The sequence below is a fragment of the Xiphophorus maculatus genome, chromosome 2 (assembly GCF_002775205.1).
Source record: "Xiphophorus maculatus strain JP 163 A chromosome 2, X_maculatus-5.0-male, whole genome shotgun sequence".
Taxonomy (NCBI): Eukaryota; Metazoa; Chordata; class Actinopteri; order Cyprinodontiformes; family Poeciliidae; genus Xiphophorus; species Xiphophorus maculatus.
The window spans coordinates 8,924,591-9,138,357 of NC_036444.1; the positions used below are offsets into that span (position 1 = coordinate 8,924,591).

General features: G+C 37.8%; 6 protein-coding genes across 11 annotated transcripts; 4 read left to right on the forward strand and 2 right to left on the reverse strand.

The window, feature by feature from the left end:
- The first annotated feature begins 25,623 nt into the window (after positions 1-25,623).
- LOC102232700 (Krueppel-like factor 13) lies at positions 25,624-51,070 on the forward strand. The gene is made up of 2 exons (XM_005798240.3): positions 25,624-27,572; positions 43,752-51,070. The coding sequence occupies exons 1-2, from the start codon at positions 27,095-27,097 to the stop codon at positions 44,057-44,059; spliced, it is 786 nt and encodes a 261-aa protein (XP_005798297.1). The 5' UTR covers positions 25,624-27,094; the 3' UTR covers positions 44,060-51,070.
- Positions 51,071-61,604: 10,534 nt separating this feature from the next.
- otud7a (OTU deubiquitinase 7A) lies at positions 61,605-106,184 on the reverse strand. The gene is made up of 13 exons (XM_023352484.1): positions 106,075-106,184; positions 88,839-88,968; positions 84,902-85,055; positions 80,356-80,541; positions 80,024-80,242; positions 77,987-78,088; positions 76,512-76,639; positions 75,107-75,219; positions 73,610-73,737; positions 73,364-73,513; positions 66,752-66,866; positions 66,170-66,254; positions 61,605-64,822 (listed from the first exon to the last, which is right to left on the reverse strand). The coding sequence occupies exons 3-13, from the start codon at positions 84,984-84,986 to the stop codon at positions 63,263-63,265; spliced, it is 2,871 nt and encodes a 956-aa protein (XP_023208252.1). The 5' UTR covers positions 84,987-85,055; positions 88,839-88,968; positions 106,075-106,184; the 3' UTR covers positions 61,605-63,262.
- Positions 106,185-109,580: 3,396 nt separating this feature from the next.
- LOC102222677 (proprotein convertase subtilisin/kexin type 5-like) lies at positions 109,581-128,813 on the forward strand. The gene is made up of 16 exons (XM_023348118.1): positions 109,581-109,854; positions 112,299-112,502; positions 112,584-112,652; positions 112,805-112,844; positions 116,896-117,041; positions 118,274-118,468; positions 121,097-121,183; positions 121,289-121,487; positions 121,570-121,793; positions 121,876-122,118; positions 123,156-123,401; positions 126,157-126,352; positions 126,628-126,833; positions 126,999-127,099; positions 128,161-128,332; positions 128,421-128,813. Exons 1-16 carry the CDS (start codon positions 109,668-109,670, stop codon positions 128,789-128,791), a joined length of 2,886 nt encoding a protein of 961 aa, XP_023203886.1. The 5' UTR covers positions 109,581-109,667; the 3' UTR covers positions 128,792-128,813.
- Positions 128,814-129,931: 1,118 nt separating this feature from the next.
- On the forward strand, positions 129,932-134,116 carry gcnt3 (glucosaminyl (N-acetyl) transferase 3, mucin type). Its single transcript, XM_023348163.1, has one exon. It carries the CDS (start codon positions 129,943-129,945, stop codon positions 131,236-131,238), a length of 1,296 nt encoding a protein of 431 aa, XP_023203931.1. The 5' UTR covers positions 129,932-129,942; the 3' UTR covers positions 131,239-134,116.
- Positions 132,256-144,155, reverse strand: bnip2 (BCL2 interacting protein 2). 6 transcript variants are annotated; one of them, XM_023348141.1, is made up of 12 exons: positions 143,163-144,155; positions 139,936-140,034; positions 139,738-139,802; positions 139,302-139,478; positions 136,895-137,077; positions 136,671-136,773; positions 136,461-136,592; positions 136,241-136,327; positions 136,057-136,155; positions 134,656-134,691; positions 134,122-134,148; positions 132,775-132,860 (listed from the first exon to the last, which is right to left on the reverse strand). In XM_023348141.1, coding segments are annotated over exons 1-12 (1,353 nt in total). In that variant the 5' UTR covers positions 143,507-144,155; the 3' UTR covers positions 132,775-132,859. The 6 variants fall into 6 exon arrangements, with proteins under 6 accessions (XP_023203922.1, XP_023203894.1, XP_023203900.1 ...); XM_023348154.1 differs by lacking the exon at positions 134,122-134,148 and having other exon boundaries at positions 132,256-132,860; positions 136,895-137,023; XM_023348126.1 differs by lacking the exon at positions 134,122-134,148 and having other exon boundaries at positions 132,256-132,860.
- Positions 144,156-176,630: 32,475 nt separating this feature from the next.
- On the forward strand, positions 176,631-178,860 carry foxb1 (forkhead box B1). The gene has a single exon (XM_005798239.2). The coding sequence runs from the start codon at positions 177,031-177,033 to the stop codon at positions 177,970-177,972; it is 942 nt and encodes a 313-aa protein (XP_005798296.1). The 5' UTR covers positions 176,631-177,030; the 3' UTR covers positions 177,973-178,860.
- The last annotated feature ends 34,907 nt before the right edge of the window (positions 178,861-213,767 follow it).

Consider the following 213,767-nt stretch of genomic DNA (forward strand, 5'->3'; position numbering starts at 1 on the left):
TTTCGCCCACCGTCAGGCTAGAGGCTTAATAGATGTACTTCTTTCTTTCATACTGCAAGCTGAACCTTTTTCTCAGAATAGAATGAATAGGCATGAACACTTTCCTAATTTCATTAATGGCAACAGGGTAATATAGTCTGAGCACACTTAGCTGAATGTGCTTGGTGATGCAGAACTGTGGCTAATGCTCCCAACGAGCATGGCATTTGCCCTCATTGTTTTAATTTGTGACCTTTTTTATAAACCTAGAAATCCTTGTCATTTCTAAATGACAAGGATGAAAAATAATTTGTGGTCCATACCATGAAATACCTTAAATTATGGTTATTTTGGAATAGAAAATTAAATCTCCAATGAAAGCAACCAAAATATTATATTACCAGAAAAATATTGAACATGGTACTTTGTTGATTTTTGATACTATTAATATCACAGAACTGTTCACTTTAGAACATAGTTTAAGTTTGTGAAATGCAAAACCTCATATAAAAAGTTTGAGGAATGTATATTCTAATTTGGTTGCACCAGAACATTTAAAGGTTGCTAAAATATTCACAAAAAGAGCATGGTTTATCATAATCTGTTCTCCTTAATGCCTAGTAATTATGTCTACCGTTTGATGTTTAACTTTTCGACATCGACCGAATGATCCAAAAAGCATGAAATGAACCATAGTTCTAAACCAAATGAGGGGTCTTTGTGGCATTCTGGCACTACTATGTTCTTCTACAAAATCAATAAAAAATGGGCTTATTTGTTGATTTGCTCTCTCTTAGTCCATGTAAAATATACAAGCTAGATCCTTCAGGCTTTCAATGATGTGAACTGAAGCGTATTAATCACATGAAAGCAGAGTTTAGAAAGAGTCTGCAATCTGTCATGACTCCACAGAGAGACCATTTTAAAGGATTAAAGTTGTGTTCAGGGGAAACTAGGTGCTCAGTTTTAAACACCACTTAATGGTGACTTTAGAGGGTTTTGGATCAAAATACTGACCTTATAGCCATACTTCTGCCCAAGTAATCTGAACAAAACTGCATTTCTGTGAAAGAGTCAAGACTTTTTTTGTTTTCATGGTGTGATAAGTGTGATCATATGTGGATTCCAGTGTTTTGTGCTGCAGTCTGCCTTTTTTAAATTCAGCCCTATTTATTTAAAAAAAAAACTCATATGAAACAAAATCCCATTCAGCTGTCGCCTGGTTAGTAAATTGAGTAAATATGTGCGACATGACCTCAGTATAAATACATTTATTTTGTGAAGCCCTCTGAGGTTTTATTAGAGAACATTAGTGAACAAACAGAATTATGGAGAACTAGGAACACAGCAGGCAGGTCAGGGAGAAATCTCTGAGGATTTTTTTTAAGCAAGATTGGGTTGGAAATCAGTATCCCAAGCTTTCAGCATTTCATGGAACACTGTTCAACCTATTGTCTGAAAAATCAAAAGATTATGTTCTTTTCTACATGGAAAATTCTGTTTGTTGAGGAAAACTAACACTGCATATCAACCTGAACACACGATCCAAACATGGCGGTGGCAGCATTATGTTACAGGGAGACATTACATCTGATGTGCAAAATGTAATGTTGTTGACTGTGTGTTTGTATTTTTGTGTTTTTATGATGTAAAGCACTTTGAAATGCCTTGTTGCTGAAAGGTGCTATACAAATAAAATTTGATTGATTAATGTTTTTAGGAGAAACATGAAATGTGGTCAGAGTTGATTAGCACTTTACAATTTTTAGCTTCTGTGTTTTTATCTATTGCATGAAATCCTAATAAGGTAGAATTAAACTTTTGACTGTAACATGAGAATATGTGAAAAAGTTCAAGAGGTAAAAGTAATTTGCCAAATGACTGCATGTTACTAAAACCAGACAACGTCAATTCCAGATGACAACTTTAAAAACACTGAAAATAATCTGTTTTCTGCAGGCTTCCTCTTACCTTTTGCGAGCCAGATGTGCTGCGTTTGAGGGAGGATCTTTTAAAAGTGCCAGCCTGACCCTTAGTGTCCATCCTGAAAGCTTTAGGACAGAAAAGGGATCCTCAATGAGCTTCAGCCACAAAGCTGAGGCATGACTGCCACCTCTAAATTCAAACTTCAAAATAATTAGGCCTGTGATTCTCCATCAGTGCAGGTCTGAGTGCTTCTCTCCCCTCTCTGCAGCTTTCACTCAACTGACAAGACAGATATTCCAGCCAGGGATATAAATCACTTGATGACACACTTGACACATAGACCCTTTTCCTCTGCTGGGCATCCCATAATCAGGCTTAATGCAGCCAGCTCTTGAGGCCTCAGAGTCTAATGGATAGAGATTTAATAAATGGTTATTGAAGGTAAATCTGCTTTGGTACACCACAACGCTGAAAAAGGCTGAGAGGGGCCGTGAAAGCTGCGATGCCAGTGTTAACTGGCCAAGAGCAGACAGTTGTTTCACCAGATGAGGCTTCCAGCTCCATGTGTCTGGAAGGGGAGACAGTAAGGACTCAGCAGGGTGCAGGTGAACAGACAGGGAACAATAACTTGCATCTACTCAAAAGCAGTTCCACTGTAGTAGCTGTACTGAATTATTTGTTCAGGTTTTCATGCAAAAATGCTAAAATGTTCTGAACTGATATGTTATATTAAATTATGTTGCCATGTGTTTCAGCATGTTCAAATTCCATTGCTTTTGAGTAACATGGACAGAGAGAAGCTCATTACTGAGTATTTTTCAAAGTTCGTCTTGCTCCAAATGAACAAAATATGCATGCTATTCACCAGCGCTCATTTATAGCCTTTGTGAAAATGTGAAAACCAAGACTAAAAAGTAAAACTAATGTAATTTAAAATGTATTGTTTCAGAAGAAGCAATGTTCCAGTTGAAAAAGTAGATATTCAACAACTCCCTCTGCTGGACACACATTGTCATGATCGTATCAGTGAAAATAAAAGCATTCAGTGGTGGTTAATGTGACAGTGATCACACCACATCACTTTTGCACATTTTGTCATCTTACAGCAACAAATTTTGAAGTGGAAGGAAAAAGACATGTGTTTTTCAAACACGATTCATATACAACAATCAGAAAAGTGTTGCTTGTTTTAGTATTATGACGTTTGTTAGAGAACAGCAGTGAATAAACAACCTTATGACCAAAGAACAGAGTTGACGGGTCAGAGAGCAGACAGTTCTCATTTTTTGAGGGTTAGGTTGGAAAATTATGGCCCAGGATTTTAATATTTTAGCGAGCACTGCTCAGTCCGTTACTTAAAAAAAATGGGAGTAGTATGGCATAACTTAAACCCTTCCAAGACATAGACATAAGAATTCACCTCTACAGTTAGACGTAAAAGTGTTCTGATCAGATGAGACCAACATGAAACTTTTTACCCTAAATTCAAAATGGTAAATGTGGAGGAAAACCTGCAGCATGCTGGTGATAGGATAACATTGTGTTGACGCTTTTTTTCCTCAGCAGGAATCAGGAAGCTGGGCAGAAGAAGATGGATAAAAATCCAGAGCAATGCTGGAAGAAAACATGGTAGAGTGGAGGTTCACCTTCCAGAAAGACACTAATTAAAAATGTTTCAGATCTAAACTTGTGTGTTAGAATGACCCAGTCAAAGTTCTGTCCATAATCTAATTGAGTATTTTGGGCAAGGCTCTACATCCATTCGAGTGAGCTTTAATTTAAGAAAGAATGTCAGCCTCTTGATGTATGTAGTTGGTCGAGACATTCTTCACTTGCAGCTAGTGAAATATGGTTCTACAAAGTGAAAACTAAAGAGGGACTGAACACAAATGCATATGCCACTCTTTCAATTTGTTTTATTTGTAACAAATAACTTACAAGAATGTCTTATTTTCCTTCCACTATACAATTATGCAATATTTTGCACTGGCTTGCCATATAATCCCAATGAAGTAAAATAAAATGACAATCTGAGCTTTACAATGAGATGATAGCTATCAACAGCTATCCTGAAGAAAAGGTGTGCAGTATTTAAAAACTAACAGGAGACAGTTACTCTCCTGACTCTACTGTCAATCACTATGAGCCATGAGAAACAACTGTACCTGCTGTAGTCAGATCCCCTTCAGTAATTATCACAAGCATTGCATGCAAACCACTGGCAGATGACTTCCTTGTTTTGGTGTGTCTAACCCATCTGTGAGTCTGGCTGAATGCGTCTCATAATTTATAATGCGCAATTTCTCCTCGTAAGCAGGCACAAATGAGCTTTATTATCTGTCAGTGGCTTTGCATTGGTCAGTGGAGGAGATTAGTTAGCCCCAGTGAAGAGTGGGACACATGGGGGGAGGAATATTCAATGAAACATGTGGCAACATAAAAATCTATCTAACTGGGGATGATGGAGGCCACTACTGTAAACATATAAACAAAGTTTGTTAAACAGAAGTGAACTTTCACATTTAGCCTGGCATTTTGTGGTTATGTGAATTAAATAGTGTGAGTAATTGAATTAAAATTTTCAAGACAGTATTTCGTTGCTGTATAAACTTTCACCATTGACTTAAATATTGATGGAATCAGTTACAAAGTAATTCATGCAGACTTGAAGTTTTACTTTTCCATGAATCAAATTGTCTGTGGTTTGAGTTCTTATGTTGCGTAACAGTTGACTCAAAAATCATAGTCAGTAAACTGATAAGTCATATCTGGCAATAAGTTAGAGTCAAAAACTTCATATTAAAACTTTTTTAAGCAACACAAAATTGACCTCAAATTAGCACTGAAGAAACCTCCTATCAAATGTAAAAAATAGTAAGTTTATCCACAAGAATTCATTTTCCTTTAACCCTTAACCTCTTTCCTAGCTTTATGTTAATGAATGATATGCCTGCCTCATATTAATTATTAGCAGATGCACTCTGTATTACGTCCTGATTATTGCAACATTCAGACACAACTAATCCTTTGATTCTTTGTTCTTTTTCCAAATTATTTTGTCTTCTAACTATTTCTGATGTTTTTGTGCTACTTCGGTCTTTTAATTATTGATTGGTTCCACTCTATCAAGCAACAAATGGCTTGGATTTCTTCTAATTCATAACTTTGATACTTTTCCTGAATAATCTACCATAGCAATTAGGGTTGTAAGAACTTTTTTTTAAAATCTCTGAAACCTTTATTCTTGAAAACCAAAAAGAGGTTCACTTATGGGACTATTCATGGAAGAACTGCCACTGTGTGAACCAATTCAGTGAGATTCTTAGATTTATTCTAAGATTTATTCTTTTCTAATGTTTCTGCAAATTTTAATTTCTCACCAGTTGTTTCTGCATCTGTTCTGCTAATCCGTTTCACTTGAAGCATTAAGAGAACATTAATGCAATGACTGCTACCTGTTTCAAGCAGAAAAGAACACTAGAGACAAGGGCAGTTCTCAACTGCGGCCACTAGAGGGCACAGTGTTCAAAGGGAAGGAGTGAGTTTGTTCACAGTGCTGGCCCCTGCTTGTTATGATCAGCTGTCTCAAAAGTTGTACTGCTTCAAAGGTTAAATACATAAAAAAGAAATGTGCATGCTCAAGCAGAAAAATTGGGTCTGGATTTATACATTTGACGATTACTACAGTGTCCCTGCTTGCTCCCTATAATGCGAGGCTCAGTTTACCTTCTTGTGTTTTATTTGACGATTTGTAAATACATGCTTGACTCATCTCATCATTTAAACCAGATGGCATAAGGCCAGCAGCTGGAATTTTTTTTTTTTTTAGAAACTGCTTCCACGTGTGTTTCCAAGAGGGAATACTACTCCTTTCAGGAAGGGGAGATGATTCTTGTTGTAGAAGTTGTTCTTTGTTTTGGTGAAATGTCTATTGATTCAGCCTCGAGCAAGGAAACCCAAATATTGAAGTGTACAGAACAGTACCACAGAAATTTGTTTTTGGAGAGGTGGAGGGTTCACCACACCAAACAAAGGTATGTGGTGTTAGTTTTTTTGTGTGCACTCTGGCTTTTATCAAATTGATCAACACTGACCTGCAGGAACAAATCAGCAAAATTTGTTTGTTTCTGACCTGGTGATAATGTTTGTCCTAGTTGCTAAGGAAACAGACAACACCCTCACCGGAGACTTTGGTGTTTCAGGTGTGTTCAGTCCCCTTGTGCTGCCCAGGAAGAAAACACGCTCATCTGATAATACAGTGCACAATGTTGGAAATATAGATAAGGTATACAAAACATTCAGAAGAATATAATGCATCACATAGATGATGACCTTTAAGACTATAGACAATTTTTTCTGTCTTAACTGATGAAGGTGGGAACTTTGGTGAAGGAAGTGATGCTTAGAGATTTGGGTCATGTACTGACATGTTCCCTACATGTGCTCTTCATGAGTTCCCAGAAAGCATTCAGGTCTTCTCATGTAATTATAACCTCTATAGCGTAATAAGATAAAAGCCGTGTGCCCAGAACCCAAAATAAAACCAAATTAGAGGGTAACTTTACATATCCTTAGAATTTTGTTGAATTATCTTTTACATGTGCAATGCGTAATGAGTGAGTGCTTCTGCTCCTTTTCCCCCAAGATAACGGCAACTTATCATGTTTTAGATTTTCAGTGTACAATAAAAGTTTAAAAGGATAATAAAACACGCATCTCAAATCCATCCATGCTGATGGGAGGGTAATGACTTTACCTAGTTGAACTGCTTTTCAGTCTACATTTCAGACTCATTCCATTCTCTGGCAAAAAAGTTCCACATTGGCTTGTCCTTCTACTAGACGTGTGAAAATTCATCCATCCATTGTGTATACCTGCTTATCCTAAAAGAGTTGCAGGGATCGAAAGGTAGAGTACTCACTGGACAGATCGCTAGTTCATCACAGGGTAAAACCACAAAACACATGATAAACAACCATGCACACACATTCATGCCTAAGGGCAATTTCAAGTAACTAGTTTACCAAACACTTCTGTTTTTGGATTGTGGGGCGAACCCAGAGAGAACCCACACATGCATAGGGAGAAGATGCAAACTCCATGCAGAAACAACTCAGACTAGTATTTAAACCCAGGACCTTCTTGCTGCAAGACAACACTGCTGCCCACACTGTCAAAGTGCACCCATATATAAAAGCATTAGGTATAATTTGTGGCGGTTACTAAGAAATCAAGAAAACCTTTGAATAAATAAACTAGTTGTACTAAATGTAATTTTAAAAGCAGTAAAGTTCATTCACATGCCAAAAATCCTTTATAGTGGAAAACTTTGTGTGTTTCTCATTTCACACTTTTCATTAAATTAATGGCTGTTAATTAAAAGTAACAAAAAGTTATTTTAATCAGCTGTACAGAGGAGATTGGAATTCGATTGCTAAGTAGCATGTTCAGCGAGACTAAAATCTAATGCAATCATTAATTTGGTGGTGGCTGATCTGTACTCTCATGTCAGCACAAACAGAATTTTAAGGAAGTAGGGAGGAGGTGTGATAGACGCTAGGCCTCCATGTGGCTGACAGTTTCCTAGATGAACACACAGGCTTCTGTAGACTGCTCTGTCTGCTTGTGTTCACAGTCTGGCTCATTACACACCGCTATAGCAAGGATATTCCTGGAAAGCCTTTTTCCCTGGAGAAATGGGTTCTATGAATCTCATACTTTATCAGGTAGCCAACATACTTGACTCTATTCCATTTTTTTCCGCTGGCGTAAGGAATTTTCAGCATCGACAGAATGGAGGCCCACACAAAGGTTAAACAGGGAATCCATATATTGTACTGGGACCATAAAACAAGCTGGAGGAAGTTCCCCCAACTGCTGTCTTCATTTCACAATCTGCCCCTCACAGAAATGAAAAGTAGCTCCTTCCTTTGATCATAAGAGTTTCATAAGTCTACATGTTTATGAGAACTGAGTCTGTACTTTCCCAGAGAGCAGTGAAGCAGAACAGTTGCCTCAGTCCTGCGCTCAGCTGCGTAAACTTCCAGAATCAGGTCACAGGCCAACATCCAAACACCCCAAAGTGGGATTTGAACTTAAAAGCCTTATTTCCGAAACACTTTTCCTGACCTTCTAATGGAACCACACAGATTTACAGGAAAAAAAAGATGAATAATCTGATCTGGTCTGCAGTAACACTCTGGAGATTGAGGATGGGAGCAGACAGCTAGACCAACAAAAAGCTCAAAACTGCCGATCATCACTTCTGTACCAGGAACTGAAGCCACATGGGAAAATTGTCTTTGCGTCAGAGCGTGACCACAGTATAGCAGATGGAAATAAATGTCAGAACACCATGAAACAAGTAAAAATCAATAATTGGTGCTGTGCTTGTTTGATTTTCTCATCAGCTTAAGAGCTGGTGTGAAAAGGATTACTGAGCATTATGAGCCCAAAAACAGTCAATGTTTTCAGTGCTCCAGCTGCTATTAATGCTGTGGTGGCTCTTTGTAGTCCACCAAAATGTTTCTGTTACCGGGTCACACATAAACATCCGTGTGTGGCATGAGACAGCCATGAGCTCAGAGTATTTTGTTCTAACTTCAACTCATGCTGAATTCCAGGATTCAAAAAAGTACAGACATTTTGATTGGTTCATTTTTATGACAAAGCAGTGGATGTGGACTCTGGTGATGAACACATGTGAACATACAGAATGAAAAACATCTGGAGTTGCATCACATTATTGTCAGAATGTACTGGATAGACTAGCCAATTTTCAACTAATTTCAGCAAATTCAAACACTGATTTTCTTGCAAGGTTGAATGTCTAAAGATATTTTGAAGGGAATTCTAGATTTACAACTCTCAGATAGAAATACAGAATTGGTAGAATTCACTTGTATTAGATGACTTCCTTGTAGAAACTCAGTTTTAAGCATTTGGCTTTACTTAAACAATAGGTTTGAGGACAGAGTTATCTAATAAGCTGATCCATTCATCCTTTCCAAACCTAGTTTCCTGGGTTCTGGGATCCATATTCTGCTGGAACATCTAGCTTTGCCCAAAGCTAAACCCATCTAATTATTGATATGTGGTGGAGTTGATGAAGTTGGGACTAGTCGCTCTCCTTCATTTTGTCACTCATTTATGTAATGCACTGCTACCACCAGCAACCTTATTTTACACCTTATTGTAACATCATTTTAGTAACATCATCCTCACCACATTTACTGCCACCACTACGTTTTATGATGCAGATGCTTCTTTTTCAGCAAGGACAGGAAATCTAATCAGAGTTGCTAGAACGATGAGGGGAGGAACAAACCTGGAAGAAAATGTGATAAAGGTAAATAGTTGAGATCAACTCATCTTCCGGGAGGACAATGACCAAACATGCAGCCAGAGCTACAATGGAACGGTTTTGATTAAAATAAATACATGGCCTAGTCAATGTCAATACCTAATTCCAGCTAATAATCCATAACAAGATATGGACTGTTATGAATATGATTACTGATGAAATAATTTAGATTTTTTGACATACAATTTTTTAAATTAAAAATGTAATGAAAGTCAATAAAAAAAGAGTTTTGTCAAAACTGATATTGCCTTACATAGTATTACCATTGTTTCAGTCATTTCTATTTCTTTTTCTATCGGAAACAAACTTCTTCGTTGAATGCAAATAATATTAAATCTAAATTGGGCAGGAGAATAAAAAATTTAGAACTTATATGTATAGCAAGTCTATATAATTTGCATTTATGCTTTAAGTTGTAATGCTATTTCACTCTGGAAAGTAAATTGTTCAAATGCTTTAATCAAAAGCGTATGTAAACTTCAGACTGACACTGTAATAAAACGACTTCTTTATTCCATTTAAGCCACTGTTATGAAACTTGTCTCCACTGAGTAAATCGGCAAACAAACACCTGTTGAAGAAAGCTGCAGACAACAGAGGCTTTCCATTGATTGTCTCGGCTGTGCTGCAGACCACACAGACCCAAGTAAAAGCAAGTCGACGGGCACCTATCTAATCCTGCTGATCATAGCAGCATTGTCATTATCTGTGGGCTCCTGGCAGTGACTGTAATTAGAACTGCCTTGCATGATCTGAAACACAGATGGTACTGGTGAGCCTAAGCAAATACCACATGGGTAATCTGTTGAGGCAGTGGCAGCAGTCAAACCAGTGAAGAACTGAACTGAGCTAAGGCGAAATGCCCAGCACAATGAGCCAAACCAAACTGTCTGCAGTCATTTATTGTAGATTCAGTGTCTTGTGTTAAATATGGATTTGGACCAATGGATCTTCATGGAAATGTAGGTGTGTGAAATGAATAAAACAAATTCTGACTAAAAAATAAATCCTATGTAGGCAGGCTCTCTGGAATGTGTTCAGTCACAGCGAGACCCGCAAACTAGTTTTCACAGCCTTTAGTTTTATGCCCAATAACCACCACTCACAAAAGATTCTGTAAGCTGCAGGTGCAAACTATTTACTAGAATCTGTGACGGTCTGTATCCTTTAAAACCAGTGGCAGCTAATAGTGTTGTACAACTTCTATTTATGAGCATGTTTGAGCTCACAAAATGGAAGAAAATGAGTTTTTATTGGCTTGTATTGATGACAATAATAAGCATAGCAGCAAATTGTAATTCCCATAGATTTTTCACCATGCAACTTAAATCTAGTGTGACATAATCCCTGGGAATTTAACATTTGGGTACTGTAAATGTATTACATTATAGGTGTATCTCAAGCTATTACAATTCAGTTAAATTACACACAAAAAAAGTTAAGAAGTGCAGTTTTGGCAGATTTGTCCTCTGCCAAATCACATATATAGTTCAACACTTGCAGGATTGTTTTACAGAAATGTATGTAAGAGAAAGAGTAAAGCATAGTATACAAGAGATATATAAGCATAGTCATGATTTTGGTTGAAAACAGCCCAATCCAAAACAATTTGTATTTCACTTAGTTTATTCAACATTAACCCATAATATGGCTCAGCAAAATTCTTTTTATTCACAAGATGAGCCTCAAGATACTTGTTTTTATATCATTTATTTTGTTCATCTGTCCTATCTTGGCATTTAAGGCTAGGATAGCATGCCATATCCTTTTCATCTCCAGTTTCATGGCTGTTTTGGTCTATTAAAATGATATTCCAGGATAATCCCTACTCTTCATTAGGTAGGCTTTATTAGGTGAGACCATAGAGAAAGATTATTTACAATCATTAAAATTTGAGGGGAAAAATGTTCTAACAATGGGTATCTTGTGTTGAAGATAGCCTATGTAACATCTTACGTGACGAACTATTACCCCCAATTTTCACATTACTTAGCTTTAGTGTTTCTTTGGGACGTTTTACTTGGTACTAATCTGATGGGAAAAGAATACTACAAGAACAAAGACAACTGTTGCTGTAAAACCATGCAGCCACATTAGGTCTGGAAGATATGCACAGATGGATCATTGTGGCCGAGACACGATCTCAGTCTGTGAGCTTTTTGTTTACATGCCTGTAAACTAACTGAAGATTTCCCGCATTAAATCAAAAAGAAAGTCGCTGCAGTGGCTTCACACTGCTGTTGACCTATATTCAACTTGCCATGTCAGCCCAGAAAGTCAGGCTGGGCATGCATCCTGCAGACGGGAGACTCCCAGAGAACATAGCAACAGAAACTCTCCTCCCACCTTTCCCTCCCCTCCCTCCCTGGCTGGGGCTGGAGCGATGCGGGCCAGGCAGGCAGCGGGCTCGTTGCATTCAGCTCCTGCTTCAGCTTTTTTCTTGCGGGGGACTGGTTTAACATATGGCTTTATTGTGCATTGCAGGCTATAGCTTTTCAGATCTCCAACGCTGTGCAAAGGCCACAAACTAAAAGTGCAGGATGCATGATTTCAGGGAAGCCAAAATCATGGTGTTGCTGATGTGCGCAAATCCGAGCAGCTCTCTATTAAAACTTTAGTGCGCTTCCTGATTGTCTTGTTGTCATGGACAGACTCCTTAATAACACCGTGTGCAACAGTTTAAAAGCGGTAATCACGCTGGCTGCCCACACCCGCAGACAGCTGGTCGAGAATGACTACCTGTTTGTTTTGGAGCGGAGCATGTTGTTGGCACAGTTTACGGCCCCGTTGCGTGCCTAGCAGAGCGGACCGCCACAGTTTGGTGACGCAAGGGGAACTATTAATATCTAAGGAACGGGATGTTCTCGTTACAGCGCAGGGGTCACTTGAGGATAAACAGTCCCCTATAATCGGTGTCACTGTGGCGAGGCAGGAGCGATGGATTGACGAGTTTTCTTTCTTTCTTTTTTTTTTCTTCCAGGGAGCCACTCTGGCCTCCCCCCACTCACGCACCCGAAATATCTCCGCGGTCAAGCGGGTTCATGCGTCGAGCTGCGGGGGTTGTGTGCGTGGAGCCTCGCCCACTTATGAACCCAGTGACACCAGTGCACACACTGGTCGGAGCCATGAAAACAGCCATGTGATGTAAGAACACCTCTGTGGAAATCGTTTGTTTTGAAATTCAGCCTGCCTGTTTTTCGTTTGAACTTTCCTTGCACCGCGGAGTGTTTAAAGGGGGCGCCAAAATAAGGACAGCCTATTCTCCCCCATTTTTAAATTGCAAGTCTGTCATGCATCTTAAAAGTGCACGGCTAAAAATTGTAAAATGCAAACTTCATAATGGAGTTTCAACAAAGACAACAGTTCAGGAGTAGAACAGTGCAGTGTTTACTCTCTTCAGATATTTCTTCTGTTTTTGATATTTTAAAAAATAGAAACTTAAATGTTTTAGATTATAATGCAGATTTTAACACCAGATAAAAAACTAAAGTTACAAGAAAATCTAATTTTGGACTGGTGAGTTCAGATTCACAAGCCTTACCCAGGCCTGGTTTCTGCCAAACTTTAGAACCTGTAAATGATTTACCAGTAAATACATAATTTGCCTCAGCTAAGGTCTGTGTTCTTAATTCAATAATCATCAAGAGTTTCCTGGAGATATTCTTTGGACTTAAGAGACAAAACTGGAACTTTTTGAAAACTGTCTTGTATCTGATCTCAAAACTAAGACAACATTTTAGAAATGCTTTAATATAGAGAGCCTGAATTTATAAGTACATCCTGAAGGAGAATCTCAGACTATCAGTTGTTACCTTAAGCTCAAGTGTATTTAAGCTAATTAATTAGGGTAATTCAGATTGAGATGTTGGTGGATAAGCAGTTGATGCTCAGAAACACAAAATCCGATGGTGACTATGTTAACTAAAACAATTCTGCAAGGAAGAAAGGGTCAAATTCCTTGAAAGACTTACTTGATACAATAAAGGATATTGTTATTCTTTTCTGTATGTAGATGCACTGTCTACTGTTCCAATGCTGCGGAAGAAAGTATAAATGCTAAAAAGCACATTTTTAATTCACAAGAAAGTTTTATGTTGAGTTCCCTTTTTCCAGTCACATCTCCTCATAAGTTGCACGTAATGCGGTGGATATGTTTTTTGCATACAACTTCCTTAGAAACAACCACAATAACAAAACAAAACAAAACTCTTGTGAAATGTTTCATTTTATATATAGATGGTGGTCCACAGTTCAAAAGTAAATAAATTATTACATTTTATAAGAACAGATACATAGCTAATTGTTTAAATATCTAATACATCAAATGTATGTTTAAGTTACAAAAAGCTTACATGATTATGTCACGGTTTATTAAATTGTGGTTATTTGCTGAAACACATCATGGATCTGTCAGCCCAAAAATCGTAATCAGTGTTATTACCTCTGTTTTTATCATTGTAATTGGTCTGAAGCTAAACTGTTGTGCACATTGACCAATCAGCTCCTAGAATCCAATAAATAATTCTGAACTAATTATTTATGAATTTACTTTTGATTTTGATGTATTATTAACATAAAAAGTATTTTATGCCTTCTATTTTTTATTTTATCTTCCACATGTGTGAAAGTGAAAAGTAATCCTCAGTTCCTCATGTGTTGCTTGTTTCACCTTTATATAGATGTTCTGATGGAGTTCTTTTTCAGTGTGTAACGACTTTTGTTTTCATCAATGTTTATTCCCAGTGGGTTGCATGTCATTTACACTAAGTGCTCCCTCTGAATGGCTCTGAAAAAAAAAAGTTAGTCATCCCTACAGCACCAAACTGCAAGCTGATGCAGACTCTGCAGACTGAATTCTACGTTTCAGAATCAGGATCCCTCACCAGTTGCCGAGTGCCCCAGGCCCTCGACATCCACACACTGGAGTGATCCATGCAGAGCTGCTGCCACCGAGCAAATGAAAGCGAAAACAAAACTGTGTCGCCTTCACTTTGCTCTTTTGAGTTGCATTGTGTGGAAGAGACAAAGCCCCCACGCTGTGGTGAGGATCAACAATGATGGCAGTACCAAGTCATCGTGGCTAGGCATCAGCCTGGGGTCAGCTGACTGACGCAGTTATTGTGAACTCAGCTCAGTTACATACATAAGGGTCGTCACATTTGCGTCACATGAGAAAATAAGTGTCTTATTTTTTGAAGTTATGCAGAGAAGTACAACAGGGTTTCTCAGCAATGACGGGCAGCGCTCTGTTCTTTGTGGCGGCAGCAGCATGGCGGGGGATGCAAGCAGGATTAACATAGTGTTGAAAAAAGCAGCTTCTGTTATGTGCCTGTTATGTGGCTGAATGTTGAGAGCCTGAAGGCAGAGGGAAGACAACCGAATTCAACTTTTAGGCCAAACATATCCCAGCACTGATCAGGCTCATCTCCTTCTTCTGTACTGAAAAACAGAAAACAAGACAGATGGCAAAAAAAACGTTGCAGTTTATCACACAGACTACTGACGCTACTTAAGGAACTGTGACCTAGTCACTTTAAAGCATTGTGTGTAAATAAGAGGACTAGATAAATAACAGGGAAGTTAAGAGAAACTACTTGAAATAAAATACCACAGCTTTCCTATACAGAAAATCAGAAGAAGCCAAAGACATTCACCAAATGTGTGTAAGCAGTGTCAGTCTTCTTTGTCCCGTCTTCAGCTGGTCCAGAATGCGGCTGCTCGGCTCTTAACTGGATCGCGGAAGAGAGAACATGTTACCCCGATTTTATATTCTCTGCACTGGCTGCCGGTACATTTCAGAGTGCATTTTAAGATTCTTTTATTTGTATTTAAATCTTTAAATGGCCTTGCTCCCTCCTATCTCTCTGAGCTGCTACATATACACTGTCCTCCTCGAGCTCTTAGATCAGCGAGCCAAATGAACCTGGAGGTGCCGAGGACTTCCAGGAGGCAGAGAGGAGACAGGGCGTTTGCTGTTGCAGCTCCCAAACTTTGGAATTCTTTACCTATGTTGGTAAAACAGGCCCCCTCTTTAGCAATTTTTAAATCTGCTCTTAAGACTTACCTTTTTCGGTTGGCCTTTGATTCAGTTTGAGATGCTGCTTTTCTGTATTTATCTGGGTATGTTTATGTATTATATAGAGTGTTTTATGTCACTGCATTGTTGGTTTTTATGTGTTTTAATTTTGATTTTTATTTGTTTAATCTTGTGATTGTACAGCACTTTGGTCAGTGGTACTGTTTTAAAGTGCTATATAAATAAACTTGCCTTGCCTTGCCTTGCCTTGATATGTATCATGTTCTCGTCATCACATGCCCCTCTTTCAAGCATTGCCAAATCAGCAGTTTATAAGTTTACAGCTTCACTTGTTAAGGGTCTTGTACTGAATAATAATAAAAAAAGACTTTTTTTTCTTCAAAAGTTGATTAGGGGACTTTTTATACTTCAGTCAGCTACATTTAAGCCAAAAATCCTTTCCGTCCTTGACAGATTTAGATTTAAAATTGTTATCTCCATAACCCCGAGGCTCAACGGACTCCTTGCCAGCACCCTCATCTTTTGATCGCTTCATGGTTCTCTTCAGATTCAAGTCAGAACTTTGGCTGAACCACAACTAAAGGTTATTACTTCCAGTCAAAACACATAAGTAGATAAAATAAAAATATTACTTTAAATCTAAATCTCAGTACTATAAGTAATTCTGGGATTTACTTTATGAAAAGTATTCAGCACCATCTTTGCTGCTAATTTTTGAGTCAGTCTGTGTACTTCCGAAGAGTCTTTCATTGTGTGGGGCATCAAATTCAACAAACAAAAGAAAACATAACACAATATCCATCCATCCATCCATCCATCCATCCATCCATCCATCCATCCATCCATCCATCCATCCATCCATCCATCCATCCATCCATCCATCCATCCATCCATCCATTCATTCATTCATTCATTCATTCATTCATTCATTCATTTTCTGTACACTCTTGTCGCAGAAGGGGTCGGGAGGGGTGCTGGTGCCTATCTCCAGCGAACATTTCAGGCGAGAGGCAGGGTACACCCTGGACAGGTCGCCAGTCTGTCTCAGATAAGACAATATAAACCAAAAAATATTCAGATGGAGCATTATAAACTGTTTCAGTCACAGTTAACAACATTGTAACTTATTTTAAGCCATTCTAGGACACAGCAATTAAACCTTCGGAGTGTCAGAATGAATCAAACAAATTAAATATTATTTACTTTTCATTTATTACTGCATATAGGAGTTTGATGGTACACCCAGCTAACAAGGACAAGAACAAAGAACAAATTTTAATTCACATACTCCATTCAAAAGACACTATTTTCTCACTGGTAAATAAGACTAAACTTTTTCTGTTTAAGGTCATTTAGTAAAATCAGAATTATTATTAACGTCAGACTGTCAGTGAAGATGGTTATATTCAGTGTATTAAACACCTGGTTTGAACCACAAGGAACAAAGTCCACATTAGAAGAATGGATTGGTTAAAGGGAAAGAACAAATATTTACACAAAATCTAAATTTGTCCTGTGTCCACCATCTTTCATGAAATCCAATATGTTTTTTTTAAAAACTGATCTTTAATCTAAGTTAGACTAAATATCCAACTTACTATTTCCACTTATTTCATACATTCATTTTTACATTTATCTACAGAAAATATCTGGCTTGGTTCAAGTATTGATTGGAACTGAGTTTTAAAATTTCTTTTGGTCAAACTAAGGTTTCAACCACCTCAAACTCAGAATGGCAAATCTCAAAATGTCCAAAAACGCCAGAACAAACAAATCTTTCAGGTAAGAAAATGGGCTGGTGTTGAACATTTTTGAACTGTTAATAAATTGGATCATGTGGCAATGAATATGAGATTCCTGCATTTCTCAGCAAAATAAAAATTCAGCCAAGCTTTTTTGGATGACACAGTATGGAGGTTGAGAATAAGAGAGAAAAGTTTTTAAGATCATGCCTGAGACATGACAGTATTTGCATATGTTCACCCTTTGCCCACATGTGCATTTTTGCCATCTGTTGGGGATCTTATGACAGTTGAATGTTGATAACAACCCAGTAACACTGTAACCAGTAAATCCTGCTGAGCGGCAGGCAGGCAGGCAGGCCTTACTTTGTTACAACTACATGTAGTTTGAACTTGTTTTCTTGTTTCGGCTACACTTGACGGATTCATCAGAGATTACTGCATTCACAATCTGGTGTTTCTTTTGCTTCCTGGTCAAAGGAACAAGGAACAAGGCACTTGCACTCCAGTGAAACACAAACATGTGGTAAGGTGGGCGGGTGTAAGCTATGTGTTTACTCACGTGTATTAAACGTACATGTTTAGACTTTAGCACCTGCGTGTCTTTTGTATGACTAATCTTATTTTCTCTACAGGTGAAAATATGATCTTGTTTTGTCATCATTAGTCATGAGGCCCAACTGCTGATCTCTAGTGTGTTATTAACAATGAGTAAGATTGAAGAGGTGCAACACAAAATAGAAACTGTGTGTTTTCATACGCTCACTCTGGTATCTCACTACTCTGCTGTCGTCAAACAACTATTTTTGTGTGTGTGTCAGCGAGTTCCCGACTCACAGTGTCTAAATTACAAAGAAACTGATATCAGATAAGAAAATGTGACATTACCAGAAGTACTAACTTTATAACTGAACTGAACTAAAACACTTTTATGTGCTTTATTACTTCTTCTGCTATGATTAGTCAGTTTTACTTTCAGAGATTTTTGACAAGTGCCTTTTTAATGGTAACAGTGGCTTAAAGGAAGTGGTGACAAATTGTTTAAGTTAATAAATTATTGGGTTTATGAGCAGTTACATTTTAATTTAAAGCAACCAAGGTGGCAAGGAGATGCTTAACCGTAGAACACTGGGTCAAAGTTGTAATTTGCCTGAAACTTTGGTCCCTTAACAGTAAAACCATCCACATATCTTTATGGAGTTAGATATACACTCTGCATTAACAAGATTAAGATTTTAATCATGGCACTTGTTTTATTATTTTGAATGTGTTACCATTTATTTGAGAGAGCTGCTGCGCTCAACTGCGGTGCTGCAAAAAACAATTTATTTCTTCTGTTTTTGCTTTCGTGGCTCACACTAAATGTGTCAGATGAAACAAATTTTAAAATTGGACAAAGATGGCCTGAGTGAGTACAGAAAGCATTGGGCACACACACGGTGCCCAATCCCTCTTTGTGTATATATACCTGTTTTACCTGCTTGGAAGCATGAAATGGAGCACAGGATATTGTTATTTACTCTCAGTTAAACTATGAGGAAATTTCACTGGTTTGTGGTTTTCAATGCAAATACAGTTCAGTTGGTTGATGTCATTCCTCAATTAAAGGTCATAGAGGTCATAAAATTTGAATTTGGGAAAAAAGTAAAATCTATAGACTTTCCTGAAAAGTCTTTGTTTATCTTTACTCACATAGGTATGCTCTATTTTTTACATGATATTTTTTTATAATACAACCATTAGGTATGCAGCCTTCTTTTGTAACACAACCACATCTTTTCATTGACTTGAAAAACCCATTATGAGGTTGACAGGTCAGTGGATGTAATTGAGAGTTCGCTATGTTTTTTTTCTGATAAACCTACATTTTGTTTATGTGGTTTGTTTTTGGTTCTCACTTTGTTCAAAATTTAAACTAAGATTTCAGTCTTTTGTCAGCCTTAGATGACATTTTTTAAAAATATTTTGTAATTTCAGATGAAACATGCTGTAAAAAGCATATATAAATATACATAAACTTGCTTACAACAGTTGACAACTAAGCAGAAAAAGTTTTTAAGTGTACAAATAAATATGTCAGTAATGGTATATAAATCTACAAAAGTGTGTGGTTTCTTGTTGCATTTGACATAATGTGTTATTTTAACTATAATTTTTTTGGTTATAGCTCTCAGGAATGTGCAATGTAAAGACGTGAATTTAAGTCGAATCATGTTCCTTAGTTTTTCTAAAAGCTTTGCTTTTTTAAAACAAATTTTCTGTCTGAGTTTCACTTCCTTGCACACTGCAAGGATTTTTGCACTCAGAAACAACAACTGCATAGTACTGCTTTAAAGTTTGGCAACAGCGTCTTTCTTTACTCAAACTTTATCAGCCTCACAGAGTTCAGTATTTTCCACTGATCACCACAACCTTCTGCCAAGAGAAGAAAACCTCATTTAAACTCATTTGTGTTTGAGGCTTTTATAGCAATTTCCTCTGTTGGAGGAGGGGATCTTCTTATTGTTCTTCCACCAGAGCTTTGACACAACAGTCCAAGCAGCCTGATTGTTACAGTGGTCAGACCGCCCTGTGCTCACACAGAGGATCTTTTCCACTGCAAACAGAAGTGAAGAGGCCAATCAAATCGCTGTCCTTGCCTGAGAACATTATGTCAGTGCCAGACAGCGTGTTGTTTGGACACTGCGCACCGGGGGTTGGTGCTAGGATTTGGGAACATACAAAAGCTCTCTTGAATTATCACAATGCTCCAGCTCCACCGATAGATAAACTCCTCTTTGAATTTGAGTTTAAAGATCACTTTTACCGCTGCTTTTGACTTCACTCAGAATCAGTTGTATAATGTTCTCTTCTCTCTGTCTCGCTTGGCTTTCTTGCACTTGACGCCCATCGGTAGCTGATAAACACTCAGTTTCTGTACAGCTCTGGGAAGCAACTCTGTGAAAGAGGAACTATACCCTCTTGCTGTGCTCTCATTAGAAAAGATTGCTAGAGCACCAGATGAAACACAAGAACGCCACTTTTTTTTTGTGGTGAAAGAGTATGTAAAATAATACAGCCAGATGGCCCTCTGAATGCCACATTGCCTTGCTCACACTGAACACTGGGAACTTCACTGTGTGAGCTTTTGTGCACAATACAGAAAATGTGCATTCATCCTCACACAAGGATTTCAGCAGCTGCAGGAAAATAGGCTTTTTTGGTAAAGCATGAGTTGATTCCTCTTAAAACTTTTTTTGTACCGAGTTTGGCTTCACTGACTTTTAAACATGAAAAAGAGAAAATAAGATTATCAGATTTTGCCATGCAAGGAGAGAAACTAAGCAATAGTTTATTAAGGGCCAATTTGAGTAAGCAAGGAAAAACAAGCATGTGTGTCACTTTAATCAGTACTGTTGACTGAGTTATGACTTTTTTTTGTAATTGAATGACTTTACTGTGTTACTTCACTGTTTTAATATTAAAAAGCATAAAATGCATTAAAGGCTAAATTTGTTTTACCTAACAGTTTAATCAAACTTATCAAAATCAATAGTTTCATCACCTATGTAATAGCCCAGTAACTAGAAAGCCGTCATGTTGCAGTGCTTTGTAGCTTTCCTCTTTTTTTTCAATAATGGTGTCGCTTGTCTCTTGCTGGAGGATAAACTAAGGAAGACTGTGTTTGTAGCTCCTGGCTGGATTTCATTTGGCTCAGACCAATGAGCTGCTCAGAGCAGGGGTTTGAATCAAATTGCTGGTTTGCTGAATTGCAGCAATGCTTTTCCAAAAATGCACAACACATGCATTTAGAAGGACATTGCATACTACGATATGATAAAACACTGAGACTCCACAAAGTTATTTTGGATTCATTAACACATACACTTATCAGGCACTTTGTTAGGTTTGTCTGTTCGATTCTATATTTGAAACCTAAAACCATGGCTTGGATCAATCCTGACTTGTATCAACAGATAAGGTTGGTCCTGTTGGTTTAATGTTGTTTGGGATTCTTGGCACACTTTGGGCCCCCAAGCACTAAGTAAGGGTCTGACTATTGTGCTGGTAATGTCCATCCCTTTTTGACCACAGTGTTGCCAATATTCTGACGTTTACTTCCAGCAGGATAATGCACCATATCACAAAGCATCAAACAATCTCAAATAATCTGGCATATTAAACCTGACAATGGATTCACCGTATTCCATTGGAATATTGCTCCTCTCATATATCTGGCCTTTTTGGTCACTCTTTCTGGTAGAATTTGTAGAGTTCATTAAAAATGTTTGGCTGCAAAAAATTGCAGGAAGACAATTTTTTCACTCATCTGCTGTTGATAATGTGAGCGGATGTGCTAGTGAATTAATAATGACATTGTTTAATTGTGTGAATGAACTCAAGAATAGTTGATTGATTGATTGATTGATTGATTGATTGATTGATTGATTGATTGATTGATTGATTGATTGATTGATTGATTGATTGATTGATTGATTGATTGATTGATTGATTGATTGATTGATTGATTGATTGATTGATTGATTGATTTGGGAAGACAATTCCAGATGCCTAATGTTAATTTGCTTTTTCAATTAATGATCCATTTTCATTGTCTTGTTGAAACATCCACTCCCAGTTCTAATTATCTAGATGTGAATCTGGGTTAAAGTTAAAGATTTTGTAAAAACTGTTGGCTTTCTCTTTTTTTTTACTATTTACATTTTCCTGTGCACCCCACCAGTACTGCTAACAGTGACACAGCCCCCATCCTTCCAACATACTGGACATTTGGAATACTGTTTGGTAATTAAAACCCTACCTCCTAAAGTTTACTCCTATCAGCCAAATTACTTGATGGTTCCCCAGAAAAATGTGTTCTTGTTAATGTGGGCAGTAACATATTTTAGAATTGTCCGTTTTGGACAATGATTTCTTCTTGCATCATCTGAGCTCCTGAGCTTCAGTGAAGAATTAAATTGTATTTATGGTGCTTTCTACTTCAGGAACAGGGAGTGACCTTGGTTGTTACTGTACTGTGCCTGAACATCATAACCAACCTTAACATAATGATTTACTTGTACTTAGTTGAACTAGAGCTCTTGGAATCTGCAGTGATTTAGGTTCCAAAGGACTTTTCCAACTTGTGGAAATCTATAATTATCCTTCTTGAATTGTTACATAAATACTTTTTCTGAGTAGGGGTTAACCCAATGTATGCTATCTAATAAAATAAATTATAGTTTAACACCAGCAGAACTACCATCTGAATTCAATCATGATAGCTCATTAGAGGTCAATTTGCATTGACCTTTTCAAGTTAGAAGACTTTCTTGAGCCTTCAGAGTCACTTATTAAAGGATTTGTCTGAATGTATGTTTATATTTGAATTGTATAGTCTGGCCATTTACAAAGAAAATCACTAGTAAATTTAAACGTCTCCAAAAAACTCTTATTTTTTAAACCCCAGCATTTTTTTATTGCATCATCATCTGACCCTGGAAAAGGAGCACAACAGTTAAATCAAAAGAAAAGCTCCAAATTAATATGACCTTAATTCCCACGATGAGAGTCTTTAAACGTCTGACCACACCCAGACACTTACATGTCTATTCTGTTGAGAACGTAATTAAACTCATTTGAGATCCTGTGGTGGAGAATTATTCTCTCTCTGGGGAATCTCAGCAGAGTAAAACCAATAATTTGGCAGCGGTAAATGGTTCAGCTCTCTTCTGGTGTTCTACTTCAAGTCTCAGAACCCTTCCCGTGTGCAAAACTGTTCCAAAAAGATGACATGATGCACATAAAACTTTTGGAAGTAAAACTTCATTTATTCAGCACCTTTCAATATAAAAATCACAAAGTTTTTAACAAAAGATCTATCTTCATCAAACAATAATTACACAGGACAATATTAAATAATAATAATAAAAAACATAGATAATGTTTTCTCATGCCTTCAAAGGAAACCATCGAATCCACTGATCTTAGAGTCAGAGGAAGGAAATTTCAAAGTCTTGCAGACACAGAAAATAATGGCTCTTTCTCCTTTGGTTTTCAATCTTGTATGGAGGTCTATCAGAAGGCTTTGATGACAGGACCTGAGGGCCCTAATGGAGGTGTAATGATGCAGTACTACAGAGATGTAGACCGGTGTCTGATGATGTAAAGCTATCCAGGCCAAAACAATTAACCTTGAAGTGCACTCAATAATCAACCAGGAGCCAATGAAGTTGCATTAGTAATTGAGTCATGTGACAAAGTTTTTAAGATCTAGTCTGAAGCATAGCAACCGCATTTTGTACTGAGTACAGCCAGTCTTAGTTTAACAGCTGAAAAGCGCACTGCAATAATCCAGCCAAAACAAAACAAAAACAGGAATTAAAATTTCCATCTCAGATTGGAAAACTACTGGGCTAAATTTGGCAATGTTTTGCAAATAGTAAAATCGAGATTGATCCAACAATTCTACATGATTCTCAAGCGTAAAACCAGGTTCAAACGTTATTCCCAGGTATTTTTTTTTTTTTTTTACAGAAGAGTTAACTGAATAACCAAGAGGCTGAAGGATCTGCTTTACCTTCATATCTTTGGAACACCAAATTTAAAATGACAGGAAGGGTATGAGTAAGTAGATAATTTATCTTAATGATACAATGCACTTCTGTATTATGGGTGTTTTCATTCATTATTTTTCTCTTCATGTATCACTTAATGATAAGGACAAATTCATTGCCCATTCTGTAGCCTGCTACCTGTAAAGAATGTTTAAGATAAAGTAGATAAAACGATAAATTACAAATTTGTCATCAACTCAACACATCTCTACAATAAGTCCATAACTTTTGATATATTTACAACAGGTGATTATGTAATATTTTTTGTGGTAAAAGAAAGGCTCTCATCTAACTCCCAAATGATCAAATACAGATGTTTTCATTAACATTTGTTAATGTGGTTTTTGTCCTGGTGACTGGAAGGCCACATGTAGACTCTCTCTTTATTTTTATTGACACCAGCAAATGCAGAGAATGATGTGACATAAAAGCTTGTGTAATTCATCTGTCACTTATTAACTTGATAGAGCTGCGGTTGTAAGACTTTTCATAACAACCTCAGTAATTGCTGTTTTTCATGAATCACTATTATGGCAGCCATTTTAGAACATCAGTTCTTAAGAAATTTTGTCATGTGGTGGGTTGTCATTAATGCAAAAAAGAGGAGTAAAGAACATACTTTTTCATTGACTTATTACATGTAATTGAAATATGCCATTTAATCATGCTTTGTTTGTATTTGAAGTTCCAAGTTACTTCAAAGGTAAACAGAAGTTGCCATTTTTAGTGGCAAAGTTAGTGGCTTTTCATCATTCCAGCACCACTAAAGCCACGTACCAAGAACAGATCTCATGCCACAGCTGCAGAAACATGAAGGTCGCTGCATAATCTCCATTTTGTATGTTACTTAACTCTTGCAGAAAAATAGAAGTGGTCTGACAAAGTTCTGTTTGTCAATCTTTGGCAGGCATTAAGGGGCTTTCAGGCTGAATATTTCACTAACTCTGCTGTGCTCTCAAATCCATTCATTTATACTGCATGCTCTGTGCAACAAAGGTTTTGCTTTGCGTAAAACAAAGCTCAAGTGGCGCACAGCTCCCACTTTGCTGTGTAGATGTGAGCAGTTTAGTGGAGCTTGTATTGCACTCTTTCCAAAGCTGGAATTTGCTAAACTTTAACCGTGGTGTGTGGCCGGCTGTATGGTTGGCGGATACTTGTGCAGCCAATGGAGACGAGGTATCTAGCTATCTCATATCTCACAACAAAGTGTTCATTTTTATTGATGGTTTTAGCACAATAAAAATGCATTTGCAGATAAAATATGGCCATCATCTACTTCTAATTATGAAACGTCCACTTTTTTAAAACTGATGCGGTTTAATAGAGAGTGGCACTATCAGAGGTATTTTCAGTTTAGCAACACAGGTTTCCCTGCAAAACACCCAAGGGAAGTTCAGCAAATGCTGCATTCGGTCTGAAAGCCACTTTATCAGGAAATTACGGTAAGTGAATTCATAGGAATAGACCAGCCATCGTATGTCCTACTGCATCTCGTAAACAAACCCAATAAGTATTTCTGGCTTGCCTAGAAGCATCATTCAACTTTAGAAATGCAGAAATGAAGAATCTTCTTTCTCAAATTCCATTATTTTAAATTATATTATATCTTCAAGACAAGAGACTCATATTTAACCAAGTCTTTATAGAAGATTCTGTCCCCATAGAAACCATAGAAAGCTTCCTTCTTTGCAAATTAAACATTTTTGTTGCATGTTGAAAGCAACCATATTGAATGCCACCCAAGTTGGATGTACCAGTAGTGCCAAAAATCATGCCAAAAATGTCTATCTGTCCATCCGTCCTTACTTGAACTAGAATTTTGTTTGCCCTCTTTGGGCAGATTGCAGATTAGCATGGTGAAGAGGCACAGTGGGGGTCCCTGCCCTCTTTTAATATTTAATTACATGTTTTGCAACTATAAAGACACAACCACACCCACAGAGTTTATACACATTTTATTTGCACTTTCTAACCTAAACATTCACATAAAGTACAGCATTTACAGGCATTTTTGCCACATTGACATTCTGCTAACAAAATTTAACTCTCACGAAATTTGAGTGAAACAAGAACTCAAGTTACTGGGACTATTTATTACATTTTGAGATGTTCATCCATTAGAAATTGGAAACTTTTCCGCTTTCTTCTTTTTTTCTCAAATTCCATCTTTTCCAGACTTATTACTGCAAATAAACTATGAATCTGACTGGTCAAGCTCCAACCAAGTAAACAGAGCATTAACCACAGAGTTGTAGTCTTTGAGGTTTGGTGTCTTGCAATTTTTGAATGTGTCCCATGTCCAGCACACCATAATCAAATGACTGAATGATCGCCTCATATGCACAAGTTCTACAGACTCCTGTTAATTACTCAATATGTAATTGATGCAGAGGTGCATCTATTTGTACAAGGTCCTTGTGTATTTTGAAGGCTTGTGAAAAGTGTCATTGCTGTCATTGTTATTATTAATGAAAACCAGGTCTAATTTTTCCTCCACTTTGCAGACTTTGTGTTGCTGCAACATGTTCAATCCCATTAAAGTACTTTGAGATTGGAGGTAGTGACATGACAAAATGCTAAAAAGCTCCAAGGGTTAGGAATACTTTTGAAAACACAGCAAACCTGATTCACATGAGTGTATGGTGTGTGTTTATCAGTTAAGGTATGTGCTTTGATTCGTCTTTTTTAAGAGATAACCACTGTGACCTGGGTCGCACACGGAGGTCACGTGACACTGAATGATCTTAAAATTTCCCTGGTGACATTCCTCAGCCCATCTGATCAAAAATGCACCAAATAAGAGATATCTAGTCACGGGTTTCTACTGCATCAGCGTGACTGTCTCGACAATTCCTGGCGGCAGGTAGACGGCTGCATCCTCGCGGACGCATAGAAACAGCGCAGCTGAAACTTTCTAGTAACTCGTGTTGCTCGGAGCACTCGGGGACAAGCTGTACCCAATGAATGAGCCACTCCTCTGACGATGCTGCCGAGCGCTGCCCGGCTCGACACGCCCCCAGCATGGATACAGCGAGCTGGAGCAGGCGCTCGGGAGACGCGCTCACTGTGCTGGAGACAGTCTGAAGCCGCAATGGGAGTTAACGCATCCAAGTTTCAAGAGTTCCTGCTACCGGTGTCGCTGCACTAAACAAAGACTCCGGTTTCTGCTTTCTCCCTCCCTTTCTCTTTCTCTCTCTCTCTCCCCCTCTCTTTCTGTGAGAGAGAGAGAGATCTTCTCTGCGTTTTTTTTTTTTTTTTTGTTTGGTGCGAGGCGTTTCTCGCACAGGATGTTGATGATTTTGGAAAGCCGGGTAAGATCATAAAGTCAGTTCTCTCTGATGAGAACGACCTCCACCTCACCGCCACTACACAAAGGGAAGCACGGCGCAAGTACTTTTTTTTAAAACAGCCTCCTACACGCGGATTTATTTCAGAATTATTTTTTTCCCGAATGTCATTAAGAAGCAGAGGAGGCTGTTTCAAAGACAGAATGGATCACTTTGCAGCAGAGTGCCTTGTTTCAATGTCCAGCCGTGCAGTTGTTCACCCCCCTAAGGGCAACAGGGAGATTAAACCGGAGATCCCAACCTCTTCCAGGACAGGGGAAGAAATAAAGGAGCCCCTGGTGAAGGAGAACTCCTCGATTTTCGTGGTGGCGAGGATCCTGGCGGATTTTAACCAGCAGACACCCAACGGCGTTGCCGAGCAGGCAAAGATAAAGGAGGAGAGCACGCCGAACCTGAGAGAGGATGGAAACTCTGCCACACCTACCGCCACCTCCGATCCTGCGCTCAGACAAAGAGGCAAGAGATCGAGAGGTCGGACAGAGCAGGAGCCACCTCAGAAAAAGCACAAATGCAACTATTCTGGCTGTGAAAAAGTTTATGGCAAATCCTCCCACCTCAAAGCTCATCTAAGGACACACACAGGTCAGTTCGATCGGATGCAGGTGTTGAATGCTGCTTTATTGTGTTCCCGTTTCACACGAGAGTAAAAGAAAACTGAGAATACTGTCTGATCTAAATAAGATATACATTAAAACTGTTTTATTATTGGTGAAATTCAAGAATCCACCTAAATTAATAAAACTAACGCGCTCGTGTTGCATAGCTTCATAATGATACATAGCTCTGAGTTATATAAACTTTATAATGTCCTTTTAATTTCTGGGAAGGGAGGCTTGAAAACAGTGCCACTCCCACTCAAGTCTTTAAGCTTTGTCCTCCCCCCTTCACTCCTCCTCCTCCCCACTGAACGCACGCACGCACATCCACCACCGCATTGGACAGTATGTTCAAACTGAAACTGCGGTGTACACGTAGAGAACTACATTAAGCTACGTTTCCTGAAGAAGATTGCTCCTTTTGAAAAAATAAAAATAAATTGTTTTCTTCAAAGCAGCATGAGTTTCTAAAAAAAAAAAAAAAAAAAAAAAAGCAAAACAGGTAGCCATAGATGCATGGGCATGCAGGAAGTTTGCAGAATCAGTCCAAAAAGTCCAATAAATGCGCTGCGAATCAACAGCGTGTCGCATGTGACCTTCCCACACACACCTACACACACCCCAAAAAATGACCATACCTCCAGCTTTTAGCGATTTGCATTCCACAGGATAGGGCACTGAAGAAGGGAGGGGAGATACAGATCGACTGAAATTGGGGGGTTGATAAGAGCCGTGCAGTCAGTCGCCTGTCTGCCCACAGCCCTTTGTTATGATGTGCCACACCCCCGCTAGACAGACTTGCCAGCTGATCTGGCCAGCAACAGACTCAGCTAGCTGAGCCTCGACTGAGGAGTCTCACTGCCGTTTCCTCGTGATGGGAGCGCTGCAGCTCACACCTCATCTTTTCGCTCCTCTTCTGCTCACGCACACACATGCATCATCTTGACAGGGCTGAGAAGAAAACTGAGCTCTCTGGATCACAGGATAAAGCACCTTGCGTGAGCGTGACCCACATTTGAGTCACTTGCTGCAGAAACGTGCAAGCATGAAAAAAGCAGCTCGAAACAGATGCAGGGCACCCTCATCTTCAAGGCATTTTTATATCCATAGAAACAAAACAATAGTTTTGTGTCATACCTTAGTCTGAGTCCCAATTCTAACATTTTCCCCTTTTCCCACAGCGTTTAGCTCATGTAGTGATTATGGGAAATGGGACACTCCTTCAAGGAGTGGATTCATCATCAGTTCCTACTGATTTCTGCCAGACTGAATAAAGCAAGCAGTCTAAATAGCCACTCACATATCATACTTTTTAAATATTTATTCAGGAAGAACAAAAAGTAGGCTTTGGGTCAATTTGCCCTTTTATCAAAACTTATTGTATTCTTCCTCATAGTTTAGTGTATTCATAAATGATGGAGATAAGTTATAAAAATGTGTAAATCTCACATATAATTTAATTCAGTTGTTTGTTAGAAGAAATTTGTATTACACTCCACTTACATTGGATTGTGGTTCTGAATCCTTGTTTAGGCTATAAAATATAACAGATTGTAACAGAAAACAAATTGGCTAACCTCCTGCTGGTATTATTTGTGTTTATAAAACATATAATCACATTAGTGTACAGGTGACTATAGAAGATAGAAGAACATGGAAAATGACTTTAAATCGTTTTTAAAGTGGGCAGTAAATGTCCCGAGGTACATGGGCGAGACTTTGAACACTGACACCTGCAAAAAATTAAAAAAAAACAAGCCCTAATAAAAATCAGACTTTTGTTTTTTGCATAAGTTAGTGAAAAATATAAGTATTTACATATGCAAATATTTACAATTGTTAGACAAATTGAATCCTTCTGTTCTTTTTGTGTTTCTGAGTAACAATCTACATATACAGTCATACGATATTGCACCACAACGACTGAAATATTAGTATTGCTGCTGCAAATGAATAATAGGATTAATAAAAAAAGAGGACCAAGCATTTTTTTTAAATATACTTTATTAGTTTAAATTATATAAAAGTTCAGTAATCCAATATACTAACCATTTCATACATAGTTGTTACAAAACAGCTGATTTTAGTACAATAGTCTCCAAAGTTGAAAGGTATTCCTTACTATGCTGATACATTTTGGAGGGATATATGTACACACACACACATATATATATATATACACTTGAACACATGAACACTTTTTATTTTACCATATGCAGATTAGCAATAATTAACAATGAAACCACATGTAATGCAATGACATTACAATGATTTTTGTGCCGTCAAAAATATGTTAACCAGGAGTCCATTTTTAGAGGGTAGAAAGCCCTCCTCCTGCTCTACAGAAAGCTTTGAAACGCCACACCCCTAAAAACAACTCTATTGGGGAAAAATGGAATTCAGCCTTTGTCTGTCCTTCATCTCAGATTCATTTCCCTGTCTGATTTGTGTCACTTTATTGGTAGGTTTATCATCATTCATAACAACTGCACAAAGATATAATATTCAGTGAAAACAAAAAGAACAGACCAGCCTTAAACACATTGGGAGACCAAATGCATGAGGATTTTCTCTGTGGCTGGTACAGAGTCATTTAATATTGGTTGGAGTCAACTTTTACTGTTGCTCCAGTAGAGCCGACTGCCGGCTGTTAAATCACCACTTGTTAAGAAAACGCTAAAGGAGAGAAATGTGACTTATAATTACAACAAAGAAGATTGTGTCTATTGTAATTACTGTTTTGTTTTGTTTTAGTGCAGCTTTACCACAGCTCATTATTCGTTTTGCCTTTCAAGCCTTTTCTTTTGTCTTGTTGCTCAGCTTGTGTCCCTTAATTTGTGTTAATAAGGTTGGTTTGTTTTGATTTAATTGGTAAGTTCCAGAAACTCCTAATTTTGCTGCCTTGTCTCAGAGAATGCTCCAGCCTTGCTTCCAGCAGTCAGTTCCCCCCTCCATCAGCCCAGACCATGTGAGTTTAGTGCGGTTTTATTGCTCCGTGCTAGCCCTGCCCTCGTCTCCGTGCCTAATAAGCGTTTCCTTTCGCCTGCCTCTCTGTTTGGATATGCTCCGTCGTCTGGCTTGCTCCACTGGGCAGTGTCCTATAAATTTTGGTAATAATGACCCTCTCTTCCCGTTTTACTGGGCAGGTCCAAAATGTGGGTCATCTGAGTTTAGCAGGGCTGCTTCAGCCTATCTTAGCATGTTTTCATGGAGTCAGACTCAGGCAGCCTGCTTCCTTTCAGCCCATACTAGCAGAATCACGAGAGAACGGATCCCAGCCTAGTCAGGTTCAGCCAAGTGCTGCTTTCTAATTGAAGGAGAAACACTATAGACAACAAACAAAGAGCCAGGGACAAGATGTTCCCTCTGGCTTCTGACACTCAGGTTTGCCAGGTTTTTTTTTTGTAGAGGCCTTTAAAAGGATTTTTTTTTTCTTTCGTTTACAAAATGTTCATGACCAATAAAAAAACCCTGGCCTAGTACATTTAAATTGTATAATGTTATTTGAAAATTCCTGAAACAACATGTAATTATAGTTCAGTTATCACTTTTAGTTTGTTTAAATATGTTGCAAGCTGTTAAAGGGTTTGCAAAGGCCCAGTTCCTCAAAACATGAACAAAACTAAAGCATTTATTTTATGCTGCTAATTTGGTTTAGCCCCTTACTTTCTTTGCATTAAATATTCTAATTCTTCCCTTTCTTAAGATGTAAATACACATTTCTTCTTTGGTCTGTGATTTGAAATCTTGGATCTCCAAGTTTGAATGTATAAACAGCTACCGTTTGAGGGCTCCCCCTCATTGGAGATAAATAGGTTGCATTTTACGTTTCCTTTTGTTCACGCTGGGTTCAACGGGGACATCCTGGGTGTAGCACACACAGGAGTACACACTGAATTTAAATCACTCATTATACTGCATTGAGTTTGATGCTTAGGAATCCAGAGCAGTTAAGGGGTCTAAGGTTACCAGACGGCTTTTGTTTGGTATCCTTATGTTGGAGGTGGAGCCATTTTTTTCACTGCAAGCGTCCTGTAAAACGTGAAAAAAGCAGAAAAAATGTGGTGACTTCAGACTGATCTACAAATAGAATGAGTAGTGGTCTATATTTTTTCAAGATTAATTAAAATTTTCTCTTGTCTTAATGTATTAGACCCACCCAGTGGTGTGTTATGATTTTAAGTAAAGTCTCATTAACATCCCGTAATCATGTCATGCACACTGCCATCTCCAGAAAACTGATGGCCCCTCGCTCTTCTTCCAACCAAGCCCCCCCATAGCCAGATCTTACAAAAGCCCATCTTTTCAGGGTACAATACACATGTGAAACCTGCTGGTCACACAGAAGGGCCTGGGGCCAATATTTCTTTACAACAAAGAGCCTAATGACATATTCTATAGTTGGGTTAATGTTTTTTTCTGAACCTCTTTTGTGTTCTGCTTTGGTACCACTAATTTTGTTAGATGGTTGTAAAATCCTTTACTGTCCTAAACAATAAGTGGTACCACCTGGAAGCACAGTTACAGCCTGGTTCTTCAAATGTGCTACCTATTTTTAGTCAAATAACTCTGGTTAATGACATTTTTACATGGGAAATTATCCCAAATTCCACATGGAAAGAGCAGCAGGAGTCCCTCATTATTTATGCTTCATCCCTGCCAGTGGTTTTATATTTGGCTGAACTGTAACACAGAGTGCTCAGTGTTCCTGTGTGGTTGGTGGCAGTGATGAGGTATCAGGGTGGAGATTGGGTTTTCCTGAATCCATTCTTGGCACGCTAATGGGTAAAAAAAATAAATAAATAAAAAAAATACTGAAGGGCTGAAGAGTTCAGTCTGCCTAACTGACCAGCAGCAGGAGTTCCACCAAATAATGCTGTCATACAGCACATTATGAAACCTCTGAATCACATTCAGATATTTAGATAATGATGTCGGATTTTGCTGCTGCTACATTAATGACATAGCTAGCATTTTTATATAGGGCCTATTCAGGTAGAAAATGACTTGCTCTGGACAAGAAGCATAACCTATAAGGGCCAAGATACGTTGCATAATTTCAAATGTTTTTTTTTTTTTAATACCCATTAGGCCAACTATGATCCAAGTATGGTTTCCTACAGGTTTTGTCTATATGTACAGTATTGCATTTAGCCAAACCATGTGGATCAGATATACAAAGCCTATTGTGAGCCCAGGCCCACTTAGCACACATCATCATGTATGTGTATTGGAGCCAAGTATAGGACTCCACACAGTACAGAGAGGAACATCCTTTTATGCGGCAACATAATGTTAAAATGTTAATTTTTACAGTGCTTTGTGTTTCTCACTATTTTGCAATGGCAATTGAGTTGAAATTTATTCAATATTTTGCGGCAGCCATAAGAATATTTCAGCCAAATTTAAATCTGGAGTTCCAGTATGTGGAAAATCGGCCAAAGAACATCCCAAATGCTTTTGTTTGAGGGTTATGGATTTTAATTGCCTTTAGGTTTGATGCAAGAAAACTATGGAGAAAGGTTTGGGCTTGTACTGTATTTGGCAAAGACATATTAAAGACATATTGTGCAATTTGAACTGCCTTTCCTAGATATCTATTTGAAAACCAGCTAAGACCTATTTAGGGTGCCATAATGGTTTTTGACAATGTAGATTGTATTTTGTAAATTTAAGTGGTCTCATGCAAGAAACCCATGGTGAGTTCAGGTCTACTTTGTACCCAATCAGCATGAGCAAAATCCATTTTAAGGCCACATATGCAGTTATATCCAGTACTCTTTCCAACTCCTTTTGAAGGGTTTTGAGAGTAGGTTAGTATTTATGTCATATTTTGTAGTCAAGACTATGAGCCTCTGGACATTTATGTATGAGGCTCACACGAGTAGAGAATGGGCTGATAATGACCCCCAGATGGTATTTTTCATAGATTAGTTATTGCCCCAATTTTAACCACCAATTAAATGTTAATATAGTGCAGCCCTGAATAATAAATGGGGTAGAGTTGTGTCAGGCAACTGAATTTATTGATACACATTTGAGACCTGGCAATGACCTCAAACCCATACAAGACACCTGTTATTTCCTATTTTCACCCATTAAGAAAAGAAAAATCCACATGGGAGTCATGTACATATCTGGTCTAGCCCTTCTTCTATTAGCCTACTTGGCCCTGTTAACATTTTGAAATATTCTATGTATTGTCCTTTTCATTATTTTCTATTTGAAATTGAGCTTAAAATATGATCATGAGCAAACATCCTAAGCTTTTTGTAATTAAAGTCAAATTTCACTGAGTTATAGAAAAGTCAACATTACAAATAGGAAAGATGGAGACCCCTGAGCCAACCTGATCTCACTATTCAGTACATCTATCATACATTAAAAAAACATGTTCAAGGAGGAATAAGCTTTAATTTCACATCTGACTTTGTATAATATTGAATCAGAAACATATGTTTCAGTAAAATCTGTTTGTAAAAATGTGCTTAAATGTATTGATTTATGAAAAATGTTATTAGCCGGTATTGCTGAGAGAAGTTTGAGCCACAACAATTAGCATGCCTTGTCTGCATGTTAGCTTTCGTTACTTTAGTCTAAATTACAATTTCACGTTGGAAAACCTTTGCTATACATGTACAAATGTGCCTTTGTTGCAGTGTATATTTTGCTATTCTGCTGTGAAGCAGCAGTGTGCGTCATTATAACTGGTTGGCCCTGAAAAGCCAAGTGGAGCAGTACTTTGTGTCCACAGAAATAAGGTATTAGTTCAATCTACTTGATCCTCATGGTGATAATAAAGCCAGAGTGGAGCCACCATCTTGCCTAGTAATCGTCTGGTGCAGGGTTACTGTCCCACTGAAGATATCTTGAAGGCGTTTCTTGGTGCATATGCTAACCATATGTTGTCCTACATATGCTGATAGCAGATCAGATTCTTGATAAAGAAGCAATAAAGAAGCAATATATTCTCAATTTGACTGTGAATGAAGCAGTCGAGCATGCAGCGCTGACAATCATAGTGCTGAATGGCCTCTGTCAGCCCTAGCCCTGACTGTGGTGTTTTCAGTGGCCCCCAGGGTTCATGTATTCTTTAGTTAGCTGTGGAGTAACTCTATAAAAGCTGCTCTGTCCTCTCCCATTGCTTTCCTGCCTGAGAATCATAGTAGGCACTGAAGCGGTTTGTGTTGAGAGATCAAGATCTGGCCACGTCTTGTGGCGTGGGGTTGATTGGAATAGAGAGATACAGACCTGTGGAAGACTGTGAGTTTTTCTCCACAACCACAGTATGAAAACTGCTACATGTCGCATGTGATGAAGGGATCTGCAGCACAAAGACGGAATGTACAGTAGAGTGCGGCAGGATGGGGGTGGGGTTGTAAACCAGGGTATTCACTGTCAGTGTCATCTATTAATGTAGGTCATTTATTCAGCTGCAGCCAATTTGATTAAGGTTTGTGGGTGCACAACCTTAGGAGCAGAACCCCCTTTGGTCAGAAACTTACAGTAACTGTGTTCACTCTATGTTGTTAATAGCTGGTTGAATAAGAGATGAACTTCATGCACTTTCGGTGGGAGTAGTTTATCTCAAGTCTTTGTGTCTCAGTTTGCTCCTCTACAGTATCTTGTAAAACCATTAGTACCTCTGGATTTTTTAATTTTTGGCAGGTTACAACTGCAAACACAAACCATAATATTTCCATTCTTGGATGATGGGACAAAAAGTCCTCTAGAAAAGTTGAAAGCTTAGGATATTGTTTTATAACCTAACTGCTATAAAGTTCTCTTCAACTTTGTTTCTGACCTTTTTGTTGTGTTCCTTGGTCTTTGTGGTGTGGTTTGTTTTCTAATGTTCGCCAACAAACCTCTGAGGCCTTCTCTGAACATATGTTCTTATATAGAGTTTAAATTACACACAGGTGGGCTCTGTTTTTCTAATTATGTGACTTCTAAAGTCTGCTGATGAGACTTTGGGGTTAGCAAAGTACAGGGGGCTGAAAACAAGTGTATGGTACACATTTTAGATTTTTAATTGTTAAATAAATTAAATTCAGTTTGTTACATGGTGGCATAAAAGTAGGTCCTGAGTTTCCCAGCCAGGGATCTTTCTGCATGGAATTTGCATGTTCTTGACATTCATGTGTGATTTCTCTCTGGTCCGTTCTGGCTTACTCCCATAGTCTAAAATCATTATCTTTAAGTTGACTGAATACTCTAAATTCTCCTAAAGCTGAGTATCCACTGTGCAATTTTTGTGCCATTTCGAGTCAATTTTCTAATCGTGTGATAATTTTTGAGGTCGTACCGAGTTTTGGTTTAATCATGTGTGGAGCCATTGTGCATTGTGTAGTACATGGGGACAACAACAAACGATTAACATCTCAACACTCACTCTTAATCAACAATCTTAGGATGACACAAAAATCAAACCTGTTTGAAATTCTGTTGACCCCTCATGAACGTTAATTAAAGCAGTGCCTCAAGTCAAATTTATATTAACCTCTCACGTTGCGCATGCGTCAACACAGAAGGGGGAGTGAAAAAGGAGTAGTTTTTAAACACTTCTTACACTTTTCTTCACACGGAATGCCAAGCATTGCCAAAGATGTTTGTTTTTGTTGGACATTATCTCATTCTCAGGTGTGTTTTCCTTCGCTTCTGGTTTTTTTCCTCCTCCTTCTTTATTGCAGTTCTGTATTCTAGAGACTGACTTGTTGCACACACGTACAGTGTGAGCAGTCAGGTCATACAATGTGAGAACAATTTGTGAGCTATGAATTATTAAACCCTATGATGTAGTCATACAGTTTGAGAAGGAGCTGAATGCAATTACTCAAAATATAGTGTAGTGTATGCCCAGCTTTGGGAGATATACCGCTTATACCACAAGTACAAGCAGTTGTATACAATGTATGGACTGAAAAACTAAATTTTAATCATGTGTCTTTCTTCTTCTACATCACAATTGTAAAGTACTTTGTGTCTGTCCATCTCAACATATCTTTATTTATTATTCATAAATAATGAAATGTACTTAAATTTCTGGTCATTAAAAACTGAATTTGAAATAGTATTTTCACTGTATGTGCAATGTGTGGACGGCGTGAACAATAGAGTGTGTATGACTAAATGACCAGTTATTTGTTATGAGTTAAGGAAGAGAGTGGCTCATTGTTTTATCAGAAAAACTTCAAAACTTTTCTCTCTTCTCCGCCATTTACCTTTATCAAGGCAACTGGAAATTTCTCCAGCCTGCATCTCCTCCAATCACAGCGTTATGTGGCCTCACAGGATCTGGCCTTTTTTCAGTGCCCATGGAGGATGTTGACATTATGGAAGCAACCGTGTCAAAAATGTCATGTGAACTGGCATCATCCTGCTTGACAATTGTAGACAATGATTGAACATCAATGTGGAGTCACTGTAAACACCCTTTAATGACAACAGCTATTTGTCTGCTGTCGGTTAACTTGGCTTTGAAGCGTAACGCTGCCTGCAGCACATCTAACGCCATGTCCTCAGGTCTAACACAGTGACTGAGTGTTGGAAAATGTAATGAGATGGTCAATGCAGACTGCCCTTCCCTAAATAGTTGGATGGATGAAGTAATGTGTGTCAAAGTGTGAGCAGGAATCAGAGAGTCCCACTTAACTCACCTCCATGGCTGTATGTGAATGTCAATAGGCCTGCAAGCTGGCTGGTGGGAGAGAGTTACGGTTAGTGCGAGCAGCCCATTCGACTGAAATGCATTACGAGAGAGCCACTCCTGCTGGGAGAAAGGCTGCTGCTATTGTTCTCAATTTGACAGCTACCAGCTAATGAACGCCAAGCCAGCTAGGTCCATATCAATAAAGGCAAAAGATGATAATACAGGGAACATAAATGTTTCTGAAACACCTGACGTCACCTTAGGTGTTCCAGCAGAGTTTGTTTGCAACTTACTCTTAATTAAGGTGCCAAAAAAAACATGTTACTACTTAGTGATTTTTTTCCCTGCTAATTTGTCTTCTCTCCCACCGAGTTATTCTCTCATAGCCGAGCAGACGGATAAACAGTCGCTCTGATCACAGATGTGTTTCGACTGTGTCTTTCTGCAGACCACAAAACTTTTGCATGCCTGTGTTGTTATTTTTGCACATCCAGAGCCTGTGTATGCTGCTTTGTGAACAATGAAAGGAGGAGCTGCAGAAGCCTTAATGTATATTTTTTTGTCTTGCCCACACGTGTTAGCGTTTATATCGTCTTGGCATGTGATGGTGCGTGTAAAGGGAAAGAGGGCGGGTGCGGTGGGTTAACCCCGTCTGCTCCAGCAGTTTGTGGCAATGAGGGACTCGGTGATCATTTTGGTGTTCTTCAAAGCCAAGCGACTGGTCTGTCTGCTGGCTCCTAGCTGGTTGCAGGTTATAGTGTTGTAAACATGAGACGAAATTATTGGGTTGTGCTCAGCTCTACCACTGGAGTGAGTGTCCCTCTCATTTCATGTTGCCAAGCTGGCTGTTCCACTAAACTGACACAAATGTGGAATAAATCCAACTCCTATAAGGTACTGCCTGCATTCTGGCTAGAATAATGTGTTCCCTTCTTGAGACATTTGCTTCTAAAATTCTTTGCATGTTTAAAGAAATGCTTCAGGGTTTTTCATCTGAGCTTCGTCAAAAGGTTAGCAGCAGTGAATATGCTACCTATGCTACCTGTCATGGCTTCCTTCAAGTTATTTTTGTTCAAACTCAAGTTAAATCCTTAATGACCGAAATTTCCATTTTGACATTGCAGATGTGCCATTTAGTCTACTTACAGCACAGAAGGTGTTAATTCAAGTCATTAACCTTAAGCCAAACTTAGCACATAAAAACTACACATGTTAATTATTTTCTAAATATTGTGCACGCAAAAAGTTTTAAAATTTAATCATTTATTTTAGAAGCCTAGTAGGTTACAATATTTGTCTTACTAAAAATGTAATACTAATTAATATTGAATCTCTGAATTAACAGGATGTATTTTTATTATAAAGAATCAGAGGTGTCTTTGGTCTGCTGCCCTAATTTAACTGTATTAGAATAAAATGTCAGATTTAAGCTGTGCTTATTTTGCAATAACCTGGCCTGAAGTTATTTAATGCACATTTCAGTTTTTGAGGCGTTCTAGTGGTACTTATCATGATGCTAACAATTACAATTAGAACCAGTCATTTTCTTTTGCGAAAGGAACAATATTAGTCATTACCTCAAATTGTTAACAACTACTGGCTTACTTTGATTCCTGATAACTTGAGAGACAGTTGTTCATGGGAAAATCCCAGACCTACGGAACGAGTCAAGGTCAAGCATTAAGCCTTTGTTTTTGCAACTTAAGAGTGACTCATGAAGACCCACCTCTGGCATTGCCATTTAGTAGAAATCTAGGTTTATGTGCAGTTCATATGGAGGGGTTAATAAAGAGAAGACAATGACTATTTTAATAAAAATAATAATAAAAAAAAACACCAGTTAAATTTTCACAAAAATTTATTTTGTTAAAACGCTTAAAGCAAACACAATAATAGTTTAAAAGTGTGTAAAATACCAATCACGTTAACTATTCTGGCATCTTTGAGTTTTAAGACAGACGTCTGCTTTGGTCTTGCTCAGAGTAGTTGTTTGTGTCAGGGACCAACTAATCCGGGTTTATGCTAAATAAAGATCTCAGGACCATTTTCAACTGCGGGGAAGATATTAGCTGCTAAAATCCTTTAACCAAAACTCCACTATGCCAAAGTATCCAAAAAAATATGTATCCAGGTGAGCAGGAAACAGAAAGTTAGCTTCAAGGTGATCTTTGAATTATATTCAGAAACTGTAATTTTTCCTATCACCCCAACTAAGGAATTTTCTCTTGCTCACTTTTCTGGCAGGGAGTCATAGAGTTTTTCAGGTGTATGCTGTGTGCCTATGCCTGAGAATGCAACAGGAATTTTATCTACATTTAGCTGAAATGCTGGTAGCTGTTGTTGGAGCAGGTGATCAAGTTCAGTTCCTGCACCGGTGCCTGCGTCAAAGAGAGATTTGATCTCTCCTTTGCAGATAGAGTCCTTTACACCTCACGGATAGATTCCATTTCCCTCGAGCGTTTTCTGCAGAAACCACTGAGATATGAATGAGTTGAGGACAGAGGGATGAGCTGCTTATTTACTGACCCACTGGACTCAGTGAGAACAGTTATATAATTGCAGCACCTGTGACATAATCACACCACCTTTGAGTGGGGGTGTAAGGGGGGACACTAGTGCTTAGCAGAGGTGGTTTTTGCGTGCATGATGTAACTCACTTTATGGGTAACTGGGTCACTGTGTTCGTTTGAGAGAAGCTTCCCTCCTGTCTCCCTCCACCAGCCCCTCCTTTTGCCCTCGCCCTCTGCAACTGACACGTTCTGCGAAAGGCAAACCATGCATGTGGCAAGCTGCCAGGGATGGGATAACCAATCAGTGGGGCCTGACATCACAGTCACCACGCTGCCCCGCTGTGGGAGGACTCTAACTGGATGGGAAGAAAGGCAAGCTCTGGTCACATTCTTTTTTCAGCAGAGATGCTGAGTAATCGCTGCAGTCTACAAAAATAGCCTGGACAGTGACATCCCAAAGGCGCACGCAGTGTTATCATTTTCATTCAAAGCATCTAAACATGCACCAGTAGGGTTTTTTTTTTGTAGTGTAACAAGTGAGTCCATGATAAATCTTTTCAAAATTTCTTCCATTTTTTTTTCATTTTTATGTAAAAATTTAAGTAAAAAAAAAAAAAAACAGGTTGCAAAAAAGTGGCCACTCAGAATACTTTTTTGGAGGAACATCTTTTAATTAAATTTTAACAGTCTTTGATGCTGGGAGTGGATTAGCATCCCACTAATTTATCAATATTTGCTCTCTCTGCCCTGTAGTAACTTTCCAAAACTATCAGATTGTTAAAACAGCTCTAATCCATAGCTGAGTTGAATTTAGATCTGGACTTTGCCTAAGCAAATCCAAAACTCCAATCTTCATTTTACTAATTCAGTCTTATGTGATAGTATGCGTGGACCCACAGTCATGCAAAAAGATTAAATTCCTCTTCATCGATGCCTTCAGGTGTCTGCGTGATCACTTATGCAACCAGGTTACTGCACTTTTTAAAAAATTTTTAACACTTGTCCCCTCACCAGATTTGTTTCTTTTTATAATGATTTTATGTGGCCCCATTTCACATCACAAAACCTTGGAGCCTGCAGCATATTAGTATGTGAGACCCAACACATATCAAAGAGTTGTTTGGGACTATGCCTGTTTTTCTTGTTTAAAAACTGTAGTCTTTAAAGTCAAAAGCTTTTTGAAGTTTATTCAAAATGCTTTAGGGATTCTTCTAATTTACTGAAGTTAGATATCTGATGCTTCCACGATACGTTACTGTATCAGGCCAACCAGACTGGGTAGCTCAGCTTTTCAGCTGTTCAAATATTAATGTTGGTTGGATCTGTTTCTCTGGTTATTGACCCCTAAGCAGCTTGCAGAACTTGGCTCTACTTTTAGGGCAGTAACTCATTTTGCAGTGGCAGGAGGGCAGCCCAAACTCCCTTCTGCTGCTAATATGATACTAAATCAGTCCAACATGACACACCTCAGTCAGATGAGTGTCTAGTAATTTAAACTCCTTTTTAACCAGCCACTATATGTGTTCCTTCTGTAGTTTCAAGCTGGAAAATCAATGTGTTTTTACTAGTTCTCATAAAAAAACACACACATTATGTCCATATGCAAATTTATATGCATCGGTTAGTGAGTTTCATGAAGTGATGCATGAACCTGCAGGAACTGCAGTAGGCAGGGCCGGCTGTGTTTGTCTGGAGCTGAGGTAAGGCGTCAGAGGCAGGAACACAAGCCATACTGTCTAGACTTGCTCTGTCTGTCTGCATGTTTTGTAAGCATGCAAAAAAGGGGGGTGGAGGGCTAGGAGGAATCTAGATTCATAGTGAACCGAGTTCATGTTTTTGAGACTCTCTGGCATATGCTAGCATATGAATGTTTGACGGTGAACAGTGCTTGTTTCCATTGTGGCCCACAGGGGAAACCAAAGAACAAAGAAAGCCTTTTGCGGCCATTTTTTTTTCTTTTTGTGCCATCTATAAACATTTATGCATCTCATTTTCTCATTCATGCCTCAAACCATTGGCATAGGTTTGTATAATGATTGATAATTCTTATTCAAAAGAGAAACCCTAAATGTTTAAAGATTAAGTCTTGTGTTCGCTGGATGTGTTATTTTATTATTCAGAAACTCAATGAATATGTACTCAACAGCATGATCTATCAGGCAAACTTTGTGAGTTGGTTTCATGCGTAAAGTTTACAGAGTAGAATGACATAAAAACATGATGTGTGAGGTAGCATACAGGGGTTCTTAGTAGATTTGCTTAAATCCTCACTTTAATTGCATGATGTAAGGGAGAATGTGTAAATTTCCATGTTCCAAAGCACAAATAGCTACATGTTTGAAAATGGGTTGGGTAGTCATTGTGAGTGTGATTAGCATCTGGAGCTGTATAATTAAACTGTGTCTGCTAGTTCAGTGTCACGCCAGTTTGTTGGTAATTTATCACTACTAAAGCAGTTACAGCTTATTAGTTTTGTCATGTTTTCAGATAACTCTTTGATTTTTAATATCCTTCTTACAGAGTTATTAGACTGTAGGAATAACATTGTTTATTTATTCACAGCGAATGAGTCATCACTCATTCGCGTGATGAGGTGTTTATCAGATTAAGATAACCAGTGTTATTATCAGGTTCCATATGGCTCACTCACATACACTCAAACTATTAGTGCTGCCAAGCAAACCTGGTATACCAAGGTAATCAAACATCAAATAAAAGCAGAGGCCTGTTGTGGCCCATTTACTGCTAATCACATACCGTTTACATTCCTGCACGCTATTGTCCAAAAAATATTTTACCTTTTTAGAAGTCAAATCATGTTTTGATTGTGTTCTTTAAATCTCCAAACTAGTCATTTGTATCTCACCACAGTATTAAAAACACTCCCTTCTAGTTTTATAATAGGGAGCATATTTATATATTTAAACATTTAGCACACAAACAAGATGGCTACAGTCAATACTTTATATTAAATACTAAAGGGGATGATTTCATTTCCACACTAAAACCAGCATGAACATAAGTATATGTATAGTACAGAATAATCCATAAGTTGTATTACACATGTAGTGATGTTTGGGTTAACTTAACTGATTTTTAGGTTTACATTAGTTCCACAGTAAAACATATGACTTTTAAAAAAAACAAACAATCTGATATTGGCTACGCAGAATTAATCAATTACCAGCATGAATGTATACCAAAATTTTAGAATTTTAATATTTTAAACCAACCAAATATTTCCATGATTTTACCATTCCTTGTTTTCCTCCTGTGAAAGAGATCTGGAAGTCTGATTGAGTCATTAAGTAGTTCAAAATGGCAGCCTCTAAAGAATCACAAGAATCCTACTGCTTTGTCCTGTAATTGAACAAAATGGATCACAATTTTTTATTCAGCGATCCATTGACACTACCAAACTTATGCTGCAACAGCACGAAACCAGTATTTTGGCAAAAGAAATGACCCAGACGTGGCTTTGTGCGCATGTGTCTGTACGTGTATGTGTGTGTACACTTAGCATGGGAACTTGAAATTTCTCAGTTTGGAAGCAAAAGCCACAGAGAAAGTTTCTATTGTACTTTACACGTTACACGGGCTTCTTGAGTTTAAAAACAGTGTGGCCTCACACAAACCTTACGTAATGTATTTAATCTTCTTGTAACATTGGAATCAATGGAACCCATCCATCTTTGGAGGTTATCACCCCATTAAATGGACATTATCTTGTCTTATCTCTCCCTTGTGGCCATGAGGGGTCAACCTCTGTCTCTAAGGACCCTATATCAGACATTTTCACTAATCCTGATAGAATACATAAAAATCTGCAGAGATTACTGATGACCAACTTGTTCATCAGACACATCTCATTTGGCATGCAGCATTCTGCTGCCTTCTTCTCCTCATCTCTCTTGCCAAAAGAAATTTCAATCATAATGAGACAATTTAGCCAGACACTAGAGGGATCTAATTGTTACGCCACATTTCTCTTGTCTGTGTTCTGCAGGTGAACGGCCCTTTCCATGCACCTGGCCCGACTGCAGTAAGAAGTTTGCCCGTTCTGATGAGCTGGCCCGCCACTACCGCACCCACACGGGAGAGAAGAAGTTTGGCTGTCCACTTTGCGACAAGCGCTTCATGCGCAGCGACCACCTGATGAAGCATGCCAGGCGCCACTCAGATTTCCAGCCCGGCATGTTGAAGAAGCCCCACGGTGGCAACGCCACGCGCCCCAGTTCTCTCAGCGACTACAGCCGCTCGGATGCATCCAGTCCCACCATCAGCCCCACCCTCAGTCCAGCCAGCTCGCCTTAAACTGAAACCTGGTCGCACTTTTCAGGCCCACAGATGTGAGGCCTGCAATTTCATCATAACACTTCTGTTGCACAGTTGTCAGCAACCCGCTACCCCCTCCTTTGCTATTCCTGCGCTTGCTGTGGTGTACCATACTGTACATAAGTGCTTATTGTAGTGCAATTACTTGTGTGATCCTAAAAGAAGATAATGCCTTTCCCAGATGGCGATATCTCCATTCTGTACCACATGTCTGTATTTTGACTATGGCTAGTTGTTTATTGTATATTCACAGTTTAGAAGAAGGAAAACAAAACAGACACCATCATATGTCTTCTCAAAATGTTTTGATTTTAACAGATTTTTTTATTGAATGGGTTAGGAGAAGGGGTTCACACACACACACCTCAGGATTGAAGACAGTTGCTTTTTTCTGTAATACCACAGTACTCAAGAGTACTCACATTGACTGCACAATATACTCATCACTTTATTCGAAAATTCAACAGGGAGTTGAATTTTGCGCCCTGCTCAGGGATGGCCTTGTTAGCTTGAAAGAATGAACATGGTGAAGAGAAACATACAGTACATACTATACTTCAGCCTTACACTCAACACAATTTGCACTCTATGCTTTGTTTGTTGGCTTTCACATTTGAAGAAACCAGACATAAAGTCATGAGGTCATTTTGCTAAGCTACAGTTTGTGTTCTGTCCTACGTCTAAAGTGGAGGTCAAATGTAACTCTTCTTTTCTGAGAAAACAATCATTGAACCTGCCGTGGAAAACAAATACATCAGTGCTAATACTTTTTGATATTACACTGGGTATAAGATGTGCACTGCATTTAAAAGTTCTAGCAGAGCAAAGTGTTTGAATCTACATTTTCAGGCGGATTGGGATTATATTGGGTTAATATTTTTTATAAATGTACATAGATTTAAAAAAAAAAGAAAAAACAACTAAACCTTTACACACTGAGAATGAAGTTTAAAAGCAGCTGTTGATGCCTAAAAGTAACAGGGTTCATGCAAGTTACAGTAAGTTCAATGAAATGCTTTTGAAGACCATTTTGGTTTACATTAAAGACCTGCGTGATTTATGACGAATAACTTAAAAACACATATACTTAAAAGGTTGTAATTAGCTTAATTATTAGCTTAAGCAATGTAAACACAGCGTTGGCAACTTTAATCGGTATTTCCCAGCTCCTGGATGTGTGTTGAGTTCCTTTACATTAAGGCTGCTCAACCTTTCAATGCATTTTAGGAGTTAATGAGGTACATTAAACTCTTTTAAAGCCAACAAATAACTCAGTCTCATGATCTGTAGTGTAATCTGTCAAAACATCTTCTTAAGGGAGATTTTTTCAACCTCTTAATTAAATAAAAAGTTGAATCTAAAAGACTTCTGTATAGAAAATCAACATAATTAATACCCTACTTAACATTTAGGGCACAAAAGTTGAAAAATAAATAAACGTCCAAGAATTAAGTCTACTATGAATGAAACATAATCTTAGTCGGCAGGCCTCTTATTGAATGCAAGGGTTATATGATTAAATGGCATCTAAGAGAGTTATAAGCAAAACCTATAACTTCAGTTAGGGTCACTTTTGTATGAGCAAAATGTTACACAAGTTAGGAAAACAGTTAGAAGACAATGATTAATAAAAACCAGCTAATACTTTTGAAGAAAAAAAGAGGAACTTAACTACAGATTAAAATTGTCAAAACCATAAAATCTATACAAATGAGCAGGAGAACGAATAGTCACTGGAGGTGAAAGGTCAAAATCAGGAGGTCTGTGGACTTTCCTGCAGTATATTGTAAGCTTCAGAGAAATTACTGATGATGGGTTTTAGCCAAACTAAAATCCTTGTTTTCACACCAAACCTCTTTGAATAAATGCTTTCCTATGATGAAGGAGCTAGTTGTGGATAACAACAAGAATTCTTAGATTTTGATTATCTAAACATTCAATTTTAAGGCCAAATAATGCTTTATGGGGTTTGTAGTTTTATCACTGCATGAAAACAATAACATTCCTTAGCCACAGCTACAAATCACCAACGTAACATTGCCAGTGCGTTTTTAAAAAAAGAATATATATATACATATATTACAACACACAAAGGTTAATCAAAGAAGCAATGAATGAATGAATGAGGTAAGCCATAGCTAAATGTATTTTAGGATTGAATCTGAAAAAAAATCAGGGAAGATTTAAGACACATAAGGCCTAAACTTGAGATAGCTGAAAGTAGAACTTTTGAAAACCTTGCAAAAACCCTGATTACTCTCTGATCAGCACACATTTAACTTAAAATGGAGACAAAACAACTTCAGTAGCAGCAAGATATTTCCAACTCATCAAGCACATAGGAGAATGTACCAAAGAAGCACTTCTTATTCAGTGCTGTAGGGAATATTGAAGGTAGAGTCACACACTCAGTCACTTCCTCCTGGCTCAAGTTCCTTGGAGGAAACAGCTGCACCCAAAAGAAGACATTCCCACCCTGCTGGAGGTAGTGCTAGCAAGTCGTTCACCCAGCAAGGCTTTTCTCATCTGGCTCTACCTGTTCTTTCAGCGAGCCTGCTGAATTACATTAGTATTGCCTAATTAGGAGGTCAGACGTTGGCTAGCGCAATTGTCTGATCTGAGCTGAGGGAACAAAGCAGATATCAGCAACAAACAGGCAAGAGAGGGCAGGTCCTGATAAAAGAGGAGAGGTTTTATCACAAGCCGAACAGCACAAAGGAGGAGACACACAGAAGCAGACACCCCCCATTTCCTCCTCCCTCCAACTGTAGAAACAGCCAGCAGAAAAAATAGCTGTAATTGGTAGCTTGATCTGAACTGCAGGATAAGAGGAAATGTGTACGAACAAGAGCTGTTTGTAGACAGCACTAGCAGCGTGGGTGGGAAGTGCCTGACTCCATCCAAAGCACAAACAGAATTCCTTCTCATACAAGCCGGAGAATCAGATTTCACAATGCAGAGGAAACCGTCACTCTGGGCTTGCACTGATAAACCTGAGCTTCCAAACAGCTGCTTTCAAACTTCCTGTCTCTTTACAAGTTGGGGGATTTGGGGACTTTCAAAGAGTTGCAAAAACATCGAAACCAACATCAACATATCAGCAAATTGCAGCGCTCACCAGACTAATGTCAACCCAGCATTTGAAGCTCAAATGTCACTATGAGAAAGCTGACAGACATGCCTCAGTAAGTCAAGCGAAAGTGGAAACAAGCACCACTATCAAAACTGCTGCACCCCTGCCGGTCTATATGTTATTCCCGCACTTTTTAAGTGCTTCACTGCTGCAGTTGGATCCACATCCAAGCAGTTGAGACTCCTTCAGACTTACTGCCATCAGAGCTAACTCGAGCGTTATCTTGTGTTCGACGCTACATGCATGTTAACTTTGCTCTGAAAGCGAGGAGTATTTCCTTTTTTTCCTTTGAGTCGGTCTGGCAGGTGTAAGTTCATGAATGTCAGGCCTTGTCCTTTTTCCTCAACTGCAGCCATCTTCTTTTAAAGTCAAAATGAATCCCCCTCTCATTCTCCCTTATTTAGCTTGAAAAGCAATGAATTTATCTCAAAACATAATCCTTTGTATGATATTAAAATAGTTTGCAGGCTGCAAGATGACACTTTGAATGCCACTGATCTGCAGCTCTCAAAGACAGAGGGGAGAGTTCACCATTTTTTCTTGAAGCAACAACTGCTGTTGATCAGCTTACCTTCTGTATATTCCTGTTTTGGTTATAATTTTTCGACCTGGTTTAAAGCGTTCACTTGCAAAAGAAAAAGAAAAAAGGTGAAAAAAATTACGCATTAATCAGTTTTTAATCTATAATCTGCACATTTTCCTCAGGGTCAACATCTGCCAAGCAGATATGGGACAGTTTGTGGATTTTGTTGTAAAACCAGTCGCCGCACGCATCAGGCTGCCTGTGGCTGCCCATTGGTGGTCCTCAGTGCCCAGTGTTCACTGCTGGTCAGTGTGTGACCATGCTGGTAACACAGGACTACCTCAGTGCAGCCCTTTTCGCCTATTACATGTCTTGATAACATTGCACAGTCCTGCTATCGATCCACTGAAGCTGTTTTAACTTATACAACCATTTGAACAGAAAAAACCTGTACCTTCAGCCAGACTGCAAAAGTGACATGTAGGCATCCACAGACCGAGCGTCTCAAAAACCTTTACTCTCACTGTAACTAATGTACTTGAATAATTCCAACACGCAAGGCCATTGAACACAATTTTGTACATGTCCGATTTTACTGTTCTTTGCTTTTGCTGTCCGAGCCTTTGAGAGAAAAAGGCATGTAATCGCCTGAGTTGGGGTTTTTTTCTTATTAATTTCAGATTTTTTGTCAGTTCATTTCAGTAACTGTTTTAGAGTTCATCGCAGCTCGAGGTTTGAGCTTGTTTATGTATAAATTAAAATTTTGTGCGCTATTAACAGGGTTTTTTTCCCCCTGAGTACTCTGTTGATGTCAGGGATGCGGGTAAATCCTGTTATCTGCAATTCCAAAAAGTTCCTTTAATTCATGAAATGAAAAAAAAACAAAAAAAAAACTAAAGAAACTTTGGGGTGGACGGGGATTTTCGTTTTGTTTTTACCTCTGTGTAAGTCAGTTTCAGAATCAGTGATTGATTTCTTTTTATTGCTTTAGATTATTTGAAATGTTTTCCATATTATTAGAGACCACAGAATTGTGAGTTAGCAATGTAGTCATTATTTGTATTATTATTGTTATTATTATTATTATTATTATTATTATTATTGTTGTTGTTGTGTGAGGTTATGTTTTTATTTTTTGCAGAATTATACCTCTTGAGATAATTGAATTTTCATTTACCTTCATATCTTTTCAGAGCATCCATCATGTAGCTTATGTTTGCTTAATGAGTAGCAAAAAAAAAAAAATGTTGGTTTCATTTATTCCTACTTGAATGAAGAAGTAGACAAAGAGAGTTTGTTTTTATTCCTGTAAAAAACTAAAACAGAAACACTGGGCTGCATTTTACATAACCGTTCCATATTGCCAGATCCTGCATGTAACTCAAAGTACAAGGAAAAGAAACATCTTTCCTGGACAATATTTGTATATTTTTTATTGCTTTATGCTAAGAAGCTGTTTGAGTATCAAAGTGATCCTAAGCTTTTGACTTCAGATCTATATTTCTGCTGAAGATCACATAATTCTACATGCAAGGATTCTAAAATACTGACAATACATGTACAAATTCAAGCAGCAAGCTAACAATTTAAAGTTCACAGTATATATTTAATTAAAGACATCAGTGTGTTACTGATCAAACATCGTCAGCAGAAGAGCATGATCCACGCAATCGTGTGCCAAAACTACAGCTGCAACTTCTTAAAGAGGATACAAATGTCGAGCGTAAATAATCTAGCTTTTATCAAACGTTATAAAAAATAGTACTCTTGTATAGTTTTATATAGAGTTTGACCTGTCAAATGTTATGTACAGGATTTGATCAAGCAGTTCTGCTCTAAGTTAAATGTTTCTGTTCTTTATGCTTTATGTGAGCATTTTGCTTTGTGTAACTGTGTTGTTATTGTTATTAATTTTGCTCCTTTTTGTTGTTGTTTCTGTTCAATGCTGAAGCAGTGTATATTGCTTACTGCAGCTGTTTTTAACATCTTAACAACTTTGATGATAGTCGCTTGTCCATTCCAAAGGATTTAAGATTGCATTTGCTCTGAAAGTGCTGCTTCCCTTGACCTGATATTTTTTTTCTTTTTTTGTGGGTTTCTGAATACAAGTGTGTCCTGACAGTCTACAAGGTACTTTTTCTAATGCCCCACATGCATTAGACTATGTTTAACCCAATTTGAATGAATATCTACAAAATGTAAAAGTTACAGAGCATGTCTTCCCACACGACAAAGACCTAAAGCTTTTGCTTTTCACAGTCGGGGTTTTTATTTTATTTGTATTTTTTTAAGAGGCAGCCATATAGAGTTATAGAAGGGTTGTTGATCTTTGTTACCAAAGGCTCTGAAAGGAAAAGAATGAATGTTGGAGTAGTTTTGAATCCAGCTCTGTTTGTACCAATGGAGTTCAAATTCAATGTGTTGTACTAGTTGATAGATGGATGTCATGCTTGACATGGACCTTTTTCTACATCTCAAGTAGGCAACTTTTCTTTACAAAGTAATTTGGATGAACTAATGTCATTCAGTCACCCAAGCCAATGTACTCAGATTGAGTCTAAAATGAACAAGGCAAAAAAAACAACAACAAACAAACAAACAAAAAAAACAAACAAGCAGATCCAAACTGTTGGTACTTTTAGTTTGAACTTGTCTGCTTGAAGAGACGCTGTGCAGCATCTGTTCCTCACTGCAGAGAAAGTCTGTTGAATAATGTTTGTCCTTTAAGGATTAGCTCGTTTCAGGTTATGCAGCATACAGTGGTGTCAATGACCTCTTTGACAAACAGAGAGCCTCTCACCAGCCTTTTCGGTTCTGTTTCCTGTACCTGTTTGTCTTCAGTGTACCTCCTCCGTGTAATGTTGCTCTCTTGATACCTCTGTGTGTTTTTTCCTCTGCATCCTCACCATCAGTTGCCTGTTGTAGTGACTTCATGGTGCTGCTTCCCCCTCTTATAGCACCATTATAATCTGTTCTGTAAATAACTCTCAGCTCAGCTATGGCCAGTACATTCCTCTCAATGACCTCACTTAAAACCTTCAGGTGACTCTTATTCTATTTTTATTATGTTTTTTTTTCCTCAGCAAACCAAAATCACTACATTCAAGTATTACAGCTGTACAGTTCAATGAATTCAACACACATGTAATGTGCTGGTCTTAGCTGCTCTATTGTATCTTTTTATGGCATTATTTTTTACATGTTAGACAATATATTGTGACCATGTCCTATGCAAATATGAGAAATAACAGATTGTTGAATAATGTATGTTGTCATAACTTGTATGCATGAAATAGTGAGTTTACATTTGGAAATAAATTCATAAAAAAAGCCACAGTTATTATCTTTGTCATATTTCCAAAAGGTGAGAGTAACTAAGCATCATTTAAAGTTTAATTAAGCCTCATCAAACCTTGTAGCTTTTTTGTGAACTGCTACTCAGACAAATCTCTGTAACAAAGAAGTAGATCTACAATATGCAAACACAAACACAGTTAAGGTGAAAAAACATCCTTATCCTTTTGTACTGCCCAGCTAATGTAAAAAAGAATCTATTTTTACCCAAATATTGAAATTTCCAACTTTAATGGTTGGGGAAAAAAAGGTCTCTAAAAGTCACAATACTGAGCAGGAAACTCGATACTTCAAAATCCAACATGTCTGCCTTTAAAACTTTGCAACAGATGATTTGCATCTCAGAAAATCTTTTGTACATGGCATAACGCACCCTTCTTTAGTGACAGCTAAAACTAAGAACAGTTAGTTTTCTCAATGATCAATTCTTCTAGTTCTCAGACATGAAATCTGTATGATGTTACAGTGAGTCTGGTATCAGTACAAGCTATAATAAATTTTAAATTAAAGTTGTCAGTAAAAACTGGTAACTTTTTAACCCATCTGATGTAGACCATTAAAGAAATTAGGTCTTGTTTATCTTTCTCTATGCAATATACTTTACACGAGGTACCTAACGTAATGTAGCGCAGCTAAAACACAGCTAAAAAGGGAAGCAGGTCACCTGTTTCCAGAGGTAATATAAACAACAACCAGTTTGGCATTCTGTAAGCAACATCAGGAAGTCACTAAAACACTGCTCATATCCAGGTATAAAGACAACTCTTACTTAAAAGGTGATATCTTAAAATACATTTGAATTTATAAGGATTGAATGAGAGAAAAATTACACCAAAACTGAAGCAAGCATTGACTGGTAAATTCTCTACAATATTAAGTAAAATATCTTAAATACTTATTCTTACACCTTCTTTTAGCAGAATAAACACTGAAGCATGTGTCATAAGGAAGAAAAAAAATACTTAGACTTACAACTCACTGTGGTCAGATAAACGTGTTTAGAGTTTTGCTCTGCTTCATCTTATCTGATAATAAATAATTTGCTTGTGATCTATCATCAGGATCCTACTAAATTTGATGGGATGCTTAGGAAATCATTCAGCCATTTTAATAAAGTGTGTTGGAGCAGACATGCATGTAAACCATGTACAGTCCTAATGCAGAAGTCATTTTTATGAAATATGTCTGGCATATCACTGTGAGCAGCCTCTGAAAAAACTGCTATGCAGCCTTTTCTAAAGTTTTCTGAATCACTGACAACTATACTGCGAATGTCATTATCTTGTTGTGATGTACTATAATTATCCTAATTATCCTCGAGAACATTAGAGAACAAACAACATCATGAAGACCAAGAAACACAGCAGAGAGGTCTGGGAAAAAATGTTAATCTGTTATGCTATAAAACATTATTCCAAGCTATTGACGTCCTACAGTTCAATCCATCATCTAAACACAGAGAGTATGGCACAACTGCAACTTGAACTACCAAGTCAACAGGAAAACTATTAATCCTGCACTACATGAAACTAAGAAAGTCATTGTTGAAAGAAAGCCTCAAGAAATCCAGTGTAAAGTTTGCAACAATGTAGGTCTCATTTAGCCAGAAGAGTACTTTTCGAGGCTACATAAGAGAGGTCTGACGAGAAGGTGCAGCGCTGTGTATGAAAGTTCTTATTTTTTAATGCATTTAATGCAAATAAAGATAAAAATCCAGGTTTCACAGGTTAGACATTTGGATGTGAAAGTAAGTGGAATTAGTGGTTTGTCACGTACATACAAAGTGTCTGTAAGTGTTGCAAAGTGGAACCAAAATGAAGAATGACACAAGAGGTGTCAGCTTGCTGGTGGGAGACCACAAAGGAACTCTAGGTTACATATAGCTTAATCAGTGTTACAGCACACAAGTAAATGCTTTCTTCTGCATGGGTCATAACAATGCAAATGATTTTCGTGCATCACACATTTCATACATTTAATCCTCTAAAAATCTCAATAAGCAAACACTAGCAAAAGCTTTGTTAGACTGACCAAGTCAAGAGGGTGTCGTAAAGATTTTTTTTTGCACCTTTAGTAGTGTTTGAAGGACTATTTTTTGCCAGTCCCCCTCCTGCTACATGAAGTCTGGTCTTTCTTTATTACTGTAAATATGTTCTTGGGAACAGAAGCACAAGTCACTGAACAGTTGTAGAGCAGTACTCCCCAGTTACACTTCTCACAAGCTTGTATTATTCTTGCAACAGGAAGTTCACTTTGTTCCTGCATTTCCCACTATACGATGCATGCAAATATTTACAGTAACTGCTGGGGTATCATAAGAGGGTGGAGCAACAACTGCTGGGGACTCCTTCCTTCCTTGTTGCACTTCAGGTCAAACTGAAAGATAATCTGTGTATGGTTCGGTGGAAGTTGCTACAGTTTACAAACGTGCTTCAGCTTCCGTTTGTGCAGAACACACAGTAGAGTCAACCTGATAGAAGCCAACAGATTACCTCAATTCATCTAGAAATACTTCTAAAGCAAAATCACCAAATGCAACCCCTTCCCCTTTTTATGTGAGTTTGGCTTCTGACACCAGTAAAGGCAACAGATGTGGCTGAAAGTGAATCATATGTGGTTTTAGATTGAAAGAAATACAATGCCTGCAGGCAGTATATTTTTCCAATGAAGAGCCCAATATTCTCCTCCTCATTCTGCACTCCTTTTGATTCCAGGCAGGTTGGGGCTGCAGACACAGACAAGCTGTCACCCCTGGCACCACCACAGCACAACGGCTGGCCATGACAGGCGCCATTTTCCAAAAGCCTATTTTTTTGACGGCATTTTAGGGATTTTGATATATAATGCTTACAGGAACGCACATACAGATTCCTTACTCTTTTCACATTTTGGCTTATTCCAACCAGAAACTTAAATTTTTTTATGACAGATATGGACAACACAAAACATGGCTATAAAGTTCAAGTAAAATAAACAATTCTTAAATTTTCTTTTAAAAACAAAACAAATCAATCCTCTTTTACCCCTAAATACAATCCAGTACCACAATTTGTGTTCCCCCCTATATGCATGTTCATCTCAATATAAATGTAGATGCTCTGTGAAGGTCTCATAGTTTTATTATGGAACACAAGAGAACAAATGGCATCAGAATGACCAACGCACACAGAAGATAAGTCAGGTATAGTGTACTGGAGAACTTCCTAAGGCAAGTTTGGTTTTTAAGCTTTGAATGTCTCCCAGAAATATATCATTCAAGGTATGAGTTAAAAAAGGGTATGGCGGAACATAAAAACCTACTAAGAGTTACCGGGATTATAAATCAAAGAAACAACCAGTACAGTACCCAAATCTCAGGGCACATCAGAGATATACATTTTAGGTGAGAAATCTGTGTGTTTCACAAATATGTTTTTTATGGAAGAGTGGTAAGATATATATATACATATATATAAAAATTCCCTTCTCACCCACCGCGGGTGGTTCTTATCCTCTGGGCTCGAGTCCTCTACCAGAGGCCTGGGAGCTTGAGGGTTCTGCGCAGTATCTTGGCTGTGCCAAGGACTGCACATTTCTGGACTGAGATGTCTGATGTTGTTCCTGGGATCTGTTGTAGCCATTGGTCCAGTTTGGGGGTGACTGCCCCGAGGGCCCCGATGACCACAGGCACCACTGTGGTCTTCACCTTCCAGGCCCTCTCCAGTTCCTCCCTGAGGCCCTGGTATTTCTCTAGTTTCTCGTGCTCCTTTTTCCTGATGTTGCAGTCGCTTGGTATTGCTACATCTACCACAACGGCTTTCCTCTGTTGTTTATCCACTACGACAATGTCTGGTTGGTTCGCCATTACCATTTTGTCTGTCTGGATCTGGAAGTCCCACAGGATCTTAGCTCTGGTGTTCTCCGCCACCTTTGGGGGTGTTTCCCAATTTGATCTCGGGGTTTCCAGTCCATATTCTGCACAGATGTTTCTGTACACTATGCCTACAACTTGGTTATGTCGTTCCATGTACGCTTTCCCTGCCAGTATCTTGCACCCTGCTGTTATGTGCTGGACTGTCTCAGGGGCCTCCTTGCACAACCTACACCTTGGGTCTTGTCTGGTGTGGTAGATCTGGGCCTCTATTGCTCTGGTGTTTAGGGCCTGTTCCTGGGTGGCCAGGATGAGGGCCTCTGTGCTGTCCTTGAGTCCAGCTTTTTCCAGCCATTGGTAGGATTTACTGATATCAGCCACTTGGGTTATTTGCTGGTGGTACATCCCATGTAGGGGTAGGGGCTTGTCCTTCCATGATGGTACCTCTGGCACCGTTCCCTGTTGTCTGAGACATTCACTGAGCACATTCACTATATATATATATATATATAAATTTTAACATTTTAATTGTTTTCCACAAAAATATAATGCATGACACAAAACTTATACTGCACTGCTGAAAATTCCATCCACACCATGAAATATGGTAGCGGCAGCATCATCTTGTGGGACAAAGAAGACGTTGGAGTTGATGGGAAGGTGGATGGAGCTTAAATGAGATTGCAAACAGGGGAAAGTATCTCTCATTAGAACAGCAAAGCTGGCAGAGACATACACCAAAACACTTGCCGCTGGAATGGCTGTTCTATTGACACAGAGGGAGAAATTGATAATTCAGGCCACACTTTTCAGATTCTCCAGTTTCTTCCACATTGCACTTTTCATAACAGAAAAGTGTTATGACTTTTCTGTGGAAAGGTAGATTAAGTACAGTAGATTATCTTTGTTTTGATGTTGGCAGAGACTTAGCATCTAGCAAAATTAAACTGATCACATCAAAAATGTTTTGGTCCTACATCTTTCTTTAAGCTCTGGTCAGACAACAGTGGAGTGTATTGGAGTCCTTTCACAAAACACCCAGCTGATAATTAATACTTACATAACAGAACTACACAAAAGATGCAGGGCTTTGCAAATATTCTGTCTAAATCTGATGGATTTTAATGTCACGAGAAGCCAGGCTTCTTCTTTTAACTGAGGTATACTGCTGCAGACGCAGGGCAAAGTACAGACATTTATACGAGCAGTGGGAACTCATCTCTGCTAGTATCACCCTGCAGACAGGATGTGGGGGTGGAGGAGGCGGTTTCACTTTGATTGATTTATCTCTATAGACACAGTTTTTCTTTGGATTGTCAGCACAGTTCCCACGTGAGATTTTGCACCCAGCAGAAAGTTAGGCTCAGAAACTTAAAATATTCCCTAAAATATTCTTCTTTTCTGAATAGAGGACAGTGAGTACAAAAAAGCCCAACACAAATGAGAGAGCGTTTGGGTGGTACTAGTTGTCCTCAAATCATCTGTGGCGTGGGAGGCTCCGCTGGCTGGAAAGGGTCTATGCTCCACTGAGGTGTGTGGGCAACTCTGATTTGAGAATCGGTGGAATTACTCCACAAGAGGGGGTGGGGGGTAAGGAGCTGGTCAGAAGCCGCAGGAGTGGTGGTCTTAATCACACTGGGGCCTCTGTGTTTGCACGATCTTCCAAGCCAACTCCCAAAACGTAGGACGGCGGGCCATGTGATGCCACCCACTCTCCAGTGTAGAGTACGGCCGAGCTGGTGCTAAGATCTCACAGTGCGGATGGGATGAGTGCACATATTGGAGGCTGGCACTGGCTGAGAATAAGGCTTAGCTATGGGAGGTGGGTGGGAAGGGGCTTGGCATACCACTCAGAGCAGTGGAGGCATCAAATGCAGAAACCCTGTTGAAAACAGACCTGTAAATGCAGTCAGGTAGAGCAGGCTCCAGTTTACTGAAAGGGAATTGTTAGGAGAAGTGTGCAGATGAAACTCAAATATAAATTTATATAATTAAAGGAGGAGTTTATTGATTCCACACTTGAATTTAATTGGTATTAATGAGATGCCTGATTACCATAAGAATCCAAATTTATGAGCTATGTGCTCAGGTAAAGGCTTCAAAGGAATCCTAATCACAGGAGGGAGGAAAAAGATGCAACAAATACAGTATTTATGCAGTCTTTTGGCCCTAGTTAGAAATAGACTGAGTCCATTTTACAATATGTCTGCCTTAAATTAGGCTTCTGCCAAACAAGCAAACCAAGCAGTTGTTCTTTTGAAATTTAAAAGGAAGGCTCCTCATGCAAATTCAAAAGACAGAAAATCTGAGAAGGAGAACAATGCGCTCAGTCTAATTCAGGGCTTAATATAGAAGCTGCCTAACAGAGACGCTGAGGAAACACTACTGAGAATGTGGAGGCCCTGAGGTAGCTTTGTGGGACGAGCAACGGACATACAGATACAAATACAGCTCATGAAGTCATCAAGATTTAAAGGAATAGTTTTCAAGTTTGGTTACTTTCAAAGGTGGTAAATGTTTAGCCTGCCCACATTTGTTAGTTATTTACATGAAAAATACATGATTTTTTTTTCTGTTTGTTTTGTCTGTATAACCAGCAGTGGCACTGAGTTTTTTGCATTTTGTAATATGTGTGTTGTGACTTTGCATAATCTTAAAGTTCATTTGCCTGATCACATTCTAAACACAAGCACTATACTATGCATGCAAATATTTTACTTTATCCAGATCCATTTTATGATATTACCCTTGTAAATATATTTTCTAATGGTAGTATTTCGTTCTCCAGATTATATCCTTCTGAATTCAAAGGTCTTTCACAGATCTCTGTGCGGTGTACGTTATCGAGTCTCTATACTTTTAATCTGACTGTTTATATCATATCCTCACCGATATGAAGTTCAAAGGGTCTTCTTCGTTTTAATGCAGATATAATTTGATTTGCCAGAAAAGAGGATCTTTTTACTTTATGTACTTAATTTGCACACATTTATATATAGTGCTGGAAAAACAACTTAAGTTGTAAATAATATTAGCAAAGTAAGACTGGCCAAGGTAATTTTACAGAAACCAATTATTTCTTGACATGGATCTCCCCCACATCCCCACTGTCTAACTCAAATCTAATGTGCTTTTCTTACATTTTACTGTGAGATGTGTTAACTTCCCATTTTCCAGGGGTGGTAAAACAGTTTAGAGGTACTTCAGAAATCAGTTTTATACATATAGAAATTAAGACCTCACCTGCCTCAAATCAGTCAGACAAAGGTTTTGGTTATTTCAAAAATGCCCTGAACCTAAACCACCCAACTCTCGAAATCCTCAAATGACTCTACAGTTGATGGGTGTGTTTGTGGTGCACAGGAGAATGCACACTAAGAACAAATGTGTGGTTCTTTGGTATGTCGTGCAACTGATTGGTGTATTAGTCAACATTCATAAAGAATGCAGCCATTATTTATTGTAGAGGAAGATGATTCTGGAGTATTTGGCATAGGGTGAACAGTAGGTTTGAAACTTACTTTCAGTTTTTAATTAAGAAGGCACTGAACAAACATGAGAAGTTGGTTCTGCATTTGCAATTGCTCTTCAGCTTGCAGAAATAAGGAAAATCTTGCGGGTTTGAAACAACCTTAAAACATTTTCATAATGAGGATCCACACTGTAATCAAATTTATATTTCATTTGGGAGCCTTAATTTACTTTGCCTTCTCTGTTAACATAGTTTTTTTTTCCACCTGCATGTTGGCATTTAACTCTTCAATGGGAAGGAAAGCAAATGCAGTCCGACATAAAATGTTCACTTTTGATGTTCTTTTGGATATAACTGTGAATTTATACACCAAATTCCTCCACAAAATATGTAACCCTAAAGCAGAGCACACCTTCAGCTTGGAGATCAAGCTGTTATATTTATAAGTTATATTTAATTTTCAGGTTTTATCTTCATGGATGAACATCTTTGGATTGAAGAAAAGGCCTTTCAGTGATTTTTTAAGCCATATATGAGCGAATTCTCAAATTAATTACAACATTTTCATAGAAACGGTTATTGCAGAATTACCAACCCCCTCTTCTTTGGTTACGCTCAAATTATGTGTTTGGTGTTTTGCAAGTTACTCACAGATTTTAGGCGAATACACCCATCAGTCACAAGATTTGGACCATTTATGGTCATTTCGTGTGTTCACATCGCAGGATCAGTTCAAATTCTGATTGGTTAAAGCTGTTTTCAAAGCATTTCTTAGTCTCAACAATTTACGTTTTGTTTTCAACACTGCTGGATAAACATAGATGGCAAATGATTTACTGATTTACATCACGACTCATCTTTTTGAAAGAGCTACAGCATGAAACATGTCTCACAGAACTGTTCCTAAACGGCAACCCTTCTTGCATTAAAAGATTAAATGAAGCCGTAATTAACTTCAGCCCCACACTGCTGTGATGATAAATAAATCTCTCAGAATATCCCGTGAGTCAGTTTGTGGGGTGTTTAAAGCCATTTTGTCCCAACATGCTCACATGCAGAAAAACCTCACTTTTATTTAATGATCTGAGAAACTTACACACCTCTCACCAAAGTGTTTGCAGACCTTTTCTGCTTTTCTTTTCTTTAGCACCAGTTTATCAGCATGATGTCGATTCTTCTGGCAACAAAGTATCTCTGGAGTAAGAAGGCACAGTTACAGCTCTCAGCCTGGAAGGCTGTCCTACTTGGCAGCTCACTGAAGATTCTCATCTCAGTAACCTGAAAGCAATTTTGGTAGGAGTCATCCCCCCCCCAGACTCTGGCTCAGGTCATTTAAAAAGAAGGAAAAACAGATCTTTTTTCTTCCGAGCAAAACTCCTGTGCTAAAAAAAAAGAAGATTGAGTATGTTCTTTCCAAACTGGAGCTATAAACTCTTATTGTGAATAAAATTAAATATATCTATCCACAATTTTAAGATACAAGTGTCCTTTGTTTTATTCTTCTCTAAAGTTTTAAAACTTGAATCATTTTAACAGTTTTTTTTTAAATTATAGCTATCCGTAAATGCGTAAAACAAAGGTTGATGGGTAGCTGCACCTCCTCATGGTGGCAAAGAGATGCAGAAACTCAACAGATCAAAAGCAGAGATGTTAGCAAAGCCATAGTTAGCGGTAGCACTGTTTAAAAGTAAACAGCAATGAAAACAGCAAGGCTAAAAATGACTGACGTGTTCACTTCTTTACACAAGCTAGCATTACAGCTGTAGCGCAGCTAGATGCTGCAAGAAGTGAGAAAAGCATTTTGTGGTTTAAAACTTCAACTGTTCAGCATATTAAAAGTTATTTTTGCAGGAGTTTTGCAAGGATTTTGCCCCCTCCCCCTAATATTTAGCCAAAAAATAACACTTTGTTCAGTTGATTTCAGTGCTGGCTTTGCTGAAGATGTTGGTTTAATGCGGATGCTTAAACCAACATTCATTCTCTTGCCATTTTTGTTTTTTGTTCTAGTAAAAAGCTGTTGCAGAGTACAAGTTTACGAGGAATTTTTTTGAGTACCAATCATCTGTATTAAACAGCTTACATTAGGTGTTTGTGCCCTCCATGTTTTAATATATCTTTGTCCTGTGATGTAATTTAGCATGATTCTAGATATGATCTCTATATTTTTTCAAATTTAACAGCCCAGCGGTGGACTTTTTTGAAACCAGCTTGATTAATTGCCCAGTGTGCTCAAGGGTGTGCATTTTGAAAAAAAATCAACCTTTACCAAAACTGCCAGTTTCTCTAGTAAGATGACTTACAACACTATTGATAACCCAAGAAATCTTCCAGATTTTGCCATGTTGCAACCTCAAATGTCAATTTATGCTTTAAACTGACAGGCCAGGTATGAAGAGCATCAATCATAGCATATGATGAATCTTGTTGCGCTATAGAAATTCACATTACAGGTGGGAGAATGTATTACATAACTACTAAAAGTTAGACACAAGCTATGCAGGGCATGCAGCAGTGGTCAATGGAGAGCAGTACTTCAATTTTTATCCTAAATCTACCATATATGGTAGAAAGCAAACATTGCATATCAGTTTGAACACACCATCCCCATGGTGAAACCCAGTGATGGGGACATCATCCCAAAACCTGATGGATTGAGAGTGGCAAGGCTCACCTCAAAAGATAACAACCCAGAGCAGATTTGGGTTGTTATCCTTCATGGCCTACTATCTGAGAAGTGAAAACTGATGTTAACTGATCAATTTCAGTCTGCTTGAAATTGAGCCATGTTGTAAAGAAGAACATGCAAAATGTCTAGAGGTGTAAAGCTGACAAAGACATAGTCCAAAACATTTGTAGCTATTATTCCATGATATAAAGCATTACATCAGAGGGTTTAATTTGCACTATCCTGTGTGATAGTCACATAAAATCTTCATTAAACACATCAAAGTTTGTGGTGGTAATGTGACAAAATGTGAAAACATTTTAGAAATATCAGTGCTTTTGCAAGACACTATGTGAGATTATAGCGGTCTACCTGCTTGATGTTGGTTAACTTCAAGTACTGATAAAGCTGAGTTTGGATAAGAAACAACAGGAGAGCATCATCAACGTATAGGACACCCATCAAAGCAGTTCCAACCCATCTCAAAAATAAATACACAGACACGGCAGGTTTGTAACAATAGACTATTTTTTTTCATATTTACATTTGTACCTAATGTGCAAATTAATAATTTAAAGTAGTGTAAAACTCTCAAAGGAATACAAAATCATATCTTACAGTCCTAACATGGTGGGAGTCCATGAACTGGTCACAGAGAAACAGAGGGGAGCAACACTGCAGTGTGTACAGGAGAGAGACAGAAGCAAACCCAGGGAGCAGTGGACATCCTTGGCCAGGACACACTTTGTTAAGGACAGCATGGCACATTATCCAAGCGTCACCAGGACAAACAGCAACACAAACACTGCATCTTTACAGTAGTCATGTCAAATGAGCAGAAAGCACTTAAGAGGCCCCGGGTTTTCTTTTTTTCTTTAATCTCTTAAAAATCCCACTGATTGGTTAAAGCACTGAAGATCACAAAGGCTTGAGGTGCTCGTAGCAGCAGGTGCTTATTTTGAACCGGCCTCTGGATGAGGAAGAACAATAACCTCACACTGACCTGGCGACTTGGTTTCCTTTTGTTTTCTGTTTTCCTGCAGGTCACCACATACCATAGTGCTGTTAGCATGATTGCACGTCGTGCTGTGTGGGCGTGGGAAGGGGGGCTAGAGACACGTAATAACACTTCAGACAAAAAAAACAAGAAGAACAAAACAAAAAAAAAAAAACCCACATCAGCCTGCTGTCACGACTCAAGAGTTTGTCTCATCTACACACATTTACGGAGCTGATTGGTCGACAGGCAACTCAGAGAGACACACTACAATCACTGCATATTTGAGAAGCAGTTGTAAAGTGTTTGGCACAGAAAAATATTGAAAATTTTGATTGTAATTAGTTGTTTTTTGTTAAGAAGCCAGCGTGGCAGTGCTTGTGGATTTTAGGATACGTGCAAGAATGTGAAACATGATATCACACAATATTTCGAGTCCAATTCTGACACGGCAAACCCCTTCAACATGGCAAAAAACCTGAAACAAAAGGTACACAAAACAAATGAGAGTTCAACATTTCATTCTAATCCAACATTACAGTCTAAAACTCTTACACGTTTTTAATTTCTGTATCTCAAATTCGTTTACAAAAAGCACACTGTGACGTTCCTTTACGAGTCACAAGACACAGTTAACCTACAGTATCCATATTATTGGTGCATAGACAAAACCGGGAGAGAGTGTAGCAAAAAATCACCAATTTATTGCTTTAAAGTCTAATATTAACCCCCCATTAAACTTCTTTTGATTGCAAAACAACTACAAATATCCCATGGAGAACCAGGCAGAGGTATTGCATTCAACTGATTAAAAGAGCTAAAATGTCCCTTCCTGATGAGATGCAAATCTTTTTGCACTTTGAAAAATAAAGAGCTTTCTTGCACATAAATTTACATCACAGAGGTAAACTTTTACTCTAAAACAAGTAAAAGACTAAATTTGATGGGACAGAAGTAAAAAGAACTAAAAAAAAAAGAAACTAAAATCTGGCCAAAGCTGCTCACTGTTTCAAGTTCTGCTTTCCTCATCGTGAGGTAACAAGGGATTGGGGACAGGAACGCACGAGCATTACTCAATAAACCCAGGAAATGCTCGATATTGTGTTTTTTTTTCAAATGCGGAGAGCGGATGGTGTTGTTCCCTCAGGTGTCCTGCGGCCGCGTTGATGCTGAAAGTAGCGGTGATGGCTATACAGGCCTCTGGACCTTGCCCTCCCTCTCCCTGCGCTTCAGCTCCTCCCTGTAGCAGTAGGAGCAGTAGTTGTCCGTCTCCGGCCTCCCGTAGAAGGAGCAGTTCTCCCTTTTGCAGCGGCGCTGCTGAAAGCAGTACAAAGGGCCCCCGGAGCTCCGCCCTTTGGTCTTGTCTGGACCGAGCCAGGTGTGAGGCATGCTGTCCTCGTCGGCGAACTCGAGGCAGTCCTGAATGTCTCCCGCATTGAATCCGTTGGTGTATGTGTGGGACTTGTGTTCGCCAGGCATGTTGTAGGACAGCGTGTCCATGGTGTTGACTGTGCGGACCCCTGATAGGCGCGCGGGGCTGTAGCTCTGGGAGGAGAGCGTACGGTTCTGCTGGGGGTAGGTGGCACATGTCTTGAGGGTGCCCACCACTGGCTTGTAGGGGTCATCTTGGAAGATGGAGGATTGCATGTTGACATCTTGTAAGTGAATGACGCTGTGCCTCTGGATGGGCGGCGTATGGCTGTAGTGGGCAGACACAGGGATGGGTCCGGGTCTCTTAGCACCGATGCTGGGAGAAGAGTAAGGCGCAGGGGCTGAGACAGGGGTTGGGTGGGAGATGTGATGCGAGCTCGGTGGAGGGGTGAGAGGAGGGACTTGGACAGTAGAGAGATTGGCTGCAGGAATGGGACTGTTTCTGCCCTGCGTCTTGAGACTGAGCAACGGTTGTTGGTTGCTGTAGGTGTGGTGGGGCAAGACGGGAGAGCAGCTCTCCGGAGGAGAGCTGTCAGACCTCTCCCTCTGGAAGACGCTCTCGTGCTCCGGCTTCTTTGAGGACCCTTCAGTAGTGGCAGGAGGCTTCTTCTCTGCCTCCTTCCTCTTTTGCTCCTGCTCCTGGCTGAAGCGCTCCTGGGCGTTTGTCAGATAGTAGCTGATCATCTCCTCATGGAACTGGTGTCTATGGCTGGTCAGCAACAGTCCTGCAAATATGAACTTGCGCTCCCCCTGCATGGCAGCCCGCAGGATGTTGAGGCTAAGCTTGACATCTGTGCTGTATTTCCAGTTTTCCAAGGACTTGTCCCCTGAGCCTCGCCCCGTGCTGTCCTGTCTCTCAGTCGGGGAAGAACTTGATGGTCTGTCTCCATCTGTAGGGGAGGGACTTGTGGCTTTCTCGGAGGAAGTGGAGCTGGTTGAATGGCCTGAATCTTCCTTGCTCCCTTTGGTTGCCTTTGACTCCTTCTTCTTTGCCTTTTCCCCTCCATTTTCCCCATTACGACCTGAGCCAGAGTTCGACTTGTTCATTTTGCCGTGCACAAGTCCTCCCAAACCTCCCATGTTCTTCTTCAGTTTGATACCGAGCGTTTTGCTAAAGCTTCCTAATCTGTTAGCTACAGAGTCGGTTCGACTCTTATCCTTGCGCTGCTTGTCTTTGTCCTTTTCTTTGCTGGGCTTCCCGGTGTTAATGTTTGAGTTGCTGCCGACAGACTCGTGGTCAGAGTCCATGGACTCAGCAAGAGACTGGACATCCTCACCTGCAGAGGCTGTAGGAGACTCTGGCTGAGCCAGGGGAGCCTGCAAAAAAGCCAAACACACACAAAAATAAATACATTTTAAATTTGATCAGACCATCTTAAACATTTTCTGATTTATTTATCATTATGTATTTATTTGGAATTGTAAGTGATAGGCTCACAAAAGTAGTGTACTATTGTAAAATGAAAAAACAGAATAAAAACAAAACATTTTCACAGAAAATAAGAAAAAGGTTTGTAGTGCCTATGTATTTAGTCTTCCAGGTATTCTTCTAAGATTATACTGTGTTTAGCTCCAAGCAATCTTCTTCTCATCAATGCTTTTCCAGCTTTGTATCCCTTCTGAAGAAAAGCATGCCCTCATTGTAATGCTGCCACCATCATTGTTCACCAATGGTGGAATGGTGTGCTCATGTAGATGTGCAGTGTTTGTTTTCTGTTATACGTAGTGCTTTTGTAGCCGTAAAGTTAAGTTCTGGTTTCACCCCACCAGAACTGTTTGCTGGGTCTCCTGTGTGGAAAATTTTTAAGTGAGACTTTTTATGACTTTCTCTCAATACTGACATTCTTTGTGCTAAAATCCAGATTTGTAACTTGTACAACCAATAACTGTCCTCTTGATAGATTACTGCACCCAAGTCATGAATTTCTGTAGCTTCCTCGGAGTTACCACTGGCCTCTTAGGGCAGCTTTTCTGACATTTTAGGTGGATAAATATTGGTAGATTTGAAGTTGAGATGTACACTTTCTTTGAGATGCTCTAAGCTTTGCTTATTATTTTATAACCTTACCGTGCTTTAAATGTCTCCATAACCTTATCTCGGCACTGTCGGCTCTGTCCCTTGGTGTTCATGATGCTTTTTGTTTTCTAATCTCTTAACAGCATAGTGGGGCTTTCACTGATCATCTGGATTTATATTGAGATTACACAAAGGTGGACAAGGTAACTTTTGAACGAAAATGTTGGTACTGGGTTTTATTTAGTGGATCAGAGTAAAAGAGACTAATGCATGCCACACTATTCAAACCATGTTTCCTGTTTTCAGTTTAAAGATATGCATGAATTTATGAAGGATTTTCACTCAAAAACCTAACATAACACATGCAAAATAATCCAAGCGGTATTGATCTCTTCGCAAGGTAATCTAAGCAAGAACTGGAAAGATCTAAAGAATAAATTTTCTAAAAACTGTTGGGAAATAAACAATTCTCTGGTTTTTCGTGACTCATAACCACAAATGTGAGAGATTATCGCATTCTGACACTAAATAGAACCAACTGATGGGAATCAAAGGGTTTCAGAAACATCTGGAACAAGGGAGTCTCTATCGAGCTAAATTAGCCATGACAAATACAACACACATGTGACAGATGAAAAAAAAATTACCCTTGTTTCAGAGGGAATTCGGATCCATGTTACATTCATGTAGTTGTGCAGCAGGTTGAGTTTGGCCTCCAGGGACAAGATCAGACTGTAGAACAATGTGAATACACTTTTTTAAAAGAAGAAAACACAATTACATCTGACAAACATACCAGTAACATGTCTATTGGAAGCATGCAGAAGGATCACATAAGCTGAGCTGTATGAATGATATTTGCAGTCCTCTAAAGGAAATCCATGAAGGATACACTCAGAGATGGACAAAGCATTTTTTCTGTATGTTATAGTGTAGTTTTTTGGCACAATAATCTTAAAGAATATAAAACCAAACCCCTTAAATAAACCTTTCAAAACTCAGTGAAGGTGTTGCAGATTTCCAGAGGCCACTTCTGGAAAAATGCGACACCTGCCTGAAATCTTTCGATCTTTTTCTTTATGAAGTGACCCAAAGCCAGAGCCAGTAATCACAGTTAAATCCCAACACATAACACGTAAGGAGGTGGATAGATGGACTGGCAGAACTGTTTACAGTCAGTAATTCTGTGCTTTGCTGATACATATCAGCTGGTGATGTTTCAGGCTTACCTGGCTAGCTTGGTGTTGTCATTGTCGTCCCTTCCCCACTCCCAGTCCACACCAGGATCCACAGCAAAATGAAGTGCCAGCAGCTTGTGCTCAGAGTCGGTCAGAGGGATGACAGCTGAAAGAGGGGAAATTGCCGTTACATTACTTTGGTCCAGCTTAATCTACAGTAGCAAGTCTAAATGACGCCAGTTCTCACATGCGAATGTGGCACCAAAGCATTTGGACAGTTTCAACTCATTGGAGCTCAGGGCTAGTTTGCTAAGAGCAATGTCAGAGGAAACTTAACTCAGTTATCCAAATCCTCTTTTCCCCACATTTTCATGTCAAATTCTGTATTTTTCCAGGGTCATTTTGGGGTTTCTCTGTCATTTTCAAGAACATTTTAAAATATAAATGCAAAGGCTAATTAAAAATTTTAACTAAGTATTCAATATGGAAGATTGGATGGAAAGATAAGTAATTTTCCTTAGTCTGTTTTTCCTTTGGAAAAAGAAAGAACAAATAAATACACAATATAACTAAATAACACTGCATAGATAAAATTCTATTTTTTTCCTTTGACTTCTCAAGATTTCACAGAAACTCTGTAAATCTGCCTACATTATTACCATATTTGTTAACTTTCGTTATCTGTGGGATTTTGGTTTCATGTTCTCTAGTTATACACTTTCTTGTTCTTACCTTTTATTTTTTATATGGATTCATGAAAAAAAAATGTTTAAGATGAATGCAAAATATAAAAAAAGAGTTTTATTTTTTTGCAATTGAACTTAAAACACAGCATAATTTTGATGATGTTTAACATGTTATATTTGCAGTTTTCTGAAATTTTGGGCTCTGTTTGGTGCCTGTGTTTAAAAATTGGCTTTTTGTATTTCAGTTTATGTGGCATTATATTCATTTTAAAATTTAGGAGCATTCTATGTTTTAATGTGTTTCATGGCATTTGTTCAGTTTTGTGTTTTTTATTGTAATCCTGTTTTTAATCTGCTCCGTAGATTTGAAGCTTAGTGCTACAGTAGACTGGGACAGCATGCCTTCATTTTGTTTAGTGAACGACTAAGATCAGAAGCAGTGTTAAAGTTTAAACAGTGAAGAAATGTCGCTTTTATCATGGGCATAATAAACGACAAAAGAAAACAGCGTTAATCTTTATCCAATATGATAAACTACTTACAAGCAGTAAAAGAGACTTCAGCACCAATCAGTGGGTAAAGAACATAAAACAGGCACCAGGCCGGGCTTCCTCTTGTGGGAAATGCACATGCACAGGGCAGGAGTTTACAGTAGGCTACATGTTTCTTTCCTCTGAATGTGTGGGAGTCTTTTAAAACAACAGTGTAAGATGGAGTAGCTGGGCCTTGCTGGCCCACATAACGGCTCTCATCAGGCTACCTAGTGTGGGGGCTGTTGTCTGCATGACTGTAAAGAGAGGCAGGCTGTTCAGGCTGAGGACATTCCAGCCTTCCCTGTCAGACCCAGATGGAAGGCACAGTCTTCTCCTGGCCTCATCAATTCTTCCACTGCCAGCAGGCTGCTGTGCTCTGTAGGCTTCATGGAGACTGTGAGGAGCAGAAAGAACTACCTGTACAGAGTCCAAATGGATGATTCAGGGCCAGTCTCCGCTCTTAGTGCATTTCTTCTCCTCTGCATAAATACAGAGTCACTGTGCTATTGCATCATGCAATCTCTTAGGGCTTTGTAAACAAGTATTTATTCTATTTTTTAACTTTTTCACACTTTACGTTACAACAACAAGTTTCAATGTATTTTATTGGAGTTTCATGCGATAGATCAAGGCTCTACAACTCCAGGAAAAATTCAACACACTGGACCAACAGCTGAAATGAGAGATGTAGTCAGGTTGAACCCTGACTAGAGCAACAATAGGTGAATGGATGACTAATTGTGTTTGTCTATGCGTCAAATCAGCTGTTACCTTAGCACGCAATACACTTTATAGTAAATCCCCAAAACAAAAAACGAATGACTAGCAGTAATAGGATGCTGGCATGCCAGCATTGTTGACAAAGAGGAAAAAAGGATTCCATTAAGTAGGGTCTTTCCAAGAACAGTTTTGCCCAGACAGTTCTGTCTCAATACAAATAAAAAACACAAACACGGCTAAGCTAAGAAGAAGACAATAAACTTGCTCCCTCCTTAGTTCCCACTCGGGTCATGCAGCAGCCAAGTGCAGGTCTGTGAGGTGGTGTCCCCGCTCCCACGATGCAGCTGGCCTCCCTTGTGTGTGGGTGTGTGCACGCACGGCTCTTCCAGCTTGAGCCCGGTCCAATTTCAGCTCTGCCAACTGAACTCTGGGGGACTCAAGTGTGCTGTAATATATTTACTATCCCCTGTCGGCAGCCGTGTTTTGTTGTCCTCCAATAACCGATTCCCACAGTCAGTCAGTGCGAGGATGACATCATAGCCTTCTTTGGAATACAAGCTGTGCAGTCAACGTCATAGCTGCTGCTAGTTTTGCATGCTTGATTCAAGAATGATACAGAGAAGCGGAGGACGAGCAAACATGGGTGTGACCTGTAAGGAAATAACTGCTGGAGATTAACTTCTCCCAGCTTACATTCGGGACACTATGCTGGAGATAAGCTTATTCTTTTCTGATTTGTTAAAGAATCTTAAAGATATAATGCATTGGGTTGTGAGAGCAGACTAACATCCCCTCCCTTATTTAACTCAGCTTTAGAGGACAATAACACCTTTCTTTTACATGATTTGACTTGCAACATTTAGTCAGTCTTTCAGCTGCAGTGAGATTCAAGAACAATTTGTGCAAACTGGAAAAGTAACAAATTCAAATTCCTGAGTTAGTGCTCTGCACAGCTGCAGATTTCCAGGCTCTAAATCACTAGAGTAAAAAACAGTGGTGCACATAAACAACACTGATATGTTCACCACCATTCCAACTGCAGAGTCAAGGTCAGCACATCTAATCAGTGACTTGCAAAATTATTGATAATTGAACTTTTTATTATGTGACAGAGCAATAAAAAGAAGAACCCAAATGAAAAGTTTTGCAAATTAAAAGTCTAAATCGTGTTGATAAATATTATCTTTAAGTAAATTTTATTAATAAAACACATTTTTCACATTATCATTATATCAGGACAGTATAAGACAGATGAAAAAAAAATGTATCCCCTTTGCTGTTTCCCTATGGTGCTGTTGTTATCGGAACAAATAGACTGCCCTGTCAGAAACAACCAATCAAAGCCAAGAGGAGGGTCTTAGCACTGTCAATCACCCTTGTGTACGAGCTCCTCACACCATCCTGATTGCTCTCTGCTGTGCTACAGAGAGCCAGCAGGCAGATAAACGGTTTTCCTGGAATGGCAAGTTGTTTTTGTTTTTGCATTTATGCACTGCTTGTTGGTCTATCACATAAAATTCCCCAAAAATACAAGGACATTTGTATTTTTAACTTGACAAACGTGAAAAGTTCAAGGAGTGTGAATTATTCTGCGAAGCACTCTCTAATTTCAATAAAGAGCTGTGTGTTGGTGTAATGCAAAGATGGAAAAGTTGAGTAAAACAGTGAATCCATTGAAAGATCAAGATCTAACCCCCACTGACCAGAAGTTAATGGTTACACCACGCTCTCATGTAGGTGGTCCTCTGGCCAGTTTATGTAACCAGATGGGTGCAAGAAGTTTATCAATAGGATGCCAAAGAAAACTTGGGAGTGTTTTGATTTATGGAAAAGAGCTTGAAATAGGCTCAAGAGTTTTCCAGAGGGTCAGTTCCCCTCACATGCTGCTGGACCGCATAAGCACAAACAGGCAGATGAAAGACCTTTGCTAGCGTCTACTGAGGGTTTACTCATTATCACACAGCAGGTGAGCACTGGTGGGTTGGGCAGGAAACACACATCCAGGTACACTTGGAGTAGAAAACCACTTCACCAGTTCTCCTGGGATGTAGACATGAAAAACTGAAAACAAACAGAAATCTTAGAACAACAACACTCGACCTCAGTCACCCCTCCTGTGTTCTTTCATCATTTATGTAGCTTCACATTCCTTACACATAAAAAGAAGGAGGACCATAACTTGTCAACCTCCTGGACTAGGCCTTGCAAAAGTATTTACACCCCTGGAACTTTTTTTTTTACATTTATCGTATTGCACATAAAATGTTATATGCATTTCATTGAGATTTTATTTGACAAGACCAACACAAGTACTGGAAAATTATGAAGTATCATAATAGGTAGTTTTCAAAGTTTTGTTTTTCCAACTTTACTACTTTGTCCTTTACTGAAGTTATAAGGTGTACACCGATTGCAGTTTTCTGGCTGATCACCTGTCTTTAAAAAGCCTGACCTGTTGGTTCTAATTTTGTCCGATACAGATTCTCTTGTTTGAGGTTACTAAATAAAATAACAAAATTGCCACGTTAACAACAGTGGGGTGACTATTGCTATCCGTGCACGAGCGGATGTGACCTGGTGAGCGGGTTTGTCCGTCTGTCAGTCCTCTCTCACAGCAGAGCAAAAGGGGACAATTGCTGACTTTCAAATGTTTGTCGAGGTAGATAAAATTGGTGATTAAATCATTTCTCATGCAAGTGTCGGCAGATCGCTAGAATCTAGAATTGAGGAAATCCGGGCATATTTATCGACGTAACCCTAGTTACAGCCATAAGTGTTTTTGGGTATGCTCATTCCTTACTGCAAAACAGTTTAAGTTGAGTCAGAATAGATAAAGCACATCTGTGAACATCAGTTTTGTGACCCTCAAAGCCAGTATCATATCTTTTGCAGCCTACAAGTTTTTCTTTCCCACAGTATGATGGTCCTTCCACCATGCTTCACTGCAGGGACAGTGTGGTCATAGCTATGTTCAGTGTAAAGTTACAACTAAGCATATGTGACATAGTAGATGTTAAGAGAGTTTGAATCTTTCAAGAGGTGATGCAGAATTTAATGGCATAACATGTAATTACTCTAGAAATAGAGGGTAAAAATGGCTTTTTGGGTTATAATTGTTCCTGAGGTCTTTTTTTAGGCAAGCCCCTTTTGTCCTGGTAGCATTGTACAATATTCTTCCCATTCCATAGATGGCATAAACAGTGTTCAGAACTTACTTGAAATAACTTTCAGCAAATGTTCCTGTTTGAATTTGTGTAGTACATAAAATTACAAATTAACATGCATTGATGTTTGTGGCTATAGCATGACAAATGTGGAAGAGTTTAAGGGTATGAATACTTTTGTACAGCAGAATGGGTTTCCACGACTGTTTTCTTCCTGAAGAAACCTCCAGTCCTCTGACACCTGAACACACACCAGACCAGCAGCCCCTCTTAGATGCTCTTTGCTGAGTCAGGGGAAATTAACAGCAACCGTCCACCTGAAACGTCCACACAGTGGACTGACTGTTTAGGCCTGAGCCGGCCGGGATTTTACTGCTGAGAGGTGATTTGCTGAGGACAGACAGTGAAGTATCTTCTGGTCTGTCTGGCATTAGCTCAGACAAGAGAGCCATAACTTGCTTCTTTTGATTCAGATAAAACAGGGAAAAATGCAAAAGGCCACTTTTTATTTTATAGTTATACCGTACACCCTGCAGATTTGCATCGCTGCTACGTAACATGAGTTGCCACATGACTTACAACTGCACTGTCAAGAGTTCAAATGTTTTCATAACATCCTGGAGAAGTGCAGACTTTCTGATCTTATCAAATGAGGACACAGTGTACCAGGATGAAAAAAGTACAACCAGGCACGGTTTTGTGATTATGCTGTGCCATTTTATCTGGACACATGCACCATCTGGTGGATGAGCAGAGAACATCCACCTTTGGCTGTAAAACACCCACTAAAGTGCTGATTAGTCTAGAGTGGTGGGGTTAGCAGGAGGATCTTCTGGGGCTTTGTAGGAGTGACTAGTTAAGGAACAGTCAGAGGAGGAAGAAGGAATCCATTTGCATAAGTGTGTCTGTGTTCAAGGTGACGTCTCATTCTGCGTTAGAGTGAGACGTCAGCAGCCCACACGAAACAACGACCGGGTGACTCCCAACTGCCGTGACTGCCGAGGCCGGTTGTCAGGGAGATCCACTGTTGTTGTCACTTACAGGAAGTCTGTGACCTCGAGGCTAAACTGTGAGCGGGAACACGGGGATTTGAATTGGCAAAAACAAGAGTGCCTCCATAAAGTGAGAGGGAAATTTAAATGTGTACTATGATTGCCACAGCTTAACAAAATCAACATATTCTGAAAAGCTCTGCATCACAACCTCTTCCCCACCGTGACCGAGGAAAACGCATAAACAGACACACCTACTGTGAAGACCCACAGCTGGAATGTCAAGACAAGAAAAAAGTGCAGCAGATTTTGCAAGCTTGAATAATTTTGTCAGCATTTAGGAGTCGAAGCTGGCCGGTTTCCTCAGCGATGACCACTCCCTGCTTGATGCTGCCAACTGGGCTCTTTTAATAATGGATCTCAGGTAATTAGGCTGCCGTCTCATACATTATTCACCTCCGACAGGACAGACAGAACCTTCCTTTTACCCTCCAATTCTGCTAGAGTTAAGAGCAAATTCCACCATGCTGCAACGAGAAGCTTTTTATGGTGGAGGACGCGTGCTTACCTTGTTCTCGCTGCTGGTCTCTCTGCTCCATGGACACCAGCGCTGAGAAGTGAGCCTGATCGTAGGCCAGGACCAGGGGGGAGCAGTGACAGCGGCTCGGAGGCACTTCCAGAGGCAGGTAGAGCCCTCCAAACGGGATGGGAGCAAACGCTGCTCCCAAGGGAGGTTAGAACATGGCCGGGTCACTCCTTTGCTGTTTGCCCTGAGCCACATATGACTGACTGAATGAATACACAGTTTCCCCACCTTCTCCTCCGGAGTCTCTGAGCATCGTGTCGGCCACCACTACAATCGGCCTGCGTAACACATGGGCCAGCACAAACACATGGAACTCCTCCAAACTCTCGTAGACCGGATCCTCAGAGTTATCCACACTGGGGAAAGAAAAACACAAAACATGACAGCACACTGATCTACATGAGTCAGAAGAGATCCTCACCATGTTTGATTCAAATCTGTGTGTAAAAACCACAGATTTTTACAGTCTAAACTCCATACTTCAATTTCCAAAATTCACAATATTTTTTTTATCCCAGTGTTAAACTATAAGATATTTTATTTTGAATTTACTGCTGATATTTAAAAACTAGTGAGGCTTGTATCTGTAACATGCATAAAAAAGCTTCAAGGACGCATAGATTGAGCAGAGAATAAAGTTTGGAAATACAAATATTTTTCCAAGCTTTCCAGATTTTTGCAGAAGGAACATGGCCCCTCATTTTCTCAAAGCAGTGCTCAAACAGGTCAATAAAATCCATAATTTCGTAGTCATGCTAATTAAATAAAATAGGGGGAGATGGGAGGAAGAAAGGGATGCTGATGGAGAGATGGATAAAAAGCACAGGCAGCACTCTTGAGCGTGCAACCACCAGAGAAACGGGGGATAAGCAACAATTAAGCTGTCAGCCACACAGCCAAATTCGCTCTAATAAAGAGCCTCTTAATATGTGAATCCCATTCAGCCCATTCACAGGCTCATCTCACACTACGACCATCAAACATCCCTAACCTTATTACTCTGTTACAGTCAAGCTTAATGAGAGGTTCAAACATTCACAATAAATAAGTAAATTGCTCCCCTGAAAGGAACATTTTCAGCATTGGAGTTTTTTGTACTTAAGTCTGCTTCAGTAATCATGTAGTGAAAAAGTTACTTTTGTTGAAGCATTAAAGCCTTTAGTGAAAAATGTCACTTATCTAATCTAAACCAACTGCTGTTCCTGCTATAAAAGATTTTTTTTTCATTCCAATCAAATTTTCCCTAAACGTTAAATGTTTTTTTTTTTTTGGATGCACTTGAATGACATTTTAATCTCGGCTGAAACTTTCTGTTGTTCACACGTCTTCTCTTGTTCCACCGGATCGGCAGCCTACCTCAAAGAGCTGAAGTGTGTGACAACATATGTGTTTATTTCAGTGAATATGGAAACACGGTGAAAACCACAAGGTTTCTCTGCGTGGGAGGAGGAAACCAGAGCGAGTTTCCAATCCGCCTCTGTAGCTTGAGAAAAAGCCACTCTTACGTTTATTTGTGCAACCTGCTGCAGCTAAAAGTAACTCAAACCCAAGATGGGGAGGGTGGAGGGTTGAGCTCTCTGAGCAGAAAAGAAAACTTACGAAGAAGCCAGTAGGTGGCACCGTTTCACGTTGTGATTTTGCAGAGGAAGACGAGTTTGATTTGCATCTGCCTTTTTTAAAACTTTATTTTAAGATTTGTACATTCATGTGCGTTGGTTAACTTACCCTCCACTGGTGTTCCCGCTTTTGCTGAGATGAGTGCGAGGCTCACTGGAGGCCAACTTCAGCAGCTCGTTCCACTCTTTTTCCCATTCTTCTTCTGTGTAAACCAGCCCTGACTGCACAAAAAAACACGGTAATGAAATTTTAATTATAGTTTGCCATAAAGTCCCTGTTAATTCAAAGTCACTGTGTGCTTCTTTTCACTGAAATGCATTTTTTAAAATGAAAAGTCAAGAAATACAGCACTGTATTAAGCTGTCTCCCATTTGTTTACAATTTACCATCAAGAAGTAAAATGGTACTGATCAATAGTCCTCCAGGTTTTCTAAATTATTTTTAAAGCCATCAAAAAAAACGCATCAAGTATTGAATTGGTAATAAATATAAAAGCCTAAATATGATGGAATGGCAAATTTTCATCAATTCAAATAAAGAAAGAAAGAATACTACTTTAAAAGGTAAAAAACATTCCAGCAACCTTGAGTAAGATATAATATTATTTATGCAATTTCACATTTTAGAACAGAATATCAAAACAAATTGAAATGCTAACCATAACTCATTGTTGTGTAGTTATTAAACTTAGTTTGAGGAGAGTTTCATTGATTTCTACCGAAACGTTTAGTGAGAAGATTTAACTGACCACCTAACACCAACTTGTTATACTGGCTTACTTTATAAAAAGAACTCCAAAAACAAAATCTGCGTGTTGAGCAACTGAAAACCACAATTGTATTTTAGTAGGTGATTTTGCTGTATACTGCATGTCAAACACAAATTAAATGTTATAGTTAATAACATTTTAACTGTGATAGTATTTTTTAACAGCAGAGGAATGATTGGTTTCCAATTTTTCTGAACAGAAATAAGATCATGTTATGCACTTTACATGTGTTTGTCGTGTAATTATTGTGACTCTGAGGTTTTTTTAAACATGCTGTGAGAATCCAGCCGATGTCTGCTGCCATGCGACGGCGGTCCCTTCCAAAACTCAAACCAGAACACCTCCTTTTGTGGAATCCATCTTACATAACTGGGCCAACTGGAAGACTGGAAGACTGTAATTTTCAAACATAAACATCTGGACAACTTCTTTGCTTGGTCTATCTTTGGTGACACACTTTTTCTCATAGATTGAAAAAAACTTTAATCCGACATCAGGGCAACAGGAGGAGGCAGAGGAAGTGCAGAGGATTTGGCAGCTTTACTTGAACTGCTACAGCACTAATGTACATTTAGAATCACAGAAAATCTGTTTCCAGATTGAGTGAGGCTCAGTTAAGAAGCAAAAATCAGCATTACTTTAACCAGAGGTCTTCAGTAGTTGATCTATTGCTCCACTCTTATTAAAGTATCATTTGCAGAGAAGGCATTGTGTTTGATTTGCATGGATGGGCGCTCGGCAAACCTCCTTGTTCTGCTGAGTTTGCTGCCACCTCCACCTCCTCTTCAGAGCGTCTCTCTCTGCTCCACTTTTCATCATGGTGTACAAAGATTTCCTTAGCATCAGGTCTCTGTCGTGGAAGCCCCACATCCCTGGAAGACAAAAACACAATGTTAGGAACAACTCTGACTGAGAAAAGAATGCACTGATCCCTGGCTGTCCTTATGTTGTCGTTCTTAGATGACCGCAGCTCCTTAACTAAAAATGTCCTCCTCAGACCGAGCTTGTCAGGACAGATTACAATAACTCTGGTGCCTCTAGACCTCGGCTGCCCTTAGAGCCCTCGCACTGGGGAGGAAAAAATCTGAGGAGGGTGAACATGCCATGTCTCTAGAACACAAAGTACAGGTGAGCTATTCTTTCCTCTTGTTCCTGTCCTTTTAGCTTTGACTTGTCCTTATTCAGCAAGATTTTGGAATCATTAGCTGTGACACAGCACTAGATGTTTCCAATCCAGGAACTAGATTAGTCTTCTGGTGCCAGAGATTTAATTTGGTGTTGAATATTCACAACATTTTGCTTCAGTAATTTCCCAGTTAAACACTTCAACAATTTTTACTTTTGGTTAACTTTAAGTTACACATATGATACAGCAAGTACTGTAGTTTCAAAGCGCAAAATTCAGACCTTGTTACTCTTGTTGAATGTCCCACTGTGTATCTCACTGTGCTTACATTCAAATACAAAATGGGTTAGCATTAGTAAAAAATATTCATTTAAGTACACACCTATGGTTTTAGTGTGTCTGGAGATGGAGTAACACTCAACGTTTAAGGAGTCTGAACTGCAAAAATTAACATCTCAAGATTGTGGATTGTTAATTAATTAATTAATCCAACCTATGACATCTATTTTTGTTTAATTTCAGGGTGAATAATAAGTCTCACCGAAATCTCACATGAATTTTTAGTGATTTTATATACATAATAAAGTGAAATTATAGGTTTTAACAGTTTTAACACAGGAGCTTCTTTCCCCACTTTTCTTGCACACTCATCACAATTTATTTAAAATTCATTGCAATTACACATTTCCACCAAACTTTCAAGTGACTTTTCTGAACTAACCAACTGTAACCACTGTTAAATCATCTGAGATCAATGATGTGCTGAAATGATAGCTTTTTGCAGCATTCTGGTGTTCCTGTGGTAGTTAATCCATCTCCTCACTGAAGCTCCAGAAATGTGTTAAAAAGTTGCGCTTGCAAACAACAAATATTCCATGTGTAAAACTGGAATTTACCCAATTAACATGCTATAGAGGTTAATGCATTTTACATAAATGCCAAGGTTTGCACTTTATAATAGAAAGGAAACCTAACTGAAGATCAGTATAAACCAGAAGGATCAGGGCAATAGAGGTCTAAGTAAAAAACCTTCAAAAAACAATTTTTGCACCAAATTGCACAGCAGAATTTGGGGTTTTTAGGGGTTACTCACCCAAAGAGGCGGCATGGAGGAGGCAGTTACCATCCCCTGTGGTGGCCAGAGGAAGAAGCTTCTTACAACTGGTGCACATGGTGGACCACCAGTTCAGACGTCCTGAAAACACAAGAACACTCAGAAAGTCGCCTTTGAGGACAAGCACTGCAGCCAGCAGACAAGCTATGTAAAAATTCACACTGTAGGTCACAGTATCATGAGTGTTGGAATTCAACACAGAGTGCCACTGAGCTTTGCAGAACCATGACGGCTCTTCTTCACAATCATACAATGTATACATGTTCTTCCTACAGGTTAAAGACAAACACTACAAAACTGACATTCGAGGTGGTTTAGGAGACAGTGTAGTTTAGAATAAAGAATCTGAACTCTGGAAATCTTCAAATGATTACATTGAACTTAGCTGAGTACATGCATCTTAATACCAGTTGTCCAATTGTGAAATAAAGAAAAAAATAATAGAAAGTTGTTTCACACATTGCACTCTGCACATGCATCAGTTGGTTATGTTCCTTTTAGCCTGTATATGTTTCAACTTTTTTCAGGCAACCACAGCAGTCCCCCAGAAACCACTCCCTTTAACTTTTCTAAAAAAAAAAAAAAAAGCGAGAAGGAAGAAGAGCCCTGAGCGCGACACACAGGCTGACTGCAGGCGGACCGCACTGCTCTGAGCCTGGCTGATCTGGCTCCATCATTTATTTAACAACAGTAAACACAGTGGAGCCTCTGAATGATTTAGCCTTCACTGTAGTCACAATTAAACAGAATACTTTCTTTTTTCTGCAATTTGCAGTTCTTTATTTCTGAGCTACTGTGACCTCCTGTTGTTTTATGATGCTGGCCTCATGGCGTGCTCCACATGCAGCACATATGGACAATTCTACCTGCTAGGAAATACAGAAAGATGCATATCGGTGCATTTTACAGTAACTTCTGCATAATTTGCAATAAATAAATAAATAAATTTTACTGACTGAAAAATTATTATTTTGTATTATTTTTCAGCAAGCAAAAGGATTTGGCATGCAGTTTTAAGACGTTTTGTTTATGCCTTATTGGTAAAATATTCAAATTTTCTGCTCGTTTATTATAACGAGTTTATTATAACATCAGAGTGAGAGATTCTCTGCAAGATTCAAAACTTTTGAGCAGGTTTCTCTCCTTCAGTTGAAAGTGTCAGATGGATCCCTCTGGGATCCGGGAGGCTTTGAATTAGCTGTTGTCATCCTCCCTCCCGGATGCTGCTGCTCTGATCTGTTCTGTCTCACTGGGTCAGTCTCATCTTGTGCATCTGTCTGTATTTCAGACTTAATGGAATTTTTTATTCCAACTACTCTGTTTGGTTTCAGTTTACTTTAAACAGGCGAAGAATTAAAGAGCCTAAAATTAATCCCTTTTTTTTTTTTGCAAAATAGCTAAATATCAGTCAATGTCTTGTGGACATCTATTTTTTTAAATATTGGAACAGAGTCACAATTCTATCAAGACCTGGACTTTGACTGGACCACTCTAGCATAAGAGTATGTGTTAAACTAACCACTGCTAGAAAGTGAACCTCTGCCCTAGTTTCAAATCATCTCCAGCATCTAACAGACTTTCTTTGAGGTTGTTGTGTATTTATAGCCATTTACATGCAGCTGCGCAGAGATTCCTCCACCCATGCTGCAGGTCAACATGGGCCGCTTAGCAGCTTCTCTGATTAATCCTATGTAGATATGCAATTGTCATAGTCCTTCAATATTTAAATGATGGATTGAACATTTGTGGTAAAGTTTTGTGACCAGACCCTGATTTAAACTTCTTCACGCCTTTTTCCTTCACCTGTCTGCTGTGTTCTTTGTTCTTTGATGCTGTTTGCTCACTTCTGAAGGTAAGTAGTTGCACTGGATAGTAAACTTACAATTGAATTTCCTTCAACATCACAATGATGCACAACTTTGTGTTGGTCAATCACCTACAATTCTAACAAAATACACCAAGGTTTGTGGTTTTAACATGACAAAATGTTCTGCACTATATCCTCATCAGACTCACCCGCCTGTTCCAGAGCCATCATGGTGGACTGCTCTATTAGATCCCTCTCTATGAAACTCCTAAAGTCCTCGCTGTAGACGCTGAGATCGGGTAGCTGGAATGTGTAAATGGGCATCTCAAGAGGGAACTGCTCGCTGGTGCACTCATTTGCCACCTGCAGCCGTGCCAAGGAGACGATAGCAGAGCTGGCGTGGGAGATTCCACGGGACAGACGCTTCTCTAGAGGTGAAGACAAGCAAGGTTGTCCAGATAAAACATAAGACAAGGTTCATGAGAACAAAAACAACAACAACAAAAAAACACCACTGCTGATGCTGAACTGGTTTTACTACCTTGTGCATTGTCCTCCTGCTTCTGTGCACACGGCCTGTCGATTTTGCTGACATGGCTGGGTGTTTCACGTGTCTCTGGCTGTTTGTAGTAGCGGCCCTCGTTGAAGACCTGCGGCAGGTTGGCAGTGTGGACCTGCCTGAGCTCCTCATAATCATTCAGAGCAGCACTGAGGTCCCAGTTTTTACCTGAAGGAAAAAAATGGAAGTCAGAGTTTGATTACAAACAGGAAAAATAAACCTCCATTAAGTAATCTGGTTCGATTTCATTACAGTCCCATGCATGTAAACAGATGTTAGTGTGCAAGACTACACCGCGCACACACTAAAGTTTACAGTAAACAGTTACAGTTGCAGGTCCTGGAGATGAATTAAATAACACTATTTCACTGAAACATTTAAACAACTTGGTATGCTTTTTTCACTTTTGACTTTTAAATAATTGAAGAACATACTTTAAATCTCTAACATAAAAAAAACACATCTGTCCACATAACTTCACAAATTCATAGCTTCTCCACAAGAGAAGATGTTGCAGTGCTTTTATCAGAGGAAAACATGCTGAATCATAGGGAGGCTGGGTGTTGACACAAAAATAAAGTCAGAGAGGGAGACAGAACCTTCAATATGGTGACAGCAATATCCTGACATGCACAAAGAGACACCTCTGGCTGTCTCCTCCGAGTTCTGTCTCTTTAACAGAAATCCCCTCAAGGTTTAAGACAAGCAGGTCGGTTTTTCATACACCACTCTCTGACTTATACCATCGTCGAAGGAATCATGCAAAAAAATAATAAAAAAAGAAAAGCACACAAATGCCTACGTCTAAATTCACTGCAACCTGAGTGTATTTGTGAAACTCGATCTACTAATGACCTCGGCGTGGTGAAGACCCGAGGAGGAAGAACTCGGCCTTCCAGACAGGATGTCTGTCTGTGAGTCTGAATATGAATATGAAAGCATGTCCTGCTACACAGCAGCTTTTGCATTTGTCAATGCAAAACACATTTCATGGATTGAATTTCAGCAGCATGAGCTTCAGAAACACAGGCCTACAGCCTACAGTGCAGCCTCGAGCACCATTCAGCACCTTAATGCATCATCTTTAAATGCTTAAGTGGGAAGCTTTCTTTCAGGATCATGATTGATATTTAGCACAGAGACACTCTTCTGAAGCAAGAAAATACATAATCAATATCCATTAGAAACACTTCAGATGTATAAGTCCAGATTCTGATACAAGATGCAAAGCATGGACCAATTATGGGTGTCATGATTATACCAAGAGTTTAAAAACGTACAGCTTCAAAATTCTACGGTTCCTTCATTCAATTTAAAATCTGTCTTATAGAATGCCAGCATAAATGTAAAAAGCACAGATATGCTCCTTCCCTGTTTGTTGCTGCACACTGCCATCAGCTAGCTGAAAGAAAAACGTAACAATTTTCCCAAACTTAAACAAGTTCAGATATTTTGAAAGAATTTCCACAAAAGCACAAGCAGAAATGGTGGGGAGACTTAAATGCACCTCCTATTGTTCTAATTAAAGGAAACAACAGCATTAAATCTGCAGCTGACAAGCAGCAAGTCTGTTAGGAAGCAGATTGCAGACTGGCAACCGGAGCAAATAACAGCTTTATGTTTGACTCCTTGTTCTCTAGAAAAAGCAGGCTACTACTGAAAAAATAAAAAAACTTTATCGTTCTAGAAAATAAGCACTTAAAAACTACTTAATTAAAAGGGGCTCTATTGTTTTAAACCATAATCCTACAGTATATTCTATAGCTTACTACATGTATTTTATTTTTTCAGTATTTTTTTCCAAAATTTGTAGTAGTAAAAAGAAACAATTAAATTAAATGCATAGCATTATTCTAGCCATAAAAACAATATATGTTAGTATTACATTACATGATTCTCATGTTAGACATTTTTAAAAAATGTTTACACAACATTTAATGCTTTACTTGTAAATAGTTAGCAAATTGAGGTAAAACAAAAAGTATTCCTCGTACCACAGTCTCTAAAATGCGACAAAAGAAACTAGAAAATTTCGGAAGAAATTTAGCCGGGGCCTGCCAAGGCGTGCCCGTCGGTTTGGGCCCGGCGTTGTCACGCTACAAATTGGCATCGATGCTAAAGAACGCCGCAATGTAATGAATAGCATGCTGAAAATCACAAGAACGTTAAGTAAGGTGGACGTGCACCATTCAGTATGATTTAAAATGTTGTCAAGGCTTTTATTTTGGAAGTTTTGTTAAACTTCATTTCAAAGGGCCAAACTAATCCCATGCGTAATAGTCCTTGGGTTAAAATAGTTATATAATGCTCAAAACACAAGTAGTTGATGTAAAAATATTAAAGGCTTTTATTTTGAAATGTTTGTTAAGCTTCATTTCAAAGCGCCAAACTAATCCTATGTTTATCAGTGCTTTGGATGAAAAAGTCAAATAAAGCCAAAAAGAGCAATTACATCATGTAAAAATATTCAAGGCTTTTATTTTTAAATTTTCAGTATGCTTCATTTCAAAGGGCCAAACTAATACCATGTGCAACAGTGCTTTGGATGAAAAAGTCAAATAAAGCCAAAAAGAGCAATTACATGATGTAAAAAATATTCAAGGCTTTTATTTTGGAATTTTTGTTAAACTTCATTTCAAAGGGCCAAACTAATCCCATGAATAACAGTCATTGGATAAAATCAGTTATATAATGCTCAAAACACAAGTAGTTGATGTAAAAATATTAAAGGCTTTTATTTTGGAATTTTTGTTAAACTTCATTTCAAAGGGCCAAACTAATCCCATGTATAACAGTCATTGGGTTAAATCAGTTATATATTGCCCAACAGAGCAAATATCTTATTTAAAAATATTCAAGGCTTTTATTTTGAAATTATTATTATGCTTAATTTTAAAGTTCCAAACTAATCCCATGTGTAACAGTTACTGAGTTAAATCAGTTATATACAGCCCATAGCAGCAAGTAGTTCTAAAGGCCAGTTCAGTCCTGATCTGTTTCAACTGAGGGTTCCAGTTGAAACAGGAACAAATACAGTGATGCGTATTTGTAGTCCTAACCACCAGCCAATAGCCTCTTGAGTTCCGTTGCTATGGTAAATAAGTTTCTCACCAAAGTGTGAACTGTTAGTGAGAGAGCCTGAGACAGCCTAGAAAATCCTGTCGCATGACTTTGCTCTGAAGCACCGTGACAGAAAACCGTACGGTCTAGATAAATTTCGAAAACATTTTACCGGAGCAGACATGTGTATCAATGTGAGGACCGATTTTGATACCAATCGTGCGATATTTGTGGGCGTGATGGCGATTTCAAAATTATTTTGGGCTCAAAAAATCTCTTCATTTCTCACTCTAGCCGAGATCGGCTCTCACTCTAATTTTCGGAAAAATGAGAAACTTTGGGTCGCTTAGAGACAAATTGTGGACAAATCGTAACTGGTATCGACGAGCCGTCTTCACTTTCGAAGAGATCACAGACGTATCTACAAAATGAAATTTGAATGGCATTTCTACGTGAATTCGTGACGACACAGAAAATCCTCAAAAATAGGGTATTTCTAGGATTTTTCCCATTGACTTATAATGGGTTTTTTTTCGTAGTTTTTTGCGAATTATGTCGCCACGTTAAGCCCAAATCCCACCAAAAGTAATAGCTCCAATGGCGTGAATTTTCTGCACGTTTTGATACCTCATTTGTAGGTGTGCACCCAGCGGTATGAGCCGCATTAACGGTTACGGATGAAAAATAAAGAATTGGGAGAATAGCAATAGGTTCCTGCCATTGCTTTGCATGGCAGGCCCCAATAAAAGTCAGAGCAAATTAAAAGGCAGTTCAATACCCAATACAGCCTGTAGAGAGCACCACATGTAGCACAACTGCCTCGTTTTCCTCCTGGCTGGTACCGGAGTGCAACAGAGCAGCTGGTCTATCAACGCGGGTCTGTGTCAATGCATATCCTAAAGGCTAAGCTAACATCAGGGGGCAAAAAATAAACCGAGACGGGACAATCGGGGCTTGAGTCTGCGTCGTCTGAGTGCACTGTCTTGTTTGATGTCTGCTCGTGTCACACATATTCCACTGAGGCTTCGCACCAGAGCAGGTTTTGGGGCAAAGCAAGGAGAGAGAGATGCAAGAGGCTTGAGAACAGGGACACATCTTGTGAACACAGATGAAGATGTGTCCCGGATGTATGTACATTTTGCTCAATGTGAATTTAAATGTAATTTAATATTGAACCTGACTTGACTGACATTCATCCACCTCTGTGCTGTGTTGTTTCTTTTATCAGAACCACACATGTGCCAACAGGCCTCTGCTACTCAGTGAGCGCCAGTGAATGGACACAAAGCTTCTCTTGGGGTGTTGCACTCGTAAACCCGTCAGTCCTGCCTCTAAGATCAGCGAACATGCCTCCTGTTTCAAGTACCTCTCCTCCTGTCCTTTGATTTTGTTATCTTCCTTCCTTCTCATTCCCATCTCATTTGTTTCTCTCCCCCTCCCTCTGCTCTCTTCAAACAGAAAATCTTACCTTCCAGCAGGTCTCTTGCCAGACCCGGTTCTGCCCCCGTGGACCGAACAAAGTCTGACAGGACCGCGTCCATGTCCAGAGTCATGTGATCATGTGTGTGTGCTGCCCACGGTGCAGCGGTGGCCTTGGTGGACGCCAGCCTTCACGTTCTCATCTGGGAGCAAACAAAGCAGAGAAGGAAACATTAGAAAAAACGAGGACGCTGTTTTACAGTAAACTGTTTAGCCACACCTTAAAGATCTCATCCCTGGCAAGTCCCTGTGAGAAAATACGAGCGAGATTGCCTTGTCTCTTATTTCAGTCTTGGCTTGGGCCTGTTTGTACCGAGGCGTAATGCTTCATGGAGTGCTCCTGCCAGGAGTCATAACATAATACCCAGCATCAGAGATATCAGCAACAGCCAGTGCTTATTTTTCCAGGACACACCTGCCCACTTCCAAAGGCTTCCCTCCTCTGTCAGTAATCACAACACAGGGTTTGTACCATATATCAATTTCAAAATCCCAGTATTTTCAGACAATAGTTTCTAGAGTTTTTCTTTGTTTTTCTCCTGACATTATAAACATTAGTGGGCCCAACATTTAACTTGAGGGATTTTATGATGAAAGAAATCATTGAAATATGATATATCTGACAACACACACGCAGGTAAAAGATCAGCAAAGGTGGCACACCATTCCTGAATATAAAGAAATTCAAGAACAGATGAGAAACCAAGTTATTGTAATCAATATGTTGAATAATGTTAATAAGATAATAATGTTAATAATGTTAATAATAAGAGACTGGACAAAAATGGCAATAGATTTTGGACTGATCAGACAAAACTTTAACTTTATGAAATATTTTCTAAAACAGCATTTAAAAAAAAGAAAAAAGAACAGCCCAATCTTAATGAAACATGGTAATAATGTAAGGTTCTGGAGCTGCTTTCCAGTTCATGACCTCTTCTAGTAGTTGAAAATAAAATCTTTTCTCTGAAATCATTATGGAGAATGTCAGTCAATCAGTTTGTGACCTTAGGCTCAAGCACACACTTGTTGTGCAGCAGGACAATGATACTAAGCACACAAAACAGTGAACTACTGACTGGATAAAGAAAAAAATTGAAGGCTTTGAAGCGGCCAACTCAAAGTCCGGACTCAAATCTGGTTCAGTTGTTGTGGCATACCTGTAAAACTGGCAGTTCGTGCCAACCAGTCAATGTGGCTGAATTAATTCAACTCTGTAATAAAAGTGGGACAAAGCAGGACTTTGCCACAAAGAGGCGTATCGGTTATCAAGTTGAGGAGCACTTACTTTTTCATACATTTTTTATGCATCACTGTTAGACAAAAATTGAAATTATTATGTAGGAAACCAAGATCTACGGAAGTATTGATTTTATCCCATAGAAACAGATCAGAAGTTTTTTCCAAAATCATTTTATAATTTTGCATGGAACAAGGAAAATGATCCAATCAAATTCCATATTTTTCACATTTTTCAAGACTGTGTAGGAACTTTAAAGATATTTAGCCTAGAACAAAGTATTGACCAGAAAGCTTTAGGTGTTTGTCAGTAACAAAACTTTATTTTGTTTCTGACAAACAAAATAAAGTTTTGTTTATCGAGTAACTGAAACGCCTGGCGCCCGATTCAGTTACTGTATGATTAAGCGCGATGCTATTTAGTTGCTAGCTGGAGAGCATATTTGAAACTAAATAGCACTGTGAATCTAATGATCAACAAGCGAGACACTATTGGGTCATAAATAACAGTTAACATGCAGATGCATTCACTCCCGTTGTTTGGGGAATAATTGAGTTCATGCATAACTTTCATTCCAGCAGAGGCTGGGTGGGTGACAAAGGAACTGATCTCAGAGCACCAGCAGAAAAAAAAACAAACGCCCACAGGCTGGAGACTGTGACACCAGGCCTTTGTGTGCAGACCGGCAGCCTGAAGGCTGAGGGGTTATTAGTGCACAACCATGTCAGCAGGACGGTGAACAACAGAAAAAAAAACTGGACAATTGAGTTTAGTTCTGGAAAAAAATATATAATGTGAAGAAAATGTATGTTGATCCATTTGACCATAATTAAACAGATCATAATAAGATAGATCTGAGTAACACTAATACAATACTTCTCTTTTCTTTTTTTTTTTTTTGTAAATAAAAAACAAAATGCATGAGGTTCCTTTCACTTCCGCAGTATTTGTGTTGTCCCACCATAATAATCTTGTTGGAAGGCAATGTTTATTAACAAACTGTTATTCATATAACATGTCTGAGATTTGAATGTAATCAGTTTATTGTCAAAGGGTCTTTGCTGCAAAACAATTTAGTTATGGAAACGGATGTTTAAAATGTTGATTTTGTCAGTGTCATTAAAGAGAAAACCATGTTAACAGGAACCTCCATCAGACCTAAGCACAACTAAGGAGGAGTTTTCTTTCTTTGGGGAACTAAAAGACTTCACTACTGCATAAAGAACTTAATGGGTGAACTTTAAGCTAACCTTTAAGAGAGAATATTGCTTTGTAGCACTAAATACCTCGTTCCTTGTAGTGTGGAGCAGAGACTAAAATAGTGGATTATTATAAACCATGACCTCACTTTCCCCCAACCTGTAAGCAGCGTTGTTCAAATAGCTTTTCCACGTGGGAGTTAATTATGACTCAGAAACACCGAAAAGCGTGGTCTCACACCTGACGTAAAACAATGTGGGCCACAGAAATGTGCTGTCCAGCTTCCTCTTAATCAAAATGACATTTTAGCAAATTTGTCAGCTATGATGAATCAAGCTTACAAATATGGAGTAGCATTGCAGCAGCAACAAAAACAAAAATTAACAGAATTCAACTAAAAACTCCACTCTAAGAGAAAACACAAGACGATTAAACTATTTCTACATCACAGCTTTACAGACAGGAAGTACTGGATTTAACAGTTGCTGGTGTTAGTGAATGATTATGCATGATGATGTGAAAATGACATAATATCGAGTAACTAGTTAAAACATTCTGCTCAGTTTCAACAATAATATACTAGGATAAATTTAAAAATGAACAATTTGTTATTTAAGTTTTGGGGTAAACAGCAAAAAGTATTTTAAAACAACTTTTTTTATTTCATTTTATCTTATGGATTTCTTTTAACATTTTTCATGATAAATGATTATAAATTGTATTACATTTGTGTGTATGCATATATATGCTCAAATACAGTAGAATACCAAAAACACAACTGCTATACCTGGCAAAAGAAATCTAAACGTTAAATGTTCAACAATAAAATAAATTATTCAGATTTATTAAAATAAATGATTATTATTAACAATCCATAAAATGTTATATAGCAGAGATTTGTAAAATACTATAAAACATATTTTTTCCAAGGGTCAAATAGGTTTTGTGGCTCTGGACAAACTGTATTATTATTTCAGTAACATAAAACTCTTTGCATTGAAAAATGTTGCTAATTTCCAAAATGAAGAATTTCCCACAGGCATATTTTTTTATGGCCATCATTAATTGGGAATCTCTTATCTGTCACAAATACAAAAAAAAGTGAGTTCTTAGTTATCCCACTTACTCAAGAGACGCCAACACCCTCAGCACACAATCATGAACCCTGGTGGAAACAATCACTTTTCTTTGTTGATATATTAAAACCAGCCCATATAAAGTAAATGTGAAAGCCGAGGCAGTGGAAACTATGGAAATCAGTTTGAAGAAATGCCTGATGGGTTCCGCTGGAACAAACACAAACTCTCAGAAATAAAACTCAAAACTTAGCAATTAAAAGTAAAACATCCTTTTTGTTTTGCATAATTTCATAATAAAGAAATAACAATAACAGGATGTTGATTTAATGTGAGTCATAGAACAGTTAAATGTGATAGTGTATGGAGCGAATAAAAGCCCTCTAGTCTTAGTTCGTCTCTAAACTTACATCCAGAGTCTTTGCTGACAGTTGGTGAGAAGCCATCTGATGACCACAGGACCGCCAGGATCAAACGCTGATCTAGTCCATGGCTTCAGTGGCAGCAGAGCAGAGGAAGACCCTGGGGAAGCAGAGAATCCTGGAAGACACAGAAAAACAGAGATCTTCAAAATAAGTTACCAGTCTTACTCTGAATAAGAAAAAAAAAATACACACTAGACTAAATGCATATATATAAAAAAAAACATGTTGTGAAGAGATTATAGAAACCAAATCCTGAAAATGGCCGAGTTGAAGCATTAAGTTAATCATTTCTGAAATTAAAAGGTGGTACTGTAAAATACTTTTAGCATCTTAGTGTTGGTATTTCCGCTAGTCTGTTTCAGAAAATGTTGATCTCCTGGGTTTTTCACTCATTGCCATCTCTCAGGTTTGCTGAGAATTGTCCCAAAAAAAGAGAAAACATCTGGTGATTAGCAGCTTTGAGGATAACAATGTTGTTAGAAAGGCAACAGTAGCTCAAATAACCACTTGTTACATCTAAGGTATGTTGAGTACCATGTCTTAATGAACTACTCATTGGCATGCTGAGAGGCACTCCAGTCAGCTAAGAACAGGAAACGGGAGCCACAATTTGGACGCACTCAAGATTTGGACTGACAAAACATTGTCTAGTGTAAGAAGCCTCTATTTCAGCGCCAATATTCAGATGGTTGGGTCAGAATCGGGGAGAAATAGCATAAAAGAATGGATCCATTCTGACTTGTAATCAACAGTGAGGCGACTGGTGGTTAAGAATTGATGTGAATGTTTTTCATTGTACACTTTTGGTTCTCTCGCTTCACTTGAGGCCTTCACACTAAATATCATTCCAATAGAACAACCTTTGAGATGTGATAATAGTAGCGGTTTGCAATATGGATGTGCAGGCTAAATAAAATTTCAGCATGATGCCATCATGTCAGTTTGGACCAAAATCTTCTAAGACAAAGCACAAAGCAAAAGAGGGTTGGACCCAATACTATCAAGGCATGATGCATTGTCCCTGGTGAAAGATTATGGATAATGGATTATGGATATGATTCAAGTAAGGTTGATACTCTGAGTATACTGCATCTTTAACAAGTTAATTTGGACAAGATATGTTGAAAATACAAATCATTCTTTACTTATACTTTCAGAAGTGAATGTATTTTCTTTTAGTTTTAAAATAAAATGTCTTTGTTTTGTTCAGTGTTTCAGTGGAACTAACAAGATGGAATAATATAAACACCACATCAGGGCAACTGTGTCTGATTGACAGTCATCATCTTTATTTTAAGCGTAGAGATTTAGAGATGCATCAGTAACATCTTGAGTGATAATATTAACCTAAATTGTAAAAAGTACAGGCACTAAAACAGAGTTGTGAGGGACACCTTTTGTGATATTTAGGAAACAGAAGGAAACAGACCTTTATAGACCTTTAAAAGGTCTATAAATTAATTAATATGAGTAGTTACTGTTAAGATTCAACAGCAGGGATTTCTGCTCCTTGTATCTCCACACAAGTCATCATTTATCTAACTTAAGAACATAGTTGTCAAAAAACTCACAAGTGAAAGTTGACAATCTGATTCATTAGTTCCCACAAAAGTTGTTTCAACACACTATTGCAAATACCTGCTGTAGCACTTTATACCTGGTCAAAAGATATAGCTTTGTTTGTCACTTCTATTTATGTTTGCGCCAGAGGAGCAACCGCAGTTATACCTTTCACCTTGTGTAGACAGTGTCGCTTCAGACAGAAAGCCACCATGTCATTGTCACTTACCGTCTCTGGTCTGTTTAAACCTTGAGTTTCAATGCTGCACTTAGTAGTGCAACACATAAAGCACACTGTGTTGTTTACTTCCTGAGATCAATTGGCCCAAGGGCACTTCGATGTAGTTCCTTCAGGTATATGGGGCAACTTTAAGGTTTAGATTATCTGAATCATCCATCCATTCATCCATCCAAAGCACACAGTGCTTCACAGTCGTTAAAAAAAGACTAATCTGAGAAAACTAGAAAAATAAATCAAGTTTCAAATAAGGAGGAACTAAAAGGAGACAATAGTGCAGTTTACTGAAGAAGCTATAAATATTTTAAAAGGTATTAATAAAAACAAATTATATATTAATATGAAAAATAATAAATGCAAAAACATAGAAACCTCTGTCAAGGATGAACGGTCCCCCGTAAATGAATTTTAAAATTGATTGATTGCTCAGTACTCTGTTGCAGATAAAGATGGGATAAAATATTTTTCCTGAGAAATATTTTTTGGCACTTCTCATTAAATGAAATTAAATGAAAGTGACAGAGTCATTTATTCTTGAAAGCTAAAGCATATTTTTCTTTAAACTTTAGTCTTTCTCTAACATATCACAATAAAAAAATTAACTGTGACAAAATGAGGAATGTGCATAAAAATACAATCATTTTAACTTTAAGTGGAGGAGTGGAGCAAACATTTAAATCTAAAATAAAGACAAATAGCTGTGCAGTTAAACAGATGACATCTTCACCAATATTGTTAATAACTGGGAACTACTTCATTTAAAAGCCAAACTGAATAGATGCGTCTTTAGTCTGCTTTTAAAAGCACACAAAAAACCCAACACAAGCAACAGTTGGAAAATCTAAAATAAATTAAAAAGTGTCACATTTCTGTGGTAGTTGGCAACCTCTGACGTAGTTTTAATTTTCTATAAATAAAGCAGATTGTCATTATGCTGAAACTCACACAATTTCCCATAGTAGATATAGATTTAGGCAATGTTTGATCTATAAGCAATCATAAGGTTGTTGGGTCAACTGTACTGAGAAGTATATAATTCTGAAGGTTATTTACTATTTAATTTAATAATTCATGATGTCTTATATTAATACATTTAAACTTTACAGAACATAGCCATACCTGTGTCAGTCACTTCAAAAAAATAAAAAATAAAGCATATCTTCTGCAGTTCCAAATGACAGTAAAGAAAAAAGGTAAAGAAGCTGGCTAATTTAAAAAAAAAAACAAAAAAAAACTTACTGTACTGGGAAATGGCTCTGAAGGAACCTTATAAATAAAATGCCTCGCAGAACAACACTGGAAGCGACCAGAAACACGCTTCAACACGATCCCTACAGTCAGAAAATTATTTATCATTCAGAGCACTTTTATACATAAAAATGAAAAAATTTGAAATCTGCATATGAGCTGCTGGCAATTTTTCCATGATGCACATCTTAATGTGAATGTAGCCATCTTCCAGTAACAGGATGATTTATAGCTGAGATAATTGTCTCCATAGTGAGCAGTGATCGCCCACATGTGAGGCTGGTACACAGTAGGTGGGAGGTGAAAACACGCACTGAGACTCCAAGCTTTGCACTCCAGCTTTTCCATAATGGCAAAATATTAATTTTTAGGGTCAGCAAGGGTTTATGCCTTTTTTGTGTGAGTCTAAATAATATTTTAAAAAAGTTTTTTTTAAGTTTATATTTATATTATTACTATTGTAAATGTGAGTGAAGAAAACATTTAGGAAACACGTGGGCTTTGACAGAAGTCATATTTTGTTCATTTATGTACATATAATATTTAGTTTAAACCTCCACATAGGTGCCTTGTCAATTTTTACTTTATACTAGCTTCAGATTTGTTTCATTTTTAGGCTTTTAATATTTTTTCAAAAGCCAGCAAACAGGTGTACGGTTTGTAATACAAAGGAGAAAAAAATCAAACAGAAGCAGGCAATGCTCAAGGAGTCCAGACACAGGATATCCCTTTCTAATAAATATCCAGTAATGTCGCAGAAGTACACAAAAAATAATAAATGAAAAATCAAGCTGTAGCAACAAAAGCTGAATTTATGTTAAAGCTTTTTATACATCTGCTGCGATTCACTGCCACGACTTGCTAAGGGTGCTGGCCATAGCTGTCAGGTAGCCAGTGTGTAACTGAACATAAAACAAATACTATACCTAATGCATCTAACTTTGAAAAAAAGAAACAGTTCATATATAAGCAGCACTTATCTTTTGGCCACAGGAGTCCATGTATAGTAACATGAAATATTTACACAGATTTTTTTTATTTTAATGAAATACATATCGGTAGCATTTCGTAAATAATTTTCTGATCATTGAATGTAACATGACTGTTTAAAAAAAGGAAAAGTCATTGGTTGCTATTTTTAGCTTTTATTTTAGTCGTCTTCTTCAATGTTGGAATTAAACAGGCTCACACACATTTCCTAAATCTCTCTTTCGTTGTCGTTCTCAATGCCACTTTCATCTCAAGGCAAATTCACTGTACTTGTTATCAAGTAGCAGACTAGCCTTTCAAAACCCCTTGGTAAAAAGCCGTGTAATGTTCAAAGTGTGAGAAAAAAGTACTGGCTTCTAGTCTGGAAATTACGGTAATCCTCATGTCCAGTGGATCCCTGCAGCTCCACCAAAGTTACTATGGGCCTCTTCTCTTCACTACTTCACTAGTTAAAGCTCTGCCAGCCCAGGATGTTGTGTGTCTTGGTTTGCAGCTGTGCAATGGCTTTTCCTTTTCAGAAGATGGATTGAATGGTTCTCTTTGAAATAGGATATTGCTTAATAACCTACAACAATAGCTTATAAAACTAGGAGAACTTTCAGGAAGAAATTCTCTTCAGTTTTTTTTCCTGGCCTTTCTGATTTTGTTTGTTCAATAATTTTCTTAGACCAACTGCATTTCTCCTTTCTAGACATGTTGCAATGAATTTTATTAATGGACATTGCATTTATACATTACAATGTATCCTGGCGTACCACAAAAATGTTGAATAAAATGCACTAAAAGTGTATGGCCGTACTATGACAAAATAATACAGTTCAAGGCTTATGATTACTTTTGTAAAACTCAGTAAATTAATAAAAAATCTGTGAGACAGATCCTTCCCTTGCTAGTCAGATTTTTTTGGTTCTTCAGGCCAAACAGGGAGTAAGATCTACTTTGGCTTGGTTGAACCGCTTGGCCGGCGGGCCAAACTGTGGCTTCATCACAGAGAGAGTTAAGCTGCAGCTTCAAGGGCCAAGCAGCAACAAGCTGTAAACGCTGTGTTCACTTTTAGATAAACAGCCCATGATCCCCCCTCTCTGGAGAGCACAGGAACACATGCATGCGTGTGTATGTATGTGCGTGTGTGTGAATTTTACTGTGCTTTTAATATGTTAACCAATCTCAAAGCTAGCAGAGCAAGTGCTTCCACAAAGCATGGATAAAACACAGAAGATGAATAAAAGAAGGCATTCATTCCTACGCCGCACTTGTTCACATACTCGTGCGCAGCAAAAATGTCAAGCCACCCTCTCAGTTATGGTCAGGCCGAAAAAAAGAAACAAAAAAAAAAACAAAGCACAAGCCTTTTATTCCTACAACAATGGAAACAGCACAGATATTTCTGATATGCTACTAGACTGTGAAAGCAGAGAACAGTTTCAACACCGCGTTGCAGCAAAACTGCTAATGTGCAGAAGCTAGAGAGATATGTTGAGGAAATAAATGAACACGCTTGTGGAAAAACACAATTTCCACCCCACATCAATATTTAATAATCACCAGTCTATTAGAATGCTTGAAACAAGCAACAATTTGCAAGCATAGGAAATTTGTGTAATGGGGTGTTATGACGTACCACGAAAAAAACTAGCAAAGAAATGAAGAAATGATTTTTTGTTTTTTCTTTTTTACGTTTAGAGCAGGGTTAATCTAAGACTTTCAGTTTTGTCTTAAAATTAATCAGTATACCTGAAAAAGTGGGCCTTCTTCCTGTACTGCCAAAATAGAAAGATTTTACTTGTGGTGTTTGAACATATTTAACCACAAGTATATGATGTATTAAAAACTGATGTGCATGGTTTGCACTTCTAAAAAGAAGGGCACAATATTCAGAAAATATTTAATTGCAATTATACTGCTGAAAATTGCGATAATGACACTGATCATGTTTAACCCACGTTACCTGGACGCTTTTTTTTGTTGTTGTTGGTAGACAATGTCTTCATCACTTTCCATTAGCTTCATCATCTCAACCACTAATTTGAGATGGAAATGTATTACTAATATGAAGAGCATGAAACATAAAACCCAATTCCGATATTGTACACATCACCATTGTGAAGAAAATTACACTTCAATATATTGTACAATCCTACTTCTAAATAATTTTATTAGGATATGTTTCAAAACTGCAAAAGATATTCAATCCCACCAGGGACTCCATAGGTCCCAGCCTATCATGATAAACCATTCGAATTGAATTATGTGGACTTTAAATTAAATTCTACAAAGACATCTTCCATCTTTCTTCTTCCTGAAATTAAAAAGATGAGCTGCTTTGTGCATTCTGAGGGAAAGATGCTGCTGGAAGCAGTGATGTCTCTTTGCATCTAAATGCTGCTCTGCACACTGCCTGCACTGTACATTTATGAACTACAACTTGTGCTGTCAATTTGCTCTCAAGAATAATCACAATTTTCAATACACCACAAATAAAATGGAAGGCTTTTTTGATACAGAAAAACAAGATTTTGACAATTTCCAAATTTTCCTGACATACTATTACATATATCCTATACAAATAAAATGAAAAACATTCAATATAATAGCAAGAGAATATATCAAAAATGAAAAACTGAAGTAACTTGACTGAAAATATCTACACATCCTGAACTTTTTCATTCAATTTCAGGATTCAGTCTTCTCAGGTTTATTCGTATCTATACTGAAATGTAGAATCCAATTCCATTTTCCCAACACATTCTTTATGTGAAGTCGTAACTTGCAGAGTTTACAAAAGATGTAAAAGAAAATTATTCCACTGTCAAAGGTATCAGCTAGGAGAAGAGTGTAAAATAAAAACTGCCACCGTATTTACACATAATATGTGTAAATACGGTGTGGGACAACATAAGATGTGGGACAACTTGGTGAAAATTTGCTGACAACTTTCCAACCACTCTAAACCTGGCCAATATTTTCCAAAGCTTTGATGGAAAACTTTTTATGAATGAAACCAAGCTTTCATTTATAAAACCAAACCAAACTTGGACTTGGTATAAAAACAGTGACATGTCATGGAAAGACACTGTGGAAGGCAGAGACAATATCATTATCTGGACTTATATTTCTTCAGACGGAACTGAAGTGTTTGTCAAGTTATGCTAATTAAACTGACTCAACCAGAAAATTGAGAAGAAAAGAGATTCCATTCTTTGTAATTACAGTGAGTCACAGCATGCATTCAAATAAAAATATAGAATGACAAAATTAGGGGAAAATTAAAGATTTGAAATTTAATGAAACTTTAGAAAAAAATCTGACAGAAAACTTGTATGGTCACCAGAAGAGGACAATGGGATAAGAGAAGTATTCACAATCGGTTTGGTTAACTATTGCAAAGGAGAGGTGGCAAATATTACAAATAGATTGATATTATATAACTGTCAAAAATATATTTTTGTATTTATGCTTAAAAAATGATCGTTTTTCTCCCGTTGTGTTAACGACTGTGTTAGGCTCTTATCCTGATATTCACAATAAGTTTGAAGAACTGTAGCAAAGCACCAATCTGTTGTCCATGCCATTTATACCAACAATCTGAGCTTTTACCATTTATGGCACCTCTGAGTCAGAATCAGAATTAATTATCACAGCAATTATGCTGCGGTTACCCAAGTGACATTTACTTACAACAGGAAGACTCATTATTATCTAACATATCTGGGGGATTTCTGCCTGTAAAATCATTTCCTTTCATTAAATCTAATAAAATGGCCTTGGCTGGTCATGCTGGGAGTTTGCACAAATAACTATGTCTCTATGTAGACCCTATTTTAAGGTGTAGCCGACTCTCTAGCCCTATGGCAAAAAATCCCTGCTCTCGTGATCTCGAACACAACAAAATGGTCTTAGTTATGAAAAAAAGTCCCATTTTCTTGTATGCTCTTTTTATGTACAAATTAATTAAAAGAAAGCATACAGAAAGTGAGAAACTACTTTTTGAAAACAGCTAATAATTGCTCTCCTGTCCTCAAAGGTAAATCAGCTCTTCCTTTCTGACAGAGCAGCAGTTCATCCAAACAAAGAGCCTGGTGCCAAGGCAGAAAACTAGATCATAACCCTTTAAAATATCAGTCTTCTCAAACATTCAATACCTTGACCCTAAGTGAAACTTTTAGAGAGATATACATAAACAGACACCTACAACTTTTTTTTTCTTCTTACTTTTTTGTACATGATGCATATTACAAAAAATAAAAATTTTAATTTGGCATCAAGAAAAGACATGGAAAGACTAAAATACTTAGCCACTCTCTCCATCTCCATCCACATTAGATGCTCAGGGCATCAATCTAATCATCATAATAATGCACATGTTACTTTTGGTCAACATCTGCATTGGCTTTTAGAACCTGATGTAAGACCAATAACATAACTGTTGCCGTCAACACGTCATGTTCAGAAGAAGGATATAGCTTAGTTTGTCCTGATCTCTGCTTTGATTCTTTGTTTTTATTTCAGAAATAAGAAACACCCACAGTCATGCAGCTAAGCTGCCTGGAAATAAAGTTCTTTATAATCTCCTGTCAACTCAATAAGTCAGAGCGAAGCACTGAACTATGTCAGGTTGGTCTGATCAGGTCATTCTATGTCAGAGCACAAAAAAAACCTCTCAGTTCAGGTCAGTGAATGGTACCAAGTACCTAAAGCTCTGCTCCAAATTCTTCTAAGTCAAGTATGTATTTAATGAGACCTCACAAAATTGAGCTCATTCCAACAATCTCTTTGATGATTTTCAGCTTTGCCTTCATTAACATGTTTTGCAGGATTGGGTTGACTTTGTTTTTCATTTTAGCCAAAATAATAAAAATAAACTTACTGAACAGAATCATTTGGCTGCATTTGATCATTTTCACTACACATTAGAAATATATTTATAATCTATTTTATTTATTATTTTTTAAAGCAAAGAAAAGAAATGTGTGTTTATTGCCAATACTCTTAATGCAACAAAAATGTAATTGTAACTATTAGATATACAATAAATAAATAATATTTTATATTTATCATATCTAGCTACTTATCCAATATAAACCAGCTTCAGGACAGCTTATTGACATTGTAAAACTATGTATTTAGAATCCAAATCAGTTTTATTCACAACGTTTGTGCACATAACAAACAACTAATTTGAACTTTGGATCAGCTTCACTCTCAACATCTGCAACTTGTTGATTTTGAGGTTTCCGGGCTCTTTATGGGTTTACTAGATATATCTGAAGCTGTTTGATCTCAGAACTCTGACAGAACTCTTCTCATGCAAAAGCTTTAATGTGCTCATCTTTGAAGGATAGATTTATTTCATAAATATATGAAAAATATTTAGAAAGCAGAATTTTACTGACTTTCCTTTTCTTGCAACAAGTGCAGACCATGGTTGTCCTATTCTTGACAAAAGTACCTTCATTCTAAATGCCAGTCTAAAAACAAATGAAACTCTTTAGTTTTCTCATCAGAGTAGTTGGCCCTCTTACCTCTCAGCAGTCTGGGTTGGGACTCTCCCTGTCACTGAATGGGTGTCTCCTAATTATACTAAATTAATTAGAAAGTGTGTGTTGTTCGATTCAATTTACCGTAATTCAGTTGTTTATATAGTTCCAAATCACAACAAATGTCATCTCAAGGCCCTTAAAATAACTCATTTCAGTTTAGTCATACATCCAATTTATGCTACTCTCAAACAGTGCTTTACGTTCAGTTCATTATTCAAATGACCTTAAATTTAATATTTAGTGTATTTAGAAGAAAGCAGAGGAGGCAGGGTCACAGAACCTCTGTTTGATGTAGCATCTGAGATTTAAAAAAGGGAAAATAGTCAAGAAACTGGACTTGCAGATTGAGGAAAGCTCCAGAACGAGTGAAGAGAGACGCCACAGACTGTCAAGAAAGCAGTGAATCTGAAGCATGAAATCAAGATGGCTTTTCGGTAGTTATGTTCTTAGGGATAAATGATAAAAACACACCCAACCCACTGCAATGTGAGATATAAGAGAATTTGAGTAAATACAACTTAAGTAAATACAACCACTTCCTGTTTTGACTGATCTGCAAGCTACTGTAACTTTGACAACAGACATTTTAAGCTTTGTCTTTGGAAAAGCAACAAATGCAGGGCAGAGGTCATCTTTTAGGTTTTCTAAGGCACTGCTTGGTACGGACAATGCCTTGATGTCCTTCATGTGCTAAATCAACTCTGAAACACAGTCAAGCAGGAACAACTAGGAGATCTGTCAATCTCAATATTAGTGAACCATGAACTGACAACTCATGTCGTATCTGAAAGTATGGAGATTTCTGGAAGATTTTGTTTGCATTTGGCCCAACCTTTTTCAATCTGGTTGCGCAGTAGGGACAGTTCTGGGCAGGTTTCACTGGCAGAAGTGAACTCTGGAAGAGAAATGGCACACAGTGACGCTTTAAAAACAGCTGCAATCATGTCAGGTTCCTCTGTTGCCTCGTTTTCAGCAGTTTGTGGTAGTCTGGTCAGGCAGTCAGCAGTGACATTTTGGTGTCCTGGGCGGTAAGTGACATCATATATGAAGCAGAGCAGTCGAGCGGACCATCTGGCAATAACTGGTCCAGCACGGCCAGAACCTTTAGAGGTGAGTAAATTCGTAAGTGCTTGGTGATCTGTGCGAAGAACAAAGCGACAACCCCAGAGGTAGGTTCTCCAACTTTTCACAGCCCAAACGCAGGTGAGAGCTTCACGTTCGACCGTGGAGTACTTGCGCTCAGTAGAAGAAAGAGTTCTGGATGCAAAAGCAACAACTCTCTCACAGCAATAGCAGCAGCAAACGTGTCTCCGGTATTCAGCAGGGTGTGGAAAAGCCTTTGGCCCTCAGTACCCAAGGCATGAAGTAGAACCGAACGCTTTCTGGTATCAGGCCAGCCATCCCCCGATGCAGCTATCACCAACATGTAGTTATCGTACATTTTTTTGTCATGTTGGAAAGGGTATCGCTGGTTCCCCTGGGCATGGCATGAATGGAGCAGGTAAAGGCACAGAAATAGGCATCCTTGTCGCCAATGTCGTGGCATTGCTATATTGAAATAGTGGAAAATAAGCAGCATCAGACGTAATTCAGCTTCAGTTCTCTCTTGCATTCTCTTCTTCTCCACGTACAGCATATTTTGTCACATGCATATTCAGAGCTCCCCTTTCTGTCCTTTTCATGCAATAGCAGAACATAACAATATTCAATAACAGAAACTAAATTTGTACTTTTACAGATCATAATGTAATCCTAAGGTCACACTATTTTCTTCACTTAGTTGTGCCTATCAACTAAGATTTCTTAGACTAAACTTGATTTCTTCATTCCATTTTAAGGACACATTAGTCCTCATCTGATTATTGCAGTCTGAGTAATTGTTCCTCATTTTAACCTCCCCAGCTAATTTTGAGCATGTTTTATAGCAGACTTTCTGCTGCAGATGCGTTCTCACAGCTGCGTCCTGATCGAGCACAAAGCGAGGATGTGACGCAAAAAGCATGCTATGAAAATCGCAACGTTTTGTTTATAGTTCTTTGGGATCGGACAACAGGGCCCGTTATAATCGGAGCATCAGCAAAAAAAATACATTGAGGCAGCAACTTGCGCCAGCAAGCTCACGTTTGTCATAAATTCATATTTATATCTTTATTTACTAACTACTTTTACACTTTCACATAGTCTGTCACTTCATAAAGAACTTTTTGAGAGGCTTATTTTAAAGATTTAACATGCTTTATAAGGAAAAGATAAGGACAAAAAACAGATAACCATGCATTATTTTTTTTAACTTTCAGTACAAAATGACAGACGTAATGAGTGGCCTAAGATACGCAAACTAACTTGCCAAGCTACAACGTCTCAACAGCTATAAATGTGATAGAGTGACAACACCCTGAAAAACCAATCCAGTGGGAGGGGGGTTCACAGAGGAAGAAGCGTGACCTATTTTTCCTGAGTGAATGAAAATGACCAATCTTGTGAATCTGAATTAAGTCACCAGGGGTATCCGGTGCAACCGTGTTCTGTTTGATTTATAAACGGCTCCCTTGCTGATTGGAAGGCAGAGCAGGGGACGGCTGTGCCCTGTAGGCTTTGTGATGGGGATGTTACAGTGGCAGACGTTTCCAGGAGGCACTTTCCTACCAGACTTGGCACCAGACAGGGGAGGCAGCAACGCAAATGAAATGAAGTGCAAGATGAGCAAAGGCCTAAAACAAAACACACTGTCTGACTTAGATGACTACATGCATCACATTTTAACTCAAAAATAAAAAGGTAGGTCATATACAACACTGATGAACAAGTTGTTATCCCTTTCTTTAAAGCTTAATCTGAAAGAAATCCAAAACAAGCAAAATACTATTATAGACCCATCTTTTATCTTAACAGCCATTTCAGGTACCGACCATACTGTGTTGTACATGTAAAATTCATATTACATAAACAGTGGAGTAAAATAAAATGCAAATACTGTCTGTAGTATATTTTGACTCAACATGATACTACAAAACTAGGTGTTGTTATGTAAACCTGAGAATTTCATAATGGTCTATTTAAATTGTCAATGAAAAGTTAAATCTAAGTGATACAAGCGTTTTCTTTTAAAGTAATTAGCCAAATTGCACAATCTGTGATTGAAGTACTGTTGTGTATAATAACATATAGTTTTGGTTCAAGAATTTGAATTGAAGATATCTTGTTTAAAGCTAAAACACTAGCCTTTAAACTAATCTTTAGATTAGGAACTTCAGGGAAATTAGCAGATATAATGTTCGGTTGGAAAAGATACGGTAGTTAGCAAAGTCTGGCCAAATTATAATAATAATGCAACGTTATCTTTTCCCCTAATATTGTGTATTTACTAAACAAATGAATTAACAAACTATGCAAGTTTTCAGATTTGGAACAGGAACACCATTAGATAGGGAATGATGCCAGATCCAAGTCTGGATGTAGATCAACTCATTTAAATTAAAAACTGTTTAACATTATTCTGTAAAAGATTATCTGTGTGCTTGCAAATACATTACAGACATACTTATAAGTTCTGTTGTCTGCACCATTATGTCGTATCAAACTTTGACATTAAAATCTATGTATTTGGTTGGTTAAACGTAGCTCTTAATAGTACACAACACTGTTCTGCTATCAAGTGATATCTGAGCAAAGCAGCAACTCTAAGATGGCTACCACAGCCTCATCACCTTTCTCCATTATGATTATTTAGGACCCCTTCTGTGAGCTTCCATGAACTCTGGCTGACCTCTTTACCGAATGGTAAGTGTTGTGAATGGTAGACACAACACTTACCATTCGCTTCTTCACCTGCAGATATGTCTGAAGAACAGCTCCCACTTCAAAGCTGTGCACTGATTGAACCATGATTACAATAGGCCCTTGACTCGTTCATGTCCTCTAGAAACTAAACTTTCAAAGAATCAGGCATGAAGACTTGTGGTTCTTTTTAAAAGAAAACAGTGGATGGAGTGTTATTTGCAGGTTCTTTTAAAGTTATTTAGTTTCATTATATAAATTAATAAAAGGGAGCTGCTTATTTCCCAATTCCAACACTGCGTGTCAGACCCCATGTTTGTGGGGATGACACAGAGTTGTGTATGTTCTGATCAAGCATTAGTTTGTACCCACCAGGTAATGGTTTAGTAGCTGTTTCAACAATTTGGATTAATTTTCTATAACCTACCTCTGGTAGTAAAACAAATAAGTAGACACTAATAAACAATATCAGCTGGACTTATCTTGGTGAGGTTAGGGTGCCTAATTTGTCATATTTTCTAAGAATTGTTTTCAGATGAAATAGGGTACAATGCAAAGTTTTTAGATTATATCATAATCTAATTTCAGTGGAAATAAAATGTCTACATGTATGTTATGATGCCAGATTTCTGCAAATTAAAATAAAGTAGACCAATAGAAATCATTAAAGCTTAATAAATCATTTTATTTTACCATTAATGCAACCTAAAAAACTCATGGCCTATGTCCTTTAAAAAAAAATAACTGTTTATACTTTTTTCAATCAGATATTTTATATTTTAAAATATAAATTAGTTATATAAATCAGTTATTTTATGTCTTAAAATAACTGATTGAAAAAAGTGGATAGATAACTGAGTACACCCTTTTTTTTTAAAAAGAAGTGTCTGTGCTCAGTATAACCCAACTCATTCAAACTCATGTTAAATAGGAGTCAGTACACACTTGCCATAATTTAAGGCCATCTGGTTAACACCAAATAAAGCTCATCTGTTGCAACAGGTGCCCTGCAATGGACTGGAGACCTGTCCAGGATGTACCCTGCCTCTCTCCTGAAATGTCTCGCTGGAGATAGGCACCAGCAGCTCCTCCTGACCCAACTAGGGGCAAAGGTGTAAGAAAATGGAAGGATGGATGTTGCAACAGGAATCTCCTGTCTCTACTTAGTAGCACAGCCATGGTCCTGAGAGAGCTTCCAAATTATCAGAGGAATCTCATTGTCAAAAGATAAGAAGAAAGAGTAAAAAAAGATTTCCAAGTGAAGAAAATGTACTTGTTTGTTTGACAGTTTTTATCTTGACTATTTCTAAATATTCTTAATAGAATGTCGATTTATTTAATGCATTTGTTTTGCTTGGTCAGCCCTTTGATTGTCACTTGAAAAGTGCTATATAAATAAAGCTGAATTGGACGGTGCTATTAACATTTTCATCATGTTTCGGACGTTAACCGAAACATGATGAAAATGAGAATAAAACTTCTCAGGGAACCTGGTAAGAGGCTTACAGCAATACTAAAAGAGCTGGAGAAATTACTGATAGCTACTGGCTCTGTAGAACATGTGACAAAAATCTTTTACATTTTTACTAAAGTCTGGTCTACAGGGTCTTTGTAGGATCTTTGTAGGTCTCCTGAAAGCATGTTAAAAGGTCAAGTCTTATTACATCAAGGTTGTCCCAAACTTTTAGGAAACAATTCTAAAAGGTATCTTTGATGAAAAAACAACACTGCATAGCACCAAAGAACAATACACCCACAGTGAAGCAAGAGCGTGGCAGCATCATGCTTTGAGGCTGTTTTTTTTTCCTCTGGAATTGAGTCAAGCAGGAGGAAATTATGAATCGTTCCAAATGCGAGTAAATGCGTAGGCCTGTTTTAAAAAGCTGAAAGACAAAGAGGAGCTGTATCTTTCAGCACAATAACAACAACCACAAGCACACATCCAGATAATTTTTTCTTAACTCGAAGTTTCAAGTTATGGAACAGACCAGTCATTGTTCAGAGCTGAATCTCACTGAACGTTTTTGCAGTGATTTCAAAATGGCTTTGGCTAGGAGATCAGTTTGGGGATTTTTGTGGGAATTTTTTGCAATGAAATGTTCATGAACAATACTAAGATGCGCTATGCAGATAGACTTCAATTCAAAAGGACTGAGTTCTGTAAATAATACTTCAAGAAAGTATTAACTGAAGTGTAAGAAAACATTTATGAAAGCATTTAGATTTAGGTTGTTTTGTTTTTCTTCTGAAAGATTTCAGGTTGTCTTTAGTTAAGTTGTAGAGATTATAAGTCACAATAAAGAATAAAAATTCAAAGACAATGTATACTGGTCTCATATTTTACCCACACTAGAATAAATGACAAGTTGGACATGAATATCTATGAATATTTAGCTCCATTATTCTTAATGCATACTAATCCTCTGGGACAGACGGATGCACACTGTTTTAAATATCTGGAGTCCATTTTTTTGTTTGTTTTTGATACAAAATGAGTCGAGAGAAACAAGCTGACAACACTTTGGTTGGAATTAAGTAATTCAATTGATGCACAGGTGGACTGAACCAGAGCAAATAATGAATAACGAGACCAGGGGGAAAAAATAACTTATTCACAGCTCAAACTTCAATTTCAAAGTCAATTCTTTTGAAATTATCTCATGGAGGTATCTCTTTGCTCGGGTATTTGATGTGCATGGTGGACACAGATGTTACAAGGGCCTGTCATTCTGGATCAGTCCAGGAACGATTTGATAAAGCAGCACTGCCTCAGAGACATGAAAGCCCGACCAGGTTCAACAACAACAACAGCGACGATAGTCGTCTCTGGCTCTGCTGAATGCCAGAGACTGAAAACAGAATTCACTGTGGCAACTGATCAGGTGCCAGGCGCCCTGTCCCCAGTGCCCTGCTGCACCCAAAGCCTCCACAGAGCTGACGTTGGCCTGGTTCGGCCCGGCAGCCACGGGGCCTGCTTTAGTAGCTCTACCTATCAACTATTTGAGCTACCTGCTGTCAGCTGCCTGTCTTACGAATCAGACCAAAGCAATCAGACATGACGGGAAGAAGTTGTATAGTTGAGATGACCTGATGTTAAAAAAATAAAAAATCATCATCATCCTTTAATTGAGGTAGGAGAAATGTGAAGCAGCTCAGTGTTATTATGTAGGTCTTTGTCAGGGAACATGAGTAGGGTTTAAAAATACCACAGCAGTGAATCAGTGGCCTCACTATCTTCACAGGCAGACATCGGTAGATATTACCTACAGTAATGTAAAGACAGACAGAGGTGTTCTTCCTGTATTTCATAATGTGCATCTTAAAGTGGGACTTGATGCTTTTCTTCACCATCAACACGTAGAGCCATCTGGCCTAAATAAACACTGATTTTTAATAGCCAATATCTGCAAATATCAAATATGATAACAATAATATCTCTATGGGTGCACACCTTAAAATTAGACATTTTAATGATCTGCTACCATCACACAATCCACCCATTAGTCTCATAATTAGGATATAATACATCGCTACTATATGGTTCTACATGACAAAGGTCTGTGACTAAGCATGCAGATGCATGTTTGTACGGCGTTTTACTCCCATCAGCCCGGCTGAAGTCTCATCCCAAAGAGCCGATGAGGTTTTTAGGGCCCTCAATGTGTCTGCCTTCGAGCTAAAATAAAGCCAAGCGCACGGAACCTGAAGTTGATTTCATCGAAGCACGTACTCGCATAAAGACAGGTGCACCTGTCTGCAGTGTGCAGCCTTTTGTTTTCAACAGCAAATGAGCCACGGATCGTCCAGTCGTGCGCATAACGTGAGGATTTTGTTTTAGAACAAATGAAATCGGCTCAAGCCGTCTTACCGTTGCCTTTTCAGTCATTGCTCCCCATCATTACGTTTTCGGCCCAGACCTCTGACGAGCCGTTTATTCCAATCAGGCTGTCTCACTCACTCTCTCACTCCCTCCCTGCCTGTCTGCCTCCCTGCCTCTCTCTCTCTTTCTCTCTCTCTCTCTCGCTCATCCCCATGTCATGTTTCTCCGCTGCAGCAGAACCAAGCCGCGCCTCCTCCGCAAGCGCCGTGACGTCCGCTAGTGACCCCGGCGGCACCTCCAAGGGGGCTCCGCAAGGTGTCGCTGTCTTTGAACAAAAAAAATATATAAACAAGTCAGTGCATTGAAGTTATTTTTGTTTGTTTTGTTTTGTTTTAAATTGGGGTTTTTGGTCTTTTTAATGTAAAAAAATAATAATAATAATCAAGTACAAGAATTAATATTAATACTATAAAGAAAACCACAAAATAATTAAAGACGGCCACACATTTCATTCATGCATCTTATCTATAAAGTCCATTTTTAAAATCAAAAATACTGGTTAGTATAATAAAAAAATTTACCTTGTTCCTGATATAGTTTTACATGCTCATGTTTATCTTTGTCTCGGTTATTTAGGCCCAACATTTTTTATTATGAAAGCAAAACATTGCTCGTAGCAGGAAGCAAAAAGGCTTCAATGACTGAAGAGATTTAAGCTTATGAAAAAAATCTGTTTCTACAAGTAAGGGGCACAAATCCAGATTCACATGCTGCAGAAGTTTCTGTTTGATCCAGCTTTATTTTGTCCTCAATTTCTGTCTTAATGGTGAAGCTTCATCAACATTTCCAGCTCCTTTGTCTTTGTTACTAATTGTGTAAAAAATCTGTAACTTCAACTTTGACTGAAATTTGCAGCCACTCACATGGACTATCAGTAGGTCGGCATCATAGTGTTGTGTATTGAAGAAACAGTCCTTACTTCAGTTACTTCAATTCACATCAACAGAGAGTTGAAACTTTGTCACAAGAGGGCGTTTCAACAGGACAATAAACACAAAAACACACCAAAACTGGTTTGGAAGAGGACAAAATTGGTTATTAGTTTCCCTTGAAAACAATTTTTCCTGTTTTAATTTTTTTCTCATATACTCAAATGACTCATATCATCAAACAAAATAAAACAAACAAAAAATCTTTCTTATTGTTGAATCAGGAAATCTGATCTCAGCTGATGAGGTACATGAGTTTTGCAGTACCTTTAATGTTATTCTGGTTTATTTTGTGACTCCTGGTTGAGTTACTGGGTAATTTTGGTAGGGTGGCCACCCAGGTGAAGGTTTATTCCCAATATAATCACATTTGTGGACAGTGGGCATCACTGTGCTTTACTCCCAAAGCCTTAGAAATGGCTCTATAACTCTTTTCAGAATGACACACAATATATAGATTAATTACACACGGTTTGAGGTTTGCAAGCTTTTACTTTAGTTATTTTTTATGATTTTCATTTTATAGCTAATGAAAACACATTTCTTGAAATATTAGAATATGATATCAGACCAAATAAATAAAGGAATGTAGGCTGGATGAAAGTATTCTTACAAACTGATTAAAAGTTGTTATTTTCAAAAAGCACTTTTAGTCTGATTAAAATGCCTCATCATTCAATTTGTTGAATCTGTAAACTCTTCACTTAACTGACTAAAGCTATTCAAGAACACCTTCAGGTTATTTCAGAATAAACTAAATTATTTTTTGATTCTACCGCATCCACTTGAGATAGTCCAAATGAGTTTGAAGAAGGTCTGACAAACAGTTTGTAAAAGGTGAATTATTTTAATCTGCTGTGTGCCTAAAAATCTCAACAGAATGTAGCCTTGTCCTTTTCCCATAATAAGAATATTTCACATCCCTCTGAGTCCTTGACTTCTGCATACAAAAAGAAAGATATGCTTATCATTTATTTTGGAACACTCTTCCTCTGTGAGAAAGTAAACAAACACTCTTCAGAAAAATGGTGGAATAAATTTTTCCTAGTGGTTAGATGTAGAAAAAAGTTTAAACAGTGCGTACTTCGACAGATGAGTCAGTAAATCAGTGTGAGAGATACCAGCTAACAACTGCGTCTACAACAAGTCTGATCCATTTATTTAAAACTTGGCTCTGATGTTTTTTGTTCACTCGAATGTTTTGAATCTTTCAGCAAGATAGATTTTCTGAGATGCTGACATTTCAAAATTTCAAGAGTGGAACAGCATTCCAGCATTAAAGTAAATCACCCGGAACGGCAGCACCAGTGTGAGTCACTGTTGACAATATTTTTTTCTTCAAACAAGGACAAGCGACCTAGAGCAGAAGCCTGAGCTGGTTTTGAGAAAGTAAACAACATTTGACCCAAAATGGAGGTACTCCCATGACCTGTAATTTAATAAAGATTTCTGGTTGTCCTCCACACCTTCCTATGTTGAGACCCCTTTCATGCATTCTTCCAAACTTTCCCTAAGACCAATAAGATGAGAGTTAAACTTGTGCATGCAACTGACTTTATTTTCATTTTTGCATAAATTAAGTTTGTGCTTATTTTACTGTTCCAGAAAGAAATTGTGAGAAATAAGATTAAATCTTTATCAGCAAACCTGAACATTTACTCTTCAACTCCTTAAGATAGATTTCATCGTTGTATCTGATTACTTATTAATAATTACTTTAGCTTGATTGCTCATAGTTCAAATGTTGATTCTCTTAGTTACTAGATGCAAAATATACAGCTGAAAGACTGAATATCCAGTCTTTCAGCTGTATATTGAAAGATATTTTAATATATCTTTCAATATTCTAAATATTTGCAGAAGAAGATATTTAAAGTACAATCAACTAGTTTGTTTTGATACAATTTAGACTCCCATAGAAAGATAATTTCCTCTTCAGATCTATGATGAATTTGAGACTGCTAATATTTTCTTATGAAACAAGACTGATCTAAGCTTTAATACTGGGGCTTCCAGTAAATCATGTGCTAGCTTTAATATTCAGAAATATATCAAACCTACCTATCCACGTCACAACCCTTTATTAACGAGATCTTTTAGCCTACTTTGTGTCGGTAAGGGCTGGTGGTATATGGCAGGCGGAGCTGTAACTAATCACAGTCAATGCCTTATTTAACAAGTGGCTGTGTATGTGACAGGGTGGGGGAATGGTGTGTGTGTTATGTGTGTTTGATATTTGGATCTTTTTCACGCAGGGAAAGATAGTTTTGAATAGCTTTTCCTCCTCAACTGAAATAATTAAATGGACTATCTGCTTGCAAACTGATTTTTGTATTAACTCAGATGATCTGTTTCTGATGTAAAATATGACATTATTGATGTCACATTAAGTGCATGCTGCTGAAACAGGTGCTTTGCTCTAAAATTGACGTTCTCTCGTGATCGTTTATGAAATGCTCACCGCGGTCACTTCTCAATCTCCTGATGCGTCACTTATCAACTGGTCCAGCAAGTTATTTCTGTGTAGCCGCACACACATCCACACACATCCATCAGACAGCCAGCGCACCTGCAGCGCGGACATTGCGTCTCTCTCAGACCTCCCTCTTCGCCGCTTTCCCCCACTTTCACTCGTAGTACTAGAGCGCAGCCATGAGCTCCATCTCCGCGCTCATCTTCCTCTTCCTCTTCTTTTTGTGCGCTGGATTTATTGGATGTAAACCCTCGTCGTCTTGTCCGAGCGGGCAGTTTCTGCTTAAAAACCAGTGCGTCCTGTGTCATCCCACCTGCTCCGAGTGCGACGGACATGAGCTGTTTGACTGCACTACCTGTGGAGTTTGTGAGTGAGCGATTTTTCCTTAAATGACCTGAACTGGGAATCAGCGTTAAACTGATAGCTTTGTCAAATGAAAGATGAGGGTTAAACTTATTAATTTCCCCCAGAGCCACTTTTCTATGGTTCACCTTTACTATATAAAGGTCTCATTATTTAAAGTCGCAATATATCCAGAAATGTAGACTTTCCATTGCTTTCCCCCCCTAGTTTCTGTTCGTTGTTGTGTCTCTTGTCCTCTAAATGCCACCCAAGTTCAACAATCCTAGTTATCCTTTTTTTTCAAAGGGGCACTATTTAATGGTTAACAAAGCTGAGTGCTTTGTGTTGGAGAAGGGACATGGTCTATCCTTCCCTCTTGTTAAACATTCAAAGAAAAACCATAAAAGTTGCTGATGTTTCTACCTGAGGGGCAAAAAAATGTAGGTGCAAACATTTCACTGTCTACTTTTCAGAGTGTAATTTGATCATCTCATAATGGAGCCTTTGTTAATCAAACGGGAAATATACGAAGTTGTATTGACTAAAAGTAGGATTCTTGTGACAGGGTTGTGGCTGTCTATTAAAAATATGCATTTGATGAGGAAAACAGTGGGGATAAAAAAAAAAAATATGGCTGACACAGGTGCAGCTACAAGCCCAATGTAGTGTGAAAAATTAACATTAAACACATTAGGATTTCTCTTGATAAATATATTTCTGAAAAACTACTGATGTGAAATTCACTCCAGATGTCAGTCACAACCCAAGTGATTTTCACAAGATAACTACTGAACAAAAATTTTAATTGAAATTATTCAGTGCTTCACAAGGAAACCATTTTTTTGATACCTACTGCCTTTGCCATATAGTCTGTCGGATGCATTGTGCAGGTGTGATTTTCATCAGTTCCTGCTCAGAAACTGTCTTTAAACTACCTTAAAGAAAATCTTTAAGGATGGGCTTTTCCATGCACATTGACGTTCAGTTCTTTCCATAGAATTTATGTTCAGTGGCTGAAAGGGTCAATGTTTGAAGTTTTATTTTATTTTCAGTTTTATTGGGTCTGTGTTTGGAATCATTGGCTTGTTAAAGAAATCGATATCAAGATAATAAACTGCAGTCAATCCCTTTATTCAATTACTTAAGTTTACCAGTACTACGTAGATAAATAGCTCAAAGCTGTGATGTTCCTGCCTCCAAATTTCTCTGCTGGTTCGGGGGTTTAAGGCTGATGTGGGGTGCCATTGTTCCTGGTGTGCAGTGACATCTAATTACATACTGTGGTATACTTTGGCTCAGATACTATTGGATAAATAATAAATCAATTTCACTATTTATCCAAGTTGTCTGCAGCAAATTTCAAACAGGCTTTTAGATACTCTTTCTTTGGTTAATGGTCAGGGCAGTTGAATGTATTACTTATTGTTATCATGATCAAACAGTGCCAGCTAATTTCAGATCTTTCTGAAGCTCTTTGCATTGCCTTTGGGTGTTGGTTGATTCTGCAGTCTAACGTCTTATAAGAAACACTTGGTCATGACTGTTTTAAAAGGAAACCGTTTTTTTTCCCTTCACTGATTATGTTCTCAATAGAGCATCCAGAAATTTGGGAACACAACATGTCTATAACAATACATCTACTATATTTTGCAACAATGAGGAGGACTAAAAAGTGCTCTTTGGTTTTACCCATCATGACATGCACTTGTGACATAGCTTTGTAAAGAGGAGACTTTTCATAGTCCATCATGATTAAAACAGCTAATGTGAATTTGCACTGACAAGAAGTTGGATTTAATTCCAATTACTGACAGATCTTAACTATTTTTAGTGTTCCATATCTTTTTGCAACTTCTTTTCATCACATGTTCAATACCTATTCCCTTTACCTGTCCATTCTGCTACACAAAACTTGATTCATGGAATTTTTTGTTTTGGTTCCTATCTCTGTGTTTATTTTGAGTACTGCCATCTGTTGCGAATTTTATGTCAATAGGACCGTAAAAAATATATTGACTGAAATAAAATTATTAGTGTGCAGAATACTTATTTTCCACACTGTAACAATAATAAGCCTCTGAATGAGGCTCTGAGCCTGATTACTCTCATTTGAAGCATCACCAATCAGTCTCTCTGCAGCAATCTGTTAGCTGTGGTCAATATGTTTGAGATGCAGTCATTGCATGCTGCTGTTATCCCATTTTATTACTCATCTGATTGATTCCCGGAACGTCCTGGTCCTTAATCATTCACACTGATTCGCTCGGTGAGCTTTTCCATCTGTTTTAGTGACAAATACTGAACATCTCTGCAGCAACTGTGCTGCGTCATCTTTCTTTTATACCTTGAATTGCATTTATGCCCTCATTTATTGTCAGAAACATAATGATTTATGCATCTTTATTAGCAATAATAATACAATATCGGCTTCAAGGCTGTAGGTTGAGCGTCTTCCTCTTCCTCCACAGATGAAGACGGACAGGAGCGTTTCCTGCACCAAGGTCGCTGTCGGACGCACTGCCCCAGGGGATTTTACCCTGACAGGGGTCACTATGTCTGCCTGCCCTGCATAGCCAATTGTGAACTCTGCACAGATGGCAATTTGTGTGCCAAATGCCGGGAACACTACAAACTTCAGAATGGGGTCTGCCAACCAGCGCTGTGTGGCATAGGTAAAAAGGTGAAGCAGAGTCAGTGTTTAGGCTGTACCTTGATAGAAAGACCTTTATTGTTGCTGGTCTTGTGTGTTTCAGGACGGATGCTGGACCCCGATACAGGAGAGTGTATCAACTGTGAAATGGCCTGCAAAACGTGTTCTACAGGTAAACAGACTTTTTTTTTGTTTGGTCCCCATTCTCTTACCCCTCATGTAAAAAAGTATTCTTACATAAGGGGTGATGATTTTGGTGGAAAGTGCCGTTTGCTTCTTCGTCTGAATTCTAATTAATCCCCTTTTCTCCTTTGTACTGAGAAGACCCTGAGATTTGCAGCAGCTGCGTTCAAGGTTACTTTCTGTGAGTCTTTTATCTTCCTTCAGCGTTTTTATTCAATAAGTAAAATTTCCATTACTTACATGTTTGCTGTTAGAAAAGTCAGACATTGGGGTGTGATTATAACCTGTAACAGAAATGCTGCACCAGTTTATACCCAAAGCTTTTTTTTTAATCATGAAGAAAGAATTATTGCAGTTCTCAAACTCTTTTGTCTTGCGCACTATGTCTTGTAAAAGTAATCACGCTCCTTGATCTTTTTCAATTTTTTTATGTAACAACTGCAGATGTTGCAGACCAACACAAAAGCTGGGCATGAAAGGAAAATTGTGTGCATTTTTTTTTTTACAGCTTAATGTTTGAAAAAGTGTGAGCGGAACAATAGCTTTCTTCTTGTCACTCTCTCATAAAGGTCATATTTGTGAAGTCACCATTTTAAAAAATTGCCCCGCCTTTAGATGATGTTTGTTCAAAAATATTTTTTAAATATTTTTGAACAGAAAAGTTGTATATATATTAAAAAGTAAAATACACACTGGTTAAATTACACAATGCAGAAGGAAGTATTTTAAATTTGTTTTTGTAAAAAAAAAGAAACATGAAAAGCACGTGTCACATTAATGTGATATGCTACTTTGTGTTGGGTCCATATCTGTTTTTTCTTATTTCCATAAATATGGAAATGACTCTGGTGGCAAGTTCTTTTTTTCTCCTTTGTAGATGTTTTCTCTTTATTCTTAGATCTAAAAGTAGGAAAAACTAATAAAATAAATCATTCTTACCTTATAACTTAACATTTTAAACTCAATTTGTAAATGTTTCATGTTTGATAAACAAATTTTATTTTATTTCAAAGAATGCAAAAATGTTTAGACTACAAACGGCTGTCACATAATCCTAATAAAATACATTAAATTTGTTGAATTGAATGGGGCTTGAATACTTTTGCAATTCACTGTGTTTTGCTCTAAGATGTTTATCTTAGGGCTGCATGCTGTTTCAGTTGTTAATGGCGTTGCTTTGGAACAAAAATGTCCTGGATTTGAATCCTTGTCTGAGGTATTTGAATGTTCTCCACATACATATGTTCTCTGTCAGTACTCTTCCTCCAACTGTCAAAAATTATACATGGCAACTTAATTGTTCTCACTGAGTGAGTGAGTGTGTGCATCTGTGATTGTTTGTCATGTGTGTCTCTGTGTTGCTTTGTGTTGGACTACTGACATGTCTAGGGTTCACCTCAACAGTGACCACTGAAGACAGGCAGGATCACAAGGGGGCAGTCAGTGGGTGAGAGGCTGGGGACATTCTGGGCAGGTGGCCAGTCTTTCTCAGTGCAACCAGCGCTGGAAAACAATTATGCATGCACACAAATACATCGAGCGGTAATTTACAGTGGGCAGTGGTCCTAATATGTGTGTTTTTCCCCAATTGAAGGAAGCTGAAGTAACCAGAGAGAACCTATGCATGCATGAGGAGAATGTGCAAACCCGTAAACTCCTCTGAGCAGCTAACTGAACAGACTGGATTCAAACCCAGAAACTTCTTCTTACTCTTAAATCTTACTGTTTTGTTTAAAAAATATATCTTAGCCTCTGTAAATGGTAACATTCCATACCATTTTCTGAACACTTCAGTTGAATTGCCTTCTTTATATCACAGGAACACTTTGCCTGGATTTCTGTTTACAGCAACTTATCACTTATACCCAATGAGAGAAACTGGTTTAAGAGCTTGAACAGAACACCAATTGTGTACTTCCCCCCCGAGTTTAGGCCTCCTGGTATGATGTGAGTCAGGTTACCTTCCACTTTCAGTCACAAGCTGTTACCTGAAACTCAGTTTGAGCTTAGAAGAGACCTAACAGAGCATGTTATGAAGAAGAGGAGTAGAACACAGAGAAACAAATACATGAATACCAGACTTTACCAACTTCCTGTGTGAATGACAGGAGATTATGTCTTAAATGAAATTCTCCACTTACCTCTTTTCACAGGTTTGCAGAGATACTCAGTCTTTCTCAGTGCATGTAGCTGAGTCAGACTAATGACTTTAAAAATGTAAAATGACAGACCATCTCAGTAATTCCTGTAGCCACAGTTATTATTGCATCTACCATGGGTAGCACAAACCAATAAAAGAAATCCAATAAACTATGAGTCAATCGTAAAGTGAAAGAGCCACCTCTCTGGGATAGATTGTGACAGTTCCCGGTGCTTTAAGAGCTGCCGATATTTGAGTTTCTGCTTTCAGCCGCAAAGTAAAAATGTTAAAGGTTTTGAAGATGGACATTTTTGGTGTAACTATGAATCCCTGGGGCCTGTGTCACTGTTGAATAAAACACTTGCTATTGGACAAAATCTCAGCATGATGGATGCTTGGTATTTGTTGGCATTTATCTTTCTCCCTAAGGCGCCAACGAAGTGCAGCTAAACTGGAAAATTGCTGTGCTCAATTCGGAATATAGCTTAAACCACTCATTTTAGGAATTTTATTTAAAAAAATATGCACAAGCTAAAGTGTAGTTACACCAGTTAGCAACAAAATCATGTGGTAAAAGACCTAAATGAAAGTTGCAAGGGATTGCTAATGTGCTCTCCTGGAATGCATAGGCTAATATTTGCAGATAGGGTTTCTTAAACATCCCACAGATTCTCAAGCAGAGCATCATCTCCTAGCTTTGAGACAGACCCTTGGTCTCCATCTGCAGCTATTGTGAGTGAGCTGATGGATGTGGTGTGGCGTCTCCAGCTGTTCTTCCTCAAACAGATACCACATCTTATCACCAAACCCACAGCAACGCAGTTGGAAGTGCAGCTTGGACTGTCAGTGGCCATATTCTGTCATAGAGGAACTTGTCAAAACAGGCAGGAAGAGGGGGTTCTATTACAAAAGCTGGGGAATAATTAATAGGCACAGGCTGCATATGAGCTACAGTAATTAGTTTTACTTAACATAGAAAAGCAACAGTTATTCTGATCCTTCCACGTACACAAAAAAAAATCAAAAGGATTGTCTGAATTCAAAAAGTATGATACTTTCTTGCCTATTGCATTTTTATAGATAAACACACTGCAAAATTTGTATTTTTCTGACATTTTGAATTTTATTACCTAACCCTAACCCTAACCCTAACCCTATATCAATAAAACAGATGGGTGTTGCTCCTTTAGTTTCCAAAACAAGACTACCAATGATTTTTGTGTCTGGAAATTATTCCCAAGCCATCACATTTGTAATTTTTTGTAAGCATGGCCAAAGTGTAACAGCTTTTGTTCTGCCAGACTGTGACTGTGTAGTGACAGATGGGGGAGGGGTGTTCTGACTTACTCTCTAGTTCATAGCTGAAGAAAACATAAGGCACTCCCCTAAGTTCAATGACATCCCAGTAAAATGACTTCAAACTATTAGAATGATTTGATTTACATTTTTAAACCAGCCCATGCTTAGCAGTAGCCAATTTTAAATTATTTGCTAATCTTTTTAAGTTTAATTTAAATTTGCTTAAAAATGGCAAATTTACGTTTTAATTTTTAAGCTTAAAATTGCAACTTAAACAAGAGATTCAAGCTCTCAGAGAACAGAATGAGAAACCATTTTTTACTTTCTGTTAGAAAAAAATGCTCCTCTTTCTAAGCTGTCATACTATTGTCTGAATGAATAAAGCTTTTGAAGGAGCAGTGCATTGAAGTCAACAATGCAGCTGCAGGTGTGCCATGGACTGACACAGGGCATGTTAAGGTCCCTGGTTTCCAATTCATCTAGTCTCAAAGTTGAGTGTGCTGTAGCCGCTTGCAACAGCAGTCACCTTCATCACTGTGAAAACAGCAGCTGTTTTCCATGGCCTGTTTCTTCCTGCACTTTCACCAACGCAAAAAAAGAAAGGAGAAAAAAAAGAAGAAACTTCATCTTGTTTAAAAAGCATGACAGTTAAAAGTCAAACGGTCATTAACCAATTACAAATACTTGGAGCGAGACAATTAACTTTCTAATTATTATGGATTTTTAATCTATTGGATGCAGATGAATATTTGGAATGGCATTTGGTGGTATTTGAATGAACCATTCCTTACAGTTTCAGACAGAAATGCCGCAGACACTGCCCTCAGAGCACCTACGAGGACCACGTCGGTGGAGTCTGTCTGTCCTGTCCAGCGCCATGTGAGGACTGTAGTACCAACACCCGCTGTCTCGCCTGCCAGCCGGGTTACTTCCTGAACGGTACTACTGCAAAAACATATATATTTCCTTTACTCCTTAATTTAAAAAAATGAGAGTGAAGTGCAAGTGACAGATCCTGACAGTTCTTATTATTGAAAAGAGCTTGGTTTAGTTTGTGTCTCTGAGCATTTATCCTTATTATAAACAAATAATGGCACTCCTGAGTCTTCATTTGGTTTGCAAATAAGGTGAGTGTCAGCAAATCTGGGAGGAAAAGATATGCAAATGTATGGTTTATGCAAAGAATGAATTAGCAGTGCGCTGTTCTCTATCAGCAATAAGCTTAGAGACTTATTGTAGAAAAAAACGAGGAGAAAAAAGGTTTAATATTAATAAAGATGAGCAAGTGTTCTGTCACTTTGTTCAATTGGACAACTGGGTGTCCTTTGGAATATATAATTTGGAATATATAATTTTATTATGTGTAACCGCAAGGTTCAGCCTTAAGATGGCTGTTGTGGTTGTATGTCCAGTAGAATTTGGAGAAAAAGCAACTCTGAAGAAGCAAATGAGAAATTTAAATTGTTGCTTTTTTTTAAGAGGAACTACAATACTGTGAAAAACTAGTGACACTATTACAGATTTCTTTTGTTTTTCTTAGTATCACAGCTAAATGTTTTAGATCAGAGTTTTTCAAAGTAGGGTTCACAGCTCCCTCAGGGACCACCAGAGGGGCCTCAGAAAGCTGGAGCAAAGATGAGGGGGAAAAAAAGGAATCTTATATTATTTTAAATCATACATTTTAATCTGTTTTTAAACCATAAATAAATAATTTATTGAAATGTTTTTTGTCATGCTCATCTGTCTGATTGGGTGCCAGTCAAATTTATCGGCAAGATAGCACAGCAAACGCAAAATGGAAAAAGTTTCTTACAAGAAAAAAACTGAAGGAACAGCCCTGCTGGGAAGGACACTGCTGATTTTATTGTTTAGGTTGATTTGGAATTTTTTTTTTATTTCCTAATTATTAAAAACTACTTTAATTATTTACTGTGTTCATTTTTGTCTGCAAAAAAAAATAAATAAATAAAAAATTGCTTAGTGACATCTAAATAAGGGACACAAAAAGTCACAAACAGAACAACTCTAAAGGTAGTAAATACTTGCTCAAATTTCTACATGACTGATATTATTTATATTTAAGCAGTTGAGTTTCAAAGTATTCATATATTGTATCATTAGTACTATTTATGTTCAGTGGAATAAAGCCACTTTATTTTTTGCTGTTTCAGGAGAGGAGTGTATAAAACAGTGTCCATCGCAAACCTTCAGTGACTCCAGTGGGTGGCGCTGTCAGCTTTGCCACAGCTCGTGCCAGACCTGTCATGGGCCTCATTCTACAGACTGTAATCTCTGTCTGAGTGGGAATCTGCCTCTGCATGGACAGTGTCCCCAGGTTAACTGCCCACTTGGCCAGTATTTTGATGGTAAGTAGAAAAACCAATATAAAACTTAATTTAATTTGGCTAATGATGAAAGTAAGCTAGCTTGCTGAAGAAAAAAAAGGCCTGAGTCCAGATTTGATGATGAGAGTTGTTAAGTAGCATTAGAAGGATGCAGTAATCAAGGTGCTTCACCATCACATTCTGCTCATTGCTGCTAAACATAAATCAGGACCATAGATGCTGTAAATCAGAAGGGTTTGTGAAACAAAGAGAGAACACAAGGTCAATAGTTTATCAGTTTCAGCTCTGACCTTGTACCAACCAGTGTGTCCTATTAGTACGTTTCTTTGTGTTGACAATTCCAAAGAGTTTCATTAATTATCAATAAACTGCCTTTGACATAATTGATGACAAATATCTAACACAGCCAAATCTTGACTTTCAAAGGAAATCAATGTGTGTAGAATATGATTAACTAAATTACTGACTGGTGCAGATTTCTAATTGAAATGTCTTTTCATGTACAGTTCTTACACTCATTTTTATTTGTACTCCTTTCTATTTCCATTTAATGTGTTGGTCAACATTTCCTAATCTTTAACCATTTTAAATTAAGTGGTGCAAATGTCCAACTGAAGTTTTTAGTATTTTGACATGTTTTATCAGCATCCTATTTTATGAATAAAGTCAGAGAAGTGTCCCCAGCCCAGCCTAAGGCTGGAAAAGATGGCACAGCTGATGGAAGAGGGCACACATGGGCTGGGCAACACACAAGATATCTAAAGGTCTGCTCATGTTTCTCCAGTCAGATTGGATGAAGAATGTCTATGAATAACAATTTTCAAGTCTTGCCACAAACTTTGAAGTGGTTTCCTGGAAGGTGAACACTACTGTAGTTTCCAGTGTTATGCAGCCTTTCCAGATTTTCATCCAGGCTAGGAAACAAGGGAAAGTCAAAACAGAAGATAACCCTTCATGCCAACAATAAAAATACAAGTGTCTATTGCATTCACAAACATCAACATATTATATATGTTACAGCCAGAACATTGCATCAGTTTAAAAATGTACCGCAAACCTCTTTTATCTAACTGTCTAAATTCTTGCGCACTCATTGTAACCTGCATTTGTCATTTGTTGGATCGGAACCAACACCATAAATGACATTTTAATCTACAGCGGATCTTTATTTTTATTTATATTCAATAACAGCAAGTGTTTGACATTTTAGAATTGGGTAACTTTATATGCCAGTGAGCTGTACGGGATTCCCAGTTATAAAGTGAGGCAGAGCGAGCAAAGTAACAGAACAGCCAGTTAACGCATCAGCACAAAACTGAACGTAGATCACAAAGATAACATCTTACATTCTTGATTGATCTGTGAGTAAAAACAAATTTCTTTGTCCTTCGGTTGGTATTAAAGTTCATACTGACATTAAACTCTTACTCTTCCTAGTAAGAGAACTTCTGAAGCCACTTTATTATTGAAATGGTAGCCACTCTTTTCTGATTTTTATTTCTTACAATTTACTGCACGATTGCATACTACTTTTATGTTTGTTCATCATGTAAAATATCAGAAAACCTCATCGAAGCTTGTGGTTATACTGTAGCTTAATATGAAAACTTTGAGAAGAATTTGTAATTTAACAAGAAGCTCTAAATGTGATGCTGCTTAAATATTGTTAGATTCGACTGTTGGCACGGACAGTTTAGTCTTTGTTCTATCAGTTCAGATGACTTTGCCTCTCCTCTCATGGTTCTGCAGCCCTTTTACTGCCAGCAGGATGTCATGTGCCTTTTCATGAGGAATGGCTTCTGTGCGCATTATAAAAGCCTGATTAGTCCCGAGCTACAGTGATAATTGCTTTTCTGCAAAGGTTCTTGTGAAACTCCGCTGGCTACCTGTCAGGTCGAGGCCCTTCATCACCAATTAGACACCTCCGGGAAGTCTGCTCCAGACCTTTCCACTGTGCTTTTATTACTCTGAATACTGTGTAAAATTTTCTCCCGTCTTTCCCAAAATCTTTGCTTCAACACAAACGGAAGACCTTTCAAAAGGTCTCCAAATGGTGTGTGCCATCATAAATATGTCCATTGATTCTTTCTGGGTGAAACTGGACACCAATTAAGTTGTAAAACCATCTCCAGTCAGGGTCTGTTTTGCAAGCAAAATACAGAATTTGACTTAACTTTAACAAATTGTTCTTCATGAATTATTGCATTTTTTCTCCTTATTTTATATCCTAGAAAATCTGTACGTCATGAGATCATTTTTTCTTTTTTTTTTGATTGATATATCTACAGTGAAGAATACAGAGAACAAGGGGGGAAATGAACGCACAATAACACACAAGTATATCTATGCAAATGCCATACAAATGTTACAGGTAAAATAACAAATACAAACATACACAGAGAAACAAAAGCGTGTAAGAGCCAGAGGTACCACTGTTAGATGTCATGTGTTTCAGGAAAAGGTTTTCTGCAAATGTTCATAAATTTGATGCGTTTCTTATTTTTCAGTAGATCATTTGTTGCAGGTTTCATGTACTTTGTCATCAATTGTGCTCGGAAAGTACCCTCCGTTTTAGCAGGCTATGCTGCCCTCTACTGGTCGTAAAAACTGAAACGTTTGGCACTTATTTTTTACGTGTTCAATTTTCAGGGAAATTTGGTGGTTGCCACTCGTGCGACCCATCCTGTAAGACCTGCTTCGGCCCACAGGCGCTGGATTGTTCCTCCTGTTTCCAAGGTGCGAATATTAACTGTTCACTACCACTGCAGGTTGGAACATGATTGGAACACTGCAAACATGCATATTTTTACACTTCATGTTTACATTTGTGTAATTTCACAGGGTATTTCTTGGACCTGGAGAGTTCTTGTGTAGAACAATGTCCATCGGGCTCTTATGCGAACCCTGCCACCCGGCTGTGCGAAGACTGCTCACCAAACTGCGAGGACTGCGTAGACACCAGTGATAATTGCATCAGCTGCCCAAAAGGCAGCAACACATTTTTCCTGCACCAAGGCCGGTGTTGGTCAAATTGCCCAGAGTAAGCAGTATGGTGAATAATATAGATGAGCTGTTGTTTCCTCTACATGCGCTGTCAAATGTCTTCCTTGCTTTACATTCAGGGGTTTGTTTGAGACTCCAGACGGTTCATGTGAGGCCTGTGATAGTTCCTGCCTGACTTGCGATGAGAACAAGTCTCAGTGTCTCTCCTGTCCTGATGGCCACTACTTGGAGAGCGGCACATGTAGACTGAACTGTTCACTGCGGGCATACCCAGCGGAAGACGGTACCTGCAGACGCTGTCCTCCCCACTGTGATGTCTGCTCCGATGACAGAACCTGTTTCAGTGAGTTATTAGATCTGTTCTAGATTATTGCCAAAGCGCAATCTTGTGCAGTTCTGATTCTCACCTTGTCTCCATCTTACAGAATGTACGTTCCTCTACTTGATGCTAAATAGTGTGTGCAAAGCCAGCTGTCCCATGGGTTATTATGAGGACATGGAGGAGGGCCTGTGCACTCAGTGCCACCCTACCTGTGGCAGCTGTTCTGGACCGCTGACGGATGACTGTGAGACCTGCTCAACCTTCAGTCCCAAGCTCTATAAAGGTTCATGTCTCAAAGACTGCCCTGTGGGTACCTACTATGAGACATCAGCTGTGGAGTGCCAGGGTAAGCTTCCAAACTCAATTTCATGATCTTTGCTGTCTGTGTTTTAAAGGGATTAATACCTTTTCAACATTTCCACAGTTTTTTACATGACAACCTGAAATTTCAGGGCATTTTATTCAAACTTTACTTGATAGACCAACATTAAGCATTCCATCATTCTAAATGAAAAAGGTTGCATGTTTTTTAATACCTTTTTCACAAATAAAATTCTGAAAAGAACGCTGTGCATTTATAAACAATTTCCTTTGCTATCGCTAAATACAGTGAAGTGAAACCAGTTGCCTTGCAAGTTTATGAAACAAGTGTCCATTAATAAGTGTAGCATTTAATCTCAATACAAATCCAGCTGTGACTCTGTGGAGTCTCCAAAGCCGTCAGACATGAAAATTGATTTTCTCTTTCAGTCTCTGTCCCATCTGACCGACTAGAGCTCATTTGTAAAGAAGAACTGGCAACATTTGGTAGAGACAAACTTGAAAAACAGTCACTGCAGAGAAAGGTGGTTGATAAAATATTATCCAGGGGATAAAACAAATTCACTACTCATTTTTCAGAGTTAAATTTGTAAAAATTTAAACTATGTATAATTTTTCACTTTGCACATCATGTATGACTTTGGGTTGGTCTTTTAGAAAAACTACTATATTTGACAACATTCCTATATTATGTTGTATCATATATTACAAAATAAGAGGAGAAAGAAAAGACAGCATTACTCAGTTTTTCTATAACTTGTTTAAGCAGAAAAAAAAACTTTTTTATCCAGTCCACAATTCCTAGCATATTTTTTTTGATTAAACATTTTTTTCCTAATCAAAATCTAAATTGATTTGGAAGCTTGAAATACCAAAAGTAACTGTAATACCAATAAGAAATAGATTTGCTTGTAAAACTTTGTCTACTTGTCATTTAAGTGTTTGTAGCTTATAGAAGGTCATGTAACAATAAGCTCTTAGCGTTAAGTCACTTCCTCTTTCTTATATAACAGCAGTGACGATATTTCACCAGTACACACTAACTTGGTTGCGTATCTTCAGAATGCCACCAGACTTGTATGAGCTGCAGTGGTCCAGACCCAAACCAGTGCACCCAGTGCGAGAGGGGACTGGTGCTGGATCCCAGCACCTTGCTGTGTGGCGTCACAGGAGACGAGACGTGCCCGACGAGAACGTACCTCCACGACGACCAGTTCACTTGCATGGGCTGCCACAAGCACTGTTACTCCTGCCAGGGCCCCGGCAGTGATGAATGTTTGACCTGTGCTGTCCCCAAATACCTTCATAGTGAGTGTTTTCCACCAATGTTGAGATTCTCAAAGGAATGTGATATATATGCAACACATATGACCAATAAGTAACTGATTACTTCAAGTCAGTTGAGGTTACTACATTTGGATACACTGAGATAAACATTGTTGCAAAAGTCATGATGGTTATGTAATGGTTTTGTAGGGTTCTGATTAATTTTGAATTATGGTATTTGGGGTAATGGTTGTAACGGTGGTAGGAGTTCGTTCTGCAATCAGCAGGTTGCTGGTTTTAACCCTGCTCTGCTGTTATGTCCTACTTCACCCACCTTGAACTGCTGGTAGTAGTCAGAGGGCCTGGTGGCGCCTGCTGGCATGACAGCCTCACTTCTATCAGACTGCCCCAGGGCAGCTATTGGTGCTATTTTGTTTAAGATTCTTCTCAGAGTTTGCATACTAACAATGATGTCATCCACAATATGCAGCAGTATCACATTGTGAGTATCTCTCCATGTTTTAGACCAAGAGTGTAGTAAAACTTGAGCAAGACTTGTAAATTACTCATTATACTACCCATTACTCTGCAATAAAAGCAGTGAAAAGACACCATCTGGATGACAATATTACATTTATACAATATTATTATCAAGTTTATTCAAGATAATTGTCACATTTGCACAATATATTATAACGTTTGTGCAATATAATTATCGTGTTACAATGTGATGGTCTTCAAAAATATATTTTCTTCCGTGACAGCACTACGCTTACACAAAAACCAGACACTACGCTTACATAAAAAATGCTTACATAAAAACCAGCTCTAACATTGCTGCCGTCACAAGAGGATGTCCTTTATTTAATTTTCGGTTGACGTCCTGTGGTTTAGTTCAGGAACATCTTTGTAAGCTTAAGCTGAGCTACCACTTTGTTTGTAGAGAGTATTTTACTTCAGGTGGGTCATCCTCTGCTAAAGAGATTAAAAATATACACATTACGTTCCCTCCTTTCATCAGACACCAATAAATGACCCAAACTCAACTGTCCAAACTGAAACAGACCACTTAAACCAGGGGTGGGCAATCCTGGTCCTCGAGGGCCGGTGTCCTGCAACTCTTAGATGTCTCCCTGGTCCAACACACTTGAATCCAATAGCTGAATCACCTCCTAAGTGCAGTCAAGTTCTCCAGAGTCCTGCTAATGACCTCATTATTTGACTCAGGTGTGTTGAAGTAGAGATGCATCTAAAAGTTGCAGGAGACCGGCCCTCGAGGCCTGGAGTTGCCCACCCCTGACTTAAACTGTCAAAACTTTCAGCTATCCTCAAACCAACTCAGCCTATTTGTACAGCAGTTGTCAAATGAACAAGTTCTTTACACAGCAAATAAAACTTAGAAACGACATGCTTGCAATTTCCGATGAATTTAGCTTCTGTTTACATTTGATAGGTCTACAAAGCTGCAAGGCTATGTTTAATGTTTTCACACTCAAGTTCTGCATTTGGCTAAATAACAACGTGTTGTTATACTGAAAGTTTTGCTCTACTTAACTTTGAAAGATGACTTGGTCTTGAAATGCTTTTTAACCATACACAATTCACTATAAATTCAGAACCCTCAGAAAAAAAATCTAATTACATAAGACTGAAAATGAAGGATTTTTAATGCAGAAAGGTTGTTCTGGGTCTGGGACCATTATGGGGAAGACTGCTGACTTGGCAGTTGTCAAGTACAGTAATTACTAAAGAAGCCCTGTGGTCACAGTGTGCTGTATCCCACAATATAAATTCAAAATTGAGTGGAAGGACAAAGTGTGTAGATAGAAGATACACAAGCACCAGCCTTAAGAGGATTGTGCAGCAAAGTTGATTTAAGAGTTTGGAGAATATTCACGAGGTGTGGACTGGAGCTGGGGTTTCGTGCTTGTGATAACCACTCCAGAGACGATATAAGCATCTTACCTAGAGTGAGAAGAAAAAGGACGTGGGTTTTGCTCAGTGGAACAAAGAACTCTTTTCAGATGAAATTTAATTTGCATTTCATTTGGTCAGTGATGATTTGTGAAGTTGTCATCTGCTGGTGTTGTTTCTGTCAGCATCACAGCTATCTGTCTGGAAACTTTTGAACACTTCAGATCTCCCTTTACAGAAATATTAATTAACTTCAAACTTTTACTAGCTGGAAGCCAGAATTATCAAAATTACCAGAAATAAATATTTGAAATATACCACTCACTGTGTAATGTACCATGTTACTTATTGAATTACATTATAAAAACAAATTTCTTTTTTGCTGATATTCTATTTTGCTGAGATCTTAATGGATTCTTCCTGACTACTAACCAAAGGAAACATGCCCAAGAACATAATTTATAAAAAGAAAATAACTTCCAATGAGTTTATTGGAAACGAATTTGGCTAGACCATCATTAGACATTTCCTCTAATGATGAGATTGGAAGGAAATCAGGAGAGGGAGAGTTGATCCCAGATTAGTGGGAGAGCAGTGGTGTACAAATGTGATAACTTTGTCAACATAGTATCTACTGTACAATTTTATTTATTTTTATTGATGTTTTTTTTCCCTAAATTTCTGTTGCAGTCAAGGATAAGAACAATATATTTTTCAGTATTTTAAAGGGTTGGAAAGATGAGTAATGGATGCTGAATTCTGTTTTTAAATTACACAATGAAGATGAGAGCTGAGAACGGGTAAAGAGAACAGGAGCAGAGAACATATAGAAATGATTCAAATATGTGAACTGGCATCCAGTGTTCTTTATTTTCTCCTCCAGACAGCAGCTGTGTGGATGAATGTCCTGCTGCTACGTACTCCACAAGGCACGAAGCTGACGGACAGGAGCTGGGATTCTGTTCGCCCTGTGACCGTGTTTGCTCCAGCTGCACTGGGGCATCACCTCGAGACTGCCTGACCTGCTCTGTGGGATACCTGCGGCTCTTCCAGCTCTGCGTCCTCCATTGCCCCACCGGGTACAAAACTGAAGCTCAACCTGATTGTTTTTAATCTGCACTGAAAGGCTATGATCCAAATATCACACCGTGTGTCTGATTTGGAAGTCACATTCTTAGAATGTAATTTTGACTGAGTGGCTCCCTGTTCGGTGGACTCCTACATATTGAGCCAAATTGATCCTAATTCATCTGATTCTCTGTTGCACATATAATCTGACACATATCTAATTACTTTTTGATGAATAATGTTTTTTGAATCAAATTATCCATTTGTCATTTATGTGTTTCTTCAGGTATTACAAACAGGGCTCTCGCTGCCAAAAATGTGACCCGTCCTGCGAGCTGTGCACAGGGCCGGGGCCAGAGTCCTGCCGGGCCTGTCTCCCTCCTCTCCTGGAGCTGAAAGGCACCAAGCTGTGTGTCGAACGCTGCCCGCACCGCTTCCATCAGGTCAATGACCTCTGCAAACAGTGCCATACCAGCTGTCAGACCTGCACAGGTACAGACATCTCAAGCTGTAGCATTTTTTTGTTCCTGTTCGAGTGAACAGTAGGCTGTATTGTTGAATCGAGTTTGTCTTTCTAGTATGTCAATGTTTGTAAGTAAATTTTCCCCATTTGCATAAGATTTTCAGATTAGTTATACAGTGTACATGTGATTTCAGACTCCTCGCCTCAAGGCTGCTTGACGTGTGACTGGGGTAGCACTTTGAAGGACAGTGTCTGTTACCCACGCTGTGAGGAGGGGCAGTACTTTTCAAAAATGGTGAGCTCACACTTAAAATGGTCAGAAGTACTCTGTAAGACTGCCTAATATTACATTTCTTCCTGAACAGGAAAAGCTGTCTTGTTCAAATTTTGTTTGGTGGGAGAGGCAAAAATACAAGCATGAATCTGTAGGATTAAAAAAAAAACATTACTGTAAAGTAAATCTACAGTTTTTTGCAAAAGTATTATTTATCAGCTTACAACCACGGTCTTCATTTTATTTTATTAGCATTTAATGTGATAAACCAAGACAAAGTAGTGAATAATTATGAAAGGAAACAACACATTGTTTTACTTTTTTTTTGTATGTAGTTAAATGTTAATATAAATACAGATATTCTGTGAAGGTTTGAAGCATCAAAATGAAGACCAAGGAACTGCAGAGTTTGCTTATGAAAAAGAATCTTGAGTTCTGAAAATCACCAAAGGAGCAGTTGAGATCCGCAGCTCAAGCAGACTCTGCTGACAGCTCAACTTTTAGTTGTGCCTTCTATAAATCTGTTCTTTATGGAAAAGTATGAAGCACTAAGTTATCATTGAAGAAAAGAAGTTATAAGGTGTGTAAGCTTACATGTCATGTGGATGAAGGAGCTCTTATATGATAGACCAACAAGTATTTCTGGCCTACATGGGAGATGCTTTGTGTGTCCAAAACACATAAACACTGCGCTAAAATGTAGCGGTGGCAACATCATGCTGTGGGGATGCTTCTCTTTGTGGCTTTGTGGGGACAGGGAAGCTGGCCAGAGTTGACAAGAAGATGGATGGCGCTCTAATTTACACGGCATTCCTGGAGGAAATCATTGAAGAGACTGTAAATACTTACGACTGGGAAAGACTTTCATTTTCCAGCAGGATCAAAATCCAAAACATACAGAGTTAAACTGGAATGGGTTTGATCAAACCCCAAAAGGCTTTTGGCAGTTACATGACAAAAGATGGAAATGTTTAAGGGGCATAAAAGAAGTGACTAGTAGTTATTGAACCACTCTGCTCTCCTTTCAGTGTATTGCTCTGTGTATCATGTGCTGTGCAATGACGCGTGCTGCTGTTTGGTAGGAAACCTGTGAGCTTTGTGACAGCTCCTGCAGGCACTGCGTCGGCCCCAGACCTGACCAGTGTCTGACCTGTCACGCAGACTTCGCCCTCCATGCTGTAGAGAACCGTTGCTCCCGCTGCTGTCAGGCTGCAGGGAATCACACCAACTGCTGTGTTTGTGACACTCGCTCAGGTAAACATGCCAGCCACCCAAAGCATTTCAGGATTGTTTTGATAGGGAAAAAGAACTGTATTAGTGTTATCTTTTTTCTCTTCCCTAGCTCTTTGTGTGGAGGCTCCTCTGTCCAGGCCTGGAGATCACAAGGAGTTGGACACAAATATGTCCTCGCGGGCTTTAAAGCACACCTCAGCTGCTGTGCCCGTTGCCCTGCTGCTGGCAGCCGGTCTGGCGCTGGCGGTCTTTGCCTTGGTTAAGGCACATTCCAGGAGGAGGCTTTGCTGGAGCCAAAGCTACGAGAGACTGAGTGGGAGTGGCGGCATCAACATGCCACACGGCGTGCCCGAGCCTGACAGCGGCGATGAGGTAGATGTGGTTTACACCAGCCGAGGCGGATCAGTTTATAGACGCTACAGCTTCATCCTTGAGCAGGACACAGACGCAGACCAAGATGTCATCGGAAATCAGTCTTAGATGCATCCATGCCAAGGTGTACTATCACTGAATGATTATAACTGTAAAGTTTGGTTTAAAAAAGTAGTTTAGTTTATGTTTAGAAAGACATGGAGATGCATTTACAGATGTTTACATGTAATCATAGTGTTAATTTTGAGGCTTTTAATGATTATTTGAACAAGATTTTGTTTAAAGTTAAAATAATTTTTAAAACAAGAGCTGCATGCACAAGTTTGAATTTGTGGTGGAATTTCTCTTCTCCGAGTATCAAATGTAATCTCTTACACTCCCACAAATATTTACATATACTGTCATGATGCATGTTGTAGTCTGTGCCAGAAGCTTGGTAATGGTGTAAAAAGGGTTTGGTAAAAGTTCAAACTGCTGAGGGTCATTTAAAGAAATTTTAGTGTGTGTGCATGTACATGTTTCTGCACTGTGTACATGAGGCAAAAATCCCCAATAAATCCAAACTTGTACATCCAATTTTTTTTCAAAAATCACTGAAATTTTATGTTGTAGAATAATTCCACCCTGGAAAAGCAATTATTAAATGCAACAGTAAAATTAATAAAACATTTTGTCCTTGAAGATTGCATGTAAAAATCTGGCCAGAACTGTTGCAATGGTATTCTTTTTCTTTGTATTTTAGTTGTGAGATTTTACAAAGTGCCTGTATCTATACGATGCACACTGTTAGTAAAACATGTGAGCAGTGACTGAAAAACTACCTTCATATTTGTGCAAATGTATTTTCTTTTTATAATTATCATTAAAAAGGAGTATCTGGGAAACTGAACGTCCTTAGTTGTCTAAGGAGTGTTTTAGCACTCCTTAGACAACTACAAAAAATACACATAAACTTCCTTAAAAATTCTACATTCTCAGAAGCAATGCAGTACTGTTTAATCATTAACAAGGATGTTCATGATTAAATATGAACAAGGATGCTCATGTTGTCATGTTTATGTTGTCTAAGGTTTAATCATGAACAAGGATGTTCATAATTAAACATGAACATCCTTGTTCATGTTTAATCATGAACATGTACCTTTCACATCTTAACGGACACACCTCCACAAAGGGATGATTAAATACTGCAGCATCTCCTTCAAACTGGAAACTGCATTGATGAGAGCTTACCTGCCCTGTCGCCTCTGAGCAAAGAGATGACTAACACAAAACTCCGGACAAGGTGGACTTTTTTTTTTTCTCTCAGCCTGGCTTGTTTGTTCCTTTCCTTTGCTTTTTGGGAAACCGCCATTGATAGAAGTTCGCCCTCTCAATTTCATATCCCGGATCAGTTTTTCGCTGACCTGCCTGCCTGTTTAGCTATCATCGCTGGAGCTGCAGAGGGTACCAAGGCTGAAATAAAAGAGCTTCTAGCATCCAGGAGAAGGAAAACAACTCTTTCTGAGGATTTCTACATTAATGCAACAAAAGATTGTGCAGCTTACATTGAGAATAGAGGTTTCATTTCAGTGCCTTTAAGTGAGGAGGAACAAAATTTTCCCATTGCATACTCCATAGTGATACACCAGAAGATTGAGATGTTTGAACGACTCTTACGATCTATTTATGCTCCACAGAACATCTACTGTGTCCATATTGACCTGAAGTCTTCACTGTCTTTTCACGAGGCTGTGAAGAAAATAGTTTCCTGCTTTCCCAATGTTTTTGTAGCCAGTAAATTAGAAAGTGTTGTGTATGCTTCATGGTCCAGAGTACAGGCAGATCTGAACTGCATGAAAGATCTGCTGCACTCTGAAGTTCAGTGGAGATACCTTTTGAATACCTGTGGGACAGACTTTCCCATTAAAACCAACAGGGAGATGGTGAAGGTTCTGAAAGTCCTTAATGGGAGGAACAGCTTGGAAACTGAAGCCACCAGTGCCTCCAAGAAAGCTCGCTGGCAGTACCACCACAATGTCACCAACAGGATCATCAGAACAGACGAGAGAAAAAGCCCGCCACCCATCAGCAGCCCAATGTTCTCAGGAAACGCCTACTTTGTGGTCTCAAGGGCCTTTGTGAAATACCTGATGCAGAACGGGAACGGAGAGATTCAGAAATTCATGGAGTGGGAAAAAGACACATACAGTCCAGACGAGCACATGTGGGCCACCCTGCAGAGGATGTCCTCTGTTCCTGGATCAATGCCCTCAAACGGCAAATATGACACGTCGGACATGATGGCTCTCGCCCGAGTTGTCAAGTGGTCTTATTTAACAGGAGACGTGAACAAAGGAGCTCCGTACTATCCATGTACGGGGGCCTACAGGAGAGCGGTGTGTGTGTACGGCACTGGCGATCTCCTGTGGCTTCTGAGACAGCAGCACCTCTTTGCAAATAAGTTCGACCCAGAAGTTGATGACATTTCCATCAGGTGTTTGGAGTCAGTTCTGCATTTCAAAGCTTTGGGTTATGACCCCCTGGGCTCTCTGCAAAATCCAAATCTCTTGTAGAAACTAAAATGTAGTTTTTTTCTTTCCAAATGGAGCAGGTAATGTTTGAGAAGCTTCTTACCTTATTGCAATAGAACATCTGACAGGTATAAGCTGGTTTAAGATTCTCACAAGACAGGTATAAGCTGGTTTAAGATTCTCACAAGGCAATGACCCCCCGAGTAAACATACAAGGTCGGTATTATCAGTGAAATGTCAAAAATAAAAAGTATGTTACTTTTCTTTTTTACTGTTAAAATAACACATTTCATTACAGTTGTAATATTATCTGTAATGTGTTTGACATGCAAATTTGTCTTTCGTGTAGGCAAATAAAATGCAATTGCTTCCTGCTGCTAGCTTACTAGCAGTGAACAGGTGTACTTTTTTTTTTCTTTAATTATTGTGTCAGAATGGTATTTTGTTTCTTATACAATGTTCTAAATCTTTGATTTCAATAAAATCTGTACTTTCTGTGGATTTAATTTGTGGTAATAACTACAAGAATCTCCAAAGTGGTAAACATTTTTGGAATACCACAACTATGTATGAATAGTTTTTATGAACATTTTTTCTTCTAATAGTTACATTTAAGTCCTACATGAATTATAAAAAACACCTTTAATACAGTTTGCAAAGCTGATTTAATAAGCTAGCATGTGAGCTGGGCACAAGAAGGTAACCACACCATTGCCTTCTTACTTTATATATTAATCATAATTGGGGCTTGGACAGATTGTTAGCAAGTTAAAACCTGTTTTTAGGAAAAACCCTATTATAATCTTTATGAGCTAAACGTGGATAATGTATGATTAACACGGTCTCTGATTTCTTCTTGACCACTTCAAGAAACTGGTTGAATGTAATAAGTTGACAGAATAAGCATTAAACAAGTGTACATATGCAAGACATAACTGAATAAAATGTAACACCTTTTATGACAAATGTACTTCTTGATTTTCCACAAACCCTGTATACACGGATATTTAATCTAATTTGTTTCAGATTCTCTTTCCAACAACCAGAAGCACATCCCAGTGAGGGGCAACAAAATAAAACTTTATTTTCCCCAGGTGAAATTTTAACAGAACATCAGCAATGAACAGTGGAAAAGGTGCTGCCAACACTTTACATAAAATGCCACTCTGTGAGTTTGACACCTATAAATTGCAGTTTAAAAATCAGTTCATAAAAATATATTAAATTTCTCTCCTTTAACACCTTGTATATAAATATATATTTCAATGTAACAAAGCAGAACATGCAGCAACCACTTGTAACAAAGTGTTAAATAGTGAGGATTTAACTAAGAAACCAAAGACAGGCTTGACTTAACATAGGGGACTAAATAAAAGCAAAATACAATATTTCGAACAGCAAATGTGGGCAAAGTTATAAGGGTTAGATTGTTTGATAAACAGGAAAAAAATACAGCAAAGTGTCTGAAAATGTAACAAACAGCATAGATTAAAAAAAGCACTTTAGGTGCAAAAAAAAAAAATCTCCTGTAACTTTGAGCAGAACATAAACATGAGGACAGGAGTTAAGAGATTGAGACTCCTCCCCATGAGGCGCTGTGAAGTGGTCACTCAGGAACAGCAGCAGCAGCCATCTCCACCTTCCCGAATATTTCCTGGTCAACTCTGCAGAAACATTCAGAAGTCAGAAGACAGCTGTGAGACCGGGGAGGCATTGATGCAATCAATCAGGATCAGCTTACAACAATGACCTCTAAAAAATAGATCTTTTTTCAGAATCACACCCTGAAATGTGTTCAGACTGGGATGAAGGTAAGAAAGATAAATATCCTGTCTAATTTCTTAACAAAATCAGTAAAAAAAAAAAAAAAAGTTAATATTTTTTTCACAAAATAAGTCAGAGTCCACTGAGATCTTTGTTTTAAAATTCAATATTTTGTGCCGCTTGTTACAAAGTGGTGGATCAAACCAGTTTAGGCTTTCAAAAACACATTTTAGGCTGTTGCTAGTCAATTGATTTTCTTTTTTGCTTGACCCAAATATTCACATTTAGAAAATGTTCAAATCATACATACCTTTTACTAAAAAAATTGACATTTCAGTTCACCTAGAAAGTCAACACCAAGTGTACATGACAATGTTTTTAATTTCCTTTGAGAACACAAGTGTCCTTTAAGGACCAATATGTGCAATTACTGGATATCCATCTTCCAGCTTATTGGAAAGTGCGGTAAATCAAATCAATGCACTTTATGCGTTTCTAATGAAGTTTAGCTGTTATTTTATCGATCAGGCCAATTTCGGTTGAGGTCTGACCTGCTGATTCAGATTTGGACTTGTTCTCACAATTCCACTCCAAATAAAAACAGAACAAAGCTGCAAGTTTTTTGATAGAGGTGGTCATTTTCAAAGTAACTGAAAATTAAGGAATTGGAGAAATGTGCACAAGTCCTTAATATTTCTAGGTTAAAAAGAATGAACTGACTGGAGCCTCTGTTAATCTTAATGTCAAGAAGTTTGTAATGTGCAACTCCTCACAAGAACTTTTGTTTTAACGGGTTATAAACTGAAAACTCCTCTGTCCTTCACAGTTAAATAATGTTATACTTTTCAATCAATTATAGTAATCACAGCAGCTGCTGAACATTAATCACTTATCAGGAAAAAGCAGTACATTTCCGAGTGCAAGAGGAAAGCTGACAAACGATCTATTTACCAAAACATCAGTGGGGAGCAGGAGTGCAGGGAGTGAGTCATGCAGAAAGCTGTGAGCGTGAACAAGCTGGTCGTTCAGTGAGGGCCACTTACTGACAACCATGTGAGGACACGGTTAATGTGCGACAGTGCAACCACACGTACCACAATGACGGGGACAAACTAGTTCCTTGTGGCACTAACTTGGACAAAAAAAAAAAAAAAAACTTACCAAATATAAACTGCAGCAACTCTAAACCTGTTTGGTTTTTGGGCGTTTTTTTTTTTTTTTTTTAAACAAGAAATAAGTGCCAGTAAGTGTGACATCAAGACAATCTGTGCACAGTTATTTTCGTATAAACTGGTTAAAGTTGTTACATTGCTTTCTAAACTGGGTAAAAAAAAAAAAAATGCATAATCTGAAATACAAAAAGCCTTACGCAAAATGTAAAGATTGGCAATATTTGTAAATTAAAAAAATGAAAAAACTATGCAGAATAAAATTATGCTGCTAACTTTACATTGCTGGCTCAGACAAGAATTTAGCTGGTTAAACATTCACCAAGCCACCTATTTTAATGAGCAGACAGTCATTCTGTTTATTTGGTATTTAAATCACATCAGTTGAGAATTGCAGAGGAAATTGTCTTTCCTTTAAGAGAATAGGTGTCTTGGTGTGCTTCTGCAAGCTACCTGATCAATTTATTGTTAGTTTCACAAAATACAAAAGGATGCAGAAACTGACCCTTGGTCAAAGAGCAAATACCTTTTATTGCTTTTCCTATTTTTTTCGGCATCAAACCTTAAGAGGGGCAGGAAAACTGGTTTAAGGAGAGAAAATTTAGACAACCAACAACAGATCAAAACGCGCAGAATGTTTAAAGATTCTCTGAGGATTTGAGCAGTATCTTTTTAAAAGAGTGGAGACAAATGACAACATGAAGACGACGTGCTTGTCATCTATTCACAATATTTTACAAATATTTTTCCTATTGTATACACACACATAACATATTTCTATTATTATTAATTATTATTATTATTATTTCCCTACATCTAAAAAGCTTTAGGACAGATCTAACCTGTCAGAGCTTAGATTTAATCGAGGTGCTAAAAAATTCTGTGAAATAAATGCTTGCTCTAATTTGAAGCAAATATCTACATTTCTGCAGAACATGATTTTTCAATGATCTGCAGACAGACAACAATCCTTCGATGTGCCGGTTTTTAAACTGAAGTGGAACCAGCTAATTGTTGACATAAAAGAAAATATATTGATAACTGGCAACTGTGTACTGACAGTGCAGGCTAAAAGTGCTGTTAATCATAGCTTAGTTCCATCTTTTTTAATATCTTACAACATATTTAAAAAATGAACTAGACAGTCTTACTCAAAGTCTGAGGAGAGTGTAAAAGTGAGTGATGACTACAAACGAAGAATGTAACAGTGTAGCAAAAAGAAACAGAAATTCAACACTTTGGAAGCAGTAGATCGCCTTTGAGCGACTAGGACATGCTGATGTTGTGTCTGGTTGTGTAGTGAACAAACAAAATGCAATTCAACACTTTGTATTGGCGGTGGACATACAGCTGCCTTCTTCCACTTTTTTCATTCAATGATTACAAACTTTGTTGAGTTTGTTGCTCTATGTGACAGAGCAACACAAAGTTGTGATTTTTAAGTGAAAGGAAACAATTCATGATTTTCTTCTACAAATAAAAGTTGAAGGTTTGCTCTGCATGTCTATAATGCTAAATAAAATCCTTCCTGCCTTCACAAGAGGACTTACCAGAAACAAAATCTTATCTACTTTGATCTCAGTATGGATTATTTTATAGTGTTTATCAAACAGCATCATGAAGACCAATGAACACATCAGACAAGTCAGGGAGAAAGTTGTGGAGAAGGAGAGCAATATTGATAGAAGCGGCCAAGAGGCCCATGGTAACACTGGAGGAGCTGTAAAGACTCAGCTCAGGTGAGACAATCTGTTGTCAGGACAACCATTATTTGTGCAGAGGGTATCCCTATCCATCTTCAAGCAACTGTTGAAGATTTGGCAGCTCATACCCTCTCCTGTATTCAGTTATCCTGTATAACCTTCATATGGTTATAAATGTAACTGGGAAACCTAAACCAAACGGCGTTCATGTGTCGAAAACTCACTGTTTGATACATTCTGGAATGGCCACGTACTCCATAGGGACAAGTTCAGCAAGGGTTTTCAAGCTGTACACATACTTGACTTTCTGAGAAAACTTGGAGCTGCAGAAGGAAATAGAAATGGCACAATACAAATATTTTTGCCTTAATCATTTCAATTTTCCAAATATTTATACCCGCAACATACCTTATGAAGGGTTTTGTGAGTGCCAGCAGGGTACGAATGAACCAGGAGGGATGGACAATTATCAGCGATTTTAGGTTTTTCCGTAACCTATACGAAGAGACAAATCAGAGGTTAAGAAAGTTCAAATTAATCATGGTCTCCTAACTGGACTAAACGAAAATGGTGCCATATCTATTCTACTTATGACAACAGCATCTTTTTCAGAGTTGTGCTGAATTACCTGCGATCAATCTGCTGGTAGCACTTTCTGAGCCAGCTAACAGCTGGCATCTTTTTCCGAGACGTTGCCCCATTCAAATACACAATCATGTAATTCTCAGCAACCAGCAGCTCCAGTGTGCCAATGACATACCTGGAGAAGAAATTACACGTTAAGTAATTGTTTCAAATGCTGGCAGTAAAATCCTAATTGATTCGCACAGACTCTTACTTGAATAAATTATCCATGATGTATCTGTAGTTTGGTTGACCACTCTCAGGCATGAAGCAAACAGCAAACACAATGATGGCATTCAAACCATCTCCGTAATAACCTGCAGACAACATATCAAACATTTATAAATGTTTTTTTATTAAAGTGAGAAAATTTGGAATACTAAAACCATCAAACTCAAGTCATTGTGCTTTTGTGCATGGCAGTAAGATTACACTGACCCCCATGGCTGATGACTTTCTTGTACGGTTCAATGGCCTTCATGTCCACTCTGTGATCTTGATCTCCAAAACGGAAAATCCTCCATCGTCGTCCTTCTTCCCGCTCCTCTGAGGCCGAATATTCCTGGACTGAATCAACGGTTTTCTGTAATATTTCTGTGGTTTTTGGTTTAGGAAGGTCATCTGAATGTAAAAAAAAAAAAAATCTAAATATATATATTTTAGCAAATAAATAAATTAAGCCATCCGATGATTTGTGTGATTAAAATCAGAGCATTTTTCATCAAATATACATTCAAATCTTTAGATTATTTTCCTCATGCTCCAATTACAACCAGTTGATCATCTGTATCTTAACATGCTTTGCTCTCAGATTAAAATCCAACAATCACATCTGCAGTTCATTATCTCTTTCCAGGCCTTTCATTAGGAAGAAGAAGAAAAAAAAAAAGAGAGCATTTTTTTCATAATTCATACAAAACATCACATGACAACTAAAATTGACAAACACTAAATAAAGTAAGATATTTACATACTCTGTAGAAAAGCAAACTACAGATTTTCTTTCACAACCATCAAAATAGTTATAAAGTGATATTTGGAGGGCCCATAGCAAAGCCGTAATCTTAGTTTCATGGAAGATTTGTGGGAAGGACATAAAGAGTGTGTTTTAGTACAGCTGTCTGCAAACCTGACTCAGTTACAGCCGTTCTGTTGGGAGGAATGAGCCAAAATTACTACAAACTACTGAGAGGTCAGTTTCAGAAATATCAAACCTTTTTTTTTTTTTTTTCATTCACTTTGGTATCCCATTTTATGCGTTGTTTTTAGCAACCAAAACTTTTACTAAAGTTTTGCTTGCTAAAATCTAAAAAAAATTCCCTAACCAAGTTACAGGCTTAAATGTTCTTTAAAAATGAAAGTTTATCGATGTTTGAGAGGGTGTGCTTGCATTTTTATGCCATAAACATTATATTACTTGTAACTCAAAACATTATTGTTTATTGCAATAACTTGTGGGACAATTTATTGTCCAGCAAGTTATCGTGACAAACCTGTTCTGTCTGATTTAATTTCAGACAGTGCGAAAAAAATTATTCCAACATAAATGTATGTAAACACCTGAATTGTTCTCCCAAGAAATACCCTAGGAACTTCTGTGTGTATTTTGTACATCTATTGCTGCACAGTGTTTCAACATCAAAACAAGTATTTGGCTGATCAAAGTCAAACTACGCAAATAAATTCAACTGAAACACTTATATGGGAATGTTTATACAGTAAGCACAGCTGCAATATACACCAAATTTAAGATTTCAGTATTGGTTTGTATTCTCCTTATCTGGTCCATATTTTCCAGTAAGAGAGCTATTTCCATTGTACTATCTACATGATTTATTTACAATCAAATGCAAGCCCTTAAAAAGAGAAAAACCGTAAAATAGTGAATATATTGAAAATAAACCATTTCTGAAGTGATAAACTGTCATTAGTACCTTAGAAAATGAACATTTAAAATAAAAAACAAAAAAAAAGATCAAAATAAAAGCAAGAAATATAACATGTGGGAGAAAATATATTCAAACAAGTGAAGAGATGATTGGGATGAAGGATTTGATTGACTTGTGGTTTGTAAAAAATAAATGAAGTCTGTCTAAGAACTCTTACCACAAGAAGAGAAAAACCTGCTGTTGGACTGCAGCCTGTTTCCAGGCAGACATAGGAAACAACTCTTCCAAGTGAGAAAGAGGAATGCAGCAATGTGGGAACAAGAACAACAAACAGCATTTTAAACAAAGTTGAGGAGGTAAGCTACCAAAAAACCCCTAAAAAGGACAATGTTTATAGGCCACGTTTAGTAAAACAAGACCAGGCAGCTTCTCATTTCTAAACTGAAGTCTAGCTTCTTATAACAGGATCCCACATGCATGTAGGCGCTGGTTGATGAAGCTTGTACATAAAATCTGATTTTTTCAGAAGAAATTCAATTTTAGTTAATTATTTTCTTGCTTTTTCTTAAAGGAAAAATACGAAAGTATTTTAAAAACCTGGTTTTTATTTCTATTATTCCTTCTGTGAGATGACCTGAATTCAAAGTTCAAATAAATGAAAGCTGTGAAACACACTTGACAACCAAGCTGGTAGGCCCTGGCTGGGCTGACATCACTCTGAACTATGAAAATCAAAGAGGGGGAAAACTCAGTTTTCAAAAATGAAATCTTCAAAAAACTGAAAATTCAATCGATAAAATCGATTTACCGCCCAGCCCTACATGCATGTTCCCAAGAATTTATCACTTTTTCCATCACTATGTTTACTGGATTTACTTTGCTATTCTGTTAGTAAGGCAAAGTAAAACAATCAGTGTTACAAGAATCAATAATAAGACCATCACAGTGGTTTTTACCTTCCCATTCAAATTCATTGCTGTTGTCTGAGGGCGTCTCCATGTCGTCCAGGTCCAGATCTGTAATTTCCTCCAACTCATCAGAGAGAAGAGATCCTTCGCTGCGGTCCAGAGTCAAACTCATGTCTGGAGCAGAGAGTTTTTTCTTGGCCTTCTTGCTTTGGTTCTCTCCATAACCTGGGATAGATAATAACTGTTAGTAGTTCTATTACATGTGCAGCCTCTTTAAAATAGACTAAATTATTCATTTTTAACGCAATGATAAGGAATTATATTGCTGAGAAAAAAAATACCAAAAAAAAGTCAAAGTAAGACTCAAGAGTCCTCAAGGATTTAACTTTAAGATTCAGAAAAAAATCTGAAATAACATTCTAAAGAGTTCAGATTTTTTTTTATTTGTACAGTAATATGAAGTGCATTACTGTGTTATGATTACCAGGGTCTCTCTCTTCAGAGGTTCCAGAAAAAAACTCATCAAGATCCTCTTCCTCTGGGAGGGGCCTGATGAAAAATAAGTTAATAATCTTAACTTCAGTACTTTATGATTTTCACATTTTTGCCCATAATGTTGGCAAAAGCGTCTCTGCATAAGACATGTTATACTGAGTTATATTGCATCTGGGCATCTCAGTACCGTGGGAAGTCTTCATCTTGCCACTCTTCCTTCAGCTCAACTCCTTCCATTCTCAGACGAGCTTCTGTAGTGGCGACTGACTCTTGCCGCTCCAAGCTGCTTGTGGAGCAGGAGGGGGGGCACAAACAAGAATTCAACATTTCATAGTTAACTGAATCTAATTGCTAAAAACAGAACGTTTGTAGAATAAAATGGGCAAAGTTCAAGAGCAAGCCACCACAGATTATCTGTAAAATGTAAACACATAATTGGTTATTTCTTTTAAAGGTGATGCATACAGTCTTAATGGGATTAGCCAGGAAGCCTTAAAGTTGAACTCATTTGCCAAAACACCACAGCGCCGTTCATTTTGGGGTTACTGAGTCAGACACTCGGAGCCTGTTTTTAAAGACACTGGTGCACTGAAGATAAAATCAATTCATCAAGTACACTGGGACTAATTTAGCCTTTACTGGAGTCTGGTAGATTAAACTTCCTTCCTTCAAGTTCACCGACAGCTGTCTCTGCTGATAGTCTCAAAGAAAATTAGCGAGTTTGAAGATCTACATTGTATAGCTTCCTTTTAAACCGAATTGATGTGTTAAACTGATTCCCTACTATGCATAATAAGCATAACACAGTTGAAAATCTAAATTTAAGTAATTATTGCTGTGCATAGGTAGGTTAATCATAAGACCTGTTTAATTCAGGAGGGTCCTAAAGCTTTGCGTATGTATTTGACACAAAGTAAGTAATACATGTATCAAATACATATTCACAGCATTAAATATTCACGAGAAAGCACCGTAATACTCGTATGTGACGCATTGTGAGGCTAATTACCATACAATACACTTTTAGTCCCTTGTTTAAGCATTAAGTCAAAAGCTTCAGCTTGTAACTGGTCTCCTAATCAGGTATTTTGCCGTTTGAAAGCTTACCAGCTTCCACTAAGAGCTTAGTTTATAAGCCATACGCCTAACTAATGATAAATGTGGAATCTGTATTGCTGTTACACAGAGCCCCCTTTAGTAGGCTATAACAATGCATTTGTGCTTATACAGAAATTCCACAGATTTTGAATTTAATGTCAGAATAAACCCATTTAGGCGTCTGATTCGAAATGGCAATAATCTCTACATAACCTAACAGCTGAAATAGGCAAAAAAAAATTGCTTCCTTTAAAGGAAAACTGCAGACCAAGTGGAAAGACTAATAGTAAGCTACTTCAGCAAAATAAGGAAGCTAAACTGCAAAAAAGAAGAAAGTTAAAAAAACCAAACTTGAATCATAACACTGAGCTTACATAAAGCCACCACACAATGTCTATTTATATGGAAATGTAAAGGTGAAGTTAAACTGTGAAGATGTCTGTGTGAGATGTCAAACACACTAAAGTGCTGTTTTTGTGATTTTATTAGAAATCCAATACCTGTCTATTTCCCCACAAAGAACATCTGACATTTTATTTTTTTAAATGTGCGCTGATTTCTTCCAGGGGTGATGTGAGTACAAAGCTGTGGTGAATTTTAAATATTGTAAACAATGATAACTGTAGACTAGGAATGACCTCAACCATTCTTACAGTTTTTAGTGTTCCCACACATGTAAAATCTCATAATTTTCTGGTCAGCTCAATCCTTTAGGTTCATCTTAACATGTAAAATTCATACACGTAAAATGAATTGTTGACAGATGTATAATAGGAGTTTGCATATGGTACCAGCAGAAATCAGAAACTGGAAGGATAATGAAGGAAACAAAGAAGAAGTACTTAAAAGAAATTCTTTAAAACACACTTTAATATTTAGGAAACCTTTATTCTGTTGCAAGAATTTATAGAGAGCTTTTTCAGCATTAGAACGAAATGCATATAAAAACTAAACTATATGAACTGGTCAAAGTCTCACTGACTTATTTTATGCTATTTAGATTCTTCAAAACACCAACTGTGATTTGTTATGAATAGTTGCCAGGGGAGATTAAAGAATTCCTCAAACAAAACAAACAAAAACTAGTTTTCCCAAAAATAAAGTCATTGTCAAATTTATTTTTATTGCATCCTTAAATATAACTAATGTGCTATAAAAACGCTGCTAAAAGCAGTCTGGTCTCAGGACCCCAGCAGGTGTAGGTTACCACCCTAATAAACATCAGCATAAACCCATCTAAATCTGATTCTAGATCTGATTACATTCGCTGTTGATTCATCTGGAATCGACAAGCTTTTTGAGACAGAATTTCAACCCCAACATATCAAAAGATACAGTTGGGAATCTCATCCAAACTGTACCTCATCGTTTGGAATAATTTCTGCTAAAGTATGGCATTCTTATGATTTAACTGTAGTAGAAGTTCAGTGAAAATGCATGTGTATATGGACAGGACTTGAAATTATATTTAAAGCAATAATTTTTAAATGGGAGCAAAATACTTGGGGAAATGTTTGGGGTGATTTCATACACTTTCACAGTATTGGGAGGTCTTACAAAAGAAGAAGCATTTGAAATTACTAAGAAAAACTGTAAAAACACATCATTTGCAAGCCTATATCACCAGATGGAGCTTCAATGCTTCTCATCAATTTATTTCTATTGACTTTTAGCTGTGAACATTGTTTATATTGAGTAAGCAAGTTTTTAAGTTTGCATGGTTTTTAACTGCATAGAAATTACTACTTTCTGCTCCTTCTGAGAAATAAACTTGATGAACTGAGAAGTACAATGGATTCCACTATAAATATTTTGCTGTAAATTGTAATTTGAGAAAGTGATTTGTTTCGTTAATTCCATTCAACTTTTGAGTAGTAATTTGAATACAGCTTGTTATAAATTGCATGAGCTGAACTTGTCTTTGAGAATTTAAATCATGCTGAGAATTCTTTAGGCCTTTAGGAGTTTATGTTTTCTTACTTTCTAAATAATTTCTCTATTTTTGCTACATTTTCAATGGCGAGAATAAGGGGAAGTTCATGTAGGAACAAACATGCAGAATGATTAAAAATCGGTACGGTTAAAAGGGGATCTGAGCCCTGACGGAAATGTTTTCTTTCAAGACACCTGACACGATAAACTGGCACTTAAGAATTTTTAGCTTTTTTTTTTTTTTTTTAAAGTGAAAACAAACACAAACTTCCCAAAACGTTTAAAAAGATGCATACTAGTTATTTTGATTTAAATTCTGGTGCGATGTGAAATTACACACTTGTTAACAGTTTAATCACCTAAATAAATCCCCAAAATACACACCTTCCTGATGCTCCTGGCGGTGAATGCGCCTTGGGAAGGCTAACCGGGGCAGGGCTTCCTCCTCCAGACTGTTTTTGCACTTTTCCTGGCGTTGTTCTTCTTGTTTTGGTCACATTTTCTCGACGAGATTTTTCGCAATTTTCCAACGCTGAGGCTGAGCTACCCTGTAAATCCTGGCCACCCTCCTTTCTCGACACTCCGGAAGACGCGAGACTAGTTGTCTGCCTGTTTCCCAAATCCCCATCAGTCCTGCTGGGTGTGACACAATCCGGGTTGCTATTGTTCAAACTTGTATCACTTACACCCTTCAACATCGCTTCACTTTCTTTCACGTCCGATGCCATGAGTCCTGTTACTAGGTTCCCTTGGTGCTGACGCGACTCAGACGGGGTTTGTTCAGAAAAAATACTCCGATCTTCTTATATTTCCTATGATAGTCAAAAAGCCAAACTGAATTAGCAACTTTTTCAGAAGTTTGTTGCTAACGGACTAGCTCTAGGAAACCGCAAACTAGCCAAGCGACGCGTTGCTAACACGTTTGTAAATCAGCATACCTAATAAGCTAAGCAGTGTGAAATATCACACCGTGTACTTAGACTTGATCACCTTTTCTGAACGCGTCACAGTAAGACGCTAGTGGTCTGAAAGTGTGCTAGCTTTGCACAACCAGCAGTACGCAGTGATCCTGCTTATCAAGTTTCCTTCCTTCCTTCCTCCAAGTCACAATGCTCTCCCCTCTATTGCGGACGTTAACAAACGTTAGTCACGTTAGCTTTTTCGGCTACGTAGAGCTAACTTAGCCGGCAGCTGCGGCTAATAACAGTAGAGTTTTGGACCAAATGTCTATTCTAAGCGGAATATATGTTCAGCAGCTTACTGTACACAGATCTTCATTTGTTCAGGAAAATCAGTAAATAACGGTAGGTTGAACTTGCCAAAGTTCCGGGCTCCTCGACGTACGGTTGCAACCATGGACGGTTAAACGGATATTATGCGCGTGGGCATTTATTAAATAGGTGACGGGGTTACGGGGGGGGGGGGGGGGGGGGGGGGGCGGCGGCTCTGCTTCCACTTTCCACAAATACAATTTTTTACTTTTATTTTTACTCAGAGGTACATCTTTATTGACATGTTAGACTAACCTCTCCTGGATTTATTCTCCTTTATTCAATTACAATATTAGTATGAATTTTAAAATACTTGATCAAGCTGAAAGGGAAACTGAATGTAACTTATACACATTTTTTTCAAAGTAATGACAGATGACTCTGGGCAGGAGGGATCTCTTAATAGTAGCAGTTCATTGTACAGCAGATCAGAAGAAGCCCCTGCCTGAGAACACACTACTGTCATGTTATGAAGAGGATCCATGGTTGTCCTTAAGGTTCTTCATTTTGTGAATAACCCTTCTTCATAAAATAATGGATTATCGGTCTTTACAAAGATCAAATGTCATGTCAAATTACAGTACACAATGTAAAGATGAACAAAATAATAATAATAATAATAATAATAATAATAATAATAATAATAATAATAATAATAATAATAATAATAATAATACAAACAATACAATTATACCGTTTGGAAAACATATACAGTTATACTGAATAAATTAAAATGTCATGGGGTTTGTTTGTCAAATTAAAAATATCTTTTGAAAATAATAATCAAGCAGGTATTAAACATACCTGCATGTGGGCTTATTTCATTAAGCCCACATTTCTGTATTTTCTGTTTTTACTAGTTTAATGTAATAATCTAAATGTGTTTTCATTGGCTGTTGGTGGAAAACCATTAAACAAAGGCATGGAAACATCAGTTTGTGTGTAATAATGTGTATGTTGTGTTTCACTTGGTGAATTGAGTTACTGACATAAATAAAATTTTCAGTAATTGTATCTGTACTAAGTAAAGTACAGATACTTTTATCATACTTTTATTTATCTTTCTAAGGCCTTTACTCTTAGTGTCAAACTCTTAGCCCAGTTCTGCTGGAGGTTTCATCTTATTAGAGGGGAGTTTTTCCTCTCCAATGTCGTTACATGCATGATCGGTATAATGGATTGCTGTAAAGCCAATGACTTAGCACAAGCGATTTGCTGTCGCCCCCTGCTGGTCCAGGAGGAGTGAATGCTGTAAGTCAATGACTCCATGCAATCTGCTGTTTTTCCTTTGGTACAAACTTTTTAAACTACCTTCTTACTGTGAGAGGTCTTTATAAATATAGGAACTTCTCCAGATTATCAGACAGTGTCTAGAAGAAATTGACTTCTTTATAAGCTGAAATTAATTTATAATTTTTTTTCACATCTTTACCAGATCTGCTAATAAATATGGCCAGTTCTGTATGTGTGTATCCTGTAGTGGAGTAGTATTCTAAAAAGGTTAAGCACACTATGGGCTGTTAAATCACCCCAAAACATGCCAAAGGTCTTGGCCTAAAGATGAACCTGATCTTCCTAGAAAAGAAATAATTAATAATAAAAATGAAGAAAATAAAAATACTAAATATAACAGGCCTGTAAAAAGTATGTTGGGTGCAAAAGCAAACATTTTATTAAATTAAATTGGTGGCAACATTACAGTAATGAAACAACTTCATTACTTATTAAACTGTTAAACTGTTAAACTGTACACGCTGCATTTCAGCTGATTTTATATTTGTCTCATGAAGCCCATTGTGTTGCTGATAAATACAAGTATTAATGCATGGTAATCTGAAACCACAGTTATTCAGATATGTTAAGTACAATTTCTTTAAGATGATTCAGCATGATACTTGATTTTCTTTTTTAGAATAAATTACTTGTGTTTGCAAAATATTATTTGAATTCTAAACCCTTAAATATCATTCTCAGCTTACTTTCTTCATTCGTAGAACGAAGTTAGTAGAACGAATTTTCATGTCGCCACTAGGTGGAGTCAAAAGCTTGCTAAAATGATTTGGTCTTGAGGAAAATCCTTACTTTTAAAACTGCCTTTTCATCATTGATCGTCATAATTACACTAATATTTTCCTATTCTCCTCATGATTCCCAGATGCACATACTTGCAATCATCCAACAGACATTGTTTACACTATAAAGAAACAGCAACAAAATATCACCATAAAGAACAAATTCCAAAACAGTATGGCCTTAGAGGAACATTTTGTTTCATTTGATTTTTAGACATCAGTTAATAAAAAAAAAAATCTGAGCAAAGATTATATTATAGATCTATGCTGTCTGGTTATTTCCAGCAATGTTTGCTGTGGATCATTCAGCATAATTTCTAATTAACACATTGCTATTTACTCTGCTGGATCATTAAACCTCATCAAAAGTAGATAATCCAGGGGAAAAAAATTAAGTTTATGCTTATCTTCGACATGCATGCTGTATTCTAATGCCTCATCTTTTCAAATTCTGAAAAAAAAAAAAAAAAAAACAGTTTAGAAGTTATCTTTTTCCACCCTGGTTAAAGCTACTAACCTGGCCGGACATATGCAACTACATTGCCCCTCTCAAACAGAAGGCAGTGGAACTGTAGATAAAGAAACACATTAAAACATCATTTTATAGTGTTGCTCTGTTCATTATAATCCTCTGTGCTCAGTTATACAGCCAAGGGCCAACAAACAGCTATTGTTGCAAATCAGAATGACCTTTTTCACAATGAAAGCTAAAGTTTCATTGTCTAATTCAGAGTACGTAAAGAACGATCCTTGCTTTTAAAAGCAACACAGGAACTGCACATAACAAGCAGGCATCTCATTTTATCATGAAAGGAGGAATAGATGCTGGGTACAAAAACATAGGCTGCATCGTATTTGCAAAACAGAATCATTAAGAGAACTCTCCAACCAATTTCCATAAGTGGAATTACAGGAAGTATTTAGGCTACTCAAAGTATATCACTAATGAGAAAAGACAAAAAGGATTTTTCTGCATGTTCTATGCAATCATTTTTTAGGTGCAGAGGAATCATTATTTATGATTGCAAAGCCTAAAAGGGAGGCATGAAGATAGCAACTGCAGAGAGACTGGTAAAAAATTTAAAGAGGAAGTTAAATGAATATTTAAGGGAAGATGAAATATTTAATGGAAACAAATGAGCAAAACATTTAAAACAGCATGATAAATACTAGGGAGTGCCATTAAATTGGCTCTCATAATTTGTGCTGCTCGAGACATTAGCCGGGAGGTCTCGCTCATGCGGTGTGAACTGAGAACTCCAAAGATTGTTTTCAGATTGTTTTCACCGTGCCAGTCAAAGAAAAAATGAGGACACTGTGTCTGTAACCCAGAGCTAACCTTCTATCAGAGAAATATTCATGCTTTGATCCAGTGTAGTTTGAGTATATGCCACAAGGCAGAAATAAAATCATGTTTTATTGACCTTTTTCACATTGAGGTTAGGTTAGAGTTTTGAAGAGAAAACATAATGACACAAAAACTGAATCTGATTAATTTCTCAGGAGACATGCAGCAAAAACAGGAATTGTCATAACATTAGTGTTTTCCACTGCATTTATTTTTTCATTTTCTTTTATTCTGATTTCATCAACTTGAGTCAAAACAAGGAAACAGCATTGTGTACCAGCAAGCATTCATTTGTTTTCCAAATGTGAAAATAATTAAATAGGCAAACAAATAATTATTCAAGTCAATGAGAACAATTATCTCGAATATGCCTCTGAGACTACGATGAGCATTGTGAATTGATTAATTATCTTGGTAAAGATAATTGAGTGGAGCTAGATCTTTTTGACTGAGTCAACTAAACATCTCCCAGTAAATCCAGAAAAATAGAATTATGATATAGACAATACCATTGTGATCTTCTTTTGTGTGCTTCCTTTAAAATAAAATTAAATAAAATATTTAATTGTGTTTAGAGCTTGAGATAATGTGTTACAAGAAACTGATCAAGGTTCAGCTTTCCCGGAACAGTGCAAGATAATGTTCAAAAATTAATATTGTGTGTTTTCTAAGATAAAATAAAATAATTCTACAAATATAAAAGGAGATTAAATAATTTACTCTATTGCAAGTGAATCGCTGTTTTGACAAGTTCTCATCTGTCTCTCATCTGTCTTAGCTAAACCGTCTCTAACGAATGCAGAACACGGCACAAAATAAGATAATTTTTGCCCATGCTCTTTAAATTTTCAATTTATATCCTTTTATTTCAGTTGAAACAAAAATTATAAATTATAATTGACTCTTTAATCTGTTTATTAAAACTGCTGCAAGTGTAGGGGTGTTATGACTAGTGCTTATCACTGCAGTCTTAACTTCCCCTTAAATATGCAAAATATTGTACAAACTAACGTTATCTTAATGAGTGCCTTATTTAAAATAGAAACAAAATAAAAATAACATAAATAAATAGAATTGAAAAGAAAAATGTATTTTCTAATCCTCATGAATCTATTTGTTAAATCTATTGTAAGTGTAGCACTGCTCTGACCAGTGCTCATTTGTCCTGGTTCAACTTTGCCTGTGAACTCGGCATGTCACGTTGCCTGTGGGCAGACTATTACTTACTCCTGAGCCAGACAGAGATCATTACCTCTGAGAATGATGGTAAGGCAGCTGCAGCTAGGCAGCTTTATTTCCCCGCTCAACTTGGCGAACGCAAGCCATCACATCCTGTTAACAATTCCATGGCTTCCCCCCCCTTTTATAAAGATAAGCTCTCTCAATCAGCCCTGTCTGTCTCAATCGCCACCGAGGGACCATAAGTCATCACTGCCCGCGAACGAAGCCCTGGTTTTTCCACGTGTGATTGACACCGTTTAGATGATTCAGCCAGAGTCGCTGGGCTGTTTGTTTCCTCTGTGGACCACTGCTTTTCCTGATCATAAGATTTCATTAAATATTTATCTTTGATATCAGCATATTCATGTTTGGCGTAATCAGTCTTCTTTCTCTGAGCAAATATTGGTCCGTTTGGTGTGGAATCTGAGATGAATGAAGTCAGGGGCGCTGACATTTTAATCAGAGCGGTCAGAAGATGCCACTGTCACTGTCAAACTGCTTAAAGGTCACAAGTTTCAGCTTGCTGTAATGTTTTAATCCGCACACATCCTGATATTTCATTTACATGTGAGATCAGGTAGATATTTTATGTATAAGCACACATTCCGCTCAAGGCCTTTTATTCTATTAACCTGTTTTGTCTTTATTGGATCCTTTCTTAGATCATTTCCGTACGGCTTAGCCTTTGATAAATATGCTTTTAGGTCTACCTAATTAATGCATTCCACTGTGATTTTCTTCACTTGTCACCCACTCTTTAACCTCACAGTGAAGGAACAGGCTTTTCCAACTCAAATTAAAGGTCCTCTGGGAGAATGTTCATGTGAGCTAATGATATAGCCAGACCTGATTTCTTATCTTGAGGGGGCTTATTGAAATGTTTCCAGCAACAGTGAATTGCATGACCTTGCAACTGTGAAGTGTGGACATTTTCCAAGTAAATATGTTGTAGTTTATGAATTAGGTTATGATTCTGACTTATATTAGTTTTGTTTAATTATCCCAGAAGGGCTTCAGAAGATGTCTGTTATTGTTGTTACACAAGTATTTGATTTGCGAGTAGTCTCATTCTTGTTGACATATGGGATCTAGTGCTTGTTGGCAATCTGGAGTCCAAAAAACACACGATCTTCTCTTTGAACTGAGCATAATCATATGGGTACACACCAGCTAGTAATGGCGTGGTGTTGAAACAGCATTTTTAGGGAACACAGGAGAATTTATCTCCACTTACTGATTCTATTTCCTGATTAATTAAACCAATTCAGCATTTCTTAAAATGTGCTTTAAATCTCATTTTTCTGGCTACATTACCAGAGTTTCCATCCCTGTGACTAAGGGACCATTCATGGGTATAATGAATGAGATAAGATGATAATCAGCATATAGACACTTGGCCTTTTTGGTAAAACTGCTTAGCAAAGGGGCCAGCTGCACTTCTGAGCATACAACAAAACACTGCCCTTTATGTAAATGTTATAGGAAGGAGCATACTAGGCCAATATGATTTTTTCATTTTGAATTAGTCACTTGCTACTGAAAAATCTAATAATCTAACTAAACAAGTATACTGCTTTTTTACAATGTTGTGACAAAATTTGGTTTTTATAGTAACATAAAATATCAGTTTTTGTTGTTGTTTAACTAGTTTTAAATACATTAAAATCTATATTTTTTTATGTCCAATAATAATTTGTCAATGCACTTTTCACATAAAGAAACTAAAACTATCATGTAACCATGCATGCTTAAAAACACAGTTTAAATACGTCAAGAAATGAAGCACCTTTTTTGAAACATTAAGTCCTGTCACTTATTTAAAATGTATCATTTATGAATCACCACCAAATTAGGCTTGTTTATTTGCATAAAAGGTGTATAATTGACACTGTGCTACTGTACAAGAACAAAGTAAGGTACTTTATATGACAGTCTTAGATTATTTGGCCATCTTAGACAAAAGGTCAGGTGCTGTATACACAGCCTATCAGTGACCTCCAGTGTAATTATTGATTAAATTACTCAGAAATCACAAGTTAGCCAGTTTAAGGAAGCTGGAGTGAGTGGATCTTCATTGGTGCAAACAATGCATCTGCATGGCGTATCATGACATTACGCTACTTAAATATCATGTAAGAATCACATTTATATACTATTTGCTTACATGTCTTAGAAAAAGTGCAATTTGTAGTGCAGATTAGTAGGAATCCTGTGGATAGAGTTCCTATGGGCTATGGCAGGAATATAATAATATCATCTTTCATATGTGGTGTTTTTCAATTACAATACTCATGTCGCAGAATTTTTCATGAAAATATTGGTGTCAGTTTTTCTTGGCTGAAGATATTACTATTAATGCTACATTCTCAGATGTTCAACATGAGCAGGCTGGAAAACTATTTATATTTTCATATCATAGATATGCAAGGTAGATATGCAAGGGTCTGATCAGAGTATTCATACCACTAAATTGAGTTAGACTACGGTGTAGACATCAAGACAAATCTCTACTGATTTAATTGGAATTAATTTGTCATATAGTTAAATTCTCTGAAGAGACTCAAACAAGTACACTTCCTACACTAAAACAAAATGAGTTACTTTTTGTCAAGGCAAAACAGAAGTTTGACACTTGGCTATGGTATCAAACAATAATCAGTGTCAAAATGTCAAGAAACTTTTCAAATCAAAGATTGATCAACCCCTCAGCTAACACCAACCCTTTGAAGCAGATTTTCAAATGTGTCAGACAAGGCTACAGTCAGTGAGTTTGACATTCAGAGAGAGATGGAAAAAAGAAAACTTATAATGATTCTTTTTTTCCTCTGTTTTACAACAAATGTTTAAGCTACCTTATACACAAAACAATAAATATGATGCACAGAAGTCTCTGTTTCCCTTCCCTGGCTTCAAATCTTATAAAGAATTCATTTGCAATTATAGCCACACAGTGGAACCACAAAAATACTTTTCGTTGTCTATTTAAAAAACATGAAACATTTTCTCCACTGTGTAATTTTCCTCCCTGCATTTCGAGAGATACTGACCCAAAAAAGGTTGATCAAAGACTGTTGGAACTCCACAGCCTGAAGCAACCAATAAATTGGTCCATTCGATGTTTTGCACTGACAAATTATTCTCCAGAGTACTAACATTCTTGGTACCAACTCAATTAGCAAGAGACAGATGTAGCAAGTGCTCACATTTATGTTTCATAGACATTTCAATATTTCATTATTTCACTGCATGTTGGCACAGAGCCTTTTATGTCATAGAAATGATAACTGTTTGCTAATTCTGGCATAAGGCAGCAGTTGATTTGGTCACGATTTGCACATTTTCTGGGAGAATTACTGCACGGGACAGCTTTAGGGTTTTAAAGAGGGTTCTGACTTGATATTTATTTCTTATGGTGATTGAAGAGAAACTAAAGCAAATCACTGTCAATCTGAGAAAAGATTTGATCAGAAATAAGGAAAAAAAGCAATATTTCAATGCACGCTTTTTTAATGTTACAATAAAATAAGAGTGAAACCACGAGTTCAACATTTTTACTCTACCATGGGACGTGATGGTTTGTTTTAATGCCATAATTTCTGCCAGATAGTTGGATTTGACAAAGCTATTTCTTATTGTCTTTGAAGGAACCAAAAAAAAAAAAAAACTGAACATGCAGAGTTGTCCAAAGAAGAAAAATTATCTTGTCAGATCTTCTTTGCACAAGGGAATACATGCTGTCATTAATATGCATGGGTCTCTCTTGTCTATGTTTCGGCATTTAGTATTAACCCTCACAAACACTCTGACCTCTTGCACAAAACCATATGGTTAACAGTGAGCGATCTCCCTGATGTTCAAGCATCATTTACCTCTGTGCGGCATATAAAAAGAAAGCATTAAAGCATAGCTCAGTGAAGAAAGGTGAAAACATTAAGGCATTCTTTTTCCTTCATGGACTTTAAAAATTGAGATGAATTATTTTTGTGCAGATCTTTAGCATCCTCTGGGCTGACAAATGAGTCTTCAGTTTATCTGCTATGTTTGTTTGTGCATTGATAATACAACATCAATCATATAAACATATGATTAGGCTGATGTTTTAAAGTCAAGCATTAACCATTGCTACCTTATATCACAGGAACTAAATCCAATGCTTTTCTACAGAAATAAACAAAACATTCTTTGAATAACAGCCGTTGCATATGGTGAGCGCAGCAAAACAAATACATAATGGTACCAGAGCACAAAACAGCTTTACAGCCATAATGTACATTTGCTGAGATCGTTTGAGAATAGCAGACTGCATAATTAACTTCCTCTGAAATGTTCCCCTGAGTCAGTCCTCAGCTTTATTAACAAATAATGAAGCAATTCCTAATTAGCTCTTGCATTGTAAAACCAAACTCAGAGAAATGACATGGGGCTCTTTGTATTTCTAATAAGGTTGAATCGTGACAAATAGCATTGGACAAATTTTATCCTTACTGAGAGTCCAAATCATGACATAGCAAAGAAATTCATAAGAAATGTATGAAAATTTATATAAACAAAATAATGCATAAAATATACTCGCTGTATATGAGTTCGTTATAGATTTAATAGATTAGATTGCTTTTACTCATGCTCATTCTCATTAATGCAAATATTTTGCAGAATTTTTCTCAGATTTTGTGTGTCTTACACATCTGGATATGAAAATGAATTGAACCTTTACAGCAAATGAATAGATTATTTTGAAAAGCTGTGGTTTTCACAGTTTTAAATAGTTAATATTTGTAACAGATTTAAAGTATAAAAAATTAAAAGCACATTTTTGGTATAGCTGGAAGAGGGCAAACAAAGAGCAGATTAAGCTGATTAAGATTTCAAACAGTTAGGAAAAATTATTAGATAATAGTTTTAAAATGTGCACAAGAACACCCAAATTTAAATATGAGCATGTTGCCATTTCTAATTTTCCAGTAGCAATGTTTTAAAAATGTTTACGAAAAGAGTTGGAAACTTTTAATTGTATTGAGGACTGAGATGCACAATGAGAAGAAAAAGTGCTTGATCAACTAGCACTTCACATGAAAAGCCTGCCGTAGGTAATTTATTGGAGTTCTTTCAAGTTTGTTTTACAATATGTCATATGTGGCAGAATAATGGCATCAAATAACTTGGCGTCTCTGAAATTAAATTATTTCCAATAAATCAAAAATTGTACAGATTAAATTTTATTGTTTTCACAAGCTGTTCCACCTATTTGAGACAGAGCTGTTAATAAATAATAATTACCAGGTATTTGAACTCTTATACTAATTCTATGTTTTTGTCTTGAATGACAAAACTTGAATTGCTGTTAGTATTTGCTTTTTACAGAATTATAAACATACATTTCTAGATATATTAAAATGTAAACCATACTCTGGATCCAGTTATTAACATTATACAAAACAGCTTCTTGAGCACTGTGTTTTTTGTCCTTTACATGAGAGAGCTGTGACATCTGCATACATCTGACAAGTTACATTTGTAGGCAACATTGTGAAAAGTCATTAATAAATAAACTAAAAGGCAATTGTCCCAAATATGCCTCTTTTCATACTTCTATTTTATTGTCAGTCATCATTGACTTCATGTTTTTTGCCTTCACATGCAGGAAAAAAAGAAAATTTGATCCTGTGTCAAGTCAGTCACTCTATTTACTGGTGGTTATTTTAGTATTTGTGCTTTGCATGAAGCACCAGTGTTCACCTTTTCTAACTGAATCATTAGAACTATGCCAAAGATGGATGGCAACTTTCTGCACGGCTTAGCTGGCCACCAGCTAACAGTGGGGCCAGGTTTTGCTGTGTTCCCTTGGCCTGCCTGCTGACCTACTCCTGGGTCTTAGTTAACATTCAGGGAGCCCTGACCTGAAAAGCAGACTTGGCATCAGAACCAAGGTCCCACCCTCCCCAAAGAAATTAGAGGCAGTAATCTTTCAGGAACAACTTGCTAACCTTCCCAGGCCATGTAAATGTAATGGATGCAGCAGATTGTCCCTCTTCTGTTTTGCAGCCCCTCTGTGTCCCACTGTCAAGCGACTGTGCCAGGCTGCGTCCAATTTGTGTGTCTCTGACGGCTCAGAGGTGACAAATGATAGCAGGGGCTAAAGGAAGGTTACATTTAAACACAGCACAGGTCAATGGGGTAGATGGCTGAATGCTAAATCATTGTCAGGAAAACTAATGATGTAACATTATAAGACAACAGAGCTGGGTAAAAGATAAAGTGCAGTATGTCATATTGATATTATAATGGACCAGTGTCTCGTTTAAGCGCACATTCATCTTTATTTTGCATAGACATTCATATATTCTGCTCCCTGCTGAATAGAAACACAGAAGAATCCCATCAAACATTTTATATGTGGCTTGATGCTGGTTTGCCATCTTAAAATATTGAAACATTATTGCTCATTTGTTTAACATTAGTGTTTGGCAGAAACGTTGTACTTATTTTGACTGTTTAAATAGTGCTTTGCAAAATTATGCACAGCTTTTGAGCTTTTCCCAGATTTGTCATGTTTCAGCCACAAACTTTAACTCACTTTATTAATTTTGTATGTGCTATGCAAACACAAAAAGCACACAATATCAAATCAAAGTAAATGGGTGTAAATCTGGTTGTATGTCTCTACCAGCATTAAACATCTGTTCAGAAGTTTTACCTACTTTTATTTACAAAATAAAAATGGGCAAAATAAGCATCTGCGAAAATTGTCAATTGAAAATTGACAATTGTCACGTTTTTCCAATTGGACTTAAGTTTAGACATTGACTAGACTCTTCTAATACATAAATATTATGAATAAACACACTTTATTAAGCAGCAGAAACACATACTTGATTAACTGGGTCTAATATGTGTTGCACCTGCTGCAGCAATTTCAAAAACACACAGGAAGTCTGAATAACCAACACAGACAGAGCCTGGGAGCTGAAGCACGAGTTGTGGCATCTTGACAAGTCTTTAAGTAATTCCTTGATGAACAAACACCCTTAGGCTCACTTGCTTCGTTGCTTAAGTGAAAACTGAGATTACACACAGACACTGAGCAGTCACAGAAATAGAAAGTATTGTCCAGTATTTTAATCATTAATGCTAATATTTTTTTACAGATATAAGTTCGGTAGATATCTACGATTTTGAATATTTCAAGGTCTAAGAGAAATTAATCTACTCACATTTACAGCAAAAATAATATCAACATCAGGTTTTTTTTATTAAAGGAAAAATACATTATGGCAGCAAATAATAACCATTAATGCAACCTAACTCTATGTAGCTGGAGGTTATGTGAACACGGAGAGTCCAGGAAGCTCAAGGACAGCTTACACTCCCAGATCAAACAATATTCACTCTTTGTCAAATGACTGCCTCCCAAAACTGCCAAGCCAGAGGAAAATGAGCCTCCCTCCTCCAACACTCACACACACGACCCTGTGCTGTGGACGACAGGATAAAACAGAAGATAGCTGTGCCTGAAGGAGACACAGGATAATGAAATAATCTTTAATCTCTGTCCCTCCCGGGTATGTTCAGCACCTGTTATTCTTGATGGCATTGTGAGGGAGGGCGGCTCGCAGATTTGTTTTAAGCCTGGTAATTATTACACTAATTATTCACTTTGGTTTGGGGGTGATTATCAGTCCTCGTTCAGGTGAGCGCGCGTTCATGTTTTACACCAGCTGTGACCAAAGCAGCTTGTTGGAACAGTTGTTCCCTTGCAGATATTTGACCTCTTGTTCTGTTTGCAATCTGTACTTTGGAAGGAATGGGAGGAAAAAACAGCCAGAAACTTTTAATTGCTCTAAAGAAACAGACATGAGAGGAACAGGCTTGTTCCATCTGTTCACCATCTCTTTAACAACTAAACTTCCTGTTAAGATTGACTTGACATTTGTAACACAGCAGCAGAGTTGTTGCTGTGATGCTTGTTGTTCCAATGAGACTTTATTTCTCTTAAATGAATGGATAGTCACAGTATTTCCCCTTCTGCTTAACATTTAATGAATGGAGATATATTCTTTTCATTAAATGAGACGCATTTGTAATCAGGGCTTTGGGGCCATAAAGCCCCCAAGGCAAATATTTCTTCTCTTTGACTCAATTTAATTCAATTAGCAGAAGGGCGACATCAAATACTACACCTCCATTAACAAATCTTTCATGTTTAAAATGAGAATCATTAACAGTGTTGGAGTATACTGTAAAAATGCATAGATTCTATTTATTGTATAGTCAGTGTATTTTGTGTCAAAATATATAGTCTTCCCTTGTTGAAATGTCATTGATATGACCATTTGTTTCTTAATAACAGGGAGATTATCTTAATCAACTTCTCATCAAATCTCATAAATTTTTTTTTTTATTTATTAAAGTCAATCAAGAGACTTGCTCATTTTTATTTTTATTTCTTTTTAATGAGCCACCTTGATGTAACTTATTTTATCCGGGATATAATTATGGGGAAGAATGAAAGGGTAAGATTTAGATGAGGATATTTCAAATTTAACATCTGCATTTCATTTATAATCTGAAATGCAGATTATAATATTTCATGTAACATGAAGTATCATGCACACTGAAACTGTCTCTGAATTTTATGATAAACTCATTCATGTTTTGTAAACTGCATAGAGGGTAATAAACTGTCAATTTTGTGAAAAAAAGGAACATTGCTAAATATTTATTTTAGTTGAAGTCCATTCTGCTGGTATGCATCCCACTTCTGTTTAGATAAATTACTATGTAAATATGTTTGACAGACATTAAAAATAACTTGTGCCTTTAATTATGTGCCAATAAAGGTTTTGTTAAGAATTTTATAGCAGGACTGCCAGTTAGTCTTTTCATAGGATATGCAGATATAAAATAGATCATGTAAATTTCAATAGGGATGACAGTGTGACTAAATGTTTGACTGTGAGAAATTTTCAGATTTTTCTATTTATTTACTACTTTAAATTGGCCCATCAGAAAAATGTTTAATTGCATCATGACAAAATGCTAATATGAAAACTGTTGCAATGCAAAGTTTGCACAGATAGCTTGCAGTGAACAGATGTATATTGTTAAAAGCTAATGTTACTGGATTTTGTTTCTTATTTGTTTAAAAATACAAAATATCAAACACAACCTTGCATGCGCCAAAGTACATTTGCTACTAACCTTTAAGAAACTAAAAGGTCAGAAAACTGTATTGAAGAGTAGGAAAAACCAATCAAAAAAGAACCGATTTCTCTTTTCTCAAAGGTCAGGCTTTACTGTGTCTGAAAACTCTACTGTGACAATATCAATGCTCTGTAACTCCACAAACGCTGATTGCTATCCTCTCTAGGCAATGTCGATTTTGCAGAAGCACTTGCCGATTAAGTCGGCAGGATGTCAAGAGCCCTCGTAGAAGCTGCCGTCTTGTCCTAGCGAAGGGCCCAAAAGCCCTTGTCTATTACAGGAGACACCCCAAGGACAGATGTTTTAGGCTTAGGAGGGTGATAGAGAATAATAGCGCATTAGATTCATAATGTGTTCTGGAAGCAGAACTCAGGGGAGACAGAACTCCTGGGTAATCGAAATTCATCTGTCTTCCTCTCCCCCTCTTCCTTTCTTTCTTGTCTTTCTTCGCCCATCCAGGGTTGCATCCCGTCAGCCTCTTGAGGTGCCGAATCTTTGCCCGGAGCTAGAGGCGGCGCGGTCCATTCATCAAAAGCATGACCCGCTACAGTCAGGGACAGGATGCCATGGTGTAATGAACGTACCTGTGTCATATCTCTGCACATGCGGAAAGGGAAGCTTTACTTATTACTGGATATTATGACACATTAACACATTGTTAATGCTCATTCTAAAAAGAATGGATATCAGCTAAAATATCACCCGAAATACTTTAACGCCTTTAATGTTGCGGGAATGATTTTAAGGAAATAAGTTGTCATTCAACCCTTTTTTTTACATCTCCTAAAACATATCTTTCTAATAAATATATTGTCTAAAAATAAGTTTGCGTAGTATTCCCCTATGGAGCCTTTATATTATCATACATCATTTAAAAATGGGATACAATATGCATGATTCTGAGGTGAATTAAACACATATTAATACTACAGTATCTCCATCTCCTCCCCCTACCCACCTTACCTCCCAACTCATCTCCTACCCCAGGCCAAGGGTAGGAGATGATGAGTGAAGAGGGAGGTAATTCACTCCTCAGGCTTAATTAATCCTATGTCTTATTTGATGAATGGCTCCCAAATTGTGCTGCAATTGTATTTTTCCCCTTTTTGGTGCGGAGGGGGCTGCAGATCTGCGAAGGAGAAAGTCAAAGCCGGGACTCAGGGAGAAAGCTCGACTCGGGGCTTTGTTTACGAAGTTGTTGTCCTCTTTAGACACTTTGGGGGCCCCCTGTCCTCTGACGTCTGGCCAGCTGCAGAGAGTGATGGTGTGCTGTAGGGAATGTATGTTCATGGATTTGTTTTTTTCTATCACCATAGGAGTTCAATGCCTTTGTTGCATGCTGAGTTTGTCACTTTTGCCAAACATGATTCGTTGAGCATAAATACACAGAGTATCCTGTGATTTTTTTTGTACTACTTCACATGAATATATACCTCCAGGGGGCAACACATTACAATGATAAATCCTATGTTTGACTTTCAAATGGGAATGCTTGTATTACTCAAAACTAATATTTTTTTTCTTAAAAATGAAGCACAACATAAAAATTTTTTTTTTAAATATTTGGCTGAAATTGCCACAAAATTATAGTAGCTGAGATTATAGTGGATTATAATAAATCTATTCATTTACTGTATCACTTTAAATAAACAAACAAGACTCCATTGGTTTGATCATTTTGTTGTGCAATAATTACCACAAAATTTAGAATGCAAATAAAGATTACTAAGCCACATAAAAATAGTTACATTTCAGTCCAGGAATATAGATTTCACATATTTGTGTTTTAATGAGCAGATAGAATCCTGTAAGCAGTTTTATATTAATTTATGCTATTTAAAGTTCAAAGTGTACCTAAACAAGGTCTTTATTTTAAAGGTTTGCCATACCGGCCCTATGAATAGAGGCATAGATCACTGTGCTGCCGCTTTAGCTGATCTCCTTGTAATCTCACCCTTATTAAATAGCTACCAGTTCCTAGCCCTTCTAGTGTAAACATCAAGCTAAATTCACCAGTAGCTATTAGTAGAAAGTAGCAGTTGGAGAAGAAGACTTTGCTCTTGCCAAGTGAAGACAAAACATTTTCAAAAAGCCATCCTTGTGCATTTGTGAAGTCTAAAAGTAGAACTGCATTTAAAACCCAGGGATCTTTGATTAACTGAATATATTTGGAAAGGTGTACTGCCTTCTGATTCCATCTGCTGCAACAGATCTGAGCAGATATGATTGATGTACTTTTTCAAGAAGTGTGGACAGCACATAAAATGGTAATTATATTTTCAGGTAACCATACTAACACTGTATTACACCCTGGTAATATCTAAAAGCGGTAAGGATTTCAACTTAGCTACGTAATGTTCTTTGTTCCTTTATGGTTGTAAGTTGAAGATAAAGGTGGAAAACAATAGTTATGCATCAGAGCAAGGGGATAGGTGTACCTTGAATGAGCTACTCATCAAGATTTTCTAAACATCCACAACCTAAGTTCATCATATTGCTTACCACTAATTAAAGATAATAAAAGGTTTAACTTTTGCCAAAGGTTTTCAAATATTTTAGAAGTTTTAAAGATACACAAAGAGAAATACTTTTAAGTTCCAAAACTAAATATTAAATTAAGGTTGAAAAATGGGGAGCATGAAAAAAGGAGGATGGAGACAATTTTGGTCCCTAATTGAGGCTATCAAGTTTGAAAACACCCAACCCACATTGAGCTTCAACTCTGGCCCTCAACAATCCCTGTCCTGAATGTTTTAGATATGTTTCTGTTCCAGCACACCTAATTCAAATGATTGCATGACTTCCTCTAGTGCTGCTGAAGTCTGTTAATCACAGTGTCATTTAAGTCAGGTGTGAGACAGAGGGGAAACACCTAAAACCTGCAGGACAGGGGAGCTTGAGGACCAGGGTTGGTCTAAATGGCATCTATTTGTTATTTCTGCAATATTAACCAGTATTTGAAATACAGAAATGGATTGGACAGAAACCTATGATGCAGTTCACTTTCAAAGCTTTGTTTCAGCAATATATGCTTTATTATGCATCCTTTTGTCACAAAGCCGTTTGTATGCATTGTTGTAACAGGGGTAGCAATTAAAACTAACAACGTCATAAATTTTTCACACTAATGTGGCAGCCGTAAAGCTTCGGTGGATGGAGGTGAGAGGGTCTGGTGATTTGAGAGGTGAGGGGATGAGATTTGGTGGCCTGGCCCAAGCAATGAACTTGATTAAACTAATCTCATTCCTATCAAAGCAATGCTTGCACCCTTTATCCCATTATTCACAGCAATGGGATAATTACGTAGAAACAAATGGGGCCCACACAGATCAGTCCTGAGACACAGACCCTCGGCTATACCTCTACTCCTGTGGACGGTGTGCCTTTTAAACACAGATTAATTATGGTCAACTGGATGGATCACATCTGTCACTCTCAGAGAGAAAAATGGAAATGATTGCCCCCAAGATGATAACGGGTGTGTATTAAGTCATCTTCTGGTTTGGGGGTTCAGTAGTGATGAATACAATCAGCATTTTAGAACAGCATCATGACGACGTTGATAAAACAAATAAATAGCAGAATCTTTTCATTTGTAGACATTTACTCATATTACACTTACTCAAATACAAGTAAAATAATGATTCAAAAATCTCCAACATAAATTCATTGGCTGTATATCCAAAGCTATAAGACAAATGTATTGATAACATAACCAAAACCTCAATTACAATTCTAATGAAAACTGTAATAATGTTCTTCATAAACTATATTGAGTTTGTCAAACGTCTGGTTTTGATTGACTATTTAAAGCTTGAAAAAAAGAATAACATGGTGAGTCAAGCTTAAAAGGACAAACTGTGCATTTTCAGTCTGCGAACAATTTGGTTTCTGAGTTAAGTGACTTTTAAATCAAAATGTGACCAAATTAAATTACAAGATAATCCAAGGGCTTTACTTTTAAAGTAGAACATAACATTCAAGTAAAAGTTTTTTTAAATGAAAAAAAAAAATCAAATCATTAAAATGTATAATATTTTGTTTCAAATTTTCACACATTTACCAAAGTCAATGACTATTGTGCTCTTTATCTTGTTTTTATGTATTTCCACTTATTTGCGTTCCTTTTGATTCATCTAAATTTAGGTGAATTATGACCATTTAAATACTGTAGTTATATTTATTTAAACTGGCTGTGTAAAACAAATAAAAAAAATGGAGCTAAAGAGTAATCAAAATCTTCTGATGCACACTCCTTATGAACACCTCAAGGGACTTAAGAGGTCACAGCAGGGAGTGATGAACAGAGACAAGCAACAGACAACAAGTCAGTGTAATTATCTCCTGGAGTGGTGTGTATGTAGACAGTGAGCTCTGGCCCAACACGGTCAGCACAGCAAAGCCCTCAGTGCTTGAATGCAGGTTGTTTTTTTTTAACCACTACCATCTCATATGCCCCAGGGATGTTTTTCTGCAATTCAAGCTTTTTACTGCATCCCTGGGGACTGAGGTTTAGTCACTGACAGCTGACCATACCACTTGAAACTAACAAGATTATTAGGCTGCAGAGTCTATCAGGTTTTGCTTTCTTTTTACTTTTGAAGTCACCCACAGACAACTGAGAGAACATTTTTGTCATTGGAGCACAGCTCAAACTCAGATACACAAGTATACCTAACCCTAAAATGTAGGTCCATTAGAGTAAACAGGCCCTGTCAATGTTTCAGCAGACATGTTTATTTTTTTGTCTTCCAGGCTTTTATATATTGAAGTAAAAGCGCATATTAATTAGCACTTCTCTCAATGCGCAGTAAATCTTTCTGTTTGGACATGTTCCAATTCAGTAAATAGGCTTTTAGATGCAAATGTTTATTGCTGTGTTGTTTGTAATGGTCACCTCTCATTGAACCAGAATTTTATATGCTCTGACACAACAGTTACAGATTGCAAATAAAGAATATTTTATCTTGGAAACCAAGCGGTAAAAGATTCCCCAGTTTTCTAAAACATTTATTTAAGGATACTGAGTTGGATTTGCCATATAACATTTTGTTTAATGTTGTACAATGAGAACATTTGGTCTATTTACATTCGTACCCTGCTGTTACAACAAAATATGTAAAAGTGGAACAAATTGCTAACAGCCACAAAATTTGGGGTAAAATCAATATTTCTTTCTATTTACAGTGCTGTTTAAAACAATCATTTTTAGAGTCAACGTTCCACATTTTACAATTTATAACCACATAATCAATGTGTTTTATTGGGATTTCATGTGATTTACCAACTAAAGTCATGGAGCATTTTGAAGTGGAAGTAAACCAAGTTAGGTGGATTTTAATCTTGGAATATTTTACAAAATAAAAACAGAATAATTATTTTTGAAATAAATGAACTTTTCACCAAAATAGAAAGTTATTGAACATTGACTGGACATGCCTCAATAGAATATTTAGGTGCAAAACTTTTTTCTGCAGTGATTTACTTGATAAAATCATGTTATAACACTTAAAAAAAACTTGATTGTATTAATTTTCAGGATTGCATTAATTTTCAGTTAAGCAACTTTTATTTCCATATCATACATTGTGCGTGGGGTAATTGCACCCCACACACAATCTATGAAGGATTCAATCTATGAAGGAGGGTGAGACTAGAAATTTCTATACTAATTCTTAGATATATATTTTTTAATAGCAAGCAAGATAATCTTATTAGAGATGTAGGGCACTTAATCTGACTGCTGAAGTGATGAAAGTATTGCTGATAAAAAAGTTGGGAAGCTAAAACATAACTTTACTCCACCACTTTTAAAAATGGGGTAGTTGCTCCATTCGCTCTATTGTTCAGAAGCCTGTGTCTGTAAGTATATTAAAATTTAACATAGTTGTCTAGTCTGAGGGTACGCATACTTTTTCAGTTTATTTGAAGTATTCTTTAGGATTTGGATACTTAAAGACTGGTATTTTATGACAACTTCCTACCATATAATATAGTTTTTGATAATAATATGGAAATTCATTGTCAAGACTCTAAGTTGATGTTAAATGCTTTAATGTGGATGTATTTCTGATCAAAAATCATTTGGTATTTTAATGTAATTCTTTGCTAACGAGCATAAAACAAAATATGGTAAGAAGATGTAACCCCAGGAAAGGGGTTATGCCAACTGAATGAGTCAACTGTTAAGCATATGTTGTCTGTGCAGAAAAACCTACATTACTCTTTGAATAATAAATACCTTATGAAATGTTTCAAATAATCACTATGTGAAATTAAGTTCTCTCATTATATCTAATGTTTGGCTTTAGAACAAGGCAAAATAAAGATCATGTATTTTTTTATTTTGAGGGGTAAAGCATTTAGTTTGGGGCTTTGACAAAATAAAACTGTTGAATTTAACTTTTTTTTTTTTTTACCACTAGCCTTTATGTTGAGGAATTTGTGAGCATATAATTTAGCATGAAAACATAAAAATTGGCTAAGATAACTTTAATATTACCTTTAGGTTTAAAAACTCCTCAGTACTATCATTTATGTGACTAGCACCCAATGATGAGGGCCTAAAGAGCCACAAGTTGCAGAATTCTGATTTAGGTGATGAGATTCAACCTTGGTCTTAAATGTCATTGCAAAAAGACCCTGATAATTGTTCTTCTCCAGTATTCACTGCAAATATGCAAAATATGCATTTTCTCTTTATGCCTGTGCTGTTTATAAATGTATTGTACTCTACAATAACAATGTCTGCTTTTTACTGTAAGCATTTCCTCTGTTTCACCTTGATACAAAGTATGCAGAAACACCAGATGGGTTTTTGTGTGTCAGTCATTGCTTTTTTTCCTTCAACAGAACTGCAGTGAAATGTAATTTATCACTACACCGTGTGCATTAAGTGGTCTGGGTTACAAAATAAATATCAGACTCATATCGCTGGAACATAACCAGCGATTAATTGTAAAACATAGTTCATTTACATACTTTAGTAAAACACTATATCATAAATATTTGCACGTCTCCTAATGCAAAGGTTCAGGGGTGTTTTTATTTCAATTTACAAAAAGAACAAGCTCGTCTTTGCTTTTCTTTCACTGGCTGAGAGTGCTCTACCTGGATCATCCCTTAAATAAATCAATATGTATTTCAAGCATGGCCATTAACAGAGGCGTCCTCTCATTCCCTTTTTCTCCATCAAACCACACTAATCCTGATTTACACAGTTTAAAACCTTGGCCACATCCCCTACCTTCCAAGGAGATAGGGTAATTAAATTGGTACTTTTTACAAGTCGTTCTCAATAAATCTGAATAAATTAACAAGGCATTACGGAGACTGCTACATTAAATTTGCATAGTGTGTTTAATGAATATGCAACTGCAAGTGAAAAGGTCTGCTACTGTGAACTCTTGAAATTAGCATAACTACTTCCAGCATGTTTCTTAAATAATGCTCTCATTTGCACATCACTGAGTTGGCTAATTCTAACTTCAGTCACTGTAGCCTCATAATTAAGAGTCTCGCTTTAATTTTTAATGAAGTTTACGTTACATCAATCCTGACAGTAATGAAAGGGACATGGAAACAAAAAGGCTGCTAATAATTAAATTCACTAACCAGTCTGAGGCATAGTAATTCCTGAGGAGAAATTACAGGACTAATTATTAATATGGTATTCGTCCCACTCCATGGATAGACTCGCATAAATGCCTGTCCTGGTGCCAGTTATGCTGAAATGCAAAATGCCTTTTTCACTGCCCTCATTGACTGTGAGGTCTCACATAGATTTTTTACTGCACAATTAATCATGTTGACACTCACGAATAAATGTTTTTTATTGGTTGTCATTTATTAGGCCTTATTACCTGAGTTGGTTTAAGGCCTCTTCAAGTGAGTTAGTGGGATGCAGACATAAACAGATGAATACCTGAGAGCAGTCATTTTGGAGACAACTTCACAACTGGAGAAGACTTTCAACACTTTGATTACACACATATTCCTCTCAATCTTGGGCAAAATGCCCATCTTGCAACTTTGTCACCCATATGACAGTCTGAACCATTCAAATTATAGTTTTTGGAAAAAAAAAAATCAGACTCAGGTTGCTTTCACAGGAAACTTACTTGATGTTTTCTGAAGTTACCTCAGTCTAAACAGTCATGCCACATTTCATCAGATTTCTTCATTACTGCAAGTGACAGATGGAAACTGTTGCACTGGAAGAGGCGAATCAGCAATGTCATAAATAACAATCAAAATGAACACGTTAATAGTTGCGACTGCCCCTCTATTTCTTAATTGCTCACTTGGAGTGTTGTTCAGTGACAGGTTTTAACTACGGTCAATCTCTTCATTGAACGTCCATAACGAATGCTACCTACATCTGCATCAAGTCAATCCTGTTTATATGCTTTTTCCTGTTAGTACTGTCAGTTTCCAAAAATAATAAATGCAGCATACTCATAAAATAAGTTTAACTGTATTTGGGATGTTGTGTCTTCTCATAGATCACTTTCAGTGTGGTAGATTGGTCACATACTGTATGTGTCTGATGGTTATGTTTTGATACAGAAAATCTTTCTCCTCAAGATGGCAGGAATAATGGAAAGCAGACAAATGGTATTTCTAAAAAACAATCGTCTGGGACCAACAGATGAGAAAGTCTCTCAGTCAGTCCCTTTTTGTTGTAGTAAAGAAGTAGGAGGAAAATATGCACTATCTCTTCGTGGTCTCACTCTGAAAATGCAGATAAATAAAATTTGTTCCACTGTGTACTGAAGATGATGCAATACCTGAAAGGGTAGTAAAGCTTTTCTCTATGCTACATGTATCCAAGAAACTTGTTAATGTCTACAAAAAAACATGTGGTTACATGAGGTTGGTTAGGGTACAACCTCAATCTAACAAAATAGTGGAGGGGTATGTATATATATATGAACCTCTTTGTAAAACTCTATCCTGTGTGGATTAGAGGAAATACACAATAAATCAATATTTTTAGACATGGTGCCAGTTATCAGAAACCTAAGGTCTTCTGCAACCTACAAAACACATGAATAAAGTGAAGAAAACTTCCTGCATTCTTATTTTGCAACTTGTCATGAATCAGCATATTTTTATCATTTAAGCTACATTTATTCATTCATTTATTTTCAATTTGAAAATCACAGATTTTTGACATAAAACATGATAACACTGGGATAATGTGAACTTATTGTCTTCTAGTTCTTCAATAGTTAGTGGGCAAAATATATTGAAAACCAGAACCTAACAATTCGGTTTTCCTTGCACTCTGAAACAGGCCGTCTTTGATCAAAATTATTCTACATGTTGCTCTTCTGATCCTGGTTGTCAACACAAGTGGCTGCTCTGCTGAAAGTTAATTATTTGGGATTGTAATAGCTTTGGTTTAGGCAGGGGAATGGGACATTTCCCTAGCTGATAAGCCTGTTAACACTCTGTCTCTGCCTACAGTAGGTGTGACGGGTAAAGAGTATTTCCTGATGCGCAGCAGCACTTGACATTTCATTGGATTCTTTCTGTGCTATTCCATTAGTGCATTCTAATAGCACAAACCCTGGCTCTGGACTGAATTTGTTTGATAGAAATGTAATTGCATTCTTCTCTGTGCATGTAGTCTGCGCAGATTCCCTGTCTATAATTTCAATGCCTTGTCACAACTGAAGTGCTGGCTCCTGAACAGGTCAGAGTCAACAACATTATTTTCAAGTGCAGACCCGCAAGGGTTTACTAATCAACATCACAGTTCATCATCTCTATTACTGCTACCCGTCAAAAATAAATCTTCCCATATATTAGCTACAGTGCTGCTTGAAGAACACTTAATCAACCGTATTTCAGACACATAAATATATATTTTCCTCTACATATTAGACACGCTTTGCAAAGTCCTTGGCTGCCAGCGACGCACTGTGTGGCTGGCAGCCACACAGTGCCTTATTACCGTGGACTGATTCATCGAACCAGTCCACGGTAATAAGGCACAGTGTGTACTAAGCATCTTCCACAGTGACACAAGTTTTCAAATTCGATTTAAATTAATGTCTTTCTTTAGGTTACTATAGTGCCTATATTTGTTAGTTCTTGTTCAGGAGAAACTTTACGGTATTTTTTTTTCTTTGTTTTTATGTTTTCGATATAAAGTTGCTCCAATTTGACAAAGAAAATGAATTAGACTTAAAAATGTGTTGTTGTTATGCAGAACTCTCACAGATATTCCCATCACTTCAAAGGTTTTACAAAAAAAAAATATTAGATGAAATTTTCATTGCAGTTGCATTATCTCAGATATTTTTAAAACTAACTTTTAAATGAGTAAGTTTATTGAGGGGGGAGGGGGATACCACATCAAGAAAGAATGTGTCTTCCCTTGCTGAAATCCTTGTTTTAATAATTTTTACAACTCTCTTTTAGATAGAACATCCCTTAGTCTTCTTTTTAAACATTTCAAAGGAAAGAGCATGCAGAGTGGGGAACATATAGCCATCATTCTATATTTAATATCTAAGTTATCCAGAAAAAACACCCCTTAGAATTCCTCTTAGAACACCCCACAGGTCTTCTGTGGGACTCGTGTTTATGAATTAAAGTGGCTGTGGGAAAACATTAGTTGTGTGTTTGCTGAACTGTTTCTGTATTGATTTGCCAACATATCTGTGATTATTATTGTGCTATAATTGAACTAGTGAGGCTTTTTTGAAGCAATTCCTATAAGTTGCCAATTGGTTTATATTTACCATCTACTAGCTGTTTCTCACACTTCATAAGCTGTAATGAGTGACAAGTATTTTTTATCTATATAGCAATATCCACAAATAAATATCACAAACTGACAAAAGAGAATATAAAAATTAAGACATGGTTAAGGTGGCAAAAAACTGTTATTGATAGATAATTATAAACAAACACAAAGCAATATTTTTTTTAAAAAGCCATTAAGGAAAGTCTTGTTTGATTAAGAAAATCTACAGTGGATTTTTAAATTAGTTAAGACCCTTAAGATAACACAACATTGCAATTGACGCTCATTCCATGGTAACTTAACGACAGTATGATAACATCAATCCTGTGAAGTTTTACATCTGATCCAAGATTGTGCTCTTTCCTGCAGTTCTCCAAGAGTGACCTTTGGATATTATTTTACCTCCATCATTCTGCTTGCTGTGTGTGGCGGCAAAATAAAGTTGTTTCCTCCTTCAACCTAGTTTGTCACAGCTCCAGTTCATATTTGGCCTGAGAAAATACATGTGCAAGGTGAGGGTAACGTAACTATTTGTTTATTTATTTTTGTAACTATTTACTCACTCATAATGCTGGATACACTTTTGCCTTTATACAAAAAGGCATCTCCTGATTTTGAATAATCAAAATATAATTATCTCTAAGAGATAATTATATCTCTCAGATATAATTATTCTTTATATCTGAGAGAAGTAGTAAGTCAAGTATAACATACAATAAATATACTATTTATTTAATGTTCTACGATTTACTGCTGAGCTTGTTTCTGCTGGCCAGTCCAAATATTGAGCATTATCAGAGTGTTGGCACATGGTCAATAGTCTTTGTGTCCATACCTTATGAGGAGAGGAAAGATGGCTTTTAAAAAACCTTATGCAAATTAAAAAAAACACACACACACACACACACACACACACACACACACACACGCACACCCCCACACACAGCCAAAGTATGTCTTTATGTCTTAATGTGGTTAGCAAAACTTTCAAGAATTGCAGGTGGAAATTGATTGTTTCCTAACTTTTCTTACGAAAGTGTGCTGTGGTCTATTTTTCATCTCTTACCTTCCCTTTGGGGATCGTCCATGTGTTTACTGTTTACATGTGTTGTAAACTCACCTCTACTGTTGTTGTGCATTGTGCTGCTCTGGTCTTTAGTTCTGCCAGCCCTCCGTAGAGACCAGGCATTTCCCTGTTGTATGAGATAAAAGACAGAGCAAAATGCCCCTCATTTGGTCCCAGTTGGTTAAGTGTGTTCTGATCACTGCCAAGGTCTCAGTGAACATGAGCCACACAAAAGACCGTGCCTTGCATCCACCAGAGCCGGCAATATAAGGGGATTTGCATCATTTAGCTGTCTCGCTCACTAACCGAAATTCTGCGGTGGTGTTGCAGAGGACATGTGAATGTACAAGGAGCTGGTCCAAAGTTCAGAACTTTTATTTTATCTTTTGCTAAGCAGCTACAGAAATTAATTGGGGACACTCAACACATATGTTTTTATTTATATGCCATATTAATTTACATAAATAAAAATTATGTCTGAAGAATGAATTGTAACCCATTGAATGCAATCATTGCATTCCCACATTCAAAAGAGGTAAACATATTGAGAATATCTTAGATTTATTTGCCAGAAATCAAATGATTGACTCATAATCAGGAATTGTATTTATCAATAATCACATTTAAGGTCTATTTGAAAATTATTTAATTGAGTAAAATTAAATATGCAAAGAACAAAGGGAAATCAAATATATCTCTAAGTCTTATTTACTGTAGTGGTATGGGGTGGAATGCTTTCTGAACAATAAATTAAATGCAAGCTGATTAAAAGTCTACATAAGGACTAAGGCATGCTTGTCTATCTCAGAGGTTCAGAGAAATTGTTGGACGCTGTCTAATTTTGGAGTTTCAAGAAGAAAATGTAAAATGCACCAAATATAGTTATTGAACCAAATGCTGTCAATATGATCAGGCTTAGAACTGACTCTGCTTGGTGATTCTTCCTGTTAACTCTGTGGTTCTGTTTATCTTTGATTGGTTGTTTTTGACCGGGAGCGATGCATTTATTGCAGTTAGCTTCTTCATGATTTGTTAGTTTAAGTAATGAATAAAGATTATTTTAAAATCTATCATCTAAAACAGTTTGAGCCTGGGGATAGATTGTCTGCTTTCTTGTCTCCTTGTATATAAAATATGTACAAAAACATAGGTCACAAAAATATTTTTCTAGAAAGCTTAAGCTGAAACTTCAACATTTCTTAAACAGATTTTCAATGTAATTTTTTTTCTGATGTTATATTGTGGTAATAACAATAATATGCATGAAAACCCACTATTCATGTTTAGTTGAGTTAAAACTTGAAATAATGAGGGTGATTATGACAACGTATTCTCGTAATTGTGCTGTACTGGCAGATGGCAACAACACATTTCATTTCATGTCTTCATAAACATTTTAATGAGGTGTTTTCTTGACTTCATCAGAGTTTACCTTAAAGTTGCAGTATAAAAATATGTTCCATATTTATTAAAACTGTCACCATGTAGTGACAGTACGGTATGAGACAGATAATCTGCAAAAAAAATCAAGCTCCTCCACCTCCTCCTAACTGCAATTAGTGGTTAATATAGTCATGAATTATTTAAAATACGTTTCTGATGTTTTAAATTAGTAAAAATGAAAAAGAAGAAAAAAACAGTAGATCATTGTTAATTACTTTACTACTTCAAGGTCATACACACAATAATATTTTAGTCTATTTTAGTTATATAGGAGTCCAGCGATTACATTTTAAAAGGTCTTGGAAGAGAGCAGTTAAAGTAGGTGAGAGGTCAGATCTGGGATATTATGATCCCTGATATTCAAGGTCAAACCAGTTTCTCTGCAGTATAAGGAAAATTAAAAAAAATAATTATGAAAAGAAAGGTTAAAGGTTAAGCTTACAGCTTTGACCTCATAAGGATGTGATTTCATTTAAAGTGACCCCATATATTGATCCTCTTCCCACTGCTCTCATAATGTCTCACCTGTCAACTGGGAGGGTTAGGCAGCGCTTAATGACACGGTTCAAGGGAGTAAGTTCTCACCCACGACCCCTTTAAACTTGGTGTATCCTTATTAATATTACTTCATCCTGTGATCTCTGACTCATTATGCATTTGCACTGGTTTCTGTTCGTCAAAAAGCGTTCCACCTCATTTTTATCCTCTGTGAATTAAAAGTCTGTATGTGACTGACCTATGATAATTCGTGCTTCTTTTTCTTTTGCATTAAAGTCCTTTAATCTTTTTTCTTCATGATGAAAGTTCACTCCTCTGTTGAGTTTGCTGTTAATATATTATGATCAGTCTTTGCTTAATATTGCATTATTCTCTCATTTTCAACAATATATACAGGAAATGAGAATTAGCATAATTACTGCTCAAGTGAAACTAACTCATTATAAGATAATGACATTTTCTGTAATTCCCCTAAATATTGATATGTAATCCGTGTCACTCTGTCTTTTATCTATTCTCCTTTTGAATTTTATTTTTTTTCCCCGCCTTCATCTCTCCTGTTCTCGCTCCTTTATCCCTCCCTCTTTTTATATCTGTCAGCTGGCTAAGTATGGTGCGTAGTCTAATAGGATGGTGTGTTTCAACGGAGTCATCTGTCACCAAAAGCCAAGCGATGAAAGGAAGAGTGAGATTTGTATCTTGTCTGTGATGAATTATGCGAGGAGGGGTCAGAGGGGTCTCTGCTTTGGTTACAGTCGACAGCGCAAGCACGGACCTCAGGTAGTGCGCTCATCAGTCCTGCTGTTTCTCACCATATGGAGTCAATGAACTGACACACCCCTACACACGCCCCAGTATACCTACACACACTTCTATATAAGCAGCAGATAAATGGACAGATGTTTCATACTGTCTACTAATATCATGGACAGACAGACAGACAGACAGACAGACAGACAGACAGACAGACAGACAGACAGAGACAGACAGACAGACAGACAGACAGACAGACAGACAGACAGACAGACAGACAGACAGACAGACAGACAGACAGACAGACAGACAGACAGACAGACAGACAGATAGATAGATAGATAGATAGATAGATAGATAGATAGATAGATAGATAGATAGATAGATAGATAGATAGATAGATAGATAGATAGATAGATAGATAGATAGATAGATAGATAGATAGATAGATAGATAGATAGATAGATAGATAGATAGATAGATAGATAGATAGAAGGTTAAAGGGTGAGAAACTAATGCTGTCAATGCTGCTTTGAAACAAATAATTAAACATTTAAGCAGTACTTAGACAAATATAAATATAAAATTTAAAAAATAATAAAATAAGAAAGCCTTTTCTGGTTATTTTCTCTTTTTATTTCCTATGTCTTTCAGTGACTAATTGGGTGAAACTATTCCCAGACAAATTGAATTACTTGTCCGTCCAATTGAGATATCTGTTACAGATGATGTGCCGTATAATGAATGCCTAATTTATGTAATTAGACCATTAAGCATAATCCGAGCATATGTTGGGAATGCCCCGAGGTGTTCTTCCAGGTAGGAGACCCTCCTTCGGATTTGATCCAGAAACAGCTGATGGAAGCGACTGCCAAAATGAAACCTTCTCTTTGGTCAATAAAACAAAAACAAAAAAAATACAATTAAAATAATATATTAACGTTTATGCACGCAAAAATCAGCTCTAATTTTGGTGAAATTTTAGATGGCCTTTAACTTTCTTATCATACAGGCTAAATTTGCTTTTGGAGGAGCTCTTGAGAGAAGGCTCTGGTTGCTAATTAATTGTCATTCTGCTGAATATTCATACCTTATGATCGGTGCGTCCTTAATTGCGCCGTAAAACATCTCTGGGGGGCTGAAGCCACCCCGGACTTAATTAGAGACGGGCCTGTTGGTTGCGTTTGCAGCAGACAACAAGCTCCACCGCTGCACGCTTTCTCTTGTACAGTGAACTCGATTTCCACACAAAAGGCCATCAGATCTCAACCTCTGCTGCGACGAGAATAAGTGCGAGCAGTCCGACACACTTACAGAAGTTTTGCTGCAGATTTCCGTGGAGTCCAAGTGGTTGTATTTAAATGTGAGTCTCTTGCATTATCCGTCATTAATGTGTTTGCTTATCGCCTGGAGTCTGGCGCGGAGTTTGACATATGTAGAAACCAGGAGCACCTTCCCAAATGGAACACACACGCAGCCATATATATATATATATATATATATATATATATATATATATATATATATATATATATATATATATATATATTTTTTATATATATCTATCTATCTATATATATCTATCTATCTATCTATCTATCTATCTATCTATCTATCTATCTATCTATCTATCTATCTATCTATCTATCTATCTATCTATCTATATATATATATATATATATATATATATATATATATATATATATATATATATATATATATATATAGATAGATAGATATAGATATATAGATATAGATATAGATATTTCAATAACTATTATTCTATAAAATTGTATCTATTGCTATTATTATTATTATTATTATTATTATTATTATTATTATTATTATTATTATAAATGGTAGCAGTATTTAACCAGATATCTAATTTACAAATAAAGCATGCCCTACAACCTTCTGTATCATTCTGAACTGAAATTTGTCCTCCAATCATTTCCATGAATAGCAGTTCCTCTCCTCCTCGCTCTCCTTGGGTCTGGGTGGCAGCATATCTCAACTCGATTCAGTGTGACAATATTGTTTGGCTATCATTCGCTGCTTTAGGATGAATGGCATCGATCCTCTTTTAACAACATTTGTTTCCTATTGTGCTCTGCGGCGCAGCAGAGGAGGGCAGACGTGTGAAAGTGGCTGTTTGATTCTCTTTTTCATCCCCATGACCTCAGCTTTTGTGTCTCGTCACCCTGGGAATGTCACGCCTCACTACTCTACTTTAAGATGTTTCAGAAAGTGCCCTTTGTTTTCCTTCTTCTTCTTTTTTTTTAAAGCTCACACAAAATTGTTCTTGTGCACCCCCCGGCCACCCCCACCTTCTCCTGCTATAAAGGATACTTCAGACCGAGGCACGGTTCACAAGTGCAATGCAATTTGGCTTATCCCAACCTTTGTTCGGGTTTCTACAAATGACCAAACATAGTGCAGACTTGATCTACTGCTGCTTGAACTCGGGAGTTTGGAAGCTGCTAGGAAGAAAACCTATTCAGATTCAGAGTCATGGTGGTATTTTCAGTGTGTGCATTGGGCAGGGACAAAAGGCCCGACAATATCCCATAACCCTGGAGCTCAAAAAGCCACTGAGTTTGAGAGTGAGAGGAGTCAAAAAAAAAAAATGCTCTTAAAGCCTGCATGGCTCGGTTGGTTAAAACAAGCGCCGCAGGTTAACTCGCAACGCGCAGACACAATTTCTGAATATATGAAATTGTAAACAAATAAAATTAAAACAGCGTGGAGTGCAGCTCTTCAATTTCCTTACTAATATCACGATCTAAAATGAGGATTTTTCCACAGAACATGTGCACATGCTGATTCATTTGACTGGGCCTTCATCGTATCCAGCAAATTCTCTGCAATTAATGAGAGTGAATAAACTGCCCGCCCTGCGCACTGCATGTCAGAAGACGTTTGGCAGTCGGCAGAGTGTGGTCATTATCCGCAGTGTTTGAGTTGGGGGCGACAAGGCCACTTCCTTCTGGATAAAACCTTTTCAGCGGAACATTAACGTGGAATGACAGGTGTTAAAAGCCAGTCTGCTGAAGTAAAAGAAAAAAGAAAAGCATACATGGTTTTGGATCAAACTCAACAAACAAATATAATTGCCCTAACTTCATTTGGGAAACATACATTATTGCAGTATTGTCCGTATTTTTTTTTTTTCAAATTTTTTTTAAAAGATGAATTGCTTTACATATTTGTCCTGACTGATGATTTCAGATCGTTAATCAGTCCGGAGGACGCTCCTCTGCAGGTTTCGAAGTAAAAGTAGAGAGCTCGGTGCTCCCCCGCAATGCGATTCTTGTCGTAATCCATCAGACTGGTGATGGGGTGCGCTGTGGGTTTATAGAGGCGGAGAAATTAGCATAAATTATGAGTAAATCTGGATGTGCGTGTGTGTGGTCCCCCGGCATTGCGAACCCTTCAAGCGTAAAAAGGTGGCCCTGCACGGCCAAAAAAGCTTGAATAGAACTTGGTTGAAAATAGGCTGCCCCATTTCGGGGCTTCGCATTCATATAATTGACTTATGGATATTTTATACAGTTTTCGCCACACCATCCTCGAGGGTTTTATTTGCATTCCTGAAGTACTTTTTGAATCTTCTTTTACATAAGCACAATGGAGCTGATTGCCTCATGAAGTTTCAGTTTGAACAGCGCTGTTTTGCTTTGTGTCGATGTTTTCAAATTCTTCCTTCCCTCTGCTCTGGGTGAAATTAACTGAGAAAAACTAATAGTCAACAAACTTACTCGTGGCAAATTATTTATTTTACAGTGCCTGCAACACAGACATTTTTATGGCAACTGAATGCATTTTCTAAATTCTACATGCAATTTATTAAAAATACACACTTTATTACGCGTTTATTACAGCAAAATTGCAAAATGTAGTTTTCAATTCGAGTCTTAACATTCATCAACACACGAAAAAACATGGGTTAATAAGCAGAAATTATAACATACCAAATATGCCTAGTTTTAATTTAAATTAGGAGCGTTAAGTCCGCAGAAGAGCGCATACCTTCACACACTGAGTGCCATCCGGTAACCGAGCCTCTTTCGCCCTCTTTTTCTGTCTTCAAATGGAAATGATTTCCATTGGCCCAAGGTGTCCGTGTAAATAGGTGTAAATGAAACCAGATTATGCCTTCCTTCGCCGCCCCCCCCCCTCTCCCCTCCCATGGCAATTGTCATGTGATAGCAAAGAGGTGGCACATTAATGGAGCGCCTCTACAGGGGTTCTTTTCTGCTCATGTCACTACATAAAACTATCAGATGGTTAGAGGAAGGCCATGGAGGCGCACGACAGCTAGTCTCTTCGAAGGGAAACCCCCAAATAAAGTCCGTTTCGCAACCTTGACGGGACAGACTGATACGCTTTTTCCGGAAAAGATCCTCCGTAAATGCGCACCGTCCTTTTCCAGTGCGGAGGCGCTCAGAGACTGGCTTCTTTTCGCGCACCGCAACTCCAGCTTTGCCAAGACCGAAACTTTCCTCGGCCGTCGTTTGCGTGACAAGAATCGAGTTTTCATCGAGGAAGCGAGGGAAGCTAAACTTTCTATTTTAACATTTCCATTGTGCTAATTTATTTTGTTTTTACGAAACATCGAGGATGCCTCGTCCGGGGAGAAACACGTACAGCGACCAGAAGCCACCTTACTCCTACATCTCTCTTACCGCCATGGCAATCCAGAGCTGTCCGGAGAAGATGCTGCCCCTCAGTGAAATTTACAAGTTCATCATGGATAGGTTCCCTTATTACAGAGAAAACACGCAGCGGTGGCAGAACTCTCTCCGACACAATCTGTCATTTAACGACTGTTTCATCAAAATCCCCCGGCGCCCTGACCAGCCGGGTAAGGGAAGCTTTTGGGCTCTGCACCCCAACTGCGGGGACATGTTCGAGAATGGAAGTTTTCTGAGGCGCCGCAAGAGATTCAAGGTGCTGGGAGCGTCAGACCACCTGGGCCCCACCAAGCAGTCAGATGCTGCGCATTACCTCCAGCAGCAAGCCAAGTTGAGACTGAGCGCCCTGGCGGCCACAGGCACGCACCTTCCCCAGATGTCATCGTACAACCTCGGAGTATCCCAGTCATCCACCTTCAAGCACCCGTTCGCCATAGAGAACATCATCGCCCGGGAGTACAAGGTCCCCGGCAGCTTGGCGTTCTCCACCATGCAGTCCATGTCCGCCGGGTACCCGTTGCACAACCAACTCACGACGGCCTGGCCCCACATGTACAACAGCAGCGTGATCGACACGGCGGCCCCGATCTCCATGGCGAGTAGCGACTACAGCGCGTACGGGGTGCCCTTAAAGTCGCTGTGTCACGGGGGACAGTCCTTACCGGCCATCCCCGTGCCGATCAAGCCCACCCCGACCTCCATGACGGGCTTTTCCGCGCTTCCGCCCCACATCCCCGCGTTCCTATCAAACTCTCCACAGTCTCTGAGCCCGACCTCCCCACAGACAGCGACGAGCCAAAGCAGCCCGGCGACCCCGAGCGAGACTCTGACAAGCCCCTCCACGCTGCAGTCCGTGGCCGTGCACTGATCGCCCGAACTTTTTCAGGCCCCACTTCCCTTATTACCAAAACCCAAAGTTTATATTTTCTGCAGTCGGACACTATCAAGGCGAGTTGAGGTTGCATATCGACTTATTTGTGTATATGTGTTGAATGTGTCGCTTTAAATCGTGTCTAGTCTAGCACAGAACTGCACACGAACTATTGCTCTTGAACATATAAATTATTTGATAGTTCTATTTTTCAGTTTGTTGTGATATGTAAGTGTTGATGATGGGGGCCACAGCAGAGGTGAACAGGGGCCAGGGTGCTTTTGTTTTTGACAAGAACTCTGATTTGAACTTTTGCACCGTTTCCGTGGGACCACCATAATGTCAATAATATTGCAAAGAAAAAACTCCTTTTTGTTTGCTTTTAACGCTGCAATGATGGTTAAAGGTAATACCAAATAGGAGTAGTATTTAGATCTGTTCATACACCATCCCTTAAAAAAAGATAAGACAGAAAGGTAAAAATGAGTTACAAAATGTTTCCAAAAAACTGAAAGGTATAGATATTGTCGTCCTCAAAAATGCAAGATGTGAACATTTGTTGTAAAATGCACTTTTTTTTTAGTTTTACGTTTTAAATATCTATTTTACAGGAGGAAAAAAAATGTTCTGTGAAGCATTTAATTTAAAAGCCGTGGTGACCATGTTTATCAGATGCTGTAAAATTTGTAATTTTTTTAAGGTGAAGCATGCGTTCCTGAATTTGTACTGTTCCTGTTGGTGTTGTTATTGTTGTTGTTTTTTTGTTGTTTTTTTTTTTTGTCTTTTTGTTTCACTCAAATTCTAGTTATTTTCCCAGATTTAATTTTTTTTTAATTATTATTTTATTTTGCAAGCATGCGTGCTTTGGAAAAGTGTGCAAACAGTCTCCGATTAATTGGGGGGGGGGGGGGGGGGGGGGGGGAATGGCCATCAAATTATTTTCTCATTAAAAATGAAGTAAACAATCACAAATGTTTCTGAAGGTTTAATCCAAAAATGATAGAAATTATTATTATTATTGTTATTATTATACAATTCCAATTGTAATTTTATTAAATTATTATTATTATTATTAATAATAATAATAATAATAATAATAATAATAATAATAATAATAATAATAATAATAATAATAATAATGCTATTTATGGAAAGCAGGAAAGCCTTTAGTTCGGTGAAGCTTGTGCAGTCGATTAGGATGCAGGGAGCTGAAACGCTCTGCTCACGGCGCAGACAACCAGCCTCATTCATCAAGCCGAGCCAAACGCTGTTGGGTCTCACAATAAACATTTAAAAGACTTGCACGCAGCATGCAAATAAACATTTTTTTTCTTTTGTAACTAATATTACCGAAGACGGCTTAATATTTAAATGAATGAATCTCCCCTCTTTGAACTTTAAATTTTGCATCACTTTTTTTTTTTTTTCTTACTTCGGGTATTTAATTCAACAGGTTAACAGATATGAAGACAAAAATATCAGCAACACCTCAACTGATATTATTTCAGTTTTAAGAGATTTAAAATCGATTTCTATATTTACTGAAAAAAAGGGGAGGGGGTATAAATAAGCAACAGGCTCTTTCGGAGCATTAAACAAATACATTAGAATTCCGTCACTTTATGCAATCCAGATCAAATAAAGGGTCTCGGGCCACTTCATTCGCCCTCATTCACTTGTATTGAAAGTGCAAAGAATTGTAAACTTCGACTGGGCCACCAATGTAGATTTAGCCTTTTTTTCAGCAAGACAAAAAGACTGATTTTTTTTCTTCTTCCACAAAAACATTTCTGACTGGGGAACTAGGAAACGAGCTGCCGAGACCCTTTTGGAATTTAAATCCACCCCTCCCCCCGTGGACTGTTTGTACAACAGTGTTCTTGTGCATTTGTGTTTGTACCATTAATTCTGACTCTGGATAAATAAATGCCCTCATGATCCTATTTTTTTTTTCTTTTTTTTTTTTTTTTTTACAGCGTAGAAGTTAATCATTATGGAATTTTTTTCAGATCGTCGTTAGAATCGCAACACAAAATATATTTTAAAGTGCATTATTAATTGGCCAGACGAAAAAGAAGAATTACTAAAAAAAATTCTCAGAAAAACACAAAAAAACTCTAATTATTATTTTTAATTTAATTTAGTGTAATATATATTTTTTATTTTATGTTCTTCTTTAGTGACTTTATGTTTTTTTCTTCTAGGGAAAGAATGGTCTGTTGTGCAATAATAAACAAACATGTAAATAATAGCAGGTATCTATAAACTTTATTGTAAACTCATTCTTTAATATCAACTGTAAAAAAAATAACTCGCAGGTTTCATCTAATTAAAAAAAAATTACATTAATTCAAAATTTGCATATTTCATCTTAAAACAGGTTTTGGTTTATGCTTTAGGGAAATAAACAACCCAAGGAAATAAACAGAGTGCTTGTTTGTGCTGGTTTCAATGTTATTACCAATAAAAGAACAAACACAGATTAAACGGAATAAAATTATGCTAAAAGTGTAAAACCAATCAAATTACAATACACAAATAAGTAAATTAATGATGAATGTTATTGAAATAAATAATACAATAATAAAAAAAAATGCTTAAAAATGCAAATCCAAAATTTGTCCACAATCTGTAACTTATTTCTCTTTTTTTCCCTCTCTTCCCTTGCTTTTTTTCTTTTACCATTTCACTCACTTCAGTCATCGGTATGAACGTAGCTGTACAATCTAAGACTGCACTGCCCTTGTTCTTTCCACTGTGTTCCACTTAGACAAAGAAGAAGGTCATCTCAGGCAGAGGATGAAATATAGACCACATGCACAAAAAAAATGAAAGCCTATGTTGTAGTTTAATTAAAATAATTCATTAAATGTGGGCCCAAGGTAATTAGTATATATAATTTATGATTTGCCTAATGCATGCAGGCACTGGCCTCTGCAATAAACTCAACTTAACCCCGAGTGAGGAACTGATGCGGACATGGTTCTGTTATTTACAGTGTGTTTACCGTTTGTCACGAGTAAGCAAGTGTCTCAGCAAACCCTGCCGCTACCTGGCTCCACTCTGTACACAAACAACTTCCACTCTATGTGTTTATCTCCAGGATTTATGTTCAGTCGCAGGAGAGCCTGTCACATTTGTTGAGAGGTAAACAATATTGCCAATTGCCCCCTCTTTTCTTTTGGCATTTATGTCCACGTCCGCCGCATCCGGCTGGTCACTTTCACTAAAGATAGTTTCCTCGGCCTTCTTTGAGATGACAGAATGAGGACAAACACCACAAAGTGTAGCTCATCCTTTCGCTTTCTTTCCCACAGCAGCTTGTCAGCGCCAACTTCTAGAGGAAAAATAATCAGGAATAGACAAAACTTGCATTAATCATACTCTGCAAATGTGCCAATCCCAGACAAGCCCTTGACATTTTGAAGCATGGCTTGTGGCTTTATTTTATCACATCATGTGAGCGCTTTTCCTCGGCAAAAACAACACAGTAAAGCAAATATTTTCAGACGGAGCAGCGGACGATGGTAAACAGATTTATTTAAGTGGTAAACAGAGCAACCTGTGGGCTTCATTGATTAGTGGGAAGGAGACTATTTTCCCTTTAAGCCTCTAAGTCCATATTCAGCTAATCTCAAATAGATTATAAGGCTGGCTATGACTTTTTGCAGTGAGAATAATATTTCAGCTTTCTCTTCAGATGTCACAGCGCACATCATCATTATGGCACTAAAAGCTTAAATCATCAGTGATAATGTGTGGCTGCCCAGGGTAAATAAGCCGCCTGGCTGTGACTGAGGGCAAAGGGCAGGTATGTTGCGGCCAGCCAGAGGGAAAGAGACATGGAGGGAGGGAGGGTGCTGCTGCATCTACGACCGGCTCAGCCAAACACCCATGTGTGCATGAAATTAGAGTGTCAACATCTGATTCATGCTTCTGGGTGGTGACTGTGAAACAAATTATGTCAGCGGGTGGCAGCGGTGAAATTCCACTGAGCTGCGGCAAACAGTGTCCCCCCGCGACGTTACAGCAGGCCGTAGATCGTGGTTTATAAAGTGGAGAGAAACTTTTTAGCGCCGTGAATTTGAACATATTTTAACCTACATTTCCATTCATTTGCAAAAGAACAAAAAATTGGAGAGAATATATTTTCCACTCTGTCCCTGTGCGGGCAGACGGTGGTGGCACTAAAAGATGTTGGTGTCACAAGAAAAATTTAGTAGTTCTGGGAGAGTGTGGCAGCAAATGTAAGAGTGTGTGGAGGAGACACATTTTTAACATAACTGTTTGTAGATTCAAAGTTTTCAAGAGTGTGAACATTAGCTGTTTTCTGTTTGTTTAAATGTTAAGTGTCTGAGAAGGCAATAAATGTTATATGGGATGTACTTGGAATCTGTTGTTTCTATCTCTGTAAATAAAGTTAAAGGTACTACTAATAATAATAATAAAAAAACTTTGTGATTTTCTTTTGCGGTTGACCAGTGGCCTCAACTTCACCTTCACTATGCAGACTGGATCTCTTGTTATTGCCTGAGTGTGAAAGTGTTGGGCAGGTTGAGACAAGGTAAAGGGCAGACATCTAACAGAAACCATTCATCTTGCCCCAGGCTCCAGTCCTGACACCTTCAACTTCCAGTATTTATATCTGATCAACATACAGAGCCTTGCAAAACAGTCATACTGCTTAAGCTTTGTAACATTTTGTAACAACAGAAAGCAGTGGGTGACTATGGAGCTACAGGAAAATGAAATGAGTTCTCCTTTGCAGCGTCTGACAGGTTTTCCCACAGGATTGTCCTGTATTTAGCGCCATCCTCCCCATCATGTCTGACAAGTGTTCCTCTTTCTGCTGAAGACACGCATCACCACAGCATGGTGCTGCCACCTCTGCGTCAAACAGTTCTGCGTTTTTGGTTCATCTGACAAGAGCATGCTTCATGTGCAGGTGTCCCCTGCACGGCCTTTAGCCAAACTGGAACAGAACATTTTATGGTTTTCTTTCAACGTGTACCCCTTCCATCAAAGCCAGATATGGAGAATAAGATTAATGCTTGTCCTGCTGACAGATTCCTACACCTGAGCTGTGTAACACTCCCGTTACTCCAGAGTTTGGGCTTCTTCACTACTTCTCTGATTAATATACTGCACAGGTAGTCACCATAGTGGACACCCATGAATTGGTAGCTTAGTTGTGTCATAATCTTTCAATTTTCAGCTGATGAATTGAGCAGAGCTCTGTGATCATTAAAACTGATTATATTGTTTTATATCCCAACACATTAGCCTTCTTCTCAACTTCGTGTCTGACCTGTCTTATCTCTGACCTGTTGGTTTTCATGATATTGTTTGTTCACCAATTTTCATTAGATTTGGCCTTCACAGAGCACCTCTACCCTGCTCCTCAACCACTCAGTACCTCCAGACTAGCAGCAGCAGCATTTAGCAAACTCTTGGTGGAACTGTGGTTCTGCTGAGCTCATCACATGAACTATTTCTAAGTTTGGTGCACCTAACAATGACTGTAAATCCCATGATAGAGGAGCACTATTCTTGTCATTCACTAAAGGTGGAGTGTCAGAATGAGTAGGAGCTTCTTAAAGAGACATAGGCCATTTTCTAAGCATTAAATTGCAAAGTCAAATAACTTTAAAATTATGTTTGATTTATACCACATTTTTATAAGAACTTAAGGTAACATAGTTACTTGATTGCGCTATAAAATGGCATGATGTGCCAGGAAAGTATATAATTCTCGCCCTTTAGCTGACTTTTATTTGTAAAATTGTTCAAAACCATAAATCACTTTCCTTTAACTTTACAATTATGCACCATTTAGTGTAAGTCTAATACACAGAATCCCTTGAAAATGCATAAATTTGTTACTGAGATATCCCAAAATTTTAAATATCTTTTGGGTAGGAAAATTTTTAAAAGGCATTTGCACGTCAGAGAAATTTGGGGAATGAATAACTAAGCACTAAGCACTTAGTCACACAAACTGCCAATCATGTTTTTTTTCTTTTATTTTACTAGACATTGTTAACTTTTGTTTAATTAAAATGTAATATCTTGTTTTCAGTCTGACATGCCTGTGAAGGGTGTGAGAAGGGTGCAAAAGGTGACTGCTCTGTTGTAGCTTGTCAGTTTAACTAAATATGCTGAACTTTACAAACTATTTGACTTTCATTCATTATATTTTCAAAGAATTACCTCTTGAGCAAACACTTACTTATGCCGTACACTATTGTGAGAGTCCCATCCGAATGTCCAAATAGTAGTTTTTAATGAAACTACTTAACAGTTTTCACACAGCAATGCTTTTGCTTGTCGAGTGCTTTAGCTGTCAGGTGTTAGAACTGTAACGGATTCTGTAGGTTTTAGCAGTCTTGTATTCCCGCTTTTTGAACATGAGACAGAAAGCTGATTCATCACCTTCTTTGGGATCTTATCGGACCCTCTCCAGCCATAAACTAACACTTGCAGTGGGACTTCAAAGGTGTGGCGGGTAACAGAGGTGAGAAAAAGGGCCCGCATGCTCTCAGGGGCCTTCCAGAGATGAAATGGAGCTGATTAGCAGGAGTGTGCAGCAAAGCCCCCGTGGGGCAGCAGCTGGAAGAGAACTCCCCAAGGGACTGCGGAGACGTGTAAGTTTTGACAGCTCCCTTCTCTTCCCTCTGGACACCACGGGGTCAGGGCACCCTCGGAGGGGCCCGGGCTCCGCGCTGCATAGGAAGTCAGTGGTAATTGCCATTCAGCCGGTGGGACAGAAACAGAGACAACAATAACTGGCAAAGAACACACAGCCCATTTCCTCTTTGTCTCCGTGTGTTTTAAAGAAGGATGCTATCTCCTCTCTAGCAGAACAAAGCTGCAATAAAGTTTTCACAATCAAATCCAGTGTTGCAGAAGCTCCTGAGGAGGAGCGAGCATCTAGGCTCAAGGAGCCTGTTGATGCTGTGCACTTGGAGCCCCCGAAAAAGCGCAGATGGGGCAGCTTGTTGCATGACAAGACCACATTGTTTTGTTAATGTTACTCCATTTGTCTTTGATCCAATCTCATGTTGTCATGACCGGTGTGAAAATCCCTATTAAGAGCATGATCCAGCGCCACGCTCATTGTAATTGTGATAATCTGCTGCATTGAAATTCCACTTTGTTCCTTTTGTTTCTTTGTCACTGAGCACAATGCGAGGTTAATTAGCAGCCACTGGTAACCCCTGCATTCCTGGATATTCCTTCCCAGCTGAAGTGCGCTCTTTGGTGGCAGACAGAGACCAAACGCAGGGCCCTGAGCCGATTGTAAGCAAGCATGATACAAACCCGGCGCACAGCTAATCCCTTTCAGACATCACCAACCGTAATTGTCTCTTAACATCATTAATTGCTCTTATCATTTCTTTACATGGTGTTTAAACACACAGAACTGGATTTGGAAGGAAATTAGAATATGTCAGCAGATAAGGTTGCTGTGATTGTATTTGTTCAACATTAAACTGCTTTAATTAGAATTTTTTTTTATATAATTTCAAGATGTCACTTTGTAATTTTCTTTCTTATGTGGTGCAGAAACTCAGTGCAGCACATTTATCTGCAATACTTCCCTTCCACCACTTCACATCTCCCATTCCCTGGTGGTCTAATTTATGTTAAGTCACAAACCTCCCCTATGGCTGTTTTGAAATGTTCAGAATGGAGACTGTGTGCTGCAGGTTTATGCCAGCCTCCACAATCCCCTGTGTAATTGTTCTCTCTGGGAAAAGCACATCTCAGTGAAACCATCTGCAAGTCCATGGGGCTGTTTCCCAAAGAATGAGTGGACTTCTTAGGGGGTACTACTGCAATCCAGCTTCTCTTGTGAAGCAAGTAATTAATTCAAATCTCAGGAAGTCAATAACTGGCCCGGATGAGAGGCGTGTAGCACACAACTGCCGATACCTCTTAACGCGCTCCCTGACTTCTACAGGAAGTTGGCAAAAAAAAAAGAAAAAAAATGGTTAGAATGATAACACTGTGTACCCTTTATCAAATGATATGTTGGAGACTTCATCATCAATTTTAATGGTCCTGGGTGGCAAGTCAAAAACGTGTGAGAAATTTATTTTGAATATTATTTTAAAAATGACAACAGTTCTACTGTTCTGCTGATTCTTCAGGATTAAAGCTACAAGATGTTTATCTGAATATTTTGCAAAAAGTCTCAACTGTAGAAAACTGCATACATAATATTCCAATGATCATAATAAAATAGATTATTTTGATTCACAACACTGATAAATCCTTGAGCAAAGTAGCTCATTGAATTAACACATTAAAAAAAGTGGACAAGCATTAGTATAAATCAGATCAAAAAATTGAAACAGGTTACAGTAGAAGCTCTGAAGACATTGTCACAATGTCCTTCTGCATTCACAGAAGAATCCATCAAGACTTGGAATCAAAATCTGGCTCAGACATGTATGTTTGAAGCCTGTGCAACTCAAAAGCAATTCAAATGTTTCAAAATTTAGGTGAATTTTTTTAAGTCAAGATATCAACTCAATTATTGGTGATAGCACTGATAGCACTATGAACTGTTTACTACTTGTCAATAGATTTCCTTGTGATTCTAAAAGAAAATCATACAAGGAACTTAATATTTCCAAAAGCTTGTCTAATTTCTTATCAAGTTCAGCTTTTCCAAATTATGCACAGAGTAGACCCAGTTTCGGTCGAAATTTTAGTGATGATGTACAGAAAACATGGAGTTCTCTTCATTTGTTGCTTTTTTGGGTCTCATTACATTCATTAGCCAAAGCACAGAATGATGAAATGCGATGAAAGAGCCAGGCCAGCACTTTCACAAACCTCAAATGAACATCACTTTCTGGCTTGCTGCCTCCATCTTACTTTTCTGTGAATTATACAGAGCAGTAGACAAGAGGAGTGAGATCCTGTTTCTTGAATATGACTTGCTTTGTTTGACTGACGTTTTGGATTAAGAGCAGAACTTGAAGATTCTGGCCTACCTCACCACATATCACTGCTTCAGACTCGAAATCTAACTTTAGGCTCTTTTGCCAGAATGATACAGGAGCTGTCAGATGGAGGTCAGTGGTAGAGATAGGCTCGAAATAACGTCTTGTGAAAGTATAATTGCACTTTTTCTTACACAAAGTATAAGTATCAAAGTATATTAAGTATAAAATGTGAGCATGTGTGGTAAGAACACATGCTCACATTTTCTCATATTATAAGAATAAATTAGTACATACTTATGAAGTGAAACAACAATGATACATGGTTTTACAGTTATTTACAAATAAAAACGTCAAACATCAGCATATTTACCCCCCTTTACTCTGACAACCCTTTGTAAAATCCAAATACCTTTAAATGGGAATTGATTACAAAACAGATTAAATTTGTGTCTGTGTGTAACTACAGAGAAAATTAATGAGGGCAAAAAGAGAATTAGTAAGAGAAGTAGTCAAGAGACCTGTTGTAACTCTGGAGGAGCTGCACACTAATAACTCAGGTGGAGAAATTCTGTTGACAGGACAGCCATTAGTGTTGCAGTACAAGCTCACTTTATGGAATAATGCTATGGGCATGTTTTAAAGAACATCCTAAGAAGTCCTATTTGCAGTTTGCCATAAGCCACAATTAAAAACAAGAAATACGGGGTAAACACTAGTCAGATGAGGCCAAAATAGATTTTTGAACTATTAGCAAAAAAGCACAGTCCCCAGCATAATAAACAGGAATGGCAGTGTCATGCTGTGGGAGTGTTGCTCAGGCTTCATTGGGAGATAGTTGACACTAAATGAAAACCTGCAAGGAAACCTTTTAGAGGCTTACATGGAATTGAGACTGTGGAACTTAACCTTCTAGTGGGAGTATAACCCTAAACACACAGCCAGATCAAAGTCTATTCATGTGTTACGAAGGCTTAATCCAAATTTTGTTCTAATTCTAGAAGGAAATCTATGGCAAGACTTGAAAATTAAGTCAAGTCTTAATACAAAAGATACAAATCTAAAAAATTTTTAGATACAAATCTAAAAAGTGTATAAAACCTAAAAGCTTTTTATACTTTTCCCTTTACTTTATAGCGATAAGCTACTTTGTGGCACTCCATCATGCTGAATCCCAATAAAACACATAATAGCATGTTGTTTCCACATGACAAAATCCTCAACAGCTCAAGAGGTACTAACATTTTATGCATAGCACAGTACAGTGCGGTTTGTAAGTTTCTCATAAAACTTCTCGACGCACTTCTTCTCCCGACGGGGCGGGGGCTGAGGCTAAACGCCTTGCTGTGCTGCTCCCCGCGGCTAATTGTTATCCAACCCAATCGAGGAAGCCACTGCTGCGCTCCCACCCTCTTCCTCTCACAACAAGTGTAAATAAGGATCTAAATAACAAACAGAGGCATGCAAGCCTGTGTGTCACAGAGAGCTTCACAGGGCTCAGCCTTAGCCGTGCACCGGCCACCTTAATGACTCTCTCAAAGGGAGCGTGCAACGGCTGGCTAATTTCTTTTCTTTGGCATCATTAGATGGCACTATAGAGGACAAATGAAAGGCAGGGACCACTGAGCAGATTATTGGCGTACATCTTTTAAAGAATTTCACTGATATGACAAGAGAATTTATGAAAAATAAGCAATTTGACATTAAATTAAGAATGTCAAATTGTTTACTTGTTTTTAAATAACCAAAACTTTGGACTTTGCAGGTACATGGTTTTCTTGTAATACAGTGTTTGGTAAACTGCTAGATCAGTGTCAAATTTATAGCTTTATTTTGTACTGCAGCCCTTACAGATTGTGTTTGACATGTCCAAAAGACAGATTTGTTAACATTAGCTCTTGTCAACACCTGCTTTCTCTTTGCATCTGATTTTTTAGGCTGTCTGAAAACCCCAACGGTTTCACCCAAGTCTGACTCCACTTGACCTTTGGCGCAGTGAGGAGTTCTTCTTCTTGCATGAAGTGTGTGTTGTGCAGCCTTATTAAGGGCCCTCGAGCATATCAGCAAGTTATGAGTCCTGCCTCCTTCTGGCATCCTCCTTGGTTGGTTGAGAGCATTGTGCTGGGCTGGAAAAGGGCTCGCCCTCACGGCCACAAATCAGCCTCAACAATCTTCAAAGGATGGGCTTCTCCGTGTGATTTACAGCCCCCACAGAGACAAAGTTAGGCACAGCCACTGTCTCTGCACCTGGGCCTTTATCAAGCAAGCCAGGATGAGCTCTTTGCAGAAGACATTCAAATGTACAAGGAGCAGATTAGGCTGACTCAATCTTCTTTTGCCTGAAGAGAGAAGGAGAGGTGGGGGGAGAAAGAGTACTGACTGACTTCAAAAAGATCCCACACCCCCTCCACCTCCCTTTGCTTCTTGAATGAGTGAATGGGTTTGGGAATAAAAACAGCCTTGTGTATTCAAAGTGCTAATTCACAACTTATTCCTCTAATACACTCATGAAGGACTTTTAATTGTGTTAGTTCGCATTCCAAAGACATGTTTGTAGCTTTTAATTGGAGGTTTCTTTGAAATCTTTCAGATGTATGACTTGTAGGGCCAGCTTAAACAGTTCTTATGTGCTCGGCTTGGAGGCTGCTTCGTCGCTTTTTATTCCCATGCCTGGGTGGTGCTCAAATATTTACTGTCAGGGTAAAAAGTGGCCTAAAACTATGTAAACGTCAATCTCTGTTGCAGCATCAGAGTTATTCTCTTTCCTAATGTGTAAGCCTAAATGGTCTTTGCTCACAGCTGAAAACAAATAGCTGCATTTAAGTAAAAACAAAAAATAAGACAAATGAGTGCCTTGTTGTAGGATGTATACGACTTTAACTTTTTATTTTAGGGCTGTCAGAATAAAAATCCTAACACAAATACAGGTTACATATTTAGATTTTAATTTATTTAAAAAAGCAGAAATATATATCATTATCCTTTCACTTAACAGTTATGCAACACTTTGTGTTGGTCTATATATTAAAATCCCAATAAAATTCACTGACGTTTGTGGTACTAACATAAAGTATGAAAATATTCACAGGATGTTAATAATAAGATTGATTATAGCATTTTCTAAAAATGCAATAAGAATGAAAAATGTGAATATTATTTTATTGACAATATTAGGGAGAGACTGGTTGTATTTTGGAAAGTTTGGCATGCTTTATTTGTAAGAAAGGAAGATGACAGTGCTAATGCATTTATGTATACAGTGGTGGATTTTATTTTATTTTTTGCAGAACAAAAGAAGGGAAGTGGAATCTTGGAGGTGGACAAGCAACAACATATCTACCTGTCAAACTCTACGTATGTCCAAAGTGTTAAATTGTATTTGGCAACCTTTCCAAGTCTCAGTTACTGCTTTAAAAAAACACTTCTTTCTCCTTGAATGAATTCTTTCTGAGTCCTTTCTGCCTTCCTCTCCTGAACCATCCTTTAATCCGGAGGGAAAAAGAGCCACAGAACTGGCTGTCAATTAATGCTCTCTGTGCCAGAACTCTTAGCTTTAAATAAAGTCAGTGTAGCATGAATCTAATTCTTGTGGATGTAAGCTCGGGACGGTGACTGTTGCGTCTGCAGAAGCAGTCCTCCTCCTTCTGGATACAAAAAAAAGGAAAAGAAAAAGCCATCCGTGAAAATGCCTGGCGACTGCACAGCTACCCACAATAAAAGGACCACCCACTTGGGGCTGAGAGGGGATTTGAAACAGCCTGACCAGACCTTTCCGATGCTGTTTGAGCTCATCCAATTGTGTCACTTTTACCATTATTTCATAGATTTATGAAAACAAGGTTCAGGTGTTTTTACATATAGCTGAAAAAAAATAGAAGTAAAGATTTTCGACCAGAACCTTTGAAAAATAAACTGCTTAGTCAATTACTTGATATGGATGGAATTATGTTGGCCTCTGATAATAAAATAAAGGAGTGTTGTGTTGGACTAGGACATGTCATTTAATTCCATTACTAAACAGGTTTATAGGATTTTCCTTCTTTCATTTTGGAATATTTCCAAAAGTAAAAATATCCTGTCCAGGAGAGAAGGTGAAGAGCTAGTCCACATATTTGGTTTTTCAAGGCTGGGCTGTTGTAATTATCTAGTATTAAAAAGTCCTAACAAAGCACTTTGCTCTCAGACTGCAGGTTAACTGGTGGCTCCTACAATTTCAAAAAGTAGAATGGGAGACAGATCCTTTAGAGATTGGGCTCCTCTCCTGTTGAACCAGCTCCCAGTTTCAGTCTATGAGGAAGACACCCTGTCTATTTTTAAGACTAGAACTTTCCTTTTTGATAAAGCATATAGTTAGACTGGCTCAGGTGAGGTGAGGTTCTGAGCTATTCTTTCATACATGAATCTTCATTTCACTCTCATGCTTAGATTTTTCCCATGATTTTCAATTGGGTTCAAGTTGGGTGACAGACTTTATTTTCTTTCTATATAACCAATTGAGAGTTCTAATTTTGCTTTCATCTGATCTCATCTAAACGTCCTGCCTCAAACTTTAAACAAGCTTCGACATGTTTTTTTCTTCAGCAATGGAGTTTTGTGCAGTAATTGCAGCGGCGATTCCAGTTTAGCACGTTGCTTTTTGTCTTTATGGGAAATCTTTACTTGCAGGTGTTTATGAAGATCAGAGTTCCTTCACTGGTTGACAGCACTTTGGATTAATGGTTTTACTCGGAAGAACAGTGTGGCTCAAGTGTTAAGAAATGTAGAAAAAAGCCTGTAACCAATGTCGTCAGTTTTAACAACTAGGTTTGGAAGCTCTTAAGAGAGTTATTTGTTTTCTCCTATTGTTACATGTTTGTGTAATATCTTAGTAGCAAGAAACCTTTTTGCAGTATAGGACCAATTAGTTGATATTAATTTGCACCAAATTAGTATCAAGACAGTTCTCTAAACACTGACAAATTTCAACTGGTTTCTTGGCTTTCTAAGCCTGTCAGCTGCTTCTTTTCTTTATGTGTTTATCTCTTATTTCCTGGCCACTTTATGATACATAATTTGTGTATTTATTTGTTATGAGTTCTTTTGTATGTGTCAATTACTTCAATTGTTTTTTGAGATATGATGGAATTTCAAATCAATAGCCCCATCTAAAATATATTTGACATTAGCATTGATGTGTTCACTACTTTGTCCTCTGCAGTATTGTGTCATTTTTCAATCATAGATATTTTTTAAGGCAGAGAACATTATTAAATAATTAAATAATAATTATTCATTATTATATGTCAACAATAATTTATCAAAAGTAAATAAAAACTTTAACTCTGAAGCCAATTTTTACATTTCTGTTTCTGGTTAGGATTTTGGTGTATTAGACACACACACGCACACACACACACACACACCACCCACCCTAAACATTGTCAGTGCCTCACTCACTTTGCTTTTGGCAGTTTTTTTTTCTTTTTTTTTTTCTTCAATGAGGTCTTGTATATTTGGATTTCCCGCTCCACTGCTCCACCCCAACATGTTCATTTCCAAATGCCCATCTCCATTTACAACCTGTTTTTATCAACTTTTTTCACAAAGCACAACAAAACAGAGGGAGGAGATCCTCGCCGTCAGTTGGGACTCGGGAAAGCAGGGTGGGGGTAGGCCAACAGAGCCGCGAACATTGTCCATGAACTTCTCCTCATCTCCATTCCCCAGTGTTATAGACAAACAGCCCTTTTCCATATGCAGAGGATGGGGTCATGGCTTTAACAGGAGAAGGAATGCTTTGGGGAGAAAATATTGTTCAGCAATGACACAGAAGTAATTTGGGTCTCGCTGAGTGATTTCATCAGCGCCTTTTGTTGCCTCAAAGTGTTTGACCCAGAGGTCCCTGTCAGTCCTGTTGTTAATAGGAGCAGGAGCAGAGTGACAGCTCCAAAAAGTAAAACATTTTACTACTAATAGTTGGCCTCCAGAGGCTAAGGCATAAATATTTAAGCTACTCTCCCTTGTCCCAAATACTGGGGGGTCTCCATGGTGCATTTATTTATAATGAAAAACAAATACAAAAAAAACATATATATATACATCTCCTAGATGTAACTACAAAAGCTTTTTGGTGTTATTTGCAAGAGTGTGTGTGTGTGCATGTTTTTGTTTTGTGTGTGCATTATGTACAAAAAATGCAGCAGTTTTAACTGCAGTCATCTAGCCACCTACATCTGTCCAAGCAAAGACATAAACTCTTTTTAAAAAAAAAAACAACACTCCACTCCAGACTTCCCTTTGCACAGTAGCAGCTTTGGCCTTCCACTTAAAGTAAACTTCATTAAAAGGGCTGCACGGCGTGTGAAGGTGGTCTGACGTGCCCTGAATGATGGTCTCGGCAAACAAAGCTGCTACACAAGCCATCGAATTATCTCTGTCAAACTTTGGCGTAATCTGAGCTGATCCTCTTAAAAATATTTAAATGAAAACATTTGCACATCAATGGGGCTCCATGGCAACGCTGTGTGTATTCTTTCTCCGGGGGAGCCTCTTTAACACCCCGCTTTAGAAAAGCACATCTCCTCTGTTGTGTTGACAAACAACAAAACAAACAATATTAAATGGAGGAGCTGACGTTTTTCCCTTTTTTTCCACATCATTGATGGATAGAGGAAAGTGAAAGGCTTCAGGAACCCATGGTGAATGAATGCTTGAGTTTGAGACGCTGGTAATTCTGCGATCGGTACTCGGGAGGTGTCGTTATACATGGACTATAAACTAGAGAGAGGGGCATTTTGAAGGTTGTGAGAGTGAATCCAACTTAGAAGCCTTCATAAGTATTCACTGAGCTGCCTCATCAGTGTTTTATAGCTGCATATTATTGCTCTGCGTGTGAGTAGAACCCCTCCCTCTAGTGGCAAAAAATAAATCTGCCTTTTTGGATATTAAAAACATCCTCTCCCTGCTAAGATTTGGCTTCCTGGCTTTCCTGAATATATTACATAAACGTTGCAGCAAAATGTGATTATGTTTGGGAAAATAATAGAGCGTCTGTTTTGCTTCCTCTTGCATGCTGGGAAAAGGGCAATGTATTAATATAGCTTGTGGCTTAATTGGGTTTCGGATGGTAAATTAATTAATTTGTGGCTAATAGGCACAAACATGAGAAAACAAACTTCTTTACTTTAAGCTGGTGCTTGTACGTGCATCTAAGTAAGTAATGTAAATTATGCAGATTGTGTTGATTATTCTGACAAAGAGGTCTTTGTAGGAATTGAATTAAAGATCAAAACTTGCTGGCATTTTATCAGTTGTTCACGTCCATAAAAACAGATACAGTTGGGGGTTATTTGTCTGTTATGCTCTAACAAACAGGATTTGGGAATTAATGAAACTGATCTTTTATGAGTCGGAAAAGTTGCATTGACTTTACAGTGCAAACAATACAACACTAATGCAACTGTGGTATTCACAACAAAGTGCTGAAGAATTAATGTGAGATATCACCAGCAGCCTTCATTTGCAAGAATGACATTATCAGTACTGGGGCTCACATGATGCGGGGCTTATTTTAAAAGCTAATTATATTTCCCTGTCCTTTAAATCTGCTCTTTTATCTGCAGCTTTCCCAGAAGATACTGGATCTCTGATGCAATACATAAAAAAGATACGAGGCGCTGCACGGCCTTGTAACTCTGCTGCAATCCACGCCTGCAAACTGATAGCTCACAGAAACAGAAGCAACCCCCCCCCCCCAGTCCTCTACATTAAATATGCTTTAATCAGCAGAACATCAATTAAGGAGTTGGAAATAAAATGTCACCTTGGTGTTTCAAGGGAAAGTTTCTCCCCTCAAGCTTTCATTTGGAAAATTTAGAAATTCTTTCTTATGGTAATTTTCTGATTGCACTGTGTGCTGAGAGGGTTTTCGTTTTACTGTGGGGTGTTAATTATATTTATGAAAGTTTCTAAACTCAACAGAAGCAGTGGATCCAGTAGCTGCAGCAGAAAATTTCAAAAGTCAATTATGCATTTTGAGAGTTCATATTTAAATGACTGAACATTGACACTGATATATTAACACCACCAAAAATAAGCGGTACTGGGAGGAGCACGTCACTTGATGGACATCTCAATATAGTTTAATATTATAATTTTAAAATCGTACACTTTAATGTTTAAAATCCTTTTATATAAGCTCCAAACAAACATTAGAGTAAAGTATTGTTACTTCCATGGTGGAAAGGAGGCATGATTTGCATATCTTCCGAAAGATTTGCTGCTGGGTGCTTCTAAAACTAGCTAAAATGTGGATAATCTATACAAGAATAACATTAATAATTATTAAAAAGTATGAAAACTGTGAGAGGACTCGAAAAGCAACTTATGCAATTTGACTCCTCTGTCACATGAAACACAGCTAAATTTAATTTGTATCTTGAAATGAAAAAATGTTTTCTGCATTGTTTCAATCTCAATTTATAAATGAATGAACTATGTTTTCTTGATATAACAAACATTGCTTGGTTTAGATACCAGGTTACTTATCACTTATATGTGTCAATATCTCAAGACAACAAATATTGTTTTCTCAAGTTTTTAGGTATTTTTTCCAGTCACACACACTTTATCTTGAGATAAAAATGTGGTTTTCTGAAGAAAACGTTTATCCAATTATTACATAAAAATTTAGTTTGATTTTAAATTGCTCATAATATGGTACTGTTTTCTCCAATTTTAAATATCTATTCCCTCATACGAGAGACATCTCAATTTCATAAACGTCATTGTCACTGTTTCCTTCGAATGTGTTTATTTATCGCTTTATCTCAAAAAATTGCCTAGGTATGTTAACATCTCAAGAAAACTGATATTATTTTCAGAGTTCTTCAACTTAAAAGTTATTTCAATATCCAAATTAAATACAACCGAGGCCTCCTAATGTGAAGTTTAGAAGATTATACCAATGAGCATTGCTGTTTAAGTACATTTTTAAATAAGGAGAATAAATTGTACTGGCTTGATAAAATATAAATTATAAATCCAGATTTCATCTCAACACGGATGTTGAAGTATGAGAGTATTAACAACTCATTTTTGCATCACAGGTTGTCCGTTTAGACATTGAGATAACATTATCTTCATCTCAAAATAATAAACCACTAAATAGCAAAATCCTGATCTTTAAAGAATCACATCAAAACTAATTTTTGCAGATGGTGCAGATATCTACGTTTAGGAAAGTACTAATACTGTGAATATAAAAAACATTTTCCTTAGCCTATAACTGAAATTAGTTTCTCTTTCAACTTCACCAGATTGTGTGATACTATTTGTGACATCATATGGACAAACTATAATGCAAGTTTCACATGTCCCAAGGCAGGTTGGCGCAGAGTATATATCAGCTGTGTCCCACACCGGTGATAACTCTCAGAAGTTAAACATTCATAAAAGGCTTGAGAACTCTGACCTTCACAATCTAACTAAGCAAGGGGAGCCAATGATGTGGAACAGACCCGTCGCGGCGCTCACAAGATGATAAACTGTGCTCCAGCTTTGCTAAAAAATAACTGTATGTCTTCGATGACATATATAGCGCCAGCATTTCAATAAGATCCCAATTTATTTTGCACTAAAATGGTTTATTGTCGGCTATAAAGCATATGCAGCAAGAGGTGGAAGGACGAGGCAGCTTCAGTGCAGCGACTGTCTCTCAAAGGCACATTGTTCTCTGCGCAGCTCAAGAGCACATCTCAGTGATGTGTCTCAGCTGCTCGAGAAGGCCGTAAAACCTATCAAAACTTATAAAGCTTATCATTAGTCTGCCTCTTGTCACTTATTCCTGGCTGTTTTTGTTTCTCGGCTTTCAACAAACTTATGAAAAACTTCTAAGATTAGTGGGATTTTTGGAACAACACAAGAAAACGATTATTTCATCTCATGTATAACAATGCACCACCTACATGCACAGCACGCACACGAATTTAAATTCCTTGAATTTACAGACTTTGAGCCTTCAGAGCAATATGCAATATTTGTCACTTTATGTCAAAAAATTGTCACAAGGAATAAGATGGAAACTGAAAAATAAGAAAAAAAAAGAGATCATTATATATATTTTTTTGAGAGTCATAACAGGATGCAGGGTCATTTACAATCCAATAACATTTTCATACACTGAGCAGATAAGCGAGCAATACATCTTTCACCATGCCTGCCCTTCACACTTGTCATAGCAGCGCCATAAACAGCATCTATAACAATTTCGATCACCAAGGAACTACCTCCAATATGCAGAGGAGCCTGGAGCTTTGCACTCTTTGCAAAGGAATTGATATGCTTTTGAAGTTATTGCTAAAACTAGGAAAAACATTATTCTTCTCTCTGGCAATATATTCTCAGCTGGAGTTTTATTTTTGCAGGAAACAGAGATGTGATTAATGAATTATGCAGTATTTAGAACGAACGTTGTTTTATTTGTAATTGTCATTATTGCTGTATTATTTGCACTTGGCGGAGGAACTGATTCGGGTGTGCAATTAATCATAATTAAGAAGAATCTGACAAGTGCTCGAGGGGAACGAGGAGACAAAGCCCTCTCTCTATATTCCCAAGGAGGATTCTGAGAGATGATGGGAGAGGTATGGAAGCAGCTAATGAGATACGCTTTCACTATAGGTCTTGTTGTGATCCTTTCCTCTGTGTCAAGGGAGATCACTGAGGGTTACAACCAATGGCTGGAAATGGGAGAATGAACATTTCCTCCTTTATCTAAACCTTCTCCTTAGATCTATTACAGTGCACCTCAAAAGGCTAAGTACCATTTAATTTATTTGCCCCGCCATATTTGTCTTCCGCTTGTGATTTATGGGGATATAATCTAAGGGCTGCAAATAGAAGATGTCCTTTACAATGTGGAGCCACAATACTTCCAACCATGTTGCAGGTTTCATTGCTTTGGAAAATCAATAACAATGCAAATCAGATTTTAATGAAGTTATTTTTGTCCAAATTGATCTGGTTAAAAACTTGACCATTGACACATTAAATAAACGGAAGTAGTTAAACCCAAACATATTCACACACCAGATTTAGAATACATACATACTTACATACATGTTGATATATATATATATATATATATATATATATATATATATATATATATATATATATATATATATATATGTATACACTTATTTATATATACAGTGTATACACATATATTTATATATATACACATACTGTATATACACATGCATATATATAAAACCCTTCCATTCTGATCTTAGCACAACGTTCAGGAGGAGCGAGCCAAATGTCACAGTTGGACAGTAGGGCAATTGTACCATCAGACCGTCACTTCCCAAAATCACACACAAAAAAATTCAAAGCAAACATAGGGCCAGTGCGATCTCAACGGACCTTGCACACAGTAAAAAACTCATGGTGTCTAAATGATCTGGTCTCTTAAGACTGGAGTGGTTAAATTTAGCTTTCAGCTTCTTTCAGAAAACTATTCCGTCCTGCAGCTATAAAGATGAGCTCCTGTCTAAGCTGCCTCTGGTGATCAGGAATTACCAGTCAAGCAGGCTGTTGTGCAAATATGTCATTTCAGAAATCAAAAGAGCAGAGTTGAGCTACCAGCTTTCCAGGTTGATTTACTGCGTCATGTTTAAAACGTGTGTTAGTACTTCCATTTTAAATGATTGTTTTTGTTCTAGTTTCAAGTGTCACTGTTGTCACTGAAAAGACAGCTTTGGCTTAAATCCAATTATCTGTTCTGTGTCTGAAAACTTCACCAAATCCTTTCCAAAAAATGTTAATAGCGAGATAAGTTTGTGAAGCACCACAATTTGGTGATTTCATTTCTTGTTTTGAATCCACAGGCTAGCTGGTTGCAAACAGCATTTATCATCACTGTAACATACCCTGACTCCCAGTGAACAATCTTCCATGTATGTTGGAGCAGCAGCTCATCTACAGTTCAGAGGAAGTGGTTAGATAAGTTGATCAGGAAGACCAGCTCTGTACAGTGGGTGACAAAAGAATCATCTGCCTTGAAGATGGACCTGTTTTGTTGAATCTTTCTGATGAATTCAGAAACAGCATATTAAACTTCATGTTAGGTAGTTTTCATGTTTGGACTACTCTGGACATCGAGGGTCAAGAGTCAAAATCTATCCTTGGTACCAGAGAGCAAACTGAGTTTACTAGTGCTTAGGCTTCCAAACATTTCATGAATTGTTATGGAGAATTGGATAGGATTGTCAGGGAACCATAGAAGCAATTCACATCTAGTTGAGTAAAAATGTTTCAGTGGTCTAGACAGAGTAGAACATGACTATTACTGGCAGGATACTTTTTTTTTTTAATGTAAATATTGGTAAGTACTGTGTGTTATTTGGTTTTAATGTGAAAATCTGCAATTTGTCTGTAAACAACACCCCAGTAAGTCTAAATTCAAAACACAATATATGAAACAACAAAACTGACACTGTCATCTAGATTTCTTTTGCAAACATTACTTGCAAGTAGTTCATGTTTTCAAAACATCAAAATATAAACTTTTCTGTAAAAGTAGCATGGTATGGTTAAACTTAAAAACTCTAGAACAAATGTGGAGATGTCTAAAAAACAACAATTAACTACTCTTCACTGAGTAAAATATAACAGTAACAATACAAGGATCAATATGATATGAATTGATAGCAGAGGCACAAATGGTGTGGTGTGGAATCACATTAATTATCTCCTTCCTCTACTGCTATTTTATGACATCTACTATTTGTGTCTTAATAAGTCCTTAGTTTGCTCATCACAGTTCATTATTTTGTCTGCTAAATGAGAAAATATTTCATCTTCTCCTCCTATCTCTAATTGCTACAGTTTAAAACACCTTAGAAACCTAGTTTTTTATTTTATTTTGTGTTGCTCCAGTAGCAGTGTCTGAGCAAGTCATCGACCAAACATGGAAATAAGCGTTAGACATTTTTTCTGGGTACAGCTGACAGCTATAATTTTTTTTGTGCGCCCAGATAGTATGGCAAAAAAATACACTGTTTCACAACACATGCCTGCAGCGTTAAAATTGATTCCAAAGCCCTCATTGTACTTGATTTGTTACTTCAACCGGTCCTGACAAAACATCACTTGTGCAACATGTTCAAAGCAAACGCGGGCTGATCGTTTTTGCAAGTAAAAAACATGAGGTGTGAAGATACTCCCATACTTTGCAGAATGAGGTCTGCTCGGACAACAGAGGTCAGCAACCTTAGCTTTAAGGAAAGTTCTTAGGTGAAAGATGCCTGTCGGCACTTGTGTCTGTCAGACTGGCTGTGTTAAAGGTGTAGAAAGCTGAGTGTTTGATTAAAGTTCTTAGACTCTTTAAAGTCCAGAATTTATGAGATGAAGAGAGGCTTGAGTGATGAATGGTGATGCCCCTCACTCCATCCTGTCTAATTTAACTCTTGGAAATGAAACAAACTTGTGTGTCCATGTGAGTTAATTGCTCTTCCCATGCAACGTCGAGAATGTGGATGAGAAGGTGAGCAAACCATCTGCAGCAGTTGCTGGCTGCAGGGCAAATGCCCCAAAAGTATAAATTCTGCCCTGACAACAGCAGTTTTCACGCTGCTCAGTTCATTCTGTCAGTGGCCATAACACCAGGAGATGAATAATTCAGCTACGTCTTAGCTATAAGCCCTCTGTCATCCACACAGGCAGCCTGAGGGGGAATGCCCTCAAGGCTGCATCATTTACACGTGTCGTTTTCGGTTTGGATGCTGTGAAAAGATTTGTTCAGCTCAAGAAAAGAGATCAGCGTGTTGATCAGCGTCATTTATCTGGTCAAGGCATCGGGAGAATTCTTCTAAAGGCTGGGATTTCATTAGGTGATTATGAGGAGCTGTAAACAATGATTTGTTGACTGATCTGGAGAGCTGTCCCACTTGGCAGCGAACTGGATTTGTGTTTGATTTCATAAATAATTGCAGTCATCAGGGACACACATTGTTTTAGGCTTTAACCGTGTTGTTTACCCATGCCACATGTCTGAGAGAGAGACACTGTTGTGGATACACATCGCCCTCAAGGAACCTTACCCAAGGCCCATGGTTGGCAAGTGTATTAAAGGATTTTCCTCCATGAATGTGTGTGTGTGTGTGGGTGTCGATAAGTGAGGGAGCGAACTTAAAAGGGGAGAGAAAAACAACATGCATCTTGCACTAGAGGTGTTTAGGCGAAGCTGTGAGCAAACACATCCACGGCTAATGAGGCCTGGCATATGGAGTGATCATTGGAATTCATCACAGCTCTGTTGCTACAGCGCGGGAGTGTTACGCTCCGTCACTTAGACAAGCACCGGTAAAATGTAAGAAAAAAAACCCCTCAACGTTAACAAATTAACCGACACGTATGTGGGCCAAGAAGAAAGTTAAGACAGAAAGGTGATTGATTCTTCCCTTGTTGCCTTCCTGTCAGCTCTGTTTCTGCCAATCGAGGATGAATAAAAGATGGAAATTATCTACGCCTCTGACCAAGAAAAAAAATAAAAATAGAAAGTTCTCTTGTCCTCGTGACCGCAGGAATTTTCACAACAATGAAAAAAGAAATATCTTCAGAAAGAGGTCTGGTGTTCACTTTTACATACGTTTTTCTGAGCCTTGTGTGGGAGTCTCTCTGGCGGACGGTGTGTGTGCATTTCTGTGTGCAAATGTGTACATTTCTATTTGTGTGAGCTGAGAGGAGGAGGCATTTAGAGGTAGAGCTGATTAGGAATCAGCCCTCCTGCTTCCTCTGCCTGGTGTTCGGTGCTGCAGATGAAAGGGAGTGGAGGTGGAGGTGTGGGAGCAGGTACTCCAATCTGTATCCGACTCCTCACTCACTGCCTGCACTGTGTGGGGACTGCTGCCTCCCCTATGATGGGTGACTGTGGAGAGCCAAATAGCTCAAAAACAGGGCCGGCATTGCGCCAATTAGGATGGAGCGAGCAAACATATGCTTCGCTCGGAAAAAACCCTGATGAAAGTGCATATGGCAGCCATAAATTAGGGGAGCACAATAGATTGTTGGCCGTTTGAGTGTAAATGTTTAATTAACCTGTTTGGCAACATCACTGCTGTGTTTCTCAGTGAAGGAATCAATCTACTTAGCAACCCATTTAAAAATACAGGGCCTTCTTTGTGTGACACGTTCATTGGGGACAGCTGAGCAGTTGTTAATGTCTTCAAATTAACAAAGCCATTAACCCAAGTGATAATGGTGTGTTTTGTGTGTATGCGTAGCTTGTCCAAGGACGATAACTCTGTGTAAAACCTGTGTCCAATTTTCTTTATAGCTTCAGGTGAATTAGCCGCATTTTAACAGCCACATTTACATGAGGGTTGATGTGTGTCAAATGATCAAGTGTCTTGTACAACTGTCAATGTTAGGATGAGACAATACAGACCATTGTTTTACTGTGAGTCATCTTTTAGGTTAATAGGAAGAAAACATGAAACAAACTCATTCAGCTGTTTTTTTGACAAGACTTTGTTGACCATTTATGTAAATCAGAATAATTAATAAGATGATGCTTCATTTGCATGATTAAATTAAAGAATTTCAAAGAACTTGTAATAAAAAAAGTATTGCCTCATCCTATCCTACAGTAGGATATGATGAATATGCATTCAAGCTATTAAGAAATCTTTCAAGAAATTTATCAGGGAATGCTTAGACACACATGTATTGAGCAGCTTTAACTACATTGAGAAACTGATTTTCAAATAAAGATGATACATGGAAATCTGTACATCAATACATCTATAAAGAAGCGTATCAAATACAAAATCTTTTGAGAAAAGTATTGAGAAATCTACACATCTATCAAAAAAATCTATAAAGAAATATATCTAAGAGTCTACAGACAAATCTTTTGGAGGAGCAGTGCATCCATTTTGCAAATATTAAGAAATCTCACTAAGGAGTGTGTCCAGAAATCTGTATTTTTGTAAATGTATTAAGAAACTCAAACAATTATTTAGCAATTACTGCCAAACAAAACTTCATATTAGTTCATATTTTAGAAAACCTATTTTCATTTTTTCATTTTTATTTTTGCAGAATCTATAGCAAACTTGCAAAATTCTCTTGAGAAATCTATTTACAAGCCAAATTATTATCATTTTTTTAATTTTCACATCAGTAGATAAAACTGAGCAATCTGGATCCCCTCCCTTTTTTTTTGCAGAGATCACAGAAGACAGAAGGGGCTGTGATGACCTCGTCCCAGAGGAGAGGGATGTTTTTGCCTGCAAGGTAAAGTCCTGGGATGCAGAGGAGATTTTTTTTGATTTAATCACCGTGCTCCGTGGTGCACAGTGTGCTGTGGGAGGAGATGGCAATTATAACGCCCATGCTGTCCTGCTGTCCCAGCCCGTGTGGTGATGTATTCCCCGGGGCGTCAGAGGGAGACGGTGGCAGGGGCACCACTACCATGAAAGAGAGCAGAAGCCCCCCCTGCTGCCCCACTAACTCCAACACAACCATCACCATAGCCCTGCGCTGAGAGCCACCAATGACTAGATCACTGGGGGGTGTCACACTTAGCAGCTCCGTGTACAAACAGTTAATATTTTCAAACAAGAGTACTTTTTGTGAGAACATTTCGAGGCATTCAAAAAGTTTCCCTGAACCCCGTTGACCCAATTTAGCTTTCAACCTCAAAACAATTAGGTTGCACAGTTTTGTTCACATTCACATTTTATTAATCCTATTGTTAAGCTGATTTACTGTAAAGATTTAAATCACCCCGTCGATCAAGTTATTTATTCTAAACTGAAAAGGTACCACTCTATGGTACAATATTGATCTTGTCATAAATAAGTAAGAATACCCTTTCTCCCACATACAGCACCTAGCAGACATTTTTACACTGAGAAGAACTAGCTCAACAACTTTTCATATTGGATCAATCCTACAAGGAATATTGTTGTTTATTGGCAAACATCCTGACACATCATCATACACAATGAAGCAGACATGAATAATTAATACCGTCTCACGGAAAATATTCACTCGCACTCCAGTGGTGTTTACTCCCCCTGCAGACATCCACACAGAGGATAACCTCTGCTGTTTAGTGGAGCTCTGCATCTCTCTTCTCTGCTGAAGAGAACTTACAAGAGGCACAGTAACAGCACAAAAGCAGCAAGTAGATCAGTAAATACACAGCAGAGCTGTTTAAAGAGAAGCTTGAAAACAATGTCACTGTCTTTGTGAGTGCTGGGGGAAAAAATGCAGTGCGACCAAAATTTGATGAATGGAGAAGTAGGACTACAAAAGATTAATCTCATTTTGGTGTTGAAATACAGTGATTCAGGAACAAAGAAGGAATAATAATTGAAACAGGGTTTATGTTGTTTGTACAGAATTGATTAAATTTTCTTTTTTTTAGTTAAGTATCTTTTGGTGTTCTGAATGTATTTGCTGACCTATATTGTTTAATCAGGTTATGACACTGATTTTACAACTGGTGCGATTAATTTCTGACTTCTGATTGGAAATTATATGCATTTAATGGACACAATTAGGTAAAAATAGGTCAAATATATTTTTGCAACTACATTAATTTCTTCTAATGTAATTATTAATATAACAGCATGTCTAGTCTGGTTTATTGGCGTAGGCCATTATGTGTGAGTAAGCTAAGTAGAAATACAATACTAAACAGTATCCCAATATTTACAGAAATAGGAAACAAAAAATTTAGCATACACACTATGGCAATGATTTTCCCCACTGCTGAAATATACTATAACATACTATTACATATTATATGATATATAGCATAAATTTGTATTTTTAGTCGGAGAGATTAATATAAATTTAAAATAAATAGGCTAATTTTAGGATTTGTTTTCAATTTATGAGCATGCTTGGCATTAGCAAAACTTTTAAAATATTTATATCCAGCAAAGTTTTTCAATCTATTCCAACAAAGTAGCAAAAATATTTTCCTCTAATCTCTAGTAAAATTAGCAGTTCATAGAAATTAATTGCCTTAAGATTTAAAATTTAAGTTTACTACCATGTTTGATTTTAGCATAAGCACTAAATGCTGAAGTGTACTTAAATGTTAAAACCAGATATTTTAAAAATTCTCACTCCAACAGAGAAACCTTCTCAACTACAAATCTAGTGACAGTTCTTAATTATTACACACTTTTTATAATCTTATATCACTTTATTTTAATAAAATTCACCACACAGTGGAACAACTGTCTAAGCCTAATCCAAATTCTAATCCAAATGTTTATATACAGAAACATTTAATATTATAACATTTGTATTATTGAAAATTACATTAAGGAACTACTACGCTTGTTTATAGTAACTCGTTTTAAGGACTAATATTTAATCCTTCCAAAATTTCTTTTTCTAGTGCAGCTGTTCACACAGGTTTGATATTGATTTAATTATTTTTTCTTTTGAAAGTCAGGGCCTAAGTTTCATTTTATTCAGCTGAACTATGCTCTTAACAAATAACTGCTCTTGTTGGCATTGATGCTACATTCTGGAGCGTTAAAGTAAAAGTTGGTACATCTAGTTTATGCTAAAACTAACAGACTTACATGTGAGTTTTGTATACCTTAGTGAGTGTAACTCAGATGGGTCCTGTAGACAACGTACAACTGAATATTAAGCTGGCGACTGACTGACTGATGGGAAGACATTGCTGCCCTTGGGAGACGTCTGTGTGTGAGAAGTGACACTCCCCGTGTAACCGTCTCGGAAGTCAATGCTATCACTCTGTCAAACTCGGAGCTCACTTCCCTCTTTCCTTTTATTTCTCCCCTTCGTCTCTGCATTCGAAATCATTCCCACAGCCTACAGCTATGAGTGCAGACTTTTAGTGCACGTCCGCTCTAGACGGGAAGTCTGCGTGAGGAAGAGGGTGGGGGTATATAAGGGGTGCATCCTGGGCCACTATCACCAGGGAAAGTGACAGCCCGGATAATTGGCACTAATCAAGTTGCTGCTTGGATTGAGAGAATACTGCAGTCTTCTGTTGGGGTAGAGGAACAGGGCTGACCCACAGAGGTAGTGCCCAAGGCCCTTTCCCTCCCTCAGTAGATTCTGTCAGTCCTCTCTGTGTGACAGTTGTCATCTAGCAGCAAAGTCCCTTTTTGGTCAATATGCAAAAATAAGAAGAAAGTCGAAGCTAGATGGAGCGAGGTAGAGGCGGGGGTGGTAGAAGAGGAGAGGGAGTGAGGAAGACGTTTCCTTTTTCACAAGAAAACTAGGATGTTATGAAGCGCGCACTACATTATTCTTTTTTATAATTTCTCTTACAGCTATTGCTTTGAATTACAGAGGACTTTTCGTCAAGAGCGAGAAGGAGATGAATCAAAAATTCATCTGAAGAAGTTCTGCACAGGGCGAGGCGAGTGTACCTCTGGTGGAACCAACATTTGCAAAAGTTCTATCTCCTTAAGCAATTATTAGCGGTGATAGTTTGACATGTACAAGAGTTGTCAACAACTGACTTTAAACAAAGTACAAAGCAGAAATAAACAGTGCCCTGGGCAAAATTAACTTGGGGGACTAGCCATCTCATGAATTATAAATGGCGATCTATTACTGCAGTGAGTGGTGCTGCTACCAGGAGGCTTCATTCACTGCGAAAAATCTAACCTATTTTCAACACATCTGAAAATCAACTGACAGCACAATCCTGAACAATGCAGTTTGGGGGAAATATGAGCTTGTTATTTAGTAAACGAGTTGTGTAATTTCTAAATTGTACCAAACTAACCGTGGAATACCCTCGGGGGGTTGTATCATCTGTTATACACATTTGCCTGCTAACTGCCATTCAGCTGCAAATTAATTCTCTCCACAGAGCGCATTTTAATCCATCTAATTAGCAAAGTGGTCTATACGTAAAAGCTTGTGTTTTATCTTTTTAATCCTCACATCCCCAATGCAGCACGGACATAAGTAATTACACCAATCTGTCATAATATTATGACCACATGGCTAATGTTCAGAAGGGCCCTATTTTGCCCCAAAACAGCTCTGATCAGTCAGAGTGTGAACAAAGAGCATCTAAAGATGTGTTGCAGTGTCTATGGAGATGGTGGCAGTCTGTCCTTTGAGAACTATGGACTATGTGGAATGGACTAGATATTACTCCTTATCCTCACATGCCCTCATTTGACAGTAGAAAATAATGTTAAATTATTAATGCTGTGTTTCTCACACCATTATTGAGAAACTCTCGTCTGCCGATAAGAGGTTTTGCCGCTAGGATGAGATGGTTTTCTTGGCCATATCAAAATTTATTTTGCAAAACTGCAATTGAGACACTTTTTTCGGATCATATGAGTCACATGATTGACAATCGGATGTTGCCAGTGGTGCAAACCACAGAGAAAAAACGAAAGAAAGTAGTTGCAGATCATGGCACAGCATGTTTTTAATGACTTAACATGCGAACAAACTTATTCATGTGTGATTTCAATTGCCTCTCTCGAAGTTTTGCGCACATGTATAATGGAAACGTAGCTATTCACTTTCACTTCATCTTTGTTCTTTTAACCCTCCTGTTATGTTTGTTTCCGAGGTACAGGAATAATGTTCGTGGGTCAATTTGACCCGGGGAGTGTTTAATCAGGCAATAGTGTCAGAAACCAAAATATTCCTCTAAAACATGTTTGTATCTGATTATTAACTCTAATACTAACCATTTCAATCAATATTTGTGCAATGATGTTTATGTATTTCTCACAAATAAAGGATCAATGACGACAACCTACTCATTTACTCATTTGGACAGAAAAAATGGAATTTACATTTTTTATGTCCACTGAAATAAACTTAGACACAAAAAACAATAATTTCCTTGAAATTGATCTTTTATCAAAAATTTTATATTACATTTTGATTGATCTTTATAATTGAACTTCAGACACATATACTGTTCAGGGTCAAATTGACCCGCTGATTAAAATCAAGATAAATGAGTCATGCAGAGAGTATTTATGTTTTCCTCCACTTCTGATAAGTGTCACTCAGTGTGGGTGGAGTTTGCCCACGGGAACAATAAAGGTTCCCGTCAAAAGTTGTATGAACACCTGCTTTCTCGCAATTTCCTAGTGAAGTAAAGAGAATAGCAAGAAAGTGGGCTTGTGGGCATGTGCATGTATGTGTGTGGGGGCATGTAGGGGTGTGTGTGTGTGGGGAGGAGGGGTGGTGAAATATGGCTCATAGCTGCAAGGAAACATATAGAATTTGACAATTTTTAATCCTTTTTACTCTTCAACCTGACTGCCGGGTCAAATTGACCCGAACAGTATCTATGTAATATGTAGACACGGGGGGGGGGGGGTTGCAAATGTGTAAAATTAATACATTTTCAATTTATATGCAGAGAGCATCTATTAAGACAAATAGAAAAAGTTTCATGCAAGGGTCTTTCTAAATTGTCCTGTGTGTGTGCATGCATGATTATTTGTTGTCCTGTAATAGACTGGTGGTCTGTCCAGGGTGTATCCCACATCTTGATCAAAGACGGTCGGAGATGCATGAGCTGACGTCGCTGCACACAAACATATAGTCCAGATCATGTGAATAAACTAGTTTGTCTCTCCAAGGATCCCAGCAGACAGAAACTGCTCCTCTGCCTGTCCTCTCAAGAGAAGCTGAGTCTGAACTTGTCTATGGAGAAATTCTACATACCTCAAGCTTGTTTTTCTTGTCATAATTCTCAAGGTGCAAATCCAATGCATCTAATGACCTTGAATGACAAAGATGGGGATTTTCTCAGCTCCTGGTAACATTTTGCAGAAGCCGAAAGGAGTCCGGCTGGTCAACATTGATAAAAGGCAGCAGCTCTAACCAGGGACTCGTCTCCATGTTCTGAGCCTTCTGGGCTCTGCCTCAGAAAAGTGGAGAGACGTCTGGATTGGCACCTCTCTGGGTACACAAACCACTGGAGAACTGTGAAGCCTGAACTGCAGAGACTCCCCGTAGAACAAGACACACACCAAAGGATTCTTCAGACATGCAGAATAAACAGATGCTGAGTCAATTAGATGAGAACACTTTAAGACTTAGAGACTCCCGGCTGGTTGACTCAGAAGAAGAGAGAAGTTTCTCTTGGTCTACAAAAATTCTGTCAGTTTTCAATTTTTTATATGTACAAGGATGTGGGCTGCAGCAGTGGACGGCATTGTTTCCAGTGTTATTTGATAAGGAAAATGCTGAAGCTGCATTGGGAACATTGTCACTAAAACTAAGAAATGAAAGAGCGGGAACACAGCATGCCGCACTGAAAACACAGTTTGCTTTTCCAACCTTGCGCTTCCCTTTTCTGCTGCTGTTCCTTTTTTTGCAATTTGAGGTCTTTGCACAGCGTGCGGAGAGCTCGCCTCATCTTCAAAAGACCAGTAAATAAAATCTTTTTTGCACCAGTGGAAATAAACACATAGCTGAATAGAATATGAAAACAGCGCTGTGATCTAGTTCTACAAACATGGTGATTGGCAGGTGGGTGGCACAAAGACGGATGCAAACAGCTTCACACATTAATTGTAGCTGCTGTTAAAGGATGTTAACCAATATATATTCAATGCTCCCTTTTTAGACTAGTTCTGAGGGAGTCTCTCTTCAAGCATGGTACCGTTTGCTGCGCGGCGCCGCTGCTGATTTCGGCGCACTTGAAATGCCTTTTTTAGTCACAGCGTCAACCTGCAGAACAACATTCCCTCCAGGTGTTTATTGGCAACAAAATAAACTTAAAATAACTTTAGTTTGTTTTGAATTGAAAGTCTTCATAAATGAAAATAAACAGCGCTGCAGCAATGTGCCGCTGCATTCTCTTTCCCACCTCGAATACGAATATATATTTACTCTGCATACTTTTAGTGCATCAATATTTTATTTTCTCTTATCTGATTTGAGTGCTTTGACAAGGTCCAGAATTATTTAAGATTCTGGTCATGCTGAGGCCAACGCGCTTTGTTGTCTCTGATTAAGGTGCCTGGGTTACAAGTGTATCCTAATCTGCACAACACAGGATTGAGTGAAGAACTTTGCAGATGAAAGTAGCTGTGCGCCGATAAAAGGACAGTGAAACACAACGCTGCATAGCATTAGCAAGGTGGAGGTATTTCCACTGAGTCATAATTGTCCAACATGCCTGGGAGATACACAGATGAATTCAAAAATATCCAATTTGCATAATAGGTACTCATCTTTGAATGAGAGCAGGAGTGGGGAGGGCAGGAGGGAATGGGGGAGAGGGGCAGGTGTGAGTGATCTTCCCAGTGTCTCCAAGTCATCATGTTTATCATTCAAATGCAAACCTTGTTCCATTATCCATGAGGGAGGAGGAGTAACGTGTTAATGTCCCCCTTCTCGTCCGAGCTGACAGTGCTGCGCTCATCTCTGTCACACAAGATGAGAGACAAAAGGCACTCCGAAGGCAGCAAAAACAAGTAATTACCCTGATACCTACACACTTTTACACAGCCGCCTCCCTCAACACTCCTACCTCAGTATTTTATAATTAGTTGAACCAGGCCGGAGTCTTTGAAGACACATAGACTAGCGGACTTTGATGAAATCTGGGGCGTCAAGCAGACATGAAGGAACCGCGGCCCTTGTGCACTTCTCTCTCCGGTCTTGTGATTGTGCAGCATGTAGTTAAAGACCTTTCTCTTAGGGATCCTGTGCCTTTCTGAGCGATGTGATTGATTATTTAGTGGGAGATTTCCAAAAGCTGGGATCAGTGTGAAGCTGGCAAATAAAGTCAAACAACAAGAGACAGAGCAGGTCTGAGGGAAGGAGAGATCTCACGATGTTTTTGAAGCCAGAGAGTAGCCGAAGGCGAGCAGATATTCTCCGCTTTCAAATCCCCTATTTTTTAATATATTTTCCCAGTTTTTAATGATGTGCTTCCTATCCTTGAGTAAAGTTCTTCTTAGCCTGTCTTTTTTTGCCAGAAAGGATTTCTTTCTCTTTGAAATAAAATGTAAGTATATATTTAGTCTCCTGGTTTAAAGGCTTTCAGGCCAAGGCAGATATTCAAATTTGTGTTTTTATGAGTTTGCATATTGACGGCTCTGTGGCAATTGCCAAACCGTTGACAATATTTTAATAAACTCATGCTGGAGGAAAATGTAGCTTCTGTTTGTATATTAAGAGAAATAATTACATTGCTGAAATATGGTTCATCTTACTTCAAATGTGACTGGGGTAACAGACAGAACTTCAGTACCACAGAGGAAGGTTTACATTGTAGTCCATTTGAATATATCAGATTTTAATTTGATCTAAAATACGTGTTTTTCTCTAGGCCATCTCCAAATGTCTTAGTTGAACCTTAAGATGTTGTTTAGATATAGACTAAACAACATCTCAACTACATGTGTCTATCTCTGGAATAGGAATATTTTATGATGATTAGTATTGCTCAAAGAAAGTTTGAAAATACCCATGGTTAGTAATTGAATCTCTGAAATGTGAACTTGTCATTTTATTTACCAGAAGGGCTACATGTTGAAAGGCTTGAATGTAAAAACAGCTCATGACATATTTATCTTTTCTACAGTAAAACATTGTTGTCCTTTTTGTTGTCTCCTGACAATTTTGGACCAGAGTTCTGTTGTGGTTTTTCTGGTGTTAAAAGCTGGCAGATCAAAGGTAGTTTGAAGACTTTGATTACATTAACTACTCAGTCCTGCAGGACTTTAACCTTATGCTGTTTTCATTTCAATTAAAGTACTATGATTACTGTGTTTCCCTGATACATCTTTATCCTGAGGAAATGTACCGTTCCCTCATTCTTCTTTAAACTTACAAGAGATCCCTCAATAGATTTGTAATGAGTATATCCTTCACATTGTTCTTTAATAGAGTGTGAAAATGATTTATTTCTGCACAGTTGTGTAGTTTAATGTGACATATTTATACTAAAACAGATGCATGTGAATGATATGGAGTAAAGAACTATGTAAGCTTAGCATGGATAAAAATCAAATATTGATGATCTCAGTGGAGATACTTCCAGCAGAAAAAAGAAGAAAAATACAATAAAAAAAATACAATGCAGCAGTCGGCTGTCATTACAACAGCTGTAAATATTTGAGGGCCAGAAATCAAAGCTTCGTCTTTGATAGAACCCGTCTTATAGAGAACACGGTTTTCTTTAAACCAGCTATAATGAAAGCATCTCATCAGACTCTGTCCGTCAGGAGCTGAAGCCTCGCACATCCAGTCGCACGCCCTCAGGCCAGCACAATACACCTTCCTCCTCATGTTAGAGGAGCCTGCTTTGTAATGCAGCCGGTGAAGTTGGATAAGTGACATTACAGGGTAACCATCACCCCCAACGATGAGATTTCATGTCTGTTCAGCTGCTTTATTAGAAATACAAAAGACAGTTTCATAAAAAAGGCAAAAGATAATGTCGTTGACTGACTGGTGTAGAAATCCAGCTTGATGTAGTTTCACAAATTTTTACAGCACCTTCCACAGTTTTTGGCACGCTTGGTAAAAATGTGTAAAAATCCTTCAGCTTTTATTCAAGCACAGTCTAAGACTAAAAATTTCATTCTAGTTTTCAATCAGTGAGGTTTGGAAATTTTCTTTTTTCTTTCTGATAACTTTTCTCACTGTGCTTGGTGGCAAAATAAACCCTTTGTCTTTGTTCATCATAGTTCCAGTCATCTTACAGTTTGTAATTATCGCTCTCATTACAAATATAATGAGAGCCTAAGTTTTAAGCCGGTCACAGTTTATTCGTTGCTTCTTTCTGACTTTTTAAAATCTGTGTTGCTTACCCTTACAGGTTTCTAATTTAGTTTATTATTATTATTACATTGTTTCCAAGCAACATTTTATATCACACAAAGTTGATTTGTATAGCTTTCTTTCCTTAAAAACAAAATCCTTATTTGAAAACTGTTTTACAGAGTTTATTTTTCTGTTCAGTGCGCAAAACATAGGACAGCACAAATTCTCCACCAACTCGACATGCAAATAAGCATTGGAAAATTTGCCCCAGGTGCACTTAAAAGAATTGCAATCTCTTTTTTTGTTCATTGTTTGTCCCATGACAGAAGAGTTCTCTGGGCAGTATTTGCGTATACCAACAGCACTGCTTATTTGAATGACATGTCCGTTTGTCTTTCTTATTTTGATAACAAAGAATAACAGAAATGTGCTTCTGTGTCACCTGTATTTACCCATGCAAAAACAGGAAGTCAGTCATGGATTACCTGAAAACACTGATCAAGTCACAAAAGTAAATGCGATAATTAACTATTTGTTTTTTACACTAATTTTAATATATATATATATATTTTGTGATCTGGCTAGGATATATCTCGTTTAAATAACGGACGGACGCTTTTTCACATAATTCATCATGTGATTTCCTCAAAAACATGAACACAATCTATGAAAAATGGAAAATAAATGCAACTTTTCTGTGCACATCCAGCTAAACTACACTCACAGTTGTAGTTTAAAGGTTTTCATTCTTGTTAAGCCTTTTGTTCTGTAACAAAATATGAGCAACTTTTCTGCAAAAATGTTGAAACGGCATATGTTTGGAACAACCCCTCTCCTCCTGTCTCGAGGCAGCAATAGCCATTGAAAAAAAAAGTGCTGGTTCAGTCTCGTTCTGTCTGTGGGCATAGCTTTGATCAGTCCCACCCCGAGACGTATCCTGAAGGGGAACGTTGCACTTCTATTCTCTGTGGCTAATCATACTTCCTGTCTTTGTCTTTATGTGCTTTAGACAAGCATCAGATAGAAAGCACAGGAACAGATTTGCCCCGAAAACTGAGACTATAAAGCCCGCGG

Bases quoted from the DNA above. Each gene is read 5' to 3' on its own strand.
- LOC102232700 (XM_005798240.3), top strand. From the start codon at position 27,095: ATGTCATTAAGAAGCAGAGGAGGCTGTTTCAAAGACAGAATGGATCAC. The intron at 27,573-43,751 runs GTCAGTTCGATC...TGTGTTCTGCAG, and splicing joins TCATCTAAGGACACACACAG to GTGAACGGCCCTTTCCATGC.
- otud7a (XM_023352484.1), bottom strand. From the start codon at position 84,986: ATGACTCTGGACATGGACGCGGTCCTGTCAGACTTTGTTCGGTCCACG. The intron at 78,089-80,023 runs GTGAGTCTGATG...TTGTGTTTTCAG, and splicing joins GATGGCTCTGGAACAGGCGG to GACGTCTGAACTGGTGGTCC. The intron at 75,220-76,511 runs GTTTGCCGAGCG...TTTTTTGTGCAG, and splicing joins AAACTCAGCAGAACAAGGAG to TCAGGGCTGGTTTACACAGA.
- LOC102222677 (XM_023348118.1), top strand. From the start codon at position 109,668: ATGAGCTCCATCTCCGCGCTCATCTTCCTCTTCCTCTTCTTTTTGTGC. The intron at 121,184-121,288 runs GTGCGAATATTA...GTAATTTCACAG, and splicing joins TTGTTCCTCCTGTTTCCAAG to GGTATTTCTTGGACCTGGAG. The intron at 121,488-121,569 runs GTAAGCAGTATG...CTTTACATTCAG, and splicing joins TGTTGGTCAAATTGCCCAGA to GGGTTTGTTTGAGACTCCAG.
- gcnt3 (XM_023348163.1), top strand. From the start codon at position 129,943: ATGACTAACACAAAACTCCGGACAAGGTGGACTTTTTTTTTTTCTCTC.
- bnip2 (XM_023348126.1), bottom strand. From the start codon at position 143,506: ATGGCATCGGACGTGAAAGAAAGTGAAGCGATGTTGAAGGGTGTAAGT. The intron at 136,774-136,894 runs GTCAGTGTAATC...TGTTGTCTGCAG, and splicing joins GAAAGTCATCAGCCATGGGG to GTTATTACGGAGATGGTTTG. The intron at 132,861-134,655 runs GTATTTGCTCTT...ATGTTTCTGCAG, and splicing joins AATAGGAAAAGCAATAAAAG to AGTTGACCAGGAAATATTCG.
- foxb1 (XM_005798239.2), top strand. From the start codon at position 177,031: ATGCCTCGTCCGGGGAGAAACACGTACAGCGACCAGAAGCCACCTTAC.